Source organism: Lissotriton helveticus, chromosome 3_1 (assembly GCF_964261635.1).
Source record: "Lissotriton helveticus chromosome 3_1, aLisHel1.1, whole genome shotgun sequence".
In the NCBI taxonomy this organism is placed as follows: domain Eukaryota; kingdom Metazoa; phylum Chordata; class Amphibia; order Caudata; family Salamandridae; genus Lissotriton; species Lissotriton helveticus.
Window position 1 is genome coordinate 1,922,065,261 of NC_136061.1, and position 288,358 is coordinate 1,922,353,618.

At 46.7% G+C, this 288,358-nt stretch overlaps 1 protein-coding gene across 3 annotated transcripts; it reads left to right on the forward strand.

Moving 5' to 3' along the window:
* Positions 1 to 20,333: 20,333 nt before the first annotated feature.
* MTHFS (methenyltetrahydrofolate synthetase) lies at positions 20,334 to 158,610 on the forward strand. Of its 3 annotated transcripts, none has more exons than XM_078684061.1 (3): positions 20,334 to 20,539; positions 82,034 to 82,295; positions 158,116 to 158,610. In XM_078684061.1, the coding sequence occupies exons 1-3, from the start codon at positions 20,417 to 20,419 to the stop codon at positions 158,358 to 158,360; spliced, it is 630 nt and encodes a 209-aa protein (XP_078540187.1). In that variant the 5' UTR covers positions 20,334 to 20,416; the 3' UTR covers positions 158,361 to 158,610. The 3 variants fall into 3 exon arrangements, with proteins under 3 accessions (XP_078540187.1, XP_078540189.1, XP_078540188.1); XM_078684063.1 differs by lacking the exon at positions 20,334 to 20,539 and adding an exon at positions 20,633 to 20,772; XM_078684062.1 differs by lacking the exon at positions 20,334 to 20,539 and adding an exon at positions 38,521 to 38,609.
* Positions 158,611 to 288,358: the final 129,748 nt, after the last annotated feature.

The window sequence follows — 288,358 nt, forward strand, 5'->3', positions numbered from 1 at the left end:
AACATCTAAGATGGCTAGTTTTTCCCTTCCTGTTTTCTTAATTCAGAAAGTTCGTGCAAGTACGCCTCCGCTTGTATCTCACTTACGAAGTTCCTTGAGGTTCCTCTATTAAGTACTCTTAAACGTGCTGGCTTTAGCAAATGAACAGTTGCTCCGATCTTTTCAAATGGGGCAAAGAGTTGCCGCAACCTCCGGCGACGTTCGACCGTTGCGTGAGCAAAATCCGGGCGAACAAAGAACTTGTTCCCTTGATATTCTTTTTTACTCATCGGTCGGGCCAGGTCATAAATTGCTTCTCTTAAGAGAAAATTTCCAAAGCAGACCAACATAGCTCTTGGATATTGGTTTTCTTATGGAAATCGTTTGGGGAGTGTTAGAGGAAAACGATGAGCGCGTTGGACTCCACGTTCTAGTTCCCATGTTTGAAGTTCAGGCATGGAAGATTTTAAGAGGTTGATGATATATCCCTTCGGATCGCTTCCCTCTGCACCTTCTGCAATTCCCAAAAAGCGTAGGTTATTTCTCCTCCCCCGGTTCTCAAGATCCTCCACCTTTGTCATTAAATCTTCGATAACTCCGGCTTGGACCTTTTCTCTACTTTGAAGTTTGATAACATCTGCTTCCAGATTTTCTGTGCGACTCTCTACCGATACCATTCTATCCACTATCCCGGTGCAAGTATTATCCACCTTCTGGATAGCGCCTTGAAGTTGTTGGATAGCTTCGTGATTCCTTTGGCTGTCTGTTTTAACATCTAGGTGAAGATCCTTTATGGTCTTCAGGACCTCACTCAACGTTGGTTCCACAGAAAATCCTAATTTGCCAGTTTCATGATGTTGTTTTTCCTTGTATTTTTCGCCTGCACCACTATTCGGGTTTCTAAATTCTGTGTCTCTTATAGATGTAGGAGTCAAGCTTTTCCGGAAAAGTCTAGATTTTTTCTTTGTCTGATCCTGGTTACTCCCCTGATCCGTTGTTTCATCATCCATGGGTTTGTGGAGTTTTCTATGTTTTGATTTTTTTTCCCTTCCGCTTTCTTTTTAAATACCAAGTCTCGACCAGATCCGCTATTGTTCTTTATGTCTCTCTGATCTGTCTGATCGATTACTTCCAGATTAGCAGTAGGTGAGATATTGTCCTCGCTGATCGCGCTTGAGTCCTCAATTTCACTGGAGATCGATAAACCGGTTTCATAAATTTCAGAGTTAGTGTCATGAATCTCCAATCTAGTCTTCCCTGGTCAGTTTCGAACCCTCTGTCCCACTATTCCTATGGCATTTTTGGTCCTTCAAAAACCCACCCCTTTCCCGTGCACCCGCACGTCCTGATTATCAGTATGTGGAATGTAATGTTTTTCTACTATTGTACTTGTTTTCTGCAATTGTTATTGGGAAGGCGCCAAATATGTTATACAGTTTCCTTGTATAAATTCCTAGACTTATAGTATCAAGGGTTTGATTCACGTTCTGTAATTTGCACTTGAATTGCCTGAGAACCGTTTTCAATGCTGGCTGCTGCAATGCCCTGAAAGCGTTTGTCATGCATCACCCTAGCCGCGCTTAGCTGTCAGCTTGCGTAAAAGAGTGCACGTTTCTTCTAGAGCGTTCTGGGTGCGGCCTACTATTTAAACCGCACCCGGCTTTCTAAAAGACGCTTTGCCTTTCATCTGACTCGAGGAAGGATTGCGTCTGGAAACTCTCCGTGGCTCTGACCTTTTAGAAGATCCTGAAGCTGTTAGAAGTCATCTTTTCGGATTTTCCTCCATCTGGACTCCTGCAAAGAAAAGAAGAAGACAAAGTTAAGTGCAATCTTGCTTTTAATTTAGGCGCCCAACGCAAGAAGGACTCAAACAATTTTGGAACAATTATTTCCTTGCAGCACTACTGGAAAGAAGTGTTCAGAGACATTTTAGATTCTGGCATCGCAAGAAGTTATTGTGGTGTTAGGAATTTAGCAGTATTTAATTGTCTGTAACAGTATTGTCTTGGCAGAAAGTGAATGCTATTTAGAAAGGCTTCAAGGAAAGTGAGGTCATTGTGCATATTGTATTTCTCCCTGAGTTATTTTGTTTCCTTAAAAAGAGCAGGCTAAGACTCAAGAGTTTGCAGAACCCCTTTTATTAGAATTTAACGAAACAATTACACGTAAGTTTATTATTGGAAGTTTTATGAATGTAAAGAGAGAAAACTAGGAATTGTGTTTAACTGAATGCATTTGTATCTTATAGCAACCCACTTCTTGAACTACTCACCAGAGAGAAAATCTGATGACTTGAATCTCAAGACAAGACAAAGACATACTGGACGTTTGCCAAGACAAGACTGATCGCAGGTAGGCTTATGACTAAAAAACTCTTCTAAGAAGTAGTTAGATTAAGCCTTAAATTAGTAGTCTAGGAAGTAGAGAATCAAGAAGGACTTGTGATTACAACTTTGATACTTGTTGCCTCGCAGGTCGACAGCAAGAATCATCCTACCCATCAACGTCCAGTACCGGCCCTCCTCCCCTATTTCTAGGTTTATTTTTACTGTGAATATAATTTCAGTAAGAGTATAGTTAGTCATTTGGGAAGTTGGTCCCTTGCGTCTCTGCGAAAATCATCTACGTCATTCCAGAGGGCTTTGCTAACAGGACAAGGTAAGGGACGACGTAGCCTGGTTTGACAGAAGGCAAAGCCCACGGATATTTTTTCGCCCAGACACAATGGACCCAAGTTTCTTTGCAAGATATAGCAGCTATCCTAAATGACCTGAGAGAAGAAAATGCTTCTTTACGTAGGGATATGTCTTCTTTACAGGAGGCGATACAACATAAGCCTATTTTGAAACCAGCAACTTTCCATGGATCTTCCTCTGACTCAGCACCCCAGACTCAAATCCAAGTGGTAACTCCCATTCCCAATCCCTTAGCTCAGACAGAGAGGTTTTATGGGGAAAGTAACAAATTCTCCATATTTTTGTAGCAATGCCATTTACATTTTTTAGCAAAAGTAACCGCCTTTCCTGACGATTCCTCTAAGGTGGCTTTTATGTTATCCTATTTAGGAGGTGATGCAGCTCTTTGGTCTGTTCCATTAGTGGAGAAAGATGACCCTCTTTTATATAACTTTAGAAATTTTGAGCGAGCACTGAAAAAGATTTTTGCTAAACACGTTTTCGTACAGTCCGCAGACAATGAACTTCTAGGTTTGAAACAAGGTTCTTCGGATCTGCTTCATTATATCTCTCAGTTTAATTGTCTGGTTCTTGAAGCTCATTGGCCTTATGAGAAGAGAGTCTCAATTTTTTACAGGGGGTTAAGGGACGATTTAAAGGACATGGTCTCCCAGATCCTAGAACCCCCGGAAGACATCGAAGAGTTCATAGATTTGGTGGTTAAGTTAAACCATAGGCTTCTTGAAAGAAGAGGAGAGAAAGGGAGATCTGACCACAAACTGGTTCTCTTTAAAGAAAGAAACACATCTTCATCTCGAGAGAACAACCCAAGAGTAGATCCTGTAGAACCTATGCAGATTGGCTCTATAAGAGGTCCCTTATCTAAAGACGAAAAAGAAAAGAGACGAAAACTAAATCAATGTTTGTATTGCAGTAAGACAGGTAATTTCATAAAAGAATGTCCTACACGACCTAACAAGACTAAGACAAAACAATCAGAAATTGCCTTGACACAGGAAGTGTCGGAAAACTAGAAAACTCGATGAAAGAAGAGGCCATTTTATCGAGTAAGATTTCTACTTTGGCCTCCACAGTTCCTCCCATCAGTTGTAAACATTTTTGTATTGTAGTGATTTTAAGGAGTTTACTTCCAACATCACATTCTAGGAAAGTTGAAGCAATTATAGACTCAGGAGCAACAGGCAATTTTATTGATTCGCACCTTTTCACTCAATTAGGTTTTACCTCGTTTCTTAAGAGTTGTCCAGAAACTGTAAGGGCTGTAGATGGAAAGGAACTGACTTCCGGTCCAATCGACAGGCAAACTGAATTACTAGAAATGGACAGTTCACCGATTCACAGAGAGAGAATCCGATTTGACATCATCAATGCCCCTCAATTTAAATTAATTTTGGGGATTCCTTGGTTAGTGCAGCACAACCCAAAGATTGATTGGGTCTCTAAAGAATTAACGTTTAATTCTACTCACTGTTCTAATCATTGTTTCCTTTTAAAGAAAGAAGTGGATGTAATACAAGGATTTGACTTTACGACCGAATCTACCAGTGTTCTAGTCCTTGATGGTGTCCCTTCTGTTTACTCAGATCTTTTGGACGTTTTTGATAAAAAAAAAGGCTAACACTCTTCCTCCTCACAGGGACTTTGACTGTAGAATAGATTTAGTACCTGGAGCCACTCTGCCCTGTAGTAGGATTTATGCCCTTACTGAAAATGAAAATGTACATCTTAGAGAATATCTTGACGAATTTCTGGCAAATGGCTTTATTCGACATTCCAAATCCCCTGTGTCATCTTCTCATTTTTTCATTCCCAAAAAAGGAGGAGAGTTGCGTATGTGTATCGATTACAGAGCTTTGAATAATGTTACCATTAAGAACAGGTATCCTTTGCCACTTATTCCTACTCTGTTAGACCAAATTAAGAAGGCAACCATTTATACCAAATTGGATTTGCGCGGTGCATACCATCTGGTAAGAGTCCGAAAAGGCGATGAATGGAAAACAGCGTTTCGTACACAATTTGGCCTCTTCGAATACCAAGTTATGCCTTTCGGACTTTGTAATGCACCTGCTGCTTTCCAATTTTTTATAAATGAGGTATTGCACGAATTCATAGATGTATGCTGTGTGGTATATATTGATGATATTCTTATTTTTTCCAACTCTGAGAAGGAACATGTACAACAAGTTCGTGCCATTCTTCAAAAATTGCTTTCAAATTCTTTATACGTAAAACTGGAGAAAAGTCTGTTTCATGTGTCCAGGGTAGATTTCCTTGGTTACGTTATCAGTCCCAAGGGAATCGAGATGGATCAAAAAAAGGTCGACGCAGTTACATCTTGGCCAAGTCCAACTTCTGTAAAAAATGTTCAAAGCTTCTTGGGCTTCGCAAACTTCTACCGTCGCTTTATACAAGACTTTTCTCAAATTATTACTCCTATCACGAGATTATTGCGAAAAGGCGAAAAGTTTGTGTGGTCGGATTCAGCTGAAAAGGCTTTTCAAGAACTTAAAAGGAGATTTACATCTGCTCCAATTTTAAGTCATCCCGATCCTAGTCAGCCTTTTATTGTGGAAGCGGATGCTTCACAATTTGCCTTAGGTGGCATTTTGTCTCAAAGAAATATAAACACAGGACAAATGCACCCAATTGCTTTTTATTCAAGGAAATTTTCCCTAGCAGAACTAAATTATGCAATCGCTGACAAAGAACTTTTGGCTATAAAAGCAGTCTTTGAGGAATGGCGCCATTACTTGTTAGGAGCTTGTCACCCTGTAACAATTTATACAGACCACAGAAATCTCCAGGCTTTGCGGTCTGTAAAAGCTCTGTCAGCTAGACAATTAAGATGGTCAATGTTTTTTAACGACTATAATTTCGTCATAACATATCGTCCTGGAAAAGAAAATCTCAAAGCTGACGCTTTGTCCAGATTAGGCGAAAACAACGTCGAACAACTTACTGAAGTTCATCCTGTGATTCCCACATCATGTTTTCAAGCCAGTTTATCTGTTTGTGACATCATTGTTGATATCAAGGAGGAAGTGCAAAAGAAAGGGATTGACGAATGGAAGAGGGAGTTTCCCTATCTTCAGGAAAAAGATAAACTAATCCGGGTTCATGGTCTCATTATGGTTCCTATCAAATCACTTCAGGAGACTATAATTCACTTACACCATGACACTCCTTTAACGGCTCATCCTAGCATTGTGAAGACCTACGAATTAATAAAACAAACCTTCTGGTGGCTAACCATGTTAAAAGATGTCCAACATTTTGTAGAAACTTGTAGTGTTTGTATTCAGAATAAGGTCTCACATCAGGCTCCTAGTGGTTTATTAACGCCTCTTCCCATCCCACCTCATCCATGGCATACTGTCTCTTTAGATTTTATAGTGGAGCTTCCCAAAACTCAAAAGGGTCATACAACCATCTTGACTATAGTGGACCAGTTTTCTTGTATGGCCCATTTCATCCCTTTAAAAGGTCTACCTACAGCCATGGAACTGACTCATCTTGTAATGGAAAATATTATACGTTTGCACGGCATCCTGTCTGTAGTAATTTCTGATAGGGGGTCCCAATTCATATCACGTGTTTGGCGGAATTTAGGTTCCCTCTTGAATATGGATGTACGATTATCATCTAGTTATCACCCCCAAACTGATGGTTTAACTGAACGCACCAATCAAACTATAGAACAATTTCTTCGCTGTATGTTAGCACATTCAACCGAAGATTGGTCAAGTCTGTTAAGCCCATTAGAATTTGCTTATAACAATGTGAACCATGCTTCCTTAGAGATGTCCCCATTATTTTGTAATTATGGTTTCCATCCCAAGTGTTTTCCAAATGATATCAAGGACTCTACTCCTGTGCCAGCACTCACTGATTATGTGTCTAAATTATCTTCTATCCAAGAACAGGCTTCTTACAACCTAGCACGTGCAAAAGAGTATCAAAAGACGTTTGCTGATAAACATAGAACTGAGCAACCTAAATACTCTCTTGGAGATAAGGTCTGGTTAAGCACCAAGAATTTAAAAATAAAAGGGAATCGCAAATTCAACCCCAGATTTATTGGTCCTTTTCCCATAGAAAGGATCATTAACCCAGTTTGTGTCAAATTAACTCTTCCTCCAAAATACCCGATCCATCCTGTGTTCCATGTATCGCTAATTAAACCATTTAACCCTCTGACTAGGTTAATTCTTCATCCTCCTTCCATTATGATAGAAGGTAATCCCGAATATGAAGTTAAGACTATTTTGGACTCTAAGCGAATGCGAGGGAAACTCATGTATTTGGTAGATTGGAAAGGGTACGGTCCTGAGGAAAGATCATGGGAACCTTTGGAAAATCTGAAGAATGCTCCAAAAAAGGTTAGAACCTTTCATTTGCAACATCCTGATAAACCTAAACCTATCTCACCGGTTTGAGGAGGGATCTTGAGGAGGGAGTACTGTCATGAATCTCCAATCTAGTCTTCCCTGGTCAGTTTCGAACCCTCTGTCCCACTATTCCTATGGCATTTTTGGTCCTTCAAAAACCCACCCCTTTCCCGTGCACCCGCACGTCCTGATTATCAGTATGTGGAATGTAATGTTTTTCTACTATTATACTTGTTTTCTGCAATTGTTATTGGGAAGGCGCCAAATATGTTATACAGTTTCCTTATATAAATTCCTAGACTTATAGTATCAAGGGTTTGATTCACGTTCTGTAATTTGCACTTGAATTGCCTGAGAACCGTTTTCAATGCTGGCTGCTGCAATGCCCTGAAAGCGTTTGTCATGCATCACCCTAGCCGCGCTTAGCTGTCAGCTTGCGTAAAAGAGTGCACGTTTCTTCTAGAGTGTTCTGGGTGCGGCCTACTATTTAAACCGCACCCGGCTTTCTAAAAGACGCTTTGCCTTTCATCTGACTCGAGGAAGGATTGCGTCTGGAAACTCTCTGTGGCTCTGACCTTTTAGAAGATCCTGAAGCTGTTAGAAGTCATCTTTTCGGATTTTCCTCCATCTGGACTCCTGCAAAGAAAAGAAGAAAACAAAGTTAAGTGCAATCTTGCTTTTAATTTAGGCGCCCAACGCAAGAAAGACTTGAACAATTTTGGAACAATTATTTCCTTGCAGCACTACTGGAAAGAAGTGTTCAGAGACATTTTAGATTCTGGCATCGCAAGAAGTTATTGTGGTGTTAGGAATTTAGCAGACATTTAATTGTCTGTAACAGTATTTTCTTGGCAGAAAGTGAATGCTATTTAGAAAGGCTTCAAGGAAAGTGAGGTCATTGTGCATATTGTATTTCTCCCTGAGTTATTTTGTTTCCTTAAAAAGAGCAGGCCAAGACTCAAGAGTTTGCAGAACCCCTTTTATTAGAATTTAACGAAACAATTACACGTAAGTTTATTATTGGAAGTTTTTTGAATGTAAAGAGAGAAAACTAGGAATTGTGTTTAACTGAATGCATTTGTATCTTATAGCAACCCACTTCTTGAACTACTCACCAGAGAGAAAATCTGATGACTTGAATCTCAAGACAAGACAAAGACATACTGGATGTTTGCCAAGACAAGACTGATCGCAGGTAGGCTTATGACTAAAAAACTCTTCTAAGAAGTAGTTAGATTAAGCCTTAAATTAGTAGTCTAGGAAGTAGAGAATCAAGAAGGACTTGTGATTACAACTTTGATACTTGTTGCCTCGCAGGTCGACAGCAAGAATCATCCTACCCATCAACGTCCAGTACCGGCCCTCCTCCCCTATTTCTAGGTTTATTTTTACTGTGAATATAATTTTAGTAAGAGTATAGTTAGTCATTTGGGAAGTTGGTCCCTTGCGTCTCTGCGAAAATCATCTACGTCATTCCAGAGGGCTTCGCTAACAGGACAAGGTAAGGGACGACGTAGCCTGGTTTGACAGTTAGATCCCTCTGTTGATTCTTCGCTCCCAATTTGTGATTTTTTATCTCCGGTTGTGATTTGTCCAGTACTGGGCATATAATCCAGATCTAGTTCCGCATCTGTAGTCATTTCTGTGCCTCCGCTATATAAAGATATTTCCTCGCCAGGAAGCTTATTCTTCATTGCATCCTGTAGCTTCCCGTTACTAATGTTGTTACTATTGCTGTGATCCTTTTTACTGCTTTCATTCAAGGCTTCCTTTGAGATTGGTACAAATATAGTTGAGATCCTTGGTGTGTTTCATCACATGATCCCGTTAATTTAGCCGCGGCCTTCAAGTTTTTAATAGTTTGTAATCTTTTAGCCTTTTTAACCAGAAGCTCCATCTTTTCATCAGTTTGATCATCGGACTTTTCTTCGGGGGTATCTTCGTTTAACTGATCTTGTTTCTTCTGTTTTCCCCTGTCAGTCTCCTTCTCAGCAGTTTTTGTGACATTTTTATTTTTACTTTTAGTTTTCTCCGTGTTGTTTTTATGGTTTGCTTTACCATTGCCATTGCCATCCATGTTATCATCCATACCTCCTTTTCCATTTCCTTTTCTAGCCCCTTTGGCCTCTTGTGTCTTCATTCCTCTAGTTTCTGGTCTTCTCATGGAGCTATTGTTTTTTGATTGACAGGTCACCGTTTGTTTTAAACTGCTTCCATGATCCCAAGTTGCTGATGTGCTTTTGGCAACTGCTTTGGTCGCTTCATTTTCTCAGTTACTTCATCCTCTGAGAGCATCTCTAAATTCTCTCTGGTCGCTCCTCTGCTAAATGCTTCACTCGTGGTTGTTTCAGACAGTTTTTGTACTATTCGTGTTTGAATCTGTGTTTGAGTCTGTAATTCTAATACCACCGTGCAAGTTCCTTCAAGATCGTTGGGGTCATACAAATCTGAAGTATAGCCCAATTCTTGATTTTCTTTAAAGAGTCTTATCGAAATCTTATGTAACTTTGTCCTCCACTCGAAATTTCTTGAGCTTTCACGCAGTCTGTGCTTATCTTTATGTATTTTTATGCAAAGGCACTCCTTGTGTTTACTTCTCCCCCCTGATTTTCTGAAGAGAATAAGTTGGAATATGCTCATATAGACAGACAGTTTGTAAACCTGTAAGTTTTGTAAGCTTTTGCCCTTTTGCCCTTTTTTTTTTGCTTGTTTTTTTGCTTGTTTTTTTTTGCTTGTATTACCTTTTGTTACCTTCTGTGCCTCGCCTTGCAACCCCCAGAGTGAGCAGGTAACAGGTAGCTATAGGTAATTTGTAGACGCTCCCTACCTCTAGCGTGGCAACCTGCCGATATAACTCCCAGCAGGCAGTGCTCTGATGACGTCTCCCTCGGTGATCAGCAATCGGCAACAGACAAGCGGAGCAAAGGGGACCAGATCGCTTGCATACACGGAGCAATGAAAGTCCCGAAAATTGCCCAGCCGCAGCGTTTGTTTGCCGAATGCAGCCCTCCCCTGCAGAGAAGAAAAAGGTACGTGGTCCGTGCGGACCGTACACAGCACGCAAACCCGCAACACAAAACCCAATACGTCCAGTGAGGCCGGGGCCGGGGCCTGGGGCCGGGGCAGCCGACAGCCGACAGCCAGAAGACGAAGCAGGAGAGAAACAATCCTTGCTCCCAGGTTCGAAGCTCCCGATCTCTGAAATAATCTTCGCCTTTTTTTTTAATACACCACTCTCAGAATTGAATTTTTAAGCTTGAGGCACCGGAGCAAAGCGGTTAAAGAATCAGCTAGCCATCAAATCAAATATTCCTCAGGACCTGGAGCGAGATTGGTGCGACTGCTCACTCCGCCGCCATCTTGCCTCCCTGCCCTAGCTTCTCATGTGAAGAGGCTGGTTGCTCATTATTTTCCTGAAAGATTGCAACAAAATGATTCACCCATTCGCCCTCAGTAATGTTTGACCCCACTACACTAGCCCCTGCTGGTTCTAGAGGTGATTGGTTAATAGTATTCCAAAACCTGGCGCTATTCAAGAGGGTCAAAGGATTTAAAAGTTCCTCCCATAAAGCGTTTTTCAGCTCGGACTTTCTTTTCTTTAACACCTTTTTATAGGATATTCGCAGTGAGCTAATCAGAGCTTTATCTCGGGGGATTATTTTGAGGGCTTTTTTCAGGTCTTTTGCAGCTTTGGAGCAGTTTGTACAGAACCACTTGGGGTTATCCGAGGTGGGTTTCCCCCCCCTTACCTCCAACATTTTCCCTATATTTTGGGAGATGTCATCAAAGGCTATAAGGACACCTTCACTGTTAGGAGTAGTGTTAAGGCAGATATTAAAGTCCTTTACACAGAACTTTTTCAGTTTCTCAAGAAAGTCAGTTGGTACCACCTTGTTCCATTTTATGCGCCTCCCTCCATTAATAGGTTGTAGCGCGGTGCCTCCCTCCGTGTTGCTATTCGTTGTTTTTTTCATGAGGTTTCCACCTAATAGGGCGCAAACGGGGTTGTGATCACTATAGTCGCCAGGGGTTATTTGAAAACCTAATAAAAATGTCAATAGGTTTCTATCGACCAAAATAAAGTCAATAAAAGTTCCGTGCTTCCCTCCTTTAAAGGTGGGTTCTTGTAGCTCCCGTTGATGTATCCGCACGAAGCGGCACCCGCGGAGCAGGTGCGGCAAGGAGTAAAGTTGGTCCGCTACTCCTGAAGGCACAGTGGCAGAGTCCCTCTCCAGGCAGGAAGGCGATAAGGGTCCCGCTGTTAGGTGGGAGCAGGCTGCCTAAATCCTTGCGGTGTCCTGTGGGTGGGCTGTCAAGGGAGGCGAGACCAGGTGCAATAGGTCGTGCAGGGACTCCTGGGAGACTGAGTCCCTGCTGCGCCTCTCACCTATCACAGCCCGTTCACTTGGCTAGGACTCTCAGCAGTCCGCGACCCCAGCTGTAATGCTCCCGTTGATGAATCCGCACGAAGCGGCACCCGCGGAGCGGGTGCGGCAAGGAGTAAAGTTGGTCCGCTACTCCTGAAGGCACAGTGGCAGAGTCCCTCTCCAGGCAGGAAGCAGATAAGGGTCCCGCTGTTAGGTGGGAGCAGGCTGCCTAAATCCTCGCGGTGTCCTGTGGGCGGGGCTGTCAAGGGAGGCGAGACCAGGTGCAATAGGTCGTGCAAGGACTCCTGGGAGACTGAGTCCCTGCTGCGCCTCTCACCTATCACAGCCCGTTCACTTGGCTAGGACTCTCAGCAGTCTGCGACCCCAGCTGTAATGCTCCCGGTGATGTATCCGCACGAAGCGGCACCCGCGGAGCAGGTGCGGCAAGGAGTAAAGTTGGTCCGCTACTCCTGAAGGCACAGTGGCAGAGTCCCTCTCCAGGCAGGAAGCAGATAAGGGTCCGGCTGTTAGGTGGGAGCAGGCTGCCTAAATCCTCGCGGTGTCCTGTGGGCGGGGCTGTCTAGGGAGGCGAGACCAGGTGCAATAGGTCGTGCAGGGACTCCTGGGAGACTGAGTCCCTGCTGCGCCTCTCACCTATCACAGCCCGTTCACTTGGCTAGGACTCTCAGCAATCCGCGACCCCAGCTGTAATGCTCCCGTTGATGTATCCGCACGAAGCGGGCAAGGAGTAAAGTTGGTCCGCTACTCCTGAAGGCACAGTGGCAGAGTCCCTCTCCAGGCAGGAAGCAGATAAGGGTCCCGCTGTTAGGTGGGAGCAGGCTGCCTAATTCCTCGCGGTGTCCTGTAGGCGGGGCTGTCAAGGGAGGCGAGACCAGGTGCAATAGGTCGTGCAGGGACTCCTGGGAGACTGAGTCCCTGCTGCGCATCTCACCTATCACAGCCCGTTCACTTGGCTAGGACTCTCAGCAATCCGCGACCCCAGCTGTAATGCTCCCGTTGATGTATCCGCACGAAGCGGCGGGTGCGGCAAGGAGTAAAGTTGGTCCGCTACTCCTGAAGGCACAGTGGCAGAGTCCCTCTCCAGGCAGGAAGCAGATAAGGGTCCCGCTGTTAGGTGGGAGCAGACTGCCTAAATCCTCGCGGTGTCCTGTGGGCGGGGCTGTCAAGGGAGGTGAGACCAGGTGCAATAGGTCGTGCAGGGACTCCTGGGAGACTGAGTCCCTGCTGCGCATCTCACCTATCACAGCCCGTTCACTTGGCTAGGACTCTCAGCAGTCCGCGACCCCAGCTGTAATACTCCCGTTGATGTATCCACACGAAGCGGCACCGGCTGAGCGGGTGCGGCAAGGAGTAAAGTTGGTCCGCTACTCCTGAAGGCACAGTGGCAGAGTTCCTCTCCAGGCAGGAAGCAGATAAGGGTCCTACTGTTAGGTGGGAGCAGGCTGCCTAAATCCTTGCGGTGTCCTGTGGTCGGGGCTGTCAAGGGAGTCGAGACCAGGTGCAATAGGTCGTGCAGGGACTCCTGGGAGACTGAGTCCCTGCTGCGCCTCTCACCTATCACAGCCCGTTCACTTGGCTAGGACTCTCAGCAGTCCGCGACCCCAGCTGTAACGCTCCCGTTGATGTATCCGCACGAAGCGGCACCCACGGAGCAGGTGCGGCAAGGAGTAAAGTTGGTCCGCTACTCCTGAAGGCACAGTGGCAGAGTCCCTCTCCAGGCAGGAAGGAGATAAGGGTCCCGCTGTTAGGTGGGAGCAGGCTGCCTAAATCCTTGCGGTGTCCTGTGGGCGGGCTGTCAAGGGAGGCGAGACCAGGTGCAATAGGTCGTGCAGGGACTCCTGGGAGACTGAGTCCCTGCTGCGCCTCTCACCTATCACAGCCCGTTCACTTGGCTAGGACTCTCAGCAGTCCGCGACCCCAGCTGTAATGCTCCCGTTGATGAATCCGCACGAAGCGGCACCCGCGGAGCGGGTGCGGCAAGGAGTAAAGTTGGTCCGCTACTCCTGAAGGCACAGTGGCAGAGTCCCTCTCCAGGCAGGAAGCAGATAAGGGTCCCGCTGTTAGGTGGGAGCAGGCTGCCTAAATCCTCGCGGTGTCCCGTGGGCGGGGCTGTCAAGGGAGGCGAGACCAGGTGCAATAGGTCGTGCAAGGACTCCTGGGAGACTGAGTCCCTGCTGCGCCTCTCACCTATCACAGCCCGTTCACTTGGCTAGGACTCTCAGCAGTCTGTGACCCCAGCTGTAATGCTCCCGGTGATGTATCCGCACGAAGCGGCACCCGCGGAGCAGGTGCGGCAAGGAGTAAAGTTGGTCCGCTACTCCTGAAGGCACAGTGGCAGAGTCCCTCTCCAGGCAGGAAGCAGATAAGGGTCCGGCTGTTAGGTGGGAGCAGGCTGCCTAAATCCTCGCGGTGTCCTGTGGGCGGGGCTGTCTAGGGAGGCGAGACCAGGTGCAATAGTTCGTGCAGGGACTCCTGGGAGACTGAGTCCCTGCTGCGCCTCTCACCTATCACAGCCCGTTCACTTGGCTAGGACTCTCAGCAATCCGCGACCCCAGCTGTAATGCTCCCGTTGATGTATCCGCACGAAGCGGCACCCGCGGAGCGGGTGCGGCAAGGAGTAAAGTTGGTCCGCTACTCCTGAAGGCACAGTGGCAGAGTCCCTCTCCAGGCAGGAAGCAGATAAGGGTCCCGCTGTTAGGTGGGAGCAGGCTGCCTAATTCCTCGCGGTGTCCTGTGGGCGGGGCTGTCAAGGGAGGCGAGACCAGGTGCAATAGGTCGTGCAGGGACTCCTGGGAGACTGAGTCCCTGCTGCGCATCTCACCTATCACAGCCCGTTCACTTGGCTAGGACTCTCAGCAGTCCGCGACCCCAGCTGCAATACTCCCGTTGATGTATCCACACGAAGCGGCACCGGCTGAGCGGGTGCGGCAAGGAGTAAAGTTGGTCCGCTACTCCTGAAGGCACAGTGGCAGAGTCCCTCTACAGGCAGGAAGCAGATAAGGGTCCCACTGTTAGGTGGGAGCAGGCTGCCTAAATCCTCGTGGTGTCCTGCGGGCATGGCTGTCAAGGGAGGCGAGACCAGGTGCAATAGGTCGTGCAGGGACTCCTGGGAGACTGAGTCCCTGCTGCGCCTCTCACCTAAGACAGCCCGTTCACTTGGCTAGGACTCTCAGCAGTCCGCGACCCCAGCTGTAATGCTCCTCTTGATGTATCCGCACGAAGCGGCACCCGCGGAGCGGCAAGGAGTAAAGTTGGTCCGCTACTCCTGAAGGCACAGTCCCTCTCCAGGCAGGGAGCAGATAAGGGTCCCGCTGTTAGGTGGGAGCAGGCTGCCTAAATCCTCGCTGTGTCCTGTGGGTGGGGCTGTCAAGGGAGGTGAGACCAGGTGCAATAGGTTGTGCAGGGACTCCTGGGAGACTGAGGCCCTGCTGCGCCTCTCACCTATCACAGCCCGTTCACTTGGCTAGGACTCTCAGCAGTCCGCGACCCCAGCTGTAATGCTCCCGTTGATGTATCCGCACAAAGCGACACCCACGGAGCGGGTGCGGCAAGGAGTAAAGTTGGTCCGCTACTCCTGAAGGCACAGTGGCAGAGTCCCTCTCCAGGCAGGATGTCATTCAGCCTAGGGCTGACTCAGCCAGCCTCCTGGGGAATCCCCAGCCCCTGTCACTCTCAAACCAGACAGTCAATCCACAAACAGGCCAAGACACACAGAAAGGTCAGACTAGAGAACAGCAACTTTCTAAAAGTGCTGTTCTCAAACACAGGAGTTAAAAACCACCTTTCCTAAAAGATGTGTTATTAAATTCTGGGTTCAGGGATACCAGACTTTTATGTCCTATCTTGCTCCTATGGAAAGATATGCTGGTAGCCACTGTAGCCAGCATCCCCCATGATAGCCTATGAAGCAAGATAGCCTTGCAGCAGTGAAAAACAAAAATGACTACCAGGGCATGTCACCTGCACAAGTACATGCTCTACCTTTCACATACTGGCGGACATGGCAGTTCACAGACTGCACACAGGCACGGCGGTGGCAGGCCTGAGACACCATTTTAGGGCTACTCTTGTGGGTGGCACAATCAGTGCTGCAAGCCCACTAGTAGCATTTGTCATCACCAGCCCTGGCACACCCAGTGCACTTTACTAGGGACTTCATGGTGATACAAATATGCCAATCATGTATATCCAATCATAATAACAATTTACACAGGGAGCACTTACACCTTGACACTGATCAGCAGTGGCAGTGTGTCCAAAGCATCTAAACCAGCAAAAACTAAATCCAGCACAGCATCAAAAATACAGGAGGTAGAGGCAAAAAGATAGGGGGAAACCACGCCAAGGATGCCAGGTCTAACAATGGCTTTTTTTTTGTTTTAGGCTGTCCAGCATGTCTATGTCCATCGTGTGGAACATAGCTTGTTTACTACCTTTCTTGCTGGCTCCCTGTATTCTTCCACGAGTGCTCTCTTTATGAGAAATCTTTTTTACTTTTTTGTACGGCACTCCATGAACTGATGTGTTTTCAGTTGTCTACCTAGCATGCTTCTTCAGGAAGCAGTAAACGCATATTATTTCTTTGAGAAGGTTTCTTGCCTCTGGTCTTTCTGCGTGACTGATTCTACTTATCTCTGCCACTACCAGTTCATCAGTCTTGCAGGCCTGTGAGGAACAATTTCTGTCTATGATCTTGTTTATTTTGGTCAGTGGTCTTTACCAATAGCATAACTTAAACAATAAATCCTCTACCTCAATTTCACACCCATGCCATAGGTGCTGTGGGTAAGGAAGTGAGGGACGCTGAAACACTCCCAAAATAACTTTGCTAGAGTTCAGAAGTGAATAGAGCACTAAACAGGTCATTACATTTTGTTTTGCTCTTGTTACTTTTGCTGCGCAGTCGGAGGTAAAATTTTAGGCTTTGTCCTCCAAGAGAGTTTGGTGTTTACTTTTTTTCTCTGATTGCAAAGTGAGAGGATTTATGTTCCAATTATGTGACAATTTTGCTGGGTACTGGGGATGTGAAAAGAAAGGATGTAGGATGTTGTTTTCAAGCACAGCACAAACTTTAAATGCCATCAAATGAACTGTGCAAATATTTCAGAATACATAAGAATTAGAAAACCACAAATGAAGAACTTTTTTGTAATTCTGAAGTGTGGTGGAAACACATATTTTAATACAATCAAAACAAATCACTACATTAGGTAATGACAATGTCCACACATTATTTTTGTGCCCTGTAAAGTTTTATTACAAAAACTGTAAAACAGTACGTCTGTGCAAATGCAATGGTCATTTCAATTGAAAATGGGTTGTCTCTAATGTCCGTGCAAGACCACATCATGCATACTCCACTCTACGCCACTCCACTCTGTTACACTCTACTCCATTCCACTCTGACAGTACTCCACTCTATCATCTACCATCATTTCCAACGGCTGCGGGACGCCAACAGATATTCGAAACGTGGCTCCCGCAGGTTGATGTCACGGTTCGGTTTCTATCACAATCGTATCGGAGATATTCTTCCAACGGCTGCGGGACGCCAACAGACTTTCTGAACGTGGCTCCCGCAGGTTGATGTTATCGTTCATCCTTGATTATAATTGTACTGGAGATACCTTTCCAACGGCTGCGGGACGCCAACAGATATCCAGACCGTGGCTCCCGTAGGCTGAGGTTAATGTTCGTCGCCTAGCATATTCGTACCAAATTTAAAGTTGAAGAACGAGAGCAGATATCTGGAGCGTGGCTCCCTCTTGTTTATGTTACCGCTGACCATATTCGCCTGCCGTATTTCCATCGTTAGTACTGAAGAAATTGGTGTGGGACGCTAGCAGATATCCTGAGTGCAGCTCCTCTTGGTTTTTGTCACTGTTTATCTTCGATCATATTCGCACAGAAGACTGAAAGTTGGCATCTTCTTGTACCTTGACGTAATTATTCGTCTTTTTAACAAACTCGAATTTATTGTGGCTCCTGAAGAAGGCGTTCCCGTGATAACGCCGAAACGTGCGTCGATAACTAAAATTGTTCGCCACTGTTTTAATATATTTTTTTGTGCAATTGTGTTATAAATACATTATTTGTATATGATTGACTGTTTATATAAATTTTATGTTCTCGCATCAAATGTTTTTAATATGAATATGTACACTTAGCAATAAATGCAAGTTTGTTTCTCCTATTTGGGTTTGTGCTTCCTACATTGCTCTTTCTCGTATGTATTATCAATTGTGTATATTTTTCTCACACAGTACTCCACTCTATGCCACTCTGCACCTCCACTCTTCGACAATCTACTCTCATCTACATCACTCCACTCTACGCCAGTCTACTCTTCTATATGCCACTCTATGTCACTCTACAACAATCTGCTCCACTCTTACGCCACTCCACACACTTCTACACCACTCTACTCCTTTCCACTCCACTCTACTGCACTCCGCTCTATGACACTCTACTCCACCCCACTCTACTCCACTCTACACCACCCCACTTTAATCTACAACTCTCCACTCTGCGATACTCTACTCCACTCCACTCTACAACTCTCCACTCTAGGCCACTCCATTCTACACCATTCCATGCCACTTTACAACAGTCTATGCCGCTCCACTCTATGCCACTCCACTCTACGCCACTCCCCTCCATTCCACTAAGTTCTAGTCAACTCTATGACACTTCACTCTATGCCTCTCTATACCATTTCATTGTATGCCTCTCCATTCTACAACACTCCACTATATGCCACTATACTCTACAACACCTCACTCAACTCTACGCCACTCCACACAAATGTACTCCACTCTACGCCAGTCCCCTCTACTCCATTGTACTCTACCCCACTCTGCAACACATTACTCCACTCTATGCCAATCCACACCACTTTACTCCACTCTACTTCACTCCACTCTACTCCATACTACTCTACTCTAAGACACTTTACTCCACCGTACGCCACTCCACGTCTCTATTCTGCAACACTCCTCTCCACGCCACTCTATCCCACTCAACTCTACTCTATGACACTGTACGCCACTCCACTGTATGTCACTCTATACCACTCCACTCTACTCATTCATTTTACTCCACTTCATGCCACTTCACTCTGCTCCACTTTACTCTACTCCACGCCACTCTATGGTACTCCACTGTAAGCTACTCTACTCTATTCCATTCTGCTCCACGCTGTGGCACTTCAAAGTACAGCACTCAATTCTACTCCACTCCGCTCTATGCCACTACAGTCTATAACACACCACTCCACACCACTTAACTCTACACCACTCCACTCTATGCCACGTCACTTCAGTCTAAGCCACTCCTCTCTACTCCATTTTACTCCACTCTGCACCACTCCACTCTACACCACTCAACTCTATGGCACTCCACACCACTATATTTCACGTTTTGCCACTCCACTCTAAGTCTCTCCACCCTACTCCTTCACTCTGTGCCACTCCATGACACTTTACCCTACTACACTTTACTCTACTTCTCCACTCTATGCCACTCCATGATACTTTACTCCACCACACTCTACTCCGCAATAATCCACTCCAAGTCACTCTACGCCACTCCAGTCTACGCCGTACCACTCCACTCCACTCTACTATACTACACTATATGACACTTTACTCTATTCCACTCTATGCCATTCCTCTCTAACCACTCTACTTTTCTCCACTCCACTCTATGCCACTCCGCACCACTTTACTCCACTCTACGTCACTGCACCCTACTCCATTTTACTTCACTCTATGACATTTTACTCACCTATACGCCACTCCACTCAGTGCCACTCCACTCTACATAATTCTACTCCAGTTTTCCAATCTACTCTACTCCACTCCACTGTACTCCTCCACTCTATGTCCCTTAACTCAACTCCTCTTAATTCTACTCCTCCACTATATGCCAGTCCATTACACTTTACTCCACAACACTCTACTCCACAACACTCTATTCCACGCCACTCTTCACCACTCCACTCTACGCCACTCAACTGTACATTCTACTCCACTTTATGTCAAGCTACTCTACTCCACTCTACAACTCTATGCCGAATTACTCCACTTTACTCTACTCCTCCACTATATGCCACTCATTGACACTTTACTCCACAACACTCTACTCCATGACAATCTAGTCCACACCACACTTCGCAACTCCATTCTACACCACACCACACCACTCACTATACTCCTCTCTATGACACTACTCTACTCCACTCTGTGACACCACTACACTACACTGTACAGCACTCCCCTTCCCCTCACTCCACTATATGCCACTATACTCTGCACCACTCCATTCTTTGCCACTGCACTCAACAACACTACTTCACTCCATTCTCCTGTTCTAACTTTTAGCTATGCAGAGCTGCATCCACGCTGGTGTTCAACCTGGCTAAAACACATTGGCTTTGCCAATATCTATTGCATAGGGAAGACCTATTGGCTTTGCTAATGTTTGTCATTCCTTGAGTTACCTTACTTTTATAGTGCTCTTTAGTGGCCGTTTGGCGACAAACCACTTTACAAAACTTCTTAAATAAATAAATACTATAAATGATTATAGTTTCTGGCAAGGGAATCTCGTTCATATTGTGTCAATCAGGGCCTAACTGGACAACAAAATTGGCCCTGGCAAAAATGCTCAAACCCGTCCCATACTGCAGTAGGACGAAACTAGAATGGGGTCACGAGACACTCCAACTTTGAAAGCAGCTGGGCTTTAGCCTAATGTGCCAGGTTGTAGAACGGCTCGCCGTCTGGCTTCGAGTTCAAGCATCGTGAGCAAAGCGTGTAGGTTCAGCAAAACGAATTTAATTGTGTGTTTTGTGGCAGGTGCAGAGCCGCGCACTGACAGCTCAGCTTTCCGTATGCTTCTGCTGCGTCACCGGGGGTGTGCGTGGCGCTAAGAAGCACGTGCTTTGTCGGAGGCGTGTCCTATGGATCCAAACATGGCTTCTGTCGGAGCCTTGAAGCGAGCCCTTCGTGCGGAGCTGAAGCGGCGGCTCTCGCTAATGAGCCCCGAAGAGAAAGAGCGGCAGAGCCGGGAACTCAGCCGCAGGGTGAGACACTTGGAGAAGAAAGCACGCGGCGGTGGGACGATCCTAGGGAGCGCGAGCCAGGTTAAAGGGGAAAAGCAGGAGCAACTCTGGCGAAGAAGGGGAGGGATGAGTGGGCTGCCGGTCCAAAGGTGGTTGGACTGGACATAGCAGTAGGAGGGTACAGCGAGTGACTAAGAACGTCGTCTCCTGAGAGTTTTGCAACTTGAAGCAAAATCTAGAGTTTAATCCCACAAGTATGTATTAACCACAGTTGTTTTTTGTGTTTTTTTTTGCGTGCCACGCATTCTAACATTTTTTTTCTCCAGTTTAATGGGTCTTCTCATCATCCTTCTTAGGGCCGGCTTCAAATGACTTATGTGGTGCAATGTTTATCGCACCCGTAGTACCAGCTGTGATAAAGTTTGCATCCTTTTATTACATTTTAACATGTCACCCAGGTAGAATCCATCAATTGACAAAGGTACTTACAGGTACATGCAGGTTTGGAACCCCCCAAATCTGCAGGTTATTCTCCCTGTCTACTGTTTAGCTACTGTACAGGATTAAGACGATCACTGCTGAGATAAATGTGTATCCAGCAATGTTGAAGTCCTGATTTAAAGATTGTTAGGCATGTCCATTATTCTGTTATACCAGCTAGTAATCATGCGAGTTCCTCCCACATTTGGAATTACATGGTCAATGTTTCCATGTTTTTCTGCATTTATTTGTGTAAAGCTAGCATCATATTCTTACTGATGCACAGGCCTTTCCTGTAAAGTAGCATTACCAAGTTTTGTTTAGTAACATTTTCCGCTAAATACAAAAATAATCTTAAGTGCATAGAAACCCTCCCTGCACAGTTTGCCTGTTTTTGTTTTCAACCTCTTGATGCGTTGCAAATAAGGTTATCTGGGAGTAATACTATTAGTTTAGCCCAGGTGGTAATGTAGTTGCTACAGAGATGTGTGCAATTTAAGGGTCATAGTTTTGAATAATGCTGAAATGCCCTGGAAGGATATTGTGCCTGCCGCAGAGTACCATGTGTGATGTGGAGGTAGCATGTTACTGTTTCAGATAGCACAGTGAGTTCTGACCTCGTAAGCCATTCAGTGTGTTAAGTTTCTCCTGTTCACATCTGAATATAGCCAGCAAGGCATAGCTTTGAATCCTTGCAGGATAGCTTAAATGTCTGTTCCTATGAGGTTGGGGAAACAACTACCATTTAGTTGATTGGAATTAACGCTTGCTATATAAATATGAATTATAACCGTTTTATGCAAATAGGTCCCCACATTTCGCACATTTTATTTTGAAGAAAGGATGAAATGTAGTCTGCAGTTAAATAATTGCTGCCTTCCGAATTTTAGTTTAAGCCTACTACACCCTGCATAGTCTGTTGCGAGGCATAATGTTGCTTACCAAGAACAGAGAGGGACTTGCAACCCGGCCATTGCTTACCGTTAGTTGGCTTTCCTCTTCACTCTCATTTGCCTGTTTTTAATTCATGTCCCAGCTTGTCTTGTGTTTGTCACTCTCATGGAGCATTGACTCTTTACAGTCTGTTTGGTTGGCTGACATTGCTGCTTCCGCTGCATACTTTTCAAGCACTACTTTTTTCTTTAGTGCGAAGCACTCCATGAAAATGTTTGTGTTTTCGAGCCATCGCAATTAGGTTTATCCACCCCTGATCTCCATGTTACTCTCTGTTGCCCGACAGCTTCTCCCTGCTCCTCTATTTTGCACTCGCTTATGTTCCTTTAGTCAAGGCTTTTCCCCATGCTGCTTTCGTGTCCCCTCACCAGCCCTCCCGCTGTTGCTTTTGTGTCCCACCTTGTTTCGATGTTCCAACCACATCCTCCCCTTTGGTGGTTAGCAGTCTGCCCCCTCCCTCTGGGATGTTGCTTCATGGTATCCAGTGATGCTTCTGCTACCAACACCCACCCCGCCCCTGCCATCTACCCACTTCAGGAAAAAAGCATTTTTGAGCAATTTCTTTTTTTTAAGGTTACCGTTTCAACTCGGATTGGCAACTAAAAAAAACCCAAAGCTGTCTGTCATTTTTTTAGGTGCGTGCATGCGTATTGCGCACTTCTTCAAAAGAATGTGAGTCTGAGTCAAAGGGTTTTAATTTGCGTGTTTTATTTATTTATTTTTTACTGTTTGACTGTGGTGCACATGGAATTTTATTGATCATGAGTGGACCTGTAAAAACAATATTCGCAGAAGGACTAAAAGGAAGCCTAAGATAGTTCGAACTGTTGATGGTGCACCATTAACTTCAGATTTGGTAAGAAAGGCTTCTTTAAGATTACAGGCCTCTTTTGAAGATTGTATTAACCATACTTTTTCTAGATAAACTAGCCTCTTCTAATTATGCTATGGCTTTTGGCATTCCTTGACTAAGTAGACATATTCCACATGTCAGTTTGACTACTGTGATCGTATCTGTCATGATAATTCTGGAGTCTAACTGAAGAGACAAAAGATATTTCATGTCGACTTCTAATTTAATTGTGGCTAATCTCTCTTCTGTGCTACCACAGTTCAGTAGACTGTAGTCTTTGCTAAACCTGAGAACTGCTCCATTCGCCTACATGGGGAATATGATTCCAAGATGCCAATTGAGACTTGCAGTGTTTAGCATTTTGGGTGCATCTGTCCTGTGGCAAAGCATGAGGAAGGGAAAAACTGCAAATGGGTTAATTGTACACTCGTCCCATAAAACAAGAACATCTCTATTTTTTCTTCCAAAGGAACATCAAGATCTTTGAAATTGCACTGACTATAGAGGTTTAAATCAAATTACAAGCAAGGATCGATACCCTTTTGCTTCTTACTATAGAGGTTGTGGATGCTATTCAAGTAGAACAAATATTTACCAAACTTGATTTGCGAGGTAAAAATCTCTTGTGTATAAATAAGGAGGCTGAGCATCTTGGATTCAGAATGAAAGGTTCTAGTCTTTCTGAGGAACCAAATCAAATTTTGCTATTTCTGGATGGCCTTCGCCTACCAAGGTTACAGAAACTTAACTTTGTACTTGTTTACTTTTATCATCAGTTTTATCAAAGATTTTGCAAAGATTACTACTGGCATTAGCTGGGTCTTCAATAAGCAAAATATGAAAACAGGTGTTTAGCTAGGTTGCTCAAGCTGAAACTGTATTTAATTAAAAGAATGCTGTTTTTATCTTTTGTACTGCTTTTATGATATGTGCATATCGAAATAAAGCATCAATCAATCAATCAATCAATCAATTAAAAGAATGTTGACTAAAGGGTACATTTTGTGTCATCCAAATACTTCAAAGAAATTAATTGTAGTTTGCTTAAAGAGCAGCGTGGGCTGTGTTGTCATGAATGCTAGAAAGTGATGGAAGAGAACAGTCTTTTATTTATTTTTTATCGGTCTTATGTTCTGTCTGAGTGAGTAGAATCTTTCAGTTCTTGAGTTGCTTGCTATGAAGATGCCTGCACTGAATGGAGACCTCTATTGATGGGTACCAGAAAACCTTTTGAAATCTGAGTTCATAATCTGAATGTACGATGTATTCAAAATTTTCATTGCAGAAATAGTAGTAGTCAAGCCATATGGGCATTTTTCTTTGCTCGGTATGATTTCACTATAAACTATAACACTGGTTCAAAGAATCCTTTGGCTTATGCATTAGCTCGTCACTATCCAGAGTCTTCATCAAGTTATGAGCAATGTTTATTTTATTTTCACCGTGGGTTGAAATGATTCAGCCTTTTCTGGATACTGTACAGGATTCTCAAGAGTAAACAGAGCCTCAGGAGTTACAACGGTTCATCTTAAGGCACAACCTGCATACTGGAATGAACTATGTTTAAGTCAACAGGCTTTTATTTAATGCCTTGTAAGGAGTTACATTTTGTTGTGATTTGTATATGTCCTGATTCAGCCATTACTGGCCTGAGTGAAATCAAGCCCATATCCGATCGAGCTAGCTCTTCTGTCATTTTAGTAGGCCTACAGTTCATTCAGAGTTCTAAGGAAACAAGGATATGTTCTTTCTTGTCCTGTTTGACCTAAAAAAGTTGTCACATTCCAAACCTTTCAGACATTCGCAGCCCTTAAACAGTGGCTCTGGAACCGTAGTATAGATTGCTACAGAAGTCATAACAGATCATCCGCCCTCAGAGCCCCAGATTGGTTACAGTGGATACTTTTTAAAAATTGATTCATTTTTCTCATTTGTCCAAGTTACCATAAAAAGAGGAGATGGCTCAATATTGTCTGCCGTATATGTTTTCTCTTGATGGTCTGTCACATACAATCATTTCTGGCATATGAACACAATACCTTTCAGGTTCTTAAAAGCTCTTTTTAATGGGTTTTGAACAACCTCTCTCTTCAGATTACCACTCCTTGTCTAATGGGCAAAAAGAACAAACGAATCAAAGTCTGGATCATTCTACTTACCCATTACATAACTTTCTTATAATAATGAGATTTGCATTGCTAAGGTGTTGGCGTTGAAAAGTCCTCCCTTGTGACCCAGAGTGCCCCAGCCATAAAGATATGTGGATCCCTGGTGTTGATTTTTGTTGTCATGCTTGAACACAGATCATGCATGTGTGCCATGCCTAAGGCCTGTCTCGCAGATTGCGGTCTTGTTGGACCGGAAGGGGCACCCAAAGCACTACCCTTACGGTGCTGATAGGATACTGCTTTTACCAGGAATTGGCAGCACAAGTGTGGTGGTGGCAGCATACCTTGTAGTGAGCAGTAGCAGTAATCAGTCCTCCTTTCCTGTGTCACTGGAGAGAGGTGTACAGGCTCACTCATACAGTTCTGCTCCTGAGCGCTTAACTCACCCTTGGCCTACATTAAGTTAGTATGCAGCGATGTGCAGCACGTGTGCGGTTGCATGTATGTGCTGGGTGTATGTGTGCCTGTGAGTAGTGCAATGCATGGAAAACTCTGGGTTCCAATTTGGGAGACCCCGGGCTGACTACAAGAGCCTGAGGAGGTAGAGGATTCCCCCAGACAGATTTGTGGTTTGCTGCATTCCTGAGAGCTGGATGGGACACACACCGGAGGAGGGAAGAGCAAGGCTGTTCAGTACATTTCAAAGAGTGTTTGTGCTTTGATTTGGAAAGAGGTTATTGGGAAGGGACCTCAGTACACCTTGGAGAGGAGATGGGGTTGATAAGGGAATCTTAGAGTAGGGCTGGGACCCGTGGATAACCCTCTGATGCACATATCACTGTGGCTGACATTCAGGTGTGAACCTCTAACAACTCACATGGCCTATGTTGTGGGGCTGTCTGATTTGGATAGCTTCTGCTGTGACAGATGGCCTTCTGGAGGAAGGGCAGGGCAGAGGAGTGGTAGTTTTAAATGGAAACAGACCCCCAATACAATCTTCAAAAACTCAGACCGTAAATCACATTTTGTGTCTGGAAATGGACTATAAGAAGGGGAGCTAGTTGCCCCCAGAATTGTCAACTGCCAATTCAGCCAGTTAGGCTGCATGTCGATGAGGAGAAGCTTTGCATGGCTTATACCTATAACCAGGACTGGGGGCTAAGGTGTGCCACTCTACCAGCTGGGTAAGGGGATATCACCCTGGGAAATACAAGACCACCTGCACTGGAGCCTAGAGCTCCAGTGCCTGCCTGCTTGCTGAGGCCAGTAAGGTAGAGGAGAACACTTGGAGGGAATGAGGTACAGTTTTGGGATCCCCATTGCGAGGTGTGAGGGAGCGGCTGCTGCACTGATCGGGCTATCGCCCATTTGCAGATTCATGCCGGCGACCCTGTATGCCAGAGTGTGGATGCCATGAAGCTAGCCATTGCTGCACCGATCAGGCTGTCACCTGTGTGCTGTGTAAATTCTGTGACTCCGTTTGCTAAAGAGAGATTAGTTGTTGTGAAGAGGGCATTACCGCTGTGCAGAGTGGGCCATCGCCTGTGTGTAGAGTAAAGTCGGTGACCCCATATTCCAGAGGGGACTGCCATGAAGATTGTATTACTACTGTGCTGATCATACCGCTGCCATATGCGGAGTAAAGTCAGCGACCCTGTATGCCAGAGGGGGGCCGCCGTTAAGAGTGCATTATGGTTTTACCCTTTTTAGGTCTCGCCTGTCAATGCGCATGCGCATTGAGCGGAGCGAGACTATAGGGGCTTAAACAAGGTTTAACTAGCTGGCGATTTACTGGCGATTTGATGCAGTGCATGTGCGCTTTTAGCTCAATGCGCAAGTGCAATGAGTTAAAATACGCGTGCACAGCATCAAATCGCCAGTCTTCGCCATCTGTTCCCCAGCTTGGTGCCGCCAGCACCTCCCCTCTCTCTCCCCGCACACAGCCAGGCTCGCATTTCTCCTCCCCCCCTCCCCAGCCGCCAGCACCTCCCCTACACAGCCAGGCTCGCATTTCTCCTCCCCTTCCCCAGCCGCCAGCACCTCCCCTCTCTCTCCCCGCACACAGCCAGGTTCGCATTTCTCCTCCCCCTCCCCCTCCCCAGCCGCCAGCACCTCCCCTCTCTCTCCCGGCGGAATACATGGTTCCTTTTGGACACTTAGACCTTGCCAGCTACCTTAAAGAAGTGAAAGCCTCCTGCCAGCACTTTTTCTTGTTAATCTCTTGGGCTTTCCTTCTTTCCTACATATTTGCCTTCTCGACGAATTCAGCCACCCACTGATGTATTTCATTCAATTTAAATCTCCTCCCCCTCCCCAGCCGCCAGCACCTCCCCTCTCTCTCCCGGCGGAAAACATGGTTCCTGTCGGACACTTTCGTTTGTTAATTAATTAGAGCTCTACAGCCAGGCTCGCATTTCTCCTCCCCCTCCCCAGCCGCCAGCACCTCCCCTCTCTCTCCCGGCGGAATACATTGTTCCTTTCGTTTGTTAATTAATTAGAGCTCTTTGTCTAACTCTTACACGTAGGCTTACTGGGCTGGGCTGTGGATGGCTCCGATGCGGGATTCCAGAAAAAAGCATTAGCGGTGCATTAACAGGCAATTATATCACTTCCTGAGTTTCCGCTCCTGTTTGTGTTTAAATTGTACAAATTGTGTTTATTTATATACATTTGGAAACTGTGCGGATTTTATAGTAACAACACAGTGCCCGCTTCAGGGACGTCGAGCTTTATATTATTGTCTTTCCTCACGGGTGCTGAGGGGGAGGGGCATGGCTGCTTTGTGTACATTCCTCCTGCTACTGCAAAATGAAATGCAGCTCCACCACCGCAGAACACGCTGCTCTTAGTTGGCACTGATTTATCCTGCACATCTCGCTTGTTGCTCACAGTTCACTTTAAGGAGTACAATAAGCTTCACTTCCTCATAGTTCAGCATACCGGCATGTTGAGGGTCCGTGAGTGGAGCAGGATACAGCGGTAAGTGCACCCAGTAAGACTGCAACCTTGCCAAGGCTCAGTCATCAGGTTTTAAACTGATACATATTAGGTTTTGTTATCGCAGTCCCTCAAAATATTTTGTCACGCATTTCAGAGCGCCAGTACTTGCTTGAATTACTATGCTGGTAATGTGCTTGAGGTCAGAGTTATGATCAGCCCTTTACAGGTCACAAACTCTCGTGGCTGCCAGCTTTTGACCCAGCTTTACTTCAATACTCATGGGAGTCCTGGCAGCTTCTTTTCCCCTCCCCTCCTCCTTTCGCTTTTCCTGTTGGTCCAGACAACTTCTCTACTCCACTCGGACCCTCCCACCCCTCCACCTCTCCACCTCCCCCCTATGACGGAAGTCACAGCAGATTCTCTGCATTCTTTCTTTATTACACACGTAAAGTGCACAGCTTACACCATTGAAAATCCTCCTAATAATTAAAAAAAATTAAAAGCCATTATTATTTGTAATATCAATACATCTAAGTCACGTAAATACTAAACATGCTGCATTACAAATGCTATAGGTGTCACATTTGCGAAAGTGATAACTATTGGCATTGTAAATGACAAAGCTATTAATTTAGCTATTTTAAAAAACAACACATAAATAAAAAAAATGTAATTTATAAGACCAATAGCTCAAACTTTCCTAATGAGACCTTTTGCATTTCCAATGCTTGTTCTGTTTGAAAGGTTTCCATCCAAGAGTTTTTCCTACTTATTGCATTGATCCTTTAGTTACAGTGGTTACGTATTATGTTTCTTGTTTATAGAAACAAAGGCAATAAGTGTAGAAAAGCCTGTTCCATTATGAAATCAAGGTGAAAGAATATGCTGAAAAATCTGTGACCCGTAATATTTTTATTGAAGTCCCCTTTGATTCATCGGAAGGTTTCTCAGTCTAGTGAATGCTCTTGGGTAAATGTTTCTTCATCTCATGTCTTGTGTGTGTTTTTTTGTTTATTCCCCAGCGACATCTTCGTAATGCAGGAGCTTTAGGAGGGGGGTATATGGTTACATCTGGACAGGAGACTTCCAATGGGCAGCAGCATTTTAGCAGGACTTCATGTCCCTGGAACTGAAGGCGGCACTTCTCTGGGCTGTGTCTGTCTTGACCTCCTCATCTCCACTGCTCCTTTAGGTGCAGCATTTCCATGGTAGCAACTTGATAGGGGATTTTTTTAATGCCCTGTCTGCCGTGATACTTTTGTGTAGTATTGTGAGCTGTACCAATCAGTCTTGCTTTTATTGCTAATTCTTTTGGGTACATGAGCACTGCTTCCCAGTCTATATCTTCCATTGGGCGAAATTATGTTTCGGACCTCTCTTGGTTTAGACAATTCAGCTTATTGCTTTATAAGAGTTTATATGTTCTATAGTGCTCCTTTTTGTAATTTGTTCTTCAGGACTGCTTTCTATCAGGGTTACATCCTTTAATGCTGTCAACTCTGTATTCTCTGCCAGAAAGGCATGTGTGAGCTGAGCATATCCATCTGTTTCATTCTGCACCAGTTTACATTATTCTTTACTGTTCTTTAACGATGCTAGGTTACTGTTTTCCATAATGTCTACCACGTTTGCTTTATTTATTTATTGTTTTAAGCAGATTGCCTTACAATGGGAAAAACAAAATAATACATCTTGCAGTATTCAATTTAAAAACCTACAATTGAAAATTACTCTTAATACCAATGGATAGCTAACATAGGTCCTCATATGAATAGTTTTACCCTATATTTATAGGGAAAGCGCTGACCAGTACTAGCCCAATAGTGCAAACCTCAGTAAAGTGTAGATGTTTGTGCAGATTGGCAAAAGTCTGTGATTTCTCATCATGTCCTGAACAATTTTTATTAGAATATAGCTGCTATTATTCTGACTTAATATGCCTAACACTATAAACTCAATCCACACTAATAATAAGAGTACTGAACAATACAGGTCTAATAATATAAGAAGTTCAGTTAAGTGCTAAGTCCATGATTTCTCACCTTGTCTAAGACAATTATCATTAAAATAGAGCAACTGTTGTTCAGGTCTAATACACCTGTAGGTATAAACTCGATCAACAATTAATTTTCTGCTGCAATACTAAAGAGAGTATTACAGGTTTCCAGTGTGTGTTTAACTAATGGCTATGCTGCCTATAGATAACATCTCATAGAATTACTTTGTCCTATGACAAAAAACTAAAGAACTCATGGTAGATCTTATCTCATAGGAATTAAACAAGGACAAAATGCATGTTTTACGAGTGCTTACAAACTTAGTGCAAAATATCAAAAATCGCTTGATGTCATATTTCCCCCCCACAAGCGCAGTTGCGCAGTTCACTTCCCTTGGAAAACCTTTTACATTTCACCAGATATTCTCTGTTAGTGACGATCCCCATTCTAAACATAAGGTGCATTTATGTTAGGGCAGATCTGATCCAAATAGTACTTATACCATGGTTCCACCATATACTGAAGATAATCTGCATTCATGCTGCCTGTTAATATCTTGACAAGCTTTCATTTCCACTTTAGTGTCTGATGGTGCTCTTTTCACAATTTCCAATCTGTCAGACCTATCTTGCTTGGATCAGTCCAGAGAAACCCCAGTTGCAGGACAGCAGTCTCCTCGCATGAACCAACTAATCATTACCCTCCTCCCCCGCCCTGCCATAGCTTTCCACTTCCACTACTGATTATAGATTTATGGTAGCTTTCGAATTTCTAACCACCCTAATCCATTGCAACACAGGTTTTATTTCAGGCAGGTCTGAGATTGTAGTGAGACAGAGTTCTGCACATAAGACTAGTAGTGGAGTGCCTGGTCCCAGTTTTAACCACATCGATGCTCGATGAGTTCCAGCCCTGTGCTGGAATATGCAAAAACCCATTATTCATGACGAGCTGGGCTCGTCATGAGCGTGCTGGGAGGCTACTGCATGACGAGCCCAGCTCGTCATGAGTGTGGAAGGGGTTAAGGAACTTAAGAAAATATTTTCAATCTCTTGCAGCGCATGTTAATTGCCATATCCCTGTAACTGAGCCCCTTGTAGGGCAGCAGAAATTGCTGCTTTTGAAATGCCTTTGAGCTTCTGCTGTTTGAAGATCTGTAATCTGCATATTTCCTTCAAAGAGTTTTCCTTTCAGAATGCAGTCACTCGGTGATCTTGGCTCTCTATCCCGTGCTGATGGTTTCCCTGTCCCATCTCCTTCTTACTGTTTGAGTTTCTATTGCACTCCCCCCCCCCCCCCCAGTAAAAGTAATGCAAGAATGTCGATTTTTTTCATCCCCAGTCTATCTGGTCATATAGTCTAGTTCTGTTTCTGAGGGTACCCGGTCATTGACTACTTGCAGTTGGGTGGCCCAATAGTCGGCCCTTAGACCCATTCCCCTGGACTCGTAACCCACCCAGAACTAGAGATTCCCAACTTTTCTCTAGTTATACAAACAGAGATCATAACCTAACTGCTTTCTACTCCAGCAGGGACATCTCTACCCGTTGAATACTTTGTGAGGGATTCAGTATGGATATTGCTGTGCTAACAAGAATTGGATAAAAAATCTACATGTTCTGGAATCAAGATCCATCTGCTCCACATGGTGCTTGAGAGTACTGGGAGCTCGTTAGAGCCCACATATAAGTGGGAAACAAAGAAATTGTGTCTTAGTGCATAAAAGTCACTAGCAGCGCCTGCACACTGGTGGAGTGAATTAATCTGAACATGAGCACCGATAACTAGTCTTTATGTTTCTGAAAGGCAAACTACAAACAAGCATTGGCATAGCCAATAGGTCTCAGTTATCCAGCACAATATCCTTGGTGCAACAGCATCAACTGTTGCATGGCTAAACACTTATAAGGTCCCAAAGGCGAGACCTATTGGCTATGCCAATGCTCGTTTTATTTTATAGTCGCCTTTTTCTTCATTGTCACACATGACAGCACATTCAATTGTGAGTTCAGCATGTCTGCTGTACAAAAAAGTGTTTGAATTAATAGAGTAAATCTTTGCTCCACTTATAATAAGAATCTAGCCCACATACAGGATACACATAACCTCTGACTTGCCTCTGAATTAACTAATAGCATTGACATCAATGCAGGCCAGGAATGTTTGTCAGTTCATTCTACTGAAACCACAACGTTTCTCCAAGAAAAAAACATACAATCGTACCTTTTCAGAAATGGCTCCCAGGATATGGAACGCTCTACCCCCAGAAACGAGACTTAATCCATCTGCGGCCTTTTTCAAAAAAGAATTGAAATCGATTCTCATGTCCAAATTCACTTGAACTCGTATTAGACACTACTGAAGCTATGTGCTAACATTTAATTGTTCCCAGTACTGTATTCATATAATCCACTTATTTATATGTATATGTGTTTATATGCTATTACCTATATTTGATCTGTAAAGCGCTCTGATACCCGCAAGGGTCTTGTTCGCGCTATACAAAACCGCAAAAATAAATAAATAAAATGCTTCATAACTCTGTTTTAATAAATTAATTACTAAAGCATGATGTGGTAGCATACTGTCATTTACAGACAGCACAATTTCCATTGAGATTACAACAATCTTTCTCAATAACATAGTTTTAATGATAAAACTTTATAAGCATACAAACAATGAGTGGAAATTGGGTTTCAGCAAAAAGAAAATAGCATCTACACATCACTAAGTAAAGTGTTCTGATTTGTTTTGATCTCTTCAAAATGTTTGTTTCCATTACACAGTTACAGAAAATGTGTTTTCTTAACTTCTGAAACATATTTTGAAATATTCGTACTGTTCATTTACAAGTTATTTAAAAGTTGTGTGTTAGAAAGAAACCTGTCTTTCTACAGCCTTCCATTTCACACTCGCTGTACACACAATTGTCAAACATTTCACTATACAAAATTCTCTAACTTTATAGAACGTATTGCGATCTCCCTAGGGCCCTGCAGTGCCTCCTGCCATTCCTCCTCATCTATGCCATACAGGTCTTTAGCCAAGGCTTACCTAAGGGCAGTCAGGGGATCCGGCACATTGTTTACCAGTTTACGATATATCGTGGATGTCCGTTTCTCAGTGATGGGGTCGAGTAGCAACCTATCCTCCAACTGGAAATAACACTGAATGGATGTACCACTATGTATGTGTGAACACAGAGCATGCAGGAGTCTGATATGATGATAACCCTGTGACTGATGCAGGTTGTATTCCCTCTGGAGATCTGCGAACATGATGGGGGAATCACCTTTCCATACGTCTCCTAAATATTCTATCCCTATCAGTTTCCACCCCTTGAAACCTGTCAGGGCGGACATTTCGCGCAACTGATCGCCCATCCACAGTGGGGTTCTACCGGTCAGTTTCCCTGCCTACCCTAGAAGTTTATTAGCATCTCACCAGCACTGCAGCACAACCTTAGTGTGGTTGGGAGACTCTGAGCGTGCCCTCCAGGCATATAGGAGGGATTCACAGTTTCCACTCTGCATAACCATTCTGTCTACTCTGTAGGCTGGTTCATCAAGATTTACATAGACCCAATCATTTATCACCTGAAGCTGTGAGGCCCAGTAATATAGCCTGATGTCTGGAACAGCCAGGCCACCATCATACATCCCCTTTTGCAACTCGTGGAATGCAATTCTCGGGGATCCTCCCACAGCAAAGTTCTAACCACCTGTGCTATGCGTTTGAATACATTCGGGGGGACAGGGTATGGAGTATTCGAATCCTACCTTCTTTGATGACCTCTGAAGAATCACAACAATCACCAGAATTATCAGTATTAGCTTCTCTGATTTCTTTGTTGTTCATCTCATCATCACTCATAAGCATAGCTCATGAACATCCATTTTTCTTTTCACCATCCTTATGCCTTCTACATTTCCTCCCCTTCTGATAAAACACCATGTTCTTCAAATTTCACCTCTCACCACCTTCCACTACTACAAATAATTTACAAACTCTTTTCACACATAAAGGCACTTTGAATTCAGACAAACCGCCCTTTACACTTCCTGATTTGATCTTGACCCTGTCACCTTTTTGTGTTTTGCTACACGAAGTCCAATTTGTCTCCGACAAACTCCTATCTCCAGAATCCAACCTGACCTTCAGACTCTGGGCATGATGCCCGTTACGTCACGTGCTAGACGAAACTTTGTGTCACCATAAAGTAACTTGGACGTGCGGGCTGATCCCATCCTCCTCTCCAATTTTCCGTGACAGCTTAGGGAACAACGCACACTCCTCGATATGGTTAAAAATTATGAATCTTAATTCAGCACACAACCTGGCGTCGATCCTCCCTGAGAGCCTGAAGCCAACTGACACTCCTAGAACTCACTACGCTAAGACAATCTAGAACACTAGCAGGTTTACATCATAGCAGATAAGATAGGTAGCTGAGAGTTTAAGTAGGATACCATGAGTTTGTCTCATTCTGTTTCCTCAAGATCGCTAACTTCATTGTCTTGAGGAGTGGGAAACCCATTCTGGTGGTAGACTGAAATTGCTGTCAAAACGGGACAGGGGAATTACCAGGAATTTTTATATATAGAAACCCTTGTTAGTGGAAAGCAAGAATTTTAAACTGTTCTGATCTCACATTTATTTTCCTCAAGGTTATGCTTCGATTCTTTTTATCACTTCTTGAGCAAAAGCCATGAACTTGTTTGGCTAGATGAAGACTAGGAATGATTATCCTACTTGGCCATCTTATATTTTTCGCCCAGACGTTTGAAATGGTATCCTGAACAAAGGTTCAGGCAGGAGTTTCAGAGGGCATCATTTGTGTGTGATTAAGTGCTTCTTCCCCTATATTTTCTTTCCATGGTGTGCTTTATTCCCTCAGGGACACCCATAATTCCACAGCTTTGTTCAATATAGTATGCAGAGTTAACATCCCCAGCAAGCTTGCCCTAAAGTGTTGACAATATGAACAAGTGGATCTGAGGTAGCCATCTTCATTTCTGACCACAAAATCCTACACCTGCTTATTAGTCCCTTTCTAATTAATTTAACTGTGCATATTCAGAGAGGATGTACTGTGCTTGCTATGAAAAACGTCTGTGACTCTTCTTGCCTTTGGTACCAACCGAACTACATGCAGCACCAAACAGAAAACAAAATAGGAGTTGATTTAAAAAGAACCACGTTTTTTTAAAGCCTTGTGAAAAGGGTACACTTGATCAAGCTGATATATGTAGAGAGAAAGATGGAGCATGTACACCTCAAGCACAAACACATCTGAATCTAGGTACCACAAGTTGGCAAGTGTCAGCAGACCTGATGAAGGTGGATATGGAGCATAGTGAGAGAACTTGTACTGAAGATACAGAGGAGTTATAAGTGTGAAAGGTAATACAAAAACGTTTAAACAATCCCCTTTTGGATACAGGCAGCCAGTGAAGAAGAGGCATAATGAGAAGACTAAAACTGCATTTTTAATTATTTGACGCTTGTACATGAGGAGAGCCCAGAAAATGACCATCAGTAGTTCTACGTGCTGAGCACTGTGACCTAAATGACTAACTGGCATTAAGACAGGGAAGGGAGTAGGGGTAAAAGTGTTAGGATTTTGCATAGAGTTTTAAGTAAGAGAAAAAAAGTTGAGGACGGTTTGCTGAATTGGCCCATGAAGAAAGTTTATTATCTAAAATGAAACCCAGGTTCCGTACAGAAATGTGAGGGCCATAAACAGATAAAAGAGATAGTCGGGGCATGAGTACACTAGATGAGTAGGAATACCATCTTCTCCATATTCAGCGTAAGGAAATTCCGACTCATCCTGTTTACCACTGCGGATAAAAGGTTCTTGGGCTTATCTGTATTCTAATTTTCTAGAACGGAGGTCTGGAAACATTTTTGTTCTCCGCCCCCCCCCCCCACTCCACACACCCCTTCTTAAGCAAAATGGTTTGATGTTGGGTCTTCTCCCAAAACTTTCTGGCAAGATTTAGGGGAGCGGGTCGAGCAGAGCTGACTGAGGGGAGGGGGCTTATGAAGTCATTTGTGGGAGACCTTTTCTTTAGCTCATAATCCACGCTAAATGTGAGACTTGGAACAAATACATCATAAAGAAATTAATCAAAACACACTAATCCCCATATTTGGGGTGTTGTGTGCCTCTCACACTCTTGGACCCCGATGCAACTGCACCTGCTGGGCTATTAGCGGCGGCCCTGAGTAGCAGGCGCTCTCCTCTGCCACTTTCATCCCTTGCCCACCATGCCTGAAAATTACTCCAATCTTGAAACAGACTCTCTGTCCCTTTCAAGAAAAAAAGGAGCTCACATATGTTGTCTGCCTCTCCAGAAACGGGTGTCCTCAGGCCTAATGCTAGAAATGAAAATGAGCCACAATGCATGTTTTGTAAAGTGAGATGGTCATAATTGGGATGCAGTGGTCCCCTCACACGTCTGGACCCCAGTGCCTCTGTATCTGCTTCACTAATGAGAAAGTCCTTGTAATGGAATTAAAAAATGTCTGCACTAGGTGCAGCCTGTTTACCTGTAACTAAAATGTATTCTTTTAAATAACTGTTTTTATCTTAAAAACTAATTCATGTTGTGGTAGCCTATCTTCTACTCCGGGTCACTGGAATTATATGATGATGCTGCATTTTTTGCATAATTATGGAGTTTTTGCATTTGCCACATAATCAGTCATCTGCTGCATAATCTGTAGTTTTTAACAAAAAAAATGACACAAATGTATACTATCACAAAATGTGCCACATTATGCAGCATAATTTGCCTTTTCTTTCTCTTCATCTAGTCAACCCTGATGCATAATTTGATCCTTCACTTCCACATAATTCCAGTGGCCCCTAAAATAATTATCTATTTATTTACAGTACTTTGTTTCTGGCTGGGACTTCATAGCACCTTATGTACACACAAACCATTGTTCTGAACTGCACCACTTAGTATTCAATTCTGCGACTCTCTGGTTTTTATAAACAGACATCTTGTATCTTTTTTGGAATCCTATTTTTTTGTTAGGTCTCGAGGAGCGTTGCAGCGCAACACGCTGCTTCGCTTTGCGAGGCATGCTGTATTAGAGTATATTTTAGAAGTGGGGTGGAAGGCCCGCCCCTATTTTTCATTGGCTGGCGTCATCGTCCATGATAATGAGGCTTCTTAGACCCTCCTTGTTTCCGCCCTGTCTCTTTTTGGGACCGCCCATCAGGACTGGATCATTTATTTGCGGCGTTACACTGTCTCCTTCATTAGTCTGAAGGCACTATGTTTTGTCAGTCGCAAGTTGAACAGCTTGAAAGGCGGACAGTGGTCTTAAACACACGTGCTGTTAAACAAGCACCGTCAGAACAATGGCTATCCCCGACAGCCCTTTGCCTCGCATCTCCTGAAAGAGGGCAGGGGCACGCTGTCACATGACCGTGTCTTGCAGCCTGTGCTCCCCGCGGGACTAGCACTTTTTCTGATTTCCCTCCTTTCCTGACAGACTATCTAGTGTCTGCTCCTTGATTCTTGTTATAACTTTTTTTTTTCACAAGAGTAAATTCAACCGCTCACCAGCGAGGCCGCAGATTTCATGGACGTGGTCTGAACTTGCCTCATGCCCCCCCAGCTGTCTTGAAGCAGGCCGAGGGTTGGTATCCTATTCCTTTGCTGTCAATTAGGTGCTTTTCCCAAGCGCCAAAGCCACACACACCCGTAATTCCTCCAGTGCTTCGAGGTGCTATATTTTATAGTGTTCACTTAACGTTGAATCTCTTTTACTCCTCCACTACCGCTATGTTGTGAGCATTTGTATAGCACTTTCTATCACTAATATTTCAGTGACACGCTAAATGAAACAGCTGAAGTGATAACGGACTGTGGCCAGGCCCTGAAACGTGTGTTGCCCTGTAGTGTGCTGTGGAAGGAGGAGAGTGTTGAATCAAGAAGCTGGCATTGCTTCAAGAGCTTTTCTTCTTGATGCTTTCCTCTCTCTGGTGTTTATTCTACTCATTCCTGTTTCTCTTCAGACTTCCTTGATGTGCCAGGCTGCCGTCCATGCAGGGGCGATATCAGATAACGTAGGGGGGCAGGTGACTCGAGTCAAAAATGTTAGCTGGCATCTGTGTTTGTTTTGAGGGGGAAGGGCTTTGGGGGTCTATACTGATTCGATTCGCCCCCTTCACAGTGTTTCACTGACATATCCGGTATTTTTATGTCCAGGTCAGTAAAAAAGAATAGAAAATCAGCAATTTCTCTTTGAAAGATAAAATAAAAAATGCAGACAGACGCAGAAATCGCTTCAGAAGGGCCATGGAGCTACACAAACGAGTGTTAAATGCACTGGCAGCTGCCAGCTATGGGAACTGGGGGGTTGGGAGTGGCTGGGGGAAATATAGAGCAGGAGGAGAAGAAACAAGCAGTTGCAATGCAATAGATCTCACATTTAAGCGAGTTTAAGCTATTGGCAAAAACCAAAACATAAATAAAAGGCATTGTGATTTACAATGCCAATAGCTAAAATTTGCATAAATGCAAGACCTATTGCATTGCAAATGCTTGATTTGAGTTTACAAACAGACAGGAATTTGTGGGCAAAAAACACAGTCAACACCCCCCCGAACAACACATCGCTAACCCCTCTCACCCTACCTCCCACCAGATCATCCCTTAATCAGCAGAGACCGGAGAAGAATGCAGCTGAGAATCCTGAATGTCTACGTTCCAGTCCCTGTTTTGCTAATTAAGAAGGTACTGTCATTCAATGGTGAAAGTCAGTCCAACAGTGATGCAGTCAGGAAGTGAGTTCTGGAAAGTTGGTGTGGCTCAAATCACTATGGTGCACAGTTGTCGTAGCTAGAACCATTCTGCTGCATACTTCTAGAGCAATGCTGCTGCCTTCGTGCTTGCAGAAATATCAGCATGCTTATTGCTGAAGCAGTTCTAAAATTAACATTGGGGTGCTCCTCAGTGGATCTGCTAGTATTGTTCAGTTGTAGAACTGCCTGTTATATAAAGGTGCTGCTGCACTATGGTTGTTGTCCTTAATATAAGGGTGCTGCTCAATTTGTCTGCCAGTTACACGAGGGACTGTTCACGTGATACATGTTTTGACACATCAGAGTTATTTATTCAGAGTAGGTGCTGCCAAAAACAATATGGATGTTGGCAGTGCAGATCCCTTACCAAAAGTTTTGAAATTCTTTAAATGTGCTTGCCCGTGTCTAAGTGCTCTCTTACACTGATCTGCAATTTACCACCTGTATACTGCTCAGCATACTGCCCCCATCATCCACTTACTTCCTGCTTAAAGGTATTCTCACACTGCCTCTTACCATAACCTCTGCATAATTCTGGCCTAAACATCTTATCTCTGCTGCCAGAATATATTGGAGTGTGGGCCGTTACCACACTGGTGACAGAGTGACAGGACCTGTGCCATGGAGGAATGGATTTGATACTGGTGAGAGAGCTTGCAGTAGATACTAACTTAGGGGCTTTGTTGTGCAAAGGGAGGAAAAATGCAATTCAACAAGGTATTTCAACCTGTGGTTTCAATCGTGTGTCCCTGGTGGGGTACAGACGTAGTAGCGCAAATCATTAAACACTGATCCAAATGGCTGAGAAAGTAAATCTTTAGTATTCCACTTTCTCAATACTTTTGACTACATCAAGCATTGGTTGTGCTGTCCACAAAACAGAAAGACATATACAGTGCAATACAACGTAATTTGTGATGGACTAATACAGGTTTACAAAACACAGATACATAAAGGTTGCAATTATTCAAGATTGTCAACTGTCAACACAATAGTCATTAGGCAAAATGATTTCTTTTGTTCCTATCCGACTTTGTACAGTTAGATCTATAGCATGGTACGTCGACGTTTCGACCCTAGTGGTGATGCGCTGACTACGTGCGTCTGGGCCGGGTCTTCTTCAGTACTGGGAAGGGGTTGGACAGCCTTGATTCTATTTCTTCAGTTATGTTTCTTCCGGTGCCTGCCAGCCGACTAGGCCCACTGGATATGGTTGGGACACTGCTCCTTAAATGTATGTAATGGGTTCTTCAACACCAGCCGGTGGGAGAATTACTCGTCGTGCACGCCTTGGCTGCTGCTCGAGTGTGTGAAAGGAGCGACCGTCTCCTAGGATTCTTCGCCATCTGGCAGTTACGGCGAAGAATCCTAGGAGACGGTACAAAAGTTTGAGCAAAGTGATCATAATGAGATTTCTTCACTATTTCCCAGGACTGGTCCACCAGGATCAGTGGTGTTTCATCACAGATTGGAAAATGTAAATGAACATCAGACAAATCTTTTTTACTATGACCGTTTGTGATATCCATAGATTTAGAAAAGGCATTTGACATGCTCAGTAGGTTTTATTTATCTGATGTTTTGAAACAAATGCATGGGACAGGAGATGAGCACCAGATAGTACTGTTGTACAGGCAGCCAGTAGCAAGGGTCTGCAGTGTAAGTGTAGGACAATGGGCCGAATGAAGACATGTCCAGATGGGTCTGTCGAGGGTTGGCTCGAGACACCAGCACAGCCTCACCGGTTGAGTGTGGTAGTTCACTTCGCAACTGGGTACCTGAATGCCAATTTCAGGCTAGTAAGTTCATGCATCTCAAGTAAAAATCGACTAGTAGTCTGGCCAGTCCAGGGGACTTCTGGAATGGCAATTCTATCATAACCCTTTTAATCTATTGAGTTGTTAATGGTGACTGTAAGGTTTCTATCTCTTCTGTCATCAAGATCTCCACACCATTTCATTTTATGTAGTTTTTCACTCTGTCCCTCAACTTTTCTTGTTTCCCCTATACTTCTGAGTAGTATCTGGTGAATAAGCAGAAGTGAGTCCACAACTTTCCTGTTCCAATCTTGTATGCTTGCTATCGGAGAGACCTGTGTTCTTGTATTTACCACTACACCAAAAGCATCCCCGTTTTATCTACCTCAGCATGCTTGCTCTTCATGTATTCACTATAATACACACATTCATTCTTTCAGTGGTTTGTGCATTTATGCATGTCACAACGCTTCTTGGAGCCCTATGGTTCAAGTGTTCTAATGTGAATTTCAGTGTCCCACACTTTCCTCGGCTTTTGTTTCTTCACCTCAAAAGAACTACATATGCAGTTGCCCAATTTACAACCTTACATACCTCCCATTCAATTACAGCATAATTTGCAGTACCGTCATTGTCTCTAAAATAATGCTTAATGTCCTCCTTTATTACACTTCTAGGGATGTACCATCCTATGCAATAGACTGCTGTTTCCATATGGGTATGGTGGGTCTAGGCTTACCCATTATGATGACTTGCGCTACTGGGTTCGGTTAGTAGATGGGGCAGCAAAGATATTACATTCTCACAATCGAGGCGTCGAATAGTTTGGAGCGCAGGACCCTAACCAGATGTATCGGGAGGTAATGCATTTGGGGGGGGGGGGTAGGGGGGAGTAGATAGAATGAGTGTTCCATGGCTTGGTGTTTAATCTCCAAGAGTCAACCAGTTCGAAATTTAACACTGAGTCGCAATAATCATGTGTGGTTTGCTGCAACTAGTGACCCAGTCACCAGAGTATACACGCTATCAAAGTCAAGTACACTTTTGAAATCTCCTCCTTAAATCTTAAGGTGAGTTGCTAAGTGGGCCATCTATCCAGAAACCATATCTGGTAAAAATTTGATGCATAAACACTTAACAACAGTACTTTGGCCCTGTCTAAGTGGCCCCACTACTAACATTTGTCTCCCTTCGCGATCTAAAAGCACCTTTCCTGATCTCATCCAGGTCGATGTTCCCCTGGCATTTGATGAAAAACTCATAAGAAATATCTGACCCGCTGACGTTTTTTCCAGTCTGTTCCCTTCATCTCTTGTAAGATAAGGTTCTAGTAGAAAACCTTTGAGAAATCCTGTTCTTTTGAATTAAGAATGTACATTGTATCACTGAGTGACTCTGTTCAGTCCCCTAATGTTCCAAGTAAGGAACGTCAATACACAGAACATATGTCAGTCCTGTACTTGGTGACTCGTTCACATCCAACATTGTAATGTCCCACAGGCTATCCATTGCAGATGGCATTGCGGCTGCCAACTTATTTCTAGGTGCATGCAATGTTGCGTGTATGATGAAGGCAGCCGGTTAATAACAATCCCAGCTGTCAAACTTCCCCCTAGAACCTCCCCAAACAGATAGGCAACCACTCCCCTCCAAAAAATAAACCACTTCATGCATCTCACTATGTTTTTCCGTATCTCGGAGGAAGGAATATTGAAAGTGTGTGAAGAGCTAACTGTGCTCTGTCGGCCACTCCCGCTTTCATAGAACAGCCCTTGGTATTTGAAAAGCCTGTGCTTCATGTCCTGAAAATTCAGCATATTTCATACCTCATCCAAGTCTTAATTTATGATCAGTGATTGCTGTATGGCATCAAATCAGGTCTGCCGACTGTGGGGTGACGCTCGGGACATTGACACTTTTCCTCTATTGAGTCTTGATCCATCCCAGTGCCATCTTCGACGGCAACAGCTACCTACTGCTCATCTTTTGCTTGTTGTTCTTTTGGCTTAGTAGTAGCAAGGTCTTCTGTATACTCTTTTGACGTTGCCAGTGCCTCTTTTGTGTGTCCTCATCCCCAGTATAATGGTGTTTCACCCTCTCCAAAATCTTCTTCAGGGACTGTGAAGAATAGAGCTTTATGCTTGGTGTGCTCTTGACACTTTCTGGGAACAGCAGCATATATTGCACACCCATGACCCTCCGCTCTCTCTTCACCTCCATAAAAGGAGACCGTTTTTAGGTCTCGTGACCTTAAATGCGCGCAAGCGCATTGAGGAACGAGAATTCAAGTGCTCAAAATGCTCATGAAACCACCAGCTTTTTGCTGGCGTTTTCATGCAGTTCATGTGAACCACGTGTTCAAACATGAACGCACATCAGCCTCCCTCCATTTGCCGCACAGCACATCAAAGGGCTTCGCCCAGCGTGCGCTCTGCGGCTTCTCGGCTTCTCCTCCCCTAACTTCCTTGCATTTCTCCTCCCCCTCCCCAGCCAGCTTCCCCCAGGCCGTGTTCCCTCATCCCTCGCACCCCCTCCTCCTTCAGCTTATCACATTCTTCAAACTAAAAATGCGTCCCCGCTTGTAGCATGCAGGGGCCTAAAGTGATTGCATTAACCAAACTAGTTTTCCTACCAATTTTTTTTTCCCGACAGATAAAGGTAAGTTGCATTTATATTTTCCATTTAAGGTATGTGCGTTGTATTGTGTATGTCTGTACGTAAACATCTACCAAAATCCCCCAGGATCAGAGTTCACTTACTTTTATTTATGCACTTTGACTGCTGCCCAGATCAGTGATGAGTGCTTGGCAAAGAATAAATAGTAATAATAAAATACATTTTCATGCAGATTTTAATAATGCTAATCAGTAAGTGGCCACATCAAAGGCTCTGTGCCACTTTCACCCACACAGCAACACTTACAGACACGCAACGCCACTCACACCCACGCAAGCCCGCTATCATCCACGCAACACCACACTCACCCACGCAACGCCACTCACCCAAACAACACCACTCACACACGCAACGCAACTCATCCACGCAACCCCACTCTTCCACGCAACCCCACTCTTCCACGCAACCCCACTCATCGACGCAACGCCACTCATCGACGCAACGCCACTCATCGACGCAACGCCACTCATCGACGCAACGCCACTCATCGACGCAACGCCCCTCACACACGCAACGCCCCTCACACACGCAACGCCCCTCACACACGCAACGCCCCTCACACACGCAACGCCCCTCACACACGCAACGCCCCTCACACACGCAACGCCACTCACACATTTACAATGCCAATAGCTCAAACTCTCACAACTGCGAGACCTATTGCATTGAAAATGCTTGTTACTGATTGGCAGTTGTGTAGTCTTAGGAAACCATAACTTTGCTATTGTCACCTGTGAAGTGGCAGGCCGTGTGAGCCCTCAGCAGGCACATATCACGACCCCAGGAATTTAGGATCAGACTAGGGAGGGCAACTGTGTAGGAAAAGCCTTGTCTGTACTCTATGTGCTCTTTCAACTACAAAGAATTTCAAGAATTCATGTGGTGGCACAGGCTGAGAAGGCCTTTGTTCCGGATATGAAACTATATTGGGTCTTTGAATTTTTTCGGGAAGGTCAATTACACATACGTTATTCTGCCTCTTAGACCCTCCATATCATCAGACCTGTAGTTTAGGAAGTTTATTTTTTATGTAGTAGGTCTTTGACATTTCCTTGGTGGTGGTTTGCATTTCACTCAGCGCAGTGTTTTTTCTCTTGATCCCGTCGGCATGTTTTTTTTCTGATCGTCTCATCCAAGTCTTATATTGATTGCTACAGAGTCTATCTTGTGTTCCAGCCAGTGACAGACAGCGGCAAATACAACTAGTAGGAGAAATATTTGACCCACTGATAAAAACCAACATTGCCATTAGGCTCAATGCAACTTTATCACAATGCCTGTCAGTTAGTTAAATCAATTTTAAATAAAAAAAAAAAATTTAATTACCCACTGCCTTGGTACTCGGTGCTCCTTTTAGTCTTGCAGTCCGTGGCTCCAGCACAGGCTCCGAGAGCCTCAGCTCACCTCTACCAAACCAGACGCTGCTCTCATGCTATTCAGGCAGCGTGAGTGAAGCACCAGGATCAACTGGAGCGCGCTGGTTCGGCACTCCTTCAGGCACTGTGGGCCTGTGCCTGCTCTCCACCCAACTGTCTGAGACAGCATGGGTTGGAGTGTTTTAAGTGTACATTTCAGGCAGGCCGTTGCAAGACAGCCGGGCAAAGTGACATGCACACTTTGAACCGAAGGGCACACAGTTCCTCCCTGCCACTGCCAGCATGAAAAATAAAATGGTAATACATTAAACTCCATTTTATTTTTCATGTTTGCACTCACAGCAGAGGGGCGTAATAGAGGAACCGCTACTGGTTTCAGATCTTCTCTCATACCTCTATCAGTTTGTTAGGTGCATGATTTCTGGCACTTCACCTGTTGTCATCGACAGGCCTGTACTTGCTCCTTCTGGTAGGCTCATCATTTTGGCCTGTGGGTTTAAGTGCTGCTGGTATGTTTTGGTTAAGTCTCGCCCCCTCACCCCCCCTCCCGACCCACCCGCACACACACACACAATGTCTTGTGACACAGACCCTTTGGTGGGTCCCTTGCACAGCGATCTTGCAGATAATTGAGCCCAGTTCAGGGCTCCATTGATGAGATTACAATGTGCTCCAGCTCCTTACAAATTTAGTTCAGTTTGCGGTCACTGAGCTCTGGTGGGTATTGGCTCATCAAAAGTCAATACCTATTAGTTTACGGATTCCCCAAAGGTTCAAACCATCCTGTCCCAGACCTGTGTTATGTTAGTTTTGAGTCAAGGTTACTTGAGTTTTCATGTCCTGACACCTTCATTTAAAATCTCTACTATATGATGTGATGTTGGAATGCATATTTGTGATTCCAGGGTCAAGATTCTCTGGGTGCTGAAGCAAGCCTCTTCAATATCAGACCCAAGGGTAACTCAGTCCAGACTCTGCTCACGAGGTCCCAGGAAGCTGAAGCCCTTTTTAGGGCTCGCACTGCGACGCAATCGCGAAGCGATTGTTGCTGTGGAGCCCTATTGTAATCAGTTTAGCTTTCGAGGAGTTCAAGGGGAGACAAGAGACTGTCACGCGCAGCCTGCCGGAATCGGATCAGGTCGCGCGCATAAATACGCGCTCCGATTCCGGCAGGCTGATCCCCGTCATGCGCACGTAGACAGACACACACGCGGGCTCACACATACAGACACACGAGCACACACACGCCGCCACCCCCCCAACCCCGCGGGCACACACACACGAGCACACAAAGTGCCGATCTTACCTTGCGCATCACCTGTCACTTGCAAAAACCCATATCCCTCTGTCTCGAGCGCTGTCGTTGGCGGCCTATTGTACCCGGGAGATAGGCATGGCCCGAGCAAAGAAAATGCACCACTAATCCCCTGCCAAACCAAGTTAACCCGTCATTGCGCATGCGCAGTACAGACCCGGCACAGGCGCACTCCTGCCAATTGCTGTTTGATGGGCAAAATAAGAGTCTGGCCTGGCAGGGAACAGGTAAGAAGCAGCCAGAAGGAGGGGAAACACCGGGGTGGCTCAGGGCAGGGGCATCGCATTAGAGGGAGGGCAGTCAACGCTCGTGGCTGGTCGTGCACGGGCAACGATTGTTAAATTAGCAATTACAGCCGACGGTATTCGTTCTGCTCTTACCAATAAGATGCCGACATGTTCTATATTGGTCTTGTGATGTGGCTTCATTCAACGTAAACAAAACAGCAAACTCCTTCTCCTGGTCCTCGGGTTCTCTCGCTATCGAGCTGTGCATAAAATCCATCATTAACGTGCCCTTCTTTTGACCTTCGCCTACAGCAGAAGAAAGTTGGAGTCACTCCCCGAGCAGCGACAGCAGCGGGCAGCCGTTATTAAGAGTCCATTCACGTCTTCGGTAAATAGCGGAGCTGGGCAGCAGCTGGTCCTGGGCAGGGAACTGTGGTTTTAACTTATGGTCACCTCGAAAATAAATATTTGTTTAACAATTTTGTTATTTACTAGGTAACATGTCAATCGCTGCAGTGCCATTTTGAGTCCAAAAGTTAGTTCAGTGTTTCTCTTAATAAATGTTAATCTAGCGGAACTGAAGGAAGTAATTTAGCACACAGCCGGTTTTCAATTTTCTTTTCATGTAAAAATACATCTTGGATTACTGGCAGCTTTCAAAAACAGTTTATTGAGCCGGATCAAGGATAAACATTTAGTATATCATTGAAGGTTGAGGACTGATACCTGCCTGGCACAGTACCATGAGGCAGGGAAATCAGTAGGAATGAAAAAGACAAGACACAATAGTTTAGCTTTAGCTCTTGCGGACTTTGTAGCGTGTTCATTAGGTTGTGCAGTAGAGCATGTAGTGTAGTCCAGCAGAAGGAACATTTGCTCTCCATGCAATGTGCTTATTGTCTATCTATGACAAATTGTGTGCAGATCTGATCGGGCCGATGTTCACAGCTCTGCCGCTGCAGTGTGTTCACAGAGAGCACATCCATTCTTCAGGTCTGTAACTAGTGACTAATTACAGCCTTGGTCGGAGTAGAGAGTATACAAATGTTTTCGAGCCACATTTACGGTGTAATTTATCAACTTACCATGTTTATTACAAAGAGGGGAGATAACGTTCAGGAAATGGTCAACACATTTTCAATAACTACTTGCTAGCTGCAATGATGTCTGCCCTGCCACCATTTACTTCGGGCCCTCACACACCCTCACACACCCTCACACACCCTCACACACCCTCACACACCCTCACTCACACACCCTCACTCACACACCCTCACTCACGCACCCTCACGCACCCTCACGCACCCTCACGCACCCTCACTCACCGTCACTCACCCTCACCCACCCTCATACCCCCTCACCCTCACAACCCCCTCACCCTCACAACCCCTCACCCTCACAACCCTCTCACCCTCACAACCCTCTCACCCTCACACCCTCTCACCCTCACACCCTCACACTTTCACCCTCACACACCCTCACCCTCACACACGCTCACCCGCCCTCACCCTCACCCCTTCACCCCCTCAAACCCCTCACACCGCCACACACCCTCAGAACCCACACCCCCTCACACCCTCACACACCCCCTCACCATCTCACCCCTCAACCTCTCCCTCACACCGCCACACACCCTCAGAACCCACACCCCCTCACCCTCACACACCCCCTCACTCTCACACCCCCTCACACCCCCTCACACCCCCTCACACCCCTTCACCCTCTCACCCTCACCCTCTCACCCCCTCACCCTCACACACCCTCACCCTCACACACCCTCACTCACCCTCTCACCCTCACTCACCCTCTCACCCTCACTCACCCTCTCACCCTCACTCACCCTCTCACCCTCACTCCCCCTCTCACCCTCACTCACCCTCACTCACCCTCACTCACCCTCACTCACCCTCACTCACCCTCACTCACCCTCACTCACCCTCACTCACCCTCACTCACCCTCACTCACCCTCACTCACCCTCACTCACCCTCACTCACCCTCTCTCACCCTCACTCACCCTCTCTCACCCTCTCTCACCCTCTCTCACCCTCTCTCACCCTCTCTCACCCTCTCTCACCCTCTCTCACCCTCTCTCACCCTCTCTCACCCTCTCTCACCCTCTCTCACCCTCTCTCACCCTCTCTCACCCTCTCTCACCCTCTCTCACCCTCTCTCACCCTCTCTCACCCTCTCTCACCCTCACTCCCTCACTCACCCTCACTCACCCTCACTCACCCTCACTCACCCTCACTCACCCTCACTCACCCTCACTCACCCTCACTCACCCTCACTCACCCTCACTCACCCTCACTCACCCTCACTCACCCTCTCACACCCTCTCACACCCTCTCACACCCTCTCACACCCTCTCACACCCTCTCACACCCTCTCACACCCTCTCACACCCTCTCACACCCTCTCACACCCTCTCACACCCTCTCACACCCTCTCACACCCTCTCACACCCTCTCACACCCTCTCACACCCTCACACACCCTCACACACCCTCACTTACCCTCACACACCCTCACTTACCCTCACACATCCTCTCACCCTCACACACCCTCATCTGCCCAGGATCACAGTTTTGTGAATCGCGGTCACCTGGCCAATAATGCAGACAATGCAGTATCCCTTCGTGCCAGACAAAGCACTTTGACTCTGAGATTCCGAGTATCATTTTGTCTTGCTTTCCCATCATGCAATAGGTCTCGCATTTGTGAGAGTTTAAGCTATTGACATTGTAAATGACAATGTCTTTTATTTGTCTGTTTTACAAACTAACACAAATAAAAGGCATTGTCATTTACAATGCCAATAGCTCAAAGTCTCGCGAATGCGAGACCTATTGCATTGCAAAGGCTTGTTTTTTTTTCATTGCTACTGGGCTCCTGCTAGTATTGGCACTTTTGTTAGCAGCCGTAATGTCTGCAGTGATCTCCACAGTACAAAGCCGTTCTTCCCCCCCCCCTCACCCGAAGTCATGCCAGTTTAATATTAACTTTGGAAAAGATATGCTCCACTTTCATACAGACATCTGTCCCTAGCCAACCTCATCCAGAGCACCCACTGACAATTGTGTTACAGAAAACTTTTAATGCCCCACAGTTTAGAAAATTCGACAACAGTCTGGAGCCTTTTGCATTGCCTCCAAACTAACCTTGGTTGAGGTTGTATTTTTCGACCATCTTGCATCATCTCCACTTCCATCGCTTCCTGGGCCCAGTCTACCTCATGTGCTACACCATATTGGCGAGGCCGAGACAGACGCTCCACTCCTCTGCTTTGCCCCACACTGTGATTCAAGGAGGAGGAGGTATTCACCTGCTCAATCAATCAATCAATCAACAACATTTATAGAGCGTGCTACTCACCCGCTAGGGTCTCAAGGCGCTGAGGGAAAAGGGGGGGGGGGGCGCTGCTACTGCTCGAAGAGCCAGGTCTTGAGTTGCTTCCTGAAGGAGAGATGGTCCTGGGTCAGCCGTAGGTGGGTGGGGAGGGAGTTCCACGTCTTGGCCCCAGGTAGGAGAAAGATCTTCCTCCGGTGGTGGTTCTGCGAATCCGTGGGATGGTGGCGAGGCTGGCGGATCTGAGCTGGCGGGTGGGTGCGTAGAACGTGAGGCGGTTGTTGAGGTATTCGGGCCCATGTCATGAAGAGCCTTGTGTGCGTGGATGAGGAGCCTGAATGTGATCCTCTTGCTGACGGGGAGCCAGTGCAGGTCTCTCAGGTGGTCAGAGATGTGGCTGTGTCGGGGGATGCCCAGGATGAGTCGTGCAGAAGCGTTCTGTATGCGCTGGAGTCTTTTCTGTAGTTTGGCTGTGGTTCCGGCATAGAGGGGGTTTCCGTAATCCAGTCGGCTGGACCGTCTTTCTGGTTTCAGTGGGGATCCACCGGAAGATCTTTCGGAGCATGTACAGGGGGTTGAAGCATGAGGACGAGACGGCATTGACTTGCTTGGTCATCGTGAGGGAGGAGTCAAGGATGAAACCCAGGTTGCGTGCATGGTCCGTGGGCTTGGGGGCGGTGCCCAGTGCAGGAGGCCACCAGGAGTCGTCCCAGGCGGAGGGGGATGGTCCGAGGATGAGGACTTCCGTTTTGTCTGAGTTCACTTTCAGACGGCTGAGCTTCATCCATTCCGCAACGTCTTTCATTCCCTTTTGAAGGCTGGCTCTGGCGGTTGCGGGGTCGTTGGTGAGGGAGATGATCAGCTGGGTGCCGTCGGTTGTGTTGGCGTGCGATGGCTGCGAGGGGGCTCATGTAGATGTTGAAGAGGGTGGGGCTGAACGAGGAGCCTTGAGGAACGCCGCAGATTATCTTGGTGGCCGCTGAGCGGAAGGGGGGGAGGTGGACTCTCTGAGTTCTGTTGGAGAGGAAGGAGGTGATCCATTCCAGAGCTTTTCTTGGATCCCGGCGTGGTGGAGGCGGGTTGTAAGGGTGCGGTGGCAGACTGTGTCTAATGCGACCGAAAGGTCGAGGAGGATGAGGGCAGCAGTTTCCCCATTGTCGAGCAGGGATCTGATGTCGACGGTGGCTGCGATTGAGTGCGGTCTCGGTGCTGTGGTTTGCTCGGAAACCGGACTGTGATGGGTCGAGGGAGCCGTTTGTATCGAGGAAGGCGGTTAGCTGATTGTTGACGGTCTTCTCGATGACTTTAGCGGGGAAGGGGGGGAGCGAGATGGGGCGGAAGTTCTTGAGGTCCGTGGGGGCCGCAGTGGGTTTCTTCAGGAGGGCACTGATCTCCGCATGTTTCCAGCTCTCTGGAAAGGTGGCAGATGCGAAGGAGTTGTTAATGATGGTCTGGAGTTGGGGTGCAATCATGGAGTCGGCTTTGTTAAAGATATGATGTGGACAGGGGTCGGCTGGGGAGCCGGAGTGGATGGTGTTCATCACGTGGGTGGTGTCTTCAGTGCTGACGGGGGTTTACCAGTTGCTTGAGTCCGAGGTTGGCGAGGTTGTCCAGCAGGGTGGTGTTGTTGTTGTCATTGTTGTTTTCCAGGTGGTAGTTGAGGTCCCCTAGGAGGATGTAGTCTGAGGAGGTGAGGGCAAGCGGGCTGATGAAGTCTGCGATGGCTTCGCTGAATTGTGTGCGTGGACCCGGGGGGTCTGTAGATGAGAGTCCCTCTGAGGGTGGTCTTGGGGTCAGTGTGTATCTGGAAGTGGAGGTGCTCGGCGGCAGTGAGAGTGTCGTCGGAGTTGGTCGTGACGCGGATGGTGTCTCTGTGGACGATGGCGATACCTCCTCCGGTTTGGTTGACGCTGTCCCGCCGGGTGATCTTGTAGCCATCTGGGATGGCTATGGCGATGTCGGGGGCTGAGGAGGCGTTCATCCAGGTTTCTGTGAGAAAGGCGACGTCCGGTGCTGGTGTGTCGAGGAGGTTCCAGAGTTCGACGGCATGCCTGTGGACGGAGCGGGTGTTGAGCAGGATGCACTTGAGGTGACTGTTGCTGGTGCCTGGTCTGGCGGGTGCGATGCAGGTCTGGAGGCAGGTAAATTTGCAGGCTTGGAAGGTGAAGGGTGCGTTTCGGGGCGGCTCGGTGGCAGGCGGGGGTCCGGCCGGTGTTGAGTGCGTGGAGGGTGGTGGCATCGTAACTCAGTTGGGTGGGCTGGCATCGACGAGAGCCAGGGGTCCTGGTGCTGGGCATGGTCAAGGCGCGGACGGGCGCGCCTTCGGCATGGCCGCTGCGCGACCTCCATATGAGGGGGAGAGGGAGGGAGGTGGGAGCGGGGCGGCCAATGGGTAGCGGGGGGGCGGGGCCACGGGAATGCGATCGGCAGGAAAAGGGTGGCACAGAGGGCAAGAGAGGGCAGGGGGGGAGATACAGCGGTACAAACAATAAAAATACCCAAGGGGCACAAAAGAGATGAGGGAGAAAGGCCAAAACAGTCAACAGTTAGCGTTAGCAGGGAATAGTAGAACACGAGCAGATAACGGCAGCAGCGGTGCACCGGGGGTCTGCGCGGTGGCAGAGGGAGCGACCTGCCTGGTCACAGGGTCATGGGTCGCTCCTGCTCCTGCTCTGCATCCACCATACCTCACTCTAGAACCTGCCATGTCTGGGTCCTTTCCGTTGTAGAAAGGCCTCCATCTTAGATCCTGCCAAGTCCCTGGACTACATACGTTCAGATGCTGTACCGCTCATTCAGATCTCGCTGTCTGCCTACCATTCTATGCACCATGATCGTCACAACATTCGGTCTTAGACCAAGTCAGATGGGTGTAGTAATGACTCCGGCAGTGCTGGACCAACACCACTGTTTTGTAGAACAGCCGGAGAAGTGCTTTACTAGACTGCTCTCAACTCGCACCTCCGACTCAACTCCATATCATGTATCAACGCAACCAAATCCTTATATTCTAATGCATACTGAAAATGACATTCCGCACCAATATCTCTAGATGCCTGGACCTGTAGAATTTTTACAGCAGTGCTCCTTCATGCCGGAAGGTGGCGCTATATCTTTGCATATTCCTTATTCCCCCATAAGTGACGGAGTACGGCCGCACATACGTGCCATCCCTTTACACTGACCTTTGTTCTCATCTTTTTGCCAACTTGGATGTGGATCTGAAGTTGCCCTCACAACTTTGTTGGTTTTATCACGACGTCAGAATTTACGTCCGACGCTGTGCTAGGGACGATATCTCCCCAAAATCAACAGGATTCAAGTCTGGCCGTGACTACAGGAAGCAGATGTCAGTCATGGACCCATGTGATGTGTCCCCTTGGTGCTTGGTCTCCAGTCACTATCCAGTTGTGCAACAAATGTGCCCTTATGCACGAGAAGGCGAAGTGGAAGGTGAAACGACCTCACCGAACCTAAGAAGAGATGAAGGTCGAAACATATGTCCCGATTACATTCCAAGTCACAGGTTCTCTCTCTCTCTCTCTTGTTCAAGAGGACCATCCTTTGTAAAGTCCTGTTTCCAATCAAAAGTTGCTTGTTAAGTCAAAGAAGCATAAAAAAGCTGAGCGAGATTTGACCTATCCCTCCATTCAAGATCAGGCATGAAGGCACAAAAGTATTGTAGGAAATCTGCCTTTTCTGTGTAGTCACCCTAGATATTTCTCGTTTTCAGGGACCTCTATTTTTGCTGGCTTTAGATATCTGTGCACTTTACTCTGCTAACCAGGAGTAGAGTACCTGTGTGCGCCCTTTAAACATGGTTACATTCGCTTATTCCTAATCTAACTTGCCTATAAACGCCTAGACTATGGTGCAGAGAGTGCACCCATGGCATGGAAATTAAATGCCACTGGTGAATTGCAGCATATTTTGTGCCATCCACTACAGTGCAGGGCTCTGTAAATTCAGACTAACCTTTTGGGAGCCTCCCGTTTCAGAAACAGGGGAAGGTCTTGCACCCGAGTCTGTGACCTACACCTCCATGCATGGAGATTGAGCAGTGGCGGTTAAATGTGTTCAGTCTGCCCACCACAGTAGTTGACATTTTTCTTGCTGCCCAGCTCTGTTTGACAAAGACCATCTATGCTGTGCACCAGGAGAAATGAGTTGCCTGGTTTAGGGCTTGTCTTACTGACTCTCTTTAGGGGAAACATTTGGGTTTATTATTGTTTGTTCTATCATTCGCTCAGCAAGACCTTGCAGACCATACAAATAAGGGTCATCTGTCAGCCCTTTTGGCCTTTTTATATTTACCTGTTTAACTCTCTCTGTTTAAATCACCTGTTGAGATGCATTTTATCAATAGTATGACTCGCGTGTTTCCCCAGACGCCCTTCATCATGTCCCAATAAGACTTGAACTTAATGTTGATATTTGTTTTGTGTATACCTTTTGAGCCAATGCTCAGCTGCTCACTGCAGCTATTGGCGTTTAAAACCATTTTCCTGATCACCATCACTTCTGCGCAACATGAGAGGGAACTGTAGGCATTCTCGATGCATCTGCCCTATGCCACTTTCTTCCCAGACAAATAAGTCCTGGGGCCCCAGGCTGCCGTTTTCGCCAAATTTGTGACTCCTTTTCACATCAGTCAATCTATCACTCTGCCAATGTGTTTTATCGCCGCTTCACTCTTGTAGTGAGGAAGGGAGGCTCCACAGGCTGGACTCTTCCACTGACCGCATGAAAGACCGTCTGATGGATGATCAGCTCTTTGTGGGATTCTCTGGAGCAAAGAAAGGGATAGTGGTCTTTAATCACTGTGGAGCCACATGGCGCCAGTTATTGCAGTATGGTTCATTGCGGTAAAAATTCTACAGGTCCAGTCTGGCGCTGGGGGGGATCCTAAAGGTGAGGAATCTGTGATTAGAGTATTCACCAGAAAGAGCACTACCGAAAGTAAGTTACTTGTAAGTTTTGGAGATGTGGCCTCCTATTTGGTTAGCAAAAGACACACAATTGATGATGATGGTATGCAGAACAAATCAAAATATTCACCCCCCAGTCAAGAGATCTGGGATAAATCCATCATTCATTTGCTCACCATTAAGCATGGGCGTAAAATCCGCTCTGCTCGCGGATTTTTCGGATTTTCGGCAAATCCGCAATCCGCGAACGCTCGCGAATTTGTCGAAAATCCGTGAATCCGCTCGCGGCGGATTTTTTGCTTGGTTGCGGCGTGGTGCACGGCGTTCACTTTCCGTCATTTTAGCGTTTGCCGAGTTGTTTTTCTTTGCGAGTGACGCGCCATTTTAGATCTTGCTGCGTGTTCCCGCGGGAGTTTGTCGCCCGCGAATACGTACTCGCGGCTTGCCACCTTGCACAGCACACCTCGCGAGAGTTCGCAATTGCGAACACGTAGTTGCGGCGGAAAGGAACAATCTCGCACTTGCGAAATAGAGATTTTGCAATTTCGCACAAGAAAATCACCAGCAAACAGGATAAACCTTCAGAAAATTATGATTTTTATCAGAATCACTCCTCAGGTTGACATTTGCATGGCCTTTTTTTTTTTGCAAGGAGTCCATTTTGGGGGGGGGAGGAAGGAAGTGCCCCACAGTCTCCAACTTCCTGTTCCTGTCCAGCAGGCTCCTCCCAGTGCTTTGTCCATCTCCTGGTCACTTTCATTTGGATCTGGAGCTGGAAGGATTACTTTTTGTGGGTGCTGCTGGATATTTGGATTTGAGGCCTTTTTGACTGTCTTTGGATCACTTTTGGATTAGAAATCAACTTTCACAAGTAAGTTTGTTTGGGGCATTACAGTTGCTGCAAGTAAAATTTTGGAACTTTTTCAGAACATTAAATAAATTATATTGTGGGTAGCCACAGTATCCAGTAGGACCAGGGTTGGTTAGGGGTGCATGATACAACTGTTTTGTTGAATTTAAACACCATTTAGGCCATGGATGGGCTGGGATTGTGCTGATTTTTGTCCTTTTTTTGGGACTGCTGGTGGGGCCCTTTGCCCAGGGGTGGTGAGTGTTGCATGGGCCTAGTCTTTCTGTGGGGTGTCTTCTTGAATTTAAACATAATTCATGTCATGGATTGGCTGGGATTGTGCTTATTTTATTGTTTTTTGTCGTTTTTGGGGGGCTGCTGGTGTGGCCTTTTGCCCAGGGGTGGTGGGTGGTGCATGGACTGAGTGTGCCTGTGGTGTGGTCTCACTCTCTTTAATGTAAACATCATGGATGGCATTGGATTGTGGTGATTTCTGGCTGTTTTTCTGTTTTTTGGGGGTGTACGGTTGATGTGGACTGGTCATGTGGGTGGTGGTGGTGGCCATCTTGAGTGCTGGCTGCTACAGGCAACATGTGCTTGGGGTGTAAGAAGGGGCCATTTTGAGGAGAGGCAGTGTCTGAGGCCTGCACTTATTTTGCCTACTTTTCATCCATTATGCCCAGGGGTAGTGAGTGTTGCATGGGCCTAGTGTTTCTGAGGGGTGTCTTCTTGAATTTAAACACCATTGAGGCCATGGATGGGCTGGGATTGTGCTGATTTTATTGTTTTTTGTCGTTTTTTTGGGCCTGCTGGTGGGGCCCTTTGCCCAGGGGTGGTGAGTGTTGCATGGGCCTAGTCTTTCTGTGGGGTGTCTTCTTGAATTTAAACATAATAGAGGCCATGGATGGGCTGGGATTGTGCTTATTTTATTGTTTTTTGTCGTTTTTGGGGGGCTGCTGGTGTGGCCTTTTGCCCAGGGGTGGTGGTGCATGGACTGAGTGTGCCTGTGGTGTGGTCTCACTCTCTTTAATGTAAACATCATGGATGGCATTGGATTGTGGTGATTTCTGGCTGTTTTTCTGTTTTTTGGGGGTGTACTGTTGATGTGGACTGGTCATGTGGGTGGTGGTGGTGGCCATCTTGAGTGCTGGCTGCTACAGGCAACATGTGCTTGGGGTGTAAGAAGGGGCCATTTTGAGGAGAGGCAGTGTCTGAGGCCTGCACTTATTTTGCCTACTTTTCATCCATTATGCCCAGGGGTAGTGAGTGTTGCATGGGCCTAGTGTTTCTGAGGGGTGTCTTCTTGAATTTAAACACCATTGAGGCCATGGATGGGCTGGGATTGTGCTGATTTTATTGTTTTTTGTCGTTTTTTGGGGCCTGCTGGTGGGGCCCTTTGCCCAGGGGTGGTGAGTGTTGCATGGGCCTAGTCTTTCTGTGGGGTGTCTTCTTGAATTTAAACATAATTGAGGCCATGGATGGGCTGGGATTGGGCTTATTTTATTGTTTTTTGTCGTTTTTGGGGGGCTGCTGGTGTGGCCTTTTGCCCAGGGGTGGTGGGTGGTGCATGGACTGAGTGTGCCTGTGGTGTGGTCTCACTCTCTTTAATGTAAACATCATGGATGGCGTTGGATTGTGGTGATTTCTGGCTGTTTTTCTGTTTTTTGGGGGTGTACTGTTGATGTGGACTGGCCATGTGGGTGGTGGTGGTGGCCATCTTGAGTGCTGGCTGGTACAGGCAACATGTGCCTGGGGTGTAAGGGGCCATTTTGAGGAGAGGCAGTGTCTGAGGCCTGCACTTATTTTGCCTACTTTTCATCCATTATGCCCAGGGGTAGTGAGTGTTGCATGGGCCTAGTGTTTCTGAGGGGTGTCTTCTTGAATTTAAACACCATTGAGGCCATGGATGGGCTGGGATTGTGCTGATTTTATTGTTTTTTGTCGTTTTTTTGGGCCTGCTGGTGGGGCCCTTTGCCCAGGGGTGGTGAGTGTTGCATGGGCCTAGTCTTTCTGTGGGGTGTCTTCTTGAATTTAAACATAATTGAGGCCATGGATGGGCTGGGATTGGGCTTATTTTATTGTTTTTTGTCGTTTTTGGGGGGCTGCTGGTGTGGCCTTTTGCCCAGGGGTGGTGGGTGGTGCATGGACTGAGTGTGCCTGTGGTGTGGTCTCACTCTCTTTAATGTAAACATCATGGATGGCGTTGGATTGTGGTGATTTCTGGCTGTTTTTCTGTTTTTTGGGGGTGTACTGTTGATGTGGACTGGCCATGTGGGTGGTGGTGGTGGCCATCTTGAGTGCTGGCTGGTACAGGCAACATGTGCCTGGGGTGTAAGGGGCCATTTTGAGGAGAGGCAGTGTCTGAGGCCTGCACTTATTTTGCCTACTTTTCATCCATTATGCCCAGGGGTAGTGAGTGTTGCATACTTGCATGTCCGTAGTCTTTCTGTGGGGTGTCTTCAATGTAAACATCAAGGATGGCATGGGATTGTGCTCATTTTTCTGTGTTTTGTCGAATTTTTGGGGTGTATAACTGAACTGATGTTCCTCTGTCTTCCATTGCTTTTAGGTGCACAAGAAGACTCAAGAGAACCACCAGTGCCAGGAAGAAGTCCTGCAGCGGTGTGTGCAGCATAACGTCACGCGACGTCACGTCTGGACACAGAACCCTCTGCAACTCGTGCAACTGCTGCCTGCTGACCTGCTCTGAAGAGGATGGCCCCAAAAAAAGTAACCCGTAGCTCCTCTAGCAAGAAAGGTGCCAGTAAGGAGCAGAAGAAGCAAGTTACCAAGGAGACTGGTGTGCCGCCCGCCCCTTTTTTTGGGAGTAAAAAAAAAAGTATGCCTGCAGCAGCAGCAGCGGGATCTGCTGGGGACCAAGCTGGCAGCACCCCCCCCCCCGCTCCATTGGGCTCAGTGCCACCACCACCACCACGCCAACTTAAGTCCAAGCCCTTGAGTGCTGCAGAGGCAGCCAGTATAGTTCTTCAATCACCATCGACCAGTGATGTTGGCTCATCGCAAGAAAGCAGCAGCAATGTCCCTCAATCAACACAGGTTGTTGTAGCTCATCTGACGAGTGTTGAACAACCACAGCCGCAACAACAATCACATGTGCAAGTACAAGCCCAAGTACATGTGGAAGGAGAGGCAGCGCAAGGAGATGCGCAAGCAGAGGTGCATGGAGGGTCACAAGTGCCCACAATAGTTGTTCCTCCCGAAGTAGGGGCACATCAGGAAATCGACAATCAAGGCGAGGTATCATTTGAGGAAGCCACTCCTCCTGCTGATCCTTCATTGTCTTCCACAACCCTAGCAAGGAAGAGATCAAGGGTGGTGTCTACATCCTCTTCAAGCACACCTCCTTCTGATGATACGGATCAAACTTGGGAACCAGCACCACAGCCGTCTGAGAGTGAGGCACACCATGATCCAACAAAGGTACTTAAGCGTAAAAGGAAGCTCGTCCAAAGTCTCAGACTTATGGAGTGTGATGAGGCTCAACAAGAAGTGGCGGATACTGCTGCTGATGAAGACTCTGCCAACGACGACCCAGTCATCATAAAGGTCACTGCAGCCCCAGCGGGCATGCAGCAAACAGACATTTTGACCCTAGCCCGAAGAGCTGCTGCGCGTGATGATGATGATGATGTTGTCGATGAGGAGGCAGTGGAAACACCACAATCATTGGAGTTAAGTAGTACACCAACTCGTCCCGCTTCCATATTTCTTTCTGGCAAGAAGAGACCTTCGTCAACCTTGACCTTAATTAGTGGCGGTGAAAGTGGAAAACGTACAAAAGTTGGGCAATCCAGATCCTCCACTTCATCTGGCATTAGCTTCATGACCACCACCACCAGTATCGCCGCCTCCTCCAGGTCCCACAGACACTTCAAGTCCCCAGTTTGGGACTTCTTTACTGTTTGTCCCAAAAATCCAAAGTTTGCCATTTGTACCCTTTGTAAGCTTGCAGTTAGTCGTGGTAAGTCAGGTACCAACTATGGTACCGGCGGCCAGAGTGGTCATCTTGAGAGAAAGCACGCTGTCAAATGGTTTGCGCACCTAGCTGCGATCAAGAAAGGCCAAAATCAAGGAAACGTTGATGTTTCATCTGATGTTGACGAGCAGGAAGAAGACGTGTCAAACACTTCCCTTACACCCAGTACCCCTGTCAGCAGCACACCCAATGTGAGGCACACTAAGAGTGTTGGAGCGAGTGAGACACCAACGCACAAAAGTTCACCAGCGAGCAAAATTGGGTCAACGAAGTCATTATCAGCCCGTAAATGCTTGGTCCAGGGCAACATTAGAACAATGCTTACTTCAGACGTGCCATATGAACGCAACCACCCACTGACGCGTCTGTATAACACTAAGCTGGCTAAAATGCTAGCTGTGGACCTTCTACCTTTTTCTTTTGTAGAAGCGGTAGGTTTTCTTGAATTAGTTGCAACGCTCTCCTAAATGGAAGGTTCCGAGCCGGTTCTATTTTGCCAGAGTTGCGGTTCCAGCACTACATGAAGATGTGCTGCAGGCGATTGGGGCAGCTTTGCAGAAGAGTGCTGTTCACACAATACATCTGACAACAGACATGTGGACCAGTGGCCCAGGCGATGATTACATGTGCATCACTGCACACTGGGTCTCTTTTTCAGGTGTTAAAGCAAAGCTAAACGCAGGTGTTGACCCGGACCAAGTTTTCAAAGCTGCTCGGAAACATGCAACACTAGCCATGTTTGGCTTGGAGAAAAGTCACACAGCAGAAAACCTTTTGGAAGAGTTTGACAAAAAGGTCTTGACAATGCTATCCCCCCTAAAACGCAAGATTGGTTATGTTTCCACGGATAATGGCGCCAATGTAGTTAAGGCCATGTTCCTTGGTGACCATGTTAGAGTGCCGTGTTTGGCGCACTGTATCAACCTGGTAGTTCAAAAATTCTTGAGTGATAAAGAGAGTCCAGCGTTCGAGGTAATGGCCACCTGCCGCAAAATGTGCAACCATTTCAGCCATTCTTTTAAGGCCCGGAAGCATCTGCGGAGACTGCTACTTCAACGTGGAATGCCAGTGAAAGCACTCATCCAGGAGGTGGCAACACGTTGGAACTCAACCTTCTACATGCTTGAGCGTCTGCATGAGCAGTATACGGTACTCGATCACTATTTCTTGACAGAGGCTACATCTCAGAAGGAGGACCTGCGGATGAGTAAGGCGCAATGGGACATAGTTAAAAGCCTGACAGACATGCTTCGTCCTTTTGAGTTCTTCACGCGTGCAGTCAGCCAGGAGGACTGTAATTTGGGAAAAGCTATCCCATTGTTGTGCATACTGGAGCACCAACTGATGGCGGTTTCTTCTGAGTTTGAAAAAGATGAAAAAAAAAAAAAACATTTCATTTTGTCTGAGAAATTATTACATCGCCTACGTGGTGATGAACGTCTTCAAAACATCAACTCAGATCAGCATTACATTTGTGCTACTATTCTGGATCCACGCTACAAAAAGGCGCTGGCAGACAACGCATTCTTTCCTTTCGCTGATGCAGATGTTCAAAAGTACAAACATTGGTTAGCCTGGTCAGCCAAGAGGTTTGAAAAAGAACGGCAGGTTATTGAAGGAGAAGCCAGTACATCAGCATCAGCATCAGCAGGCCATCCGCAGTCACAAGAATCCACTTCTGCACCTGTGGCTGGGGCACAAGTGACCTCTCAGCCGTTAAAGACACCGGCAACTGGATCATCTGCACCACACACAATGACAACACTAACAGTGGCTGGGGAGGAGGATTGGCTAAGTTTGATGGGGTATGGTTCTCGAAAAAATGTCACAGGCACAGCAAAAAGTAAGCAAAGTGGAGGAACAGTTGATGACCTTGAGTCGATGATGCAGGACTATCTGAATGACTCAACAGAGGTCTTCCTTAATGATGAGCCATTGCAGTATTGGCATGGCAAAAAACAATTGTGGCCACAGCTCTTCAACCTGGCTATAAACTATTTGTCTTGCCCACTCGCAAGTGTGTCTTCTGAACGTGTTTTCAGTGCTGCTGGTGGCATTGTAACTCCCAAACGGAGCCGCCTCTCGCCCAAAAATGTGGAGCGGCTGACAATGATCAAGATGAATCAGCACCTCATACCACCAGATTACAAAGTACGAGAAAGCACGCCGCATGAAGACGAGGAGGACAGCAACGTAGATGAGGGGATTTTTTCTCTGTTCGGTGCCACTGACCTCATCCAGCCTGAATTCGCAGAGTATGATGACGAAATCTTGTTCTTATTCCCTGACACCGAGCCCTGAAAATGAGACAATCAATCAAGAACTTTCTTTTTCGTCCTTATTCACTTTTATTCCTGTGTGCTTTGTGTCTCTCTTTCTTTGTTTTGCACAGTTAATTTAATTCAAACTTTAATCACCTAATCCCAAAAACAAGACCATCATCAGAACTGTCTTCACTTGTTTGCTTATTGATTTGAAGGTGCCGCAGTCTACATTCCTCAGGTTCACAAGTTCTGAAGAACATGCTCCTCTATCCTCCTCCTCCAGACTGCGATTTCCCTCCAAGCAGAGTGCTGGATTACGCACAATGAAGAAAGACTCAGCACTTGTGGGGGTGTTGTACTTCTTTGCGGGTGAGTTGACGGTTTTGGGCCCATTGCTGTGAAGCTCTAATAATGGACAAAAGTGTTTTGGACCAAATATGAGGTGGAAATTTCTTGCCGTTTTTGCTGACTTGCTTGCCTTTGAGGTGCTCTTTGGCGGGGTTCCGGGGGTTTGTGTGTAATTTTTGGTGTCTGTCGAAGCACTGCTGCGACAGTCTAATCTTGATTGCATTTGCTTTTCAGGAAATCCGTGGTGGAAAACAGGAGTTATGATGATTGATGATGACGACCTAGCTGCACAGCGCCGCATTTGGACCGAAGGCTGAGAGACATTGTAAGTATGAGATTTAGCTTTTTCGCTGTTTGGGGGTGTTGTGTCGGGTGTTTTTTTGCGGGTGGGTTGGCGGGTCTTGCCTGGGGCATTCCTGGGAAGGTCTAATACCGGATACAAGTGTTTTGGACAAAATCCATAAGGAACAGCCTTTTTTTTGCCATTTCTTCAGACATCTTGCTCAATGTAGCGTTTTGGGGGGCTTCCTGCTGTTCGTGGGTGGGTTGCGGCCGGGGTCTCTGTCGAAGCACTGCTGCGACAGTCTAATCTTGATTGCATTTGCTTTTCAGGAAATCCGTGGTGGAAAACAGGAGTTATGATGATTGATGATGATGACGACCTAGCTGCACAGCGCCGCGTTTGGACCGAAGGCCGAGAGACATTGTAAGTATGAGATTTAGCTTTTTCGCTGTTTGGTGGTGTTGTGTCGGGTGTTTTTTTGCGGGTGGGTTGGCGGGTCTTGCCTGGGGCATTCCTGGGAAGGTCTAATACCGGCTAGAAGTTTGTTGGACAAAATCCATAAGGAAACACCAGTTTTGGCACTTTTTGTAAGTTAGGGTTCGTTAGGGTTAGCCCTAGCAGCAGGATTGCATGTGTTTAGGGGGGTTCTATTGCAACGCGGTTCTGTTGTTGTAGAGCACTGTTGGAGCGATGCTGGCTATGGATACTTTTGCTTGCAGGCAAGTGGTTTGAATACAATCCACGGTCTGTATTTGGGCCTACTGTTACTTTCAAAGTACGTTTTGTAACCATTTTTCTGCTAGGCATCGTTTTTGGAGATATGATTGGGTTCTTCTACATTTTTGCGACTGGCTTTAGTAAGGGTCTTGGTGGGAGCATTGCTGGGAAGGTCAAATTTTGTCCTAAAACACAGTAGTACACCCACCTTGAGGGGAAAGATCCGCTATAATATTTTGGCCATACTTATTGATCCTTAAAAAGGTGACTCAGACAGAGCACGCAATTTCAAAAATATTGTACTGTCTATTAGGGAAATCAAAGTGTCACTTTTTGAACCACACAGCGTACATACCTTTTATTTATTTATCAGTGGTATTGTAATAGCACTTCCTGTTTTCCGTTCAATAATTACAGGCCGGGTTTCAGTCAACATCCGCCAGGCAGGCAGTGGACAGGGTGTCTCTTCTGTCAGTGGTCACCACCACATTGATGGACGAAGCGTCAGCTGGAATGGAGGAGTGCCGCCAATAAGAGGAATTGTTTGCTGCATGCAACTTACTTACCAATTTCAACAGGACAACTCCAACAACATACGCAATACAGATACAGTATCCATTGTTGTCTTTTATTCTATGAGTGTGACTGCATGTGCTTACCTTTAGTTTGTAACCAAAGATTGTCTGTAAACTCTGTATCTTCAATTATTGTTTGTCCATGCTCTGCTTTTTTTTTCTTCTCTCAACAAAACCTACCCAAAAAGAAACCCCCATTCCCATCCATTTTACAAACCCTAACCCTCTTCCCCCGGGCTGTGTTGTTTTGCTTGATGTCTGACTAAAATGACATCAATAATTCCACACACTTGCTGGGGAGGATAAGGTGATAGCAGCAACAGGCTGGTGAAGGAATACGAGGATATCTTCTAGACTTACTCAGCTTCAGTACTATATCTTCTAGTAGTAGTAGCCAATGTCAAATAAATTCAACGCAAGTACTAGTTATACTTGCAAGCAAATACTTTACCATTTGTTAGGCTACATTATGGCACTGTTCTAGTGTACTGTCACCTGCTATTTTCTCGATCGTACCGTAACCGTTGTAATGCTACAGTAAGGAGGACAAACAAGGTTTCGTTTTCTTTTTTTCCATAGGCATGCAACTGCCACTGTGTCACACCACTAGTACCACCGCAATGAGGAAATGTCACCCGCCCAGGATTGACAACGTTAATCCCCATTTCACCTGGAGCCAGCCCTGGGCCTAGCCCTAATTTCTAACACAAATTACAGGTAAGATAAGCGTTTGGTGGGAGGTAGTATAATGGAGTATTATTTCGGAGTAGACCAGAGATTGACGGTTGTACTACTAAAGTCCTACGACTGTTCAGGAAAACAAAGTTACTGTTACACCCCCGCCCCCCACCCACCAGACTGAAAAGCAGTAAAAAACAGGTATGGTCAGATAAAGTTGAAAAATATATTTATTTAGCCCTAACAAAATAATCTCCCTCACCCACCCTAACCCCAACGATTGTCTCTGAAACGTCCCAAAACGATCCCAACTCCCAAATCCCACCCCCCAAAAGTCTATAAAAAAAGGGCAAGGGACACTCCACTACTGGAGGGTGCTGGTGCTGGTGCATGATGCGGCATGGGCATCATACTCCTTGCGGAGGGTGGCAAGCTCGGAGCGGAGGCCCTTAACCAAGTTCTTATACCTCAGGACCTCCTGCTCCAGGTTGGACATGCGGACTCGTAGGCGGCGTTGGCGTTCCTTGCAGCTCCTGTGGGGGGCAGCTGGTATTTCGGTTGCTTGGCGGTGGCGGTCGGCTTTCTTAGCCCGGCTCGGTCCCGCTGGCTTAGTCACGGAGGAGGATGCAGTGGTCACAGTCGAGGATGTTGCCCCGCTCGACTGCGTGTCCTCCTCCTCCTCCAGGGCCACCAGCCGCCGATACTCGGCGACTGTGGCCTCCAGCCTCCGTTGCCGGGCCAATCTAGCCTGCTCCCTCCTTGTTGTTGATTTGGAAGGAGCAACTATATGAAGAAAGAAAGACATAGTCTGTAACCAATGCTCCTTATTAATAACACAAAGTGATTGAGCCGAAAGTTGGGTCACAGAGTACAAGTAGCAAATTGAAAGCACAGTACATAACTATTGAGGACAGTATCTATGTAACCTCCCACTTCTGCATCCTTGCTCTAACAGTAGTGGTAGTTTAATGAACTAATTCTACGACCACTATGGACTTCCATTACAGTCGACTATGACAGTACACCAGTCTTATTCTTCTTCTCTCTTGTTTAGGGAAATGGGTACGTTATCTTATGCAAGCCGGCAGAATGACATGGACACAGCACAGTGAAGTTGCACCCGAGAAAAAAAGTTGCACACCATGATGATTGAGACAGACTTGCGTTACTGTACCGGTCCAGTACATGCAGGTGGTGAAGCTATTACTTTTCTATTACGGGTGGCACTGAGAATACTCTGTTACAAGGGCTACTGCTTAATTAATTTACCTTTCACCCTACAGTGCAAATGAGTACTAGAAAAGGAAACTGAAGAAGCTAACTAATTTGATTATCTATCACTTCACATGGGACGTATTTAATGACAGATGAGATGACTTTAGGTGCTTTGCTTAATATTGAGTGAACAGTGATACACCCACACATGAATGACGTACTACAAGTAAACTAAAGTTATTAAGAGAGGTACGGAGTGTCCACCGTAATAACCAGATATATGCTGTGAATGCAAACGCAATACAAAGTACTGCTACTATTCAGGGTAGTATTGGACACATTTACAATTTCTTTTCCTTGCCTTCCCTGCACTGGGACGGACGTGCGGGTGCGGTGGTACATGCTCTTCAAGGTAACACTTACTTCACCTGGCGACCATCTACTCTCTCTAGATACACATGTGCTATGTAAGAGTCAGAGAATACCATGCTCCAGGCATCCATTCAGTCAAAGTATACGCACACATACAGTTTCTGTTTCACCCACCCAGGCTGCTGTCCTTCCACCCATCCTTGCTTCATCATTGACCCAGCCATGCACCATACCATATTCTTTCCTTCCCAGCCACCTCGGGGGCCAAGCAAACACATATCGTTCTTCTTTGCCAGCCATCATACAAGTTCGCGTCCCACTTACTTACACCCTTCTTTCGCTTTTCGTTCATCCCATCCATCACGTTCGTCTAAGAACTTATTGGGATTCTTCTCACCAAAAACTTCACAGCTAAGTCGAAGTACATTTCGAGGAGGCTACTACCTGGTTGATTTGTAATTGTAATACACCCGTGCAGAAAGCACACTATGCAGTCTTCAATCTCAATAAGTAAGGAATATATAGCTTACCTGTTTCCGCCACCACCGTTTGATCCCCCACAGGAACGGCCACCAGCTCTTCTACCGCCGCCTCCTCCCCAGAGGCCTCCGAGTCCAAGTCCAACACAGCCACCTCCGCGCTGGCCCCGTCACCAGATGTTACACCTACAAAGTACATTTAAGAATGTTAATACACCACTCACTACTATATAATATTTGGTCTAGGAGAAATGTTAAAAAAACAGAATACAAAGTAATAATTTGTGACTGTCTACTCCATAGTAAAAATGTCCCATTTTCCAGGGAAGGCTGTTGTCTTGCTGCACTTTTATGCACAACTGATGAATGCTTGCTTTTGATTTTTAACACGCACCACTTTTTCTCCTAACAGACAGAAGCTTGACTCCTGAGTCCTAAGAACACGACCAGGATCAAGTTCAAACTAGGTGAGAGTTCGGCTCGACCACAAGAAATGTGTCCAATTAATCGTCAGCACTAACCACTTTTCCGTTTACAGTTAAATAGTTTTATGACAAAGTAGATTTTAATAAATGTGTTTACTTTTAATAAAGCTTTTACACTTAAATAGACTCTGTGGTTTTTGTTCCTCTAGACTAGAGTGGATGAGCTAAAGGTTTTGGAATTTTTGCAAGCATGAGTGCCTCTGACACTTCTTGACTGTGCTGTGACTCCGTACTACTCTCTTGTCCTGCGTACGATAATCTAGAGATCATTGGGGATCTATAATCGGTGACTTCGGGAGCTGAATGACTCTGCCACACTATCTAGTCAGTAAGGAGACAGTGCATAGAGGTATTGCTGAATATAATGGGAGTCCAATGGAATTGCCAAATGTCCAATCTTAGTTAGCTACACAGATAGACTAATAAGAATAGTCTAGTAATACCACAGGGAGTCATATTCGAGGCAGGATAAGAATTTATATCCAGTCTACAAGAAGATCAAAGACGATTTAGAAAAAATCGAATGAGGAACGCTAGGAAAAAATAGGTACTGTTTATTAAAATGTAAACTTACTGGGGCCAGCAAAGGAGCCCTCGCCTGCCCGATCCTGGCCTGCATCCTCAGCACCCTCCTCCTGTGTCCTCTTGCCCTTGGGGGGAGCTGATGTACAACATGAAAGAAAGAAAAACCAGAAAACATGGATGAGATTTTTCAACCAAATCAAACATTTCAAAAGAACAATAACAACATATTTTGGAAAAATAGCAAATAGATAGACAACTATTCCACGGGATCTATCTCATGTGGTATACTACGTTATTCGTATTGCCTGATTTGCGGAACGTTGACTTAGAAAGTTCCTATGTAACTCAATAAACAGACTACTAAAGAGGTTTGCCTAGGCCTGGCACTGCAGGCAGCAGTGCGCAACACGTGACAGACAAAGTCCATCCTGCTTGCAGATCAGTGAATACTCAAACTATCAATCCACCCGCCACCACCGCCACTATTTCTTCTGATAGCCATGTGACTGTCTAAAGGAAGGACTGGACTTCAGTCTGTTGGGGATGATTTATAAGTCCCTTGCGGAAGTTGCGGCTGATTTTCCTCCATTGTTGCGTGCCTTTTCTGACGCAGCGGCAGAACAAAAGACTCGCCATGGTGTTGGTGCGGCGTATATATTAAAAAAAAAAACACATATGGGCATATGGGCGATGCATCACGTTGTAAAGCCCTGCGCCATCAGGGGGCGTTCCGGCGCAAGGGAGGGCGTACCTGCGCAGGAACGAATCCTAAAAGTGGCTGAGGGAAATCTACAAGATGTCAATCAGTCACTTTTAGGACAATGATGCATGACTCAAACCCTGCGCGCTTGAAGCCGACGTACGGCTTGATGCAGCATTGGGGAGATAGGGTACCCCAGAGCATTGCTGGAGCTGCGCCATCGTTGGCACGCAACTCCAGCAATGCGCTGCCTTTACGGCACAGATGCGTAAGGCTTCTGTGACGTTTTGGGCCAATGGGTGGTGGTGGCATGGCACACAATTACTGCCGCATCCCTGCTACTTTGCAGGGATGCGCCGGTAATTGAAAATATGACCCTTACTGTCTAGCATTACGCAGTTCTTTTCTTTACAGTACACTCATACATAATTTCTCAGGCCAATGAAATGCTTCTGAACACAACATACAAAACAAAGAAGCATAGTAGCAAGCAAGGCTACTGAGAAGGAGAGCAGTGCACCTGAAATGCATAGAAGATTTTGAAATATAATTTACCTCAATGTAATCGGCAGCATTATTGCTCTTGGTAAAGAACAAAGATTTGCAAATAACAGAGCAGGATAAAACAGAGTAGTAAATGTACTACTACTACTACTACTCACCAAGCCCGGGGACCTCTACGCCGAGCGCGTCCAGCAAGTCCCGCTCCCGGTCCATGACATCGGTCCAGCGGTGGGTGGCCTGGTTATATGTGCGCCGGACCCCAGAGATCTTGTACATGGCCCGGCACACCTTCTCCCACCGCTTGCGACGCTCCCGGATGCCATAGCCGGTCGCGATCTTGCCGCCTCCCAGGATCGTCTTGGGGAGGCGGCGCTGGACGTGGAAGATCAGTGCCGCCACTTCCTCCGCGCTGAAGATCTCCCTCGGGACCACTTGCTCCCCCCTTAAACGCCCGCACGGGAGCCTGGCACGGGGTGCGGGACCCTTCCCCTTCTCAGGGTGCTTCCCGGCTCCCTTTACCATGGTCTGGGCAGAAATAAACTTAAATGATAAAGAAGAAATAGAATAGTGAAGAAGAAAAGAAAAGAGTTTAAAAAAGTAGTTTAAAAGTAACTAAAAGCTGCAGAAAACACAAAAATATAGAGCTAGAAAAATAGAGGGTTAGATAATAAGTAAAATTAGATCAAAAAAACTTCAAACAAGCAAAGGATGGCAGAGATTGAGAGAGGATAGAGAAAGCATGCCCAGAACCATAGCAATGAATGAGAAACAAGATGGCCGCGCCCGTTCACGACCGCGTGGGTAAGTTCGCGCGAGATTTTCCTTGCGAGTACGCGCGAAATTGTACTAGCGAGCAGCACACTTTGCGAGATTACACATAGCGGGCGGAAACGGAATTACGTCACGCCAACAAGATGGCCGCGCCCGTGTACGACCGATAGGGTAACTTGGCAAACGTATAGCTAGAAGCGCCTCGCGAACACGCGCAAGATCACGCGAACATACACGTCTCAACAAAAACAATTTTGTATTCGCACGTATTCGCGGCTTCCGAAATCGATCTCGCACGGATTCGCGCCCCAAAAAACGCGCGAAATTGCAGAAAAAACGATTTTAGCTAAACTGAAAGCAATGAGCAGGTGCAAAAGTTCAAACTTAACATTAGTAACATTCAAGGTAGTGCTTCCTGATGGGCCCCTCCAGAGTTTGCAACTATTCTATGACCCTGCTATGACCCAAACAGCAGGCTCATAGAATAGCACCATAAAGGTCCTGTGAAAAAAAAATTTCACTGCAACAAAAAGCAAATTACAGATAAGGAAGGAAGCAGGTGCCAGCCAGACTGGAACTTTCAAAATTACTGACACATTAATGAAACACAAATTAATTGATGGCAGTTGAAGAAGGGCAGGTGTGCTTGCTTTTTTCAACCACCATAATCTACAGTGATAAATAAACCTAATAGGTGCCAGTGAGGATGTACTAGAGGGTGGCATGGGTGTCCCAGAGGGTGGCAGTGGTGAAACAGAGGGTGCTGTGAACCTGTGATGATAAACCAGACGTAGAAACAACATAGTCGCGGCCGTTGCAAGCCGAAAAGTAAGTTCGCAATTGCGAACTTGTCCCAAAATCGGCGCGAACACGCGCCAACACAAAAAACGGAAAAATCCGCAAATCCGCTAGAGTTCGCGGATCTTCGCGGATTGCGAATCCGTAAATACGCAAGTTCGCGGATTGCCAATCCGCAAAATCCGCCCATACTCACCATGCCACCTCAGTTTAGACCTGGCCATATACAAATCAGTCTTGAACCTGTGCCTCATGGGAACAGTACAGCCCGAATTGCCAAGCAGGTCCTCCATGGACTGGAAACAAGCATCCTAGGACTGATTTTGGGGTTTCACCCCCCATCAGCCAGGATAGCTTGATTCCATTGGCACAGTGAGCCTGGGACCCACGTCTGGGCATACCCAGCGCACTTAGGGCAGGAAAGCAAAAGACACAATTGATAGACGGAATGCCGAACAAATCAAAACATTCATCCCCAGTCAAGAGATCTGGGTTAAATCCATAATTCTTTTGCTCACCATGCCACCCCAGTCTAGACCTGCCCATACGCAGATCAGTCCTGAACCTGTGCCTCCTGGGAACTATTTGGTTACACTGCAATAAAGCCCTCTTGTGAATGTGTCATGCAAAGCTGTGCCACAGTGCAACAACTGCCACAACTGCATGCTTTATATTTTGTGTGGGGTGATACCATTGCTTAATTTGTGGAAAATCATGTGGCAGAGGACAACATCTTCCTTCAGAAGCTGCAGCTGGCATTGCTTGCCCCATCTCCACTTTTACAGCGGGCTTTGCCACTGTCACAGCTGATCCAGCCTACAGCCTCCAATGGTAGCTTTAGAGCATAATAAAGAAAGACTAAAGTGCCATCCAGTACACACATCCACTTGAGTTAAAAATAAATAAATGTGCAGGTGGTCTGACGCAAGAATGCGGAGTTGTATCACGATTTCTCACCTCCACAAACTGTAGGCCAGCAGTTAATCCTACTAAGAGGTTTTGGGCTGCCCTGCGGATTGAACAGTAACTCAGTTGAAGAGCGCATCACATTTTGAAGCTGGCAGGAATGTCGAAGGTCTCGTTCCTGAATTGTGTTCCCTCTTTCAAAGAGTAACACGCAAAACAAAAACCCTGCAAGCTGCCATGCAACCTTACTGTGACCAACAATGGGGCCGTGTCCTTGGGACATGGCATAGAGGCATCTATCACATCTGATATTCAATGTACGTCGGTGGAATGCAAATTGAATTAAAGCCTGCAGGCCTCTGGGCCCCACGGATTTCAGTCTATATTCTGCATGAAAGTGCTGCGCAAGAAAGTCCTCCATGAAAGGCAAGCGAAAGGGCACCTTTGCGTGCACAGAAAATCAGAGCTGCAAGGTGGCTGGAAGGAGCAGCCCATAATAGAGCTGTAAATAAATCGATTATATGCCGTGGAAACATTCCTAGCAACATGTCACACACACAGACTTCTGCAGCTCTAATAACTACTGTGATATTACTAGCAAAAGAGCAGACTGGTGAAAAACAAGTGATACTTGCAAATTCGACTGTCAGCCTAAACGAAATCACAGAAGTGTTTGAACTTTGTTGGGTTCTGTGCATTACAGAAGAAAACCAAATTCATCTGACTAGGGATATGGCGCCGTCAGAGGATGCATGTGTAAAGGTTGCATTCATGAACCAAGGATTTATGGTCTGTTTAGACAACGATGCTATCACCAGAGCATGTCTCTCATTGGAGACAAATTGGCTAAGTGCCAGGGACGTCCTGACCATTAAATAACAAGCATTTGCAATGCAATAGGTCTCGCATTTAAACAAGTTTGAGCTATTGGTGTTGTATATAATAATGCCTTTTTTTAATGTTGTGGTTTTTAAAACATAAATAAAAGGCATTGCCATTTACAAAGCCAACAGCTTAAACTCACGTAAATGCGAGAACTATTTCATTACAGATACTTTTTTTGGTAGGCACAGAGATTACGAGATTTGCCCAGAATCACAGGATGCTGAGCCAATGACGAGACTCGGACCTGGTTCCCCAGTTCCTAAGTCAGCACCTCTGGGCATTACACCAAATCCTTTCCATTTAACGTATACTCCCTGGGATGGCTCTTCGGCACTCACCCCTTCTTCACATACACACAGACTCCATGTAACTGAAACCTACTCCCTAGCCAAGAATGTAAGATTCCATGTGTCTGTATGCACTGCCCCCCCCCCCGGATCTGTTTCAGCACAGTAGCCAGCTGTGCGGAACCCGTGCTCCCCTCCTTGCAGCTCCATTCCTTCACTCCTGGGGCTGTTGGGGGATCCCCCAATACTTACACCTACAGAGCGTCTTGAATGAGTACCGAAGAAGTCTGAAAAGAGCCTCCCTCGCCTAGTACCCAATGGACCATGCCGCCTCATCGGCTCACCTTGACCTGTGACCCTACTGCGCCCCGCATAAGTTTAATGTCATCCTTAGGTACCCCGTGGACACCGCCAGCCCATCGGCTCACAGTGACTCTCTGCACCCCCTTCCTCCGTCCTGCACACGTTTAATGTAATCACTAGTACCGTACCTCATGGACAACGCCGCCCCATCGGCTTACAGTGACCCATGACCATCTGCGCCACCCCCTCCTCTCTCCAGTCCTGCACACGTTTAATGTCATCCATAGGCACTTCACAGCCCAGTGGCACCGGACGGGTGCTGGCCCCCCAACCCCCGCACAGAAAACCCTGGCCCTTCACTGCAGAGTGTCCTTAGTCCCTGCATCAGCGGAAGGATCCCAGTCACTATATCACCGAAAGGACCTCAGTACCTATATCACCGGAGGTGCCCCCGGTCCTTGCATTATCAGAAGGACCCCAGTCCCTGCATCCACTGGAGGTGTCTTCGCATCGCATCTCTCGGACCCTAGAGCTCCCCTCCGCCAACACCGCGGGGGCTAATGTTACGCCACAGGTCGGACCCTTTGTCGACGAGAAGGGCCCCTTCATTCCCAGAAGCCCGCTCTTTAGTCGCAGAGGGAGGTTCTAGGGCCCCACAAGAGTCTATACGGTGCCACTAGCGTACATATTTGCAAAGTTCGAACGAAGCTTGGGTTTGGGGGGGGGGGGGCAGTGCCAACAGGCAGCTGGAGGGACACTTGATACCAAGCAGCCTTGGGATAACAAAACGCCAGCAGCCGTTCCAGAATAAAGCCGTTTTTTTTTTGTTTTATGTTCACTTGCATCTGAGGTGAGCCAGGGACTCCAGTACTTCGAGGCGCCTAAACGTTCTAGTAGTACCTGTAAATTAGGGGGTAAGAACCCATGCAGAGAGTTTCAGCATCAGTAAAGTGCGTCCATAGCGCTGAGGACACATACGGTAACACTGACCCACTGTCTCATCAGAGGGCCGGACTGGGCGCACCGATGCACGAACCGCGACTTTCTCTCAATGGCAACCCGTCCGCCCCCACAAACACCCGGATACGGGTGTCTTTATAGCTCTGAGAGCTTGAGGCCTGACGTTCCCCATCCCTTCCACACTCCTTGGAACTATTGTTCCATACAAGTATTACACCACCCATTGTATATAACCTTTCTGTATTGTTTATTTGTTCCAAAGCTCGAATGAAGCTTGGGTTTGGGGGGCCTAGTGCCAGCAGGCGGGTGGATGTAGTTCCTGGCACTGTTGGGAATTACATTGTGTGTGAGGATGTGGTGCTTCTGAAAGGGCAGAGCGGCAGTGACATCACTCAAAGCGATGTCAGCCATTGGCGGAAGTCTGCAGCTCCATGCAGCATGATGAGGCGCACCGAAACATGACAGACATAAAGACTGATCAATGGATAGGGAGTTATTACTTATGCACCCTAGGGAGCAGGGGAATGGTGGGCACCGGGGAAACGCCTACCAGTGCTGTCCTAGACAAGGAGCCCAGGGCTTCGAACAGTTAGTCCATGAAGAAAATACCACAAACCCCCGAGAGCACGGCTGAAGCTGCTGTTAGTGACCTTTAAACAAACTTGTTTCTACAAAGTATTGACACGCATGGCCCATTACTCTCACTGCTCTCTAACACGAAAAGTAACTCTGTTCAGCCTTGTGAAATGGATGCGATGTCTCACCCCCTCTTTCCCTTAAGAGATGTCTGTCCCTCTGTCTACCTCCCCTCGCCTCCACCATCTGTGCCATTTTGCACGCCGACGAACCTACCTGGTTGTGTCCTCGCCTGTCCTCTTCCCAGAGGTCGTCTGTGACGTGCAGAGATTCGAGCCTCGCCGCTCTCATTGCAGAGTTCATCCTCAGCCGCCTGGAGCTGGGTACACACAAGAGGCTGATTGCACATCAGCACGTTTCCTTCCTGAATGTTTTGTTTCCCTCGTAAAGAAAAGACCAGCACCAGCACAATGGAGAAAGAAGGGGTGGGGACGGGGGGGAGGGAGCGAGCGAGGGGCGAACGGGAATCTGTGTCTACAAGAAAGTGAAAGTGCACCATGCGCGCGTTCCGTGATCAAAAGACGTGAGGCTCGGGATGCAATACAATGCGAAAGAAAGTGAAAGCGTGCCATGCGCGCACACCGTATGCGTGCACATCTCCTGTCCGGCCAGGCACGCCGAGCAGGAGACTGGGAGAGATGCATGTTATTGTCTAAAAATGCAAACAACGAATGCTGAGAATGCTTTTTCATAAGCAGGCACACGTCTGAGCAAATTATCCAGTCAGGGTGGACGGGGCCTAAGGGAGACAGGGCGGACACCAACCTCGCTTCCAGAGTAGCCGGACACAAAAGCAACGACAATAGATCTCGCCAAGGCGATGCAGCGCATGCGCTGCAACGCAGGCGAGACCTTAAAAGAGCCTAGTAAATATATGTGGGTGAAACAAAGGAATGAGGTGTGGGGCGGAGAACACAGGGGAGGTGTGCGAAGACAGAAGTAGTACATGGGGAGAGAGCACAAAAAATGTACTCCAATAGAGTGCTAAAAGCAAAAGAAAACAAGCATTTACAATGCAACGGTTTCGCCTTTGCAAAAGTTTGAGCTATTGGCATTGTAAATGACAAACTTTTTATTTATGTGTTGGGTTTGAAAACAGATAAATAAATGGCATTGTCATTTACAATGGCAATAGCTTAATCTCTCGCAAATGCGAGACCTATTGCATTTTCAATGCAATAGGTCACGTATTTACGCAAGTTTGTGCTTATCAGGTCTACTCACTGGAGCCTTGTGGCCTTTGTCTTTGAGTGACGGGACAAAACATGTAAAATAATTATTCTAATATAGACGGGTGAGCCATTTTGACACGGAAACGAGAGTGAAATTCCAAAATTAAACCTTGTTTGCTATAGTACAATTTTAGGTTAATGTGAAAGAAGCACTGAAAAACTTCACTAGAGTAAGGTAATAAAAGTCTAATAAAGATTCCAACCCCCCAGACATGCTAATGTTGCAATCTGTCCTACCTCTGCGGCTTCTCGGTTGAGCTGCTGTGCTCAGGAGCTTCCAGCCCTGTTGCAGAATCTCTCGAGGCAACCCTGTGATTTAATTAAGATCTTCAATTGAGCATTTATGGTTGACAAGCAGTGCAAAGGTAATCCTGTGTCCCATTCTAAAAGTAAACTAGTAGATAGAAGCTCAAAAGCTGGGATTTCTCACTCCATTTCTGTGCATGTAGGGTAAATGTTACAATACTGTACTGATAGAGGTTTGAAATAGGGTGGGATTCTGCAGAATCAGCCCCATCAAGTTTTCCCCCCCGGAAGTAACCACTGCATATTTGACATATTCAGTGTTAAGCCGCAGTCTGTACGATTGGACGATCAAAGATGTGGGATGAGCTAATTAGTACAACAGGTAAAGACTCAAGCTGGAATAAGACCAAGGGGAAAAAAAAGAGAACTCCTGCACATACGGCATTTAAAACCATAATCGGTGGTGAATGCCCCAAAGAAAAAGATGTGAAAATTCCATCGCTACTAGGGTGTATAAGGAGGGATTTTTATGACGGAGCGTTGACAACCGTATTTTTGATGAGGTTTAGGTTACTTTTCTTGTGCTTGTTTTGGCACTGCTATCCTCGAGTGTAGTGTTTAAGTCTCTGTTAATGGACACGGTGTGAATATTAAGAAGCTAAACTTAAGATGAGAAAACTGTGGAGACAGCGATTTTGAAAACTTGAGGTAGATGTTTCTCTAACCTTGCACTAAGATCTGTAGAGGATAGGTTGGCCTCATGGGTGGTTATCTTAGGGGAATGAAGAAAGTGACCTTTGTCGAAGAAAAGGTTGTCTTGGAAGGTTAGTTAGTCCAAATGTTAAACTCTGACCAGCAGCCAGAAAGTCTTTGCCAAAGTCTGTAGTTCAATAAGAGGTCCTGGACCAAGATGGGATGACTGTCAAACAATACTTGCATATGTGGTAGAATCTGCTCCCAAAATGCTTTTAGCAGTGTGCTATTTGAAGGAAGTATATCTCTTCCAGAGTAGTGACAATATACACGTGTCCCAAAAAGTAGAATATGCAAGTGTAGAAATATATTTACACAGAAGAGGTACAGACAGATGTTGCTTCAATGTGTCAGAGAGAAGGAACCAGCAATGACCTGATGGTGTGATTAAAGGAAATGGAAAGAACTGACGGTTTAGGTATTCTTGAATAGATTTCACACTAAGTATAATGAAATGTGTTCCCCTCGAAAATTGGGAACAATTAATCCTATTGTCAACTGGGTTAACATGAAACAGAACAGGTCATTAACAGTAGCAGTTTTAGTTACTATTACAAGCGCTTCAAAATTTCTTAAGTACAGAAGATCAAATGCCACATTTTAGTCCACTTTAAAATCAGGGCCCTTGATTACGGCCAGTCACCCAAAAGGATACGATGATGGAAATATCCTGAAATATGTCCTGGAGATCCCAATCACAAAGCAGATTGCTGCCAGTCCATATGGATAGCTAAGTGTTAAGCGCGTAGGACGACAAGCAACTTAAAACTCACAATATCAGTACATGCATACCACAAGGAGCAAAAACAATCCGTAAAATGGCCTTAAAGTGGAGTCTGAGTCCTTTAGACAGCTAAGAACAGCAGGATACTGCACTGCTTAAGAGCATGTACCAATGGCCTATTGATTCAAATGTTTATCCCAAAAATGAAAATAAAGGATTTTTTTTTTTAGTCAAATGAAAAGAAACTGATGTCAAATAAAAGGCAAAATTAGACCGAACAAGGTTTGACAGTAAGTGGTTAGCTGATGCATAAGTTTAAAAAAACAAAACATTATAGCTCATTTATTGAAATACAGAGCTAAATAAAGGCTATCAGACTCCTGCTGCGGATACAAAAGTGCATGGTCTCTATAACAGAAGGTACAACCGCTAGCAACATGACGTTTATATGAGGTGGTCACGATCTTTAACATTTACGAATAACATCAGTTAAGTCTTTATGCAGTCAAAACTAAAGGATGTAAAGAAACTGAACTCTTCCAGTGCAGAATTTCCTTACGAAGACCATACGAAAGCCTACGTTATCGTTGCTGTACTTAAATTACAGTACATGAAACGGTTGGAAACAAAACATGCGACACTAGACTGATTCTTTCAGTCCTTACTGTACGCAGTTTTTTTATGTGATGATGGTATTGAGAAGGAAAATAGGTTTACAGGTTTGTTAGCACATTAATAAAAACAGAACTGCGTGCCAGTTTCATGCGGTGATACGTGATAAGCTGTCTGTACCATTACTAGTTTGTTTTTTCCAAAGAAGGTTGTTCTTGCTTATTAATAGTGCCCAACACAATGCACCCCTACCCGAATTGGCTCAATAACAGATGAGAAAACTGAATGGCTATGATGCTGCTGGTAGCTGTGTAGTGATGCTGGATTGTTCGTGTTTTTTTTTTTTAATAGCACATCTACATTTCTGAAAAGGTTTTAATGTTTAACTGGGGGACTTAGACATTCTTTTCTTTTAGCAAAGGACAGCCCCAATTACGTGAAGTCGATCAAAAGCAGAGGAATGGAGTTAGTATAAATATCTTACATTTATAACTGCAGGATCCTTCCTGTAGCTGCCACCTATTTGCAAAGTGCACGTAAGCATGCCTATTTAACTGCTCTAGAGATTACGAGTTTCTACCATGCGTTAATAAACCAGACCTTTACAGAAGAAAAAAGGTCTCCTACCCAAAACATGTGGCGGAAAAGTAGAGTCGTGCTTTTTGAGCAAACAGAAGATGCTCTGTAGTTCCCAGATATGCAAGTAACAAATGAGATTAGCGAGAAATAAGTCCATGAAATCAAGACTTTGTATTGCACATAACATGTACTTCTGCAAATAAATTGAGCTAATGTTTCCTTGATCACCAATTCTGATGGCACAACAGTATTAGAATCATCATGTACAAAGATGTACTTATGCTGTGCGCAGTAAGCAGATAACCAGTGATATTGCGTATTCCTAGTAATAAACTATTCTTGGTATTGTGCATCCACTATTAACCACAGTGTCGCAATAAAGTGACCAAGGGGGATCTACACGGCCCTCCCCAAGCCACACAAGCAGTGAAGGTGAGACATTGCCTTTGGGGAAAACTTCCCTTGAAACTGCATCAAGCATGCAAAGAACAGATACAAGCGCTAACTAAAAAGAATCCTGTGCTAGGCATTTTCTGGCTCCTCTGCAGAATCACTTCAACTATACCGACACTGATGCAATCGTCAGAGGCGTGCTTGAAATGGATATTTAGGCTGAGAACTTGTAGTTGGAAGACGAACGCAGGGATAAGCGCAGTTCACCAAGCTATCTCTACCATGGCACATTTTCCAGAGCAGAGCCGTAAAACAAACTCCGTGACCCGCGCTTCAGATAAAAACCCGAACATTGTTTGAGTGATCCAGTGTTTCTGTCCGATAACACATATCTCTCCCGGCTTCTTTACTCGCGCCACTCTGTGTGAAATGATATGGTTGGTGAAGGACTTATTATGGACCCGACTGGGCTTCTAAATTCTACTCGCCGACATCCTATAAACTGTACAATTTTGGCGTAGTAAAGCCCGTTCGCATGCTCATGGTCGTTGGGTCTTCCGACAGAGGGAGCAAGTTGGAAGCACGAAGAAATGCATACACATTAAGTTCAACAAAAGGAGCGATTCTCAGAATTACCAATTCCGTAACAAGCACACCAACCAGTTAGTCCACATGCGCCTGATAAACATACTCGAGTTTCACTCTCAATTGCGATCGCGGTCTGATCCTGGAAGGAAGAAAGGCTGCGTCAGCCCTGCCAGGAGACGAGCATCCCACCTGAATGAATCGAGTCCAAAACGTTAAGTCAGAAAACACTGATCCACAGCCTCGGTCCTTCGCTCTCGCTCCACCGTCGAGGTGCCAGCGGAGCGCCGCTCGGTGTCTCGCGGTGCTGAAAGCGCCTCGCGTTACTTCTTCCGAGGACGACCGTACACTCTTCTGCAACTCGCTCCCTCAGAGCCTCGCTAACCAGACACCGCATCTTCAGTCAGCCTAAGAGAGACTCGGACCGACGCACGTGCGATGTCTTCGGACTACGCAACACGCTGGAACAAGTGCCTCACCTAGGACGTGCCGAGACTCAAAACACAAAGAAACAGGTCAGATCCCGGGCCGGCCAGCCAATCACAGCGCGGCCCGGGGAATGACGTCACGGGGTGTCCCGGGCCGGCAGCCAATGACAGCGCGGCCCAGGACAAAGGGGCGGGACTTAAAAAACACCGAGAAACGCCCCCGAATCGCGTTTTCACAAGAAAACGTGATTGACAGCATCTGTCTCCCAATGGCTAGCCTCCATTTATGGAGCTAGCCAATGAGAGACTGAGGCGGAACCAAAGCCCCTATGTAGAATCATGAGATTTCGCCGTGGGCGGGGCAACTGCTACGCAGTTGCCAACGCCCAGGGCGAAACCTAAAAATGGTGTCTTGAACGTAGGCAATGGAAGGATACAAGTCAGGCAATCAAAAGGATGGCCGGAAAGCTATGCTCCAGGGGAGGGGCAAGAAGATGAAGGAAAGCTTATGAATAAAAAGCAAACAAATGAGATTGACAAGAAAGTCAACCAGTAAAAAGCGATGGTCTGACTTAAAGCACACTGTAAGTATTGCTATTGTCCACAGTAAGTCTTTTGGCAACAGATGTTTATTGAGCTAATTGCTACGCACATCCTCTGTCGCATGCCACTCCTTCACGGGCACGATGCAACACAACGCTGGTTCCTTCCTGGCAGCTCTACACCGCTCACGTTCACAGTGTGCATGAGGGTACATCCTGTCCGGCCTTATGAGGTTCCCCAGTGTGGCAGAGCCTTTCATTCTTGCTCTGCTTCTCAGCACCTACGTGAAACTTCGCCATAATAGTATCTCCATATTAAAGCAAGTACAACCGCAGCTGGAATTCACATCACCGTTCAGCAAGCCGCAGAGCGCAGGGCAACCATCGAATGGAGCTGAAAAGCATTACATTAGGTCTGGTGAGGGGGAGGCACATGGAAAATGTGCCTGGCCCATTCCACTGCCCATGGCGTTTGCGCCCAGTAGCCACACACCGTGCTGACTGCACTGTTTGGATCAGGGGAGGTCTTTCTCTTCTGCCGGGATGTCTCAGGTGGCTTGGGAGATGTAGGCTTTGTCAGTATTTATGGATCCTGGATGGTGGTGTTGTGTGAGTAGGAACTGAGTAATATTGGGGATGCGAGTATACAGAACAAAAGCAAGAGGGTCTGAAATTGGTGAGCTGGTGAGTGTTGCGAAAGTACTCTATTGTGACCTTTATTTAGTTCTAGTGTGTTTTATAAGGGGGCTACTGTAATGGACAGTGAGGCGTGGGCATGGCTAAGGATGCTTCGCTCACCTGCACAGATTCTTGGAACCTTTCCAACTACTTGTGTAGACTTTTTGCTTCAGGAGGCAGTGGCTTTGAAGCCAACATGCTTAGGTGACAGTCCACAATTTGCGGAGCACCCGATTCCATACAAGTAGAAAATTGGGATACTGTTGCAATCATTTTAAATATAAAGCAAATTTATCTTGTATATCTAAAAACTGAAACACATCTTTGCTTAGTTTTCTTGAACTTATATGTAGTTTTCTCCACTGCACTTACAAGACTGACTCGCTGACCACCTCTTGCTATCTTCTCATCCCTTCATCCCACTACGCACAAATCTGTTCTCTCCACCGTTTTTCATAACCCCTCTCACCGTTTCGTGCTCAGCCACATAATGACTTCCTGTCCAAGTGCTTTTAATTCAAATCCACTTTTTTAACTCCATTCTCACTAATAAGCTGCCAGTAAATTTACCTAACCTATATCGTCTATCCTACACCTACATCCCATTCACACACTCACACGCTTCGTGGCTCTACATCAACTCGTGCTTTCCGTTCTCACATTTTCAACAATCTTCAACCCCATCCTCACTCTTTGTAATACCAAAAGAAAGAGTCCACCAATTTTCTATAATTTATACAACAATATTAAGCTTTAAGGATCAAAGCGTTTTAGAATTGCTAACTTTCTGTGCATTTGTCTTGTCTTGTTCTCCACCCACCTCAAACAGTTCATGAAGCCTCGGAGCCCTTGCTTCCGATATGGAGATGGGTCCCTCTCATTCGGCTGTCTCTCCGTGGGACACATTTGCAGGGGCCTTTCATGCAGTCTCAGACCCCTGCAGTCCCGGGTACTGATAGTTTGTTCACATAAAGTTAGATCCTCAGTTCGAAATAAGTACTCACAAGCTGAATTTGCTGGCAGATATTCAGTTTTTATCCTATGCACATTGGTTCAAAGTAAGTACACAAGGATGAGTTCCCTACTAAAAAGTTTGAAGCCAGCTTGCTAGGTCCCTATTTTGTGGCGTCTGTTCTCTACATCTCTGTTCAAAACAGTAAGCAATCAACTCCCCAAGGTCACCTTGCTGCACAGTCGAGGGCTGTTAGCTGTCTAGGTGGTGATCTCCTCCATCTTTCAGTGCTCTGACAAAGTGATCTCTGTGGTTGACAATCCCTTTCCCTCCATGCAAGTATGTAATAATCTCCTGGGCAGTTCTTGCTCTGAACAAGGACTTCCCTTGATGACCGTCCAGAATGGAGAACTCTCTTGTTGACCAGGTGTTGATGGTCTGTAACACTGCACTTCTTTTTCCCTTACAGCTCTTTTCGCATAGTAGGTACAGAGAGTCTGAACGGGTTGCCATCTATCTCAGTATGCCGGATGAAGTGCAGACAGGAGAGATCATCCGTGACCTGTTCAGGTGCGGCAAAGAGTGCTTCATCCCACGGTATCGTCCACGGAGCAACCACATGGACATGGTGAAGTTGACCTCAGTGGAGGAGATTGCCAGGCTTCCCATGACCTCCTGGAATATCGCCCAGCCGGCCGATGATGAGACGCGAGAAGAAGCCCTGTCCACGGGTGAGTGTGTCCATGGGCCTCCACTGAAGGTTCTCATACTGTGCACTATATTTTTATTTATCCAGTTTAAGCACATGCAACTTTGAGTGTCTGTGTGGTAATGTTTGTGTGCAAACCATGTTATGGGTAATTTAATATGTGAGATTATAACTGTGCATTGCCGGGGAGCATAAGGTATAGTTAACTCTGGTAACTATAACTGTTGAATTTCAATGCTTTTGTGTGTGTAAAATCTGAACCTAACTATAATGTCCCTGTAACTGTTTTCTTCAGTGAAAATATAAATTCACTGAAAAAACATATCTTCACTGAAGAATGAATATATATATATATATATATATATGTTCTCATTCTCTTTTTTTTACTAAAAAAATAAAAGGTTAAAGTAACATTATAGTTAGGTGAATATCTGTGATAACAGAAACGTTTTGAACTAAACACAGAACATCCAGTTATAGTTTACAGCGCTAGCTAGAACTTGCTCCCCCGCCATGCACTGCTTATGACCTCACAAATGACATTACTCATGACTTGTTCTTTGACATCATTGATGACCCTCAAATTGCCTCATTGATGACCTCACTGATGACCTCATCCAAGTTTCTATTGAACACATCACTCTTCAAATGGGTATACCATTAGAGCTAGGAAAGTAAGTTCAAAATAGCTTATAATAATATGAAGCATCTTTACTGCTATTATACATACTTTGTCTGTGTGCGACAGAGGGTTGCGGCAGAGGGTTGGCTGCAGGGCCTGGCCTGTGGCTAGGCCCTGCAACCAACACCCCCCACACAGCCAACCCCACGCTACATGAGCCTTCGCAGTAGGGGGTTGGCTATAGGGCACGGCCCTGGGGACCCCATGCCACAGAGCACCCACCATAGTGTTGTTGGGGGCCACGAGTAAGCCCCAAGGCCCCCGCGCCCCCAGACAGCTCCTACATCCAGAGGGAGCTGGCATTGCTCCTTCCCGCAGGGAGCAATATTTAGATCTGTTGATGCAGGCAGGGAAACAGATCTAAAGTCCACTCCCAGCAGGAGCGAGCATTTTTGAAGCTCCCAACTGCTGGGAGTGGATTTGCTGTTTGCTCCTGCTTGGCGAGAGATTTATAAATTCTCCTTCCAAGTGAGAACAGACACTGGTTTCCCTGCCCGCGCTGCTGCGGGCAGGAAAACCACTATGTCCGTTATAGCCTGTAGACCAGCCCTTGGGGATGGGGTCCCTGGAGCTATTATGGCACTGGGTGGGGTGCCACATGGCCCCCCTCCCTTAAAGGAATTGGCCCTGGAGGTAGGCTCCATAAGGGCTTTAGAGGCTCGGGAAGATAGCCACGTGGACCCCCTGCCCATTTTCTTAAATTTCGCACAAAGGGGTGTGTTCCCCCAGAACTCTCGAAGCACGGGTGGTGGCTTGGGAAGGGGGGCTATGCAGCCCCCCCCATATGAAATCAGCCCCAGGGATATAAAGTAATTAAATGCGCCCACCACCATTATATTTTTCTTTTTTCCAGATTCCTCAGAGTCTTGCGGGATCGTCGTATTTTTGTTTGCCTTTTTTTATATTCTTTTTTTATTAGATTTTCTGCCAAAGTATAGCCAAAGGTACAGGTAGACATTCAAATAATGACATGACATTATTACCAATGTTTGCTGATAAGGAAAGAAAAATACAGTACAACAATATAACAGAGTGCGCTTTGTCTCAGCAGTGCTCCCTGTGCCCACCCAGCCCACATTCTAAACTCCGCCGAATTCTTGAATTGAGAAGAATTTCGTGTGTCCAGGTCATATAGACAGAATTTGGTGTCTAATTACCTGTCAACGGAGGTGTTGGGCTCCAGGATCAAAACTCGGTAGTGGGCCCACCATTGTCAAATTTTGGGATGTTTTTGTGGGCATATGCCCATACAAAAATCCATGCCCTTCTTCCATACACCTAGCAGGCCCTCCTCTTGCAGGCAGATTAAAGCCACGTGTTTGGGCATAACAGGGCCTAGGCCCTTAAACAGACCTGAGGCAATTATCTTGTAGAAAAGTTCCTCTAAGGATTGCAATTACAATGAACAACATAGAAAATCAGCAAAAAGGATATATAACCTCAACATGCTAGAAAAAGCAATCTTGCTGCACAGAGAAAAAGTTGTCAATTTTGTACATTTTGCTTAGGCTCGAGCATGGCCTAGTTTAGAATGAAGCTCAAACAGTTCTCTTTTAAAAAAAAAAAAAAAATACCTTTATTTACCACTTGTAAAAAGTACACAGCTTCTGGCCTACAACCTCTGGGGCCGGCCGCCACCATTTCTCATGTATGTAGTATTTTCTGGATTACACAGCCCATGTGCCGCCATCCCTGAGGCGCGGCGGCGTTATACATTTATGTGTGTAGCTGGTTCGCGTTCAGAATGCGGATTTGTGTAGGTCTCATTTTTTAACATTAAACAGTATTAACATGAAGTTACCACATTCGGTCCAAACAGTTCTCTTTTGAGGAAGCACTTTGCACAGGCTTAAATAAATCCTGAAATTAACACACACACACTCACTCATGTTGTCATATTTAGGCCTCTGATCTAAAACAGAGTCCAGTCAGAATGACCTCCAGACTACAGCCAAAAGTAACTAATTAATATTCCTGGCATATGGAAAAATAAGTCCCTTGTCTGCATTTTGTATGAGGCTTTTAAAATAGAGCTAAAAGGGGGAGCGTGGCTTGGACGGTGATGAGGACGGGTGCCTGAGTCCATTACCTCCGCCACCCCGAGAGAAATAACGGCGAGCAAAGTATCCTGCAGGCAGAGGAAGCAGGAAAAAAGAGAAGGAGCTGATGTGTGAAGACACGGAGCATAGTTTGAGCGAAGTGGGTTCAAGACAAAGAACCAGCTGAAGGAGAAATCAATAATTATCGGAACACAGAGTAAAGCTGGGAGGAGAAGTCCAAGATGGCCGCACGTGAGTGAATCGCAAATCAACGGAAAGCAACGGAAGCCCCGGAGCACACTACACAGAGAGTAAGGAATGAGGGAGCGGGCAGCGGGCAGCATAACAATAAGCGGTGCGCACCTCGGCCAAAATAGCGGCAGCAGATAAAAAGGAACTATATAAGAGGGCAAGTGAACTAAATTGAACAAAACCGAAACTGAAATCTACGTAGGCTGATAGCGATAGCGGCCATCTTGGGCCCAGCCCCACCCCTCCTCTCATTCACAACACAACACTGCCGACTGCCGATCACAACCAAGTGCGCGATACGCAGCAACGAAAAGACCGCGCCCAAGACTGACCAACGGAAGGCAGCGCGAGGGAAAGGAACGGTTCTGGGGCGTCGACACAAAACGGGAGGCGAGCGATCACCCTCACGGCAAGAATCGAGCACGCCTGAACGAAAACGAAACCTAAGTACAACGCGAGCGGCCATCTTGCGCCACTCAGGAGCCTCACACGCAGCAACGTCATAGGGAGGAGAAGACCCCAAAAAACAAGACAAAGTTGGAGGCCATACATCGGGGGGGGGGGGACAGTCACCAAACAATCGGCTTCACAACGCCTACAGCCTTAAGACCTCACCTGCCCCTTGGGGGAAGGGGAGGACACCAAACAGCAGCGGCACATCCAAGGCACGAGAGGGGAAGAGTACAGCAGCGGCTAACATTCAGAGATAGACGCCATCCTGCACTAAATAAGGCCAGATGCTGGAACGACATCGCTGCCAATGAGCGGCCCTCAAAACAACAGGCGCACTAGGTCGGAGAAAAGGCGAACACACTGACCAAAAGGGGCCTAGATCACTGCAATACCTGCGAACCATCACCCACAAGTGGCGCTGGCGGGAGCCAAGACAAGGACAAGGACAATCAGAGAGCCCTACAGGTTCCGACTTGAGGGACCAGGCGCAAAACAACAAAGGGTTGACAGGCTCCATACATATCTAGCCAGAAGAGGAGTCACAAAAATGGCAGGACAAGACGGCAAACCCACCAACGACACCAAGAAGGTGCGGAAAGACACGCTGGAATCCCCGTCAAAGCTCAAGATCAATCAGAACAGCGAAACTACTCTAGATACACTCCTTAAAAAAATAACCGAAGGAAATGAGCTCGCTAAAGCCACGAAGAAAACAATAGACAATATGCAGCTGGAATTGGCGGCCATAACAGCAGATCAAAGTAAAGCCAACGATAGGCTGACGGCAGCAGAAGAAAGGGTCAGCAACCTAGAGGATAAGAGCGGGCAAACACGCAGGGACCTGGCACAGGTAGCAAAGACTACTGACCACCTCCAAAAAATGATGGCGGAGCAGGATGACAGGACTAGGAGGGGAAACATACGCCTTCTGGGAATCCCGGAAGGAGAGGAAGACTGGGCCGGATCCTGCGTGGCACTACTAGAAACACTACTGCCACAACTAACAGGAGTTAAGTTTGACAGGCAGTTTGAAGTCGATAAGGCATACAGAATACCAACCCACAAACCCCAGCATGGCCGAGGACCGCGTCCAATCATCTGCAAACCGCTTCGCAGCCACCACACAGAAGCAATTTACGCCATCGCAAGGAAGAACCAAAATTTGACATGGAACGGGAATAGAATCATAATTACACAGGACTTCTCCAAGCTAACAGTGGAAACCAGGAAGGGCTTTCTGGCCCTAAGAGACAAGATGAGAAGAGAAGGCATAACTTTCAGCTTCGCAGGTCCGTCGAGAATGAAAATCACCGACAGGAGGGGGACCACGCTGTTCGACGACCCGGGGGTACTCAGGAAGTATCTGCAAGGCCCCACTACGGAGGAAATGGAGGCCCAAAGCCAAAGCCCCGGCACAGGAAAAAGACGGGCCCCATCGGACAAAGGCAAGGAGGACAGCAGCGCCATATGACCACGAATAACTCCACTAGCTTAACTCAAGCCGACACTACCTCGTGGCCCTGTGCCACACTCTAAACTAAGAAATACTCAGGAAGACTCCTCTACCTCAAGACTGTTTCTGCTGCTCACTGAGAGAACGAGGAAGCCACACGCACACACAGCCAACATACCTACCTCAGCACTGTAAACGAACAGACCGACCTCAAGAGTGCTCCATACCAGAGACAGTCCCAAGGGGAAAAAGACTAGCATCCCCTGCCCCCGGACGAGGGGTGCAGGGATGTATATCCTTTTTAGGTCGAAGCACGACCTGCTTCAATGCGTTAAGCATTGATAGCAGAGTCTGCTTCGACAACTATTGTGATCCGTTTCTGGGAATGTGGACAGGAAAGGGTGCACGAGCGCAGAGTAGCTCAGTTTTCACCTCGTGAGCGCGCACGGCGCCGTGCCCCTCTCCTGTCCACATTCCCTTGCGCAAACACTCTACACTCACGCATGCGCACATACACAGGCATACACAGGCACACACACACTGCATACACACACGCAAACACACACGCATACACAGAGACCACTCCACACACACCAGCCCCTCTCCTCCCGGCTCCACTCACCGGTGTCTGGCAGGCGCTCCCCGGGTCTCCAGGCTCCTTCCCTTCCTCCGCAGCTGCAGGCTCTCCCCACATCACGCGGGACTCTCTCTCCACATGGGAGCCCCGCCTCCTCAGTGCGCCCGCTTCGCCCCGCGGGTCTTCACCCGGTCCCCCATCTCGGGACCGGGACTTTAAGGGAAACAGTATCCAGGGCTCCTTCCTGGTCACGGGAGCCCCGGGGCCGCAATGCTCACGCCACTTCCTGCTGCCTGCTCCTCTTCCTGGTTGCACGTCAGGTCCCGGGCCAGCAGCCAATCAGAGCGCGGCCCGGGAATGACGTCACAGAGGTGTCCCGCAGTACCGCCCCCGGCCTGCCTGACTTCCTGGTCGCAGGAGAATTCTACTGCTGAACTGGGTGTTATAACGCAGTCTCCACATGTAACTGTCTGCAAAGGTAATGCAACACTTTTCAGTTCTCAATTACTTTATTCAGGCACTGAAGTGGGGAAAAAATGTAATTAGATTAAGTTGGCAGCCCTAAAAGATGTACTTGTTCTTTAGATTTACGTGATTCGTTCACGTCTATTACACGGCTTTTCATTTTATGTAACGTAGTCTTTCCTATGGAGACCTACAACCGGAACCTGGGGCTCGAATCAGGAGTTAGGGGAAGAATTAGTCTGGTGTACACCGGAAGTCGCTTGTTTGAGAGCGGCGATCTAAACTCAGTGCATTGAAAGAAGGTTTACGGGCAGCCTCGGAAGCGAATTGACCGGGACGGGTGCTGGAGCCCTTCGGAGGCGTAGAATGTTTTCCGGGCTGCAGGACCTGGGTGTAGCTAACGGAGACGATCTTAAAGACACCCTATCCAATTGCACAGAGCCACTCAAGACCATCGAGCAGTTTCAGGTACGGGACTTCGGGATAGCGGACATCCAAGTGTATAAGCCAGCGTGTGAAGTCGTTGTGTACACTGGTGACGGGACAGCTGATAGTAAATTTGCTACCTTTAGTTTTAGATGCTCTTTTGGGAATGAGAACTGAAGGTATACAGAATCACTTTTTAAGCGAAGTTGTGAACATTGTATTATTTGTAAACTGGCACATGTTCTGCTTGTTAATTATTGGGTTTCAATTGTTAATTCTAATTGTTGCCAACACCGCTCTCTAAAATGTAAACATCCGGAAATGGTAACCACCTATGCTATATAGCCGTGTGCGCTGCTAGTCTTTTTGCATCCCCCAATATTTTCAGTAATGAGGCCAAAATCGCATGTATGAATCTTCTTCCATTTATTTAGTCCCTAAAGCACGCCTCAGAAGGCAGTGTGCATTTAAAATAGAGAACATCTGTTGAATTGCAGTTCATATCGGTAGTGCCACGAATTGATATCATATTTGTAGCAGAAATTCACAGTAAAATAATTTGCCGGATTAAACACTGGATTCCTAGATAATAGGGTTGCACGTAGGCCACTGGTATGAATCTCAGCATAGCCGATTCAACCATTCTCCCTTGTGAGGTTGATAAAAGTAGTATCATTCAGTTGAATAGTAATCACAGTGTAATTGTGAGAGAAAAGGATACTTGCACTCTGTAAGAATGATCAGGTCATCAAAATGTTAAGTAGCGTTCTATTTCCTGAGGAGGGTATTGGGGAGGTTTGTGTTGCTGAAGAGTTCCTACTTTTGCGATTGTTGGTTTCCGTTTGTCCCCTTCAAAGCCTGCATTATTAGCACCCCCCTCAATGTTAATTACCCAGCACCACTTACACCGACCCCCCACTCTACTCCCAAACCCCCTACACTCCATGTTGTTTATTTTTGCGCGTGTACGTGCCGCTCCTCAGATCCGTCCTTTACACAGCGTATCCCATGCGTGTCCAAAAAACACAACCCGAAAAATGGCCCGCTCCCGTGGGACCTCTGAGACAGCAAGACAAAGCAGCAGCTGTTTGGCAACACGTCTCACCCCAAAACAGCAACTGTGATGTGACTGCATTCCACTGAATATGCAGATCTCATTCTGTGGCGGGGAAACAAAAGGTTCGGCTTCCCAGAAGGCTGTGACAGCCACGGCATCGATGTGGGCAAGAAATGCCAGGCTTTTGACATGCCACGTGGGGAACGGAAATATTCTAAAGTGTTGGATTCATCGCTTTATAATATACTGAATCGATAGTATGAGCCGGCACTATATCACTTAAAATCGCATTATATCATAATAGAAATGTGAGTGCAGAGTGACAGTGAGTGCAGAGTATAGATTAAACCAAAAAGGGAGGTAGAGCTAATTGTTGGATTTGCGCTCCACTATGATACTTAAATAAACAAAAGAAATCCAACATCAGGGGGGAAAAGGGGAAGAGTGATCAATGGGTATTGAAGCACTCAGTGTTTGATAAAATACCCCTCACACACCAAAAGGCCCCTTGGTGTCATGCTTCATCATTGGGGTCTTCGCACCCCTCTATCGGGATGCGGCGTGCTGCGACCTACGGATACGCGGGAGCACTTTCAGGTTGGCTATGTGTTGTGTACAGTGTGTGGTCTCTGGTGTGCTATGTTGTCGACATGTTTCGGAGACAGGCTCCTTCTTCAGGACAGGGGCACAAACTCCCTTCTGGACACTCTGATCACCGCCTTACCCCCTCGCCCCTTGGTGTGTGAGGGGTATTTTATCAAACACTGAGTGCTTCAATACCCATTGATCACTCTTCCCCTTTTCCCCCCTGATGTTGGATTTCTTTTGTTTATTTAAGTGAGTGCAGAGTGACAGTGAGTGCAGAGTGCGTGCTGAAACAGTGAGTGCAGAGTGCGTGCAGAGTGACAGTGAGTGCAGAGTGCGTGCAGAGTGACAGTGAGTGCAGAGTGACAGTGAGTGCAGAGTGAGTGCAGAGTGACAGTGAGTGCAGAGTGAGTGCAGAGTGACAGTGAGTGCAGAGTGACAGTGAGTGCAGAGTGACAGTGAGTGCAGAGTGACAGTGAGTGCAGAGTGACAGTGAGTGCAGAGTGACAGTGAGTGCAGAGTGACAGTGAGTGCAGAGTGACAGTGAGTGCAGAGTGACAGTGAGTGCAGAGTGAGTGCAGAGTGACAGTGAGTGCAGAGTGCGTGCAGAGTGCGTGCAGAGTGACAGTGAGTGCAGAGTGACAGTGAGTGCAGAGTGAGTGGAGAGTGACAGTGAGTGCAGAGTGTGTGGAGAGTGACAGTGAGTGCAAAGTGACAGTGAGTGCAGAGTGACAGTGAGTGCAGAAACAGTGAGTGCAGAGTGCATGCAGAGTGACAGTGAGTGCAGAGTGCGTGCAGCGTGACAGTGAGTGCAGAGTGCGTGCAGAGTGACAGTGAGTGCAGAGTGAGTGCAGAGTGAGTGCAGAGTGAGTGCGGAGTGACAGTGAGTGCGGAGTGACAGTGAGTGCGGAGTGACAGTGAGTGCGGAGTGACAGTGAGTGCGGAGTGACAGTGAGTGCGGAGTGACAGTGAGTGCGGAGTGACAGTGAGTGCGGAGTGACAGTGAGTGCAGAGTGACAGTGAGTGCAGAGTGACAGTGAGTGCAGAGTGACAGTGAGTGCAGAGTGACAGTGAGTGCAGAGTGACAGTGAGTGCAGAGTGACAGTGAGTGCAGAGTGACAGTGAGTGCAGAGTGACAGTGAGTGCAGAGTGACAGTGAGTGCAGAGTGACAGTGAGTGCAGAGTGAGTGCAGAGTGACAGTGCGTGCAGAGTGACAGTGCGTGCAGAGTGACAGTGAGTGCAGAGTGACAGTGAGTGCAGAGTGACAGTGAGTGCAGAGTGAGTGCAGAGTGACGGTGAGTGCAGAGTGAGTGCAGAGTGACGGTGAGTGCAGAGTGAGTGCAGAGTGCAGAGTGACAGTGAGTGCAGAGTGAGTGCAGAGTGACAGTGAGTGCAGAGTGCGTGCAGAGTGACAGTGAGTGCAGAGTGACAGTGAGTGCAGAGTGACAGTGAGTGCAGAGTGCGTGCAGAGTGACAGTGAGTGCAGAGTGAATGCAGAGTGACAGTGAGTGCAGAGTGAGAGTGAGTGCAGTGAGTGCAGAGTGAATGCAGAGTGACAGTGAGTGCAGAGTGAGAGTGAGTGCAGTGAGTGCAGAGAGTGCAGAGTGCGTGCAGAGAGTGCAGAGTGCGTGCAGAGTGCGTGCAGAGTGCGTGCAGAGTGCGTGCAGAGTGCGTGCAGAGTGACAGTGAGTGCAGAGTGCGTGCAGAGTGCGTGCAGAGTGACAGTGAGTGCAGAGTGCGTGCAGAGTGCGTGCAGAGTGACAGTGCGTGCAGAGTGACAGTGCGTGCAGAGTGACAGTGAGTGCAGAGTGACAGTGAGTGCAGAGTGACAGTGAGTGCAGAGTGACAGTGAGTGCAGAGTGACAGTGCGTGCAGAGTGACAGTGCGTGCAGAGTGACAGTGCGTGCAGAGTGACAGTGAGTGCAGAGTGCGTGTGCGTGCAGAGTGACAGTGCGTGCAGAGTGACAGTGCGTGCAGAGTGACAGTGCGTGCAGAGTGACAGTGCGTGCAGAGTGACAGTCACTCAGCACCACCACATTATCACTCAGAACCACCACAGCATCACTCAGCACCACCACAGCATCACTCAGCACCACCACAGCACCACCACAGCACCACCATAGCACCACTCAGCACCACCACAGCATCACTCAGCATCACCACAGCCCCATTCAGCACCACCACAGCATCACTCAGCACCACCACAGCACAAATATGTTCTCTCAATGTTTCAAGCTTTATTACAAATGTCACAAAAAGATGCTAATATTTCACTTCTGTTCTTGGATTTCGTTACAATAAAATGCACTGAACATAATCTTCACAAAATTATTTACAAAAGTTTAAGCTATTGCCATTATAAATTACAATCACTTTTATTAAGTATTAAAAAAAATTAAAAGCCATTGTTATTTGTAATATCAAAACATCTAAGTCACATAAATACAAATGTTGCATTACAAATGCTATAGGTGTCACATTTGCGAAAGTTATAACTATTGGCATTGTAAATGACAAAGCTATTAATTTAGCTATTTTCAAAACCAACACATAAATAAAAATATTGTCATTTACAAGACCAATAGCTCAAACTTTCATAATGCGAGACCTATTGCATTGCAAATGCTTGTTGAATATGCAAAGCAATTATTATAGCTGCTGACTATCGGACCAATCAAGGGGCTCCGAATAACTGTACATTTCGCCGAGCGGGACTATTTCAAAGCCTAATCTCGGGGGTGGGGGGAGGGGGTGATCATCACTGTCGCACGCCTACAGTACGAAGCACGGGGGGGAGGGGGGGAGGTGGGGGGCAGGGGAGGGGGGCTCTAAGAGTACGGTGGTACACCACTATTGATTTCTATGCCTATTTTCTCTTTTTTTTTCTTTTTCTTACCCAAGACTTTCTATCCTTACACCACTCCCATCTCAGAGACAGTACTGACAGCGCAGCCACTTGGCCCAAAAACAGGGGGCATAGGCCTAGAACGCTGAATCCAGGGACAAATAAAAGGAGGTGGCACAGACTGGCAGGACACACACAACCAGACCGCGGGGAACACTCAAATACATGGCAACAATAACACAGTCACCTAGCCAGCTGAACTCAGACATCAAGGTAGTGTCCCTAAATGTCAAAGGCCTTAACCATCCCGTCAAACGTAGGAAAACACTAGAATACCTGGCAAAGCTCAGGGCGGACGTGTACGTCCTTCAGGAGACTAAACTCTCGGAGGAAGACGTGCTGCGCCTCAGGGCGAGCTGGATAAGCGGCACCTTCTGCTCACCAGCAGTACGTAAAAAGTTATCACACTGATTCATAAGAAAAGTAACTTAGCCATACATGGATGCCACAGTGATGCAGATGGTAGGCTGCTGATAACGAGCCTTAAAAAAGGGGATGAGACCATACACATAGCCAATGTCTACGGACCTAACGCTGAATACAAGGAGTTCTGGACTGACATAGAGAGCAGATTAGACAAATTACCCCACGATGACCTGGTACTACTAGCCGGAGAAATGAATGAGGTACTAGACCAAGCCATCGACAGACACCCAACCAGGCAAAGCCACAGACCTCAAGAGCAGAGCACCCTGCAAAACCTATGCGCAAAGCTCCACCTTAGAGATCCCTGGAGGTTACAACACCCAGACGCGAGAGAATACACCTTCTACTCACACCCCCACAACTCATACAGCAGAATAGACTACATATTCATGTCAGCCACACACACGCACCTCATTGACCACACAGACATAGCACCCATAACAATCTCAGACCACGCACACATCAGTCTCTCCCTCAGCGGCAGGCACAACGAACGCCCAAGCCCTAGATGGAGACTAAACAATGACATACTGCAGAACCCCACACATGCCGCAGAGATTGAGGAAGAGATTAAGGAATACCTGTCCTTCAATGACAATGCAGAGGTGGACAAGGGCGTCATGTGGGACGCCCTCGAAGCCACCCTTAGAGGGAAGTTTCTAAACATCAAGGCCAAGATGAATAGAGAAAGGAATAAAAAGATCAAAGACCTCGAGAGCCATTGTGCAAATCTCGCAGACGCAAACACGTTGACTGCCCTTACAAAAAAGAAATACGAACTAAACAGAATCCTGAGCGAGAGGGCAGGCACGTGGATAAATAAATACAAAGCAATTAACTTATGCACAGCCAACAAAGCAGGGAAAGCACTGGTGTCTTACCTAAAAGCTAAACAGAGGCAGCACTCCATAGCCACAATCACAGACAGGACGAAAAAGACCCACACGGCCAACAAAGAAATTTTGGAGACATTCAAAGACTTCTATAGCAATCTGTACAAGGCGGACAAAAACCTATTAGCAGACGGCGGGGGGGCAGATCTACTAAGTAAGCTAGACCTACCCACCCTAACACATCACCAAAAGTCGCAACTAGATCAGAAGATAACAGGGGCGGAGATTGAAAAAGCGGTGGAGTCCCTCAAGGTCAATAAGGCACCAGGGCCAGATGGGTACACAGCGAGCTTCTACAAACTCTACCTCCAACAGCTGAAACCAAACCTGGTAGAAGTATTCACACACTGTGTGCAGAGGGGACAAATGACAGACACCATGGCGGAGGCCAACATTATAGTTATAGCAAAAGATGGCAAAGACCCACAACACCCACAAAACTACAGACCAATCTCGCTGATTAATGTGGACTGCAAAATGTACGCTAAAATTCTAGCGAGCCGACTGAATAACTATCTCCCCCACCTCACACACAATTCTCAAGTAGGCTACATCAAGAACAGACTATCCCAGGACAACACAAGACTTCTTTGCCATCTGATCAACTGCACGGCCAACAGTACAGACCCAGCGGTCATGATAGCACTGGACGCCGAAAAGGCCTTTGACAGAGTATCGTGGCCATTCCTAGAGCAGTGCATGAAGAAGTTTGGACTAGGTGAGGCCGACAGAGGGATGGTGATGGCCCTATACAACAAACCCAAAGCAAGAGTGATAATCATTGGGGGAACATCGGAGCAATTAGCACTAGAGAGGGGAACGAGACAAGGCTGCCCACTGTTACCAGCCCTCTTCCTACTGGCAATAGAACCACTCCTCAGCATGATCAGGATCAACCCTGACATTGCGGGGATAGAAACACACGGAATGACACGCGGACGACGTCTTGATAATAACTAAGAAACCAACAGAATCTATTGCGGCACTAATGGAAACCATTGAGACTTACGCAAAAGTCTCGGGGTACAGACTCAATAGAGACAAGTCTGAATGTAAACCTATGAACGTCCATACAACTAGAGAGGTCCTGGGAGATTCAGGTCTGGCCTGGCAAAGGAAGCTGCTTAAATACCTAGGTCTATACTTCGGGAGGGACCTCAGAGACACCTTAGAAAACAATGAGAACACCACCCTAAAAAAGGTTAAAGAGAAACTTACCGCCTGGTCCCCCAAATATATTAGCTGGTGGGGAAGAGTAGAATCCATTAAAATGATAACCCCACTAATAAACTACCTGGTAGGAATGCTTCCACTCACGCTCACAATAGACTTCCACAAACAACTAGACGCCATGATCAACAAATTCATATGGAAGGATAAAAAGCCCAGGATAAGCCTGCACAAAGTAAGGCTGAGTAAAAACCTAGGTGGACGCAACATAACCAACTTCAAGACATTCCAAACCGCATGCTTAGCCAGACAAGGGATTGAGTGGCTAGCCCCTGATGAGAACTACACACCAGTATGGCTAGAGCTAGAGAGAGCCATGCTAGGAGGCCTGGACCCCATAGCATTGCTGACGGCGAAAAAGCACCCAGAGGCCGGCAACACCGTCCTTAAAAACACTAAAATAGCCCTATTAAAGGTAGATAAAAAAATGGACCAGTGCATACGCTACACGAAATGGGAGTCCATATGGCACAACCCCAAAATTACCAACAAGGTGAAACCCCTAGCCAACACCACCTGGGCTGGGAAGGGCATATCCACCCCCCAACAGCTGGAAAAGAATGACACTCCCCTGACCTTCGAGGCCCTAAAAAACATTTACAACCTAAGGGAGGTAGACTTCTATGAGTTCCTCACAATAAAGGTTGCCATCACGAAAGCCAAGCTGAACAAGAACACACCCTCAATCATACAATACATGAGAAACCTGAACAAGCTAGGCCACCACACCTCCCACATATACAAACTACTTAGTCCCACAACGTCAAAACTCAACGACAAGACAATCGGATTCTGGGAAGAGCTCCTTGGAAGACAACTAAACGAGAGAGAGAGAAAAGGCGCTTGTGGCTGTTCACATCCCAAAATAAAATAACACCCCAACTCGCACAGACAAAGTACTGGCTGATACACAAAGCTTACTGGACACCTGCCAGACTCGCAGAGGTAGGAGTCAGTGAAACGGACACCTGCTGGAACTGCAAGAGAGAGAAAGGTGACCTTGCTCATCTAATCTTCCACTGCACCTGTGTCAGAACCTTTTGGGCCAGAATCACCCATTTCATTACAGAAGTGGTAGGCAGGGACATACAGCCAGGCTTTGTAGGACTAGTGACGGCCTTCATGGCCCCAGACATCCAATCAAAAGAGGACGGCGACGAGGGAGGAGCTTCGCGTGTAACCAAGATGGTCGCGTGAGCACAGGGCTCCCCGGACCCTCGCCGCCTCCACCGTCTATCCTGACTTCTATCCTGATTTGGACGACGGGTTGTTACTGGCACAGCCCTGCTGATCAATTATCAGTTTACAGAATTTGATTTGGACTTTGGGAGCCGAAGATACGGATCTCTGACTTTTTCAGGCCTGCTCCATGGCATTGCCCCGGGCTTTGTTTCTTTGCCAGCCGGACAGTAATTGAACAACAACGGACCGCCCGAGTCCTGTCGGCTCGGTTGTCTACTTTCGGTTTAGTTTCGCGCCCGAGGACCTCCTTGACTCAGCCTGAGTGGCCTGTCCCGATCGTCTTCCACTCTACTACTTCTCGGAATTGTGACTTTGGCCTACTTTGGTTCCCTGCCTGGCGAGAGGTGCTTATCTCACCCTTCTCATTGACGCTGGAGACTTGGTTGTAGCCATTTTTACCCGGTACCAGGCTTCCCTCCGGGGCTCCAGATCTAAAATGGCCACCAAGCCGGAGGGTGAAAAACGCAAGACCAAGCCGGGTGTCCGAGGGAGTTCCGTGCAAACAAACGTCATGGATAGATATACCCTCGCTAAGGGCTCGCCGGGAGGACCGACTAAATCCCCAACTACTGCTACAGATGACTCCTCGACTGGTGAGGACCTGTCGCTGCGAGACGTTATGGGCGCAATTTCTGCAATGAAGACGACATTGGGGCAACAATATGAGGCCCTGTCTCACGGTCGCTATAGATGTTAATCTGATCAGGGCAGATCTTGCGAAGACCAACGAGAGGGTTAAGTCCCGTGATCTTAAGACATCTAGCCTCACGACGATGTCTCTGACCTGCAGGCCGAGGTCGGTAACCTGCGATCCGCCCGGGATTATTTCTCGAGACGCCTGGAGGATTTCGAGAGCCGTGCCCGGCGGAATAACATCCGTCTGATTGGTGTCCCGGAAACATCTGGGGCCTCTTCGGTGGACCTACTGGTGGAGGATCTTGTATTGAATCATCTCGCACCCAAGGGCCTTAGCAAGTTCTTTGCTGTGGAACGTGCGCACAGGATCCCTGGAGGCACGCCGAAACCAGGTGCCACTCCGCGTCCTATCATCGCTAGGATTTTCAACTTTCGGGACAGGGATGCGATTCTACAGGCGTCACGCCAGTCTGGCCCGACTGCTTTAGAGAATACTTCAGTCAGTTTTTACCCGGATTTCACCCAGCAGGTCCAGAAACAGAGACTTGGTTTCCAAGGGGTAAAAAAGAGGCTGAGAGACAGAAACATGAAGTACGCTATGCTCTTTCCGGCCAGACTGCGTGTGGTCTACAACGAACGGACATTTTTCTTCGACCATCCTGGGGCCGTAAGTGACTGGCTGGACTCGCTGCCTATGGGGCAGGATCACTCTGAGAACTTTGGATCTTCCAGAGGTGCGGAGGGCGGCCCGGCGGAACAGGAATAGGGATCGTGGCCGGCCCCTTGTCCATCGAATTGACTTTTCACTTTGGTTTGATGCCATGATTATTGCTGCTGACACCTGGTCACTTTTGGGGGTGGGTGGGGGGTAGGTGCCTCTTCCTCCTCCGGGGTTCTTTTCGTAGATTAGTTGGGTACTAGGGCGACAGGCACACTGCAAGTTGGGGTGGCTTTTTAGTCTCACGCAGGGGTGCGGGGATAGGGGTGTGATGTACCGGGTTTTTCGGGGAGATGGGGGGGTTGAAGTTCATGTTTTATAGTTCTTTACAAGGCACAGTAATGACGAGCTTCTGTTGTACGTTGTTGCATTGGGTGTGGAGTGGGGGCGGGTTTCACTGTCGGGATGGGGGTAGGGGACTTCGACTGTTGTGTTGGAACGTTAACTGGTTGGGGGATAGGATTAAATGGGGTGTGGTGTTGCAGCTGCTGCGACGTCTATCCCCTGATGTGGCTCTGCGTTGAATAGGCGTGGTTATCGTCTCCTGGCGCACTCGGGTTTCACTTCTGGATCCAGGGGGGTGGGCATATTGGTCCGTAACTCCCTCCCTCTCGCTATTGACGAGATCATCCTTGATGATAGGGGACGGTACGCCGTCATTGTTGGGCGCTGGGAGGGGAAGGTCATAACTATAGTCTCTGTCTATATACCACCTGGCCTCCAGACTACTACTTATGCTGATCTGGGAAGGGTGCTTCTGGGAGTCCCGGAGGGTCTGCTTGTGGTGGGCGGGGACTTTAATTTTGTAGTTTCGGGGATGTGTGATCGTTATCCTCCCCGGCAACTTTCCAAAGCTCAGTCCTGGTTGGGCAAATTCCTTGAGACTCTGGGGCTCACCGATTGTTGGCGCTTGCTTCACCCGGGGACATCACAGTATACCTTTCACTCTTGGGCACACGGCAGTCTCTCGAGACTGGACTACGTGCTGATGCCCTCTTCCCAGGCTTCCGCTATACGGGAGGTGAGACATCTAGCTAGAGGTATATCGGATCACTCCCCGGTGTGGTTGGTTGTGGATGCGCAGCTGGGGACGGAGGGTCGTGTGGCCCCGATTAACTCATGGTACCTCCGTGATCCCAAGGTTAGAGTTGAATTGATTAAGACACTTGACCACTACTTTGCTGACAACGTTGTCTCCGTCTCCTCCTCGGTTTCGTTGTGGGAAGCATATAAAACTGTTATCCGAGGCCAGGCCCTCTCTCTGATTAGTAACATTAAGAGGAGTAACCGAGCGTAGATTGTCCGTATCGAGGGTGAAATTACTGCCCTGGAGGGGGAACTGGAGTCCGAGGTTACCCCGGACGGACTACATCTGTTGGGTCTCAAGCAATTTGAATATAGAGCGTTGGTCACAGATGCTGCGAAAGTAATGAGCAGGGAACAGCAGGGACGCCTGTATGATGTTGGTGATAAAGCTGGGAAGTTGCTTGCCTGGCTGGATAAGAGGGAGAGTGCGAGTCGGGTGGTCCCTGTGATTGTGGATGTGAATGAAGTGCTTCTTACTGATCCTGTTGAAATAGTTGAATGTTTCGCTGATTATTTCCGGGGAGTTTATTCCCCTGTGTCAGATAGAACTGAGCAGGACTCCCACTTGCTTTTGCGTGACATTGCGCTGCCCTGTTTGTCTGCTCCTGAGAGGGAACTCCTCTATGCGCTTCCCACGGTGGAGGAGGTTTCGATCGCCATTCGTTCGGTTCGCTCCGGGAAGGCCGCGGGTCCTAATGGGCTTCCTATTGAGCTCTACAAACTCCGTCCGGACACGATAGCCCCGTATTTACGATCGATGTTCCTGGAGTCGCTAGAGATGGGTACCCTCCCTCCTGAACAGAGACTAGCCTCCATAGTGGTGATTCCTAAAGAAGGCAAGCCACGCGACCGCTGCGCCTCCTATAGTGCCTCTGTCCCCCGGTGTGTGGGGGTGGGTGTGTCCTGAATTACCCCCCTCTCCCCCAACCAAGCCTTGACACCCATTTCCCGCTCAGCTCAGCACACAGCATGTTGGGTAAGCACTACAAGGGGCCTGAGGTTTGCTGCTGCAATAAAAGACAAACAATGCTGCTTACGCTCTGACGGTGCACATTGCACCAGGCTTTCTAAGCTTTAAGTCTGCATATCTTGACAAAAGGAATGCACTTCTATTGGTAAACAATGACTGCTAAACTTCCAAAAGGCAATTTAGATTCAAGTCAGAGGGCTATGAAGCTGGTGTATCATTCAGGTGCAGCACAAAGGTAGTGCCCACAGAGAAGGGTGGAATAACTGTATGCAAGCTTGCAACTTTATCAGTTGCTGTTTGGCAAAAAAAAACAGACTTTTAAGGCGATTTCTCGACCTTCACAAACAGATTCCTTGATGCAAGTATATTTTGTCCGGATCCTTTTCAGCTTATGAGCCAGAGCTTCTTTCATGTAAAAAATTAAGTCCCATTTCCCGTCATTCTTATGCAATATATTTGCTGACTTTAATTAAGTGGGTCACAAAGATGCGGCATTTTAAGATATCTTGTAGTTTTAAGGCATATGCTGCAAAGATTTGTGTGCGCCCAGCAGTTAGTTTTCAGAGCATATTGATAATGGCAAGCTAGGATTAATGTTCTTTTCATTAATCTCAACATAGAGGTTTAGTGTGCCTTCTGCAAAGCGCAACTTTGAACATGCCTGTCACAGATTTGTATTTATTTGTAGATAGGTCAGTGGGTTTTGACACAGATGTTTTTTTCGTGCCAGCAGTTCACAATGTGCAATCCTTCCAAAATAAAACCGTGATTTATGAACTGGAATCAGAGAGCTGCAAGCAAACTGTCAAGCACGAGTTTAGGAAGTATTTTTTTCTCATTCTTTCCTCATTCTAAGGTTGCTAAAACTTTCTTTAGGTAGCTATACACTCTTATTAGGATATACAACCCCAATCACTGTGTTACATTTGAAACCCTTAGTGTGTGTTTTTTAGGTGAGAGAATCTGTGCAAAATGAGGTCATGGGGGGGGGGGGGTAGGGTGTGCAAAGAAACATTGTAGAACCAGCTGCCACCAATGTGTCAAATCAGATACAGGGTGGCCGAGGTGAGAATGGCTCGAAGGCCTGAGCAAAACACCTAGCCCCCAGGGAGGCTGATTTTTCACGCACAATCTCCCGCTCCCCAGCCCCCCTTCAGGACGATTGCTTGGCAAGGCAGGGGGTCAAGGAGAGGCCCTCACTGATCCTTCCTCGCCCAAGGGCCATATGACACGGCCCGCCAGCGAGACTCCTTTACTCTCCCTGTCCAGAGCCCACTGTGGGATGAGAGAGAAAAAAAACGGCCCTCAGAGGGCACTGAGACACTGGCCCTTTGGCCAATGCCCGGCTTCCCGCTGGGCCAATCAGTTCCTGGTGGGTGCCGTGATTTAAATGCATCCATTGTTTACAGCTCACCCGTGGAGGGCACCTGCTTTTGGTTTTTTAGGTCGAGTAATTTATTACTCGAAACCTATTACATCTGAACAAAACTCTCTTGAACAAGCCGGATTTGCTACAATGCATGTTAACTTTTCAAGCGTGACGCTTGGCCAGGCGCGCGCTTGGCCTCACTCACACTCCATGCTGGTTCCCTCCACTCACTCGCTCGCCTGCTGCCCCCCCCACCCCCATCCGGCTCGCACACCACATCAAAGGGCACACCACATCAAACGCTGCTGCTTCTCCGTCCACCCCCCACCCCCACACCTACTCGTGTTGCTGTTTGCCTTGTGTTCTTCTCGTTTTCCCCATGTTGTCTCCCTTGTTAGATATGCTGGAAACGCTAGTTCGTCCTACAACTCTTTTTGTTTTTTTAATGTATTTATTTATTTGGTATTCTTGGTATTGCGAACAATTGTCACATTTCAAAGTCGCATTCATCCCACAATAATTACATCAGCAATTTTCAGAATTATCAGATCCAGTTCTGGCCCCTTCTTTTTCAAATCAATGATCTGCTGTCTCGGTCTATTGGTCAATTAAAAGGAACCAGGACCACAACTTCTAGAATGCACAGAACTCTTAAAAGAAAATCCTGGACCACAGCATTGTGCTCTTGCTGGCCAGGCGTAATCTATGGACTTAAACAAAGGTAGGAAAATGCACGTGCACCACTTAGGTCGTATATCCTCGAACTTGCTGCAAACTTGTGACCGAAGAGCTCCTTCCACCTCAAAAAACGTTTCTAATTTCATCTGCGTCACCTTTTTTTTCTTCTTCAAATTAACACTGACAAACGTGTAGTTTTGCAAAATGACTCCATGTCACAGCATCCCCACTTGTCTAGTCTCGGAATGCCATTTTATTGTCATCGAATGCCTTAGTCCGTAAAGACTATTTCAACCGCACCAAAACTACATTTCCCAGAAAGCGGTGGTATCCCAAACAGAAGAACCCCCAGGAACGGAAATTCCGAGTCTTTGTGACATGGAGAAGTTTGATATCACCCAGAGCCCCAGGGGATTTCAGGTGCTTGCTTGCCCAAGGGATACAGTGGCACTTAAATACCTACAATCGCATAATGCAAACCAAACTCTCTTCCCCCAAACAGCCAGGGAGCTGAGAGCTTTGCTCCTCCCATCATCTGCGCGAGGAGGAGGGGAGGGGAGGGGGCAGAGGCCTGGCTGCTACCTGCTGACCCGACAGATAGGCCCTCTCTGATGTAAATGTAATTATAAAATTCAGCCCGCTCCCATTGGACACACTTTCACCCTCTGCACCTCCCTAATCCCCCTCCCCTGGGTGCTGCCACCTCGGGTGTGCAGGGCCTGACCTACACTTTATCTGACTGCGATTGAGCTGCTAATTGCCGAGCCCGGGAGATCAGAAGATTTGGGGGCCATCTGCCGGAATTTAATTATTCCAAAACTGTTTGCTTTTTCCCCTTTCTGCCCCTCTTGCTCCCTGCTCTCCCAGTCCCCGCCCCCCCAGTCTTTATTCACCAGGCCCCCCATCACTGGACCTGTGTCTCTTTGGCTTTGCATGCGAATGGCCTGCTGATGGCAGCAGCTCCCCCGGGCCTCCGTGATGCCTTGTAGTTTCTGATCTGCAGAGGCTTACAGGGATCCGAGAGGCTGGCTGGCTGAGCCGGGATCGGATGCCAGGGTGCTCGTGTCACTCTGTTGTTTGACGCTTTCCCCTTCTACTTCCCATGGGTGAATTTCAATACAGAGTCAGGGTATTTATATGGACGCTGATACTCCTGGCCCTATAGCATGTGTGTCACCTACAGCCTTGAGACCCTAGTGGGTATGTAGTGCACTTTACAAACTCCACCCTCCAACTCCAACTCCACCATCCAACTCCAACTCCACCCTCCAACTCCAACTCCACCCTCCAACTCCACCCTCCAACTCAAACTCCGACTCCACCCTCCGACTCCACCCTCCGACTCCACCCTCCGACTCCACCCTCCGACTCCACCCTCCGACTCCACCCTCCGACTCCACCCTCCGACTCCACCCTCCGACTCCACCCTCCGACTCCACCCTCCGACTCCGACTCCACCCTCCGACTCCGACTCCACCCTCCGACTCCGACTCCACCCTCTGACTCCGACTCCACCCTCTGACTCCGACTCCACCCTCTGACTCCGACTCCACCCTCTGACTCCGACTCCACCCTCTGACTCCGACTCCACCCTCTGACTCCGACTCCACCCTCTGACTCCGACTCCACCCTCTGACTCCGACTCCACCCTCTGACTCCGACTCCACCCTCTGACTCCGACTCCACCCTCTGACTCCGACTCCACCCTCTGACTCCGACTCCACCCTCTGACTCCGACTCCACCCTCTGACTCCGACTCCACCCTCCGACTCCACCCTCCAGCCTCTGACTCCACCCTCCAGCCTCTGACTCCACCCTCCAGCCTCTGACTCCACCCTCCAGCCTCTGACTCCGACTCCACCCTCCAACTCCACCCTCCAGCCTCTGACTCCGACTCCACCCTCCAACTCCACCCTCCAGCCTCCGACTTGTGCAGGTCACCATTTGCCGCTAGCTCTTTCACCCCCCCCCTCTCCTACTTCCCCTCCCACCTCCCGCCGTGACTGAAATAACTCTCAAGCCCCACTCAACGCCACAGCACCACTCAACGGCACAGCACCACTCAGTCAGTCAGTCAAAAAAGCTTTATTCGACGATTGTCATAAAACAATACATTATAACATTTCATGCAATAAGAATGAATAAAATTCACAGAAAGACAATAGAAAAGCTAAAATTCATCACAACGGGAAAATATCATCAAGTATGAGGAGTTCAAGGATCATAGAAATAATCATAACATTACTTATTCTGTAGAAGTTTTACTTCTAATGATTACCGTAAAAACAGAACATTAGACAATTCTTCCTATAAAAATAGTGATAAAATATTCTCAGAAATACTACAAAAGCTAAAATACTATAAAAGCTAAAATCCGTCCATATAGTAATGCTTCATTAAGACTAGGGGCATTGAGTCATAAAGTTGATCATAGGATTACTTATCCCTTAATGTGTTACTTCTGATGACCCATGCCCAACCCAAGAATTTGGCAACTGCTATGTAAATTGGGGGGCTGGGATTTGTACAAATAATTCTAAGGGCCAGTTGTCCACTCCTAGTGCCCAACAACTTGGCCATTGGGCGCAACCAAGCTCTACGCGGTGGAGAATATGCTTGACATTCATTTTAAAAAAAATAAATATTTTTTTTATTTTCACCATTGCACAGTTCGCACATTTCATTGTACATTCTCCAAAGTTACATTTAAATTCATATAGCGTATTACATCATACACAAAATTCTTCAAAGCATCCTACATATTACAATAAATTAATATCAACACAAATTAATACAGCAAATGACACATATATTCATCCAAACTTTCCTAGCCTAATCCCTCAATCCCAGGCGCTCTCTCCATCTTCTAATGGGGTCCCATATCCTTAACCCTAATCTCCTCCCTTTTCTACCTTTCCGGACGTAGATATTTTTTTCCAAATTATAAGTTGATAAAAGATTAGACAGCCAAACTTGCATTGCTGGGGGTTTTTGTCCAGCCAAGCCCTGGCTATACATAGCCTAAAAACTGCCATTGCGACAACAATTAAACTCCCTCTGATTAACATTAGTATCTGTGACTATCCCTAGGAATATTTCTGGTGGTTTTAAGGTAATCTGGATATTCAGGGTTGCATCAAAAAACTTCTCTATGTCTTTTATCACTGTTTGTATCTGCGGGCATACGGCAAATAAGTGTATTAAGTCTGCATCAAGGGAACTACATCTTGGACATGTAATGCCTACGCTACCCCCCCATTTTGCTATCTTTGCAGGGGTGAAGTACAATGAGTAAAGGGTTTTATACTGCTGTGATAGCAGTGGTGCTGAACAGAGGAGAGTTTGCCCTAATTCCAGTGACTCTTTAAACCAAGTAACCTCGCCTTCCAGCTTGTCTGCCCACTTTTCACTGTACTTGTCCATATCATCTGGTTTCCCTGCTAGCAAGTTTGCGTAAAAACACCGTATAGAACAGTCTCCCCCTAACCTTATTTTCTCCAGTATTTCTACCTTAGTAAACCCTACACTCCCACCCTGCTTATTCCCCAGAAAACTTCTTAACTGGAAAAATTTAAAAAGATCCCTCCTATCTAATCCGAATCTGGTTATTAGGTCTGTAAATTGGAACACCCCCTCCGTATTCCTCACATCCCCAATCTGTACTATCCCCTTCTCCATCCAACCCGCCATTGTACTATCACCAAAAATCTGCGTTTGGAGGGACACATTTTTATACATCCTTGTATACCAATTATATCGGCCCAATCCAATTCTCTTCATTACCGCATTCCAAATCTTAATTGCGGTTTGAACTGTCTTGAATCTAGTTCTTTTAAAGTATGCGAAGTCAATACATTTGAAAAAGGAATTCTCTACCTCCGGTCCCAACACAATAGAGTATATCCTGGATGAATCATTTGCTGTTCTAGCGTCTAGGCCGCCCCCACCTATCAATCCCCGCATATATTGCAGTGCAGATGCCCAGTAGTATAATCTGAAATCGGGTACCCCCCAACCTCCCCTCTCTCTAGGCAGAGACATAAAGCGGTATGCCCTACGGGTCTTACCATGGGCCCAAATAAATCTGTTCAGCATTTTTTCAAGATCTTTAAACCATTTTATCTCAAAAAATAACAGTATTGTCCTATAAAAGTACAAAAATGTTGGCAATATTAACATTTTTATAACGTTAGTGCAACCCACTAACGACAAATGCAGATTGTTCATTCGATCCAGATCTGACTTAACCTTTGACATCAGGGGCGCTAGATTATTCTGTACCAACGAGTCTAAATTAGCTGTGATCGCTACCCCCAGATATACCGCTGAGTCCACAACTCTTTGATCATTGAACACAATATGTTGGTTACATACTATTTGAGTTTTGGAACTATTTAGACTGTACCCAGATATTTGCCCAAATCTTTGTGCTTCGGACTCGATTTCGCCTATGGCCATGCTGGGATTGGGTGTTAAAATGGCCACATCGTCGGCATAGGCGAGAGTCTTTACCTCACATCCATTCAACCTTATTGGAGGAATCCTTTCATTGCTTTCCATTTTCCTTATCAATGGGTCCAGATAGAGAGCGAATAGTAATGGGGAGGATGGGCAGCCCTGTCTAGTCCCTCTCTCAATCCTAACTGCTGCCGATTTACCTCTATTAACTCTAATCCTTCCTGACGGATTCTTGTAGAGAGTCTGCATTGCGGTTATAAAACTATTCCCCAATCCATTCCATTTTAGTATTTGCCATAAGTATTCCCAGGAGACTCTATCGAACGCCTTTTCGGCATCCAAAAAAAGTGCCGCGATGGAGTCCCCCAGGACATCCGCTGCGTCAAAAGTTGTAATCACCTGTCTAATATGCTGCGTAGTGCCTTTTCCAGGGATAAACCCATGCTGAGTATGGCTTACTAATCCCTCTATTACCTCTGCCAATCTTGTTGCTAAAATCTTGGAATACACCTTAGTATCTGCATTCATTAGTGTAATAGGCCTATATGACTCTGGGAGTGTCGAATTTTTCCCTTTTTTTAAGATAACAATGATATCTGCTTCCCCCCATGACTCAGGTATCTTATCCCCCTTCTGCGCCTCCAGCATGACATTAAACATTTCAATTCCCACAGCTTGATAAAATACTTTATAAAACACCGCCGGGAGCTGGTCTGGGCCAGCTGCTTTACCCGAGGGTAACATGCTTAATGCTGTAAGAAATTCCTCCAGAGTGAAAGGGGAGTCCAACCTAACCTTTTCTTCCTCAGATACCCCCGGAAGGATAATATCACTTAAATAGTTTCCAACCTCACTAGCTGTTCCTACACTACCTCTAGTATATAATTCTTCGTAAAACTGCCTAAACACTTCCCTTACTTCAGTTGTTTCAGTGACCATAATTCCATTCTCATCCATAATCTCCACAATGTCTGATGCTGCTAGTCTCTGTCTGGTGCGTACTGCTAGTAAGTGGCCTACCTTCTCGCTAAACTCGTAAGCGGCTTCCCTCTTAGTTAGATAGTTCTCTGCTGCTTTTTTTTAGATACTTTCCGCCGCCTCCGCCCTAAGAGCCACTATTTTTAGCAGGTGTTCTTCTATTGGTGCCCTGTTTTTTAAATCCTGCGCCAATTTCTCCTCAACTCTTATCAGCTTTTGATACACTTCATTGATTTTAAGTCGTGTCCTTTTCTGGGCTGAAAACACAACTCATTGTCTCACCCCGTGCCCCAGCCTTAAAGGCATCCCACACCACTCCCACAGGGGCTGTACCTTTATTAATTTCCCAGTAGGCCCTGATCCATTCTGTCATGTAAGCCCTATAGCCTTCATCCTTCAAAAGGGCTCTATCGAATGTCCACTGCATAACTTTTTGCCGTGCTTGGCCCAATCTAATGGTTAGAATCAGAGGACTATGATCCGAAACAATTCGAGGTTGTTTTTCTATTTGTGCCTCTGATAACAAGGGGGATGAGATCAAGAAATAGTCCAGTCTAACAAGTACTTTGTGGGGGGCCGAGTAGAATGTACTACCATCAATACCTGGGTTCAGCTTAACCCATGGATCCACTAAGGAATTATTTGACACCATATCTGACAGTGCCCTATGGGTTCTCTTTTTTCTCCCTGCATATACCCTCCCGTCTGTATAAATGAGCTACTGGGATCATGAATATTAAAGTCTCCACAGCATATGATTGGCTCGGACCATAATGCCAACTCAGTATCTAAAAATTGGAAAAGATCAGGATCATCTTCTGTCGAACCATACACAGAAACTATGGTACATTTTTCTCCCTTAAATTTTATTTCCAATATTACCCACCTTCCCCATTTATCCTCCGATTTCCTTATTACCTCTACGTCAGTGGGTCTTCCTAGTACCGCCACCCCTCTATGCCTCGTCCCTTGCTTAGTATTTGCCAGTACAGAGAACCCTAATTGGTCCATAAGATAACCCTTGGAAGCTTCAACATGCGTTTCTTGGAGGCAAACCAAATCCAACTTAAGAGTCCTAAGTAGTGCCGCCACTCTCAATCTTTTCCCCGAGTCGTTGAGACCGCAGATGTTAATAGTTGCAATCCTACAAGTCATTAAAATATATCATAAGTTTTGCCCAACTCTGCATACCCTATCCAATCTAACACTTTGCTTTGATAATGAATCCAATAGTTATCGTGTATCCTCATCCTTCTGGCTAGTACATACTGAAAAATGTGAATTCCCTGCGCTCTGAAATGTGCTTTCCTGTGCTGCTTCTTACATCCTCCCTCACTTTTTTTAACGTTTTTAACCCTCTTTTTACCCCCCATTCCCCTTGCTCCCACCCTACCCCCCCTTTGGCTCCCTCCCCCCTCCCCCCCTTTACTGGCAAATAGGTCCATGAGACCTATGTGTAGCCGCAATAGCTTGTGGGGATCGCTCCTCTCTCCCCCCTTCACCCATCACCCCGTAGAATGTATGTCCCCCCTCTATGTCTTCCACTTGTGTATTTCGCTATTTTGCGTGTGCTGCCCCCTTAACAATAATTCAAACAACGGTGTATCAAGGTCTAGCATCTTCCTCTAGCCATGCTTATCCCCTGCATGTACTCCTTCCAACTCCCTGGAGTTTAACAGTTCTATATTTCTCAGCCCCCTTTCTGTGACTTGATCTCCTCCAAGAATTGTTGAGCTTTAATCTCGGACAAGAAGATATTTGTTCTGCCCCTTGTAACCACTTTTAGCCTTGCAGGAAATAATAAAAACGCCTCAGAGCCTAGGGCCTGGAAGGGTTTAATAAGCTGCCTCAGTCTCCATCTTCTCTCCACCGTCACGTGGCAGAAGTCTGGCCTGGCGAAGAAGGTGATTCCCTCAAAGGATCTTTTCTTGTCAGGTCTGGCCTTGTCCATTATTTCCTCCCTGAGCAGGTAATTCCCAACATAAATCAAGATAGCCCTAGGCAATGCATGTTGAGCTGCCTGCCCCTCGCCCCCTCGACCTTTTCTGATGGTAAAGGGAAATCTGTGGGCTCGTTGAATCTCTCTTTCCCACTCCCACTGTGATTCGGGGAAAGCTCCTCTTAGCAAGTTAACAACAAAGTGCATGATATCATCCCTCTCCGCTCCTTCTGCCACACCCAAAATACGAATGTTATTCCGCCTCTGGCGGTTTTCGAAGTCCTCCAGCTTCCATTGCAGATCACACGTCAATTTTTCCTGCTCCAGTTTAAAGTCCTGCCACCCCCTGACATTATCCTCTAGCTTCCCAGTTCGCTCCTCGACCTCAGTCACTCTCTCGACGACACCTTCATAAAGCTTGTTAACCTTCCTGAGGGTATTCTGGATCTTTTCTGTGGCTTACCTAGCCCTTCGGCTTTCTATCCTTGCTTCTCCTTGCATCTGTTTGAGCGTGGAGCATATCATGTCAAAGGGGGCCTGATAATGCACTGGCATGGGGGTATTGCCTAAAGACTGAGAATTGCCTTCCTCTAGGTAGGTCTGCGATGTTGCAGAATAGTCCCAGTCTAACTTCTTCCCTACTGCCGAGGGTGATTCCAATACTCCTCCATGCCTTCTACTCTTTACCCTTCTCTTTTTCTGCATGGTTTCTTTCATTGATAAGCTTGATCCAGAGCTTGTTTCTCCTTCTACCTCCCCCTCTTCTGACGTGACATCGCTTGACTGGGTAGTATCAGTTTCTTCGTTTACTGAGTAGAAGCATTCCCCTTCTAATGAGGATCCCTCTTTTTTCTCCAAACCCAAGGTTTTTTCTACAGTCAGTGAAACACTTTTTCCTGGTATGTTGGTTTTGCTGGCCTCATTGTTTATTTCTTTTTCTCTTTTGCTGCTCATTTCAACTTCTAATTGAATTAGCGCGTCCATCATGTCTGCACTTCCCGCTGCCCCGGGTCTGTATGGCCCCCCGCCTGTGTCTGATGTTAAAGAGTTATTACTCGGCCCTTTGGTCTCCTTCACTCCGCTGTTGTTGCTCTGCTTTACCTTAAGAGCCGCGGCTTCAGTGTTACCTCCGCCGCCGCCGCAGCTACTGGTGAGAGTTTCTGCCGAGTCTCGGGGTTGCCTAGCGACCGCTGCCTCCTGCGCCGGGAGCGTCTGCTTTTGCGTCCTCGAGGACGTCTCTGCTCGCGGTTAGCTCCGTGGCTGGGAGCTTCTCCTGGGGGTAAACGCTTCTATCAAGGTAGGCTGCCTTAGTGCCGCTTCTTTCCCTTTGGTTGAGCCCTGTCTTGCATTTGTAGCTGTGTCTTCGGTTGGGTGACCCGAATCTTGCCCAAGCCGGGGACGATCATTTCTTTCTGTTGGCGCTGGCACTGTAACTGGTTTTGGACGCACCTCTGCCTTCTCAGTTTTCCCAGTTTTTTCTGTTCTCTCGACTCTCTTCCCCTTTTGAACCGGGGGTATTACTTTCCGTATGGCGCCAGGTCCCCGCTGTTGTAATCCCGGGGGTCCATCATTTCCACTCCCTTTTGCGCTTACATGGTCACCTCTGCCACTCATTCCTTGCAGGTTTGTTATCGTATCCTGTTGCGCATTTGTTTTTTCCTTGTCTTTATCTTTGTCTGTCTTAGTTACACGTGCCGGCATCCTCACCAGTTGTGCACAAAGCTCTGCTCTCCACTCGGTTAATTTTAGCAATAACCGACTGAGTTGTGCTTTAGTTGCAGGGTACTTTGAGTGAACCCTGAACAGACCTGCCTGCAACCAGATTTTCAGATCCATAAGGGGGTATGTAACCCTATTCAAAGGCCATCAGGGTGTCCGGGGGAGAGCGGTCTGGAGCGCCTTCTCACCACAACCTCACGGCGGCCATCTTGCCCCGAATATGCTTGACATTCAAAAAGTAAGTGGCTAATTGTTTCCCTGGAATTCGGGCAAAATGGGCATAAGGGATTACCACCACTAGACCACCTGGATGTAAATGCTCTGACAGGAATACTGCCAAGTCTCAATTGAAAGTAAAGCTTTCTATCCAGCGGTTTAGTTATGTCGTCCCAGAATGGCTCAAATGATGTCTCATCCTTGAACTCCATAAATACCCCGGTTAATGAAAGTGGGGGGGTAGACCTGAACAATTTAGAAAATATCATTTCAAAATACATGTCCTTTAGTGCCTTTTTTAACGGGAAGGTAGCATTCGCCGGGTCCTCCCAGGTCTCCACCAGACCCAGCGCTCCAATTCCAGAGAGCCACCTTATCTGGTGAAAGACATCACTTTTAATAATATCAAGGAGGCCTCTTGCAAATATTTCCAGTTCTGGTGTTACCCATATTCGCCTCCAGTATAATACCGGGCGAAGGTTTGCAATGATTTTTATCGGTATCAAACCTAGGTCCTGGAGAATAGGCCCCATAGGGGTGCTCTGTGGGAGGGTGATAAGTTTACGCAAAAAGCTGTTTTCAGAACATGGTAATTTGCCCAGGTTTCCTTGCCCCCAAATTTCTACACCGTAAAGGGCGGCACCCATAACCTTCGCTTTGTAGACCATAATTGCAGGGGCCAGTGGTTTGGTCGGGGACCTAGCATGTTCTCTATTCAATACCCCGGCAAGTTGCCTATGTTTTAATACTGCAAGGTCTATCTGTTCATTCCATCGCAGGTCATGCTGGATGGTCACACCCAGGTATAAAAATGATTTTACTTGGGGTTGTTTATTCATTAGTATTTTCCCTTTAAATGTCTTGTGCTGATTAAAAGACATGAATTTCTATTTTAAAACGTTAATTTCGAGCCCCTGATCACTACAGAAGGCTTCAAAGATTCCAAGTGCTTTTTGTAAGCCGCTCGGAGTCTTTGAAATAATAAGACAATCGTCGGCGAACGTTAAAATAGGTATTTTGGCGCCTGCTAGAATTGGTGCATCAACGCTTGCCTCAATCAAGGCCTTTGCCACATTATTAATGTAGAGAGAGAAGAGCGTTGGGGCTAGCACGCAGCCTTGGCGCACACCTCTCTCTACTGGGAACTGGTTGGTGACACTACCAGGGGGTCCCCATCTTATTTGGGCATAGTTGTGTTCGTGTAATTTCATAATCATGGATAGTAGGGTGGGGGGCATGCCCATGTCTTTCAGTACAAGCCAGAGATTTGTGCGTGGGACAAAATCAAAGGCGGCCCTCAGGTCAATGAAGGCAGCATACAGACTACCCCCTCCCAATTGGACAACCTGCCAGTGGAGCATGGCAAAGTGTAGAACTTGGTCCACTGTACTTATACATGCCCTGAACCCTGCTTGAAGATAAGACCGGATTCGCATCTCACGCTCCCAATCGAGAATTTTATTTAATACCAGTCTGCCATACATTTTGTGGATGGTATCGATTAGACTGATAGGGCGATAATTGCCTGGGAGGGTCTTATCGCCTTTTTTGAAGAAGGGGATTATTTCTGCCCCCTTCCACGATTTTGGTATGGGTGATCCTTTGGCTATTGAGTTTGCCAGTAATAAGATATACTTTCTCCATTGTTCTCGCTCGTGCAGGAAGATATCAGCTGGGACGCCGTCTATTCCTGGCGCTCTACCAGGTGTGACGGAGTCCAGCGCGCATTCAATGTCCCCAATAGTGAACGCATCTTCCACCCAGGGGGTATATTCTATTCGCTCTCTTCGCTCTGAAGGTAGGTCCTGCCCTCTTGCATACTGGGGCATGAAGTAGGGCACCCAATCTCCTTGGGCTACCCAATTTTGGGGCTTTTCCGGAGAACCTCCTGATCCCCATTTTACTAAATCCCAGAATTGCTTAGAAGTCTTAATTGTGCTAGCCTCCTTAAGCTCCCTCCATCTTTTTTCATCCCAGGCACGCTTAGATTTTTGGATTACGGTTTTGTATGTGCTCCTAGCTAGACGGACACCGTCACTAGAACCGGTTTTGATAGCCTGTCCTAAATCTAACCTGGCCTTTCTACAGTCGTTATTGTACCACCTGGGGGAATAGTTAGTTGGGGTTTCATTCGAAAAATGGGATTTAACAAATAGACTCTTTATTTGGGTGAAGAGAGTTTCGTGCACCTTAACCGCACTATCACTCCCTTCCATGGAGGCTTCATGAGCCGCACAGGCGCTAAGTTCCTTGGTGGCTCGCTGTAAATTTTTACAAATAAAATCAAGGTTTGACTGACTTTGCGCTACTTTTGCCCACTTCAAATGGCGCATATCATTTGTGAGGAGGGCAGTTTGGGGAGCTAAGATACTCAAGTCCTCTGATGCGACTGGCACTTTCCAATATGCGAAAGTCATACAGAGAGGGTTGTGATCGCTCTCGACACGGTCAACGACCGTCATAGCAACTACATATTTCCACAGCTCTAAGTGGACTAGAATGTAGTCTATTCTGCTTTCTCTTTTGCCACTCTTAAACGTGACAGCGCCCATCTTATCTTTGGGGGTTCTGCCATTGGCGGCCCTTAGCCCTTTGTTTAAGCAGATGGAATTGATCTGGATGACCAGATCAGTCCACCTCGTTACTGGGATCAAATCGAGTTTAGGGACCCCCATTGGCTGTCCTGTTCCTCAGCAGGGTAAGTATCGTCATGTGATAGCGGTTCGAAATTTACATTAAAATCTCCTGCAACTATTATCCGTGAGTGAGAGGAGTATTTATCCATAAAATCATCAAGTGCAACAAAAATACCAGACTTCTGCCCCCCTGTACTTCTAGCGTAAACATTATAAATGTCCAATGTTTCTGACTGATTATAGGAAAGTGAAAGGATCTGGATGTCCTTGTGACTCTTCGGGAACTCCTTTATAGTGATTCCGGAGTCCTGCTTGATCCAAATTGTAAGGCCACCAGAGGGTCTTCCACGTTCACTCTTTTCTGCGGGGATGCTAAAGTTTAAAAACCCCTGAAAATACAGGGGGGCACGGAGCCAGGTTTCCTGGAATATGCAAATGGTAAACTGACTAACAAACAAAGCCCAGTCTGGGCTTTGCATCCTGGCACTCAACCCCGCAACGTTCCAGGATATTATAGAGCCAAAGGCATCAAAACCCGCTAGAGTACCTGCTTCGTAGGTCAAATCTAGCGGCCTAATGTCCCCCATACCCATTTCGCAATCCGATGTTATAGGGGGAATACTCATAAAGGGGCCTTGGGGCATAGTTGGACGGTCTGATACTATATAATTACAGGGATCAAATTCTGGCACATCTGGTAGAAGTCAATCGTTATTGTCCAAATCAGACCTAACCGTATCTGTTCTTAGTAGTTGGGTTCCCCTGGGATTTAACCAGTTTTGAGGCAATGAGGATCTCATTTGGATAAGTGAGTGATCGGGGGAACAGGATCTAAACTCCAGCAATGTAAGATTGTAGGCTAGATGTACATGTTTTAGCGTAAGTACAATACAGTCAGGTTTAGATCCTGAGTGTGAGAGTCTGTCAGCCCTGACCATATCTTCCCTTACCACAGAGCGACATCCTCTTGTGTACCTGATCCAATGTATAGCTTTGTTTGTCAGGGAATCTTTGGTTTCAATATCCTTCCCTGAGCTCAGTTTTGGGACATTGACCATATATACTTTGGATCGGTCGGGAAGAATGCGGTGGGATAATACGGGGCCACTACCTGTGGTTTTGTTAGTTATTTTACCAATGTTTTTTGCTCTTTCGAGTGGCTTATGAATAGAAGTTTTCATGGGTATAGGGTTGGATGGTGCCTCTTTACCTCTAACAACTGCACTATATGGTGCATCCGCCTTCCCTCTCATACTACCCCTAGGGTGTTGCAGTGATGGTTGTATAGCTAATGATCTTTGTTTCTCAGGGGGTACAATGCTCTGCTGTTCATTATCTAACCTACATCTAGAGCAGGTGTTTGGTTTAGAAATTACATTAAGTACTTGGGTAGTTAAGTTATCAACCTTGTCTTGGATGCAATGGATGAAATTACACAAACGATTCACAAGGTTGCATAGATTAGTAATGTCGCTGCTAACACCCAAGTCAACTGCAATCGGATTCGTTTCTGATACACTTCTCCCCTACCTAGGCCCATCAGAAGCTGTTAAATCTATGTTGCACTGGGAATCCACCTTGGTACCAAGAAAACTGTCAATATGAGCAAGGCTAGAAAGTCTATTTGTGCAAAGCACAATGGGTCAAGCGGGGTTACGCTAGACGTGTCAGGCCCGCGTCTGCACGCATTGTCGTGGGGCTTTCAACCATCCCATGTATTGCATCGGAGCTAGCCCTGTTTTTTCTAACCATAAACATTTGAGGAATAACAATAGGACCCCGTTTGTCACAATTATTTGCACGGTCTATGTCATTCTCCCTCTCAATAGTAACCACATTATGTTCGATGGGGGATTTAGATGTAAGTATGTTATTACAGTCTTCGATCAGTTTGTCAATACGGGACATGACACAGTTCTCTCCTGCATGCCTAACTACTTTGCTAACCTTCTTTGATTTTCTCCTCTTCGCACGAGTGGTAGAACAGTCTGCTTGCCCCTCCGTATTTTTCCTCTTCCCCATATTATTTGTATCTCGGGTACAGTACCTGGATGTGAGGTGGGCGAAGGTAGGTGTTGGTGGTGGGGCCCCACCCAACCACGTTCAGACACGGACTGTCACAGACTGTCCGCCCTTTGTCCGGGCTTCATCCGGTTCGTCCCGCGCCGCGTGGGCTGGCTGATGTTAAGTGGAGCTGGGCGGCGTGTGGGCGGGCCTCCGTTCAGGTGAAATCACGCACGGACTCCTGGACCCTGGAGTCCCGTGCGTCGTGCCGGATTTGTCCCCACAGGTGAAGGATGTCACAAGACCTTGAATGCAAAGCCCCTCCGGGGGCGTCAACAGCTCTGCAGTCCGCGTGCTGAGGGAAGCAAAACGAAGCGGGACCCGCGGTAGCGGGTCCGGCAAGTCGTAAAGTGGAGCTGGGCGGCGTGTGGGCGGGCCTCCGTGCAGGTGAAATCACGCACGGACTCCTGGACCCTGGAGTCCTGTGCCGGATTTGCCCCCACAGGTGAAGGATGTCACCAGACCCTGAATGCAAAGCCCCTCCGGGGGCGTCAGCAGCTCTGCAGTCGGCGTGCTGAGGGAAGCAAAACTAAGCGGGACCCGCGCCAGCGGGTCCGGCAAGTCGTTAAGTGGAGCTGGGCGGCGTGTGGGCGGGCCTCCGTGCAGGTGAAATCACGCACGGACTCCTGGACCCTGGAGTCCCGTGCGGCGTGCCGGATTGGCCCCCACAGGTGAAGGATGTCACCAGACCCTGAATGCAAAGCCCCTCTGGGGGAGTCAGCAGCTCTGCAGTCGGCGTGCTGAGGCAAGTCGTTAAGTGGAGCTGGGCGGCGTGTGGCGATTGTCTGAGAGAGACGGCTGGGTGGCTTCACAGAAACTCCCTCCAGTTCAACTCCTCCAAAACAGAGGTTTTGTTTTGTGCTGGCACCACTTCACCCCGTCAGTTCCCAAGTGATTTCTGGCCTTCAGAGACTGGAGATAAACCTCTGCCAGTCTCCTCGGTCCGCAACCTGGGAGCCATGCTCAACAATAAGTTGAGTATGGAAACCCAGGTGGCAAAAACAGTGGGGATTTGCACCGCCTTGCTACGCTCCCTCCGTAAAATCATGCCACTCCTCCCTGCACAGGCTCGGGTGTCGATAGTCAGGTGCACAATACTCAGTCGCCTTGACTACTGCAACGCCCTGCTCCTCGAGTCTCCAGTCACGCTGGTGGATCGACTCCAAAGAATTCAATCTGCCGCCGCCAAGCTGGCTCTTGGCTGGACGAGGAGGTCTTCAGCCACTGCGGCCCTGGCCGAGCTATATTGGCTCCCCTTAAAGCAGCGTGTGGCATTCAAGTCCCTCTGCATTGTCTTTAAGGCTCTGCACGGACTTGGGCCCAGACCCCTGCAAGCTTTGTTTTTGTGGTACATCCCCACCAGAGACTTACGATCTTCATCTGCGCGTCTGGTAAAAGTGCCCAGATTCAACAAAGCCAGAACTGGGGGCAGATCCTTCAGGGTCGCGGCGGCCAAGTTATGGAACAGCCTGCCCTCTGACATATGCCAGATCTCACAACTTCTTCCATTTAGGAAGCGCATCAAGACCTGGCTATTCCCCTAAAAATTCTGCTCGCCCGCTAACTACCCCGGTTTTTACTTCCCTTCAGTAGAGTATTCCCCAGCGCCAGGAAGCCTGCAAGGTATCAGCTGCGCTTTACAAATACTTAAAATAAAATAAATAAATAAAGTGGGCGGGCATCCGTGCAGGTGAAATCACGCATGGACTCCTGGACCCTGGAGTCCCGTGCGGCGTGCCGGATTTGCCCCCACAGGTGAAGGATGTCACCAGACTCTGAATGCAAAGTCCCTCCGGGGGCGTCAGCAGCTCTGCAGTCGGCGTGCTGAGGGAAGCAAAACGGCACAGCACCACTCAACGCCACAGCATCACTCAACGCCGCAGCATCACTCAACGCCGCAGCATCACTCAGCACCACAGAATCACTCAGCACCACAGAATGCCACAGCGCCACTGAATGCCACAGCGCCACTGAATGCCACAGCGCCACTGAATGCCACAGCGCCACTGAATGCCACAGCGCCACTGAATGCCACAGCGCCACTGAATGCCACAGCACCACTGAATGCCACAGCACCACTGAATGCCACAGCACCCCTCAACGCCACAGCACCCCTCAACGCCACAGCACCCCTCAACGCCACAGCACCCCTCAACGCCACAGCACCCCTCAACGCCACAGCACCCCTCAACGCCAAAGCACCACTCAACGCCACAGCACCACTCAGCATCACTGAATGCCACAGTACCCCTCAATGCCACAGTACCCCTCAACGCCACAGTACCCCTCAACGCCACAGTACCCCTCAACGCCACAGTACCCCTCAACGCCACAGTACCCCTCGACGCCACAGTACCCCTCGACGCCACAGCATCGCTCGGCGCCACAGCATCGCTCGGCGCCACAGCATCACTCGAAGGCCTCAGCATCACTCAGCGCCACTGAAGGCCACAGCATCACGCAGCGCCACTGAAGGCCACAGCATCACGCAGCGCCACTGAAGGCCACAGCATCACTCAGCGCCACTGAAGGCCACAGCATCACTCAGCGCCACTGAAGGCCACAGCATCACTCGGCGCCACTGAAGGCCACAGCATCACTCGGCGCCACTGAAGGCCACAGCATCACTCGGCGCCACTGAAGGCCACAGCATCACTCGGCGCCACTGAAGGCCACAGCATCACTCGGCGCCACTGAAGGCCACAGCATCACTCGGCGCCACTGAAGGCCACAGCATCACTCGGCGCCACTGAAGGCCACAGCATCACTCGGCGCCACTGAAGGCCACAGCATCACTCAGCGCCACTGAAGGCCACAGCATCACTCAGCGCCACTGAAGGCCACAGCGCCACTGAAGGCCACAGCATCACTCAGCGCCACTGAAGGCCACAGCGCCACTGAAGGCCACAGCATCACTCAGCGCCACTGAAGGCCACAGCATCACTCAGCGCCACTGAAGGCCACAGCATCACTCCGCACCACTGAAGGCCACAGCATCACTCCGCACCACTGAACGCCACAGCATCACTCTGTGCAACCATTCAACAACAATTGGTTCTAATATGTTCTCTCAATGTTTCAAGCTTTATTACAAATGTCACAAAAAGATGTTAATATTTCACTGCTGTTCTTGGATTTTCAACACAATAAAATACAATGAACATAGTCTTCCCAAAAGTTATTTACAAAAGTTTAAGCTATTGCCATTATAAATTACAATAACTTTTATGTAAGTATTAATTAAAAAAAAATAAAAGCCATTGTTATTTGTAATATTAATACATCTAAGTCATGTGAATGTAACACATATTGCATTACAAATGCTATAGGTGTCACATTTGCGAAAGTTAAAACTATTGGCATTGTAAATGACAAAGCTATTAATTTCGCTATTTTAAAAACCAACACATAAATAAAATATCTGTCATTTACAATACCAATAGATCAAACTTTCTTAATGCGAGACCTATTGCATTGCAAATGCTTGTTTTAAGTGGCATTTATTTATGCTTTCTCACTGGTATCGGTACGAAGTATAATGGCAGACATCCACATGACCCGGCTCAGGAAACAATTTAGACCAGTTTAGAGCATACCTACAGTAATACCGCATGGCTCGGTGTACAGAGTCACTGAATTGCACACACTGATCTCACACTATATGCTCAGACACATGCGCGTGCTTTTATATTGGGCATGAATCACATACACCATGTGCGGGCCTCAATGTATTATCGGTTAAGGCCAAGTTGGCATTGCAAACATTTTTTATTTCAATTCGTACTATGTCTCTTTCAGAATTCTTTGAAAGAGTTTTGTGTATCTAAGGAAAAAGAGTATTGGGTGAAACCCCATTTTACACACCTTGTGTACCCCAACTGGGGACCATGACGACCTGAAATATGCCTTAATACTTCACAAGATGCAAACTCTGTGTTTCTGTATTCTTCCATTGGAGGTGAATGACTATTTAGGAATCCACACCTCCTCTCCTTCCAACCACTGTACATAGAGTGCACAACACTAACAATAGGTATATATGTTTTCATCGGCTGTCCTTTTGACTTTAAAGTCCTGAGGAAGACCCGCTTAGATGTATTATGACTAACCCATTACCAGTGTGTCGAACGGTCAACGTGGATGTCCTATGTCCTGCGTCAGCAATCCTACAAATATAAAAAGAAACAAATCAAGGATACCTTGAACTTCTTAAGTGTGGACATATGTCCTTTATGTTTTCATTTTTGTATGTATTAACATTGTGAACTTTCTCTTCAGAATGAACGCCTAAATTGGTTGAATTATACAATGCAGCCAAGGCTTCCGGACTCTACTAGGGAAGCAGTAATAGTCCCCATCGTAAAACCAGGTACACCAGCCCATGATCGGTCACCGTATAGGGTCCTTTCCATGCTAAACGTCTATTACAAAATCCTGAGTAGAATTTTAGTTATTCAGCTCTTGCCCTCATGCCTAAATTGATCCACCAAACCAAGCTGGGTTTATCCCAGGGCGCAATATGGCAGTTAACATCCAACGCCTCCTGGCCATTCTAGAAGCCGGGAAAATGCCACGGGGTTTTCTTGTCAATATTGAAAAAGCATTTGACAGCCTTGAATGGCATTATCTATATGAGGTGAGCACTTTATAACATGTACACGGTTGCTTTAAACTAGACCAAGTGCCAGAGTCCGCACGGGACGAACAGTCTGCGAGTTGATTAGTGGAGCGGGTAATGCGAGAAGGGTGCCCCCTGTCTCCACTGCTGTTCGCCATCTCCATGGAGCCTTTGGTGGCTTCTGCTAGGACTGGAAATTAGTTTGGGGGACTCTTGATTGGGAGGTATTATCATCGGATAGCGCAGTATGTGGACTACTTCTCTTCTTGTAGAACATGGAAGAGGAACTGAGGGTAGCTAGATTCATTCTGGAGACATTTGGTTATTTTTCTGGTTTGAATCAATTAACAAAAGTCCAGGCTCTTCCATGTAGTGCTGAATGACGATCCCCCAGAGGACCAGACCCACTTGCAATTCGAACCCTGATGGTTGGCATACCTGGGGGTTAAGGTCTATCATGATAGGGTTGACCTATTGGACGGGAATGTAGGACACGCTATTAGGTCCCTGAGCTCTTCTAGAACTTTCTGGAAGACACTACCACTTTCGGTGACAGGCAGAATAGCGCACCTGAAAATGGTTGCTCTTCCCCGCCTTCTTTATTTCTTTCATCTACTTCCAATATGGATCCTGAAAGCGCTATTCAAAGAATTGGACTCACTGGTCACTCTGATCATCAGGTGGTGGGCAACAACGGCGGGCGGTCCCCAATTTTGAGACATAATTACATTGCATCCCAATTTCCGTGGCTGAATCAATGACTGGCTCACAGACGCAACCCAGACTGGAACCCGTGCCCCTTTATGTCATTATTGTCTGACCTCCTTAAAGTGTTCCTCCAAGTGAGGCGGTCAGTGCCAACAATTCATAAGAGTTTTGAGTGATGGCAAAATGCTGGAGCAGAGGCATATAGAAATACGCACCAGAACTCCATACTCCATGGAACTGCCTATGGAGCTCCTGAGGGTACTTCTTCATGGAGGAAACTGGTGGGACCTTGATCATTGGATAAAAGCAGGGGCAGAAAAAGTGGGAGACCTTTTAGGGACTCAGAGCTGCTCTTGTTCGGGGACTTCAGGTCAGAATTTGACCTACCCCAGGCACATTTTCTATTACATAGAGCGCTCACAACAGCAATAAGGAAACACTGGGGCACAGGGACTACTGAACCTCAAACATCAGAGTTGTTAATATATGGCTACCTCGGCAGGCACCGTCAAGGCGGTCTTCTGCCTATAAAGAGCGCTGCAGGCAGATCAACAGCTGCCATTAGAGAAATTACGAACTAGGTGGGAAAACGTCCTGGGCATCTTGATCACTGCTAAGGATTGGGACAATATCCTGGACAGAACACCTAAGGTTTCTTGAAACGCACGCTACAAACTCATTAATTATTATGTGCTCCATAGATCATACCTGACCCTTGCACGCATAGGTACTTCCAGATTTCTGATGCGTCATGCCCTAGATGCGAAGAAGAGGGGAGCGCACATCCTCTGCATGTTCTGGTCATGTCCCACACTGAACATATTTTGGGAAAGGGTTATACACACGGTTGAGGAGGTCATTGAGAGGGAGATCCCGCGCACCCCGGGACTCTCTCTTTATTTGGGTGGGTCTCGCACCCGGCGAAGACAAAGGTTACAAGTAGGTTCCAAGATTTAGCTTTTTATCATTGCCAAGAGTGAGATTGCCAGAAATAGGAAGGCACCGTGGAGAGTCCTCGACTGGTGGTTTAGAGGAGAGAAATGCTAAAATGGGTGAGGGGAGGATACTTCTGAGGGAAGCCCATCATGGCGTAGGTAAGATTGACATTGCTCGAGTCTTGGGAACTATGGTGGATCGCTTATCCAACCCTGAGCCAGATACACCCGCAGTGACTCCTGAGGGGCCGCCTTGAGTATTTCCACAATCCGCTATATTACTCACCCTTCTGGGAATCCTACGATACCCGCTAGGTGATGACATCTAATTGTAGAATGCCTCGAGTCCCCCTATCCAGCGTGCTGGAGCACTTCATCGAATGTGTTGCAGAATACTTTTTATGTAGCCTCGTACTGACTCATGAGGGAGAGGAGGGGAAGGAATTGAATATTGTCTGATTACCTGTCATCATGACCATTCTTTTTCTATCTACTGTGAGTACCAGACGTATGATAACGCTAATTCGGTGGTTAAAAAGGAAGAGATTCTTCCTGTACTTAGCTTGTTAATTAAGTGCTGCTAAATTGGGAAGATCATTCAAAACAGGAGGTTAAAAATAAAATCTGTTTGGCGGCACAACCAAGGTGCCGACGGTCCCGAGCTGGAGTTAATCCCGCGGTTTGGGACAGGACTGCTTCAGTCACCGCTGTGTTCGTGTCTGGGCTCAGCTCTTCGCAATTTAGCAGCACTTAATTAACAAACTAAGTACAGGAAGAATCTCTTCCTTTTTAACCACCGAATTAGCGCCAGCCCCAAAACCACGCTGACTTACTATTCCAAAGATTCATCCTCTGACTGTCTTAGAAAGAGAATCGGTTTCTCCACGACGCAAGCATCCATTATATATATCTACGCTTGCCTGCACACTCATATCCATTCCCTGGAAAACCACCAAGTATTCTTATTTCCCCTACGCAAGCATCACGTACTTCCGCTTCCAGGGACTTACACAAGCATATTTCAGGAAGCTCATTCCAGTCCTGATGATGATCTTAAATAAATAAAGATCGGAACGTCGTCGACCCCCTCAAGGAAAACCACCCTCCTCACTGTATATATTTTTGTGGATAACTCCTTGTTTTAGTGTTACTTTTCACCTTATTCACTCATGTCACCATATGCACTTTTGCCACTCATATGAGCACCTGGAAAGCATCTTTACATGTTGGAAATATGGAATAAATATTTTTCCACGTTACCCTACATGTTTTGCTCCTACAATTAATTTGTTACTAATTTATTGCTTGCTATTTTTGGACCTACTTAGGCCACCTTTGAACCTCTGTTTTCTTTAACATATTCTATAACCCCAGGTGGGCTTCGCACTGCTTTATTGTTCACTTGCAGAGTACATGATTGTAACGTGGCGCATTGCATTGTTTCTGTATCTCACAGTATCTGATTATAACGTGGGGCAGTGCATTATTTCTTCCTTGCACAGTACATGACTGTAGCGTGACACATTGCTTTGTTTCTTCCCGGTATAGGGCATGCTGGTAGTCTAACGCATTGCATTATTCCTTCTATTGCAAAGTACATGACTGTGGTGCTACATATGGCATTGTTTCTCTCTTTTACAGTACAAGAGAATATCGGTACGCATTGCAGAATTTCTTTTCTTTTGCAACGTGTGTGATTCTAGCAATACGACTTGCCTAACCTTTTGGAAACATATAGAAGTGAGCTTAACTGTTGGTTAGAGGCGGTGGTTGGGATTAGAACCTACCAACCCACTGGAAGGAATACTACCCATTCTTATATGTTGATTTTGTATCGTATGGTCATATCTTATAACTTCTTATATAAGGATTATACTCATTTTATAAAAACTTGTGTAGAGTCTTTTTGGTGACATCATTGGGTTGCTGTGAGTGTGGTTGCACATATTGTACACTTGTGCCTTGGAGATAACCCTGGCTGCTCGTGCCATGCTACTAAGGGGGTGAGCAGGGCTATCTCAGGTGGTGTCCCTACTTAGCTTTACGTTGAAACGAGGGAACAGGGATGCCCGCCTCCAGCATTTGGTGGCAGCAGTGAGAGATAAGGACCCCCACTTCCAACAGTTCCCAAATAGGAAGATGTTTTGGGTCAAGCATAGTTAAGTAATTTTGAGCAGCATTTCATTATGGCAGGCGAATTTCAAGTTTCTTTTGTTTAAAAAGTATTCACATGCTGTGACACCTGTTTCATTTTCAATGTTAGTATATGAAGAGATCATATCGATTGTTATTAGTTTGTAAGTGTTAGGAAACTGAGGGGGCGGGATGTTAGTCCCTTATACGATTTATATCAAAAACAATAGATTTCTCAAGCACAGGGCAAGCGCTGTGCAGGCGAAACCTAAAAACGTTTAGTCTATTCCTAAGTGTTGTTCCTAACTTTACCGACCTACTAGGTAATGTGTGTGTGTGTGTGTGTGTGTGTGTATGTATGTATGTATGTATATATGTGTGTATATATATATATATATATATATATATATATGTGTGTGTATATATATATTACCTACTGGCGGTCGCCAGTAGGTATATATAGTTAGGATTTTTTCTCTATGGGTTTTTTGAAAATTCTATGTCTAATAACTTTGGCGTTTGTGGACGGAATTGGCTGAAATTTTCAGGAAAATGGCACATTTTGTTTCTGAGCAGCCCTTGAAAATTTGGGGGGGGTTCGTCAAGGGGGGGCCGAGAAAAAAGGGGGGTCCCAAAACGTGTTTTTAACATTGAGTTTTCCATAAGGCGGTTGGCCTCACTTTTAGCCCGAACGGCTGAATGGATTTGCACGAAACTTGGCAAAATTGTAGGGACTGGTAGCCCGATGTGCCTTTTGTAGGTCTCAATATATGTGCTCCAGTGGATTTTGAGAAATTAACGTTTAAAAAAAGATATATATCTGTAACAGCGGACCGGGCAGCGCTCTGGTTCGCGGACTTTTCGCGCAACGGAGCTTTGTGAAGCGAAGCTGATTGGTTCTCCGGCGTCTGTCAACATTCCAAACAGTCCGTAGCGGCCGCCATCTTGTCTCTCGGTAGGATCGAGAGACAAGAGGAGGTCAAAACAAAGGGGGAAATAACTATAAGGGGGCATAGTAGATCCTCGCTGACCCCCTAGGTTTGATGTGGAGGTTTTAAAAGGGCCCCGCGGGGCAAAAAAAAAACAAAATAATAATAATCGAACGGCTGAATGGATTTGCACGAAACTTGGCAAAATATTAGGGACTGGTAGCCCGATGTGCCTTTGCTAGGTCTCAATATATGTGCTCCAGTGGATTTTGAGAAATTAACGTTCAAAAAAAGATATATATCTGTAACAGCGCTCCGCTTCGCGTACTTTTCGCGTTACGGAGCTTTGCGAAGCTGATTGGTTCTCCGGCGTCTGTCAACATTCCAAACAGTCCGTAGCGGCCGCCATCTTGTCCCTCGGTAGGATTGAGAGACAAGAGGAGGCCAAAGCGAAGGGGGAAATGACCATAAGGGGGCATAGTAGATCCTTCCTGACCTATTAGGTTTGATGTACCATTTTGCCAAGTTTGGTGTAATTCCGTTCAGCCATTCAGGCTGTAGACGTATGTAAATGTCCTATGGAAAATTGCATGGGGAAAACACATTTGAAAGTGTTGAAATTTAGAACCAATTAAAATGTTACTTTGGTTTTGTATTTGTGTGTGATGAAAGTTAATTGGTTATGTATATATGTCAAATGAGAGGAAACCACAGCCATTTTGTGATACTACTGTCTGAGGTACATTTGTGAGGAATTTTTGGTGGTGAATTTCTGGTGTTTGATTTACACAGTACTAACACTTCTGCTACTTTTAAAAAGGTGAGTTGTTAATTTGTAAGGGGAACTATGTTGTACACTTGAAGATAATTTGAAAAATGTTTTCTGTTATTTATTTGCAGTCCTTCTGTTATACTAAATACTTGATAAAGTTAGTTTTATATTATGTATTACTAAAAACGATAAATGAAAGTGATTATTTTTTTCTGCAATTTACAGCAAGCAATTTCAAAATAAAATGGCTCACAATGAAGAGACCGTGGCAATTTCTTTTGAATTGTCCAACACATTGATTGAAATTGAGAGCACCAATAATGAAATATTGTCACAAGGAGGACATGACTTGTATGATTCCATTAGATTGATTGAAATGGACAGCACCAAGAATGAAATATTGTCACAAGGAGATGACTTGAATGATTCCACTACATTGATTGAAATTGAGAGCACCAATAATGAAATATTGTCACAAGGAGGAGATGGCTTGTATGATTCCATTAGATTGATTGAAATGGACAGCACCAATAATGAAATATTGTCACAAGGAGGAGATGACTTGAATGATTCCACTACATTGATTGAAATTGAGAGCACCAATAATGAAATATTGTCACGAGGAGATGACTTGAATGATTCCACTACATTGATTGAAATTGACAGCACCAATAATGAAATATTGTCACAAGGAGGAGATGACTTGAATGATTTTTTTGATCAATCTCTTGATGGCGAATTTATCGAGTGTTTGGAGACCATAGAGTTACAAGAATCATCATTGGAGACTTTTAATGAGGACATTGCTTATGAGGACATGTTACTAGTTCTTTCAAATTTAGAAAATTCTGAAGAATAAATTTATATTTAGAATTCAAAAATTGTTTGAGACATTATTCATTTTTATTTTTAATTTATGAGGTTGTAGCGAAGTGATTGTAGTATAAAATGAGACTTATAGTATAGAGTGCAACATTTTTATGTTACATGGTAAGTTTACTCATATTTACTTCCCTTCTGCCACTATATTATCTCCAATGTGTATTTGACATGTCTTCTTCATCTCCGGCCTCCTTTCTCTCACTGTGTGTCTCCGATGCATCTTATCGCTGCTATTTTGTGTAATTACAGAAGAGAGTAAAATAAAATAGTTCGGAACGTGAAAAGGGGGCAAAGTAGAGTACTCCTCACCCCCTAGGCCTTTTTAGGCGGTCCCAAAAGGATCAGTTTCTGCTTTCCTGAGAGATTATGGTATGAGTTCCATATACCACAATAACTTGCATTACAACATGCAAGATATCTATCTCATATTACCAACTTTTGGAGATATTCGCGCTAAGCGCGAATATCTCCAAAAAGTAACACCTGCCCTGAGCAGTTCTTAGCCATGTTATCCAATGGGAGGTGGATAACATGGCTAAGAGCATTAGCTCGGTAATGCATGAATATCGCTGAGTTTTTAGCGATATTCATGCATTGCGGCCGTTTATTATCGCATTTGCGATAAACCTTGATAATAGTAAGGTTTATCTTCGATAATTTCTGACGATGCTTAGTGGTAAAAAATTGGTTGGTAAGCATCGTTAGCGATAAATATCGCTTAACTTTGGTAATATGCCCCAACGTCTGTTAACGTTCGATTCGAAGGAAATGAGGAAGTGTTGAAAAACATTGTCTGCGCCATCTTGCCTTTTTTGAAATGCCACACTTTTGTCGTGCACGGCAGCCATTTTAGATGTCTTGACCAGACCCACTCTCTGCACGCTGTCGATTCGTAGCATGGCTCCTCACCCACGCAAGCATCTTCCCTAGGCACTGGTCACCACCGCTCTCTGTCTTATGCATGGGCAATAAACCTCCCCCCATCTGCGCTGCTCTTCCCTGAGAATCACACTCTGTGCCCGCCCGACACCTCCCTTTCGCCCTATTCACTACCGCACCCTCTGACACTCCTCTTTCTCTGTGTCCGATTGTCCAGGCTATCAGCTAGCCCTGCAGATGTAGTTTATGGCCCCAGCTGTAAAGAATCACCCCTCTTCAAAGGAGTTATAGTAGATCAAGGCCCACACCCGATGAGATCCGTCACACCACAGGTGTTCCTACTATCTGAAAACCATCCTGTATTGTGATTGGGGAGGGGACCGAGCCTGAAGCGGAAGATTCCAGGAATGACTCTTTGTACATCAAAGTTTTTACAATTATGTGTCACATTAAAAATATATAGCACTCCAACAAAGTAGTAGGAATATAAAACTTTAATAACATATAAATATATACAACAAAACAAAAACAGTAAAAACATTTAAACAACGAAGAGACCGTGGCAATTTCTTTTTAATTATCCAATAGATTTATTGAAATTGACAGCACCAATAATGAAATATTCTTGTCAGTAGCGGTCTGTTGTGCGAATAGTTCCAAGGCAGCAGAACGCGCTGAAATCTAGATGGCACGAAAGTGATGTCTAGTAAGTTGCCGCCCAGCAAAAAACGGCGTGGGGCGCCGCGGGGGTGAGTGAGTCCAGTAGGCACCACAGCTATTCTTACCGGCATTGCAGAATTACTGCTGGGGACAATGCCTGTGCTGTAGCAGGGTCACAGCAGAAACAAAAAGGATTCTGTTGAAGATGTTGTTGGTTTTCAATTTGAAAACAGTTCTGGTGTCAACTGCTATGCTAATGTAGTGGTTAATGTTTTGTTTTCTCTAGAAAATGTAAAAGAGGGGGAGGCAGTCCAAAGTTCCGTTAAAAGGGCAAAGGAAAGGATCGGTGGTTTGAACTATCAGTCAAAAAGGGGAGGGGGTGCAATAATTTTTCCTACCGGGTCACACTGTGCTTTCACCGGAAGTGAGGTCTGCAGGATGCTAGTAATTCAAAGTGAGGCTGGCGCCAGCATGGGAGCGCCGACGTCCCGCGGATACAGTTTCGTCACTCCACGGGCGATCATGGCAGTCATTCCCCATCGGGGGTCGGAGACTCCCGCGGCTCCTCTAGAATCTTCAAGGTCGTGGAGGACTACGGTGGTGGAGTCAACCAGTGACCGGGCCATTTCTTTATGCTGGGCCCGCTCTTGCCAGGTCGACCGCCATTTTGAGAGTTCGGCAGCTACCGGCGATCGCGGGGTCACATGAGCGGACGGGCTCCACCCTGCCGGGCGAGACGTTGCAGCATGGCCACAGTGGAAGAACCGTTTTCCGGGCGCCTGGAGCGCTGAGGGTGCAGCTGGGAAGTCTCCACCTGGGGAGGCGGGAGAGGCCTGTTCGCACCGTCTCTCCCTCCCAGTGCACCCCACGGCGTCTCGCTTGAGATTTGTTATGGCCGGACCAGGCGATGAGGACGAGGGGGGGGTCGGAGGCATGTGCAAGACATCCCCCCCCAGTGTTGTCGCAGCCATTATAAAAGAAAGAAGTGTCCCGTCCGTCTTCGGGCCGGGCTTCCGGTGGATGTCGGCCGGACGCCCCTGGCTCTGGCCCCATGAACGGGTTTCTTGGTTTATCGGCTGCAGCCGGATCCCGTCGGCCTCGGCCCCCCGACCGTTGGTGGTCGGACCGGAAGAGCATGTGGCGGGACTACCTGCAACTCTCAAGGGCCACCGCGGCCGGACTGGGAGAGAGAGGGGAGGGTCGAGGAGACATTCCCCCCCCCTGCAACTGTTCAGCGTTGTAAAGGCAATCCCCTGGCCGGGTCCCGCTGGCCTCGGCCTCTCCTTCGGCTACACCCTACGTTAGGATCTCCTGGCCGAGGCGTGGCAGCAGGACCTGCCTTATATGGGCTGCTCCCGGCTGGGCGTAGCCGGAACCCTGCCCCACCTTGGAAGTTTCCAGAGTGGGGGTGGATGTTCTACTGACTTGCATTTTCCCTAGTCTATCGATTTTTTTGGCGTGGCAGGCGGTGGGACAGCGAGGGGTGATTTGGTTTCTCTTACTGTTTTTCTGGTCTCTCACCACTGGCATATTTTAACGTTTTCTTGTTTCTAGGACATTAATAGGTTTTATCATTACGTTATGTTATCGTTTCTTTGTTCGTTGTTTAATAAAAGTTCATGTTCATCAGTGGCCTACTGATTTTCGTTTTCCTATTTTTTTCTTTCCAGGTTGTTTCATGGTAAAGTTTCTGTTAACAGGATACAGTGATCACTTCGTTATTATTGCATATGTCCTTTTCACTAGGGGTGCTCTCTGGTCGGGCCAGATGACGTATCTCTAGTAAATGGTCCGGGTGAAAAAGGTGCATCAATCAGTGGGGAGTAGATAGGCATGACAGATTACAACGGGGGAGAACGGTCCGCATTACGTACCCTTTCACTACTTGCAAAGATTTTCCTACGTTTATTTGCAAACAGGGAATACCTCCAAAAAGAACTAATTCCCAAACAGTCAATGTTCGGACAATCAATCAATCAATGAGGAATGAAATAGGTACGACGTGTTAAAGGCTTGCGTTACCTACCCTTCACTATCTGCAAAGGGAGATAGAATATTCCTATTCTTCCTCGTTTGCAGGTAGAGAAGATCCTTAAGAGAATTAACTTCGAACAATTCAATGCTCGATTGAAACAATCAACAAGGGGTACTGTGAACACAAATGAACGCCGCTTATATACATACGCATTGCTATTTTCAACAGGTTGTTCCTAATGTTTCTATTTTAGCGAGGTCAAAAGAGATCCCATTAGTGGCCTACTGATTTTGCTCGATTCCTTTTGTTTTTTTACACGATTTTTCGCTATCTGCAAAGACTAAACAGAGTATTGCGACTCTGTGCTTGTTTGTAAATAGAGAATGAACCAAAGAGAACAATCAATCAAATGGAGAGAGAAGCAGGCACGACGGATTACAAAGGGGGCAAAGGGCTGCGTTAACTACCCTTCACTATCTGCAAAGAGAGAGTACTCCTAATAGAAATGAGGGGTGGGGGGCAGCAATCAAAGCAGATCAGTGTGCATAAACACGAAAATGTTTTTACTTACCACGTACTTGACATTCGACAGCTTATGATATTTGCTATTAAAAAACCATTGAAATTCACTGAAAAAACCATAGGTTATAGACCATATATAGTTAGGAATTAGCATTTACAAAACCTTGAAAATTCACTGAAAAAACCATAGGTTATAGACCATATATAGTTAGGAATTAGCATTTACAAAACCTTGAAAATTCACTGAAAAAACCATAGGTTATAGACCATATATAGTTAGGAATTAGCATTTAGAAAACCTTATTTTACTCACACAAAACCATTGAAATTCCATATATAGTTAGTTGCACTAACTATATATCGCGCACCCGCAATCCACTGCTGATGATGTCACATATTACATCATTCATGACATGGTCAGTGACATCACTGATGACATCACTGATGACATCTCAAATGACATCACTGATGACATCACTGATGACATCTCATTTGACATCAATGACCACATCACTGATGATATCATTCATGTGACAATACAATGCATCTCCTCACACTTTAATATAACCTCTGTTACACCCAGTGTTAAATACAGAGTATAATTTTTGAAACCATTGACACACCAATACTAGTTACTACATACGCACTCAGTGATTCCTATGTTTACACACACATTCACTCATTTACCCATACAATCATTCATACATACAATCACTCATCTTTACAACACTATCATATGCACTCATACACCTATACAGACTCTCACACTCTGTCACTCATCCATGGAGTTACTCACACACCTAGTCAGTCCTGTAAAGAATCAATCACACTTCCATTTTCTAATCTATACAGTTAAACATAGAGCACCTTACATTTTGAAACATATACTAACACATAATTACTCTCTTATACAATCATTGATACAAGTACACATTGATCTGCACAGAGTCACACACCTCCCAGCCAGCCACACACACACTCAGTCTCCCATACAAATACTTGGGCAATCAATCAATAACCCATATAGTTACTCATATAGCTACTGATCAACACATGCAGCAGTTTACAGAACAACAGACATAATGATGCACAAATTAAGACAGTTTAGTCACTAACCCATGCACTCAGTGAGACACATTTAATCACTCACTCATACAGTCAGTCACGCACCTACTAAATCCTTCATCCAGACACTTCTACATCTACTCATTCTTCAATATGTAAAACATATTTAAACTTTACAGAAACACACAGTCACTGGATGATGTCATCAGTGATGTCATCAGTGATGTCATTTGAGATGTCATCAGTGATGTCATCAGTGATGTCACTGACCATGTCATGAATGATGTAATATGTGACATCATCAGCAGTGGATTGCGGGTGCGCGATATATAGTTAGTGCAACTAACTATATATGGAATTTCAATGGTTTTGTGTGAGTAAAATAAGGTTTTCTAAATGCTAATTCCTAACTATATATGGTCTATAACCTATGGTTTTTTCAGTGAATTTTCAAGATTTTGTAAATGCTAATTCCTAACTATATATGGTCTATAACCTATGGTTTTTTCAGTGAATATATATATATATATATATATATATATAATGTGTATATATATATTTTACAGGTGGGCCGTGGTAAAGGGTGGTTAGTGTAGTTTTAGGGTTTAGGGGTGGGTAGTGGTAAAGGGAGGTGAGGGTAATTATACGGTGTGGGGTGGGCAGTGCTACTTTTAGGGTTTAGTGGTTGCAAGGGTATTTAATGGTTTAGTGGTAGGCAGTGATATAGGGTGGTTAGAGTAATTTTAGGGTTTGGGGTGGCTAGTGGAAAGGGTGGTCAGGGTAATTATAGGGTTTAGAAGTGGTACAGGTCATTTTAGGGCGGGGTAGTGGTGAAGGGTGGTAAGGATTATTGTAGGGATATGAAGTGGGAACTGGTTTAGTTTAGGGTTTGCAAGGGTAATTTTAGGGTGATGGGGAGGATAGAGATAAAGGATAGTAAAGGCAATTTTAGGATTTAGGAGTGGGTAGTAAAGGGGCCTGGCCGCTGATCCAGCTCCAAGTGTTTTTTCTGTCTGCCACATCATTGTATGGGAAAGGGGAGGCTACACCAGTTTGATCCTAGGCTGGCCCTTAGTTTTTGTGTTGACAGGAAGGACTTGGGAGTTGTAAGCAGGCCTCAACTTTTTGTTGGGTTTGCTGATGCTAAGAAAAGAAAGAAAGTTTATAAACTGACCTCATCAAGATGGACTGCCCTGTGTATTAAGCTACTCTGTGCTTTGTCCAAAAAGGATCCTCCTGAGGGCCGATGAGCTTATTCTACCAGAGAAAAGGTACAATTACGTTCCTGACAAGAAGTGGTCTGTTGTTGGACATCTACCAAGCTGCTGCGTGGGCTTCTTTCCATATCTTCACCAGGCACAACTGTTTCGAGACTCGTGTCTGTAGGTAATTTTGCTCACCTGATCCGGCAGGCTTTCCTGTTGTAAATCCGAGTCCTCAGATCCCTCATCTTTTGGGAGGCACTTCTTTGGTATCTATTAAAAGATGAGCAATCTGTGGTCATACATGTCTAATTAAAAGAATAAGTTAGCTTCGGGAACACTCTTTCTGGTGGATACTGTATCTCACAACTTTGGATCCCCATTAGCCTAGAGTTTGTTGACTCCTGAGGAAAGTGCTTGCTTCTCTAATTGGAGGGAAATGTGCCTACAGAGCACTGATCTGGGCCAAGGACTATCTTTGCTAGGACAAGCGACTTCGTGTCTGTGGCTTATGATAACGGGTAGTGGGTAACAATGTCCAGGGCCAAGGACAACGTTTACCCTTCCATGGGCCAACTGGCAGAGAACAATCTGCATTCACTTGTGCTTTCTGTCATTTCTGGGACAGGATGTCAGACATCCTGATCAGGGGTTTTTCATTATCTAAAGTTCTCCCAGAATCTACATATTTTTCTTCTGATCTGCCAGAGTAATGGTGCCCTGTCCATTGTCTTCTTCGCCTCCTGTACTGATGTCCTTCTACCAATGTATGGTTCAGGATCTCAGACCAGGTGATGTATGGGGTAGATATTGAATCCAGTGGGCCAATTGTTTGAGTGACTAACCCAGGGGTGTCGTGAAACCCCCGTGTTAGCAGTTACCACAGAGGTGGAGCTCTTTATGGCCCTGTTATGTTTGTTACTAGCTCGGTAATAGCGCTATTAAGAAGAAAAAAGATGGGTTGATAGAAAAGGGTATGAATGGATGAGTGAGTGAAAGAATGGGTTGTTAAGAGGATAGATTGATGAGTAGGGGAAAGGATGGCTGGATGAAAGGATGGCTGGATGAAAGGATGTGTGTGTAAATGAGTGGATAAATGAGTAGGTAAAAGGATGGTGGGTGAAAAGCTGGATGGCTGAGTAAAGGTATGCATGGATGGGTGAGTGAAGGAATGGGTGGGTGGGTGAAATGAGTGGGTGAAAGGATGGATGGGTGAGTGAAATGAAGGGGTGAAAGGATGGATGGATGAGTGATTGAAAGGATGGATTGATAAGTGGGTGAAAGGATGGGGAAGAATGAATGAATGAATGGGTGGCTGAAAGCATGGATATGTGGGTGGAAGGGTGGGTGAGAGGATAGGTGGATGGGTGCGTGAAAGGATGGCTGAGTAAATGTAGATTTGAGAGGGTGGCTGGTTAAATTAGGATGAGAAAATGAATGAGTGGGCGCGAGAATGAGTGGGCGAGAGGATGGATGGGTAAATGGATGAATGAGTGGGTGAAATGATGGCTGTATGAAAGGATAATGAATGAAAGGATGCATGAATGGGTGGGTGAAAGGATGTTTGGGTGAAAGGATGGGTGGATGAGTTGATGGGATGATAGGTGGATGGGAGGGTGAAAGGATGGAGAGATCTGGGAGGATGGATGGGTAGGTGAAAAGATGGCAGAAGTAATGAAAATCTGAGAGGATGGGTGAAAGGATAAAAGAGTAAATGGAAATCTGAGCGGATGGATGGTTGGACAAAAGGATCAATTGATGGGTGAAAAGCTTTATTTATAGTTGTGTACGTCAAATGATTGGTTGATGGATGTATGGATGGAGGCCTGCATAGTTGATAAATGTGAGAACGAATAGATGGATGGATGGATAGATAGAATGTCAGAAGATGGGTGGTATGGTGAAAGATAGAATAATAGATGAAAAAAAGAATGGCGGACAGAATCCAAAGGTGAAATGGTGGATATCAGCAGGTGGATGGAAGGGTTAAAGGATGAATGAATAGATTGAGCAGATGAGATAAGAGAGCTCTTTTAGGTAGGGTTGGCTCAGTTGCTTAGTACCATCAGAGCTTTAATTCAAAGGGGGGGATTTACATTTTCTGGCTACTACCATGGTGAAACCTTCCTGTGGTACAGAGAGTTTAGCTACCAAATTATAAGAGGGGAGTGACAGTGATTGAGATTGTTCTTAGGCTGACCTACTAGACTTTTATATTCCACAACTTTCCCAGAGTTATTCATTCCACTAGAGTACCAATAGTAGCCCTGCCACTCCCTGCTGCGGATGTAGTTCATAGCCTGGCTTCTGAACATTCTGAGCTGTGGTTGTAGAGTCAGTGAATTTTTCAATAATGGTCTTATGATGACATCCCTTGGATTGCAGATGGTTGCATTATTGACTTCAGCTAGTTTGCTTCAACCCTTTCAAATATCTATCTGTGTGTCTGGTACAGGACTCCTGCTTGGGATAACCCATTTGTTCTGCGGCCCAACCACCAGACTCCCTCCAAGCCTCTTTGAAGTGTGCCCATGAATCGCCTTCTGGTCAAAGTTGTCTGTGTGGTAGCGATCACCTTCCCACAGCACTTGTGTGAACATAGAGGTGATTCTGCCTGTTTTGAGCCCTACACCTCTGGTTCATCATGGTGGTTTCCACACCCTTCTTGCTAGCTGATCAGTCAGGTTTTATTTGTAATGCATTACTCACTTCAGATCTGTTGTTGCTGTTGTTTGGTAGAAACGTGTAAGAAGGCATCCACTATGATTTAATGGGTATGTTAAATCATTTCGGTGGCCTACTGTCAGGCAGATGTCCCATAGCCTGCCTCAATTGAGGGTAGATCAATAGGAGGCACAATGGTACATTGGACAGTGTCCAGTGGATGTACTTGACATCATTTTGCTCAGCTCTTCGTTTTCTTGTTAAAATCCTGTTCCTGTCCTGTTGATTGTTTCTAGGAACCTTTGATAAAGAGTATCTGCATGCTTGTTTGCACAGTATGAGCCAGGTACAGTGTGCCTCAGTTTACTCTTCACTGGTTGACAGGGAAGGCGTTCAAAGTTGTTATTGCGGTGATTTGTCTGTCCCAGAGAGCTGGTTACCACCAATGTTCCTGGCCTGTGCTGTGGAAGGTTAGGATTCAGTGCAATGAAGATTACTGGGAAGTAATAAAAAGGCTCAGTGTTGGCACAAAAGGTAGAGGTAGGCAAGTCACTGAAGAGTAAAGTGGGCGGCATTTAAGCAAACATTCAGGATTTGTTTTATTTGCTGTGTGGGTAAAGCCAAGCCGTGTATGGAGTGATAAAAATCTTATAGACCAATAGGGAGGTCAGTCTGGTGTCCTTGAGTTATCAATAGCCTCCTTGCGTGGTTAAATACGTGTTACATTTTAAATTGAGTAGGTTACATGATCATTCTTTTACCTGCCATACCTTTATCTTCCGCTTTCACACACATTTACCTTACTGTTTGCGCCATCGCAAACAGTGCTGCTTTGTAGTTCTTGGTTCCTTCTCACACTTCCCTGGAGGGCATATGTTTACAAAATAATAGTTTCTATTCGTGTAAGTTAATGCTAGCCTTTTGCATCCCATCCAGCTGAATCTTTTTATGGTCTGGCTTGTCAGCGCAGGAGTCGCAAGACAATTATGTCAGTATTAAGAGGAACTGTGGCTCCGCCCACATGTTGGGATCCAGGAGTAAATGTTTTGATTGGGCAGAAGTTGTGTACTTTCACAAAAAAGTGCTTGCTCTCCAGGTAGCTGTGGTCGTTTTCTTTATTTATCCAGCTGTCTAAGCTTGAACATTTAGGGGCACACACATCAGAGTGCCTTAGATATTCCAGCAGCACAGATGGGAGGAGGGTAATCCTTACCCTACATGGAATTTTGGGTCTGGTTTGACCGTGGGATTGTCACTTGACTTTTTAATCTACACCAATATTATTATATAGTTCTTTGCTTCCACACAAATACATCCCCATGCCATTTACTTCTAATACTTTACTTTATCATACAACATTCTTTGAAATCCAGACCTATTAGCATTGCCAGTGCTTATTTTTCATGGCATTGGCACATTTTTACACCTTGCTTTGCAAATCTTTAACCTGATTTAGGCATGACGGAAGAGGTTGGCCTAAGGGTTCTGGTCACTTTCTGTAGCCATTCACCCTCTAGTCCAGTTTCTCTATTAGGGAGTAGAAGGACAGCATTTAAAATGTGAGCTCCATGTTCAATATTTACATTGCATATCTCCTCTTCTCAAGGTCAAAGTTTCTCAAGGCAAAATATCCTATAAAGAGGTGTGTTTAGCTCTGCACACATGTTGGTAGCCAGGAGTACGTTTTGATAGGGCAGAAGTTGTGTGCTTCCACAGAACAAAGTGCTTCCCCTCCTCGCAGCTGTGATCATTTTGTTTGCTTATTTTGGTTTAGACAGCTGCCTGAGCCAGTAGCAGTATGGCTGCCTGAGCCTGAACTTTCAGGGCCACACATATGACACTGCTATGTTGTTAAAGTGCCTTAGATTACCAGATAATGTATAGTGTGTGTTTTTTTCTCTGAAAGCAGCACAGATAGAAGGAAGGCAGTCAGTCATGAGGAATATATTGCAATCCCAGCACCCTCACCTTTTATCATCAACTTGAGACGTCAGGGTGCAGTTTTGTATTTGAGAGCAATATTGAATGCCCACAATTGGATTTGAAAATGCAACTGTTGCTTGACTTTATATGATCAACAAAAAAGAGCTTTCAGACTACTACTGAGAGAGGGGCTAAGGCTCCACCTTCATGTTAGTTCGCCCGAGTACAGGATTTGATTGTGTGCTTCCTATAAAAAGACTGCTTGTATTGCACTTTTTGACTTATGGCAAATGCTGCATACAGCAGGATTGAGTTGGTTATAATGGCAAGCCTGTGAGCATAGCTATAGGCCTGACCTGTTTGTAACGAAATGTTATGATAAAAGCACTAATTCTGACACACATTTATTGAGCAAATCGTATATTAAACTCCATAGGTATGTAGTTTGGATTGCTATTACTCTGTATTAAAGCCTACAGATAGTTATTTTTTATTACATAGAATCTCACAGATTACCATAGTAAGCAATGGTTTTGATGTTTGTTGCCTAGTGTGACAAACCATCGATTTAGAAGTTCTGTTCTCTAAGAATCCTTGTTTGAGCCATCTGTAATTTTATATACCTTTCTAATTTTATGACTTTGTCTCTGATCAGCTCAAAACTGTAGTCCTGAGTTTGTTGTTGGGACTATTGAAATTGGCAGCTGGCTGAGGGGGTGAATCCCTGCTAAATTAGGAACCACAATCTCTGTCAGGATGAAACACAAGCAATCCCTACATTAACCTGTGCTTAACTCTCTGGGAGTTTGGCACAAAGCAGTCAGGCTTAACTTAGAGGTGATGTGTAAATTATTGATGCAGCAATTCAAACAGTAATAGCTTGAAGACACAACTCAAGAAAAATCCCACACCAATTTAGGAAAAATAGGGTTACATTTAATAAAATATTTGAGACAAACACAAAAAAAATCCAATCAGTAGAACCAGAGATATGCAATTAAAAGGATTTAAGTGAAAATCGTGCCTAGAAGCACAAAGTGCCAACTGTGGCTCCCAAACTATGGGTCCTGACCCACTGGTGGGTTGCAAGCCATTTTGATGGGGCACACAATTCATAGCATTAAATAAAGATGCCTTTGAATACTGTATTTATCTTCTCACATTTTCTGCACATAGCCTGACATTTGACAGTGGTCAAATTTCAGGCTATGTCTTCTGCTGCTTATTTTTTAACATGGGGACTGGTGTTTACAATAATGGGCGCGCAGTATCAGTCAAGATTTTTTTGGCAGACCCTCGAGTACTGGAATGCTCCCTAGAATCTCCTTCTGCACACTTGTAAAAGCAAACTACCTACCAATTTCTTTTAAAAAACAACAAAAAAAACTTGTAAAAAGCACAGTTTGATCCAATTTGTCAACAAATTGCCATTAACGGTTTGGCACTTCTGCCCTACATCCTCTGGAAAGAATTTGACGTGCTGTTCATTACAATATTTGTGTGATATTTATGCCTAACAGCAAACTGAATCCATTCTAGGGATATCCAGTTATGCCAGATAAAGAAAACGAAGTACAAGGAGTTGGGTAACTTGCTTAGGATCACACAGTTTAGTGAATCATGGTGAATTGGTTTGACCTTTGACACCGAAGAATGAAGATCCTCAAAGGGTAATGGAATGGACGACCTTTCAGTACTGCCTTCGGTGACCCACGATGTACCTGTGGTTTAAGCATCCTGAGGTTTGTAACCTCAGCCTTTTCTCAGGCCATCGGTTACCTCATGTGAAGCTTGCCTCACCGTCCGGTCAAAACAAATGATGCGCTAATAAACAAAGAGGCATTGGGCGCACTACAAGATGCATCAGCAGTCCGCTGCCAACACACCCGATATCTTTGGCGCACAAGACCCCTTTGGTGCTTAGGAAAGTGACAATGCCTGCCTTTCTGGCATTCTCTGCAACAACCTACTCCCAGCATAGGGGCCATATTCCTCTGCTCTTCCTACCCTGAGGAAGAAGATGAGGTCCCATCGACCACCAGGAACAGTGGCCCCTGGTTGAAGACCTCACCCAGGGTCATAAGTACGGTTGGCTCCAACATCCATTCCAAGCCTCCCAAGAGGCCTCACGGTGAGGCAAAGCACTGCTCATGAGGGAGTCGGGCCTCAAACCCTATGCTGAAGTGATTGCTGCCTCCAGGGCCTCCATCATCTTCGAGCTCCAGTTTGCACAATGCAAAGGCACCCGACCTGAAGAAGGATCCAGCCCAGGGAGTCTGCCCTTCCCTGCCGTCAAGCCCCATGGCCACCAGCAAGCCTTGACTGCACTCTAAGCTGAAGGTTCCTTCCACACGGGTGCCCTAGTCTTTGTCGACTCCGAAGTCATTGTCGACGCTTAAAGCACCTTCATTCGTCTCCGAGGATTCAGAGCAGCCAATTCTCTAAAGATTCTAGGAGGACTTCAATACAAGGCAGAAACACCTCTTTATCCATACCCTGAACAGGAAGATTTCGTCTAAGACTCTTACCCTGAAGAAGGGGCCTGCATTTGAGGAGGACCGTGCATCGGAAGACCCTTAAGGGCCATGCCCAAAAAGCATAGATATGATGCAGTCAGTCTTCCCCTTTTGCTCCACCACTGCCTCCACCTCAGTCACCAGAGGGATCACCTCACTCCTCTTATGGCTCAGGCAGTCCCTTTGGCCCTGCTGATCCCTATGATGCACCTTTCGAGCCAGGGCCCACAGACGACCCTTGGGAAGACTAAGACCCCTCCCAGGTGACTGCTGCGACTATTACCCCCTATGGGCATTTTCTTCTGACTATACCACGACTTCAGCAAGGAAGATGATTTCCCCAACGAGACGCCCTCGAGTTGGAAAAGCGACGTCTAAGGCTATGCTGAGGGGCATGCTCACGTCCACCCATGAGACATTCAAATAACCTATGAATGTCAGGGTTGTAACACCCAGGGTGGATAAAAATATATATAAGCTATCCCCCAGTGACCGTGTCTATATCAGGGGTCATGTCCTCCCCAACTCTTTGGTAGTGCATACCCCTCTCAAGCAGGCCTCTGCTCAAGCCGAAAGCCATCCCTGCCCGCCTGACAAAGAGAGTAAAAAGCTGGATGCAGCAGGTCAAAGCATGGCTATAGGGCTGTGACTTTCTGGCATATAGCTAACTCCATGGGGCTCCTTTTCTGCTACGATAGATCCCAGTGGAAAGATCTGCAGCAGCTGGTGAAGCATCTCTGTGAGGAGTTAAAGAAAAGGGGGGGAGATGGTGTCCAAGCTAAGACCATCTCCAACACTCATTCTTTTTTGCTCCCTTGATGCAGCGGGCACAGCCTCCAGATGGGTTAACACCAGCGTTCTTTCCAGATGCCTTGTTTGGCTCTATATCTCTGGGTTTAAGCTGCAGGTTCAACAGCATCTCCTTAATCTACCCTTCAATGGGAAACTCTTATTTGGGCCACAAGTTGATAAGGCGCTGGAAAAAAGTAAGCAGGACGCGGGCATTGCAAACTCAATGAGTACCCTTCAAGCCCTAGCTGCCAAAGCCTCCTTTCGAAGGCATCAACTTCAATGAGGGGCCAAGGCCACTTTCCCTGATCCCCTGCACACATACCAGAGAGGGAGCACCAGAGGTGCCTATAGAGGCAACAACAATAAAGGTAGGGGGAGAAGCAGCTCTAGCATCGAGGCCTCCATCTCTAAGCACTTACTTGCCCTGCCTCCCCACTGATCATGTTACCTGTTGGGGGACATTACAGGAGTTCCTCTCTCGCTGGGAGAAAATCACTTCAGATCAGTGTTGCTGTGGTGGTTCGCCATGCCTACTGCCTACATCTCCTCACAACTGCTTTCAACATCCCATCCCAAAACATACCCTCGGCAGACAAAATTGCAGCCTTCTAGAGTAAAAGGTTCAGACGCTCCTTCACAAAGGAAAGAGTGCCCCCTCACCACTGGACTTAGGGCATCTACTCTTTACTTCCTCATATCCAAGAAAGACTGCTCTCTCAGGCCAATCTTGGACCTCAGGCCCCTAAATCAATACATCCTATCAAAGCATTTCTTCATGACAACCCTGCAGGTTTTCATCCCTCTGCTCCGATACGGTGACTACATGACCATACTAGATCTGAATGATGCCTACTTTCACATCCCAATCAATCACTGCCACCTCCTTTACCTCAACTTTTGATGAGTGCTCCCCTTTGGGGTGACCACCACTCCAAAGGTCTGCATAAAGTGCCTAGCAATGGTAGCCGTTTATTTAGGGGAAGAGAAAACAGCCACTTTTGATTGGCTGATCAAAAGAGGAGGCAATCAACAATGCCTCGCTTGCACTCAAGTTGAGAACTCCTTATTTCACAGCCTGGGGCTCACTGTAAATTCCACCAAGTCTCACCTACAAACGCTGCAAATACAGCCCTTCCTGGAGTCTATACTTAGGGCTCAATTTTAAAACTTGGTGGTCAGGCCGTCCTCCGCCAGGGCAACTAAGTAAATTATTCCATTGCCTTGGCGAGAGATCCCGATGACCACATTTTGAACTATCCATCTGGACGGCGGACATTTCAGCCATTGACAAGAACCACAGTCATGGTGACTCCTGCCAATGTGTTGTAACTTTACCGTATGGCTCCATCAAACATAACTGAGATGTACAGTAGAGTTACACTTTTTTTTCTTCAAAAACAAAACCCCAAAGCAGGTCTTGTTTTTGAAAATGCATATGATAAAGCAGTGTATAGTCCCTTCCTATGACCTGACAATATAGGAGAATGCCCCCCTTATCACTCGGGCAGCAGCCCCCCTTATCACTCGGGCAGCACATCTCAAGCTGCTGGCCATCTTGTGTGCTCTCAAGGCCTTCCTTCAGGTAATTCAGAGCAACGTAGTCTTTACCTAGACAGACAGCTTAACTGCCATGTATGACGTTCAGAAGTTGAGCAGCATACACTTAAGCGCTCTCATCGCTAGTGCAGCCGACCTGGCTTTGGACTATCTGCCACCCTACACACCTCATGGCAGAGTGCGATCTGGAAGTGGACCATAACCTTGCAGATCTGCTCTGCAGGTTGCTTTAACCAGTCCATGAGTGGAAACTGTACCCGCAAGTCCTACCCAAATACTCCCAATGCTAGGCCGCTCCACAAATAGACCTGTTGCCCAACTCCGAACAGGCAAATTGCCTAAACTTCACATCCAGGTACCCAGACCCATAGTATGGGCAAAACACTATGGATGTACTTGTCAGGGATCTTTTCCTACCCTTCTCCGTCCCTCCCACTGCTTCTGTATCTGGTACAGAAGATGCAGCGGACATCAGAAAGGCTTATCCGAGTAGGTCCCAAGTGGGCCAGGCCGCTCCGGTACTCTACTAGACTCAACATGCCCATAAGCCCATCACAAGAAGCTCCCCATCAGGCCGGGCCTTCTCACATGGAACAATGGCCTAATCAGGCACCCAGACATCTCAATGTAGTGACTTGACACCCGAGGTCCCTGAGTTTGGTTACCTGTTTCTCATGCAGAAATGCATGAACATTGGTTGCAAATCCTGTAGGCCTACTACATGGGCCTGCTATGCTGCAAAGTGAATGATGGGTATCCACTATTTCATCTCCAGTCACCTGTGCCCAGGACATCATTTGTTATCTTCCCCATCTACAGAAGTCAGGCCTCGCCTACACCTCCCCACAACTAAATCTTAACAGCCATGGTCGCATACATGCAAAACAGGGAACACTTCTATTTTGCATTCAGTAAATCAAAGCCTTTCTCGAGGGCCTGCAGAGGGTCATCCCTCCCTGGAGACCCCTCATCCCCTGTACAGAAAGTCAGTGTGGTTCTTATCAGGCCCATGGGTCTGCCCGTTGAGTCCTTGCACACTTGCCCTTTATAATTCTGTTCCTGGAAAGTGGTTTTCCTCATAGTACTAACCTCTCTGAGAAGCATTAGTAAGCTGCAGGCCCTTACCCTTAAAACCCTTCTTTCAGGTTGATATGGACTGGGTCATTCTTACAGCCAACCCAAAGTTCCTCCCCAAGGTGGTCTCTCTTTTCTCAGCCAGACTATTGAACTTCCAGTCTTTTTCCCACAGCCAGACTCTTTCGCGGAGAGAGCCCTTAATACCCTAGATGTCAAACACTCTCTCATGTACTACATCAACAGAAGCAAACCCTTCTGCAGGACCGATCCAAAACCTCCCAAGAGCCACTCTTTTTCCAAGGCTGATATTGCCCGATGGATAGTCAAGTGCATCCAACCCTGTTACCACAAAGATAAAAGAGCCCTCCCTGTTACCTGTAGGCTTCAATCTACACGCAAGAAAGCAGCAACCATGGCTTTCTTTGGTAACATCCTGTTAGCTGACATATGTCAAGCAACCAGCTGGTCAACCCCACACACCTTCATTAATCACTTTTTTGTGGATATCTTGGCCAGAAAGCAGCCTATGATTGGCCAGACAGTCTTGTCGGCTTTGTTTCATACATCCGCATCATCCACACGACAGCCACCACTTGTAAGGATATGGTTTTATAGTCTATGGAGAGCATGTGTATCTATAGCAACACATGCTATGAACAGAAAATGTTACCCTGTAAACATCTATTTCTAGCATATAGTGCTATAGATTTATATGCGCCGACCGTCCTCCATGTAAGGGTGTGTCTCCACTTGTAGATTTCTTTGCTTATTACCTAATTTACTTTCACAATACACATGGTGCACCATGCTATGTTTACTCACCGTTCCATGCGTACTCTCTCCCACTGTGCGAAAAACAATCTATCACAGTGTCCGCCCACTAAGGGTGGAGTTTAGTGCATCCCGTGACTCGAAAGCCTTAATCAAAGAAAAAGAACTTGCAAACGTCCAAGCCCAACACTAGCTAGTACGAGTATTCTCATCATGTCGATCTACGGCAGGGCTCGCTGTGAATGGATGCCAAAGGGGTAAGTAACACGTTCCATGAGTACCAGGTGAACTATTCCCTATGTAAAACAAGCATTTACAATGCAACGGTTTCGCCTTTGCAAAAGTTGGAGCTATTGGCATTGTAAATGACAACATTTTTATTTATGTGTTGGTTTTGAAAACAGATAAATAAATGGCATTGTCATTTACAATACCAATAGCGCATGCATTTGAGGCACGGTCCAGGCACAAATAAACCTACGCTCACATAAGCACCACGCTCTCACAGGCCCACGCATGCTACCTCATGTCAGTGATACACCCCATGGTCGGCTAGGGCACATGTACATTAGGGCCTCGAAGGGCCAGCCTGGTTCTATGTGTACGGAACCAGGCACCATGGTATTGCGTCCACACCCCCCATTCACACACTGCTTTTCAAGAGCCGGTCACAAAGATAACCAGCACGTTCAGGTCCCAAGCACGAATGCCTTGCCCCTGCACAAGTGGACCCACACTCATATTACCATTCGCCTGCCCACTAAATTCTTTCATACTGCCCACTAAACAGCTTGCTCCCCACGGGTCAGGGCACAAACCGTGGCCACGAGGCTCGGAGATATACACACACCCATCCCCCCCAACAGGGCCCGGACGAACATCCTGTCGTCACGGGACCCAGCCACAGGGTGCAGTGTCTTACATCAGCCTTAAAAACATTTCAACCTTTTCCACAGCTGCCTGGCCGACCCAAACTTCCACCACCGAGAACTGAATGCCTAGTATCCGGGGCGAGCTCTGGTTACCCCCGCAAGCGGGATCGCATAATGCCTTAAAATAGCAGGGAGCACTCACTGTAAACCCCACTAACAACACTTTAAGAGCGATTGCGGCAATTAGCGTCCTGTGTGCATATTTTACAGCCCCGAAATGTGCACCTCGGTCATAAATCACCCAGGAACAGAGAAACCCAGCAACACAGCCGGTGCTCACATCCACAGATACTGAAATTCACCAAAGCCCTCTGTTAAACACAAGTGAAAGGGTATATCAACGCTGGTCACTTTCAGTGCACACCCACACCCGCCAAAAGAAGAGAAGGCGAGAACCTCAATTCACCTCCATTTGCCGCAACATTGGTTACGGCTGTGTCGAAACACTGCAGCGCTGTATTCACTGGTCCCACATCCAATCCAAGAATGTACCGTGACAGACACTGAGAAAATGCTGCTCGTGTCCGCTACTAAATTGCAATTCTAACATTAATTTCCCTCCATCTGTATAGTTCACAAACACCAACTAGTTAACTAACCAAGTACGGACAGCGCTTGCGAGGCAGCCATTCCCATCCAGCCATCTGTTACTCAGAAGAAGGCCCAGTGCAATGAAGGGAAACTGACTTTGTTTAGCTTCTGGTTGGATTTTAGCAATATTGATCCTGGATAAGATAATCAGCGGAAAGCCTCAGCTATTACAATCTGTTCCCCGCAAATTAGCCGAGGGGGAGCCATGCGTGGCCATTGGCTTCCTAATATTTTGCAGGCCAGCCTTATTACAGTTCTATATGCATATTTTACTCAGTTGGCCTGCGCCTGGCTGATACATTGTGGGTTTAAGCTGTCCCGCAGTGAACATTCCCAATTCACTCTGAAGCTCCACTCTGCACTCTGCACACCAGCAGACCCCCGAGGCCCGGCTCGTGTCTGCACGTACATGCCGGTGCAGGGAACTCCCCGGACAGGGCTCCACCTCTCAGGCCTCCAGAGCAGCAGCCGGGAGCCCGGCCGGAGACGAGGAAGGCGGGGAGGACATGACGAGTGAAGGTAGGAGACAGGGGGAGAGAGGTTGGGGCAGGAAGGCAGGGGAAGAGAGGAGGGGAAAAAAAAATACAAAAAAACCAATCGACTCACCTGCACCTTGCGACGGCGGCACTTCTCCGGTCTCCCTCTTCGGCATGGGAGACCGGCAACGTCGAAAATCTCTCTGGCACTTCTCCGGTCTCCCTCTTCGGCATGGGAGACCGGCAACGTCGACGGCGGCGGTTCCCTCCAGGCCACGGGAGCCCCGCGGGCGCCGCCATACTGCTTGCCGTCTTCCTTCTTCCCCCGGGCTGCGGGGGGCGGGCACTTCCGGCCGGCCGCGCTAGGATTGGCCGGCCGGCCAGTCACGGGGCGGGAAACGGGGGAGAAGAGACGCAGTAGTGCCGGCAATGCCGGACCAGACTCGGGGGCGTTCCCGGCGTCGCGTGACGTCGGCAAAAGGAAAAGAATCTCGGGAACGCCCCCGTGTCTGGTCCGGCATTGACGGACAGGCCCCTCGTCCAATGGCAAGGCTCCGTTTACGGAGCCAGCCAATCAATGACGAGGGCCGAACCAAAGCCACACTACAGTTCTCATAAGATTTCTCCTGCGCAAAAGCTGCTTGCGCAGCTTTTTGCAGTCGAAACCTAAAAAGCATGCATTTCTGGACACAAAACAGTTTTTAATTAAAGGGTGAAGTAGTGATGGTAACAGTGTAGTCTTCTTTTTTTTAATGAATTTAATTTCCATCTACACGCCCCTCACAAAGTAATCTGATGGAGACTCTTTTCTTAAGGCCTCCTTTAGGGTGATGACTGTTCAGTAATGGTATGCAGAAAATGTACGTTTTGCTAGGCCAGATACGGACACAGACCTTCAACCCCTATTTTGTAAATCAAATTTTATTACCTGCTGTCGTGACTATATTTATGCAGTTAATTGTATCAATCGCCTGCTGCCGGGTTGTATAGGAAGGAACTTGAACACATCGGGTGGTAGGGAGATTGTATGTGGGTGGCAGGGAGATTGTATGTTGGGGTGGGTATCTCCCCTGGCTTTACGTGCAGCGTGTTTTGTTATGCCACTGCCATCAGGCTTCCATTTACTTGAAGTGCACGTGATTACAAAAAGCGAGTGAAGTGTTGCCTAATTTGAAAGAAATACTAAACTAATGCTCAGCCCAAATAGAATGAACACGGGCTGCCAGCTGGTGTGTGCACTGGCGCCCCCAGAAGCACCAGTGAGGGAGAAGGCCTTGCACTACGCTAAGGAGAACCACCCGACTGAGAAATAATCAACGGAAGACGCGTCGTGATAGGTTTCTGCCAGCAGAGGGCAGCTCGAGACAGAGGAAGCGTTTTACAGCTGCATTAGCATGCATGGAAAGTACAAACTGAGAAAGCTGAAGCGTTCACGCAGCATTCAGAAAAGCAGTGATTCGCAGTTATTTATCATCACAGACAGGCGCGCGGGCGCGAACACATGCCACGCACAGGCAGACGCACACAAGGCTGGGGTCGGAAGTAAAAGCGTAAAGAGGGATAAGACCGCGCAGGCAGCAGTGGCGCACAAAGGGTGACTGAGCCCAGGGCAAGGAGAATGGCACGCTTACTCGCAGCTGGGAGAATCTTTGATTATTGGTACAGTAGGCCACACATACCTGGCCCTGGTGCCACTGGACCTGCTGCACTAATGATAGTACGTGTCTGATAAGATGACCACAATGGTCTTTCACACTAGCAGTTGCATATGGGGGGCGGCAGTACGAGTTTTGGGTGCACTGCTGTCTTGCTAATTGTGACTGGTCATGCGTAACCAAGAGACCACCTTATTGTGCAGATTCCTGATCCTACGGTTGAGTGGTTAAACAGTAGACACGCATTAAAGGGGGGGGGAGGTTGATGTGAAGTCAGATAAGCCAAAGGCAGTGAAATTGGTTAATGAATCCACATTTTCAGCTTCTTTTTTATGTTTTATAAAAGACCCAGCATTTTAGTCACTCAAAGAAACAGCACATCGTTTGAAAACGCCAGGGGAGGAGGATACTAAGTTATAGTTGACCTCGCCGTCTTAAGGTATGGCTTCTTAGGAAAAAAAGGTGTTATTCAAAAGTGTGGGCTTCCTACATGCATAGAAAACAATAATACAAGTGTTATCCAAGGCAGTAATGTTGTTGAATTGGATTTTATAGTCAGAATACTTGAGGTACATCCAATTGATGGAAGTGTTTTGAGTGAAGATTAAATAGTTAAATGTGTCAAATGAAAACACCCCCACCCCCATCTGCTTCCACGTTTGTTGCAAGGGCAACACTTGAGGCAGCATCGCATCCCCATCAGCGGTACCTATAGACCTATCCATCCACATGGTCCTCAAGGAATTTTGAGTAAGAAGCATTTAGTGCGCAGACAGCAGGCTCTTGGCTTTAAGGTGCCCTTTAACAGGCATCTTTGCTCTCCTGCAGATGTCTGAGCTACCCAGTAAAATAGACACTTAAAGCTCGGTTAGTGCAGATTCTTTGTCCAGAACCAGAAGTAATGGATGTTGTTGGAGGTGAACTCAGTGCTACCAGATAGGCACTTAGTTACGCTCTGCAGAGCAAAACAATTAAAAACAGCCATTGGCAAAGTAAAGGCTTATGACGCAAACACATCTGAATTGCACTAAATGAAAGTTACCAGAGGAGAGTCGCTTTCAGCAGGAGAAGGCTGGGGAAGTGCAGCGGGCAGGGCAGCAAAGCTCCAGTGTGAGACTCACCTGTATATAGAAGCTGCTTCTGTTGGATTTGCACTCGCTATTTTTGCAGTAAGAAACTGTTTTGCTGCATGTGAATAACCATAATGTAAAGACCGTGGCACAGTGTAACCCTTCAAAAAGCTGTGGTCCTGTATTGATCACATGAACTCTTGCTACAGGCAGCTACAGTTATCTGTAGGCAGTAGCTAATGCATGGAAAGGGTTCATGCAAGCAATCACCTAGGCATTAACCGCATCGCTGCGGCGGCTATTCCGCCGCAGCGCTAAGGGGGCGGGGCTGCCGCATGCTGGTGACGGAACCGCTCCGTCACCACCCGCGGTTGGGCTGTGCTGATGACGGAGCGGTTCCGTCATGGCCCCGCCTGCTCAAAAGAACGCCCAGCGCAGGCGCGGAATCCGCGCCGCGCAGGTGCGGCGGCCGGACCATGACGGAACCGCTCCATCATCAGCACAGCGCCACCGCAGCTGATGACGGAGCGGTTCCGTCATCCGCATAGAAAAGGTTAAAACAATTTTCAGGGACAGGCTGGCCTTGTCTCCATTAAGATACTGACATTGAAATTTACCAGTACTCACATTTTCATGTTTCTAAAAATGTAGGTCTGTGTGGCCCACAGAATGGATTCCTATACTGGCTATAAACCAGGGAAATGCATGTCCAGCAAGGGGGCATTCAAACATTTACATGCCGTACAATAAAACCGCATTATCAGTCCTCTCTCGCCTGTAGGGGTAGAGTGCAAAACTATAAGTGGAGATCATCATTGTGGGTGATAGAAGTCTGGAATTAATGACTGTAATATACACCCTACATTTCCCTCTCTCAGCCACTCTACATTGCAGTTTAATATCGAACTCCTACTATAATTTCTTGGGCCGGAAAGAATATGGAAAGGAGGAAATGCTGGCATTCTGCACAAGGGCTGCTATGCTCATTACTATACCAACAAGACATGCAAGTCATCCGCACAGTGTCTGAGTACAATACTGTAGTGTGAGTATGATTGAATGTGCATCGTCTCAGCTGTGTAAATATTATGTGATACTTTCTTTTGTGTGGTACACTCAAGTAGTACATGCGCATCACTTTTTGTCCTGCTCTACCTGAATCTTGGATTATTTAATAGTCTCTGGCATAATCAGTACTTAAAACACCCTGATCCGGAAAAACAAACACTTGCTTGTAGTGTAGAGCATGTGAGCGACAGTGGGTTCGGTGCTGGTGGTAGCACATACAGTTAAAGAGCGAGTCTTGTGGTACAATTCATTTGTACCCCTCATCTCGCCCCAAGCCTCCTTGAAAATTGTATTTATAAAACAAACTGTTATGGGGAGCCAAAACATACCTTTCAATTGGTGAATGATGTATAAATTACATAAATGGATTTCAGTCTCTGGTAGCTGTGGTAGAAATTGCCTAGTAATCAAATTCAATAAGCTTTATTCGATAATCACAAGGATATCATAAAAGCACACATTACAATAATCGAATTACAATTTAAAAAAAAAAAAAAAAAGACACATATAAATCTATAAGATGCCAGAAAAACATCACTTCACAGGAAACAGAGGAATTAACATTTTCAATAAAAAAGATATTAAGAAGACTATATAGTCAATAAATAATTATAAAAAAAATTCATGTATCATATTGACTTCCTGAACCTTAGCAGCAATTTTAAAAACTTTTCGACAATAAGTATCACTTCCCTATTCTCCAATTGTTGTAGACGAACAAAAGCATCCTTACAAGACCGCAGTCCCCAGGTCTTCAGTAGAGGTTTCAATAAAAATGTTCTAGGTACTTGATAATATTTGCAGAAAAGTATGCAATGTATATTAGATTGGGATGCAACATCATCACAAGGGCAAGGGAGCAGGTTTCGAGACCAATCATTGCAAGAGGGGAAAGTAATTAGCCGAAAAAAGGAGCCCAATCTAAATCTGGATAGGAGCATTCTTGAAAAGCAATTAATGTCAGTTGCCAAGTATAATTGAAAACCCTGGGTCATGGTGATCCTTTGGAAAGCCAAAACAGTTTTATTGTCCTTTTGAATAGACCATCTTTTGGCTTCCAAATGGTCCATTAAGAGCCTTCTCAGAGCTTTCCTCGATATTTGCTCCAGGCTCGATGGATCAATAAAAAACTCAGGGCGGCCAATTTCCATACACATACTTTCAACGAAAGACATCCATTTTATGTGTCTTGCCCCCTCCAATTTTTGGCAATCAGCTATTACTTCACGATTAAAAGCCGTTTCTGGGGTAGTCCAAAGCTTATGCCATAAGAGAATGGGCTCAGTCTTAATTGTATCAGAAATAACCGGTAGCCCCAACTCTATGTGCGTCAAATAAGTAGACGTTGATTTCGGCAAACCTAGGAGGTATCTGAGGAACTTGTTTTCTTCCTTCTGGATTGATGTTATTGTATCGAACCCCCAGAGCCCTGTCCCATAGATTGCCGTTGATACGCACTTTGCTTTGTAAATGGTGATAAGCTGCTTGACTGGTCTCCCCCCAATTTTACTAGCAAAATCTCGAAGTGCGCCAATCGCTCTTGAGAAAGCAAGCTTCCTAGCTTTTACAGCGGACTGCCAGGACACCTTTCTATGAAAGCAAATACCCAAATATGGGAATTGTTCTACAGTGTCTATCTTTTTTCCCTCAATAAATATCGGGCATGGGGTTTTCTTTATTCCCTTGCTACAGGCCAGGTAAAAGGTTTTAGCAATGTTTACCTTCAAACCCTTTTCTTTCATAAAGAGAGTAAATTTAGTGACCGCCCTTTGCAGCCCCAACCTTGTTTGAGACAAAATAGCCGCATCGTCTGCGTATAACAAGATTGGGACGGCATGACCCTCTACCTTAGGATAATCACATTCAACACTCTGCATGAAATCACCAACGGCATTTATGTAGAGCGAGAAAAGCAGGGGGGCTAAAATGCACGCCTGCCTCACACCTCTGCCAATGGTGAATCTTGAGGAGCACTCCCCTTTCTGTCCGTACCGCACCCTGGCCCCTGCATCCCTATACAAAGCAATAATAAAATTAAGAATAGATAAGTTCAGTCCTAAGTGCTCTAGAACTCTCCATAACTGGTTGTGGTCGACACAGTCGAAAGCTGAGCTTAAATCTATAAATGTAACGAAAAGGTTACCATGTTTAGCCTCGACATATTTAGAAATGAAAAAATATAGATTTAAGCTCTGCTCGACCGTACCCCTACCTGTTCTAAAACCGTATTGAAATCTAGAGAGGACATCAGCCTCCTCTGTCCAGTTATTCATACGTTTAAGGATAATACGTCCGCAATTTTCATTAGGGCATCGAGCAAGGAGATAGGACGATAACAAGAGGGTATGTGCCTATCCCCTTTTTTATATATAGGTACCACAATGGCATCTAGCCAGGTTGGAATTAGGCCATAAACATTTGCACAGTTCATAACAGAAGTTAATAACGGGGCCCAAAAATCTATTTCAGCCTTATAGACATCCACTGGTATGGCATCTGGACCGGGTGCCTTGCCAGGTCTGCTCTCCTTAATGGCAAGGATAACCTCATCACATGAGAAAACGATATCAGGGACACACTCTCTCAAGCCCACTGTACTAGTAGGAGAGGGAAGAATGTGATCCGTTGGAGATGTCCCTAGAAAACTTGGGTTGCTATACAGCTGTTGAAAATAAGCAGCCCAAGTATCTCCATCAATGGCCAGATCTAACCTATTCTCCGGGATTTTAACCCACGGAAGTGGGGCATTGACTAGCTTCCAGAAAGCCGAGGAATCACGGCTTTCGGAGGCTAACAACAGTGTCTGCCAGGCCTCCGCCTTCAATGTTTTAATCCTACTTTTGATAGCATAGCGATAGCCACATCTAGCCTGACGTATCTCAGATAAGGACTTCGGGATGGAGTGTAAGGCCTTTTTCAATGACTTAAGCGCTCGTGTGCAATTATTATCGAACCATCCTCTAAATATAGAGGGTCCTGTCTTGAACTGGCGGGTAAGTAACTTTTTTAGAGTTTCTTGTATTTTAAAAAAAAGATTCCAAAATTTTTTGAGGGTGTTCTGTCAAAGACAGGCATATATGCACATCTTCCCACCTCGTCTCTATTAAGTTCTTAAGAAGGCCAGCAGGCTCAATTTTTTCCCATTTAAGAGTGTAGCCATTTACCGCCCCTATTGAGATTGGTTGGTCATACCTTACCAAGTGAGTACGATGACTTATAATATGGGATGGTAAGGAAATAGAAAAGGCTATGGGGTAATGGTCACCATATATATGATCTAACGTATCCCATGAGGATATCAAGGAGGCGTGCATCTTAGAAAAGAATAGAAAGTCAATGGTGGAATTTAACCCTCTTCCATGAAAAGAGGGTTTAAAAGGTATCGGGGGTGAGCATAGCTCATTCGCAAAAGCTAAATTAAAATGTGCTAAAAAACTATTTAGTGCCTCCCCTGTTTTCGAATGCATAAAATGATTTGAGGTATCATCATTATTATCCGGGGAGGAGATAAAGTCGCAAAGTCCCCTTGAAGCATACTGGCAGGTGTGACAATTAAAATCGCCCATAAAGGCCATGGCCCATTCCCCCCCAAGCAACTCCTTAACAGAAACAACAGCGTGAAACAATTCATCTAGTACCCTCTCCAAACCATGTAATGGCATATTGTTGTAAAAGTTTATTATTAACAAATGGAAGGATTTACCTGTTTGAATGGAGATAATTTGATAAGACTCCGTGAGAGAATGTTTCCGTACACTCAAACCCCTAGCAATGTTAACATAAACACACAGCCCACCCCTATTTCTTCCTTGTTTACTCGGTAACGCCGGTGAATGCAATGTCTGAAAACCCAGGAGATGAACCGGGGTTTGTACCCACGTCTCCTGGAAGCAAAGAACTGAGAAAGAACTAACTAAATCAAGCCAAGATGATAAGCCGATTTTTGTGGAAATGCCCGCCACATTCCAACTAAGTATCTCAATTTTGGAAAGTATGGCACTGTTCATAGGATGATTATAGGATACCTCTATGTTATTCTCCTGGATAACCCAAAGTTGTTTGATTGAGGATTCCGAAAATTCTGCCCGACTAGCTGAACCACTAGCATCTATCATGGTACACGGAGAAACGCTATTTAAAGGTGCTACGTCAAAGCTAGCACCAGTTACAATCCCTCTCCCAGGGCTATCCACCCTTAATAACGCCAATGTGCTACCAGAAACTATTGTATCGAGCTGTGATCCAACTATAGTAGGGTCTGCATTTTTGTATAAGTTCAAAGACTCGGAAAGAAGTCCTTTCTTCGGGATACTGATTTTACACGAAGGGGACCTTACACCCTCTCTGCCATTTTTACTCCCCCAAAAAGTTTTTGTCCTCAGGTTTTTGGAAGGTACAGTAATCAGATTTTGATAGTTGGAAAGATGCTCAAAATGATTTGTCGAGGATGCATCTTGGATGGAAAGTCATTCAATATCATCCAGGCCGGAAAGAGGCGCATAGGGGTTGAAACAAGGAATATTCCACTGAGGCGTTGTAGGTGGCAGGGAATGGCCATAGCCAGAGAAAGCATGTAGATAGGAACGAGGAAAGGTGTTTTCCATATATCTTGGCCTTGAAGGATAGAAATTATGTGAATATCTATATTGCTGGGAAGAAAGATAGTTTTCACAGTGCTGTGTTGGACAATATTTCTTGCGAGGCATCAGGGACTCAGGATAAAAATAACTCACATTTTTGGGAATAATCGGCCCCCTACTAGTGTCTGTAAACCAATCCATGATATGCGAGATGACTCTGTGATCTCTAAAAGTGACAATCACGACATCGCCCTCAATGTCCTTTGGTCGCATTCCCACCCAATTTGTTCTTCGCACAGAAATTATGTCACCATTAAGGTGAGGTGGCAGTGGTCTGTTGTTGCATAGCCAATAAATAATCTTATTTTTTAGGCTGTTATAATTTTCAACAGAGCCTGATGATAAGGGCGAAACCCCTGTTAGAATAATGACATATTTGGAAGCGTCTGGGGGTAAATCCACATTTCTTTCACGAGGAATCTGGGTTGGTTTAATTTTTTCCCTGTTCAGCTGGGAGTAGGTCTTTTCATTCTCGAATCTTGCCGATTCCACGAGTGCTTTTACTTGAAGAGACTGTGACCCTTGGGGCATCTTCTTAGTGGCAGAAGAGACCTTAGTGTTCGCTAAATTTAATTTTGCAGAAGGCATTGGCACAAGAGCTGTTTTTACAGCCGATGTTACTGTAACCTTAGTTGTCGCTTTTTCAGCCTCCTTCGAATTCGATGATTTTATTTCATCCTTTTTAATTTGAGGCGTTTGTTTAGCACCTTCGACAAGGGTATCTAGTTGAGCGCCTAATCTCTTGACTCTCTCTACTATTGGTAGCAGAAAGGTTTTCAGGAGCTGTTCCATCACCTCAGTAAAATCTTTCAATGATGGAGGCACATAAGGAGGGATGGTATCAGATAGATTAGTCGAGGCCAAGCTTGGGACCCTTTCTACAATTCCAGCTAATTCCTGTCTCAGGGAGGCTTTAGATGGCAACAAGTTACGAGTAAAGCTCGCTATTTTTCCCTCGCCTCTTTTCCTTCGTTTTTTAGGAGGTGAGCGGATAATACCACGTTTATTTTTTAAGGAATTGTTTTCAATTAGTGGTCTAAATTCTATAGGAGGGGGAAGTCGTGTTTGCACGTGATAATCAACCCCTAAACCTATTTGAGCCACGGGGAGACTTTGACTAAAATGTTCAGAAGCTTTTGGATCTATGGGGGTATTTAAATCAATTAAAAGGTTGGTAGGGGGAAGTGGGTCTGACTGGGTGACAACAAATATCGACTTGTTAGTCGGCTTTGGGGTAGAGCTGATTTGGAAGATCAAAGGGATATTCTCTGTATTAAACAGATCCGCATCTGTATTTTCAATTGTGACGTTTTCTATGTGTGGTATATTTGTTTCCTTAGAGATTGGAGCAATGACAGTGTTTTTTAATAATTCAATAGAGAGGCGACGTTCCGCACGTCGCTCTGCCAGAGCTATATCTCTATCTACATCAGCAATCGCTCTCGAAAAATATTTATCCAAGGGGCCGAGAATGGATACTCCTACCCTGGATGGGAAATCATCAGCCACAGAAATAGACATTTCTAGTGATGCGAGGTCGTTTTTAAAGAGTTTTACAAGCGTAGAACTTAGAGGAATGCCCAGCCCAGCCTTGTTTGGCCTTGGAGGGCCGTAGAGGGCCCGCCCTTTGCCCGGGCTTAGCCCGGCGCAGCTCCCGTGCGCTCCCGCGACGCGGGGGGCACTCTGCTCTTTAAAGCGCCTCCTGGCGCGTCACGATCCCCCGGCGGCGGCTGGGAAACGCAAGGGCACTTGGGAGATGTAGTTCCTCCCTGCCCCTCGGTCTCCCCCCCCACTGCGGTCGCGCTGATGGCAAAGTGCTGCGACGGCAGGGAGAGACCGGGCGTTCCGCAGTGTTGCAGCCGCGTGGATTCACCAATGTGGATTGTAGCGTCACCCCACAGCTGGACCGGCACAGGAACAAGTCGGCAAAGGTAAGCTACGATAAGAAAAACGTCCCCTAAATAAAGAAGAGGCTTTAAAGTTGCGTCACTCTTTTTATCCTGTTGAAATTTTTTTCACTATATTCATATGGTTTACAGCATTACACAATTAATAGGCAATTCATACAAATCACAGGTGGCGCTAGGTGTTCCCTCTCCCTCTCCCTCTCCCTCTCCCCTGCCCCTCCCCTCCCTCTCCCCTGCCCCTCCCCTCCCTCTCCCCTGCCCCTCCCCTGCCCCTCCCCTGCCCCTCCCCTGCCCCTCCCCTGCCCCTCCCCCTCTCTCTCTCTCCCTCTCTCTCTCTCCCTCTCTCTCTCTCTCTCTCCCTCTTTCTTTCTTTCTCTCCCTCCCTCTCGGTAAGCAGCCATGACAATGCAGGCTTTATCCCGCGCTGCCATTATGACGCTGCTTTTACACGCAAGTCGTTACAACGACTTGCGCTGTTGGAAAAGGAATAGTTTAATTTTCTATTCCAACACCTTCCCTACTGTAACGTGGGCTGGAGTTGGAATTGAAAATTAAACTATTCCACTATCCAGCGCCTACAGCGCAAGTTGTTCTAACGACTTGCGTTGTGAAAGCAGCGTCGTAATGGCAGCGCGGGGTAAAAGCCCGCGTTGTCATGTCATACATCCTCTGTCTCTCTCTGTCTGTCTCTGTCTGTCTCTGTCTCTCTGTCTCTCTCTCTCCCATGATGTACCTGTTGTTCCTTGACTTGCTTTCTACTGTTGTTGCAGATGGTCTGGATCTCATTCTGATGCCGGGGCTCGGATTTGACGGGAAGGGCCGGCGCCTGGGAAGAGGCAAGGGGTACTACGACACATACCTACAGCGTTGCTTGTGCCACCCCAGAGGAAAACCTTACACCATCGCACTGGCCTTCAAGGAGCAGATATGCGACACTGTGCCTGTGTCGGACCATGATATTGCAGTGGATGAAATCCTATATGAATGTGAGGATGGTGCTACGGACGGCCGGTGATTCTCCTGCTGGAGCAAAGTGAAGTGCCTGATGTGGCTGCATAACAGTGATACTGATGCTCCCTCCTGGTGAAATCCTGTGAGGAAATCCCTATTGCGACACTCAATTTTTTGTGTCCTTCATGTGCCGTGGACTATCCAAGTGTGCTGAGGATCGTGCATCATCCAACGGAGATCTTGTAATCTTATAAAGAAATAATTGAACAGTTAAGCCTTGACCTGTGTTTGTTAAATAAAATGACTGTGATAACTTTTTTGAGCATATTAATATGAAGAGCTGTACCTTTGGCTAGTCTTTAAATGTAAGATCACATTGATATGAACCCTTTATGTTAAATGGTGATGGATGGCAGGGAAGATCTGCAGACAATTATTTTATCTATTTTATGTCACAACTATGTTTTAGAAATTCCAGTACATCATTTCTCAGATTCTGGCATGCCTACTTTTACCTTTTCTTTATGAAAGCCACATTCTACATCGGGCTGGGTTGGTGCTCTCTTGAGACTAGTTCCTGAGGGTGGGTTAAATGCACATTTCCAGTTGCAGAGTGTCTAAGACTGTTGACCAGCCATACCCCTTTGAAGTGTTAGATTTTTCCCACCAAAGAGTATCCGAGCCCAATTCCCATCTCAGCGTGGCGTGTCCTGCCCATCTTGAAGATTAGTTATGCCTCCTGATTGTCTCAGTGATATCCTGAGTGTATAAGTCCTTTTCAGAGTTATGGACTTCCCCCTGTTAAACAAGTGTGAATAGCCACTGGATTTTCATATTTATTTCCTAAATGTTGGCCTTCAGTCACTCCTATGATAATTCTGGGTTTCTGAGTCATCTTGCTTGGTTCATGAATCGTGCTATTCTTTCCCTACTCTCTTTCCAAGTTTCACATTCTTCCATGTGCCTCAACCCCCCCATGTACCTCCCCTCGGGCAGGACAACACAAATCCAAGAAGCACACCAGGTGTATGTGAAAAAGGCTGCATGAGATGGGTGTGCATCCCAATCTGCAAATCCACGACCAAAGACATGCAGACAGTGCTTAATCTGAGCCGGTGGTTTCAGATGCTTGGCACCGGCACTTAATTGTTAAACCGGCTCTTGTGACAGTCTGCCACAAGGTGGCACTGTCTTGCTAATTTAGAGATGACCACAACAACAGTCCATTATTAATTCAATATACATTATAAAAATTACTATCTGCCGCCCAATCCATTTTGTCTACCTTGGGGGCCGTGGAATAGTCTGAATCGTCACACTTGTAGGGTTGTGATGGTTAGTATTTGAGTTCTTACCATCATTGGCAGCAAACCCGCCAAACCAAGCAAATCCTCCAAACACGCTAGCTGGTTCACCCCGGAACTCAAAGCAGCAAATGACTGGAGAGAGAATTTGGTGCACCAGCGAATCACCTCACGAATGGGCATTTTCCAGGTGTTGCTGGTATTCGTTGAGGGTCTGCTTGAAATAGGCTAAGAACTCCCTGACTACCTGCCTCAAAGCCAGTTCCAACCACAGCAAATAACTCTTCAGCATCATCAAAGAGTTCCGCAATCCCTCAGCATCTGAGAACTCCATAACCCCCCTCCCAGGACATATGCAACACCCTCGCAGACTTTTACATCAAAGTCACCATAATTTATGAATACTTTGACCCTCCCCCCAACCTCCCATTGCCATCATCCACAGCCCCACAACCTCTCAGACACCAACTCAAATGCAAACATTACTACGTGGGACCAACTCACCATTCAAACCACCAACTCCATCATGAGCTCCATTCACTCAGGAGCACCCAGGGACCTCTTCCCCACCACATGTTCAAAATGGGGAGCAACACCATCAGCAAAGAACGTACCACAATCCTCCATCACCTCCTCCTTCTTCCCAGGGGCATGGAAACACATGAAAGTCAAATCACTCCTCCAAAAAGCCCTCCGCCAACCGGGAAGATCTCAAGAACTACCAGTTCATCTCTCTGCTCCCGTTCCCTGCAAAAGTTCTGGAGAAAGCTATCAACCACCAACTCACCAACCACTTAGAGAACAACAACCTCCTAGACTCATCCCAATCTAGTTTCCGCTCAAATCACAGCACAGAGACCACCCTGATCCTAGCCACCGATGACATCAGGTCCCTCCTGGATCAGGGAGAACCCACAGCCCTGATCCTCCTCGATCTCTCTACAGCCTTCGACACTGTGTCACACTTCACTCTCCTACAAGGACTCCACCGAATAGGGTCCAATGGAATGCTCTCCAGTTGACCACATCCTTCCTCACCGGAAGAACCCAGAACATCTGGCTCCCATCCTACAACTGAGCCCCTAAAAACATAATTTGTGGCGTTCCCCAAGAATCTAAACTCAGCCCCACCCTGTTCATCACATACATGGCCCCTCGGGCCACCTTAGTCGGTTGTATGACATGACAACACGTGGTATTACCACACTTGCCATTACACCGCAGGAATTACAACGAAAGTCGTTAGAACGACTTTCGCTGGAGGGCGCTGGATAGTGGAATAGTTAAATTTTCTATTCCAACTCCAGCCCACATTGACAGTAGGGAAGGAGTTGGATAGAAAATTAAACTATTCCCTATCCAAGAGCACCCTCCAGCGAAAGTCGTTCTAACGACTTTCGTTGTAATTCCTGCGTTGTAATGGCAGTGCGGGGTAATCCCCACGTTGTCATTGCTGTTCACCCCTTAGTCAGAACCCATTGTATGAAAATCATAGCATGTAAGCATAAGACGACGACACCCAGCTCATCTTGTTCTTGTCAGCGGAACCCACTAACACCAAAGCCAATTTGCACAGGTGCATGACCAGCCTAGCTAGCTGAATGCCAAAACAAAACATCTGCTTCAAACTCAACACCGACAAAACAGAAGCACTCCTTTTCGGGAACCACACATCCCATGGGACAACTCTTGGTATCCAGAAGAACTGGGCCCCACACCCACAGAAAACATGCTAGGAACATCAGCATTTTACTTGACAACAGGCTCACAATGAGGAAACCGATAAATACTGTGTCATCAGCTTGCTTCCTCACTCTCTGCATACTCTGGAAAATCTTCAAGTGAATCCCAATCAGCACCAGACGCACAGTCAGCCAGCCCCTCATCACCCGCCGCCTGGACTATAGCAATACCTTATAAGCGGGATTCAGTGACCAGCTGCTCAACCAACTTCAGACAATTCAGAATCCAGCAGCATGGCTCATCCTCGTTACCCCCAGAGGAGGGCCAACATCACCCCTCACCTCAGAACTCTTCACTGACTCCCAGTCCACAAAAGATGCCAGTTCAAGATGCTAACCCACGCCTTTAAAGCCCTGCACGACAAAGGACCTGCCTATCTTAACCATAATGTAAACTTCCACCACCCTTGCAGACAGTTACGCTCGACTTCCCTCTCCCTCTCCCACACTCCCTGCGTCCGCTGAAGCAGGAGCAGAACCTGTACGTTCTCTTGTGTTGCTGCAGAAACTTGGAACGGCATCCACCTCCGTACTTCGCCCACCCTGCAGAAGTTCAGAAACTGCTTAAAACCAGGCTGTTCAACTGACCACTCCCAGCAGCAGCATTACACTCCCTCCACCCCCACCACCTGGATACCCTCACAAGTGATAAGTAGCACTTTACAAATCTGTATGTTTTTTATTAATGGTAGGGGCAATATGTGGTGCAAGCTGCAATGGCCTTCCGACAAGAGCCCTGGCACTTTTTTTGTTAATACCACCTTACTAAACACACAATATGCCTAACCACAAATTACTGCCACCCTTAAACATCCCATGAACCTTTTAGTTTGACTATTCCCATCTTGATCCTCCTCCCCACCCCATCTCAAAAACTACTTCCAGTATCTATGGGTGTCCTGGCTCCCTGCCCTTACCCCTTTTACCAACCTTCTTTCTTTCAAGTTCTGATTCCTTCTATCTAAGATTACTCCATCTTCTCACCATCTGGCCCCTTGAGTTGGTCCGCCCGATCAGAAGCCTGTTCAGCTCAAAAAACCAGTCAACACAGTCTACAAAAGCACATGTGCTCGTCGGAGACAAACCATAACAACTCAACGTTGCACATCTGTCCACTGAAGCAGCCTTTTTTCCCCTTACCCCACTACTACCGGACAAGACCTATACCATGAAACAGATGCCCCATCAAAAAAAGAAAATGCGACCCTTCAAATACCAAAAATTACAAGTAGAGTCAGGATAATATCCTGCCAAACCGAAGTGACAGATCTGTCGGTAGCTAAAGCAAATTTAATGAGTCATCTGTGTGTCGCAAAATACAAAGCCTTACAGACTTCACCAAATCAATAATATGCCCAACCACTACTCGCCACCAATCTTAAAGATTCCTTGTACCTTATAGTTTAAAATTTCCTGCCGTGAACCTCCAATCCTCAAAACCTACCCCGTACCTACCAATCCAGGCTCCCCGACCACTAGCCATTTTACTAATCTGTTCTTTCAAATTTTGATTCCTTCTAATTCAGATTTCTCATTCTTCTACCCCGCATCGCCTCTTCCTACCTACGAGCTGGCCCACCCTTTCAGTAGTGAGACCTACTGTCACTCCAGCCTAATGAGCCCCAAACACTTGCAAGCCAGGAAAAAGCCTCCTCCAAGGAAGTTCTGCACCCACCCTCTATGAAAAGGTAAAGTACCTGCACCTAGCGCCAAATCTCTTTTCCCAACGTGTACTTTCTTCTGTCAATTCCAAAAGATAAAGCTCTATCCCTATTAAAAACACAGATGCTCTTGCGTCTCAAAAGATAGTGGTACTACGGGAATTAAGGCTTACCGTGTCTATTCCTATAAGTCACCCACACAATAATCCTGCATATCTCTACTGACTTTCCTTCTGATAGGTTTCCACACCTCGCCTCACCTTTAGAATATGTCCAGGCCCCAGACTGGATCAACAGTATTTTCCAGTAATGCTCCAGCATGCCGGTAGGTGGCGTCCTGTGGCTCCGTGCTGACTCCTTACCTAACTGGAAGTGACAGAGTAGGGCCACTTATAAGAATAACCCTTGTGCATTGAGCATCCAAGCCGTTTGACAGTTCCTTTATTTTTGCACCTTCCAATGTGGATCTCGACCTCTACTTCCAACTTTGTGGGTCTTCCGATGACTCCAGAAAATTCTTTACAGTGTGCTATGGAACAATGTCCCTTCTGAAGACGACAAGATTCAAGCCATGCCCTGACTGCATGAAGCAGATGTCTGTCATGACGCACACAAGGCGTGACTTTGGTTCCTGCGCTCTGCCCACAAATCTAAAGTCATGAGACCAATGTGCTGGAATGTTCCCAAAGTTAATTGAGACCAGGAAGTGAAGCTGTAAATCACCAAGCATATGAAATTGCATTCTACACACATGTTCTTCTACCACTCCAAGTCATGTGCCTGATCCCAGTCATAAGACCGTACCTGCAACTACTACACTTCCTGTGCTCAATTTTAGGGCAAGTAAAAATCAAAGTTCAAATGCAAGCAGAAAAAAACACCCCCACTGCCACTCTAGTTCCAAAGAGAAGGGGAAAGGGTGTCAAGTGGCACTCTTTCAAGGTCACAGGCTACATAACGGATTCCACGCACCCCATGTTCTCTGAGATCTCACCGACACCTCTGTAAATTGTGACCTTCTAAGTGGCCATGCTGCAAATCATTAGTGTGTTTCCATCTTCTGTGGACTCATTTTATGGTCACATAGAACCCCAGTGGTCTGCAGTCGTTTAGTTACTGCTGTTGGGCCCTCCACTGATGGGGTCTTTACAGGATACTGATGGTTATGGTAAAGGGAATGGCTTGCTTCCCGCTGATTATACTGGTTATGCCTTATACTTCCACTTACAAAAAATGCCAATGGGCTAGATACCTCCTCTGAAACGGAGCTTGACTCTGCCCATGTACCACCAACAGAGGAAAGTGCCTAGTTCGGACCTTCCTTACCGGATTAGCTGTTTCTTTGCTGGCCATTTGACTTTGTCTTTGTGGGGAGCCTACACCTCGCCGGACCCGCTTGGCGGGTCCCGCAGCGTCCCTCATCGAAGCGGAGCCGACCTGGGAGAGGAGCTGGGCTTGCTGAGGTCCTTGGGGTGCGTGGAGTTGCCGGCAGGGTTGCGAGCGTGGAGGCAGGGACTCAACCTACCAGGAGTCCCTGCGAGCCCAATTCACAACACCTGGGCTGCTCTCCCTGCTGGCCCCGCCCCCCCGCCCACTGAGTGAAAAGCGGGCTGGGAATCTGTGCTGACGGGACCTTCCTTACCGGATTAGCTGTTTCTTTGCTGGCCATTTGACTTTGTCTTTGTGGGGAGCCTACACCTCGCCGGACCCGCTTCGCTGGTCCCGCAGCGTCCCTCATCGAAGCGGAGCCGACCTGGGAGAGGAGCTGGGCTTGCTGAGGTCCTTGGGGTGCGTGGAGTTGCCGGCAGGGTTGCGAGCGTGGAGGCAGGGACTCAACCTACCAGGAGTCCCTGCGAGCCCAATTCACAACACCTGGGCTGCTCTCCCTGCTGGCCCCGCTCCCCCACCGACTGAGTGAAAAGCGGGCTGGGAATCTGTGCTGACGGGACCTTCCTTACCGGATTAGCTGTTTCTTTGCTGGCCATTTGACTTTGTCTTTGTGGGGAGCCTACACCTCGCCGGACCCGCTTCGCGGGTCCCGCAGCGTCCCTCATCGAAGCAGAGCCAACCTGGGAGAGGAGCTGGGCTTGCTGAGGTCCTTGGGGTGCGTGGAGTTGCCGGCAGGGTTGCGAGCGTGGAGGCAGGGACTCAACCTACCAGGAGTCCCTGCGAGCCCAATTCACAACACCTGGGCTGCTCTCCCTGCTGGCCCCGCCCCCCCGCCCACTGACTGAAAAGCGGGCTGGGAATCTGTGCTGACGGGACCTTCCTTACCGGATTAGCTGTTTCTTTGCTGGCCATTTGAATTTGTCTTTGTGGGGAGCCTACACCTCGCCGGACCCGCTTCGCGGGTCCCGCAGCGTCCCTCATCGAAGCGGAGCCGACCTGGGAGAGGAGCTGGGCTTGCTGAGGTCCTTGGGGTGCGTGGAGTTGCCGGCAGGGTTGCGAGCGTGGAGGCAGGGACTCAACCTACCAGGAGTCCCTGCGAGCCCAATTCACAACACCTGGGCTGCTCTCCCTGCTGGCCCCGACCCCCGCCCACTGAGTGAAAAGCGGGCTGGGAATCTGTGCTGACGGGACCTTCCTTACCGGATTAGCTGTTTCTTTGCTGGCCATTTGACTTTGTCTTTGTGGGGAGCCTACACCTCGCCGGACCCGCTTCGCGGGTCCCGCAGCGTCCCTCATCGAAGCAGAGCCGACCTGGGAGAGGAGCTGGGCTTGCTGAGGTCCTTGGGGTGCATGGAGTTGCCGGCAGGGTTGCGAGTGTGGAGGCAGGGACTCAACCTACCAGGAGTCCCTGCGAGCCCAATTCACAACACCTGGGCTGCTCTCCCTGCTGGCCCCGCCCCCCCGCCCACTGAGTGAAAAGCGGGCTGGGAATCTGTGCTGACGGGACCTTCCTTACCGGATTAGCTGTTTCTTTGCTGGCCATTTGACTTTGTCTTTGTGGGGAGCCTACACCTCGCCGGACCCGCTTCGCGGGTCCCGCAGCGTCCCTCATCGAAGCGGAGCCGACCTGGGAGACGAGCTGGGCTTGCTGAGGTCCTTGGGGTGCGTGGAGTTGCCGGCAGGGTTGCGAGCGTGGAGGCAGGGACTCAACCTACCAGGAGTCCCTGCGAGCCCAATTCACAACACCTGGGCTGCTCTCCCTGCTGGCCCCGACCCCCGCCCACTGAGTGAAAAGCGGGCTGGGATTCTGTGCTGACGGGACCTTCCTTACCGGATTAGCTGTTTCTTTGCTGGCCATTTGACTTTGTCTTTGTGGGGAGCCTACACCTCGCCGGACCTGCTTCGCGGGTCCCGCAGCGTCCCTCATCGAAGCAGAGCCGACCTGGGAGAGGAGCTGGGCTTGCTGAGGTCCTTGGGGTGCGTGGAGTTGCCGGCAGGGTTGCGAGTGTGGAGGCAGGGACTCAACCTACCAGGAGTCCCTGCGAGCCCAATTCACAACACCTGGGCTGCTCTCCCTGCTGGCCCCGCCCCCCCGCCCACTGAGTGAAAAGCGGGCTGGGAATCTGTGCTGACGGGACCTTCCTTACCGGATTAGCTGTTTCTTTGCTGGCCATTTGACTTTGTCTTTGTGGGGAGCCTACACCTCGCCGGACCCGCTTCGCGGGTCCCGCAGCGTCCCTCATCGAAGCGGAGGCGACCTGGGAGACGAGCTGGGCTTGCTGAGGTCCTTGGGGTGCGTGGAGTTGCCGGCAGGGTTGCGAGCGTGGAGGCAGGGACTCAACCTACCAGGAGTCCCTGCGAGCCCAATTCACAACACCTGGGCTGCTCTCCCTGCTGGCCCCGACCCCGCCCACTGAGTGAAAAGCGGGCTGGGAATCTGTGCTGACGGGACCTTCCTTACCGGATTAGCTGTTTCTTTGCTGGCCATTTGACTTTGTCTTTGTGGGGAGCCTACACCTCGCCGGACCCGCTTCGCGGGTCCCGCAGCGTCCCTCATCGAAGCAGAGCCGACCTGGGAGAGGAGCTGGGCTTGCTGAGGTCCTTGGGGTGCGTGGAGTTGCCGGCAGGGTTGCGAGCGTGGAGGCAGGGACTCAACCTACCAGGAGTCCCTGCGAGCCCAATTCACAACACCTGGGCTGCTCTCCCTGCTGGCCCGACCCCGCCCACTGAGTGAAAAGCGGGCTGGGAATCTGTGCTGACGGGACCTTCCTTACCGGATTAGCTGTTTCTTTGCTGGCCATTTGACTTTGTCTTTGTGGGGAGCCTACACCTCGCCGGACCCGCTTCGCGGGTCCCGCAGCGTCCCTCATCGAAGCAGAGCCGACCTGGGAGAGGAGCTGGGCTTGCTGAGGTCCTTGGGGTGCGTGGAGTTGCCGGCAGGGTTGCGAGCGTGGAGGCAGGGACTCAACCTACCAGGAGTCCCTGCGAGCCCAATTCACAACACCTGGGCTGCTCTCCCTGCTGGCCCCGCCCCCCCGCCCACTGAGTGAAAAGCGGGCTGGGAATCTGTGCTGACGGGACCTTCCTTACCGGATTAGCTGTTTCTTTGCTGGCCATTTGACTTTGTCTTTGTGGGGAGCCTACACCTCGCCGGACCCGCTTCGCGGGTCCCGCAGCGTCCCTCATCGAAGCGGAGCCGACCTGGGAGAGGAGCTGGGCTTGCTGAGGTCCTTAGGGTGCGTGGAGTTGCCGGCAGGGTTGCGAGCATGGAGGCAGGGACTCAACCTACCAGGAGTACCTGCGAGCCCAATTCACAACACCTGGGCTGCTCTCCCTGCTGGCCCCGACCCCGCCCACTGAGTGAAAAGCGGGCTGGGAATCTGTGCTGACGGGACCTTCCTTACCGGATTAGCTGTTTCTTTGCTGGCCATTTGACTTTGTCTTTGTGGGGAGCCTACACCTCGCCGGACCCGCTTCGCGGGTCCCGCAGCGTCCCTCATCGAAGCAGAGCCGACCTGGGAGAGGAGCTGGGCTTGCTGAGGTCCTTGGGGTGCGTGGAGTTGCCGGCAGGGTTGCGAGCGTGGAGGCAGGGACTCAACCTACCAGGAGTCCCTGCGAGCCCAATTCACAACACCTGGGCTGCTCTCCCTGCTGGCCCGACCCCGCCCACTGAGTGAAAAGCGGGCTGGGAATCTGTGCTGACGGGACCTTCCTTACCGGATTAGCTGTTTCTTTGCTGGCCATTTGACTTTGTCTTTGTGGGGAGCCTACACCTCGCCGGACCCGCTTCGCGGGTCCCGCAGCGTCCCTCATCGAAGCAGAGCCGACCTGGGAGAGGAGCTGGGCTTGCTGAGGTCCTTGGGGTGCGTGGAGTTGCCGGCAGGGTTGCGAGCGTGGAGGCAGGGACTCAACCTACCAGGAGTCCCTGCGAGCCCAATTCACAACACCTGGGCTGCTCTCCCTGCTGGCCCCGACCCCGCCCACTGAGTGAAAAGCGGGCTGGGAATCTGTGCTGACGGGACCTTCCTTACCGGATTAGCTGTTTCTTTGCTGGCCATTTGACTTTGTCTTTGTGGGGAGCCTACACCTCGCCGGACCCGCTTCGCGGGTCCCGCAGCGTCCCTCATCGAAGCAGAGCCGACCTGGGAGAGGAGCTGGGCTTGCTGAGGTCCTTGGGGTGCGTGGAGTTGCCGGCAGGGTTGCGAGCGTGGAGGCAGGGACTCAACCTACCAGGAGTCCCTGCGAGCCCAATTCACAACACCTGGGCTGCTCTCCCTGCTGGCCCCGCCCTCCCGCCCATTAACTCTCCCCCTTATTATTAAAGGAGCTAATTGTGCCGCTGCGCGGGAGCGCGCAGGAGCGCGCCCGGGAGAAGCCCGGGACAAGGGCGGGACCGTCTGTGGCCGTCCGTGGTCGACCGAGGTTGGGTTGGGCCAGGACCCCTGCTAAAAACACCTCCTGACATGAATGTACATTACTAGTGCAGGACCTAAAGGTATATTATCATCATTGACTGTTATCTCAGGGGAAGGTTATAGACAGTTCTGCAAAGTACGGAAGAAAATTCTAACTTGTATTTCATCATGACATTGAGATCAGGGAAAGAACGTCTAGTTCAGCTGCAAACATCAGAGGGTGTAGTTTCAGGCCCCCTAGATGCTTTCATTACCAGAGCCACTGGGATCCTTGAAAAAGTAATTGAAATGGTAGAAAAAAGGCTGTCGCTAGATTTAGTTTCTGGAAAGCGCTCTTCCATAGGTGGACTAGCATTAGTGAAAAGCCCTGTTCCTCATGCAGCATCTAACTGCATTTATTCCATCGAGACAGAGGCAATAGTCCATGTAGATGGAGAAGGGGTGTTGCCACCTTCACCATTGGATTGCGGGGCCCAGAAACTTAGTGTAAATCTGTCAAGGGATGGGGATGATTGCCCAACAACAGGGGAAGACGAATATAACTTGGTTATCCCACCTCAACTCATCAACTTTACCCCACCTAATTTAACGGAGGTGATTCAAATGAGCCAAAAATTGATATCCCGAAAGAGGAAACATGTTTCGAGCCCCCAGGGGGAAAAAGATCAAAAACAGCCCAAACTGAATGATAATTGCAGCAGGACAATACCAGCCCCACAATCAACCCATGGTTTTCCTAATGTGTTTTGTCCATCATACGCTTCTCTGGGGCCTTCTAATACTTGTCCAACCTGCCTCAATAGTGACGACATTTTGTTGGTCAAGATTGAGGCTATGCTAAAAACCATTTTGCTTCCAGTTTTGGAGAGAACCAGGCCGATGACCTCCAAAATCGACGCAATGGAAACAGTGGTTAACACCAATATGGGCATTCTGCAAAAACTATCCACACCTAGTCCTGTGGTGGGGGCACGTAATTCGACATTAGGCAAAACACAAATGGCTAGTAATCCAATTGTGAATCAGGCAATCAAGCCCGTACCGTCAGGGGTAGCTATTAATAAACTGATAGCTGGGGCTAGGACCACCAATACTGCTACCACTGCTAATGGAAGTACCTCAACTAACGTACTAGGGAAAAAATACCCACCCAAATCTCACCCAGACAAAGTGAATCCGTCCATGTTAGATAGCAGGCCAAAGCAATCTGACAGTACCCCAGCTCAGACATTTAGTAGGGGAAAACCCAATCCTCTGTCCTCTAGGACACCGTTGGAGGGTAAACAAAAGATGCGCCCAACACCCCGAGCAAATTTGCCCCCAGAAGCGGCCCAATATACCATAGTCTTAACTGGTGTAGCGCCCTTAAGAGACGGTATTAAGGAGACGCAAGGGGAATTGCGCAACAAAGCAATATATTGGTTAAATAAAAACCGTCCCCTACCACCATCATCACCAACAGAAATTCTATATGTGAGAAGAGTAGACTGGGTGGGTTATGGTACCAAAGACTTGGAAGGGGACTGTATTTTGATCTCATTCAAAGACCCATGGGTTGTGGAGCTCATACGACGGAAAGCTAGATTTGCCCGTCAGGGCGATGTCCAATCCCTAGACCTTTCCTATTTTTACCCTCATACAAATAGTAATCGCCCTACAGGTCCAAGCCAGTGGAGAGTGAGAGACGGGAGGTACAAAGGACCTAGAACACCTCACCAATTTCAGTACCCCCTACTCTTCAACCACTTTGGACCATTGTCTGACCTGGAGATGGTAGATTGACGGTGTTCTCCCGGTTTGACGAGTGGCCCCATTGTTGTTGATGAGAGGGAAGTACAAACTCCACACCAAATTCCATTGATATCTGAAATAGGTGATCAGATCGCACCAGACAAAAGAGCAGAAATAGTGGCTATGGTACAGGGGGAATGTTTGCAAAAAAGTAATGTAGATGCAATAGGGGATAGAAACCTGTCCATTAGGCCTACCCCAACAAATGCCCCCTTTTCGCCCATTCCATGTAACAATATTGCAGAATCTACAACAACATTTAATATTGTGTCCTGGAATGTTGCGGGAGTAAAAGCTCGCATGGTTTCGGAGGATTGGCTGGACTTTATCACTAAATATGATGTTGTGCTATTACAAGAGACATGGGCAACCGAACCTGTACATATAATTGGTTTTATAAACTTCTTTAAACCAGCAATTAAAAGTAGCAAAGGGCGAGCATCAGGGGGATTGTCAACATGGGTCAAACAGGCATGGGGATTTAAAATCACAGAACTCTATGAGGACAACCCCGACCTATTGACCATCAAGCTGAGCAAGGAAGGTGGTCAAGATATGCTCATCTGTAACATCTACTCCCGTGGCCTCCCTGGTGGTCGGTGTCCCCCGATTGTGGATGTTCTGGATAGACAATTAGCGGGATGGAATAAAGGATCCTTAATCCTTCTAGCTGGCGACTTGAACTGTACCATAGAGCCGCTCTACGTTGCAGGGGACAGTTGGGGGTCCGCGGAGGATGTAACATGGAATATTCCGGACCTACTGACTAGTAAACCGGTGAAAGCAACGGAGGCTGCTCTGAACTGGACTGCACTATGTCTTACTTGGGGGCTAAGGGCAGTAAATGGACGTTCACCCTCTGACCTTGGTGCCAATTTTACTTTTGACAACGGACTAAGGAAAAGTCGTATAGACTATTTTCTTTTAAAAATGGAATTTTGGTCACTGATGGTCGATATGGAAGTCGTCCCCCGCCCAGAAAGCGACCATAACCCGCTGTCATTGAAATTAAGGATGGATGGTTTGGTAAGAACGGAAGATCCTGTTCCAACGGGGCAGGGGGTTGTAATTCTATCGAATGACCGTAGGAGGCTGAAATGGTCCAACATTTCAGGGGATGAATCCCTCCAGACTAATATAGAGAAAGTGGTTATGCTTGCACTAAACAAAATGCTTACAGATGACACTGGGAAGGGTATCTTAGAACCAAACAAAATCCTGGACATACATGAACAATGTTTTGATGAGCTCAAGTTACTTCTCTCGAAACCTTGTCAGAATGGAACTGGACGACCACTCGCCATTCGGGCAAAGTGGTACAATAAGGAATGCAGGGTGGCTGACAGTAACCTAGTAGATAAAGTTAAATCTAGGAATATGTGTGATGTAAAGGAGGCCAGGAAACGGTACAAAAGAGTTCAGTGGGAGGCTAAAAGGACGTGGGAGGATGGTTATTGGGCCGATCTGCTAGATGCTACTAAGTCAAACAACCAGGCTAGATTTTGGGATATAGTTAAATGGGGGAAGGATGTTGATTCCCGCACCCCAACTAATCCTGTGTCCCCAGAAGCCTGGATAACACACTATTCGTCCCAATTTTGCATGGTGGGCACTGATCCCCTTCCCACATTGAACAAGCTGTATGCAACGCCCACTTGTGGAGAAACTCTGACCTTTACTAACACTGAGACAGAGTTTGCCCTCGGCCTGACTCAGCGGGGGAAAGCCCCAGGGTTGGACCAAATACCAGCGGATTTGTTTAAATCAAACACAGATCTCTGGGTGCCATACATAACTAACATAGCCAACGCATTGGAAACACGCTTGGTCACATTTTAAGATAGAGCTCAGCACAGAGCGCATTGCGCTCATTAGGAGCCTTCGCAGCCTGAAATTTTAAAATTTTCGTTTTGTGTTCATGAATGTTCGATTTTGTGTACATTATTTTTAAAATTGATCCGCTTACTTGCACGCAATAACACACGCAATACCGCGTTGGGGCGGCTGCTCCTGATAATCGAGAAGCCTACAGCTTCATTTTACCTTCCTTCACTGAGTGCCATAGCGGCAGACATCTTGGGTGGGGGCTGAGGCTCGGCACGGTCTAGTCGTCACAAGGACGCTAGACCGGTATTTAAGACGAGCAAATTAGGCGGCCTGCTGCTTGGAAACACGCTTGGTCACATTTTAAGATAGAGCTCAGCACAGAGCGCATTGCGCTCATTAGGAGCCTTCGCAGCCTGAAATTTTTAAATTTTCGTTTTGTGTTCATGAATGTTCGATTTTGTGTACATTATTTTTAAAATTGATCCGCTTACTTGCACGCAATAACACACGCAATACCGCGTTGGGGCGGCTGCTCCTGATAATCGAGAAGCCTACAGCTTCATTTTACCTTCCTTCACTGAGTGCCATAGCGGCAGACATCTTGGGTGGGGGCTGAGGCTCGGCACGGTCTAGTCGTCACAAGGACGCTAGACCGGTACTTAAGACGACCATGCTTACGCGCAGCGGGTACGCGCTGCGGGATCGCCAGACCATCGCCGGAGTCACGCCAGAGTCCAGCCCGTCTGCGCCCGTCCGCGCACGGGCGGGCTCGGGGGCTCGAACTCCTGACCATCGCTATACGTATACGGCGGAAGAGCTTCGCTGTTTAGATAACGGTCAGTTGCTACTCGATATAGGTGCTATTGCTAGGCTAAAAAGTCTTGCCATACTGCGGCCGTACAACAGAAGCTCTAGAATCCAATACCCGGTACTAAAGATAGCTAGTCTGAATACTAGGTCCCTTCACAGTCATCATGTAGAGATCTATAACCTACTTCAGGATAGAGAACTCGATGTCCTGACACTCTCAGAAACCTGGTTGGGTGAAAACTCCATGCCGGATATTATTGCTGCCCTCCCTAATGGCTATGACGCAATTTGGCAGAACCGTGCAGGGTCGGCTCGGGGGGGTGGGGTAGCGATTCTATTTAAAAAATCCTTATCTGTGAAAGAGATAATTTCTGAAACAGTGGACCTAGCTGATCTAGTAGGAATAAAGATCTCTTTCAACAATTCCTGCTGGGTGATTCTGTCAATCTATCGCCCACCCAACTCATCTCCACTTTTTAATGATTTATTTACACCTATTATATCAGATTTATGTACAAGGTACAAAAAAATTGTGATATTAGGAGATTTTAACTTGCATTGGGACAGCCCCCAATGGGACCTACCAACACGTCAATTGGACACTACCATGTCCGCTTTGAGTTTCAGTCAACTTGTGAAAGTACCCACACATATTAAGGGTCATACCCTTGACTTAGTATGGTCCACAGACCCAAATGTCCTTCTTAAGGATGTGGTTCCCTGCATCTGGACTGACCATTACCTAGTGATCTGTGAGGTAAACATAAAAGATCATTTAAAGCACCTACCCCGAGGTACTAGAAGGACCCGCAAATGGGCCGAGGTTGATTTAAAAAACCTGACCCCTGTGCTTCCGGAAATGACTTCTCTGACGAATCCTGATAGAAGCCTGGACGTAGAATATACAGTTCTAACTCAGAGCCTGAACACAGCTTTCGATCACATAGCACCGGAAAAAACTCAGTTAATTAAGGGTCCTGGTAAAGAGGCTCCATGGTTTACCCCATCACTAAGGGAACAAAAAAGGAAGCTCCGAGCTCGGGAGAGAATTTGGAGGAAAACCAAGCAGGATACTGCAAGGAACCAATATAAAGACTCACTCCACCTGTATAAAAAACTTATTTCACAAGCCAAGGCGGAGTACTATGAGTCTCGCCTACAGAAGGCTAGGAATATCCAGAAGGAGACTTTCCGAATCCTGTCGGAGCTGAGTAAAAAACAGGAGAACTCTGTGTCTCCCATAAACTCTAACACCTTTCAGGAATATTTTTTGGAAAAGGTAAAGACCATTATCCAGGACATCAAGAGTAATGTGGTGAATGATGACACTATACAGCCTGAGGTTCAAAATCCTACTCACTGCTCTTTAGTACAGTTCCCTGAGTTGGACGAGCTGAGTCTAGAGCAGCTAATGGGGAAAACTAAATCTGGCTCCCCAGCGGACCCATGTCCCCCGAGTATCTTCCGTGTGGCACGCCCGCTACTGGAGGATCGGATCATCTCTCTCCTAAATTGGTCCCTAGAAACAGGGTATTTACCCGGTGACCTTAAGGAGGCGAGAGTTAGACCTCTATTGAAGAAACCAGGCGCAGATCCGGCTGTTCTGAAGAACTATAGGCCGATCTCCCAGCTGCCTTTCCTTGCTAAGGTCCTAGAGCAACACGTGCTGAAGTCTCTATCACTGTACCTCGAATCCCATGGCTTATTGCATGAGCGACAGGCAGGGTTTCGAGCGCACCACAGCACCGAGCTAGTGATGCTCTCGTTGTTGGACGAACTGAGAGGCATGGCTGACGGCAAAAGGCCGAGCGCCCTGATTTTACTAGATCTGTCAGCGGCGTTCGATACCGTCAGTCATGACCTGCTCCTGGGAAGGCTGGAGGCCTTTGGGATCAAAGGCTTGGCCCTCAAGTGGCTGCGATCCTTCCTTCTGGGAAGGACTCAGAAGATACAACTTGGGGAGTCAATATCTGAAGTGGGCCACTTAGAGTGCGGAGTCCCACAGGGCTCCGCACTGTCCCCACTTCTGTTCAATCTTTACCTGCAGCCTTTGATTGCATCCCTGGCTGAGTTGGGCTGCAGAGTCTACAACTATGCTGACGATACTCAGCTAGTGCTGAGTATCGATAATACAGGGACAGCACAAATCCAAGCCCAAAATATCCTGAGGTACACCGTAGGCTGGATGACGAAAAACCTACTAAAGATCAACCCGGATAAGACCGAGGTATTGGTAATTCCATCTACCACCTCACCGTGGAGTGATCTGTACTGGCCTGCTGAGCTTGGATCAGCCCCAAAGCCCAGTGCCAACGTAAAGAGTCTGGGGATTAAATTAGACTGCGACCTGTCAATGTGCAGTCAAGTTTCCGCTGTTGTTGGAACTTGCACGAACATCATCAGACAACTAAGAAAGATAGCCCCCTTCCTCTCTCACTCGATGATGCGCTCAATTGTAGCAGCAACTGTCATCTCCCGGATCGACTATGGGAATGCCCTGTACCTCGGCCTCCCAAAAATGTCGATAAACAGACTCCAGGTCGTAATGAACGACGCCGCACGGCTAATTTTCAGAGTGCCCAGACGAGCAAAGGCTTCCCCTCTTCTTCAAAACCTTCACTGGCTCCCTGTTAAGGAGAGGGTTGAATTCAAGAGCCTCTGTATAGCGCATAAGGCGATTTACGGCCATGCGCCGGCCTATATCAAAGCCCGCCTGGAAGTGTACAACCCGACAAGAGCACTCAGATCATCAGACGCTCAGTTACTGGTCTGCCCCCGCTACAAATTAGTGACTAAGGGAGGGAGAGCCTTCTCTGTCCTGGCCCCCCAATTATGGAACAAGCTGCCTGAGGGGCTACGCAGGGAGATGAATCTCCTACGGTTCAGGAAGTCTCTGAAAACCTTGCTGTTTAGAAGAGCCTTGACCACAGTGTAGTTCTGTAGCTGCATCTCTCTCAGGAGTGAACCAAGTTATTGTATGACATCGATTTCCAAGCGCCTAGAGGCCTGCAGGTGATTGGGCGCGCTATAAATCGAAATTAACAATAACAATAACAATTAGCAAAGGGTGCATGCATCCCTAAAACATGGAAGGGGGCTGAGATCATCCCTATATATAAAAAAGGAGACCGGTCTAATCCGGGCAACTATCGCCCGATTAGCTTAATTGACTGTCTCCAAAAAGTTTTTGCCCGAATGATCTTGGCCAGAGTGCAGGGGGGGATGGACTCAGAAAATATATTGTCTCCAATGCAGGCAGGTTTTAGATCTGGGACGAGCACCATCGACCAGGTGTTTCGATTTTGTATGATCTTCTGGAAGGTGGTTACGCTCGGCGGTGGTACCATTTTCGCCGCATTTATTGACCTGAAATCAGCCTTTGATTTGGTACCTAGAGGCAAATTGTGGCAGGTATTGAGGGATTTGGGGCTACCGGTAGAACTACTAGAGTTAATTATTAGAATGCATGAAGAGAACCATGCAAGGGTAAGGTGGGGAGGACAAGGACAACATACAGACTCTTTCCTGGTAACCCGTGGAGTTCGCCAGGGTTGTGTCCTCGCGCCCACTCTTTCCCTGCTCTTTATAGATCAGGTAGTAAAATTTTTATCGGATACCCACACTGATGCCCCATCTCTGGCAGGGATTAAATTCCCCATGCTCATCTTCGCGGACGACACCTTACTCCTATCTAAGACACAGTCAGGCCTACAGCGGGCCTTGAACCGTTTTGAGGAGTTTTGTGTAAATAATGATCTCCAAATAAACGTGGGTAAAACCAAGTTCATGGTTTTAACCAGGAATAACTTTGTACGTAGTAACGTAAAAATGAGTGGGGTCAACCTGGAACAGGTTGAAACCATGACTTACTTGGGGGTCACTTTGGATCGCCGTTTGTCATGGAAAGAGCAAATCGCGGCCCAACAGCTAAAATTTGCTGTCTTTTGCGTGAGCAGAAGAGATCAATAACTAAACGGGTCATCCCTGCCATGAAAATTTATGATACCAAAATAAATGCAGCTATACTTTATGGGGCTGACTTATGGGGATTTATGGACCTGTCAAGTCTCTATAAAATTCAGTGCAAATTCCTTCGAAACTTGGTAGGGTTACCACAATCCTCTCCATCGATACCTCTCTGCCATGACATGGGAAGCCTTCCTATTAACGATATGGCAAAATTCAGAGTAGTGGCTCTCTGGAGGCGTTTGTGGACCTCCCCGGATCTTACATTATTTGCAAAAGAGTTAGCAGAGGTGAGGGCGATGGGGGGTTCAGAAAGAATCCCATGGCTTCATTCAGTGAAAAAGAGTTTACAAGATATGGGGCTGAATCATCTTTGGGTTTCCCCAGGCACCAACACATTCCCCTCTAAAAAAGAATTCAAAGAACTAGTTTGGGCCTCAAGGCGTCAATCTTTGGTAATCGCTTCCAGTTCTGGTAGCCTAACAGGAAGATTCCTAAGCTTTAAGCAGGACTCTTCCCGGGAGACTTACTGGGATATCATCACCCGATCACTGGACAAGAAACTATATCACCAGTTTCGAGTAGGTGCCCTACCACTGAATTCATTTACATCATCTTGGGGAAAACATCCTCAAGTTCTTGTTGCTGGTGCCCAGGTCAAAAGGAAACAGAGGGCCATCTATTGTTTGCTTGCCCGCAGTACTTAGAACCTTGCATTACATGGCTAAAACCTTTGTTCCAGCGCCTATCCTGTAAAAGGTCTTCAGAAGCAATATGGGTCTTGAAAACTAATACCTCGGAAACCGTTGTGGTATGCTTGGCTAAATTTCTGGGCTGGGCGTGGGCAATAAGGGCAAGAAGGAACTCTCACTAAACTGCTCTAGGCAAGAGCTTACTAATTTGGTACTTTGAAATGTGTAAACTTAGTTTATTTTTAGGTCCAGGTTAAATTATGTCTTTGTATATCCCGATGGTTTAATAATTTGTTTTAGCTGTGATTTTAGTGTAATAACATGTTTAATGTTTTTTTCTCCCAATTTATTGTATTATGGTTGAAATGTTTCGTATTTGTTTTTTAAATTTGTCTTTTATGATTTTATTATCGAAATAAAGACATTAAAAACCTGACCTGAAAACCTGCCTAGTTCGGAGTACAGCTGAGGTACTAAATTGCGATGAAGACAAATGTTCTGACAGAGATTCTCCAAACTAGCCCAGCGACATTGGTGCCCTTGCTCCCATTCAGTGATGCCTTCATGCTCAAAACCATGTTCTTGTCCACCAGATAGTTGGCGAATAGCCAGACAACACAGGCCTGCACCTGGTGATCAAGAGTTCCGCACCAAACACCCAACTTTGAAGAATCTCATTAAACAGGCTTCAACCAGTAAGGTCAACCCTGACGTCTTACCGACCAATCCTTTGGGCAGAAAATCCCAGAGGATTGATGCTTTCTGCAAGCAAATGTTTTTTTCTGCCCGTTTGGCACTTAGGTCCATAAAGGCTGTTTGTCTGTTAGGTGCCATAGACATGCCTTGTGGGGGCTTGGCGGGCGAGAGTTTACCAGTGATCCCGGAGGACCTCCGGGCCTCCTTCTGTAACATTCCATGGTGAGCGGGATGCAACAAAATTTAATTTGCAGAGGCTTAGACACGTCAGGTTGCATTGGCAGATGGTTGGTACCAGTGTTATACTTCGATGGTCTGCTGAATGAGGTCAACTAAATTTTCTGGCGATGTCCCTCTTTCCTCCTCCACCAAGCCACATTGCTCATGCACCTCAAAGTATTTTGGTGGAGCATCTGTCTACCCTGCTGTAGGAGGTACACCTCTTAATTTCCAATGGTGCGATTGAAAATCAGACTTGTAACTTCCTTGCCCTTTTAAAAGAGGCCCCAGACCTTTCCTAGACCTTCGACCCCTGAATGTCTTCCTGTGGATGAACACATTAAAAATGTTCAGATCCTATGTGCATTGGACAAAGAGACTGGCTGGCGTCCTTGGACTTTCAGAATTAATATTTTCATTCACCTGTACTGCAGTCCTACATAAGATACCTGCACGTTATGGTGGGCCAGGAACATTTTGCAATTTGCCATGCTCTTCTTCGCCTTTACCTCTGCCCAAGTGGCTCATTGCAGTCATTCATAGACTGCATCAGGATGTGGCAGAACTAACATCATTGAGTTTAATCATCAGTGAGCCGAAGCCCCACCTGCTTCATCACAGAGGCTTCTATTCATTGGGGTGCTTCTGTATACAGAAAGGTTCAAGACTTTTACAACGCTACAGTAAGTCCTGGTATATTCGGGCTATGATCCTGATATTTCGCACACGATCCTGGATCGACCCAGAGGCTTCTTGCCATACTAACCTTGTGCATCTTCCTTCTTAACTATGCAAGGTGGCACATGCAAGCCCTGCAGTGAAACCTGAAATTCCAGTGGGCCCAGCATCAAGGCTACCTTTCTGACTCCATCGAGGTCTCAAGGGAGATGGCCCAAGATCTGCAGTGGTGGCTGACCCATCCCACTTTGTCATGCAGCAGACTGTTCACTCTTCCCTACCTAGAGCTGGCTGCGATGACTGATGCACTCCAGTGGAGAGCCAGCTCCACATCAACCTACTGGAGCAGCGGCCATTCATCTGGTTCCAAAGGCTGTCCTCCCTTAGATCAGTGGGAGGGTGGTTCAGTTTCTCAAAGAGAACACTGCTACTATATGGTGCTGCAACAAGCAAGGTAGAGTGAAGCCTTCAAGCCTGCGTCAAGAGGCTTTGCATCCCTGGAGGTGGCTGGAACGGAAGAACATCTTTCTAGTCACCAACCACCGGGCGGGGTCCCTGAATGCCTGAGCAGATGTTGGTTGGCATGGCAGATCAAAAGTGGTGTCTACATCCTGAGGTGACTGGCATATTCAATCAGTAGGGAGAACCCTGGCTAGATTTATTCACCACTGTTGAATGTGCAGTGTCAGTGGCTTTGTGGTTTGTAGTTTCTGTGAGAACACTTGTTAGGAGATGGATTCTGGTTGAAATGAAAAAAAATCCCTGTACACATTTCTGCCTCTTCTTCTGCTGCCCAGTGTGCTGAAGAAGACCAAGAGTGCTTGGGGGCAAGTCATTTTTTTAATTGCCCGAATGGGGCCAAGAGAGTTTGGTACCTGGAACTCCTCATCTTGAATATCTGTCCTCCGATCAGACTACCACTTTGACAAATTTCCTGTTTCAACAACATGCCAAGGTCCTTTATCCGAACCTGTGCAACTTACATTTCTGTAATTCGCAATAGAGTGACAGCTCACGTGAGCATACTGCAGACACTTTTAGTGCATCCACCCTACACTACCCTCTTCCTGGATGAATTGGTACTGAGGATTCAGGTGGCTTTTTTTTACCCAAGGTTGGAACTTTTTTTACTTTGGGCAGTCAGTCAAGCTACCAGCATTGTTTGCTTTCCCTTACCCCGTCGGTTGAACCCCAAAGTACTTTGAGTTTTTTTATTGATTGGATCAATGCCCACTGAGTGGACAACAAGCTTTTTGTTGTATTTTCTGGATCCAAGAAAGGGAAGGCTGTGCAGAAGAGGACCTTGCTGAGGTACATAGTCCTCTGCATCAGGATCTGCTATTCACTAGATAAGAATATACCTCTAAGGGTCTGATAGGCCATTCTAACAGGGCGAAGACTACTGAAACGATATTGGCATGAGGGGTCTCAGTTTTTGTTATCTGCCAGGCTGCAACAGTGTCCGCGTTAAATGCATTCACAAAACACTACTGCCTTAACAGCCAGGTATGCCTAGAGGGTCATTTGGCTTGCTCTGCCTTGCAGGTTCCTACCCCAGAACTTCCAACTTTGGGAGGTAATGCTTTGATATCTATTATAAAGTGGAGGAATCTTCAATTAGAAGTAGCCATCAAAAGAAAAAATTACTTACATTAGGTATCATTCTTTCTGAAGGATACACTGTGTACCCACGGAATCATCACTGATCTCCCGACTACCCTTTCTGTGGAATAGTCTCTAGATGACTTCTAAAAAAGTCCCAAGTTATAAGTCTGCACATTGTCGCTAAAAATCTGAGGGTGTGGAAAGGGAAGAGAAAAGAAGTTGATATCCGCGTGCAGGGGAGGTGCTTATGTCTGGCAGTTCTCAGAGTGTGGAGTCAGCATGGATGCATGATGCCACCTTAAGGTACATAGGAGCATTCCTTGAAACTTCTTCAGATTCAATCTGGTGCCTGATAATTATTCTAAATATGAGGCATCGATCAAAAAAAGGATTGCCATAGGCACGTAACTTGTTCACCAAGCTTTATTAATGACAGATGGCATCATCACTCCACATTACACCCGCTCACAAGTGTTTGGCTACGCCCATAAGACCTGCCACAATTGTTTTAACTCCTTCATGTCCCTCTTCCTTACGACAAAACAGTATTCAGCAAACTAAATCATTTCTACCTAGTGAACCACTAACACATCAGGACATTTCTTCACTCAAAATAAATCTGCCAGTGTTGGAAGGAGCTGGCCCAACCGCATCCCCCCCTCTACCACACCATTTAATCTGAAAATAAGCCTCAGCAAAACCCAGCTGCTTCCAAAAAAGACTTTGCCTTGACTGCCTAGCAGACTATTTCACAATCAAGTGACCCCCAAATCACTGCAGTAAACTCCTCAGCAGGATCACAAACACAACCAAAAAATAGAACAAGTCAGTGAAAACATTCTTGAACATCCAACTCCCACTAGGGTCTGATGTATCTCTTTAAGCAATCTGACGTCCGTCTTCCCAGTCCTTTAATCTGCACTTCCAGTAACCCCCTCCTGTCTGCCTCCATCAGTGTTCAAGGAGTGAGTACCAAATTCCTTCCCAATCTCACAGGCAAGATCATTTTATTCACAACTCAACTTGGTGCAAAATCCTCAAAACCTGAAAGCTAGACACTGGGATACCTTTGGCATGTATAAAAACCCATGTATTACACCCTAAACCTGCCCCTTGAAAATGGTGCCACAACTCAGTCAAATCGACCCTACCCAGTTACCTCGTAGCCATACAACATTCTCCTTTCCCCTGATTTTTTTGATTTTTTTCCCCCCACCATAATTAAATAACTTCCCCATTATCCACAACATCCTCACTCTAAAACCAACCCGCCCTTTATTACCTAGTAAGCCCAAAATCCTGAAGGCCTCAAAGTACAACCTAGACATGCATTGGCAAGAAGCGCCTGTTCCTCACTGCTTAAACGGCCACTATGCAGAGACCACAAGATCATCCCCAACAGCGATAAAGCCACCTTGTGCCTCACTCTCGCCTGCCACTCTCATTCTCTGGTCCAACCTTTCACTCATGCTCCCCCATTCGTCCACTGAACATTCATAACCCTAAAATAAATTAACTTAAATTGCTATAACAGCTATCTTGTATGCATACTGACGACAACCCTTGTCCATCAATGACATTATAAAAGCCAATGCCTCTTCTCTTATCCTCGCAAACTGTCCCCGGCTACCCATCCTCCTCTTTGCTAGCCATGAATTCCAGCCATGCATGCCTAGAACAGCACCTGATAGATGTCTAAGAATCTCAGTAAGCTGCAGCACCCTCTTCTGCCTATCTCCCACAGCTCCTTTGGCATCCCCGTCTTGCAAATATCCACTCATGGTGTTAGCCTAGGAAATCTCCATTGTACCTGAGACAACACATCTGTAATATCACTACTAATTCCTGGCAGATGTTCCACATAAAGCACAATATTGTAATGCAAGCAGGCCAACACAAAAACTGCCAATCCACAGTCTTCACAGACTCCGCATTCACCAATACTGCATTATAAACATTAAAGGTAGTGAGTATGAAAATGTGAATTAAACTGATAAGGGAGGTCACAAACTATCCTTTAATAACTGGACCACCCTGTCAGGAATAAAAGCCCTTCTACAGGTGAATGCTACCAATGCGATTTTTGAGGAACCCTCGTCCGTGTACTACAGTTGGGTCAAGAAAAGTGCCCTGCAGTTGTGAGTGAAAAGCCTCCCTATGGTCTCACTTGGAGTTATAAGTCGTCAGGTTTCGCGCCTTTCTACTGGTCAGAAGAATACATCATTCTACTTCCCTCCACTCCACACCAGACAGTGTCACTTCACTCCACGACACAAAATGCCACTCCACTCGATGCCACACAATACCAGCCCACTCCACTCGATGCCACACAATGCCACTGCATAAGGTGGTTTGTGGAATATTTGTTTTTGGTGAAGATGTTAGATTCATACATTGCATGCCATTTGAGGTGACTATTTGTGCATTTTCCGATTATTAATGAATTTGGGTTATGTAAACAACTTTGGAGGCTTGGCACACCACTTAAGAATCACATTGTGCATCTCACTCTGGGTGGTTATGTCTAGGCTCTATGCTGCTACTCCATGGTGGCGTGTTTTACTACATGGGGGTATTTTGCCCTGATGACCTGTTGAAATCAAAGTTCATTTTTATCTTCTTTTTTGGTCAATCGTTTCTTGTGAAATGGATATTTTTGTTGAATGTGTTGATTTGTGTACATTGTCTGTGTTGGGTTGCTGTATATGTATTTTGTAGGCCACTTTGTAGTGGTTTATGTTTGTTTCACTCTTGCATGGTGTAGGGGACATGATCTGTTCTTCCATGTTATTGGCTTGTATTTATCTAAGTTCTGTGCTGTGCGTATTTGCAAAGGTAGTTACATTTGTTGCTCTGTGCTTGTACTATTTGAGATTAACTTAATTTGCTTTCTTTGGCAAAAAAGTGGAAGTGTGAGGTTTCTGTTTCATTTATCCTTCTGTAGCTGTGTCTGAAAGATGTCAGAGTTATGAGAATATGTGACAAATGTAGAATTTTAGGGTTGTGAATTTCACCGATGCCAGTCGAGTGAGCTCATTATAGAGTGGGCTGAGCTGGTGTCATTATGCTCCTGCAGGGACATAGCCAGGAGTAGGCCTTAACATTCAATTTTACGGGTTACCTGTAAGTTGGCTTGGACTATGTAGAATAAATTCATCTGGTACACGAGTATACTTTGCAACTTAGAAGAAATATTGATATAGACTGAGTGTCTTGTATGGGGAAAGGCTCTGAGAACATTAATACATTAATTTATGCATGCCCTGTCTCTCACGTCTGCCCTCCGGTTATGAAATACTGCAAGATGAATTTATTGGCTCCTTAATGCCCAGCTGACTATATTTTTCTGACCTGTTGCATCTCAAGAGGAAATCCCTTTACCGGATTCTACAATTTTCTACCTTTGTCTTCCTGCTATACTCAATGGAGTCTGGCCCACCAATGCTCATCTATTAATTTTTGAAAGAATTTAATGTATTTAAAGTGATTAAAATGCAAATTACAAAGCACTGGTATATAACCATCTGAGACTCCATCTCTGGGAATTTGAAAAGAACACTAACAAACTATTGGGCTGTCACGTTAACGTTCTATAATATCCAACAATAAGGCCAACTCCTGCAGAGCCAAATTAGCTACCCTTGCAGTTCGTAGAAAGACTAATAAAAAATGCTTTTGTTACAAAATAATTTTAAAATATTGTGATTGGCTTCACCTCCTGTACCCGAGGTGCCTATCTCCTTTAGCTCGTAAGACTTTTTAATTCACGGCTTTCAGCACTAGTAAATGGTGATCTAGAAGACAGTCTTTCAATCAGGATAATAGGTGTACCAGTTTTCTCTCCTGGCGAATCCTGTATGACTTATTGCAAATTACAAGATCTTTGCAACTCCTCCTTCCTACTGGCGTTTCAAGTCTATGAGCATTTGTTTCTAGTAGGCAATAGTATGTATAACTATGTACATGGTATTTCTATAACACAAACCTAGCCAAAATGCAGAGGAACGCACGCAGCACATGGTCAATGGAAGGTACTAAGTCAAAGAGTAATAGGAGAGAAGTTAGGTTGGGGATGGTTAATGCATTGTGATGTAGAGTTCTTGGAAGAGGCCAGTGTTCAACGCCTGATATGGTGACGTTGTTCCAGATCCTGGGTGCATTGATGGGAAAAGCCTGCTGTTTTTTTCTCTTATTTGCACTTCTTAGTCTTGTGGTATCCTGACCGTGGGTGTGCCAAAGACCACCAGAGATAGTGAGCTTGTCTACAAGACATGCAGGGGTGCTGCTGCTGATAGTTCTGTAAAGGATCCAGCTGGTTTTGAAGATTGTGTGAGCCAGCAAGGGGATCCAATGGAGTTCCACGAGGATGGAGATGATGTCATCATATTTCTTCATGCTCAGTATGAGGCATGCATAGATATGTAGGATACCCCTAAGGGACACCAGTGTGGAGTCTGAGAGGCCATGGATTAGGGCATTCGCACCAACCAGATGCAAAAGTAGGGTAGGGTAGGGTAGGGCTTGAACAGCAGTTTGGAAGATGCTTTCTGGTAGAAAAGGTTTGATTTTTTTTTTTTTTAGAACAGAGCTGGTACCAATCCATCATTGTTTCATGGCAATATGGTCCTTGACGGTGAGGTTGGTGTCCAGACTGATTCCAAGTGACTTGGCATTCAGTGAAAGTTGGGGTTTAAAGCAATAAACGCTCATGGCATACAGCCAAATTTATTCTGCTTTGTACTGTATCTTCTTTGTTGTTCCCGACAATTAACAGAAATTCTGTCTTGGTTAGGCTCAGTTTCAGGTATGCGCTGAATATACTGGTCTCGATGATGTACAGGCAGTGTTTGAGGGGTTGGATTTATGGAGCAGTGGAGACTTTCAAGTAGAGTTGTGTTTTATTAGTATATTGGTGAATCTTGAGGCAGTTATCGGATGAAGATAACACATAGGGCAGTCCCCTCGATTCTAAATATTTCAAGACAATAGAGGAATTCTAATCCGAAAGGGTATCTAAGCACATATGTCCCACAACTGGCATGGTACACTTGTTATCTCCAGAGTAGCCAATTGGACTCCACCAAAGCTTTCTGTGAGTACTAGACCCTGAACGTTGGTTCCAAGTGACTTGGAACCGACAGATGCACAGTTGGGCAGGTTATACCGAGGAAAATATTTTCCTCTGCAGAGCATTATTTTGCCACCTCACCGTGCTTCATTTTTAATGGGTGCTTTACAATTTTCCCACCATCCGGAGGAAGGGGTAGCATGTACTTGCTTCCTCCTCGAACGAACTACGAGAAGTGTGGCTCACTGGTTAGAGGAGGCAGACCTGGAAGCAGAGGTCAGCCCAGGACCAGGGTTCAATTTCCGGCTCAGCGGGGTCTTGAGTCCTAAAAATGTCCATTGGCTCGACAATTCTCGCTCCAGTGCCTACTTGATTCACGGGTTTACACTCTGCGACTCTGGGCAATAGCTTGCTTAATCTCCACAACGGCCCCTCGCGGCGGGATGCCTGGCTTTCACCTTGCGGATACCCTGCCGGGGTTATCTCACAGGGGAATACCAGGACGGGTTCCCTAAGCAAGCGCTTAGAAACCGCTTGGTGATTTGCGCTATATAAATTCCTGTACATTTACATTTACATTCCACCGCAGAGACGGCTTCAAATCAGGACACGGACCACACGGCAGGTTCCAATTTAAAGTGCTTTATTCTCCCTTCTCAGACAAACATGACGCGTTTCGTCCGGTAACACCGGACTTGATATATACATATTATATATTAAAATAAATAACCAGAGAGTGACAAATATAGTGGGCATGAAAGATTATATGTCTTCAGAATCAATCAGGTAACTGAATAGAAATTGATTATCGCATATAAACAGATGTAGTAATATTCCTCAGCATAAACTCATGCCTTGGGGCAGGGCTTTAAGTGGGTTGGGTCCTACCTGTGCTCAGCACCAGAAGTTCTAAAAAGCAGGTGCTGAGATGGGCCCCTATCGGGCTCTGCATTTTTACCCTCATCCTGAGTGAAAAAAATAAAACTTAACTCTGCAGCAGTACCACCCTTCACTGCCTTTGAAGTAACTTCAAAGAGACTTGTTATAGTTCTTGCACAGTCTCATCATTTGAGAACACACACATTTTCAATATGCTATACAATGATGCCATAGTTGTTGCTTATTTATCGTATGCAACTAACAACCATTGCCAAAGCCAATAGTTCTGGGTTGTTGAAGGTGTAATGTTACTTGTATTATATATCCGGATGTAAAGACAGAAGCAGAAAAATACCACTCGGGCGGCACACTATGCTGAGCACAGATTTTCAGTTTGCATGTTTTTAAGCCACATCCCTAATACTCTGGGCATGCCCCTTTGAGAGACCTACCCCTCCAGTTTTTTATTCGACTTAATGCCCTGCCTTGGGGTTATGGGGCTCCCACTGAGTAATGCACAAGTCACCAGTGTCTACATTGCCCTCAAAAACAGCTGGTTGGTTTCACATAATTGTTCTGTCATTATTCCCTCAGGTGATCCACATTACCTGTAACCACAGCAAAACAGTTATTACAGGATGCTCTCCAGTTGACACGGGTGGAGTGATAATGGGCTTACATCTCTATGCTACTCTGCATCATGAAGCCAGCATGTGCGAACAGTGATTATCTCCCTTTATCAATAAAATTGATATTTTTCACCCATGAACTGAGTTTCCAGCAGTAGCATCATTAACATTCCAAGATGGGGTCTTCTGTGAAGGTTGTAAGACGACTGAGTTTCTAGCCTCTGTCCTTCCAGTATTGTATTGTATTGTAATTGCATTTATATAGTGCTTACTACCCCTGACGAGGCGTCAAAGAGCTTTTTCGGCGAGTAGCACACTACACCGGGACCATTGAGGATTAGTGTTGAATTTGTATAGTGAAACATGCAAGTGCATTTTAAGTGGTGGATGGGTTAGTCAGTTATTTGGATTCGGAAGGATAGCAGAAGGATAGAAGAGGAAAAAAAGGTTTGTATTTATATAGCCCTTGTTACTCCTAATGGGGTGTTGAGGCACGCTACTCCGGAAACCCATAAAAGATCAGTGCTGAATGAGTATGGTGAAATATGAAAGTAAATTGAGTGGTGGATATTAGTAAATTATTTGGAGTGAGAAGGATAGCGGAGGGATAAAAGGGGAAGGAAGGTTTGCATTCATGTAGCACCTGTTGAAGCGCTTTTCTGGTGAGTAGGACGGTACTCCGGTACCCATAAAGGATTAGTGTTGAAAATTAGTATAGTGAAATATGAAGTAATTTGATTGGTGGATATGTTATTCAGGTATTTGGATAGAGAAGGGTAGGTTGTGGGATAGAAGAGGGAAAGAGGTTTGTATTTATATAGTGCTTGCTACCCCTTGATGGGGGTTTGAAGCGCTTTATTGGCGAGTAGCACGCTACTCTGGAACTCATAAGGATTAGTGTTGAATTAGTATGGTGAAACATGAAAGTAATTTGAGTGGTGGATATGTTAGTCAGTTATTTGGGGAGGAGTAGAAAAGGGAAAAAGGTTTGCATTTATATAGCGCTGTTAACCCTGATGGGGTGTTGAAATGCTTTATTGGCGAGTAGCACGCTACTCTGGAACCCATAAAGGATTAGTGGTGAATTAGTGTAGTGGAATATGGAATTTGAGAAGTGAACATGGTAGTCTCTTATTTTGTTTGGAAAGGATAGTGGAGGGATAGAAGCGTGAGGTCATAGCAGTAGGAGGAGGCTTTTGGACCAGTAAAAAGGGTTTTTGTGGGGAAAAGTCAGAGGGAAGTGTTTAGAAAGGTTTGTTTTGGGGGATCGGTATAGTAAAAGAGGTGTCAGATGATGCAAGGAGGGGTAGAGTAGGAGAGAGTCTGAAAGGGTCATTTTGGGGATCATAGTAGTGGTATGGGGTTTGGGATAAAGGAGAGAGTGGATTTAGAGGATATATTGATAGATGTATAGGGTGAGAGATAGGGTAGTGCATTGGAAAGAGTAGTAGAAAGAAGTTTGAGATGAGTTGGAAGGTTGGGCTAGTAGATATATTGAGAGAAGTATAGGCTGAGAAATAGGATAGTGCATTTGAAATGCTAAATTAGAAGAAAGTGATAAATATATAGCTCCATAAGTACATTGAAAGTATATAGATGCATAAAGGATGTAAGTATTTGTAGATTAAAGATATTGATTGAGGTACAGGATGAGAAATAGGGTAGTGCATTGCATATGCTTTTTAGGAGAAAAGTAACTAAGACACAGATCCAAGTACATGGAAGGTACATAGATGCACAGTGGAAGTAAGTACATGTAGACCAAAGATGATTTGTATTTATTTATTTTCAACAAAATCATTATTCTACATGTTTATACTAAGTAATACACAGAGATAGGTACATATCTATAGTGAAAATAAATGCTTATATACAGAGGGATATGCTGTAAATTTCTGTTTGTGTATGGTGCTTATGTGGGGAAGAGCCACTTTTTGAGTAGTTTTCTGAAGATATGGTGGTTGAGGGTGGATCTTATGTTGGGAGGCAAACAGTTCCATAGTTTGGCTGCTTGAACAGAGAAGGATGTGCCTTTTTTTAATGTGTTTGGTGAATTTATTTCTGATGAAGAGCGGTCCCATTCCATGTATTGCTTTGTGGGTGATACAAAGTAGCTTGAACGTGGATCTTCTGGCAACCGGTAACCAATGCAGGTTTGTCAAGGCAGGTGAGATGTGGTCTCGCTGTTTGATATGCAAGAATAGTCTGGCAGCCGAGTTCTGTTGTAGTCTTTTCATGGTCGTTAAAGGTGAAATTGAGTTTGGACAGAACAAGGGAGATGGTAGCTAGGACCTTGTATGGAAATCCCAAATGGGGTGAAATTTGTCGCAACGTTTTTATAGTGCAAAGCTTGATCTTGCTAGTTTGTCCACTTGGGCATTCATCGACAGCTTGGAGTCCATGGTCATTCCGAGGTTTCTTCCTTCCTTTGATACTTTAGGCGGTGATCCCAGTTCATCAGGCCAGGCGGCAAGCGGGTCGTGCATCGATTTGGCCCAGGCCTCCTCCTTGATTCTGGCAGGCCTGCACTTCTGGCCCCCTCGGTGGCCTCTCAGAGCAGTTTTTGGGACCCAGTTAGTTTCAGATTTCACTTGGCCCGCCAGTGTTTTACAGGTTTAGGGTAGGATATTCAAAGGATGTAAGTGGCAGTGAGGAGATTCCTCAGCCTGCGGCTGCCATCTTCAGGCGCCAAGCCATGCCCCCACTCACCCAATTTTAAGATTCCCACCTCTGTGCGCCAGAGAAGGCACTGAACTTTATCTGTTATTTTATTTTCAATAAACTCCCAATGCGTGGTTTATTTCTTGGAAAAACATAATGGACCAAATGTGCAAAGAGCTTTCCCTTTTTATATAGGGGTCAGTGCAATTTTTCCCTGCTGGTTAGAGCCATGCCATGCCACACCATGAATATGGGTAGTGGCCGCCAAAGTAAATCTTTTACCAGCTGAGGTAACTTAGCCTCCACTGGTGTAAACTAGTGTTTCCTCGACTCTCTATAGAGTGGAAGAACTGCTTATTTGCTGCTGTGTTCTAGCTCTACCAACCAGTAAGAGATTGCCTCAGTCTAGTTCAGCTATGAATGTCTCAAAGCAGTACATAATGATGTTTTCTTATTTTCTGATATGATTAGTAAGATCTTATGTGAAGCCATGAGTGTTCCAAATGTGACAAAGCACAAGATAAGGTGATATGGTTGTGCCTTCTCTGAATTGATAATGCAACTTCACTCTGTTGGAAATCTCAAAAAAATTAAATCGCTTTTTTCACCGCTGGTGAAGCGACCTGCTTTCAAAACTGCACATTTTGAGACTTTAGAAAATAGCACTGTTTCACCAAATAAACAGAGCTCATTGAGCATATATTGATAGAGACAACTTGTTGTGCCAGACTTTGCTTTCCATGTATCCTCAGGTCCTCATATACACTTTGCCAAAGTGGGAGCACTGCTGTAAATAGGCAGCATGCCTGTTCAAACAATCTTGTGGTACCATTGTTCTATTTAGAGTTGGAGTATAAACCTCTAACCCGTCAGCCTGTCTGCCAACACATTGCCAGGTCACAGCGACAGTCGCCCAACCCATTTGATGCAAGGTGGACATTGTTATCGAAAAGCTCATTGGGCAATAGGGGGAGCAGCACAGTCCGCTGACACCGGATTTGTATAAAAAAAGGCGATTTTTTTTCTAAACAGGTGTGTAATAAATTCAACAGGAACAAAGTAATCCTTAAGAAGAGATTTATTGACAGCGGCACAGCAACACAAAAGCAGCTTCACTGGCAGACAGAAACAGTACAACTGACCTGGTGCCTAGCAGCCACTTGAGTTCTATATGAAACTCAAACAATAATAAAAGATGCAGAATACTTAAAGTAACAGTGGAGCATTAAAGGAAAATATGGAGAATGTAACACACCTCCCTTCATTGCAAAACAAAGTTGAAAGAAATGAAAGAAGTGGAATAGTTAAGAAACATAGTCAGCAAATCTTCTGGGCACACATTTAGGTCTAACAGAAGTCTTTACCCTAGAAGCAACAGACTCTTTTGGTACAAGGTGTAAATCAGGTACAATGGCTTTGTAAACAGGACACTTAGCAACCCTTCTGATATTCCACAACTTGCCATCCTGAGTGATAACACTATTGCTAAAAACTTTAACCACTTTCATAGGTTTACCAAACTTGTCAGAACATTTAGTGAGAAAACCAGGCCTTTTAATCCTTACCCAATCCCCAACAGAGAAATTGGGTGATTTGACCTTCCATTTGTTATCATACCACACTTTTGTTTTTGCTTGTTTACACTCAACTTTATGAGGCACATCCTTTAGCAACTCATTAGAAAATTGTTTGTTAACACTTGTCCTTGAACCACCATGGACAAATTGTGGAAGCAGGATCCCGCCCTTTGAGGAGGCGGAAAGGACTTACTTCAGTTTTTGAGTGCGGTGTAATGCGATAAAACCACAGTTTTCCCTTAATAAATGTTTCCAATTACCACCAGACTTGACCACCTCTGAAACAAAACCTTTCAAAACCCTGTTGAACCGTTCTACTAAACCATTTTCATGGGGTTCATAAACAGAAACTGTATGGTGTTTAATGTTCTGACGTTTAAGGTAATCTTCCATTTCTAATGATGTAAGTTGTACTCCGTTGTCTGTGACAAGTGTCGACGGACAACCCTCTCTAGAAAACACTTCTTTGAAGAATTCCATAACCATATTTGTTGGTGCAGAGGACACAAATTTGACTTCGGGCCATTTAGAGTGGTAATCGATGAGAACAAATGCATAGCGAGAATGAACAGGAAGATACATGAAAGGACCAGAAATATCAAAGGCTATTTTTTCCCACGGTTCTGTGGGCCACGTTACACTCTTCAATGGTGGGACATTGACTCTCAACATTTTCTCGCTACCCACACAAACTTCACACTCTCTCACTTTGCGATCAACAGTCCGATCTAAACCTGGCCACCAAAAATAATTCCTTATCAAACGCTTCATGGCAGACATTCCAGGATGAGTTTTATGTGCCAGATCCAGGATGGCATTTTGTATCCCAAAAGGTGGTACACATTTACCCGCTTTGAAAACCAAGTCACTTTCCAATTCTAATTCATGATAAACATTAAACATTGGCATAACATTTTCTGTTAAATCTTTATCAGGCCAACCTTCTAAAATATATTTCTTAATGGTCTGTAAAGAAAGATCATGGTTATCTGCAAGTTTCCAGGACTCCTCAGAAATATCTTCAAAAGAACCAACCAACACATCTTGTAAACAAGTGACCACATCAGAATCATACAAATTGTCATTATATGAGATTTGACAAGGAAGATGAGACATAAAGTCTGCGATAACATTTTTCTTACCTGGAACAAAATCAGGTGTGAAACAATACTCCTGTAATCTAGAAGTCAACCTAGCAATGCGAGCAGTTGAATTCCAACCACCACCTGGGGATAGGATGTTAACTAAAGCTTTATGATCTGTTCGCAACACAAATTTACTGCCCCAAATGTAGTTCCTGAAATGTTCAATTGCCCAAACACAAGCTAGAAGCTCTTTTTCTATTACTGCATATCTCCGTTCAGTTTCATTGAGGGTGCGAGAAGCAAAACAAACATTCCATTCTTCTTTACCACATGTTTGTGACAAAACAGAACCAATACCATACATGCTGGCATCCACTGTAATGATACAAGTCTTATTCATACAGAATGGCCTGAGCATTGGGGCATGCAGAATATCAGATTTGATCAACTCAAACGCAGACTGCTGTTCTTGTTGCCAAGCAAAAGGAATATTCTGTCTAAGAAGTTTCCTAAGGAGCTCCATTTTGGATGCAAAGTTATTCACAAACTTGCTATAGTATTCGCACATGCCTGCGAAAGATAGTAACTGTTCTTTATTGTTAGGGGAAGGAGCATCAGTAGTGCCTGCAACATTAGACTTTTTTGGCACCACTCCATCACCAGATAACGTGTGGCCTAAATATTCTACAGAGTTCTGAAACAATTAACATTTGCTCGACTTCAAAGTTAGACCATTCTCCCTTAACTTCTCACAGATGCAGCGTAAGTGTGAAAAATGTTCTTCACGGTTCCTTGAATAAATTAAAATATCATCTTGGAATCCCTTACAAAAATCGTCAACGTCCCTGAACATTTTGAACATGACTCTTTGAAACACTAATGCCGCCGAGGCTAAGCCAAACGGCATTCTAGTTTACTGATACAGGCCTTGGGGAGTATTAAAAGCTGTAAGGCATTTTGAGTCATCTGTAAGGGGAATCTGATGATAAGCCGATCTAAGGTAGAGTGTGGAAAACACCTTAGCTCCCTCCATCATAGATACAACTTCATTATTATTGGGAAGGGGATGACAGTCAACAATAATGGAAGAATTGAGGGCTCTGAGATCAACACACATTCTTAAATTTTTATCCGGTTTCCTCACCAAAACTATGGGGGAAACCCATTCCGCAGAATCTATAGGTTCAATGATCCCTTCTGAAACTAATTCATCTAATTTATTCTTTAGTTCCTCTCTAACATTTATCGGTACTACCCTTAACTTTTGTTTGACAGGGACAGAACCAGTTTTGAGTCTAATCATATGCGAGAAGTTCTTAATCATGCCCAACTTATCCGAAAAACATCCTTGAACTCAGATTTAATTAGCATACCTTTCTCTTCAAACTTAACTAGGGAAATATTATCAACAAAAACAGTTTCATCTAACATTACTGGTTCTGGAGTACGAGGGTTAAGAACAATTCCAAACTTTTCCCTCGTCTCTCCAACCTAGGACGTTCACACCCTTAACTGCTACATACAATTTTACCGCCAAACATTTAGTTTTAAAAATAAGATCCACACCCAAAAAAAAATGTCAATTTTGGACCCATCAAAACTCACTGCATTTATGTCAGTGGGTAAAATCTCCGATAAATCCAATAAAGATCCTAAGCATCTAACAAAATAATCCTTAGAAATGATCGTCCAAGGGGATCCCGAATCAGCCATAAGTTCAAGTTTGACACCCAGAACAAACACCTCACATAAAGGTTTCCGTGTCCAAAGGCATATGGAGGAATCATTAACATTTGAAATCTCTTCGGAAAGGTAGACCACAAAACCTTTTTTTATCATCCTTGCACCCATCCCCTCCTCCACAATCACACTTGCAAACTTTGGGAAACTCCTCAGACACAGAAGATATGTTCGCCTTAGAATTTTGAACACATTTCCTGACATCCCTGCCAACTGTAGAAAAATGTCCTAACCTCCCACACTTCCTGAATTCTTTATTTATTGCCGGTCATCCAGGATATGATGCCAAATGTGACCTACTACCACACTTGAAACATATGGTGGATTTATCAAATTTCCTAACATACCCAAAATTGTTGGACCTGGAGGAACTTGGACCAGTTTGTACATTTCCATTAACCTGTACATCCGTACGTTTAACAACACAAACCTCATCAGAAGATTCATGTTTATGCTCACTGTGATTCTTCACAGTAAGCATCCATTTTTCTGACTGCTCTAGAGATTTAGCAATGGCAATGGCTTTGGACAACTTGGGATCTCCAAGCTCCCAAAGACGTTCTTGTGTTTTCTTATTTTTAACATGAACAATAATTTGGTCTCTCAACATTTCATCACACATGTTTCCAAAATTGCAATTTATCCATAAAGCTCTTAACGCAGTCATAAAATCATCAAACGATTCTGTATCATGTTGAGCACGTGTATAAAACTTATACCGGTCGAGGGCAATATTGGTAACTGGTTTAAATCTTTTCTCTAGCCTAAGCAACGCTTCTTTATAAACATTACCTCCCTCACCTTCACCTTCAGAAGGCGGGACTTGTGGTAATGCCCTAAAAACCATCTGTCCCTCTGAGCCTATGCAATGTAACAGAATGCTTTTTTTTCTCTCCGCACCCTTGCGTTCTCCATCAATAGCATTCATGTAGTTGAAAAATTCCTCCTTCCATCGTGACCACGGGCTGGGTGTGTCCCCTTTATTCTGTAAAAAAATTCTGGTGGATCAAACTGCATGCTGAGATGTTGTAAGACTAAAATGTTCCTTGAAAACCAAAATAAGTAATAAATGAATTTTAACCCAGTCTATAATCAAATGTGCAGCCTTGTAGTAAAACTGTGTGATTTTATAGGCTCCAAAAACGAAAAATTGTCTCAAGGAAAACAAATAGAACTAGACACTTACTTTCAGCCAATAGAAATGATTATGCCCTAAAAGTGAAGCGCTTGTCAAACTACTTAACGAATAACTTTGCGAAGTGTTCCTTGTTAAATAAAATCTTCATAAATCCTCCCCGTTGCGTTATTTTCCAGTCGGAGTTACCGTGGTAACAACATAAACAAAACAAAATGGCCTCCATGTCGTGCGTGATGACATCGACGCGTCCTCCGTGCCTCTCACTTCGCGCTGCTCAGAAAACTCACAGCTTCCGTAGATTCCGAGGTGCAATGACGCGATGATCCGAAGCTCGCTCTGCACTTCACATCAGAGCGCGCTCCTCACCTCATTCCAATGCCGGTAAGCTCTTCATGCGTACAATTCAAAAGTAAATCAAAGTTGATTTTCCAATAAATCTTTAAAAATATGCCATTTGAAGATGGAACACGTCCTCCACACCAGAACTTCACGAGGTGAAATGTCGTTCTTCAGAGCAGATATATTCTTGCCTCACTTGTTCCTTCCTAGTAATTTAAATGTTTCTTCATGGACACACGACCCGTGTGCCGCACAAACGTTGGTAGGGTGTCCAAAGGTCCTGTTTTCCCTCGTCGCCAAATTTTGTAATAAATTCAACAGGAACAAAGTAATCCTTAAGAAGAGATTTAATGACAGCGGCACAGCAACGCAAAAGCAGCTTCACTAGCAGAAAGGAACAGTACAACTGAACTGGTGCCTAGCAGCCACTTGAGTTCTATATGGAACTCCAACAATATTAAAAGATGCAGAATACTTAAAGTAACAGTGGAGAATAAAAGGAAGATATGGAGAATGTAACAAGGTGCAAATCTCATTTGTAATCCCTGAGCCTTTGCCTTACAAAACTAAAACCTCACTATACGATTAGGTTACCTATGTTAAACTACCACCGACTTTAAGTGCCCCTTTCCCCCCAAAACTTAAACCTGCAAGTCTCTTCCGCCTCCTGGGCTACCGTTCAGCAATTGAGACCATTAACTTCTCCAACAGTTTTACTGCAACTATTAACCTCTAACTAAATTATTATCCTAATGAACCTTTAACTTTCTGTCTCATCCAGTCGTGAGCTTGTTTACCCATTACCTTTCAGCCTAGATTGCTGAGTCAACAATAATAAACTTTTCTAACACATGCAAACGTCTTGTATAAACTCCGCCCAGAAAAAGGCCCTGTCCTCCGCCCTGCTAGACCACTAATGCATGTTGAGCACCTTTGCCAGTGTGTCCTGTACTTACAGCAGACAGAGCTCCATTCCATAGTAAGACAGATGAACTCAGCCCCCCTGAAAAAATTCTACAGCATCATACTTCAATTCTACATGCTGCACCTTACAGATACTTCTCTCCCTACAGAAAGATCTAATTTCTTTGTTAATCTACCTTCTTGTTTTCTCTGTCTGTACCATTTGTTTAGCTCCACACCACACTCTTCTAGCTATAAACTCTGTCCACATGATGTAGCACCCCGACCACTCTCTTTGTACCTCTTGTATATCATCCTTCATTGCTCGCATCAGTGCCACCCCTTTCTCTACCTCCAAGTCGTTCTTCACTAAATGCAGCAACAAAACATCTGCGGTACAAAAGGGGGTGGTGATGGACGGAGCATCTGAATCAATCAAACACTCACACCCAGTCAAAAGAACTCGGTTTAATCCATCACCGTTTTTTAGTCCACTCTGCCACCCCAGTTCAGACATGGCTATGTGCAAATCAGTCTGACCCTGTGCCTCATGGGAACAGTCCAGCCCGAACTGCCAAGCCATGTCTTCCCTGGACCGGAAACAAGCTTCCGAGGACCGGTTTCTGGCATTCCAGCCGTCTTCAGCCCGGCTTGCTTGAATCCAGTGGCAAAGTGAGCAAGGGACTCACGTCTGAGCATACCCTGCCACACTTATAGCGGCCAAAAGCGGTACAAAAGGAGGTGGAGATGGACGGAGCATCTGAATCAATCAAACACTCACACCCAGTCAAAAGATCTGGGTTTAATCCATCACTGTTCTTTAGCCCACTCTGCCACCCCAGTTCAGACATGGCTATATGCAAATCAGTCTGACCCTGTGCCTCATGGGAACAGTCCAGCCCGAACTGCCAAGCCATGTCTTCCCTGGACCGGAAACAAGCTTCCGAGGACCGGTTTCTGGCATTCCAGCCGTCTTCAGCCCGGCTTGCTTGAATCCAGTGGCAAAGTGAGCAAGGGACTCACGTCTGAGCATACCCTGCCACACTTATGGCGGCCAAAAGCGGTACAAAAGGGGGTGGAGATGGACGGAGCATCTGAATCAATCAAACACTCACACCCAGTCAAAAGATCTGGGTTTAATCCATCACCGTTCTTTAGCCCACTCTGCCACCCCAGTTCAGACATGGCTATATGCAAATCAGTCTGACCCTGTGCCTCATGGGAACAGTCCAGCCTGAACTGCCAAGCCATGCCTTCCCTGGACCGGAAACAAGCTTCCGAGGACCGGTTTCTGGCATTCCAGCCGTCTTCAGCCCGGCTTGCTTAAATCCAGTGGCAAAGTGAGCAAGGGACTCACGTCTGAGCATACCCTGCCACACTTATGGTGGCCAAAAGCGGTACAAAAGGGGGTGGTGATGGACGGAGCATCTGAATCAACCAAACACTCACACCCAGTCAAAAGATCTGGGTTTAATCCATCACCGTTCTTTAGCCCACTCTGCCACCCCAGTTCAGACATGGCTATATGCAAATCAGTCTGACCCTGTGCCTCATGGGAACAGTCCAGCCCGAACTGCCAAGCCATGCCTTCCCTGGACCGGAAACAAGCTTCCGAGGACCGGTTTCTGGCATTGCAGTCGTCTTCAACCTGGCTTGCTTAAATCCAGTGGCAAAGTGAGCAAGGGACTCGCGTCTGAGCATACCCTGCCACACTTACGGTGGCCAAAAGCGGTACAAAAGGGGGTGGTGATGGACGGAGCATCTGAATCAATCAAACACTCACACCCAGTCAAAAGATCTGGGTTTAATCCGTCACCGTTTTTTAGCCCACTCTGCCACCCCAGTTCAGACATGGCTATATGCAAATCAGTCTGACCCTGTGCCTCATGGGAACAGTCCAGCCCGGACTGCCAAGCCATGCCTTCCCTGGACCGGAAACAAGCTTCCGAGGACCGGTTTCTGGCATTCCAGCCATCTTCAGCCCGGCTTGCTTAAATCCAGTGGCAAAGTGAGCAAGGGACTCCCGTCTGAGCATACCCTGCCACACTTATGGTGGCCAAAAGCGGTACAAAAGGGGGTGGTGATGGACGGAGCATCTGAATCAATCAAACACTCACACCCAGTCAAAAGATCTGGGTTTAATCCATCACCGTTCTTTAGCCCACTCTGCCACCCCAGTTCAGACATGGCTATATGCAAATCAGTCTGACCCTGTGCCTCATGGGAACAGTCCAGCCCGAACTGCCAAGCCATGCCTTCCCTGGACCGGAAACAAGCTTCCGAGGAACGGTTTCTGGCATTCCAGCCGTCTTCAGCCCGGCTTGCTTGAATCCAGTGGCAAAGTGAGCAAGGGACTCACGTCTGAGCATACCCTGCCACACTTATGGTGGCCAAAAGGGGGTGGTGATGGACAGAGCATCTGAATCAATCAAACACTCACACCCAGTCAAGAGATCTGGGTTTAATCCATCACCGTTCTTTAGCCCACTCTGCCACCCCAGTTCAGACATGGCTATATGCAAATCAGTCTGACCCTGTGCCTCATGGGAATAGTCCAGCCCGGACTGCCAAGCCATGCCTTCCCTGGACCGGAAACAAGCTTCCGAGGACCAGTTTCTGGCATTCTCCCCCTTTTGTACTGCTTTTGGCTGCCATAAGTGTGGCAGGGTTATGCTCAGACGTGAGTCCCTTGCTCACTTTGCCACTGGATTCAAGCAAGCCGGGCTGAAGACGGCTGGAATGCCAGAAACCGGTCCTCGGAAGCTTGTTTCCGGTCCAGGAAAGACATGGCTTGGCAGTTCGGGATGGACTGTTCCCATGAGGCACAGGGTCAGACTGATTTGAATATAGCCATGTCTGAACTGGGGTGGCAGAGTGGGCTAAAGAACGGTGATGGATTAAACCCAGATCTTTTGACTGGGTGTGAGTGTTTGATTGATTCAGATGCTCCGTCCATCACCACCTCCTTTTGTACTGCTTTTGGCCGCCATAAGTGTGGCAGGGTTATGCTCAGACGTGAGTCCCTTGCTCACTTTGCCACTGGATTCAAGCAAGCCGGGCTGAAGACGTCTGGAATGCCAGAAACCGGTCCTCGGAAGCTTGTTTCCGGTCCAGGAAAGACATGGCTTGGCAGTTCGGGATGGACTGTTCCCATGAGGCACAGGGTCAGACTGATTGGCATATAGCCATGTCTGAACTGGGGTGGCAGAGTGGGCTTAAGAACGGTGATATATTAGACCCAGATCTTTTGACTGGGTGTGAGTGTTTGATTGATTCAGATGCTCCGTCCATCACCACCCCCTTTTGTACTGCTTTTGGCCGCCATAACTGTGGCAGGGTTATGCTCAGACGTGAGTCCCTTGCTCACTTTGGCGCTGGATTCAAGCAAGCCGGGCTGAAGACGGCTGGAATGCCAGAAACCGGTCCTCAGAAGCTTGTTTCCGGTCCAGGAAAGACATGGCTTGGCACTTCGGGATGGACTGTTCCCATGAGGCACAGGGTCAGACTGATTTGCATATAGCCATGTCTGAACTGGGGTGGCAGAGTGGGCTAAAGAGCGGTGATGGATTAAACCCAGATCTTTTGACTGGGTGTGAGTGTTTGATTGATTCAGATGCTCCGTCCATCACCACCCCCTTTTGTACTGCTTTTGGCCGCCATAAGTGTGGCAGGGTTATGCTCAGACGTGAGTCCCTTGCTCACTTTGGCGCTGGATTCAAGCAAGCCGGGCTGAAGACGGCTGGAATGCCAGAAACCGGTCCTCAGAAGCTTGTTTCCGGTCCAGGAAAGACATGGCTTGGCACTTCGGGATGGACTGTTCCCATGAGGCACAGGGTCAGACTGATTTGCATATAGCCATGTCTGAACTGGGGTGGCAGAGTGGGCTAAAGAACGGTGATGGATTAAACCCAGATCTTTTGACTGGGTGTGAGTGTTTGATTGATTCAGATGCTCTGTCCATCACCACCCCCTTTTGTACTGCAACAAAACATCTGGGCAGTGTTCCCTTACCACTAGAGGATGTAGCCTAACGGCTAGAGCGGTTGACCTTGAAGCTGGGGAACCAGGTTTGAGTCTCGGCAACAACGCTCAACATCCTGCGATTCTGGGCAAATCACTTAATCTCCCCATGCCTAACAAAAATTAGTGTGCCCTCATGTAACGAATAAGTGCTCTGATACCCAATGTCTCGGGTCTAGTTTGCGCTATATAAAAATCTACCCAAAAAAAAAATTATTCAAACAAGGCAACAGTTCTTTCCACTCCCCTTTCCATGTCAGCACACTTGTATCCCACTGGGTTCAAGAACCAAGTTGACACCCTGTCTGCTCTTCCGCTCCTGCCATTCAGCCTACTTAATGGATGAGTGCCCCACTATCCAGCCCGTAGTCCAGTGACCCCCCCCCCAGGGCCCAGAACAGAACTTGGAAAAATTATTGAAAAGGTGAAATGGTTGACAGTCCCCTTTCCCCTCCCTTACGTAGTACTAAAAACATTCTTGTTGTATCTGGTTTATGGTATAATGCTTCTTTCCTGCTTCTCTGCCCTTGCTGCTCAGCCAGTGTGAATGTGCTGTGGAATGTTGGTGTGCATGGCGATGTAATGGAATGTGAGGATACCTGGATGTGGAGAGTCAGTTGGAGTATGGGCTGAGCAGCAGGGAGGCTGCTCCTCGTGGGCTGAATACAGGCATACTTCAAGACCAACTAAGAACAATAAACCTTCATCTTTCACATACATCTCGGCTACTAGACTTATTACATTACAACATATTTTGGCGACGATTTGGGATTAATCTATAGAAACTACCCGTGAGGATCAACTATAAGCAACGATAAAGGAAAGGTAACTGAAGAAACAATTGGAGAACTTATGATAAGAGCCTGCCTAATGATTTTACTCCCTGCTGCCCCACCAGTGTCCAGCTTCATTTGGACAGCCCATAAAACAGGGTGTGTGTCTTTCCGCCTGATTTTAATATTTCCAAGCTTCTGGTTACATCCACCACAGGTCAGGAGGCACTTGTACTTCAAGCATACTATAAGTGCGGAATTTGACTCGTGCTACTCCGCAATTTTATTGGATGGACAGAGTTACATTTGGTACTGTACATCTGGCTGTGGAACATTTTACATATCATCTTTGACGTTTTGGTATTTTTTCAGTGAGGCAAATTGGAGACTTGTATTTTTGGGCAAGAAGTTACGAGTGTTTACTCTTTTCTCACGTTGATTTCAATATGCGACATTTGCATCGGCTTACTCAGCACGCACCCTCACCGTTACTATAGTGCGGCATTCAAATTTTTATCCGGCTGAGTGGAGAAGTCAGCCACATGAGGAAGATGCCTTGTGCACCCTTACCTTGCTCATGGGGTTGCGTAAAAGCACCGTAGAGAGCTAGACGTGCATTTCAAAGGAGTTGCAGCAAGAGGATATATGACGTCTCCTTGTTCTTCTAGATGCCACGCGTCTTGGATTTCAACATTGTGAGCACGTCTGTGGCTAGAGCCACTCTGCACTTATTTCAGTGCATTCCGCCATCTTGACTTTGAAGGAAGCTCTACAGTATGGATTCTTTATGAGCTCATTACTGTTTTTCCTTCAGTTTAATTTAGTTTCCAGTACGTAGTATGCAAGTTTCCAAATGTGGGAATTACTACTTATATTGGTATATTTTGAGATTGCTTGTTTCAGTGTGATGTTCCACCTGTGCTCAAATCCTTATACGTGGACTTGACACCTTTATTTTTCCTTCATGATAGTTTAGTTTCCAGTACTTAGTTTGCAAGTTTCCTGTGCGTGGGATTTATTTCTGTGATGTTGCTACTTTAAAGGTTTATTCTGTCAGTGTCTATTCTTACCTGTGAGCAAGGATTTTGTGCATGGAATAGTCATTCATATTTCTGGCATGTGAGTTTGATTTTATTTGTATTACTTGCGCGCAAGAACTTGATAATTTCTGCTACATTATTTAGACGTCAAACGACAGTGTGCATTTTTACCTATGCGCATGGTTCTTGTGCGTGGATTCTGCACTTATTTAGTGTCATGTTGGTTTTATTTTTAAATCTAGTTTATACACTAGTGGGGTGTAGTTATTTCACCCTTCTATTACTTTTCCACAGTTGCCCTCCTTCTGGGATGATGTGTTGGATTTTAGCCAACCTTTTCCTTCCTTTCAGGTTAGGTGTCGTTTGCGTGTGTGAGTAGGAGAGTCCTGTTTGGTGTTTTATTTAGGGAGTACCTTTTCTCGTGTTTTAGGTTGTGTCCCTTACTTTTCATTGGTTGGCGTTCTGTGTTATTTCTCACCTCCATGCTAGTCTGGCCAGCTGGTGTGTTTGGTAATAACTTGGAGTGTCAGGTCTGTTTGTATGCGTGGGCTGAGCAGCAGGGAGGCTGCTCCTGGTGGGGCTAAATACAGACATACTGCAATGCCATGTAAGAACTAAGAACAATAAACCTTCATCTTTAATATAGTTCTCGGCTACTGGACTTATTACATTACAACATCCAGTGACCCCCATGGCCCAGAACAGAACTTGGTAAAATTATTGAAAAGGTGAAATGGTTGACAGTCCCCTTCCCCCTCCATTACGTAGTACTAAAAACCTTCTGAAGCCCATCTACCCAGTCACATGATGGCCACCCTGCTCCAGGCCCTCCTAACAACCTCTCTCGCCATGCCTATGCTAATTTAATGTGTCCTGAAACCTTTCGCATCCACTCCCAGCTGGGTCAACAATTTTTGCAAAAAAGTCAAGAGCTGAAATGTGGTGACCGGCCTTCCATTCATACTCAAAAAAACCTGACCTGTCTCCTGGAAATCAATACCGCAGTGAGGCAGCCCATCTTACTGGGCAAAAAGTGGCGACTGGGTACCTATGCAGCTGGACCGATCTATCTTGACCCTTCTGGTCCATTTTTGACTTATACAGCCTAATCTTCAGGCTCCCGTCACACTTGCAGACTCCCTCCCAAATTACCGCAGTAGTCCCCCTTCCCCACAAAAGCTCAGACACCCTAAACACCCCAAAAACATCCAGGTCATCCAAGTCATCAATGCTGTGAACTCTACCCTTTCATCCTCGTTGATGCATATCCCCCACAGGGTATGGGGTACTTTTCTAAGTACTTTACTAAGTAAGCCCCAAGTCAATGGCCTCCTCTACTGCCCTATCCCCCTTAACCCTCTATTCCACCCCTCTAGCATACTGGTTCCAAGCTTTCCTGTCGATGGGGTGTAGCCCCACTAAAGCTTTCCCATGAACCCAATGCCTGCTAATTTCCCTGCGATCGTAATTCTGGACGGCCCTTTCACGACCAGCCCTAAAATGAACTGGACCACATGACGTTCCTTCTCCTCGCACCACTGCCTAGAAACTCCCCCGTGCCTGACTCTAATCCCTCCTTGTTGACAAGGCCAGTGATTTTAACACCAGCTGGAGCATCCTCTGTCACCTACTAACCATAGCTCCTAAGGCATCATGGTCCTGACTCTGTCCGCCTCCATGGCCAGCCCATGGAATCTCTCCCGCAGTGAATGAGACAAAGCATCCGCAATGCCATTGTCCACCCTGGCACATGGCACGCTCATCCCATTGGAGACAATGCAACACAAAAACCTGCAGCAACTTCAAAGCTTGGGCGTCCCTTGTAGACTGCCTGTTAACTACCTTTTTTTTTTACTGCGTTTTATATAGCGCAGACTTGACCCGAATTGGGTATCAGAGCGCTTTACATAGCACCAGTTGCATTACATTAGGACACATTCAGTTTTTTATTAGGCACTGGGTGATTAAGTGATTTGCCCGGAATCACAGGATATTCAGCCAAATATCCCCAGGGAGGTCGTCACGTTGGACCCTGGGGGAGTGATGGCGCCCCGTTAGTCCACCAGGCGATTGTGGACCTGAGCAACCGGGGGTTGCCTGCAACACTCTGCCCCCCCTTAGCTGGGGGTGTGTGAGTAAGGGGGTGGACTGGCGGTCCACCGGTGGGAGGGGCTATCCCCTCCCCCAAATCTAACAAACACCGGTTGGCTAGGGCCACGGTGTAATTTGGCTAATCAAGTGGGCAGGGGGTGAGGGGCTACCTGCCCTGGGATCGCCCGTAAGATAACCCACCAAGTTGTCAGTATGGAAGAGAACCTTTCTGTGTGCTAACTGTGCTCCCCACAAGCAAACTGTTACCACCATTCGGAAGAAGTCCTAGAAGGCTATGCTCCTGCTCCCATGCTTCCATTCTGTGGGCCATTCCTCTGCGCGCCATTTTCCCTGCCATTATAGCAGAAAACCTATACCACCGCAGCATCTGAGTAAACCTGTGCATCACACTGAAGTTCTGCCATAGCCACCAAGGGTACTCCATTGAATGATTCCCAAAAATAGTACTACATTGTAGAGTCCTCCTTCGTTCCCGCTGACCATCTGATGGGGTGATTAGGCAAGGCCAGGCCAGGCAATGGCATCCCAACTGCCTACAGAATATCCTCCTCGCTCTCACCACCCTACAGGCAAAATTCAAATGCCCCAACAGCACTTGAACCAACATGGCATTCAGCAGCAATTGCATCATTAATTGTTTCTCCAGTGGTAGGTGAGCCTCCATTGCCGCCGAGTCCATTTCAATGCCCAAGATTGACAGCGCCTACTGGGGTCGACTGTCTTATTTGGTGCCAAAGGCACCCCGAGATCCCCCCTGGTGTCCTGAAAGTTGCCCAGAATTCCTTGTAATCCAGGATTTCCCACAAAAATGAAATCATTGAAATAGTGTGTCACTGTACGTGACCTGTGCACAAGGAAACACCCATTGCGGAAAGGTACTGAAATGCTCAAATAGCGCACATCACATAGAACACCCAACAGGGAGCTCTTTGTCCACATACCATTGACCCTCAAACTGAATGTCTTGAGCTGAAAGTCATCCGGGTGAACCAGACGTAGGTGGAAAGCTGACTTGATGTCGCTTTTAGCCATAAGGGCCCCTTTCCTAACTCTTCAACTATGGTCAATGCTACATCTACAGAGGAGTCTCTGACTGACGCTTTGTCCTTTGGGATGACATTATTAACCACTGTGCCCTCTGGCCACAACAGATGTTGAAATAAGCCTGAACTGACCCTTTTCTTTTTTTGAAACCACTCCGATGGGAGACACAATTAATTGCCCATTGGCCAGTCCTCAAATGGGCCAGCCATTCTCCCTTTCTGTATTGTATTTCCTTTCTCAGTAAAGAAGCTGGCAGGTTTGAGATTACTTGCCCACCTGCGCACCCTCTGGTATTGGTATCCCAGGCTGAAGCCCCATGTGAATCCCTCTCTCAAAAACCTGGCATCCTCCGTTTTATCATAGTGTCAGTCAAAAATTCAGTCGGTCTATCTTAATGGATGTACAAGCTTTTACCACCAGGTACCTGTGCTCCCCATCGACCCCTGAACCCGGACGTTTGCCCATACTGCTGACGGCTCTTAGGCCCTGCTACTGTGGCCCCTTGCCTGAGGAATTCCTGGGGTATCCTTCCGTCCCATAGCAATTAGCAAGGCAGTGTTTACTGGCCCATTTTTTATATTCATGCTGCAACTTGCAATATTCCCTGCTGCATACACCTTTGTTAAAGTCCCAGCAGGCCTTGAAAGGGTTGAGACACAAGGGGTAATCCAATGGCATAAAGATTGTCTTACCAAACTTTGCCGGTCCCTTGGTATGGTGCCATAGATCTGAGTCCACTTCCCCCCACTGTGCCTTGGAGTCCAGTACCATGTGTGCCCTAAACTCATCATCATAATGGGCCGACATGTAACTCCCATAATTGATTTGCACCTTCCGCATCGTGTCAATGTACATGCTGGCATTAATTAGAAATGCTGATATCCAGTTCTATATTGTCATGGGTACTTTAAGGCACTTGGCAAGCTCATATTCTTCTACCTTTGAACCCTCCTTAGTCCTCAACTCCCTATGCAGTAATTTCAACATTTCAATGTATTCCCCATTGCCAGCATTAGGTATGCTCTTAAGGGTTTAGACACTCCTATTTTGGACAGTTTCTTGATCTATAAATCCTTGCTCTTCTTCCCTTCTGCTTTTTTCTCCCCCCGCCTCCCCACACGCTTTTTTCTGCTGCTTTGGCGTGTGCCTCTGGTGTCCCACCATCGGAGCCTGCAACTGTCTCCATGACCTCTGGTTTCTTGTCCCCAGCCCCCTGTTTACCATTTGCTGCCTCCATTGAGCTCTGCTCCTCTGTGCGTACCCTCATGTCTGCCACATAGCAACATTTACGCAAGCATATCCTGCTCCAGTCCTGTGACTCCATCGCATCCACACCCATTGATACCTTTTAAGCCGCTGTGATTTTGCTTCTGCGATCCTTACCTGGCCCCAAGGCCGGTGTGTGTTCTGGAGCCCACTGCTTCGCCACTCTTCCTCTCCTGTCTGACCCTCCATAACTGCTGTGCTGTGCCTGCCCAGTGCTTACCCTCTGTAAGACAGTATAAACAACTTAATGAGTTTCACTCCTCCGCTACCTCTCACTCCGTGTTGACACCACTGTGATTCATCCTCCTGCTGTCCGTCGTCCTCCACTAATTTCCCTTCCTCCAAGCTTTCGTCGTCATAGTCCAAAACCATGTCCTCTATAGCAGTGACCTCAACCTCTGTGGCAGTGTTTGCTGCCTCCCACCGTGGCCTTAGCATTTGCTGGATAGCCATGCTGCATTCCTCTCCGAGTTGAGGTTGCCCTCCCAACTTCACCTCTAATGCAGGACACCAGGTCACGTGCCGTCTGTCACTAGATGTTATCCCTTACTCTCTGGTCTGTCGCACTGCCAACGTTGTTCTGGAGCTTCTTTGAGCAGAGATCATGTTGGCCACTGCCACTGTCCAGCTGGCCATACTGGGACAAGCCACTGAGCTCCTCCGAGTCTGCCATGCTACTGAGACGACTGCCCTGCAAAAAAGAGAGGCCTGGCGTACTGGTATCTACATTAGTTCTCACTGTACTCAACCCTACTTCTGGCAACCAACCACTACCATATACCACCATGCTCTTGCCTGTTGCCCTCATATCCCACTTTACCCCTTATCAACTGAGCAGTCGCACTACGTGGGTCCCTCTGCCTATCTGAGGGTCAACCCTGGCATACATTCTAAAAGGTCTTCTCTCCACTGCCCCCATTAAAATGCTTCTACCCACAACCATCTGGCCCTCGCCTTGCTCTGCCTCCTACCTCTCCTCCTCTCTGTCGCTCCATTTTCATTGTGCATCCTCTGTCACTGTAAACATGCCCTGTGACGCCTCCAGCGTATTCCCCTGTAGGCCTCCTCTATTTCCACCAAGGTGTCCCTCTATTGCCCCGCCTCCCACAAAGTCTTATCCCTTAACACTTCCCATGCCAAATACTTCCTGGCTGCATCTGGTGCCTGCTGCAAAAATCCCCCCTTTACTACTACTGAGGAGAGGGGGGCCTATACCCCACTTCTTGCTTTGTTCAACTGTGCCTCCCAGGGCTATTGCCCCCTGCCTACAGCATCTGCTACTTTAAATGAGAGCCTGGCCTACCTGCTCTTTCCCTTCCAGCCAGTAAGTACCTGCCACTGCCAGGAGCCCCTCCCCTCTCCAGAGCCCCTCACAGACTCCCACAAATGAGGGTCTGATGCAGCTCGGCCCCCATGACTTGCCCCCGAGTCCGTCTGCCTCTAGATGCACACACGTTCGAGAGGCCCCGCCCACTGCTCCTGTCAGCCCTGCCAAATGCCACGCATTAGACGTTAGTGTAACACATTGTAGTGGGTGCCCCCGCATCACCACACTAAATTGTGTTGTCAAGGATATTTAGCTCCTCTGCAGCACTGTATATGGCGCTTTTCTCTCCTACAGGAGGTGCCCTCAACTTCTGTTCCGGAAGCAGTGCGCGCTTGGGCAGTGTGAGCTGGGCCCAGAGACCTTACTGTGGTTGCCATGGAAAACAGCTCTTTGGCCCGGCATGTTACACTTTATTAAACAGTGTCTCGACACATAGCCTGCCGTCTAAGTAGCATTCAGCACTCCTAGAGCAAACTTAATATAAAAGTACTGTTTTTTTCGGCCTGGGAGCAGGAGGAAACTGGCTATGGTTCGTATATATCAAATTTTTCCTGTTTTGTTTGCTATGTGGTGAAGAGATTTTGTCACTCATAGTCACTGAAATGTCACTCATAATTACACTGAAATTATGAAAATGTCGCACATAGCAATCTGAAACCTTGGCAGCTATGTCCTGACAATTGTGCTACAACAAAGCCGTCAGCTGTTTTCTTAAGGCTGTAGGCTCCTGTGCATCAGCATTTACCCTCTGGGTTTCCCATGTGTGTATTCCCCCCCCCATGTTGCTCAGCCTAGCCGGCTGCCCGGGCACCACTTATGCCCTGCGTGTTATGTGCGAGGTAAGGGCCTCGCACGTGGTGACTCAGGACCGATAGAGGGACACAGACACTGGTGGTTTGCTGGTATGCCGGAAAGACCCCGAGCGGTCTTCCGCCTGTTTATTTTATACCTCGGAGCGAGCCCGCCCCGAGGGTGTATGGATGCGTGTATCAGTGGATACATTGTATGGGTGAGGCCGGGTGGCTCTCTACATCCCTCCTTCAATTTAGTCCGTTGTATCGATCACTCGCTAGCTAGGGTGAGGTCCAGGCGAAGTCTCTTAGTCTCTGGCTCGGACCTGGATTGGGCCTCAGATGGTATTGGCTGCTGCGGCACACGGGGGAGCCAGCAACCCCAGCCGGGGTTGCGTTGGCACTCCTCGCTGGAGACGGAGGGTTTGCCACGGTGCCTTGAGATGTGTCCGGTTGATTGGCCCTTTCGTCCAGCCCTCTCGGACTCGGTTGAGGGGCGGGAGCCCCCGCCCCCGGTCCTTCCTCGTCTTGATTGTCCATCTCAGTGTGTGATGCTTCAATGATGTTTTCGGGATTGCCAGCCGGCTCTCTCACCTTCTTGAAGCAGGATATATTCCGGGTGACTGTCTGGTGGCCTCGGCGCGCTGTCACCATGGTCCCTTGAACTTTCTCCACTCTCCACCTCTCTGGTTCATAAGGAGTCCGGAATTTCCACCCTGGATGACGTCTTGGACCACCACGCAGTCTCCTTCTCTTATGCTTGGTTGCAGTGCATGTCGTGTCGCGCTCGCTTTCTGGTTGGTAACGATTCTTCGTGACTGAACGGCTTCACTGTCTCTCGCTTCGGGTGTCCAGGTGGATGCTGCCGGTATATTGCCTCGGGGCGCCCTCTTGAATAGCACGTGGGCCGGGGCGCATTTGGTGGTGCTATACGGGGTCTGTCGGTAAGCACTTAGAAATTGGTCCAGGGCAGCCTCTGGGTCGGTTCCACTGTCTACTGCGATTCGGAGTGCTCTGTTAAGGGTCCTCATGCGTCTTTCCACTTCCCCATTCACTTGAGGCCATAACGGTGTTATCTTTCGGTGTCGTATTCGGAGGTTGTCTAGGTAGGCTTGGAACTCCCGTCCTTGAAACGGTGGTCCGTTGTCCGATTTTATCTCTTCGGGGAGTCCCATCGTCGCAAAGATCCGATCCAATGCTTTCCTGACTTGGGGAAACGCTACCGACGGGATGATCTCCACCATGGGGAACTTCGAGAATGAATCCACCACTACCAGTGTGTGTCGACCATCGGGGAAGCTTCCAAAATCGATGCTCAGGTGAGTCCAGGGGGTTTGGGGTGCGTCCTCTGTGATGACAGGGGCAGGTGCCGGATTTCCCCCTGTGATGGCGCAGGCGTGGCATGATCGCACCATTTCATCTACCATGTTGTCCATGGCCGGGAACCAGACTTTGTTCCTTAGCCTTGCTTTTGTCTTGGCCATCCCCTGGTGACCTACGTGCGCTATGGTCAGCATGTGTCGCTGGAGGCTCTCGGGCACGACAATGAGGCGTCCTCGAAGCACGACCCCTTCATCTCCTACGCTGAACTCGTTGCGGATCTGCCACATCTGTTGTCGGGCATGGCTCACTTCTGGTCTTAGGCCCTGGACTCCATCGAGGACTCTTGCCCAGCTGTTGTCTACGAGGGCCCGTTTCACTCGAGTTAGCGTTTCGTCAGCGGCGGTGGCCTCTCCTATCTTCTGTAATGTGAGCGAGTCTGGGCACGCCGCTTGTGTTACCATGTGTACGAACTCTTCCACTCCTTGTCCATCGGCGAGCGGGAGTGCCTTCTTTGTCACGTCTGGGTGTCGGGACAGATAATCAGCCGGGTTGTGGGCCCCTGGGCGGAACACCAAGGTGAAGTTGTAGCCTTGGAGTTGGACGGCCCACCTCTCAATGCACGGGGGCACGAGTCTGGAAGAGCCTGTGAAGAGTGGCAACAGTGGCTTGTGATCAGTTACCACGGTAAACTCTTGTCCGCATAAGTACAAATGAAAGTGTTGGCAAGCCCACTTTATGGCAAGGGCCTCTCGCTCGATCTGAGTATATCTGGTCTCAGTGTCCGTTAACGCCTTGTTGGCGTAGGCCACAGGTTTCCACTCATCTTTACCATACTCTTGCAGCAGCACGGCTCCCAGACCGACTGGGCTGGCATCTACGATGAGCTCTGTCTTCTGTCGTGGTTGAAAGTACGCCATCACGGCCTTGTCTAGGTTTGCCTTAATGTCCTGGAAGGCTTGATTTGCCAGGCAGGTCCATTCCCACTCCTGATCTTGGCGCGTGAACGCCCTCAAGGGTTCTGCCAGGGCCGCTAAGTTGGGGATGAACCGGCCACAGTAGGTGGCCATGCCGAGAAAACTCCGCACCTCGGATGGATTTCGTGGGGTGCTCGCATTCTGTATGGCCTCCGCCTTCTTTGGGTCAACCTTTAGACCCTCCCGGGTGAATGTGTATCCGAAGAAGTCGACCGCTTCCTGGTAGAATGCGCACTTTGCCTTATGCAAGGTCAGTCCGTGATCCGCCAGCCTCTGCAGCGTGGCTCTCAGGTGGGCGTGGTGTTCTTCTAGTGTGTTCGAGTAAATGAGTATGTCGTCGCTCAGGTTGATCACCCCACTCAACCCCGACAGTACCTCTCTGATTGCGTTCTGGAACACCTCTGCGGCGGATGAAACACCAAAGCTCAGCCGTTTGTATCTTCGGAACCCGACGTGGGTCGAAAAGGTTGTTATATATCGACTTTCAGGTTCGAGCTCCAGTTGGTGATATCCCGCGTTGAGGTCCAGCTTGGTGAACCACTTTGCTCCGTTCAGGTCAGCGATGATGTCGTCCATCGTCGGGGTGATATGACGCTCACGCTTCACATCAGCGTTGGGGAGCCTCATGTCGACACATAGTCTGATAGCGCCAGGCTGCTTGGGTTTAGGCGCTACGACGAGTGGCGACACCCAGGGAGTCGGTCCAGAGACCTTTTCAATGACTCCGAGGTCTTCTAGTCTTTTAAGTTCGGCTTCTACCTGTGGTCGGAGGTTGAACGGCACCCTCCGGTGCCTTAGAGCGACTGGGCGCACCGAGGTGTCGATGTGTAGTCGTACTTTTTTTCCTTTCAACTTCCCCAGGCCGCTGAAGAGCGATGGGTACTCTTGTAGTATGCAGTCCGCATGTGATTGGTGTACCTGGTTGGCGAAGAACACTAGCCCCAGGTCTTCAGCAGTGTGACAGCTGAGTAGCGTGCCTTTCTTTCCTTCGGTAATGTGGAATCGAGCTTCTGTCGAGTATTCGCCGTTGACGATGACGGTGCTGATGACTCCTCTCAGTGGTAGCGGGTCGGTACCCCCATAGGTGTATATGCGTGCGCTCGACGGTGCGAGTGTGGGTTTGGGTGACATTTTCTCGTATTGTTCGGAGTCCATCACGTTCACTGATGCTCCTGTGTCTATGAGTGCTCGCATTTCAGTCCCCTCTACCGACACGGTGCACATGGGTGGGGGCCTTCTCCTTGTGGATACCCTGCTGACATAGGATATTACGTACACTTCGTCATCCTTGTCATCTTCGTAGTATGGCCTCCTTCGCTGAGCTTGACTGTCCGGGGGCGGACGTTCGGGTTCCAGCGACATTTGTCTTACTCTTTGCGTTACGGACCTTCGACCATATCCTCCTCGGGACCTCGGGCCGTTGGGTCTATATCTTCCTCTTTGACATACTACTGCGAAGTGATTCAGACGCCCACATTTCAGGCAGGTTTTGCCTTTCGCGCTGCATGTCGCATTCGTCGGATGGTCTTCCCCGTAGTATGCGCATTGGGTGTCCCGCGATTGCCACTGTCGCGGGCGATTGCTTTGCGGTCTTCTCTGCAGTGCTTCCACTCTTTCTTCTTTAATTGGCGCCATCTTGGAGGATTCTGGAAGCACCATCGGGGAGCGCAGCGCCGTTTCCATTTCCTCCGCCCTCGCGTCCGATAGTTCGTGGGATCGGGCGAGGACGAGTATCTCGTCTAAAGTGATTCCTGGTTGTCGGAGGATGAGCTTTCTGAGCAGCTTTGACCGACATCCCACGATGATTTGATCACTTATCTCCTCCCTCGGGTTAGTGAATGGGCAGCTAGCGGCCAGACGGCGCAGTCTAGCGTAGTACATGTCCACCGATTCAGCCTCCGTTTGCCAGGCTCTCTTGAATTTAAATTTTTCGAAATCGTTATTCAGTTGGGGGTCAAAGTGTGCGTTGAGGGCGTCAACCGCCGCATCATAATCATCTTCTTCGCCCGTTTCCGGGAGAGTCTCAAACAGGTCATATATTTCGAGGCCTCCATAGAGGATGAGGAGGGACCTCTTGACCGTGCCATCCGTCTCTCGGGTCCCTTTGAAGTATAGGTTGAGGCGACCCAGCCACGCTTTCCATCGTGGTGCCGCAGTCGCTGGGTCAGCCGATTCGCTGAAGGGCGGAAGGGGAGCAACCCCTGTGTGAGCATGGCTGGTCACTTGTGGGCCAGTGACGAGGCGCTGGGGTGGACCCGCGGGTCCAGGTGGTGCTGGGCCTGTAGCTGGCGCCGTCGTCGCGGCTCCTTGCGACGCGTCAGTCATCGCGTTCCTGGCGAGCGCGTGTGTTCTCGGGCGATTTAGGCGGGAAAGAGTCTGGGCGCCCTTCTATGACGCAGGGCAGCTATTCTCCTCTCCCCCCCCCCGTGACGCAGTCGCTGAACGATGGACTGGACTGATGTCTGGCAAGGGGCAGCCACGGGCGCTGTAGTAGGCAGGCGGACACTTCTGGGCCACTGTGAGCGTGCGTGACAGAGAGAGCAAAATAGTCCCTTGATGGTGCCAATGCTTGTTGGCAGCAGGAGGAGTTAGCCAGTGCTGATGCGTCGAGGTAGAGGCAGGGAGGGCTGTGCCGTGAGGTCCCACGCTGGCTGGAGCAGGCTGGGCAGCAGAAAGAGGCCCGGAGCGGACGTGCACAGTCGCTCCTCTTCACCCCTCCCCCACCGGGGCAGCGCGCGTCGAGCAGCGCACGAGACTACTGCGTCCTGGGACCGCGTGTGACGAAGCGGGCCCGGAGCTCACGTAGCCTAGGGGGGGCCTAGCAAGGCCGTGGATGCGCCGCGCAGGCGTGACTGTATGGCGCACACTCACCCGGTCCAGGCACGCGGCGAGTCCCGCCAGCCGAACACGCTCCTGTGAAGGAGGCGCGTGGGCGGGTCTCGAGCCAGCGCACGGGCAGCGGCATGCCCCAGCTGGGTCGCTGGCGGAGGAACGGTTGACGCCTGTGGGCTCCGCGTCCAGAGCCGGGCGAGGCGGGAGACTAGCAGCGACGTGGGCACCAGCAGAGGATAGCCGAGGCACTCAGCTGCAGCAGGGCACGCGTGAGGTCAGTACCGGCCTCGTCGCCAATGTTATGTGCGAGGTAAGGGCCTCGCACGTGGTGACTCAGGACCGACAGAGGGACACAGACACTGGTGGTTTGCTGGTATGCCGGAAAGACCCCTAGCGGTCTTCCGCCTGTTTATTTTATACCTCGGAGCGAGCCCGCCCCGAGGGTGTATGGATGCGTGTATCAGTGGATACATTGTATGGGTGAGGCCGGGTGGCTCTCTACACTGCGGACTGCCAGCCGAGCCCTCAGGACAGCTCTCCTCACATGGGAGTGTCCCCTCCCACTTACCTTGCTTTCTTTCCCACTGGGGGTCCTGAGCCACGGCGAGCAAGCCAGCACCGACCACGACCCTCGCTGAGGCCCTCCACAGAGCCAACCTGCATCCACCAGCAAGCTCATTGCCTGCGCTACCTTTTTGTCAGCAATCACGGTCTGAGGATTAAAAGCACTAAATGCTCAAAACACCACTCAATCACATGCCTCACTAACCCTAAAACTCAAAAGAAAAATTCTCCTCACTACACCTGCTACCAGCAACCATGCAACCACTATAAAATGATGGCTGGTAAAATAAAATGGCAGTGTTTATACCCCTTGACTACGTAGTAGCCAAATAAAGTCCAAAAACCGGACTACTTCATTCCCCAAATTCTCCCTAGGGGTAGACCTCCCCCTGGTCAGCTGCCCCCCAAGATCCCATTGGCTCCTACAGGCAGAGAGAAAACTATTCTGCTGGACGTACCATTTGCTTTTTGTTTAGTGACAAACTCTAGTCTTTAAATGCATCACTCTACCCAACCGCTTTCTGATTCTCTCCCCTCATCCCTGATCAAGAGCCGAGTGCGCCCCCACCCCCCCAAAGAAAACCCACTGACTCAATAACTGCAGCATCAAACTACAGCCCTTTTTAGGTCTCCGCCTGCGAAAGACTGCGCACATGCGCAGTCGAGCTGGCGAGACTTAATGGGATAGAGAGAAGATCACTAGCGAGGTTAAGTCCTGCCCCTCTTCTCCATTGGCTGGCCTCTTAAACAGTGGCCAGCCATTGGAGAAGAGGTCCTAGTGACGTTCTTCTTTCGCTTTAAGCCCCGTCCTTTTCAGATTGGGTATCATGCCTTACTGCTGAAGTAAAAGGTTTCTTATCTTCTTTATGGATCCAGATGGCCCCATAAAGAAGATAATGAACCTTTTACCCCAGCAGGAAGTCGGGGGCGCCCAGTCTGAAAAGGATGGGGCTTAAAGAAAACCTGCGTCATGCCTGCCGCGGCCACAGACGCAATGCCAGGAAAAGGAAAAGCCTCACCCCCCCAGCTGTGGCCGCCTGTGCCCGCGATGCTGCCTCCTTTCTGAAACTGCTTCTTGTATGTATTTAATCCTGTGGTGATTGTGTTTTTGCAAACCCCGTTACACATCCTTGTAGTGTGCTGTGCGAATTTCACTTGAAGGGAAAGAGGCCCTGCTCTTTTGCGTATATCTTGTCCGTGTCCATTTGTCATGCGTGTTGGATATAGCCATGCTGTGTTCTCGCCTACCTAGTTCCTATCCTCACTGATCAGCCTGGGCTGTGCATCGCCTGCTTGCTTACTCGTACGTGCCCGCAGCTGATTAACCCCCCATGAAAGGGTGCCCAGGTGGGGCGGAGCTCACGCAAAGTCAGAACCATTAATGGAGGGTAGAGGGGTCGCATCCTCGGAAAGAGCCGATGGTGGCTCCTCAGAAACGGTCGGGTTCGAGCTGAGTCTATATTTGGAAGGGGAAACAAAGCCAATGATACCATTGGGAAGAAGTGGGGGGCCGCGCCCAGCCCCCTCCCCACACTGTCCAGTATAGTAGAGCGTCCTCTGGTGGAAGATGCGGCGTGTCCGCTATTAACGGACCGTGCCGTGCGTTCCGTTATGTCGGGCATTTTTGTGTGCACCGTTTTCTTTCCTTTAACACACAAGTCCGAAATGTACTCGGGTTGGCTCAGTGGAGCAGTCCCAACCCCGGGCTCAGGCTCGCAGCCTCCCACTTGGCTGTTACTGTGCCGAGCTGGCGAGGTCTTTTTCATATCAGGGTCTGCGAGAGAGGCGGCTGAGGATGGGAGAGGGAAGGGCCAGCTAAAGGTGACCGATGGCTGAGAACAGTTGTTTGAGGGGGTGAAGATGTGAGTGAAATGGACGTGCAGATGTTGGTAGCTGCAGAGGTGAGGTGGAGTGGGAGAGGAGCGACATCACTGTTATGCAAGGTTCCGTGAAGGTATATTAGGCAAGGCGGCCGGTCGGTGCGTAGCTGGAGAGGGGAGAGTGACAGCTGCAGGGGAGAGCGAGAGTCCGCATCGGGCGCAATTAATGATTTAATGAGCTTCATCAGCTGTTTAGATATCGAAGGTTTAAGGGGATCAAAAGGCACCAATGGAGGCTGTTTGTAGACCAGTCTGTAAGATAAAATGGTCTTGTGGTGGAGGATTATGTAAACTGGTACGTAGGGGAGGGTGGCCTGTGTACTAGTATGTCGGAGAGAGTGGTATTTGCACTGGTTTACAGCGGATGGTGCTGTGTGAATGGGTCTTTGGTGGAGCACGTCCTGCAATCTCGTCTTCAGGCGGGGGATTCTAAACTAACCTTCAGGCGAGGGTGATCTGTATAGAAAACCACATGTCTACATACCTGTATGGGAGGGCAGTCTTGTTTGTGTGTAGAAAGAGCCCCGTGCTGGTAGGGGCTGTCACTAAGCTAATCTACAGTGCCTGTGGAAACTTTCCAAAAGGAGGCGGGCAGGCGGTTGCCTGGTCCAAACGGGGCTGGGGCCGTTTCATCTGTGAGGCAGTTCCTAATGGCTGCTATTTAGGGGTATGGTGTCTGCAGACAACGAGGGAACCTTCGGAGATGGCGGTCTACAGGCCGGACCCAGAGTGTGGACGGCCGTCTGTAGACACGTCTGTGGTGGACACAAACGTGGCCTGCAAGAAAGGTTTTCCAAAACTTGCGCCTACAACAGAGGCTTTAAAAATCTCGATCAGGCACACATCTATTTGTAAACATGTTGACATGCACCTAATCCCTCCATCACATATTTACCCCAGAAATGCCAGGATAGGAAGTAGGGTAAAGCAAACCCGGCTGATGCCACCCCGTATGCTACCCTTATTTCCAGGCATAGGGCGCTCCATCTGAGACGCATATGGCCTAAACGGTCACATGAAGCAGTTTCCTGCCAAGCGGTTTTGTGAAGCCGTTCCGTACCCACTACACCAGCCCGGCATCGTATGTGTTGGAGTACGCCCAGGTGTCTGCAGTAGGCCTAAATACCCCTGTACAAAAGTACTTTGAGCACAATGGTAGATGGACGTTTAGCAGTGCACGTATGTCCTTCTTTTGGGCTGCAGGGGAGGGTTTGCAGTCTAGCGCACAAAATAGGAGCGAGGCTATCATCGGCGCTCAACCCAGGCAGAGGGCCTTGACCACAGCCCTCTTAGTGCTCGCCTGACATCAGGTGTGTTTATTCCGGCCCTGACCTGACAGACTGTCTCTGCTCACCGGCTCCTGGTGACCACCACTTCATGCCCCGCCCCAGGCCGCCATGCCCACCTCTACACGTCCTGCTCACAGCTCTCCTCCACACTTGGCACCAAATTCCCAGTTCTTGGCAGTCCTCTCTCTCTCGCGCGGGCTCGAGTGGGGGCTTGCAGCGGGCAGATTGGTTGCTGGGTTCACGCACCCACTGCTGTGGACATCTGAGTACTGTACTGAGCCCTGAGTACTCGCGTTACCAATTCTGCGGGGGAATGATCGATGCCTTGCCCTCCATCCCGGAAGTTTTCGAGGTCTCCTGTCGTGGCCCTCAGCTCCTCCCACGCATGCTGGCACGAAGATGCATAATGTACCCTCTCAGTTATCCTACAGCGGGTTTTCCTGTGGAAAGCAGTTTACCCGCCGTCATGTGCAGTGGGCGCATTCACCCAGAGGGCTATCTTACTCGAGCTGAGATTGCAGGTTATATGTATTTCTATGCAGCATCTACAGCTCAAAAATATTTAGGGGACGAAATCGAGTATTAAAGTTAAGACCTGGGGTTAATCCCCATTGACATGAGCAGATCACGGATTGGCGGTGAGTGGCGCAGGGTTTGGGGTGCTTCTGGCGGTCGGGGACGCGTGTGAGGGTCCACCTCACACCTAGCACTGCCGGCGCTGACAGCAGAGGGGTTAATCAGTAAAGAGCCTGGGCGTAAGGGCTGCCTACAGATGGAGCACCATCCCTCCCTTCATTAGCATGCTGTTAGTGTGATGAACTTACCAAAAGAGAGTTTGGCACATACGCAGCGGGGCCACGCCGATATAACAATAAACAAATCAAACTGCCTATACTGCCACTGTATTCACAGATTCAGGTAGAGAACTCAAATTAAACAAGTCCCTCCAAACCAATATTTAGTTCAGAATTATTCTATTTTATTTTTCATTTTCCACAATTTTTGAAGAAAAACACATTTTACACAATTTCAATAGACATCACAAACAATATATTTCTCCCCACAACAAATACATCTCATTAATGAAGGAATAAATATGAAATGAAGTGTGGGTCTGCTGGGCGCCATTCTCCCCCGGCTCGGGACGCACAAAGCCGTGCAGGTATCTGTCTTTTACCTCAACTTTACGTACTCCTCTCCTTCAGTCTCAAGCCTGCTCCTTGGGAGGACGCGGGCTGTCTCTTGTGTTTAAACAACCGTCCCCCCCCTTTGTATTACTGTAAGTTCTCATGGGGTCTGCATTGACTGCTTCTGATGGGCTGGGGGTGTTCTGGTACATTCAATAGGCCATTGCCTTCTGCAATGCTCATATTACCGCTGTCCGTACAGATTCCGTAGGCACGGTCATGTTTTGGTTATACCATGTGTATTCGAACATATGTAACAGCTTCATATTTTATTTTCTCACAGTCCTATATTTTACTCTACATTTGAACCCTCAATATTGCACAATTCCACGCGATTTCCATCCACCTTCAGCATCTACCTAGCAGTTACATGTTTAATGCATTCTTGCAGCATAAAGATCCCTGAATAATGCAGAAAGTCTGTTAAAAGCACGTTTTTATTTAGCACTGTTCTGATACAGGGCGTTTTGGTGGCATCAGGTTGTTTACAGGAGCCCCGCTCCAGGTGGAAAAGTCAATAATTCTGATGTGCGGGGTTCGTGGCACGTTTTAAGTATCCAAACACAGTACCATTACAAACAAGCAAACATTGCAAAGTAATCAAAAGGAGGCAGCAAGTGATATATATATATATATATATATATATGTTTGCCCGCCGAGCTCAGACTCGTTGCCACCTGTAGTTTTTTAGGTCTCCGGCGGCCTCGTGACGCAGGGTGTACCTCAGCACCCAGTGATTGAGCCCCAGGCGCACGTAAGCAAATGAGCTGTCTGCGCCTCCACGGAGCCCCGGATGCTTCATCACAAGTAATTTTTTAACTACATTGGCTCTTGGTATTGTGCTCTGTGGCTCTGTGTGTGTGGCTCTGTGTGTGAGTGTGTGTGTGTGTGTGGCTCTGTGTGTGTGTGGCTCTGTGTGTGTGTGGCTCTGTGTGTGTATGTGTGGCTGTGTGTGTATGTGTGTGGCTCTGTGTGTGTGCGCAAATGCAATAGGTCTCGCATTTGCGAGAGATTAAGCTATTGGCATTGTAAATGACAATGCCATTTATTTATCTGTTTTCAAAACCAACACATAACTAAAAATTTTGTCATTAACAATGCCAATAGCTCTAACTTTTGCAAAGGCGAGACTGTTGCATTGTAAATGCTTGTTTGTTATGGAGAACCACTCTCAGACACCATGAAGAAAATACTTGGCTCCTTCCTCCTGCACACGTTACTTGCCATGATGGTCCTGTTAAGAGCAAGTCTTGGAGATGCTAAAAATACCTTCTTGGTTCCTAGAAATAGACGGCTGCTTTCCTTTTCCACTCAAGATTGCAGTATCGTGTAAATGTAGGTGATAATTAAAAGTAACAGAAGAAAACTCTAGTTCCCAGTGGAGAAAACTAATTAATCTAAAAAAACTCAGAAATGCAGACAAGACATCTGCAGGCAACAGAAATAAAGAATCGGGAAATACTGGGCTCCAAACGATGACGGTGCAAAACGATGAAAGCAACAGATATCAAAATCGAAATCCAACAGGGAGCAACAAGTGACGTTGAGACTCAACCCCAAACTCTCCAATTTTGGAGAAAAGATCTGGAAGTGAAAAACGATAATGAACAGGAAGTACTGTGCACCATATTGGTGTGAAACTAAGGATTTATATGCTACTAATCGCAAACTAATCTCAGAGGATGCTGAAAATTAAAAATGAAAAAAATCACAATGCAATCCTGGAACGTCCTTGAATCTGGTGCCATCCCCCCACTTGACCCCCGCCCCCTCAGCCCCCACCTGCCAGTAAGCAGCCAGTGGAGAGACTTTGATTCTGATACCTCCTCGTTACCTTATCCACGGAAACAGCGACCTCCCCCTGCCCAAAAGCACACGAGGGGTGTCCAGAAAAAACACCAACAAGATGTGGGTACCAAAAGACTGCTGTGTTCTGGAATATCAGGGCAACCTTCTTTTATCTCAGACACTGGACCATAAACATGGTCAATGGCATTCCTTTTTTTTTTTTAAACTTTATTTTTGGTAGCAGGAAGTACACGGATCTCACCAGCCCAGGAACATTATTTCCATTCAACCCCCTGTGCCCATATATAGGTTATATCATTTATCACGGCCCTTCAGCCCACATCTCGGAGGTCGGGCGGCGCAACCTTGATCAATCACCAAAACATTTTAAATAGTCATCACTTCGGGCTTTCCATGTCATGTCAGATCCCTGCATTTTATAATTGAATCCCCTCCTCCCCCCCAACTGTGCTCTGTATAACTGAGAAAACATTCCCCAACATGTAAATTTCCACATCATACATTTCTTAGCACCTTAATATTTGATTCCCCAACCCCATAGTCGGAGTCTCGCACTGCTCCACCTCCCCCCTCCCGACATTGCCCTATAGAACATTACATTGCTTATCTCTTGGTATCCCCTGAATGCTGCTCACCTCCCCTATCTATGTCTTTGCGGGGACATTTTCCGTTTCAATCCTTTCTTATGCCCTCAATAATCGGCCTACCCCACCTTACTGCCCCCCCTCAAGACCATGGTATTGTCTCCATTTTGCCCATACTTTCCGGAACTTCTTGGGGCAACCTCTGGCCTTGTATGTCACCCTTTCTGCCACCATGTAGAGATCTAAACCCCTTCTCCATTCCTCTATCTCTGATGTCTCTGCGGCTCCCCAGTGTTTCGCTATGTCTCTCTTGGCCACCACTAGTGCTAGTACCAGGAATATGAGTTGTGGGCGTGGCAGGTCCACCTCGTTTGTCATGCCCAACAACGCCAGCTTTGGGTCCCGAGCTAATTCCACACCCAGAACTTCCCCCAATTCCGTGAAGATGTGTGCCCAATATATTTGTATTTTGTCGCAAGACCATATAGTGTGGTAAAAATCCCCTTGCTGTTTCCGACATCTGAGACACGTGGGGTCTGTTATTTTCCCAGTTTTGAGGAGACGTACCCTATCGAAGTATGTCCTGTGGAGCACATTCAACTGAATGAGCCGCAGCCTTGACTTGATCGCTACCTCCCGGGGTGCATCAGGACTATCTCCCAATCTAAATCTTCCATCTCCCCCACTTCCGCCTCCCAGATTCCTCTCAGTTTTATTAAGTCACCTAGCATGTTGTTTGTTAGTGTCTTATATGTGAGGGAGACCGCCTGATGTACTATCTGTTCCTGAAGGAGTCTACCTTCTAGTGGGGCGTATTCCGGTATGTCCGTGAGTGTGATATTTTGGGCTCTCCATGCATGTGCTAACTGGTTGTGTTTAAAAAGTTGTGAGCGATGTAATCCGAATTCCACCTGTAGCATGTTAAACGATTTCAATTCTCCCCTGCATATCACATCCCCAATATGTGAGATACCTATGTCGTCCCACCTTTGGAATCCCTTCAGTTTTTTTATTTCCGTCAGCCATTGGCAGTGCCATAACGGCGTCTGTCGTGTCGGTCTCCCCTCCCATCCCATGCGTTTCATGGCTCGTGTCCAGGCCCGCAACGTGATCGTTGTTGCCAGTATGAGCGACCTCCGCACCTTTCCCCCGTATAGGTAGTAGAGTACATTATAAGGTGACAGCTTGTGCCGTTCCAGTGCGTACGTCGGGTGTTCGGCCGGGGCGTGAATCCAATCATTTATGGGTGTCAGGTGTTCCGCCCAGTAATACGCCTCTAGATTGGGTAATGAGATCCCCCCACTGTACTGGTGCCGTTGGAGTGTCTGGAGGGCAATTCGTGGCTGTTTCCCCAACCACAGGAATGAACGTAGGTCTGCATGTATTTTGGGTAGTGCGGTAGCCGGGAGTGGGTAGTACTCATTTTGAAGTGCATAGAGGAACTTGGGGAGGGTGATAATTTTATACATTGCTGCCCTGCCTAGTAGGGTGAGCGGCAGTTGCCTCCATCTGTTCATGTCCTCCATTGCGTCGGTCATGACTCACTCTACATTTCTGCTGAATGAAAGCGCCCTGTCCAGAGTGACATACACACCCAGGTATTGAAACCCCTCTGTGGTGGTGAGCAGTTGTTCAGGCAAGATCCCCCACTTGTCGGCCCCCTGTGGGTCATAGAGGACTGATTTATTCCAGTTAATGGTGTGACCCGCCCTTGCTCCAAAGCCTTCCAACTCCCTGAACAGCTCCGGGACTGAGCTCTCGGGTTCGGTTATGTACAGTAGCACATCATCGGCATATAATGATATTTTTTCTTGTGTTCCCCCTGGCGTGTCCCACGAGAAGCCGCTAATGTCTGGGTTCTGTCTAATCCTGGCCGCCAGGACTTCGATCGTTAGCGTGAATAGGAGGGGGGACAGCGGGCACCCCTGTCTCGTTCCCCTGGACACCTGGAACTCTCGGGATAGCCGGCCATTTACCCGGACACGGGCTTTCGGAGCCGTATACAGTAGCTTTATCCAACCCTGGAATTTTGGGCCCAGGCCGAACCGTTGCAGCTCTGCCACGAGAAAGGGCCAGTATACTGCATCGAATGCTTTTTCCGCGTCTAAGGATAGAAACCAGTGGGGTTCCTCTCTATCTTTAACTTCCTGAAGCCAATTGTGTGTGCGTCTAAGGTTTAGCTTAGTCGCTCTGTCTGGTAGGAATCCGGACTGGTCCGAGTGTATGAGATCTGGAATCACCGATCTCAGGCGCGCCGCAGAGACCGTTGCCAAAATCTTCACCTCCATGTTAAGGAGTGAGATGGGGCGGTACGAGGCACACTCGTCCTTGGGCTTGCCCTTTTTGTAAATCGGGACAATGGTGGCCAATGCGAGGTCCGGTGGGAGGCGTCCTTCCTGGTAAGAATCAGTATATAAGGCTTTGAGGTGGCGCGTCAACAGATCCGATGTGCGTTTAAAGAATTCCGCAGGGAACCCGTTTGGCCCTGGTGTCTTCCCCGTTTTTAGTTTGCTTATGGCATCCGAGATCTCATCGAGTGTGATTTCCGCCTCCAGCGCTGAGCTGGTTTCGGCTGCCAGTGTAGGTAAATCCACCCCTCCCATGTACTGTAGTGCCCCTTCGTCCGTCCAGAGGTCTCTTGCTGCATAGAAGCATTCATAATGAGACGCAAAAGCGTCGGCTATCTCCTGTTCAGTACTCACCAGGTCGCCTTCCATCTGTCTAATCTGTTCCATCCACCTTGCTGCCCTCTCCTTCCTGCTTAACCAAGCTAGGAGCTTACCCGATTTGTCACCCAGATTAGCCATGTGCTGGGACAGCGCTGTTCGTGCCCCTCCCCTACGTGTTGGCCCTGTGCGATCTAGCACTTCAGACATTACGTCGTTAAAGTCTCCCCCCACTATTTGTATTGTGTCTGCCGTCTCTAGGAGTATGGAAGCGATAGCCTTAAATGTGCGCGCCTGAAGTTTCGGTGGAGCATATACCGAGATCACTGTGTAAGTTTGCCTCCTCCATACTCCCTGCACTCCTGCATATGTGCCCTGTGGGTCGCTCCATGTACGTGTTGTGTTAAACAGAAATGATTTATTGATCAGTATAGCTACTCCCCTTGAATCTGTCGTGTACCCCGCGTGTGCCAGGACCGCATACCTCCCTCTCGCTATAAATGCACATTTCTCACCTCTAAGGTGTGTCTCTTGCAGGAGAACAAAGTCTGGAGCCACCCTCTTAATATATGCATTCACCAGTCCCCTCTTTATTCTGGAACCCAGGCCGTTTACATTCCATGTGAGGATTGATACCCCCCTGCCTTCCTGTCGTGGTTTAGTTAGTGTACCTGCCATGGTGTGGAGTGACTCTCATGTTCTGTAGATGTCCGAGATAGGTGCCAATAGTGGTGCTGCAGCTCGTATGATGGTGGCTGTCCCCCTCCCTGCCTCCCCCCCCCCCCCAACCCCAACTTGTTGAATTCTTCCCCCCCGTGACCCCACCTCCCTCCCCATCCAGGCTCATCCCCTCAGAGGACCGAGCTTTCAGTAGGAGTCGGTCTGTCGCCCACCCTCTCCCTCCCTCTATTCAGTTATGCCTCACTGTTCCCGCCCGGCAGGATGTAGTATAGCAGTTTATCCGGGTTGTGCGCCCAGGCGTAACTCCAATCAAAATCTAAAACTCAAAGAAGACTTAAAACTGTCAACAAATAAGAATAAAAGAAACAAAGGGGTAGTGACAACTTGCATGCCGCCGTGTGCCCCGGCCGACGTCTCCATTAGTCCACTTCAACAGTGTTCAAGAGTGCGAATCTTGTGTAGCCGTTTCTGCCCCGCTATTCTTGTCGGAGTTCTCCTGCTCCAGGTTACGTATCACAGTCACAAGGGGGTGAACAGAGCTCTGATGGTTGTCCAGTTCATCTTCCTCGGCTTCCGAGTCTCTGAGTTCTACTTCTTCTTCGTCGTCACCCTCCGAGCATGTCTGTTTTCGAGCCTCCCGGAGTCGTGGGTCAGCTGTGCCAGAGGCCCCCGGAGACTCCGATCTCCCCCCTCCTACCTCCCGCAGATGCGCGTGCTTAGTACGGGGTTCCTGTGGTGCGAGTGTATATCCTTCTGGATTTCCTTCTTTGCTGTTTAGGCAGGCCCCATTGTGACTTTTCCCTCACGGCTTTTTCCAGTTCCTCGCGTCCTGCTGCTTCCCTGCCATTTAAGATCGGTCTCTCCTCGAGCCACTGCCATGCTTCCTCTGGGTGGTTAAAGAAGATTGCTTTTTCCTTATAGATGACTTTGAGTTTTGCCGGGAAGAGCAGCATGTAGGTAATGTTCATGGATCTGAGTTTGGCCTTTACCGAGTCAAAGGAGCGTCTCTGCTGCTGTACCTCCTGACTATAATCCGGGAAGATCATGATATTAGTGTTTTCCAGCCGGATTTCTCCTAGCTTCCTCGCTTCCCTCAATATCAAGTCTCTATCTGCAAAGTTGAGGAAACGTGTGATCACCGGCCTGGGTCTCGCACCCTCTGGAGGTTTCGCCAGCAATGCTCTGTGGGCTCTTTCGATTACGAAGCATGTCGAGAATTGTGCCCCTGGGAAGGTTTCCTTGAGCCATGTGTGTAGGAACGCCGACATGTTGTTCCCCTCAATTCCTTCTCTAATTCCTACAAATCGTAGGTTGTTACGACGTGCCCTGTTTTCGGCATCATCTACCTTCCACAGCAGCTGTCTGTGCGATGCTTGGAGCTCTACCATGTCTTTCCGGATCGTGGTGATCGAGTCCTCAGCTTCTCCGATGCGTGATTCCGTCTCCGTCACTCTGGCCGAGAGGTTCCTGAAATCCTGGCGCAGGAGTGTGACCTCAGATCCCACCTCGCCGATTTGGACTTCCAGTACCGCCCGTGATTCTTGAATGTCCGTTCTTGACGCCTGAATCGCTGCGAGTAGTATCCCTGTGTCTATGGGCCCTTCTGATGATGTGTCTGAGGTCTCCTTGGCCTGCCGTGGCGCCGTAAAATTGTCCATAGGGCCCTGTTTCGGTGGTCTGGGTAGTGGATCTTTTTTCCCCATATTTGCTGTTGTCGAACAGTATTACAAGTTTATAGCAGTGTAGTGGCGTAGTGAGGATCTTCGCTCTAGTCCCACCTGCACCAGGGGAAGCCCGGTATGTCCTCCAGTTACCTCCCCCTGAGCGTTTCTTTCACTGCCAGTGATCGTTGATGTCCCCCTAGCGTGCCCCGGCTATTACACCCGTTGGCGCAGTCAGTTTCGTTCGCCACCGGTCTCACTGTCCTACTGGTGCTCGCTGAGAGGTTATGCTGCCTCGTGCCTCCCTTCAGTAGTGGCTTCCGTGACATTCGCTTTCCCCATGTGTGTGGATCCCGACTATCAGATGTCTGTGTTCCGGCGTCTGTCTCTTGAGGATGTGTGGGGGTGCGGCGATGTTCAGCCGTTCCGCTGTAGTATTGTCTCGAGTATGTCCCCTCCGTGGACCGGCTTGAGCCCAGGGCCTCTACCCCGTCCAATGGTGCAGGGCTCCCTTCACTTGGGGGCCTGATTTATAGTCATTTGCTCAGTCTCAGGTGGTGGCTCGTGGTCTATCCCCTCATCAGTGGCCTCTATGTCTCTCTAAGTGGAGGTCTGGGCCTCCACCTTCTCCTTCAGTCACCGGCAGCCCAGTGTCTCTCCGGTCCTGGCGTTACTATTTCCAGGTCTCGTCAGACCTTACCTTTGGATTCTCCTTGTGGAGCGTGCGTGGCGCTGTTGTCGGTCCCCTCACTCCTCCGTCCCTCGCTACCCCAATAGTGGCGGGCACGTGGGGGTCGGGGACCAGCTGCCTCAGCTTCGCATACTGCGGGGTCTCCCTCTTCCCTGCGGGCTCCCTCTGGGTCGAACTGGATCCAGGCCGGTGCAGACCCTCACTCTATGGGTGCCTGATTACCGGCAAAGTGATATGGCCGCCATCTTAGTGCAGTATTTTCCGGGCTGCAGGTGGCTCCTCACCTTCTCTCGCTGTTCTTTTAGCGGCCTCACTGGGTGTCCCTCACACTGTGGTCGGGATCTGTACCTCCGGGCGCCACCTCCACAGTCCTCCACGCCGTCTGTCTCGGCCGCCGGGTCAATCCGCCCTCTTGGTGAAGGATTTCCGGGCACCGGCACTCAGTGTGGGATCTTCGTGCTTCGGGGGATCTTCACTTTCACTCGTTTTTCCTACCAGTGGCCACTCCAGGAGTTTCGCTCGCCGTTGTCTGGATTCGTGCCCCCCGTTGGTGCCTCGAGAGCCCTCCGTGCCGCTGGCTCGACAACCAGGTCAGTCCGCCATCTTGTGTAAGTACGTCTGGGCTCTGGCACCTCGCGCGACTGGGAATCACCTTTTCTTGGTGCAGTATCCCGTACTCTATGTTCCACCGGTCTGCCCCTTCCCAGGGTCATGTGCACAGGTCCTGTGTCGCTCTCCTCAGCCTCCCGGTCACAGCTCTCACCGCGGGGCCGCCATATTGCCTCTCTGGGTCACCACCCGGCCGCCGGCCAAACTTCGTTTTTAAGGCTCCGGAGTCACTGAAACCTCCTTCCGCCCAGCACGGTTGCCTCCAGGCTACCCGCTACACGTTTCCAGACGATTTGGTGTGTCGTGGCAGTATTTTATGTCGGATTCTGGTCTCGTCAGCCGGGAGCTCCCGGGCCACACGTCTAGCACGGCATGCTGTTGGCCACGCCCCCCTGGTCAATGGCATTCCTAAACAAAACATCAGGCTCGTGAAAAATGTTGTCATAGGTATGGTTGCTACCTTTCCCAAAAGAAAATCTCAGGCATCTGTTCACATTGTAAGATTGTGAAAAGGCCCGGGCATTATTCTTAAATCAATCAGTATGTTAAGACATTTGTATTCGTTTATACGGTCAAGCGTGCGAAAGCATGCGCTAGCACATGCGTCTCGCTTGCGAGACACTGCTATATACATAAAAGGCCTTGGAGCCTGCCCCAGGCTTACAATTTGTCTTCTGCAGCGTTGCTCTTCTTTGAAACTGTCTGCATTTGAAACTGCAGCCGAAAAACACTTCCAATGCTTGCTATGGAACAGGGACCAAGCACAGATTAATTCAACTTATTCTGTGCCACACTGCTGGTCCCGACATGATTCAGGTACTGTATTTTATCCCCTTCCTCTGGCCCTTTCTGATGCTCCTCGATAGTCCTTTTTAGGTTGAGCCTAGTCTGCGCGTATTTCGTTGTCTTTGAGACATGCTGTATTCACTCTGTGGGCTTTAATCACGCTTCCTCATTTTGATTTGCTTTTACCAGTTTCATTTGGAAAACATTCCTTCTAAGTGGGTAATGCTTGCTGCGTGTTTCACCTTTTTCTCAATTAACTCCTATGGAGTATCGCTGAAGGACTTGTCCTCTTTCACTTCTGTTGTATTCCATCTCTTGGGAACTTTTTTAAAATCATGTTTTGTTGTTGTGTGTCAACGTAGGGTCCATTTCCTGTATGCCCTCTTTCTATTTCCTAAAACTTGACGTGCGTCACTTGATCTGCTTTGGGTGGCTATAAGTTCCTTAGACTTTCCTGTTGGCCTAGCAACCAGCAGCTAGTGTCTTTCAAAGATTGATGGACACAGTTTTTAAGGGAATGAAGGGTGTCCAGACACATTCGGTGGTGAAGCCTATGTGTTACTCAGTGTAGAGATGAATCCTCGCCACTCCTCTGCTGTATTCAATCCTTGCGCTATCGAGTCAGTACGTTCTATCCAACGACATTCATCACTTGCCTGTAGTCAATGCCCCATTAGTCAGCCACTTCACCGGAAAAAAAACACACAGCAGATGACATAAGGGGCAAGTCATAGACAGAGCTTCTCTCCCAGAAAGAAGAGGAGATCTTACACAAATTCTCCAACGACTACTGGTTGTATAACACATAGGCTTCACCACCGGGGTTGGTTAGAAAACGCAATAAAGGGCACTAGATTGTAACAAAACGTGTAGGAACTCCGCCATACTTGTATAGAGTTGTAACCGGCTGTCATGTCACAATTATGCTACCCTACAAATCCGATTGAGCAGACAGTATTCCTGATATTTGAATAATGTTAATACCTGTTAAACACTCTGCATGCAATCACTACAATGCATATCCAATAAAGCAATTGTTGAATAAGAAAAGCGAAACAATCCAATGTGAGCATTTCGGCATATCGTAAACAATAAGCCCAAATAAGATGAAGAAATTGTACATATTAACAGAATTACATGAGCATTTTATATGATATGACTATCACTTACAGTTGTAAAGTCTTGTGCACTGAGCGGATCGTCTTACATGTGATATAACTATGTTTAGAACATGTAATTTAGTGTCTTGACGTCAAGTATCATTAATGGATTATCGTATGGTGTGCCACACAGTCATACCAACCTGTACAGCCACTCTAGGCACAACTGTCAATCGTGTACCCTGAATGCCTCATCACACATTTATTATGAACGCTATATATTATGTTCTTGACTATGTAAATAATGTGGAATAACTGTCCTGACGTACAATTCCATACAATGGGCTAGCGCAAAGTGGGTGAGCCCATTATACACACCAAAACGTACACAGTAGGCAATAGGAACACCTATCGTCTTGGCGCTGATATGAACAAGACATAGGGCAGACCATGTAAACGGCACAAGACATCACTGTCCTTTAACATAATGGGTGTCGGACACAAGTAAGCGCATATTAAAACTAGGACACCCGGCCAGTCCCCACACTCAACAGAATCATCAAATTCATTACGGTATAAATGTCCACAATCTATAAATAATATCCACGCACAATACATGCCCTTTAGAACTTGGATGGGCCTTACACACACACGTCAGGCAGCAGTCTGTTTTTTGTTTTCATTACTGATAACAGAAATACAGATCTCATCCGTTGATCACACTCCACAGTCTGGTCTGAACAAAGACTTTTGGTGGGAAGGCAGGCCTTAATAAATCCAGAGCAAGCATTGACCCCTTGTCATCGTACCAGAGCAGACAGACACACGCTGTCCTGCTACTTGGAAGGATTGTTCAGGCTGCAGTTGATTCATTCTCGATAAGAGGTAAGTGGGCACACGCCGTGTGCTTGAATGCTGTCAGCGCGGCTATATCACGTTTTCCCCAAGCGCACATTTTTTAATGCATTGACCTCTTCTTTTAGACACCAAAGTGAGAATATTCTCACCCTCCATATGAAAAAAAGATGGCCTCGTCGTGATTAACGACAGAAGGAAGTAGCCTGCTTCCATGCATGCGCTCAGAATTGAAACTCAGTAAGCGCTGAGCCTTTATTAAATATATGTTCACCCCATTGCAAGTGTCCCCGTACTATTACCAATGCACATGCTCCCTCCTCCTCTCTACAGACCCGTCTTGCCATCGCTTTGATCGTGCCATCTTCCACACACGTGGATCCTTACATTCTGGGCATTCACGTAATAGCCTGCTCACCACCCACCTCACACTTGGGGTAAGTTCCATGTCTGTTCCAAGTTGCAATATTATGTCATGCCTCCAACCCTCACTTTTTGAATGGTAATTACTTGTTTTTCTCACGTGTGTAGCTCCCGGCTGGGATCCATGTGAGTATCCCTTTCTTATCCTTTGCACTGTGCCATACCCTCCACACGAGCCGGTCCATTACCCTTCAGGTACTATACCATCGAAACCTTAGTTCCACTAAATAATAGCAGTGAGCCACATACTGACATTATCCCTCATCTTCTCATAGGTGTCCCTACGATCATAGGTCCTGAAGAGACCCTACACTGCAAACCGGGTCGAAACACCGTTGACAAGTTGCATAAACAAACCATTGTTCACCAGCACTGATCACTGTATCTAGCGCTGTATACTGTACATATATATGTAAATGGTCTTTTATATAAAGCATTGGAAACCCTGTATATATTTCACATATATGTCACTAATTTTCTAGTTTCCATTTTTCACGGGGACACCTTTCACTCAGAACTATATGTTCAAATGTATTACTTTGCAACAGTATTTCATTTCAAGGATTTTATAAATATTTTTGATTCAAAAACAAATCAGAGATGTGTTTGCTTCCTTCTCTCTCCAATATCACTGTATGCCAATATATTGCCATTTTGCTCATATACATTGAGATTACTTCATTAAGTGTCCACAAGAGCCTCTGTCTTTTGATAATAAGTTTATTTCCCTGGTTCAGCGTGAGTAGGGTTCCCTTGTTCCTGTCCTACTGAATTTGTAAGGTAACCGGTGCTCATGTAAAGCGCTCCAATTCCTTTGGGTCGAGTTCGCACTATATAAAATCTGCAAAAAAAAAACAAAAAAAGAAGACAATATGGTCTGTAGAATGTCAACATGGTTTATAATATCTAAGTCTAATTCTGCCACTAAAAGCAGAGACTTGCATAATTCACTCATCCTTTTGATTGTCTTGGGGACTCAGAGGAAGTGGGTGACTGTATAATTTGGCTGAGAACAGGTATTTTATAAACAGTTCTAGAACTAAAGTAGATCTTATGGTAACAGGACTCGAGCTGAAAGGACACCTCAAGGGGCTATGGTTAGGCCTGAATAGGAGTGGCTATCTGAGGCATTCATTTTAGGAAGTGCTCTTCTCAGAAGGGGGACCTTATCTACAAAGTTGAGCTGTTGGCAGTGACGTAACGAAACTTGTGCCCCCACCACCCTTCCCATCCTCACCCCGCCCAGTCAGGAGCTGTCAGGCCAGGGGGCCGCTACCCATGCACAGTGCAGGAGGGGGCCTCTTGGAGTTCACCCCACCCCCCCACGGAGGCTAATGTGAGGCCACTGGCTGTTGGTTTGTATAAAGGGCTTAATGTTGCATGGAAAATGCGGCTGCCCGCGGCCCCTGCAGGGGGCCACCTCGGAGGGTGGCCGCCCCTAGTGGCATTTAGCGCCTCCCCACTCGCTTCTGCGGGACTCCAGGAGGAGTCCCCTTACAGGGCGCGCCGGACACGTCATGTCCGGCGCGCCGGGGGATGGGGATGGCTGGTGGTTTATATAGAGGGCTTAATGTTACATAAATTGGGAAATGTGCTCCCACTTTCCAGTGTCCCTCACACTTCAAAAAATATTTTTGCCGATGCCATGATGTTTAATCCCTTGGCCACGGCGGGAATTCCGCCGCGGCGCTGGGGGTAGGGGAGTCCGCGGGGCCCCGCCCGATCAATAGAACGCTCAGCGCAGGCGCGGAATTTATGCCGCGCAGGCGCGGCGGTTGGGCTGTGACGGAACCACTCCGTCACCATCCACGGACGGGCTGTGCTAATGACGGAGTGGTTCCGTCACAGCACGCAAAGGGTTAAAAAAAAAATCAGGCGTCCAAGGAAACAAATGGTCCATTTTGAAAACTTTAACGAAGGACTCCTAGACATCAGCTGAGTGCCGACACGGAGTAATGAAAGGATCGCAACAGCCCCTGTCATCGCAGTACGTCAACAGCTGTCATTGCCACTGGTTTTAACGGTGTGAAGCCCCCAAGTTGTATCAATAGCAAGAACCATAAGCACCCATTTATGGGAGGAAACGTTGCGAGAATGAATAGGTGTGTTTCAAGACCTCTCAGTGTTTAGCATGGGAAAGAGGGCAAAGTAACCGAGGGGCAAAATGGGATAGCATATACCTCGCTCTAGTACCGGAAGTGAGATGCAAGGCTGTGTAATGTGTTGGAGGCTGGTTATGTATGTATGTTTTGAATAATAAAGATCCGAGAAAGGTTTTGCCAGACAAAATATAAGGTTGTGCTTCTTGGATATATGTGTGTGTGTGTGTGTGCTTGCTTGCCTGTAAGAGAGTGAGAGAAAGAGAGAGCGAACTAAATCAGTCAGGATAGTGTTGGTTAAGTCTAAATGGGCCAGCCATACACCATCTTGAGTGAGAATCACACTGCTCACTGTGACGAACAGTGTGTGTCTGTGCACGGGTGTCCATGTCAGCACTGTGAAATACCTTTCTCCCACCTTCAGTCCCAGTTCAATAAGACTCTTAGGGCAGGGCCGGCCTAAGGCATGTGCAAGCTGTGCACCTGCACAGGGCCGCCAAACCCCAGGGGCCGCCACGCCAATATATATCCTTAGATACATATTTGCGTGGCGGCCCCTGGCAGGGATTTGGCGGCCTCGGGCCCCCTACCTAACCTCCCTGCTCAGGGCCTCCGTGAGCCTAGAGCCGGCCCTGCTTAGGGGCATATGTACAACGAAGTAATGGAGTGTGGCATTAGCCTTACTGGTTTAACGCCACACTCTACCACTTCAGGTCTGCACCATATTTACAAAAATATGGTGCAGCCCTCAGTTTATCCCTGCACTGGAGCTAAACTTAGCAGCCTAGCGCCAACGCAGGCACCCTTGCACCATTGTGCAAGGGTGTCTGCGTTGAGGGGAAGATTGTTTATGTGCAGGAAGGTCTCCCCTCCAGCACATAAACAATCTTTAAATCACGTTTTGTAACTTTTATGTGTGCTGCTTAATGCAGCACACATAAAAATTGCAAGACGTCTTTTTTTGGGTATTGTTTATGTACAGGCAAGGTCACCTTCCTGCACATAAACAATCAATGGTAATTTACTGTTTCTATGTGTGCTGTACAATGCAGCATACATTGAAACAACACAAATGAGGAGAAATAAAGCATTTCTCTTCGTTTTGCCTGTTTAATACCAGGTTTTCTCTGGTCTTAATTTTGGCACTGCCTCTTATTTACGACACCCTTGTAAATAGGAGACAGCATCAAAATCAATGGATTTTGCAGTGGAAAGCCCACCGCAACACCTATTGCCCTCTCATTTCACGCTAAGTACAGCATGAAAGGGTGCCTTATTTACAAGGCAGCGTTAAGCCACAAGGCGAAGCCCCTATCGCAATCACAACATCACTAAAAGTGATGTTCTGGTGGCGATAGGCTCTGGTAAATATGCCCCTTAGTATTGTCATTTCACTGGTGCTCTCTATCTATCCCACAGTACAGTTATCCAGAAAGTACTGCCTGGGGTCCAAATGAGGCCCTCCTGACCTTTACATGTGTCCCCCTGATCCACATTAGCACTGGGCTGCTGTTCACTTGACTCAGAACTAACATAAAAAAGATGTCAAATAAAATGGCATGTCTATATTTAAAGGTTAATTAAAGTTAAAGAAAGGCACTAACTAGGCTGCTCTGCACCACTTAACTTTAGGAACATGTTCATCTTCATAGCCATTTTGCCGCAAAAGCATAAAAATTTGATAAGGTATCTCAAAATTCAAGCAATGCGTCTTTCATTTAGATGCAGAGCCATTTCACCTTAGTACATTACATTATATCCCTGTATTGAGAAGTCATTTTTAAAGTGATAGTTTTCAATATGCTGCATTGCTAAATACATATAAGGTCCCAAAGGCGCGACCGATTCATTGCAAATGCTTGTTTTAAAACTCTTCAGTGGACTATTGCTAATTCTTACAAACAGGAAAGCTTTCCCATCCCGAGGCCCAGATGTTTCAAAGTTATGTTTTTTATGGCAGCACCTTATAAGACACATAGCTGTTTTGCAGCAACCCATGGTAAAGTTACTTAGGGCCTACCCAAAAGGCTGGGTGGATTTTCTTTTTCGGATGTGATGTTTTGACTTTGTAAAGTATTTAGGAGAACATTCTTCCACTCAAAGCACATTTTTGGTGTGCTTTAAAAAAAATTACAAACGCACTTTTGTAGGATGTTCATTAGAAATGTAAATGGTGAATCTTTGCGAAAGTTGCTCATGGAAGGAGGTGGACTCCAATAGGGGGTAAGAGCAGATCTTCTCAGTGCTTAACTTGTCATCCAATATGTGACTGGATCCAAAACTTTGCTTAGAAGCACACGCCGGTGTTGTAGAAAGTCGGGGTGGCAAATTCCAAGGCCCCATAGTCTTGAGTCCACCTCATGCTTCTTTAATCCACCATTAGGCGTGACATGCCTCTTTTTCTCATTCTTCCAGATTCCTTTTAGGGTCGAGCCTGCGAGACCATGTGCTAGCGCATACGTCTCGCTTGTGGGACACTGTTGTTAACAGAAAGGGCTCGGAGCCCACCCGTTGCTTACCCTTTGTTGGCTTGCATGGCACTCCTCTTTACAGCCTCATAATTTGTCAAGGCAGGCCTAACATAATTTCTGCTCCTCTCTGTGGAGCAGGGACCAAGCACTAATTGATTCAACTTAATCAGTGCCTATCTGCTGCTCCCGACGTGATTGAGGTACTATTTTGGTCTTTTAACCTTTTAGCATACATGCCAATAGACCTGATTAAGGCAGGAGACTCCTGATTTTCAAATCCCAAAATAGCTTTATTTTGGATGTCTCCCACATGAAATTGCCTGTTTCAATAACAGTCAATGAGGGAAATACATTCTCCAAATTATTTTTATGATCTCCCACTTTCCTACACTAAAATGTTAGCATGTATGTTTTAGTGCCCTGCAAACAGAAGGCGAGTGAGTGGCTAAAATCTGCCTAGCAGGACAAAGAAAATTACAAAGATATATTTTCTATAGTTAACTTTCTTTTATTTTGCCAAGTCTTCATTTCTCACTTTGCACTCGTGTTTCTCTTGTTTTTATTCGTGGGCGCTGTTCTCAAAAGATGAGTATTATTTTTTTGCAACGCAACATTGTTTCTTTCCTATGTGTAATTTCTGACATTATTTTAACACATAATCATGCAGTGCACACCAATCCACCCCATTCCAATCCACGCCAATCTACCCCACCTCACCCACACCAATTCACCCCAATTGACTCTGATGCACCCACACCAATTCAATCTACCCCACTCCATCCCAACCACTCAACCCAATCTAATCTACTCCAATTCGTCCAATTTCAAACCAAAACAATCTGCCCCACTCCAATCCAAAACAATCAGCCACACTCCAGTCCAAAACAGTCTGCCAAGCTCGGAAACAATCTGTCCTACTCCAATCAAAAAAAATCTGTCAAACTCCAGTCTAAAACAATCTACCCAACTCCAATCCAAAACTGTCTGCCCCACTCCAATACAAAAGAGTCTGCCCCAGTCCAAATCAAAACAATATGCCCCATTCCAATCTGCTCCACTCCAATTTGCTCCACTTCAATCCAAAACGATCTTCCCCACTCCAATCTGCCCCAGTCAAATCCAAAACAGTCTGCTCCACTCCAATATGCCCCACTATAATCCTACCACTCCAAACCATCCTACTTCAATACCCCACTCTAATTCAAAACAATCTGCCCACTCAAATATGTCCCACTCTAGTCTGCCCCAGCTGTATCCAAAACAATCTGCCCCACCCCAATCCAAAACAATCTGGCCACTCCAATCCTAAACAATCGGCCACACTCCAATCCATCACAATCCAATCCAAAACAATTTGCTCCACTTCAATCTGCCCCACTCTTATCCGCCTCACTCCAGTCCACCTCACAACAGTCCACCCATTCCATCCCAATTCACCCTTCTTCAATCCATCCCACTCCAATCCAATGCAATCCAACCCAACCCAACCCACACCACACCAATCCAATCCAGCCCATTCCACTCTGCCCCACTACAATCCAATCCACCTCACCCCAATCCAATCCAACTCACGCCAATTCAATCCTCCCCACTCCAATTCAAATCAATCTGCCCAACTCCAATCTGCCCCACACTAATCCAAAACCAAAACAATCTGTCCCACTCCAGTCCAAAACAATCTGCCCCTCTCCAGTGCGCCCCACCAATCCAAAACAATCTGCCCCATTCTAATCCAAAACAATCTGCCCCATTCCAATCCAAAACAACCTGCCCCATTCCAATCTAAAAAACCTGCCCCACTCCATTCCAAAACTGCATGCCCCATCCCAATCCAAAACAATCTGCCCACTCCAATCTGCCCCACTCCAATCCTAAACGATCAGCCACACTCCAATCCATCCCACTCCAATCCAAAACAATATGCTCCACTTCAATCTGCCCCACTCTAATCCGCCCCACTCCAGTCCACCTCACAACAGTCCACCCATTCATCCCAATTCACCCCACTCCAATCCAATCCAGCCCACACCAATTCAATCCAGCCCATTCCATTCTGCCCCACTACAATCCAATCAACTTCTCCCCAATCCAATCCACCCCACTCCGATTCAAACCAATCTGCCCAACTCCAATCTGCCCCACACCAATTCTAAACCAAAACAATCTGTCCCACTCCAGTTCGCCCCCGCCAATCGAAAACAATCTGTCCCATTCCTATCCAAAACAATCTGTCCCATTCCATTCCAAAACAACCTGCCCCACTCCAATCAGCCCCACTCCAATCCAAAACAATCCCCCACACTCCAATTCACCTCACTTCCATCCAATCCACCTCACCCCAATCCAATCCACCTCACTCAATCCAATCTAATCCACCCACAGCAAGTCAATCCACCACAATCCAGCCCACACTAAATCAATCCACCCCAATCCAGCCAAATCCAATCCACCCCACACAGTCCAATCCAGATAAATCCAATCTACCCCACTCTAATCCAATCCACCCCACCCCAATCCGACCCACCCACCCCACCCCACCCCAATCCAATCTACCTCAACCAAAGCCACCCACCCCAATCCAGTTCACCCCACCTCAATCCAACCCAATTCACTCCAGTCCATTCCACTCAATCCAATCCACCTCACTCCCATCCAATCAACTCCACTCTGATCCAAAACAATCTTCTACACTCAAATCAAAACTAACTGCCGCACTCCAGTTCAAAACAATCTGCCCACTCTATTCCAAAACAACCTGCCCCACTTCAATCGGACCCACTCCAATCCAAAACAATATGTTCCCCTCCAATTCACCCCACTCCAATCCCATCCACCTCACCTCACCCAATCCAATACAATCCAATCCACCCCAATCCAGTCAAATCCAATCGAGTCCACACCAATACAATTCAGCCCAATCCAGCTAAATCCAATCTTCCCCACTCCAATTCAATCCAGACCACCCCACCTCAATCCAATCCACTTCAATGAAATCCACCCCACCTCAATCCAGTTCACCCCACCTCAATCCAATCCAATCCACCCCACCCCATTCCATTCCACTCAATCCAATCCAACTCACTCCAATTCAGTCCATCCCACTGCAATCCCATCTACTCCACTCCAATTCACCCCACACCAATCAAGTCCACCCCACTCAAATTCGCCCCACTCCAGTCAACCCAACTCCCTTCCACCCCATGCCAGTCCTCCCCACTCCAGTCCCCCACCTCAATCCACCCAATTCTAATCTAATCCACCGAACTTCGCCACAGTCTAAATACACCCACTCTACTCCAATCCATCCCATTCTACACCAATCCAATCCACCCCACCCCACCCCTATTTAGTCCATCCCACTCCAATCCACCTCACTCCAATTCAATCCACACCCCTCCAGTCAAGTCCAATTCACCCCCCTCCACTCCAATTCATCCTACTCCAAACCACGATACTCTAATCCAGTCCACCCACCCAATCCAATCCACTCTACCTCAAACCATTTTAATCCACCTCACTCCAGTCCCACCCCAGTCCCACCCAATCTAATCCACTGCACTCAATTCCAATCCAATTTACTCAAATCCAATCCACCCCATCCAGTCCATCCACTCCACACCATACCTCTCTAATCAATCCAGCTCACTCTACCCCAATCCAATACACCACAATCTACTCCAATCCAGTCCACCCCAGTATCTCAATCCACTCCAACCCACTCTACCCTATTCCACAACACTTCAGTCTACGGCTCTCCACTCTGTCACTCCACTCTATTGCACTCCACTCTGACACAGCACTCTACGGCACTTTCTGCCACTGAACTGCCCCCCTCTGTACTCAACTCTGCAACAGTCAACGCACCCTACTCTACGACACTCTACTCCAACGAATCCAGTCTACAACACTCTACTCCCAACTCCACTCTAGGACACTCCACACCACTAACGTTTAGCCATGCTGAACAGCAGCCACACTGGTGTACAACATGGCAAACATTTTTTTATAGGCGAGACCTAGTGCTTGTTAACATGGTCTTTCAGGCTTTGTTTGCTTTAATTGCCACTCAGGGGTCATTAGGGAAAATGTGTAAAACATTTTAGAGTGTTTTGTTCTGCATTTACTGTTTAAAGTATGAACTGATAACGGGGAAAATTTACCAGCTTAAGATATTTTTTGTACCGGCAGGGACATTAAAGTACCGGTCTTGCCTGTCTAAAACTGGGTGGCAACCCTACCAACAGATAAGGCCAGACTGTTTTAATAGAGTCTTAATAGGTGGACCCATAGGTTTTTACATACTCAAAGCCACGTTAATTTCCAGCAGGGCCCTGTTTTTAATCCTTTCTTTAGGATGTACATCTGGAAAAATCATTAATGGGAATTTCTGCATAAGACCTCCTTCTGCCTACTCACCTCTGAGATTTTTTTCTCCAATGTGCTGTCCACAAGAATGTCATCACTGTTCGGTGTCCCTCCTTCCACTCAGTGACTGCATGGCGGAAGGGACAGGGAGGGAGGGGTCTCTATCACTGCAATAGCATGGTTGCAAAAGGTTTTCGAATTAGTACCAGAGGGCACTCTGACCTCTAGTGATCCCCAGTGAAGTGCTGAAGCACCTGTTTTATTTTGCAATGCAAAGTGGTTGTGGTGATTACAGATGGGACTCCCAACGCCCCAGGTTGCTCCCCCTGCCCTGATATTTTCCAGTGTTTCACCCTGGGGGTCCAATTTCAGGACACAAATCATCACACCCGTCTTGAAGTCCCCATATCTTTCTGAGAAGAATCTAGTTCCACCTTGTGCTGCTCGAGGGGGATGTAGGTTCTCATAAAATGTATTATTGCATTACAACAATGTAATTGATACATAATTCAATATACTCTTCTGCAAAGCTGTGTTTATTTCAACATTGGATAATGTAGGCCTCGGTTTTGAAATGGTTGTTGCTGTCTGCAGCCCTCTTATTTTTGCACACAGTCGTCGCTCTGCCTTTCCTCACTGTGCGCGTTGTGTACAATAGTTATTCGGTAAACAATGTTTGACACACAACATTGTTCTCTCATGTACGACATGATGCTTCCTTCTCAGGGTTTATTTCATGCTGTGTTAGCAAAGTGAATGTTTCCCAAGGCCTCACCTATTGGGGGCCACAAAACTGATTCTCATGAGAACTTAAACTTGATTTGTAGTAATATTTGTATTAACTTGTCTTAATTATATTAATTGTCTTAGTAGCAATGGGGATCGGAACCCCATAATGTGAATATATGTGGCACAGCGCTGAATAATGCGACTTTGGAAACTGTTTCTGATTGGGCTAAATGTGAGACCTTAATGTAATTGTATTCAAGTACAGTTTATTTTGTATTTTTCATTATAAAAGCTAAAGCTCCCTTTTCTGAGGGTGTTGTGCTCACTCTAATCTGATCTTTAGAAGGCAACACTCTGTCAGTCTGACCTGATTTTTTTTACTTATTTACTTGAGCTGAAAGCTACTTTGTTCTGCCATTTCATTATTTACATTTTATTCTGAGCTTCATGCTTTTAAATGACAATTGCATAGCTAACTCACCTCTTGCCACTATTTTTGCTTTCGGTAATGCCTTACATTTTTTCAATAAACTTTCATGGTTTTCATTTTAACTTTTGTCAGTCTTTATTGTGATGCCTAATGTGCTTTACATTTAATACTGAAATGTTGCTGGATATTGAAGTTATATGTTGACTAGGATAGCATGGAGTAGTATAACTTGTGGTTGGAGTTTCTTAGGTAGATTCAGCGCACTGCATACCCGTTAACAGCAAAAGTGCTGTAATTGTCAAAAAGTCAGGAAGGCCGTGTTCCCTGTGAAAGGCAAACATGAGTTGCTTCAGCTCCTCTCCTCCTGGACTTGGCCCAGTTTCAGAAGAAAGTCGATGCTGTCGAATTTCTGGCAGTCAAGATCCTCTCTGGCAGTATATGACGTGTTAATCTGGGGCGTAGGATCCTCCCAAGTGGTCAAGCATCAGCCCTTTTATACTATGTCTTATCTAAGGTGGGATTTTCTGACACAACTTCAGGAATGTCTGACATAGCCTATGTACATCAACAAGGAGAAGCGTGGCTCAGTGGTTGGAGAAGCGTGGCTCAGTGGTTAGAGGCGGCAGACCCGGAAGCTGAGATCGACCGTGGACCAGGGTTCGATTCCCCGCCTCGGCGGGTCTCGGGCTCAAAAATTCCACGGACTCGATAATTCTCGTTCCGGTGCCTACTCGAATCACGGGGTCACACTCTGCAACTCTGGGCAATAGCTTGCTTAATCTCCACTACGGCCCCTCGCGGCGGGATGCCTGGCTTTCACCTTGTGGACACCCTGCCAGGGTTTCTCACAGGGGAATACCAGGACGGGTTCCCTAAGCAAGCGCCAGGATGCCCTTTGGGTGACAGGTTTGCGCTATATAAGTACACCTACATGCGCATCTTAAACGCATTCTTAGAAACCATTAAAGTGAAAATACATCAATTCAGACTACACTCTTTTGGCTACTGTTCTTGTCTGACTTTGAAATAGAGATAACAAGACACTTGTCCTAGACTGATGTCGCATCAGGTGTCTTATCAATGTCATTGTCTAAGTGACATGACACTTTCAGAGGTTTTTGGAAAGATAAAGACAGGCGACACCTGTGCAAAGGCAGACATGTTGATAACCCTGCAAAAATAGAGAAAATTGAATCTCTGCCTCTTTCAGATGTAGTCGGGGCTAATGTTCTATACGTTAGACCCTCCCACCTGATGACAATGTCCTGTGAAGTGTGGCATCTAGCTATCTCAGGGTAACCTATTCTGCCCTCTGTCAACATGGCAGAACCCTGCTATTGGTGTAGAGCTGTCTAGCCCAACCCAGTGGTGTGGCTACCCTGGGGGCTACACACCCATTGAAAAATGGCTTAGCAACCGCTTTTCCCTTCTGCTCATGATGTGATGCTAGCATGCCTGAGAAACAAAACAGCAGCCCCTCCTGAGGGTGACTACCATCTGCTCTTCAACAGCGGCTTCCCATTTGAAGCTTGCCTTTTGGGCTCACGCCCTGTTGACCATTTTATTTATTTATTTTATTTTATTTATTTAACTTATAAGGCGTACAGCTACCCGCAGTGGGTTTCCCGGCGCCAAGGGACAGATTAAAAGAATGGGAAGAGAGAGCAACCATAAGTCAATTACTGAGGAGGGCAGCCAAGTCATTACTGAAAGAGCCATGTTTTAAGTCCCTTGCGGAAACGAAAAAGATTGGTTTCTGTTTTTAAACCAACAGGCAAAGCATTCCAGAACTTCGGACCCAGGTGGGAGAAAGAGCGGCCGCCCATCTTCACCAACCTGAATCTCTGAATCACAAAATTACCTATCCCAGAGGATCTCCAGGAACGACTGGGGTGGTAAGCTTGGATAAGGTCATGTAGGTATGCAGGAGCTGCCAGGATGGGGTTACACATCTCTCCTAAGCAGATTGTTTGTGTTCCTTCCTGAGAGTTGTTCACTCATCTTCCCAGGAAGGCAGAATGCGGTCTCAAGCCCAGCAGCTTATGTGCAAATGTAAATGGTCACTGGAATCTTTACCCAACAAAATGGCAACTTTCTAAAGTGCCATTTGTTCAAAAGTTACATTAAATTTCATCATCATCATATACATCTTTATTTCGGTCCACAAATCCTGAAAGAACAGTAAAAAGAAAGCCACAATATATAAAAACAAGTTTAAAATACTAAAAACCCAATAAGACTATATATAATTGATGCTTTACATGTGTAAAAAATCAATCAGCATGCAGTTAATTTTTCATCTCATAGAAAAACCTTATGTGCCTGCCACAAAGAGATTAAAAAACAATACAGCATATACAATTGGCGTCTGCGTGTTATATTTCGCAAGTCTAAATGCTTCTTCACAGCATCTTGTACTTAAATTCTCGCACAGTTTGATCAAAATTTTTTGCCTTATTTTCTTATACTCTGGACAAAAGAAAAATACATGTAGTTCAGCCTCCTCTAGGCTATTGTATGCAGGGCAACGTAGGACAGAGCTGCCATCCTATTTGTTGGTATATGCACAAAGCGGAAGAATGCCATGCCTGAACTATAAATAGTTTCCTCGCTAATGCCGGTCTTATCTCATCTAGGCATGACTCCAATTCATAGGTGTCCTAGACTTTTAGGAAGTTGTCTGTTAGAGGACCAGTGGCTGAGTTTTCAAAAAGTTGTGCAAGATTAACTGCGCTGTAGCTGCTAACTAATTGTTTACACGATATTCTAGAGCATTAAATTTGACTTGAGCAACAAGTCGGGTTTAATGCAACAATTGTTTTGATACCTTGAAGTGTTATATTTAGTAGTCCCATTCAGAAGTTGGCACTCCTGAGTTGTCACAGTGTAACTCTGTATTCGCCAATGAAGCTACTTCCATTCCGCTGTAAAAACGACAATGTGGGTTTTTTCCTGTCAGGACATTTAAAAGTTAATAAAACACTTGTCTATCTTTTTGAAATAATGTACCCTGCCTTTAGGGCTCCCTAGCCCTGCCTTAGGGGTGACCTGCACATTTTAAAAAGGGAGGTTTGGGTTTGCCATAAGTTTAAATGACAAAGTCAAGTAAGCATTTTAAAATCTGCTCTACTAGCCTGCAATGGCTGTCTGGGTGACATATTTACCTTGTCAGACTCTTGGAAGTACAACCACTGCTGCAGTCTACGATTGGCAGTTAAAACAGGCCCTAGGTACTCCCTGTACCACATACCAGGGACTTCTAAGTAAGTTAACTTATACCAATTATTTGGGTTAGTACAGTGGTTCTTAAGCTTCTGTGGGCCCTCACTGAATCTTTACTGGAATCCAGAAACCACCACTGAGTCATTTTTTGGAGCCGGGGACCACTGGCCTAAGCAACTTCTATGATTTGAACCTCAAACAATACACACAAATATAAATACAAGCACACACCAAACACATGCTCAAATCTTTTAATTCACAATCAAATATAGAAAGAATTCTCACTTTTTAAATGTTGATTCTTCATTCGTATAAACTTTATTAATTTAAATATATTAATTGTAATATTAATTTATTCTGTACAACAGTCACATACCAGATTGGTCCTCGGACCACTGATTAAGAACCACTTGTTGAGGGCACATGCACCGAGACCTGATCAGCAGGGCCAAGTGCATCACAGAATCATTACTCCAGCACGAAATCAAGCAACACTAGAGCAAAAAGTGGGAGGAGAACCTAAAAAAGGCACCTCCTCACACGTTTGGCCAAAGGCTGCACTGTAGGATTATTGTGTAATGAGACTAGGGATGTTCGAAGCCGACCAAGACCCATAGAAGAGGTGCTCGAAGCTGGCCAGTACATCATCTACACTTTATGGCTGCTGCAAATTGTATCAGTTGCAGGTATTCTGTGGTGGAACAGCTGAGGACGGTCTCTACAACCCGACTAGCAACAAAGAATTTGGCTTGGCATGTTGTTCCTTCATGCAAGATGTGGCATTTAAACACTCCCTCTAAGAGAAGAGGGTGTGCTCCTCCATACGCATATATGTTCATTCCAATAGGCTGCAGTGCTGGGCAAGAGTGTAATCCATTGAAGTGTTTCTTATTCATGATGTTTGCAGAGGCACCTGTGTCAATCATAGATTTCATTGAGGTCCCTGTAATGGTGATTTGACACGTGGGTCGTAGCTTGCCATGTTCTTTCTGGCTTCCTAATGTGCACGATTTTAGGAACTGTTTGACATTATCACCGTTCTCATGACTATTTCTGAGAGGGGATGGGTACCATTTGTGAACGGCAGTTTCCTCGGCCAGACAGGACTCTTGCATCATGGTGGTTGTTAGATTTGGGGGTCTCTAGTTGGCACAAGTAGGTACTTTTGACAAATAGGGACCCTTTCCTCTATTCAGGACAAGGGGATTACACTCCTAAAATAACCCCTGCTCACCCTTCACAGGTAAGCTGTCTCCTGTGTCTACATCATGGACGCACCAATCTGTGACACTAGGAACCAGGGAGAACAGATCAGAAAACTGTCCCAGCAACTGGTGGTAGTCATTCTGTTGCTCAGGGGTCGGGGTGGAAAAGAGGTTAACACCATCCACTGACCCATCTTGCTCTGAGGCTGACAGGAGGTCAGGAAGAGGCTCAGTCTCATCCTCCATCCCAGTATCTGTTGACTGGGGCTTAAGCAGTTGACATGTAGGACCCTCAAGGGGTTCCTAAGAGACCGCAAGTCCACCAAGTGGGTAACTGGACTCTTGCGCTCCACAACCTCAAATGGTCCGGTTCACTTATCTTGGAGCGCGCAGGGCTCCACCTGGGCCATGACCCACACTTTCTGGCCAGGTTGAAGCTCTACCAGAGTGGCATTCTGGCCATACCAGCGCTTCATCTCCTCCTGGCTGGCTTCCATATTCGCCTCAGCGAGTTGCCTGAAACGCCTATTCTGGTTCCTGAAGGCCAGCATGTAGCTATATACATCCTGGGGAGGTTTCCTGGGAGATTGCTCCCAGCCTTCTTTAACCAGACTCAGAGGTCCTCTGACTGGGTGCCCATAGAGAAGTTCAAAGGGACTGAACCCTAGAGAGTTCTGTGGCACCTCACGGTATGCAAACAACAGGCATGGTAAGAGGACGTCCTATTTACGCCTCATGGGTTCCTCAAGACCTATAATCATGCCCTTCAGGGTCCAGTTGAACCTTTCAACCAGCCCGTTTCCTTGGGGGCGGTAAGGAGTGGTGAACTTGTAGCTTACACCACACTCCTGACGCAGGGACTTCATATACTTGGAAATGAAGTTGGTACCCTGGTCAGACACTACCTCGCGAGGGAATCCCACTAGGGAGAAAATTCCCATCAGTGCTCGTCCCACCATGGGGGCGTCACTGTCCTCGGAGGTATGGTTTCCGGGTACCGGGTGGCATGGTCCACCAAGACCAGGATGTACCTGTTGCCCATGGCTGTCTTGGGGTCCAATTGCCCCACAATGTCAATCCCCACCCGCTCAAAGGGGGTACTGACCACAGGGAATGGTTGTCGAGGAGCCTTGTGCTTTCTCCCACTCTTTCCACTTGACTGGCAAGTCTGACAAGTCCTGCAGTGAGTATCAGAACTCTTGGGCATTTGGTGCCAATGAAAGTGGGTGACAAGCCTTTCAAAGGTCTTGTCCTGCCCCAAATGTCCTGCTAATGGCACATATGAGCCAGCCCCAGTAGGAAGGCTCTGATATTCTGGGGCACCACCAGCACCCGGGCTGACCCAGGTTCAGCAACAGCTCACTATACAAGAGGTGTGGCGCCGCGGCCAGGGCGACTGACGCTGGAATCTGGGGACCACGGTTCGATCCCCGGCTCCGGCGGCAGGTTAGCCCAGCACCATGTGACTCTGGGCAATAGCTCGCTTAATCTTCCCGACGGCCCCCAGCGCCTAGAGACCCATACGGGTGATTGTGCGCTTTACAAATGTGGACTTTACTTTACTATACAGGAGACCATTCTCCCAGTAAATCAGGTGTGACCCTGACTGATCACCTGCTGCCTGGCTTGCATCCTGCTACCGCAAGCCCACAAGAGAAGGGCACTCTCTCTATTCCTTGCAAAATTCCTCCCTGGAGGGGCGTCCTTCTTGCTGCCAATGGGTCAGCTCAGGCAGGTCCCCCAGTTCAGCTACTTGCTCCCCGGTAGGCTCCAGGGCATCCCCCTCAGGGTCTACCTCCTCCTGGGCCGTGGGAACTTCGGGGGCCGGTTTCCCGCGCCCCCTCGCCATTACTCTCTTCGGCAGGTTCCTGGGACTCCCTCTCAGGCTCCAGTTCCTCTTGAGAACCCCGACTGGCTGACATTGACTGGGTGGTCCGCACACCCAGTCAGGCAGTCCAACCATCTTCAATTGAGTTGTCATCTCCAACTTTTCCCAAGGGGAGCTCTCCAATTCATTTCCCAACAAACAGTCCACAGGCATGGCGGGCCTCACAGCTACCTGAAGAGTACCAGAGACCCCCCCCCACTCAAAGGGAACCTGAGCCCTTGGACAAAGGCTCTCTGTGTTGTCTGCGTTAACAACTCGGCAAAATGCATGAGGGACAATCTGCTCTTGAGACACCTGGTGACACCTGACAGCTGTCGCACTGGCTCCTGTATCTCTAAGAGCCTCCACCTTTTGGCCATTGACGGTCACTCGCTGCCCATATTTCTTAGTGTTCCTGGGCAGCTGAGCCTCTGAGACCATCTCACTGTCTCCTAAAGAGACTAAGGTCAGTCAGTCAGTCAAATATGCTTTATTCGAGGTAAAACTCATAAAAGCACAGTACAATATTAAAAAAAAGAAAAAAGGAACAATTTTTGTTCAATGCTAAAATATTAAAACATATCTAGAAACTCCCGTACTTATCATTTCATTTTTAAAATACAATGAACATTTTTTTTTTTTAAAAAGGAACAATATTTACCAGAAATACACAGAAAAAAAGCATTTTGACGTCAATAGTTGTAAAATTCATCAATAGAACAACCGAAGTAGACCAAATCGCAGGGAGGTTCCAGTAGGTACCCATATTGGGTGGTCTAAGCATTCCAGTCATTTGTGCCGGTAGGAGCTAAAGATCAGAATTAATCAATCTATAAGATATTTCACAGCAAGTAATTCTTTCTAATGGACTATGTCCACCCCAAAAATTTAGCAACCGCCACAGAGATGAGTATGCAGTGTGCTAGTACAAATTAATCTTAGAGCCACCTTGCTATCCCATGTGCCTAGCGATTTGCACATCGCTCTTTGCCAAACACGTCGGGGAATTGAGTAGGCGCTACAGACAAAAAGAAGATGGGAAATATTCTCAATTCCGTTTTTGCAAGCCGGACAGACATTAGAATGAGCTTCAGCCCATCTACCTGTTACCGATCTAATCGGGAGCGAACCTACTCTAAGCTGGAAGTAGAGTTTCCTATCCCCAGGCTTAGATATGACATCCCAGTAGGGCTCTAAACTGGGCAAAACTTTCGCTTCCAAGTAGCAACCTTCCATGGAAGAAGGATCAGCCTCATTCCAGTTCCGGTAAGCTACCAATTCCCAGTATTTATCTTTGAGAGTGGCTTTCGATGGAAACTGGGCTAACTCTGGGTCCTCCCACAACCCCCTCATGCCCATATACTCCAGGATTTGGCACAATTTCTTTAGCCAGCCTATCTTGTGGAATTTATCCATCTTGATCACATCCAAGAAACCCTGAGCGTAGTGCGCAAGTTCAGGGGTAAACCAGATACGGCGCCAATATAGGATGGGTCATAGTCTGGCCATATCCGACAGGACTTTCCTACCTAATTCATAGCGCAGTGGTTTCATGGGTGTGCTTTTAGGAAGGCCAGTAAGATTTCGCAAGAAGTTGTTTTCAGCAAGTGTAAGAGGCGCTAGGTTGTCAAAGCCCCAAATTTCGGCACCATACAGTGCCGAACTAAGGGCTTTTGCCTCGTACACTTGGAGTGCTGGCTGTATCGGCTTGGTCAAGGATGTTTTTGTGCTCCACAATTATAGCACCTGCGTTTTGGCGAAGTTTGAGCGCCGCCATTTCGGTATGCTTCCCCCATTTTACGCCCTTTGCTACATGAATGCCTAGGTAGACAAAGTCCGATATCCTTTCCACCTTTTGGCCATCCATGTAAAAATTCCCTTCAAAGCTAGGGTGGGGATTAAATACCATGAGCTTTGTCCTTGTTACATTAACTTCAAACCCACGGTCAGCACAAAAGCCCTCAAAGATCTTCAAAGCTCGCTGCAGGCCACTGGGGGTTTTGGAGATAATGAGCGTATCATCTGCAAATAGTAGAATCTGAGTTTTCACTCCGGCCAAAGTGGGAGCATCTACGCTTCCCATCAACATACGCTCCACTACTCCATTAACATATAATGAAAAGAGTGTGGGGAGCATTGCACACCCTTGGCGCACTCCCCGCTCAACTGGAAATTCAGTGGTAACTTGGCAGTAGCTCCCCCACTGGATTTTCGCATAGTTTGACTTATGCAACCTCATAACTAACGTTAGGGTTTCCAGCGGCATGCCCAACTCGCTAAACACTTTCCACATCTGGGACCGAGGGAGTAGATCAAAAGCTGCTCGTAAGTCAATAAAGGCAGCATAGAGGCTACCTTTCGCTAGCTGGACCACTTTCCAGTGGAGCAAAGTGAATCGAAAAATCTGGTCTGTGGTGCTAGTTAACTTACGGAAGCCTGCTTGGAATGGGGTCAAAATGTTTTCTTCCTCCACCCAGGCCATTATTTTCTATAGGGTCATTTTTCCTATCACCTTTTGTACCGTATCTATTAGGCTAATAGGCCTGTAATTCCCGGGCAAGGTTTTGTTGCCCTTCTTGTACACAGGGATTATTACCGCCCCTTGCCAAGACTTTGGTACTGGGGCCCCTAGCGCCACAGCATTGGCCAACTTCATTATGTATCGGCCCCATCGCGCTTTATCGTGGAGAAAAACGTCCGCTGGGACCCCATCAGGTCCGGGAGCCTTTCCCCTCAAGACTGAGGCAAGGGCCAATGCTACATTATTATTGGTAAAAGGAGGGTCAACATACAAGGTAGCCTCTACAGATTCCCTAGATTTATCCTCTGGGCGGCAAGCATACTGAGGACCAAAATATTCCAACCAACTACTCTGGGTTACATGGTTTGATGGTGGTTCAGGGCAACCTCCTTTCCCCCATTTGACAATACTCCAGAATAGTCTCGAATCCTTAGCAGCACTGGCAGCTTTTAAATCTTGCCAGTGCTGCTCGTCCCATTGTTTCTTAGCCTTGGATATACTGGTCTTGTACTTGTGTCTAGCTTCCCTGACAGCAATAGGGTCTCTTCTTTTAATTGCCGTTCCTAGGGATGTTCTAGCTAATCTGCAAGCCTCATTGTACCACCCCTCTCTCTTTGGGCGTTTGTTGTTACCTATGGGCTTAGATACTACCCTATAGAAGTGTCCCTTTAAAATTCCCAAAAAGTTGTCATGCAAAATCGAAATTTCTTTCAGATCTTTTGCATTCGCGCTACCTGCCCTCATTGTGGTATCCATAGCAGAGATGGCATTATCTAGATCTTTGCTAATGCTCTCTAGCACCTCACTCTTCATCGCAATTTGGTCCCACCTCACCCGCCTCATATCATTTGTCGGGACAATCTCTGCTAAGGGTTCCCCACCAATACTTAACCCCTCCAGATCCCCGCCCCATATGAGGTGAGTGATACATAGGGGGTTATGGTCGCTCTCTAGCCTGCCAACTACCTTCATGTCCTTCATCAAATGCCAGATTGCCATGTTGCAGAAAACGTAGTCTATCCTACTTTGGGAGCGACCGTTATCAAAAGTGTTTTCACCTTGCCCGTCACTCTCAGTTCTACCATTTAATGCTCTTAGCCCTCATTCGCTACATATTGCATTAATCTGGATTATGCTAGCTGTCCATTTATTGATAGGTTTCAGGTCCAATTTAGGGATCCCCCACTGTGAGTCCTCTTCTTCCCCTACATACCAATCACCCTCTATAAGAGGCTCAAAAGTCATGTTCAGATCTCCTGCAATTATTATATTGTTCTCGCACGGCTGTAAGCCAATGAGATGATCTAAGGCTACCAGGGTCTGTGATTTCCCACCTCCTGACCCTCTGACATACAAATTGTATACATCTAGGGTGTCCCCTGATCCCATGGTTAACCTGATCAGCTGGATATCACTGTTGCCAGTTTGGAGCTCTGTCACTCTATCAAATAGTGCTTGTTGTGCCCAGATAGTTAGCCCCCCTTTCGGCCGTTCCTTGGGGCCCTTGAGTGCCGGCACAAAGAAATTCAGGTAACCCAGGAGAAACAGAGGCTCGCAAGCCCAGGTCTCTTGGAAGATGCAAACATCGAAGGAACTAATAAAGGAAACCCATTCAGGTGATTGCAATCTAGAGCTCAAACCAGCTATGTTCCAGGATACCATCCTTCCCTCAGCACTACTAGCTTGGGACGGCAGCACTGGGGTAGCTAGTCCATAAGTGTACGAACCATTTATTCCTGGGGGATCCAGTCCCCCAGGAGCAACAGGATTAGAGTCACCAGATTGCAACCCACCAATACCACTGGGCACAATGTCAGTTGCAGGGCAAGTTCTTGTAAGGTCCATGATCTCGGCCCCATCGACCAAGCTGCAGTTTAATCGGTGATCACTAACTCTAGACCCCTGGTGCACAATGAAAATATCAGCAGTCCTAATACTAGGTAGTCAATCTATGGAATCAAGCCTAGAGCTGTTATTCCTAAGCCTATTTTCACTTGCAGAGATGACAGAGGTAGACGGAGATGGAAATAGGGGTGTCTTCCTCAGCTGGATGCCCAAGTGGGTGGGCGGGCTAGATCTAAGTTCTAATTGGAATGTTAAAATCTGGATTGTGGCGTAAACATTATCGGCGCCATCTTGTCCTTTTCAGATCCATACGTGCGCGTAAGAAGCAGCCATTTTGATTGCCATGGCCTCTCTGCCCACTCCCGATAGCCAGCGCCTCTTCCCCCCCCCCACTCTCTTGTTTCCCCAAGCATCCCCCCCGCGCTCCGGCAACCCCCGATCTCTCCTCCTTGAACCATAAACGAACCATAAGCGCGATCCTGCCTCAGCGCAATGCCCCGAGCCGAAACCATATAACCCTTTCATCCCTTCACGGGAACAAGCCTTTGATATCCTCTTCCCCCCTGCCCGATTGTCCAAGCTGTTCCCAGGCCACCGCCAGGCCCCGCAGATGTAGTTTATTGCCCCCTACAGTAGGAACTCACCCCATCAAAGGAGCGGGGATTAATCAACGCTTTCGCACCCCGAAGATCCGACTGATCACCCACACCCCCGTTCCCAGCGGAATGTCCAGCTGCGCGATAACCACCAGATGCTGAGATCGGGGTGGGAATTCTACTGTAGATGTGTGTGGGAACGGGCCTGGACCGGGGATTCCGAGGATGTCTTTTCTGTCCTTCAAAGAAACATTACGGATGCAGTATATGTAATAAAGCCATAAACCTGTGTATAATAGGCCAGGCCTCAGAGATGCGGTTAGAGCACCTCGAGAAGATACTCTGTTGTCTGATTTGACGTGTTCTGCTCCGTCGGAATAAAAACCCCTGTTTCCTGCCTTCCAGTCTCCAGCGCCTGCCTCTTCATTTGGTAACCTTGAGTTGGGTGAGAGGCGACTATCGCCGGGCAGACCTTGAAAAAGGGGTAATCGATCTGACCTGCAATCCCTTTTTTTCACAATTGGCGTCCCAAACGTGGGGCCCATCAGCGACACGTGGATCCAGTGGGAGAGGTCCTGACGACAGTGTGAACGACTGCAACGATCGGGAAGAGCTCCTGCCCGATAGACCCTCGTCTGGCAGCCGATTATCCGAACTTCACCGGTTCCGAGCAGACCTCTCTCGAGTGATCTACGGTCCTGACTGGGAACCATCAGGAGTGCCACAGCAATTACAGAGAATAGAGGACGATCAGGCGCTGGAAGCGGAAGACGAGAAACTGTCCATGCGGTCCGGGTAAGGTCGTGTAACACGATGAATTGCGAATTGATTGTTTGATTGTTTGAAAATACTAGTATTACTCATTTGATTGTTTCTGAGAGATTCTCTGTCTGCAAACAGGGAATGATAGGAGTATTCTCTCTTTGCAGATAGTGAAGGGTAGGTAACGCAGGCCTTTGCCCCCGTTGTAATCCGTCGTGCCTGCTTCCCTCTCCATTTGATTGATTGTTATCCAAGTATTTACTGTTTTGGAATTGGTTCTCTTTGGATCATTCTCTATTTGCAAACAAGCACAGAGTCGCAATACTCTGTTTAGTCTTTGCAGATAGTGAAGGATAGGTAACGCAGGCTTTTGCCCCCGTTGTAATCCGTTGTGCCTATTTTTATCCCTCATTTGATTGATTGTTTATCCGAACATTGATCGTTCGGAATTGGTTCTCTTTGGGTTATTCTCTATTCACAAATAAGCACAGAGTCGCAATACTCTGTTTAGTCTTTGCGGATAGTGAAGGATAGGTAGTGCAGACTTTTGTCCCCTTTGTAACCCGTCATGCCTATCTTCGCCCCGTTTGTTGATAGTTGGTTCAGCCCGGACCGCTTATTAGAGGTGAACCATCCGGCTCCACTGGAGGGCACCCCTAATAAGGACATGTTTACTAAATATGGACTAGTCACCGTGGCTTATAGTAAGCTGTGGCATAAATACACGAGAAAGGATCGGGAAAATCAGTGGCCACTGATAGGATCCTTTGATAACGATAAAATAAACGCACTGGGAACAGCCCTTTATAACAATAAGACAACACCCACTATGCTTGATAGCTTCGGCATGTGGCGCAAAGAAACAGAACAGAGGAAAAAGAGAAATGAGGTCAGGTTAGAAAAGGAATTACGCAAAGCAGCTCACCTAACTGCTAACAAATTGAAGGAAGAAATAAAAGAAAGAGAGGAAGCCAAGCTGAAACAAGAATCCGAAACCTCGGGCCAGTGTCCCGTTAGGACAACCTCTACGCTTTACCCCGAGCTACCTTCGAAACAGCGAACGAACGATGATTTACTACTAGGTCCCCCGATCATCTACATGCCCCCTCCATATGCCCCTTCCCAACCCTTAGCACAGCACCCTCAACCCCCAACGACAGGCGAGAGTAGTGCCGGAGCCTCGGTCCTCATGGCCTCTGCGCCGACCGAACCCCTCGTACTCAGCGCAGCACGAGCAGCGACTTCAGATGATCCCGAAGCTGGGAGGAAAGACCCCGCTAGATCGAATAGATTAAGTAAGGACGAACGAGCTGGGATCGATAAGATTGTCAAGACACTGGTGGTGCGAAAGGAAAGTGAGGATTATGTAACGGATATGTACAATACATATGCCAATAGCCACAGACGACACTTTGTCGTACGCCTTTGTTACCATACCCTTAATGCATATGAGGACCGATACCAAGGAAAAGGCCCTGAAAACCTAACGACTCTGTATAGGAAAGTTGATGTCGGAGGTGGAGACGAGTGTGATGTGACGAACCTCTTCACGCGTACGCTTGAAGTTTTTCACCACCTCACTGAACAGAAACCAGAGACTAACACCACGACCCCTGTAGCGACTGAAGCCAGAGTAGAAAAAATTGACACAATGATGCCCATAAAGGAGGCCGCTCCCTATTGGGTCCCCCCACGAGGACAGGGAACACACGACGATATTAACCACCAAGATGCGAGAGGGAGGGTAGTTTACAACTGGGTTTACCAACCATGGGATCGGCAAGACATCCTGACTTTCCGAAAGTCCTTGCCTGATCTGCGAAAGAACCCCACAGCCTTCTATACAGAATTAGCCACCGCTTTGGGTTCGACGATTATGACCCTAGCGGATATCGATTTGTTTTTTGGGTTATGTCTGCCAGCTGATGTGTGGAAGCAAATCCGGAAAGTCGACCACCTTGAGCTGTTCGGACATACCTGGATACAACTCGGTGATGTAGACAAACAGCGAGAGCAGGGACAGAAACCTTTGAAAGCCATTCTAGACTACCAGATAAGATCGTGCAGAAATTAAAAACCCTAGTCCCAGAAAGGAAGGTGGACTGGTCGATAGTAACGGCCTGTCGCCAGAAACCCCAGGAAGACGTATCAGAATACTTCTCCCGGATTGAGACGGTGTTCTCCGATTACAGCGGCCAGGACATGACCACTGCAACCGGACATCACTTGTTTGTCCAGAACTATGTGAAAGGCCTGACACCAGAAGTCTCGCAGAAACTACAGACTAGCGAGAGTAGTTGGGCGGCCTCCAAGCTTGCAGCTATCCTTCAGATGGCTCAATACTATGAGCGACAAAAGAACGAGAACGATCGAGCGACTGAGAAAAAGAAAAAGGACTTGAAAGAGAGGGTGATGATTGCTCAGTTGCAAGGGGTGACTATAGGAAGGGAACAGTATAGAGGGAACTACCAGTCGAATGCTCCTAGAAATCCACCCCCTAGAGACCGCACACCCGCACCCGGCGCTCCACGAACAGACCTCGATGAGGACCAGTGTGCCTTTTGCAAAGGATTTGACCATTGGAAGTCTCAATGTCCAGCTCTGCAAGAAGCACTCAGAAATAAAGACACGAGAGACGTAGCGGGCGGGCCGAGAAATAGAGGACAGGGACGAGGGCACACAAACGACACCAACAATGACAGACCTGGCAGACCGAACTCGTTTGACCGTCCCCGACAGAATCAGTGCCAACAGTCTGACTGCGACAATGCCCACGACTTTGCATAGGACTGCCAAGGGCAAGGAAGGGATCCAGTCGAGCTCTATGTTGACCAGCAAGGCCCTTATGTCACCGCTAAGGTCCTAGGTACGAAGTCTCCATTTCTGGTAGATACTGGTGCAACACGTAGTGCGTTGTCTAAACGATTGATTCCCAGGGCACCCTTGTCTGGCTCACATGTGACATCAATAGGTTTTGATGGAACGCCCTCCACTAATCCCTTGTCCACACCGATCTCTTTTAACTTGGACAATAACACCACTGACACGACGTTTTTGCTCTCCTCCAACACCCCCGACGCTATTATGGGACTTGACTTGTTGAAACATTTTCGAGCTACTATTAGGTGTTCACAAGACGGAGTTCGAGTCATTCTGTACGACAACCCAACGCTTCTCAGATCTTGTCGCACGCAACGCATGTTTTCCTTCACTGACGCTGACTTGTCCCTACTCGACACCCTACCCCTGTACCTTTGGGCAAAGACTGACTCGGACGTAGGACGCATGATTATAGACCCTGTACACATAACTGTTCGACAGGACGCAGTACTCCCAAAACTGCCGCAGTATCGGATATCGCCCGAAGGTGAGAAGGCATTGGTAAAAATCATCCAGTCCCTGGTAGATGCAGTTGTGGTAGAAGAAGTAGTTAGCAATGTTTGCAACAGCCCTATCCTACCCATTGTAAAGAAGCAGGGTGAGGGAGATGAAAGAGCGTACCGTTTCATCATCGACCTACGAAAAGTCAACAAAGTAGTTGTTCCTCAGTACCCTGTAGTCTCAGACATCACCACCATTCTGACCCTGATTCCTTCCACTGCCACCACCTTCACGGTAATCGATCTCAAAAACGCATTCTTCTCCATCCCCATCCACTCAGACAGCCGCTACCTTTTCGGCTTCACTTTAAAATCCCGCTCATATAGATTTTGTAGAGCACCCCAGGGCTACACTGAAAGTCCAAGCATCTACATCCAGGCCCTCAAGAGACAGCTGGATGCAGTCCAGTTACCGGATGGAGTGGTATTGATACAGTACGTCGATGATATCCTTTTGGCGGCCGACACCACTCCACTTGCAGTCACAGCCACCATCCAACTCCTGCACTTCCTCGCGGAAAATGGCCACAAGGTCTCCAAGAAGAAGTTGCATTTCTGCCAACCTCAAGTCACTTACCTAGGCCACCTCTTGTCCAAAGATGGGAGAAAACTCACACCCGATCGAATTCAGGCCATGCTAGAGACCCCTATCCCTAAAACCCAGAAGCAAGTCCGCTCTTTGGTAGGCCTCACCTCCTTCTGTCGGCAATGGTTGCCAAATTTCAGCCTCATTGTGAAACCACTACTTTCCCTACTGGACAAAGATGTCCCCTTCCCGCTCCCTTGGACCCCTGAATGCCAATCCTCCTTCAAAGAGCTACGAGACGCCCTTTGTTCAGCACCAGTCCTAGGAACCCCTGATTATACAAAACCCTTCTCTCTCTACACTCACGAAAGGGAGGGATGCGCTTTGTCTGTCCTGACTCAAACCATCGGCCCCAAGCAACTACCATGTGCCTATTTCTCTGCCACTCTTGACCCTGTAGCGAGGGCTTTGCCTGCCTGCCTTCGAGCAGTAGCTGCTGCTGCTGTTTCTATCCGACAAAGTGAGGGGATCGTACTCTCGAATTCCCTCACGGTGCTAGTGCCCCATGCTGTCGACACCCTCCTAAACCAGACCAAGACACAACACCTGACCAGCGCACGACTGACTGGGTACGAACTGACACTGCTCGCACCTCACATCACGTTGAAACGATGCACCACCCTGAACCCAGCCACCTTGTTGCCTCTGCCTGAGAATGATCCCGATGTGCCCCCTATACATGACTGTGTGACCCTCACGGACGAACAGACTAGGAGTAGAGTTGACCTTCGAGACACAGCTTTCCCAGATTCGGACGGAGAGCTATGGGTGGATGGCTCTTGCATCAAACTCACCGATGGCACCACCTCAGCTGCATATGCAGTCACCACAGCCCGAACTGTAGTTGAGACCGCCCGCATCACACAGAAATCTGCACAGGCAGCGGAACTGATTGCCCTCACACGAGCGTGTATCCTAGCAGCAGGGACGACATCAAACATTTACACGGACAGCCAGTATGCCTTCGGGGTGGTTCATCATTTTGGGCTCCTGTGGAAGGAAAGGGGATTCCTGACCTCACACGGCACCCCCATCCTTCACAGAGATCTAGTCTCCGCTCTGACTGAAGCAGTTCTCCTTCCCAAACGACTTGCTGTGATCAAATGTCAGGCACACAAAAGGGTGACAGATATCGCCGGACAGGGGAATGCACTGGCGGACATCACCGCCCGGACGACAGCAGAGAATAGGACGACAACACGCATATACGTGACCAGGTCACAAACAGAAAAATGGAAGGACTCTAGGGAGACCATTAGGGACATCCAGATAGCCAGTGCACCACACGAATTGACTGAATGGGCACGGGTGGGACTGAAGGACGATGAAGGCTGCTGGCGGACAAAAGACACGAACAAATGGTTGCTACCCAATTCATACTTGATCCCTATACTAACCATGGCTCACTCCCCTGCACACATAGGAGCAGCCCCTATGGCTGAACTTGTCTCCCGAGTTTGGCATAATGACAAAATTACAGACTCAGCCAAACGTCTGGTCCAACAATGTCTAATCTGTCTGCAACACAACCCTGGGAAAGGAACTGTCGTACCCCGAGGAGGGTTTGCGGTCCCCAACCACCCATTTGAAGTCCTACAGATGGACTATATTCAGTTAGAGAGATGTCAAGGACTGAAGTATGTACTTGTTGTTGTATGCGCTTTTAGCAAATGGGTGGAAGCCTACCCGACGCGTGACAACACTGCCATTGCCACTGCAAAAGTACTACTGAAAGAGTTCTTCCCTCGCTACGGCCTTTGCCGTATTTTATGGAGTGACAATGGCCCCCATTTCATAGCCGAGGTTATCCAGCTTATCCTGAAGGGGCTTGGGGTACGACAGAAATTTCACGCAGTTTTTCACCCCCAATCTGCTGGACTGGTCGAGCGGCACAACGCCACATTGAAACTAAAACTGGCGAAAATAGTGGCTACCACAGGACTAAAATGGCCAGACGCTCTTCCTCTGGCATTACTGTCAATGCGTTCCACCCCCACCAAACACCACTTGACCCCTTACGAGGACGTTTTCGGCCGGCCCATGAGTATCTGGTCTGCACCCAAACCGACATCTATTCACGACGTCCCGGACGTCCTAATGTCTGACTATCTGTTTAACCTAACTAAAACACTGTCTGTTATTCATCATCAGGTGCTGCAGGCCATCCCCGATGCTTCCAGGGGCCCCGGACATAGCATCCAGCCTGGAGATTTCGTCCTAATTCGGAACTTCCAGCGGGAGAAGAGTCTGGAACCCCGCTGGACGGGCCCCTGGCAAGTCCTGATCACCACCCGAACAGCTCTTCGAGTGGAGGGGAAGCGAAATTGGCTGCATGCACATCATTGCAAGAAAATCTCTCCGACCCTGACGTCGACCGAAGACGTGACAACCCAAGAAGAGCTCCTGAACAAAGACCGACCATCCCTGAGCTGCTACCCTGAGACAGAGACACTCGAATTGGCGAAATTCCCTGATCCCACTGTGCCATCCAGAGAAGGGTATAACCTGCGACGAAAGAAGGGAGCTTCGGCTAAGCAGACCACTGACTAAGTTACAATTCTCAGACTGGTGGCCTAACACTACTAAGGCTGCCAGGAGAGAAGCCCAACAAAGTTTGTGGTTCTGCCCACTACCGAACACCTTGAAGATGATGGAAGCGCCCGATACGAAGATGATGGAAGCAACCGGACATCCGAAGACCCACTACAGAAACCCGAAAACTGACAGGTTGCACAGCTCAAAGACTATTGCTCTTCTTATCGCTCTTCTCTTTTGCCTCCTCCTCATGACTACCTTCTGGATCGTGGAAGAGAACGCACCGGCTCATAAGACATTTCTAACGACTGCACAGCCTACCACCATGAAAGAACACTACCTGGTCTCTCTTTCGCCTCAAATCCAAGAAAGGCGTAAGGAGTTCTGGAACAACTCCTTCGTACAGTTGCTGCACCAACACAACCTTGCTGCCAATGCCACAAATTGCTGGATCTGTGGGTTGATACCACATGCCACCGGACATTCCATCCCCTTCATCCCAACACCTTTCTCTGTTCATGGTTCCTGCCTTGCTTGGCTGATCCTCTTGCAAGAGAGCTACAGAGACAATGCCACTTCCAGCGGAACATTGTCGCACTTTTATCATGGGGTCTGGCTGAACAAAACCAGAAGAACTGCTGCTCCCTTCTGCCCTCTATCCTCCAATGCTTCTGTTCACATGGACATCCCCGCCAAAGAAAGGGTGGAGATGCAAGTATTCAACAATCCAGCCATACCCACCTTCTCCTACCTCCGGAAACGAACGGCTGCCACCCTGACTGTGGCCCTATCTGTCGTCAATGTCTCGGGCCTTGTATGCATCACAGGCCATGGGACACAACTGGTGGGCCACAGCGCTTGCCGCATCACCAGAACTTTGGACTCAACCGACCCACCCTCTTTTGTCACCTCTCCAAACATGTACTTCATCTGTGGTACAAAAGCCTACACCTGGCTCCCAAAGGGCTGGGGAGGTACCTGCTTCATTGCCTTCATCCTTCCTCCGACCTATGTGGCTCCGGCAAACCATCACCGACAAAAACGAGCAAAGGACATTGAGCAGGCCGACTCCACTGGAGCACAATTCTTGGATGCAATAAAGGGACTTGTTCCACTTTGGGGTCCGATGGCGAACAGTCGTGCCATTCGGCATTTGTCCCAGGCAGTCGAAACAATGATGAACATTACAGCTGGTATCCTCACAAACAATACAGCCGAGCTTCAGGCGGTCCGTCTGGTGGCTCTTCAAAACCGCCTTGTTCTAGATGTGGTTCTGGCGGACCGTGGAGGAGCATGCCGTATCATCGGGTCCAGCTGTTGTACCTACATACCAGACAATTCGCCCTCAGTCTACAAAGCCATTGAACACCTCCACAGACTCTCCTCAGAAGTTCATCAGGAACAAGACGCATGGTCACTTGGGAGTTGGTTCTGGAGTGCTGTAAAGGACTGGGGATGGAGGTTGTTCATGATCCTACTGATATCAATCGTCGTAATATGTGGACTCTGCCTGGGTATTCAATGCTTGCCGCCTCTGTGCTCGCTGTTTGCTAACTGTATTTGCCCCAAGACGCCGAACTTCGAAGCTGAACGTATGAAAGCTTTGCATGATATCGAAATACGTAATATAATGGGGATAGACATAAATTGACAAGCTGGCTAGATATGTTGAAAAGGGAGGACTGTTAAAATCTGGATTGTGGCGTAAACATTATCGGCGCCATCTTGTCCTTTTCAGATCCATACGTGCGCGTAAGCAGCAGCCATTTTGATTGCTATGGCCTCTCTGCCCACTCCCGATAGCCAGCGCCTCTCCCCCCCCCACTCTCTTGTTTCCCCAAGCATCCCCCCGCGCTCCGGCAACCCCCGATCTCTCCTCCTTGAACCATAAACGAACCATAAGCGCGATCCTGCCTCAGCGCAATACCCCGAGCCGAAACCATATAACCCTTTCATCCCTTCACGGGAACAAGCCTTTGATATCCTCTTCCCCCCTGCCCGATTGTCCAAGCTGTTCCCAGGCCACCGCCAGGCCCCGCAGATGTAGTTTATTGCCCCCTACAGTAGGAACTCACTCCATCAAAGGAGCGGGGATTAATCAACGCTTTCGCACCCCGAAGATCCGACTGATCACCCACACCCCCGTTCCCAGCGGAATGTCCAGCTGCGCGATAACCACCAGATGCTGAGATCGGGGTGGGAATTCTACTGTAGATGTGTGTGGGAACAGGCCTGGACCGGGGATTCCGAGGATGTCTTTTCTGTCCTTCAAAGAAACATTACGGATGCAGTATATGTAATAAAGCCATAAACCTGTGTATAAGAGGCCAGGCCTCAGAGATGCGGTTAGAGCACCTCGAGAAGATACTCTGTTGTCTGATTTGACGTGTTCTGCTCCGTCGGAATAAAAACTCCTGTTTCCTGCCTTCCAGTCTCCAGCGCCTGCCTCTTCATTTGGTAACCTTGAGTTGGGTGAGAGGCGACTATCGCCGGGCAGACCTTGAAAAAGGGGTAATCGATCTGACCTGCAATCCCTTTTTTTCACAGGAATAGGTTCTCAGCTAGGTCCACAGAGGACAAAGTGAGTTCAATAACATCGTGTGTAGTCCCTGGGTAACTCATTCTTCTTGTTTTAACTATATCGTCCCTTATGACCGATCTACACCCTCTGACGTATCGTAGCCAATGAATGGCCTTGTTCGTCAGGGAGTCTATCCCTTCCCTGGTGCAATCGGCCCTCCTATCTAGCTTGGGGACATTGGTCATAAATATTTTATTTGTAGGAAAATTACCCTTTATGTGTACCTGGCCTCTGTTTGACTTTGAATTAGATTTTAGTGGCCCTTGTTTTTGAATGTTAGGGATACTACGTTGTTGAACCCCTACCGTCACTCTTGTCTCCTTTGTTTGGGAAGGCCCTATCCATCCCCTGTCCCCACAAGATCCCCTCTCTGTCCTATGCTCGCCAGCACTAGGCTGGTTTACTAGCTTACTTTCCCTCGTGGTCCAAAGTGCTCTATTACTGTTGATTATAGGGGTATGAGCAGAACTTTTCGCACTTTCCTCTGCGGAGTGTTTCGGAGGTGTTTTCCTGCTCGTAGGGTCACTTTTCCCTATTAAGGGAGGGGGACCTTGAGTGGGTTTTATTGGATAAGTTGAAACTTTCTTACCCAGGGCCCCCAATTGGAATCGATTGTCACGCAAATTTGGTTTTGTTGCTCCAGCCAAATTAATGATCAGTTTTTTCATGGCCTCAATCTCGTCCCTTAATAAAGAGACTAACTTGACTAAATCACTAAAACTTCCTGGCTTGTCTGGGGAGCTTGCGATATCTCGACCCAGCCCTATGCCTGTGCTTTGGGGAATATTATTATCACCACTAGAGTTAATATTATTATCCTCGTTCTGGACCTCAGCTAGCACCGTGAATCTGTTAGAGCATGGAATAGAGACATTATCACTTGCAATTTGTGCCAAGGGTTTATCATCACATACTTTAGGCCCATTATTTGAAAGATCAATTGACCTTTCCTCTCCTGAGCGACCTTTTTGCCCTTGTTGTAGAGATCCAGTCGGGATTAATTTGGCCTGGGAGCGAAACATTTCTGGGATTCTAATAGCTGGTCCTTCTGTTTCTTGAGTAACAGAGTTTGGGCTCCTCGCCCCCGTAGAAAGACCCGACACCTCAGAGGTCCTCAAGTCTTCCGACAAGACTTCCTGGCAATCATCGACAATAGACTCAATTCTGTCCATAATGCAGTTCATGGCGGCATGTCTAGGCACTCCCTTTGCTTTCCTCTTTCTGCTCTGCTTTGGGCGTTTGGCCTCCTCGTTTACACTCCCCCCTCCTTCCATGGATTTTTGTTTGTCCATCCTTTAACCAAGCCTTTCGAAAAGTTATGAACTTATAAATTCCACACACCTGAATCAATGTAAATGGAAGTGCGCTCTATATCTTTTCAGGTAGCTTGCACCCCTCTTAAAAACACACACTGTGACAACGGTTTGAAGATAACAGAGGTGTGGCCCGGCCCGTCCTCGTTCGACCACGGATGGCCACAGATGGCCCGCCCTTTGCCCGGGCTTAGCCCGGCACGTCCCGATCGCGTCCTGAGAAATACTAGATGTTTAAATAGTGCCGGTGAGCGGGTGGGCGGGCCTCTGCACAGGTGTTGTCACGCACGGGCTCCTGGGCAATGGAGTCCCGTGCAGCGTGCTTGGTCGTCCCCTCAGCAAAGAGGCAGCAAGTCCCTCGGCGTTGAACCCCTCCGGGGGTGACAGGCAGCTCAGTTGACGGCGTGCTGTGAGCAGCGAAGCGGGACCCGCTGGCGCGGGTCCTGCTAGCAGTTAAGACAGGTGCCGGTGAGCGGTGGGCGGGCCTCTGCACAGGTGTTGTCACGCACGGGATCCTGGGCAATGGAGTCCCGTGCAGCGTGCTTGGTCGTCCCCTCAGCAAAGAGGCAGCAAGTCCCTCGGCGTTGAACCCCTCCGGGGGTGACAGGCAGCTCAGTTGACGGCGTGCCGCGAGCAGTTAAGACAGGTGCCGGTGAGCGGTGGGCGGGCCTCTGCACAGGTGTTGTCACGCACGGGCTCCTGGGCAATGGAGTCCCGTGCAGCGTGCTTGGTCGTCCCCTCAGCAAAGAGGCAGCAAGTCCCTCGGCGTTGAACCCCTCCGGGGGTGACAGGCAGCTCAGTTGACGGCGTGCTGCGAGCAGTTAAGACAGGTGCCGGTGAGCGGGTGGGCGGCCCTCTGCACAGGTGTTGTCACGCACGGGCTCCTGGGCAATGAAGTCCCGTGCAGCGGCTTGGTCGTCCCCTCAGCAAAGAGGCAGCAAGTCCCTCGGCGTTGAACTCCTCCGGGGGTGACAGGCAGCTCAGTTGACGGCGTGCTGTGAGCAAAGATGACTAAGGTCATCTGTGCAGGACCCCACCCACCTTGGAGTTCAATCTCCTCCCCCAAGGCTACACTAGCCATCTGCCAGGGCGGAGCACCAGTGGGTGCTTGTTTACCAAATAGGCGGCACCTGGTATGATTCGCCTTAAGACCCAGGTCACCACACTTGTAACATTTCAGGGGCCCCTGGGGAACAGGACTACCTGTCATGGCCCCTTGCTTTCTCTCAGGGGGAGGCTGAGAACCTTTCACGGGGTTCCTTTGGGGACTACTTTCGGGCCCTTTTCGGAACTCCTTCTGTTTACCCTTGTCCCCCCCACTCTTCTGCTGGGGACTCTTCCCACCTTTGGCTGAGTCTCCCATGTGACCCTTGTGGCCCCGGGTGCTCACCCAGTGGTCCACCTCCTCAGCAAGCTTCCTAGGGTTGGTCAGCTTGCTATCTATCAGATGCTGGCGCAGCTCTGGAAAACAATTATCAGACAAGTGCTCCCATGCAATCAAATCAAAGAGACCTTGAAAATCATTAACCTTGCTGCCCTTTACCCAACCATCCAATACTCTGCAAAAGAAAGTGACATATTCAACCCAAGTACTGTTTTCTAACTTTTTGCATTTCCTGAACGTCTGCCTATTGAGCTCAGGTGTCAAACCATATCTAGACTTCAATGCCTCTTTCATGTGGCTGTAGGAATTGTGGACTTCAGAAGACAAGTCTAACAATGTATCCCGCCCCTCATTAAGGAACCTTCCCTGCTCCCCAATCTCTCTCAGGGACTCGGTGGGAAGACATGGCTACCTCATAGGCTCTGAACCACTGACCAATATCATAATTTTTGTAAAACTCTTTCACCACATCCTTGGGAATATACACTCTACTTTCTGTATGTACTGACGGTATGCTGCTTCCAGAGGGAGTAACTGCGAAACTTTTGGTTTTAAACTTCAACTCACTCAAAACTTTTTCATGCTCAAACTGCATTTTCTTTTCCTCAAGTTCTAACTTTCTATTTTCAAATTGCAGCTGCCTATCCACCGTGAACCTGGTCATCTCCATTTAACGCCTTCTTGATCTTGGAAGAGGTGTGGCACCGCGGCCAGGGTGACTGACTCCGGAATCTGGGGATCATGGTTCGATCCCCCGAGCCGGCGGCAGATTAGTCCAGCACCATGTGACTCTGGGCAATAGCTTGCTTAATCTTACCGATGGCCCTCAGCGCCTAGAGACCCTTACAGGTGATTGTTCGCGCTTTACAAATGTGGATTATTATTATTTATCTCTCTCTGTCCTCCAGCTCCTCTGGAGACAGACTCTTGTTAGAAGCATTGCAAGGTATTATCTTCCTTCCCAAGCCCAATGGCTCTTCCTGTTGTACTTCTGCATCATCATCCTCCTCAATCTCAGGAGTTTTTCTTGCTTCTACCCAGGCCATCAGCACCTTGTAGAATTTTTCTTTCTTGGTGCACCCAACAGTGGAAACCTTAAATTTCTTGCAAAAGTACTTCAGCTGCTTTACTGTGTAGCATTCCAGCCTCTCTTCTTCCCACTCGCAATTAAGGGAGACTACAGATTCTGCTCTCTCTACTACGACTGAATCAGGCATCTTTCAAAAATAGAACAAAAATCGAAAAAGGAATCTACCAAGAAGTATGTGGTATCGTTATGGTCTGCACTCACTAAGTAGTGTTCACCAGTCACTGTACATGAGTCACAAATGCAAATCCAGAATCCTTCCGTTGCTTCCAATGTTAGATTTGGGGGTCTCTAGTTGGTACAGGTAGGTACTTGTGATAAATAGGGACCCTCTCTTCTAGTCAGGACAAGGGAATTACACTCCTAAAATATCCCCTGCTCTCCCTCTAGGTTGCGTAGCGCAAGCAGTCAAGGCTTATTTCAGAGGCGTTGTAAGTTAAGCAGTTGTGACCACATATAGTAACCCAGTGACAACACTACAAATGGACACCACACAGGTTCCATATCAAAAATAAGTAGGCTTTATATAGAGTTACCACAAGACCATAAACGACAAAAATACACACTATGATTACTTTAAGATGGTAGATTTAAGCTTAGTTCAGTTCGGTTCTTAGATGCGACACTTTGTGTCAATGTACCTTGGGTTGCGTTGCGCTTCCATGAAAAGCAATGTCACAGCGATGGGAAATGTGGCAAAGTTCAGATACAAAGAAATAAAGACATGAAGATCTTCCGGATGCAGCACGCTTCTCGAGGCTGCGAGTAGTTCTCGGTTCGATGCGTGGACTACAGCGGCGATGTCCAAGATGCGACGGCAGCAGCTCCAGCGGCGATGCTCTTCTCCCACGATGCGTGAAGCTTCCTCTTGATGCGACAACTACAGCGGCGACATCCAAGATGCAACGGCAGCAGCTCCGACGGCGGCGCGCTTCTCGGGAATGCGAGGTGCTCTTGGTCGATGCGGTGCAGTGCGACGGTTCCAGCGGCGACACCCTCCTTCGGAGTTGCGATGGCAGGCACAGCGACAGAAACACGCTCCGACCTCATTGCGAGATTCTTCTCCTGATGCGGTGCAGTGCGACAACTACAGCGGTGACACCCTCCTTCGGAGTTGTGACGGCAGCAGCAGCGACGGCGACACGCTTCCTCTTCATTGCGGCACGCTTCTCTCCGATGCGGTGCAATGCGACAGTTCCAGCGGCGACACCCTCCTTCGGAGTTGCGACAGCAGGCACAGCAACGGCGACACGCTTCTTCTCGTTGAGTTGCGCTTCCAGCTCCTTGCGACACGCAGTTCCTCAGAAGGCCCAAAAACAGCAGCAGGCACTTACAAAAGAACTCTGGGGAGCTGGGGAGGGGGTGAAATCTGTTGTCCCTGAGACTTCAGCAGGAGGCAAGCTCTTTTCCAAGCCCTTGGAGATCCTTCACAAGTTGAAAGCAAAGTACACAAAGTTCCTTTCTCGTTCCTTTGGCAGTAAGGCAACCACTGCAGGCCAATCCCCCAAGCAGCACTTCCGCTTGGGAATAGTCTCTCCTAAGTTTCTTCATGTTCCTCTCCTCACAAAAGGTTTCTTCTTGTAGTCCAAAGTGATCTAATTTCATGGGATCAGGGTCCCAATATTTATACCCCAAAATCCTTTGTTCTCTGAGAGGAGAGGGGCCTTTGCCCAGTCCAAACCAGTTCTGAAGCACTCTGTTTACCAGACTTCTCCTTTCCTTTCACAGTACACGGTAGGCACATCAGATGCCCCACTGGAGGTGGAGCCAGCATTGTGGAAGGCAAGTGCAGTCCTGGAGCACTTTGTTTACAGGACTCCATCTCTTCTTTCAGTGTGCAGGGCAGAGACATCAGCCGCTCCCCAGGGGGTGGAGCCAGAATTGTGGAAGGCAGGCACAGCACTGTTCAAGGTTCAGGTGCAACTCCTCCCTCCCATCTAGACGCAGATCTCTCTATTCACCACTGGGTGACTCAGCCTGTCTATTGGAATTCCCCAGCCCTGTCACTCACAAAACCAGACATAGGAACACACAACCTAGCAGAGGCAGGTTTGAATGGTTAGACAAGCAAATACCTACTTTCTAAAAGTGGTATTTGCAAACACAGAATATTAAAATAAACTTTACTGAAAGATGTATTTTATTATTCTGAGTTCAGGCATACTAAACTCTAATTTCTACCATGTTCTCTGAGACAGTTAGGATTATAAAATGTAATAACTCTAACAGCCCATTCTGGCGTATGGAGAACAGGTAGCCTTGCAATAGTGAAAAACGAAAATGGCTGTAATTCACTATTAGGACATGCCACACACATCAGGGCTTGTCCGACCTTATACGTACAATGCACCCTGCCCTAGAGCCTACCACAGGGGTGACTGATATGAAGAAAATGGAAGGTTTTAGGGACTGAGAAGCGGGTGCACTTGCCCAGTCAGCATGACAGTACCAGACTGTATGCAGGCTATGCAACGGCAGACCTTAGACACATTTTACAAGGCAGCTTCTGCGGGTGGCACCACCAGTGCTGCAGACCCACCAGCAGCATTTGAATTTTCACGGCCTGGGCACACTCAGTGCACTGTACTAGGGTCTAACAAGTAAACCAAATAGCCAAACATGGAACCACTAATTAATACATCAATTTACAATAGGGAGCATTTGCACTGTGGGACTGGATAGCAGTGGCACAGTGCCCAAAGCATCTAACACCAGCAAAAATACATGAGGCAACAGAAAAAAATGGAAGAGAGACCCACACCAATGGTGCCAGGGCTAACAGTGGTGCTGCCTTCTACCTCGGGTCATTGTTCCCCTCTGCAAAACCCCTTGCAAAGAGATTTGGGCATTTGCATGCTGGTCCTGTTTTGCCATTGACTGCACAATGCTGGAGGGAAGGTGCAGGAAGTTCACAAGATACACATGCTTACTTTTACATCATGTCCTCCTTTGTAAGTTTGGAGCAAGACGGTGCCAGTCATCCTTTGGCGATGGCTGCAGCAGCTCTGTCATTATCGGTCAATGCTTGCTCACCTCCTCTTGAACTGACATCTTGCTGAATGGGATCCCCATCTGCTGAGCCTTGTCGTTAGATAACTCCTACGAGCAGGCGAAGGGGAGGATTTCATCCAGTGACATCCTGGAATTGCAGAGTATGTACTGTTTGAAGGCAGCTGACCTACACCCTTGGATGAGTTGAACCCAGTCCTCTTTTTAGGGGTCATCTTGAGTGCAGGCGTCTGCTAGTTTGATCAGTCTAGCATAAAAGATATCATTATACTCACCCTCATGCTGACGAGCTTGGTGTTGTTTTAAGCGTTCAAAATTAGAGTTGAATTGGGTGTCAAAGTACAGGTTGAAAGCTGTGCTCACCTATTGTAGTCTGGTTCACCTCCTATGTTGTGGAGAACCCTGAAGAGTTCCTCAACCCACATATTGTAAAAGAAGCAACCTTTTAACTTCATGCCCAGTGGTGGCTGGCACAGACCGCAGAGGGGGGGATTTTTTTTGGGGTGGTTGAGGGGAGGTGGAGTTCGGGGTGGGGGTGGGGAGGAGGGGGTAATGTAAAATAAAAATAGAAAATTCACCTTATCACTGCCACGTTGCTCCTCTGCGTCAGGACTCAGGAACCAGGAAGCAGCCAGGCTCCTCTGACCAATCACAATGCTGCAATGCAGCGTTGTGATTAGTAAGCACCATGGCTCCCCAACCAATCACAACACTGCAATGCATGTGATTGGTCTGAGCATTGTGGTTCGACTCTCAGAATTGAAATGGGAGCCTGGGCATGTTTTCCATGAAGGCGGTAAAGCAGCCTGCGTGGAGAACAGGGAAAGTGCATGATTGATTGGCTGGCCAGAGAGGGCAAACCACTCCTCCCCTGCCCTGCTCCGAGAGCAGAGCCGCCCGACCCGAGTTCAGTTATTATCATTTTATTTCTTATTTAGTTACACTGCTTTAAAGAAGTGGGGCGATGCTCCCCCACCATAGCGCTGGAGCTGCCAATGTTCTGGCCCATTGTAGCTTTAAAATACCTGTTGAGGCCGCCCAGATCGGCTCGTAAGGTGCTGTCATTGCAAGTCCACTCAGCTTATTGAAAGGAGGTAAAGGATTGGCTGACCCTCCCACTGGATGTGTGGGTCTCAGCAGCTAGGGGGCATCACGATGTTGTATGCCGGCAGCCAAGTGCTGGGGCAGCTGCTTGGGCAGCACCGTCCTTTGAGATATATATGTATATACCCGGCTCCCTGTCTTATGGTGCACCCTTGTGTGAAAGCGACGACTGAGGAGAAATGTCCACAACACAGTATCACTTTTTTTCTTCTTGTTATTCGTATTATCCCCTTTTTTGTTTACATTTACATTCTCTCTCTCTTTTACTGCCCATAATTCTTCTGATGTGTAGTATGTAGGTAGTCTCACTACACGTGTGTTTCAAGTGAAGCAAAATTGAGGGAACAGTGCCCCTCCAGTTGTGGGCTTGTGGCAAGGGTATTTGAGCAGATGTGGTTGTTAAATCAGAAGCGCACTGTGCCACCGCAGTGCAGGACTTTGCTTCCGGTCGGATCACAGTGCATATCAGTGGAGTAGCCAGAAAAAAATACCCCCCCCACTTGGACCACCATCTAGAATTGCTGCTAGGTGAGTTTCTCTCTATAAGGGCTATCCTTTCATATTTCCTATCTTTTCTATTTTCACATCCATCTATGAGCACTCCCTGGCTCTAATACCGCCTTTCCCCCGTCCTCCCCTTTCCCATGTCTCCCTTCTCTTTGTCACTCTCTTCATGTTACCCCCCTCCTTTCGCCTCACCTCTCAGTCCTGCCTCCTTCCTTTTTCCTACTACCTTTTCTTCTCTCATCTCTCCTTTCATGTTTTTCTCAATCTTTGACTTCTAGTCACACGTTTGTCTCTCTCCTCATCTCTCATCAATCTCTCTATTCCAATTTCTATTTCTCTTTTCTCACCTCTATTTCTTTCCTCTGCCCATTTGTCTCCCTCACAACACTCCTTTCTGCCTTGTTCTTTCCTCTCACCCTTCTGCTTCCCTTTCTCTCTGACTCCCCTGCTCTTCCAAACACTTGAATTAACTTTAAACTCGTTTTGACCGGTGTGGTGCCTCTTATTTGTGACATTTGTTTCCAAATTTGGACTAAAATGTTATTTTTGATAGCTATAAATTAGACAAAAATGACGTTTGGTTTTCTTCTTCCATAAGAGGAAAGAGTAATATGAATACCCTGTTTGAAAAATTACTCTTGAAAGGTGCAAATGGTGTTCAAACACTTTCTACAGTGAGCTTTATGCATTTCTGACATTAAAAACAGCAAATTAAATCGTTTCTGCAGTGTTGAAAGCCTGGTAGTGAAAGCAGTTTTCGGTTTTATTCTCCATCCTTTTTTTCAAATTATTAATTCCATAAAATACTTTCCGCACTTAGAAAAAGCAGACATATTTTGAGCTTAAAGGAAAGAAGTTTGAAGTATGTAGGCCAGTCTTCCCACATGGGCAGAACACTCCAGCAGATGCACATCATGAAAGGAGAGGAGGGAGAGAAAGACAGCTATGGCCTTGCTCGCTCTCCTGTTAAACACAACTTCCTTCAAACAGGGGTGCTGGAACACTTTTTAGAGCGGGGATGCTACCATCAATGTTACATCACTGAAGTCATAGGGATTGAAAACAATGCCATACAAAGATCAAGCAATGCCAATATGCAATGTTCATTCAGCAGAAGAGTGGAAAGGGTCTGGTATGTAACTGGTGGTGTGTTTTGGATCTCACTGTCAAAAATATATTATTAAAACATTGTATTGGGAAACACAGTCATTTATATACAGCACATTCACCGTTGAATGGCCACTTATCTATACAGACATTTCACTCATAAAACGATATAGTGCAGAATTGATGTATGGGAATTGGGTTTCAGCAAATATTTGTCATTGATGCAACACCAAGTCCTTAATTTGTTATGATCCCATTTAAATCTGTTTTCATCAATCAATTAAATCAATCGGGAAATTTTAAGCGCGCTACTCACCTTTGAGGGTCTCAAGGCACTGGGGCAGGGATGGGGCGGGGGTAGCCGCTCTAGTTAGTTGAAAGAGCCAGGTCTTAAGGGTCTTCCTGAAGATGTGCAGGGTGGGGGCACATCTGATGTCGATTGGGAGCTCGTTCCAGGTCTTGGCCATGATGTATGAGAAGGTTCTCCCTCCTATTCTTGCTCTGCGGATACGCGAGGGTTCGGCGAGGTTGGCGGATCGGTGGTTCTTCTTGGGTATGTGGAAGGAGATTCTGTCATTGAGATATTAGTGTCCGGTGTTGTGGAGGCATTTGTAGGCATGGGTGAGTATCTTGAAGGTTACTCTCTTCTCAACGGGGAGCCATAGGAGGATACGCAGGTGTTGGGTGACTTGTTTGTGTCGAGCGATGCCAAAGACTAGTCTGGCTGCAGGGTTCTGTATGGTCTGGAGCTTACAGATCCGATGGCTTGTTGATCCCGGCGTAGAGGGCGTTTCCGTAGTCCAGTCTGCTGGTTATGAGTGCACGGGTGATGGTCTTCCTTGATTCGGGGGTGGGGAAACCATTTGAAGGTTTTTTCGGAGGATGCGGAGGGTGTTGAAGCAGGTGGAGGCGACAGCGTTCACCTGTCGGGTCATGGAGAGGGAGGAGTCGAGTATGATGCTGAGGTTTCGGGCATGGTCTGTGGGAGTGGGAGGGCTGCCGAGAGGGGTGGGCCACCAGGTGTTGTCCTACGCATCGGGGGAGGGGCCGAGGAGGAGGACTTCTGTCTTCTCAGAGTTGATCTTTAGGCAGCTGCTGTTCATCCAGGATGCAAGGTCCTTCATTCCTTCTTGGAAGTTGAGTCTGGGGGTGATGGGGTCCTTGGTGAGGGAGAGGATGAACTGAGTGTTGTCGGTATAGGATACTATGCTGAGTCCATGCTGCCTGACAATGGCGGCGAATGGGGCCATGTAGATGTTGAAGAGTGTGGGGCTGAGTGATGATCCTTGGGGTACTCCGCAGTTGATGTCTGTGGGTTCGGAGAAGAAGGGTGGAAGTCTGAGTCTTAGAGTTCTGCCGGAGAGGAAGGAGCAGAGCCAGTCTAGGGCGTTTCCCTGTATGCTGGTGTCGTGGATTCTGGCGGTGAGTGTGCGGCTGAAGGCGGTGTTGAACGTTGCAGAGATCGAGTAGGATCAGGGCCGCAGTATGTCCTTGGTTGAGGAGAGTACGGATGTCATCTGTGACGGCGAGTAAAGTAGTTGCTGCGGAACCCGGATTGGGAGGGGTTGAGGATGCAGTTTTATAGGATGATTTTGTTAGTTGGACGTTGATGGTTTTCTCTGTGACTTTGGCTGCGAAGAAGAGGAGGGAGATGGGTCGGTAGTTCTTGAGACCCGTGGGATCTGCTGAGGGCTTCTGACTTCTGTGCGTTTCCAGTTGTCGTGAAAGATGCCCATTTCAAAGGTGGAGTTGATGGTGCGTTGTAGTTCCGGAGCGATGGTGGCTGCGGCTCTGTGAACGATGTGCAGGGGCAGGGGTCCATGGGGGCTCCTAAGTGAATGCCTTTAATGGTTGATGCAGTGTCTTCCGTGGTGACTGGGGTCCAGGAGGAGATGGTGGGCTGGCTCGCGTTGCTGGAGGAGGGAGTGGTTTTGGAGTCAGGTGTCTGGTCGTTAAAGTTGTCGTAGAGGCCCTTGATTTTCAGATGGAAGTAGGAGCCGAGCTTGATGCAGAGGTCCTGGGAGGGGGAGATGTCTGTGGTTTCTCTGGGGGGTTTGGTGAATTCCTGGATGATGCTGAAGAGCTCCTTGGAGTTATATAGAGTTGGCAAGGATTGTGTTCTGGATGAAGGTCCTTGTGGTGGATCTGGTTGGTGATATTCCAGCATGGCGTTCTTGTAGGTGGTGCAATCTTCCAGGGTTTTCTGTTTCTCCAGTTCTTCTCGAGACGTCTGCAGGTGCGTTTGGATTCTTGGAGGTTGGCTGTGAACCAGGCGGGTTTCCTGGGGCGCTGTCTGTCAGAGTTGCGTTGGGGTGCAAGCTCGTCTGCACAGTTGGTGATCCATCTGTGGAGTTCTTGGCTGTGAGGTTGGCGTCCGTCGAGGTGGTGGGGGTGACGCGGTTGAGGGTGTAGTTGAGCGGCTCCTCTGTGACTTTGCTCCAGTTTCTTTGTGGAGGGCGGCGTGCAGGTTTGGGCAGCTTGGGGTTGTTGATGAGGAAGCGTACGCAGGTGTGGTCCGTCCATGGAGGTTGCGTGGTGTGGCTGAAGCTGATGTTGTTCACACTTGCGAAGATGGGGTCAAGGGTGTGTCCTGCCTTGTGGGTAGGGGTGGTGATGAGCTGTTTCAGTCCGATGTTGGCGAGGTTGTCCAGGAGAGTGGCATTCGGGGGATCTGTAGGCAAGGGTGCCGAGAAGTCTGGGTCTAGGGCTGGTCTGGAATTGGAAGTGAAGGTGTTCGGTAGTGGAGAAGGAGTCACTCGTGGTGGAGGTGGAGAGTCGGAGGGAGCTCTTGTCTGCGATATTGAGTCCTCCTCCTGGACGCTTTAGTCACACTTTGAATAAAAATAAACACTTATTTGGCCTTTCTTGACTGCTAATACATTCTGAAATAGATATACAGTTCTTTATAGGTATTTAAATTGTATTGTGTGCTTGAAAAAAGCGACACCCAACAGCCTTTCCTTTCATATCAGTAGAATTGTCAAATAGTTCACTTTTTTTCTGATTTCTGTATTTTTTTTATTGTGTATACAAAAATATATATTTACATGGAGCATGGAATATACATGAGTGAAAGGAAAAGGAAAGAAAAAAAAGGAAAGAGGAAAACGGCGCCGGGGGGCGGGGGGGTGTTTGGCCGCTGGTCTTCCGTGTCTTTGCGGTTGTTCGATAGTTCGATAGTCGGGTTCGAATAGTTCGGATGTCAGATTTCCAAGTCCTGCTTGTCGTTGTGTCTTGCTGCCCCCCTTCTCGATGCTAGGTTGGTTTCCTGTCCCCGCCCCGGACCATAGAGGGGACAGAGAAGGATAGAAGTCGGAAATGAAAGAGGTGAAGAGCCTTGCAAGCTGGTTCCCTTTTGTCAGCGCGATTGCTTTGCAGTCAAAGAAAAGTAAACACTGAGCTGGAGCTTAAAATAATATACATCAATTTGTCAGAAGACACAGCTTGACATTTGACCTCTGTCTCTAAATCTACAGCAGATCTGATAAAATAACACTAATTCACCTTCGGAACTCCAGCATGATTGTATGCTCCTATTTCCAGTGTGCGCCTATGGGTCAAAACAGAGCAATGGTGTCCGTGATGCAAGCCGATGCTGAGTAAGACGTCCTGGACTTCTTCTCGATGTCTATCTAGGGTGACGAGGCAGCACTACTGCCCCCTCCCCCGGTACCAATCCGATATATATTGCCAGTTTGTGTCATATTGCTAGTTTGCAGGGCCGGACTGGGAACCAAAACCGGCCCTGGCAAAGTGCTCGGCCGGCACCCCCTCCCCACAGGGGGGGAGGGGGGTTGGAGGTGCCGCCAAGCTCTTTGCCGGGGTCGGTTTTCGGCCGATTTTGTTACAGGGCCGATTTTGCAGCTATGCTGCAAAAACGGCCCTGTAACAAAAACTGCCCCCAGGGGCCCAAAACCAGCCCCCACCCGTGCCGTGCACCGGGGGATTGCCCGGTGCCCGCTATGGCCAGTCCGGGCCTGCTAGTTTGTGTTTGCAGTTTGGCCTTGACTCCCTGGGGGGGGGGGGCATGACGCCACTGGTCACATTTGGGTATGTTGGGGGGGGGGGGGAGGTGATGGAAGGGGGTTTGGCAGCTGACCCTCACCCTCAGTTGTAGGTGGTTGCATTCAGTTGAAACTGGCAGTCGCACACATGGCAGGTCACACTCATGCTGGAATCTTTCTAAAGGCACATAGTCATAGGTCTGTCGACACATCAGCCGAAAGCTTCCTGGGATGATGCTGCCCTACTTGTTGCCAGTGTGGGTTGCAAGCGTTGCGATAAATAAAGATCACACTGCGGTTTGGGAGCTGTGATTGTTGGTGCCCATGCACATCCCAGCACTGTTTCTTATTAAACCATGCGCACCTGGCATCAGGGTGCGTGACACTACAGCTATCCGGTCAGACAGGTTTAACTTCACATGTTCTGGATGTCTCGAAGTTCATCACTGACCAGAAAAGGATGACTAGAGCTACCCTTTCAAAGTGTAAGTGCAACTCTGGATTCACTCTGCCCCTCCAGGACAAGTGGACTGTAAGGGAATGCGAGGCACTACATAAAACTTTCATGGAAGCAGCCCATGTTGTATTTCAGCTAGCTCTGCCTTATACACATTTAGAAGGTTGGCTAACATGCAGCTTCATAAAGTGCTATTGGTAGATATTTAGAAAAAATGGACACTAACCTATTCTTTAAGGCAATGTAGTAGGGGGCAGGGGACGGTATTTGGAAATGATTAATTACTAGTAATCTTCATTACTATCAGGTAACAGGATTTGTCGTTCATGCCCCGGAAGGTGGCCAGTGCTGAAGACCTGCCTGGGGCGAGATTATTGCAGTAAAGGACAGGCTGCTGGTGTGTGCAAAGTGCCGGCAGTGCCTGGCAGAATTCTTTATATTGGTGCCTCTCACACTATGAAATGGGATTTGAGGGGGCAGCCAACCTTGGGAGGTGTGCCCCCCCCCCCCCTCTCCGGGGGTAATGGTGAATGGGACAGCCTGGGCACCAGCCATTTTGGGTAAAGTGACACAATGGCCAGTGCGCAGCTAGTAACATTTTGTGTTGAGAAGAATGATGGCAGATGCAGGACGCATGGATCTGGTTACGAACTAGCGTGCATGCATGTAGGTGGGCGCACGGTGAGAGGAGAGGCGGCTGTCTTCACATGCTCTGATGAGCCGCGGGCTAAGGTGAGCAGCAGGGGCCCCTCGAGAGTGAGGACGGCCCCTGACTCAGTGTGTGTTACATGCGGTGTGAGAGACGAACGAGCAACACGGCCACAGATAATCCTTCCAACGTGTGGTGGACAATGCGTGTTTGATCCGTTTACCATGCAACTTTGAAATTTGGAACCCAGACCCTAGAGAGTGGCCAGGCACCTCCCTTAATGAGCGAGGTCCCTCAGCGGTAACACGACCACGCAAGAGATTGCAGTGGAAAAAAACTATAACCAATTGGGACCTCTCTCTGTACCTTTGGCATCATTTTATCCGCGTTGCCCTGACAGCTGGATTAAATAAAGTTTTCCTTTTGCCCCAGTCCTGATGAGGCCCTAAATAATCGGGCTGAAACGAGTCGACTCCACGTTTTGGAGAAACCCTTAAAAAATTGTGAATTGAATAGAAAGAAATTTAAAGCACAGCCTAATGTTGTAAGAGGGCCTATACATTTCCCCTTGTTTGTGCTTTCCATATGGGCTATCTTCTCTAATACGGATTGCGAGTGATAATTATTGTGTTTGAAAACATTTTTTTGCGCATCCATAATAGTAATCAGGGTAATAAGGATTCATTCATCATTTTTTGTCCAGAAATATGTGTACTGGTTTATATACATTGAACCTGTATGTATATATTTTGTGTATTGTCTTATTTTACAAATATATATATATATATAGATACAAATACTACTTTGGATCTTGTTCTGGTGTTGGTTTTTGAATAAGAAGAATTGTTTGGACATAACATTCCATGGGAGGGATTCATTTAATTTCCCTTCAAATACATTTATTCTAGATTTATTCTGCTGCATCAATTTTTGTATTTTCACACGCGGTGTGAAAGGTACTGCGCGGAGGCCCGCCTTGGAATTTGTAGCATCGCAGGGGCAGGGGCCTGCAAGCGGAGGCTAGAGCTCGGAATGAGCATGTGGAGAAGGCTGAACTAGAGACAACCTCCTCCCATGACTTAAGTAGAAGGAAAGGTGGATTGGGGTGCAGGGAGAGAAGGGCAAAGAGGCACAGGTGAGTGAGGACAAGGGATGAGGAGCAGATGGTAGACAAGGAGGCAGGCCATTAGGCCCCAGGCCCAAGTTTACTGGGACAGGGAAAGAAAGAGGGTTTGGGGAGACTGGAGGAGGATGACTGGGACAATGGAAGGGATGTGGGGGACCACAAGGAGCGTTACAGTCGACTATGGGAGAGGTTGACGAGATAAAGGGGGCTTGGAGGGGGCGAGGTTCGCTGGGAGAAGTCAGAGGCCACAGGTACCGATGTGAGGAGAGAGTGGGAGAGGGGCAGGATGTTGGAGGGTAGAGCAGAGACCAATGCCAGGATTGAGGAGCAATTGGCCTCAGCGTTGTTGGCAACAGGGGGGATGGTTAGAGAGGGCCCCATGATGTGTGCGGTATCACTGGTCAGAGGAGGGAGGGTGGAGACAGGCAGGTGAGCAGAGTTCAGCCGGGAGGCAGGGTGAGGATGGGGGTGTTTTGAGGACAACGATGGGGAGTGCATAGTAGGCCCTGCTACAGCTTTGGTGGCAGCCATGATAGAGTGGAGTGAGGATGAGGAGGGGGATGAAAGAGTGGGGGTTGTATGGGGTGAGGTTGGGGAGTGGCAGGGATAGAAGGACAGGGTCCCTGACAAGGTGTATTCACGCAGGTGGCAGGAGAGAGGAGCGGCCCTTGTGGGGTGGGCACTCAGCAGTGGTGAGTTTGGCATCAGGTTGAGCAGGGCGACGATTAGGTGGTAGCACCCCAAGGTCAGTGAAATGGGGGGTGGTGCTGGATCTCGATACCAGATCAGGCAAGCAGAGCATGTGGGGGTGTTCTGCTAATGTGGTACATAGTGTGTTACAGGAGTGTCATGCAGATAGGGAGAACTGGCACAAGGTGATGGTGGCTGTGGACCCCTTGCAGCTGGTTAGGTGGCTGGATCTAGTGAGGGCCCGACCTTAACATCAGGTAAGGGTGCTAGAAGAGTGTGGGAATGGGTAGGGGCAAGAGGAAGGTGTCTATTTGGGTGGAGGCAAGGAGTGACAGCGATAGTGGAGATGTCCGATTGAGGAAAGGTTTGCAAGTCAAAGATGCCGGGTTGGGGTCAGAGACGGCTGTCAGTGGCTGTGGCGGCAACCACTATGGGTGAGTCCAAAAAAGGGAGTCGAGCGAGTTGTGGATGACACTGGCAGGGGCGTTGGACCAAGGGGCCAAGCCTTACCAGTTACTATGCAGGAGGGCGGTGAAGGTCAGGGAGCACAACAGAAAAAGGAAACGCAGGGTGCGTGAGCCAAGGAGAGCAATGGAATTTAGGATTAAGAAAATCCTTTATAAGAGGGTGACTAAACCATTTGGCACACATTTAATGCTGGGAACCAAAGAGAAAATTTGGAAGGGGGATTATGTGGATATGTTGAAGCTGCTCCACAGAGAACTGCGGGCAAAGGAGGATTCCAAAGCAGAGGAGTATGAGCTGTCCAAGCTGCCCAAGGTGCCAGCAACCATAGTTAATTGGACTTATGCATTTTTAATTTACTCAAGTGTATACTGTGAAAAGTACCCGGAGCTGTGTGTCCATCTTTAAATATATGCACTGGATCGGGGGCTCATATCACATAAGGTGCCAGGCTTGGGCGCAATACGATGAGGAGTTTGGCGCATGTTTAGCATGGGGCCTGAGGCAAAGTGGGGAGAGAATGATAATGACCTGTGGCATCAGACAATGGGCCCAGAGGAGTTTGGAAAAACTATCTTTATCTTATGTGGCCATCCACTGGTATATTGATCCTTTCAGAAGCGTCCCATCCGAGGAGGGGTGGGGGCAGGTGCTAAGATGGATAGGGGTGCACTTGGGACATGCTGGGACTTTAACAAAGTATTATGTATGAGAGAGTACTATAAGTTCCATCACGAGTGCTCCAAGTAGTATCACTGAAATATAATCGACGGACAAAATATCGAGTTGCCAAAATATCGTTGACAAATTATCAACTGCAATAATATCGATTTTCTATACTTATTTTACAATCTACAAAAATATCGAGTAAAATATATCGAGTCTAGAAAATATTGACAGCACTAATATAGTCAAGCAATATATCAACTACAAATATATTGTTTTTAAGCAAAATAAACCTAACACTACAAAAATATCGACAGCAAATATATAGACAACATAAATATCGTCTTTTAATGATTATCGACTAAGGATTATAAACATTACATATGTAAAATACTATATAAATCGTCTTGGAAAATACATTACACAATTCAAAATAAATATTACATGTAAAATAAGATTTTTTTAAAAACATTTAAATGTGTTAACATTTTTCAAACATATCAGGAAAACATTGCAATTATTATATAAATATTTCTAAATCATTCTAAATATAATATCACATTATTATTAAATATATTTAAAAAGATTTAAATAACTAACCAGCTTTAATGCAGAACTCTTCAATGACCACCATTCCCACATCAACAAACAAACCAATTAATTGTAAAAAAATTCAAACTAGCCAATAAAATGCTCCCTTTCTAAAAACATCCAATAAAATAAGAGAACACAAACAATACACACTTTAAAAGGAGTACATGCCTACTACCATTTGTTGCTGCTAACTCTATAGAAAGAAGAAGCCAACACTTTGATCAACGGGTTGCTGACAAATCTACATTACTAATCGAGATATCTACCAAATTAATCAAGTAAGTTAAACTTTATTTTTATAATACACAAGTACTAGGCTAAAAATGTAAGTATTTCTCCTAACTGTTTAAATAACATTTATTTCTCTCATAGAACATTTCTTATATATACATCTGCTAAACACTTCAAAAAACTTGCTCCTATTTCTTTACCACTAATTACTGATTGTAAGTATATGTAAATGTTCTCTAATACACCAACTGCTGTTCTTAAATAATATTTTCTAATATGCATTCATTATTTACTCTATCTTCTTAACAGAAAATCTGAAAACATTCTAATTCTACTCAACTAAATTTAAAGACTAAACAAATTAAACAAGTAAGTATAAGTGTACATTTCCTAAAAGGCCCTAAAATACTAAAATAATTTTATAAACACATTATCTTGTTTATTCTATCTTCCTTACAGATATTCTAAAGACATCCTACATGTACTATACTAAAGGCAAAGACTACACAATTTTAACAAGTAAGTATATTTGTTAAATTCCTAAAAGGCCCTAAAATGCTAAAGCTATCTTCTAAACACCATTTAATATTTATTCTATCTTCTCTACAGATATTCAGAAGACATCCTACATCTACTCTATCTAAAGCAAAGACTACACAATTTAAACAAGTAAGTATATGTATGTACTTCCTAGAAGTCACTAAAGCTATAAATCTATTTACTAATAAGCATTTCTTGTTTATTCTATCTTCTCTACAGATATTCACATTACATCCTTCATCTACTCCACCAAACACAAACACTCAACAATTTAAACTAGTAAGTATATCTAACAGTGTCCTAAAATTCCCTAAAAAGCTAAATATAATACAGCTTTCTCCTAAAAAATTCTCAACAATTTTTAAAAATCTCTTATAATATTCTACCTAGCCTACCAACAGGAAAACAAGAAGAACATACAAGAAATAAATTGAAACCACAGTGTCTGCATTTCTCAAAACAAGATTTACCAACTGTAAGTATAAACAGTGAAATATAAATGTGTAAAACACAATCAAAATTATTTTACATTTAAACATGTTTCTTTCTAATCTTTCCTAGAACAAGTAATACAAAATGACTGAAGGTGCAGAATTTGTAATGTCACAGAAAAATAAATTATTCTTATGTTATATGGGGTATGTTTATAATCAAGAAAGACAAACAGGAAGAAAAGTATTCTGGAAATGTAGCAAATACTATTCAAACAAATGCTATGGTAGGGCTACTACTGAAGACACAAATGTATTATCTACCAGGGAACACAATCACCCCCCCCCCAATGTCACAGAGATAGAGATAAGGGATGCTTTGGAAACTATAAAAACAGCTAGCACAGGGAGTGACAAACCTACCACACAAATCCTAAAAGAAGAACTGTTAAAAATTCCAGCCCATGCTTCAGGGCAGCTACCCTCAATTGACTCCCTTATACGCACAATAGCACGCACAAATAGGCTAACTACCACAACACAACCTAACCCTACAACCTTTGAAGACATTATAATTTCCCCAGAAATGAGCGTAACACACAGTAATGACAAATTTATACTTTTTGACAATGAAAGCCCCACAAACAGAATAATAATGTTTGCAGCTGCTTCAAATTTAAGGAAAATACAACAATGCGAACAATGGATGATGGATGGGACTTTTAAACCATGTCCCAAACTATTTTATCAACTATATACCATCCATGGATTATACCATCACTGCAATATCCCTTTTATTTACTGTTTGTTACCTAACAAACAACAAAATACATATACTGAAATATTAAATGTAATAAAAAATGAAATCAATAATTATTTTCCCCCAAAAATAATTATTGATTTCGAGCTAGCTATGATCAATAGCATTTTGAAAACATTTCCCCACACAGCAATCCAAGGTTGCTACTATCACTTCAATCAAAGTATATGGAGACATCTCCAGAAATCCACCTTAAGCATTCAATACTCAACTGATAGCAACTTTGCATATCAAGTAAAAAAATTAATAGCACTAGCCTATGTTCCAGTTACTGATGTGGCGGAACACTACAACTTACTAATTGACAGCACATACTACAAAAAGTATGAAGAAAAACTGGCCCCACTACTGGACTATTTTGAGGATACTTGGTTGGGAAGGTTACATAGATCTGGGCACCGACGCCAACCTAAATTCCACATACCTTGGTGGAATGTATATCTAAGTACATTAAACCAAGAGGCAAAAACTAATAACAGTGTTGAAGGATGGCACAATGCATTCCAAGCTACCACTAAAAGAGCCAAACCCACCTTCCAAAATATAATAGAAGCTTTGAAAAAAGAACAAAGTTACCAAGAACTAAGAATAGAACAATCCGTTACACAAATTGGACCTAAACTAACCAAACAAACCAAACAAATGTTCAGACTCCTGCAAAGCCAAGTGATACTATATCCTCCAACCAAAGGTATAGAGTACCTATCCCTAATAGCTAAAAGCCTACTATAAAGTGTCAGATCTAAATTAACCACAACTTCTGATAATTACTTAAAAGGTAAAAAGAAATTACCATTTTCATTTAATAAGAAATAATACATATTTGTTTTACATATTTTTAAAATTGTTAAATACATTTTGTTAACAATTAAGCAATATTTAAAATAACATCAAATATTGCTATAACATTTAAATCGACATTTCCCACCCAAATAAAATAAATTAGAAACACTTACAATGTATGTAGCAGAAGAAGACGTAATCCAGCCATGTATAATCCATACAATCTCTTACAATCCAGTACAAATCCAATTTCTGAAACCCTCAAAAACCCGAAAATAATGTAAATTTTTCAAAAACGCTCCAGGAAATCCAGAAAAAACAAGTGTGGACACTTTTTAATTTAAAGTGATATACACACACCATGTAAAAAATCTGTAACGCATATTCTTCTCCCAATGCAAAGCGACACCCTTGAAAAACCCCAAAAATAGTAAAATATTTCAAAAATCGCTCCAGGAAACGCGGACTAAACCAAATGTTTTGAATTCATTTAAAACATGAACACACACACACTTAGTTAAAAAAAAACGCACTATGCTCTCCTAATCCATTCAAAACGAACAACCATAAAAACCCGAAAAATAGTTAAAAAGAATAAAAATCGCTCCAGGAAATCACGAAAAAAGGAGAGAGATGTTAAATATAACATTTATTAGTAATACACTCTTCTCCCCCCCAAAAAAACGCATCCTTCCATGGAATTATACTGCGAAGTTCCGGAACCTGTAAAAAAGCATACATAAAGTAACCCACCCACACAAACCCACAAAGATTCCAATATACACAATAAAATGAATGTAAAACATGTTGAAACACATATCCTAAGCATAAAAAATTACTACGCCTCAAACATACACGACGCCTCCGTAACAACAAAATTTCACCTAAAACATACCAAAACCACGACTACATACACACAAAAACACTATAAACGTCTAATATACTCTCAAACACTACTACTCTCTAAGAAATATTACTTACAATTCACCTTACCTTTCTCCACGCGAAGCAGATCCCAACCGCTAGCTTCTCTAGTCCTAAATGAAGCTAAATAACCTTACGCGGTAAAAAAGTAGTCCCCATAAACCATATTAGAAAGGTAAACATACTAAATACAATGTTCTAATAAGAAATACAATACATACCCACACTTATCATTTATAAAAAAAAATGTGTAACACAAATTACAATTTAATTAGCTTAGATATCCTTTCTTAATTAATATTAAATAATATTCATAGAATATTATTTAATATTAATATTACAAAAATATATATATACATTGTAATAAATATATATTAAATATGTATATTTATAATAAATATGTTTTCCTTTATTTAAGTGAATGTAGATTTTTATTACATTTGTAAATTAATAATATAAATAAATAATAAATATTATTTATTTATATTAATAATATGATTTAAATATGTCAATAGGAAATAAATACAATTACAACTCTAACATTGAGTTACTATTTGCTGAACGTTTTTGTTTTAATTAGTAAAAAATGTTACAATTAGATAACAATTGTAAATTAATTTTAATAATTAATATAAAATATTAATTATTATTATTAATTATTCTAACCATGTATGTATATAATAAAAATGTATTCTGAAACATTATATCCAACTAAGTCATTATTTTACTATTTGATATAGTATTAGTAATACTGTTTTTTGCCAAAATAATTGTATACATATAACAATTTTTTCATTGTTTATTAAGAACATTGTATTTAATATCAATCAAAGTACTTTACAGTGTAATTTGTATTACATCTTTAAAATATATATTTACTTTCTTATGAGTTTATGATAATGTATATATCAAACATTTATATTTAATAATATTAATATATAATATATTAACATTATTAAATAAATATTTAACAGGCTGTTAAAACATATGATTATTTGTTCTAAATATTACTAATTGTTACCCAAATATAAGTATGAAAACTTTTCATATTTGTTGTATAAATACAGCGAATAATATATTTTTTGAAAATGTACAACATTTATTAATCTAAATAATTGTAATACATCCTATTTTCCTAAATACTTATATTAAATGTTAATTTTTTTTACTATTGTACTGTACATATTATAAATAAAAGTTGACAATAAAAACTTTGTTAAAATTTGTGGGAGGGTGCTGGACACTGACCAATTATAATTTACTATTCCAACTCCAGTCAGGAAAATATCAGGGAAGTTGCTGGACACTGACCAATTATAATTTACTATTCCAACTCCAGTCAAGCAAATATGAGGGAAGGTACTGGACACTGACCAATTATAACTTACTATTCCAACTCCAGTCAAGCAAATATCAGGGAAGGTGCTGGACACTGTCCAATTATAATTTACTATTCCAACTCCAGTCAGGCAAATATCAGGGAAGGTGCTGGACACTGACCAATTCTAATTTACTATTCCAACTCCAGTCAGGCAAATATCAAGGAAGGTGCTGGACACTGACCAATTATAATTTACTATTCCAACTCCAGTCAAGCAAATATCAGGGAAGGTGCTGGACACTGACCAATTATAATTTACTATTCTAACTCCAGTCAAGCAAATATCAGGGAAGGTGCTGGACACTGACCAATTATAATTTACTATTCCAACTCCAGTCAGGCAAATATCAGGAAAGATGCTGGACACTGACCAATTCTAATTTACTATTCCAACTCCAGTCAGGCAAATATCATGGAAGGTGCTGGACACTGACAAATTATAATTTACTATTCCAACTCCAGTCAGGCAAATATCAGGGAAGGAGCTGGACACTGACCAATTCTAATTTACTATTCCAACTCCAGTCAGGCAAATATCAAGGAAGGTGCTGGACACTGACCAATTATAATTTACTATTCCAACTCCAGTCAAGCAAATATCAGGGAAGGTGCTGGACATTGACCAATTATAATTTACTATTTTAACTCCAGTCAAGCAAATATCAGGGAAGGTGCTGGACACTGACCAATTATAATTTACTATTCCAACTCCAGTCAGGCAAATATCAGGAAAGATGTTGGACACTGACCAATTCTAATTTACTATTCCAACTCCAGTCAGGCAAATATCATGGAAGGTGCTGGACACTGACACATTATAATTTACTATTCCAACTCCAGTCAAGCAAATATCAGGGAAGGTGCTGGACACTGACCAATTATAATTTACTTTTCTAACTCCAGTCAGGCAAATATCAGGGAAAGTGCTGGACACTAACCAATTATAACTTAATTCCACCAGTCAGGCAAATATCAGGGAAGGTGCTGGACACTGACCAATTCTAATTTACTATTCCAACTCCAGTCAAACAAATATTTGGGAAGGTGGTGGACACTGACCAATTATAATTTACTATTCTAACTCCAGTCAAGCAAATATCAAGGAAGGTGCTGGACACTGACCAATTATAATTTACTATTCTAACTCCAGTCAGGCAAATATCAGGGAAGGTGCTGGACACTGACCAATTATTATTTACTATTCCAACTCCAATCAGGCAAATATCAGGGAAGGTGCTGGACACTGGCCAATTCTAATTTACTATTCCAACTCCAGTCAAGCAAATATCAGGGAAGGTGCTGGACACTGACCAATTATAATTTACTATTCCAACTCCAATCAGGCAAATATCAGGGAAGGTGCTGGACACTGACCAATTATAAATTACGATTCCAACTCCAATCAAGCAAATATCAGGGAAGGTGCTGGACACTGACCAATTATAATTTACTATTCCAACTCCAGTCAAGCATATATCAAGGTAGGTGGTGGACACTGATCCAATATAAATGTTACCACATAATTTTTTATTTTTAAATAATAATTTTGATTTCTTTATATATTTTTATTATAATATTTTATTAAAATGTTAAAATGTAATGTTTATGTTTTTAATAAAATATAAAGTTTGTAAAAAAATTATTAAATATAAAAACAATCTTTAATTATGTAATAAAAATATTTACTTAATAAAAATGTTATGTGAATTTTATATATTATATTAATATTTAATTTTTAATTTGTTAAATTTTTTTTAATTATTGGATTAAATTATTATTATTTTTTTTGTTTTCTATTTATTATAATATTATATATTTCTAAAAGTAATAAAAATGTGTTATAATTTTTTGTATATTTATATATTAATTATGAAACAAATTTAAAAATAATTTTAAAATTTCAGAAAAAAAATTCATTTAAATTTTAAATTATTATTTACAAAAATTAAATTATTTTAAATGTTAAAAAATTTAATATTTAAAATACAGGTTTATTTTTAAAATGTTATTTTAATTTTCTTATTTTTATATTTTGCCTAAATAATTAACATTTTTTTTTATTTATATATTTATTAAACATTTTTAAAAATATTTTTAACATTTTGAATTTTTTTGTTTAATATAAAATTTAAAATATTTTAAAATGTAATTCTTTATTTTAAAATTCTATAAATGTAATATTTAAAAAATGTATATTGTTTTAATTTTTTTCTCTAAATTTTTATCTTTATATTTTTTTTCCTAATTAATTACCTTTTTTATATTATGTATCTAATTTAGAGTTATTTATTCATTAATTTAATTAAAAAATTTAAATTAGAAAGATTATTTTAAATTATCGCCTTTGGTTTTTCTTTGTTCGCCCTAGGTTGGCAAGGTATGCTCAGACGTGAGTCCCTTGCTCACTTTGCCACTGGAGTCAAGCAAGCTCGGCTGAAGACGGCTGTAATGCCAGAAACCGGTCCTGGGAAGCTTGATTCCGGTCCAGGGAAGAC

What these genes read in the sequence shown, in the direction of transcription:
- MTHFS (XM_078684061.1), top strand. Translation starts at nt 20,417, where the DNA reads ATGGATCCAAACATGGCTTCTGTCGGAGCCTTGAAGCGAGCCCTTCGT. An exon ending in GCCGGGAACTCAGCCGCAGG is followed by an intron (nt 20,540 to 82,033) that starts GTGAGACACTTG and finishes TTTCCCTTACAG; the next exon opens with CTCTTTTCGCATAGTAGGTA. An exon ending in AGAAGAAGCCCTGTCCACGG is followed by an intron (nt 82,296 to 158,115) that starts GTGAGTGTGTCC and finishes CTGTTGTTGCAG; the next exon opens with ATGGTCTGGATCTCATTCTG.